At 36.9% G+C, this 288,358-nt stretch overlaps 1 protein-coding gene across 1 annotated transcript; it reads right to left on the reverse strand.

Moving 5' to 3' along the window:
* Positions 1–70,284: 70,284 nt before the first annotated feature.
* Positions 70,285–240,522, reverse strand: LOC310906158 (uncharacterized protein; the record flags this gene model as incomplete). Its single annotated transcript, XM_083855220.1, has 5 exons — positions 240,344–240,522; positions 239,937–239,987; positions 220,906–221,019; positions 110,038–110,107; positions 70,285–70,459 (listed from the first exon to the last, which is right to left on the reverse strand). Exons 2-5 carry the CDS (start codon positions 239,965–239,967, stop codon positions 70,285–70,287), a joined length of 390 nt encoding a protein of 129 aa, XP_083711346.1. The 5' UTR covers positions 239,968–239,987; positions 240,344–240,522.
* Between the last annotated feature and the right edge of the window lie 47,836 nt (positions 240,523–288,358).

The raw sequence follows: 288,358 nt of genomic DNA on the forward strand, positions 1-288,358 counted from the left end.
TATATACAATATTTATAAAAATATTATTGTATTATGTTGTTTTGTTATGTTATGTTATATTATAGTAATTATTTTGTAAATTGGTATAGCATTTGTATTTCTGAAGGAGAAATAACAGATATTTTTACACCCTGTGCCATTTGTGCTTATTAAATAGGTCCCTCAGACCATTTGGGTGTAAAACTTTGAATAATGAATGAAGGAGGACAGACTAGGAAATGAAAATTTGTGATATAAAAACATAAGTCTGGGATGTAAAGAAAACACTTGTTTATTGCCCTGTCATCATGCTGACAAACATGATACATGTACAGGTATCAAATGTCTAAAGGAAGAGACCATGATAGTCCATATGATCAATAAACTGTTCAATGTCTAAACACAGTCTTTGAGGTACTGTTAAAGTGGGTGCCTGGAGATTATACCTGCAATGATTGCTGCATTTGCCCGTGTATTGCTCACTTGGAGGTCATGCTGTAAGATATATTAGGTGGAGAATCAAGAAAAGCTGTTCTATTGGATGGCCCACCTGAGGTCATAATTTTAGGAGACCAACCATCGTTGATACCAGTCCTAAAACAGAGGTGCTTAGATCAGCCAGTGACCTTCATGGGTCGAAGGAGTGTTTGGTGAAGAGATGATTCTGATTCAGCTCTCACTGGGGTCTTACACACCCGAAGTCAGTATTTGCGGCATCAAAAAATCTCAGCACAGACATGGCATTATCTTGGTGATTCCTACTTTTGGAAAAAGCCAAACAAATCAAACTCAAAGGAGCACAGTCATTTCTATGTGTATCTTGATAAAAGGAACTGGCTGGTCACTTTCTAGGGATTGAAGGAAAAGTTGTTGCAGGTATTGCACTTCATACAGGGTTGCCTTGGCAGTGTGTGTTGTGCACTCATCATGGAGTAAAATAGTTCATCATTTCAAATGAAGACTTTCAGACCATCACTGGTATCTTGTGGAATTACAAGGAAAACCTCCTTTTCTAGAGTTGATGTAGACATTGTGGAAAACCCTGTCAAAAGGTGGCATGTAATGGTATATGGAACCTTGGAAACCAGCACATTGAGTTAGAGCCTCATGATTGCCACTTTAATAACAAAAATCTTGAGTCTAAATCTGCCAAAGAGGGCTAGATGACAAGAGGAAATTTCCCAGCTGTCACAAGACTGAGAGATGGTGCAATAGCCTGATGTATGTTAGACGTAGAGATACTGAGAGCCAGTGCAAGTTTCCCTGCTCTCTCAAGGATTATTTGGAATCATTCAGTGGAAAACAAATCAACCTCAAATTGCTAGGGCAGGTAGCTATCTGAGCTCAGGAACTCCTGGTTCTAGATTTTTAGGCCATTTCTGAGCAGATGGAGTAAAAGATGAGCTGAGCTGAATAAGCAGCTATGAAACACTGGACTCTGGTGAGCTTACTCAGGTAATAGGGCTGATGCTAAGTAGGTATTTGAAGAACTCAGCAGAGTTTTACTCAGTTTTAAAGTCAAACGAAACCGATTCAGATGCATGTTTTGAAACAAGTGTACTCAGCAATGATACCAGTGTCCTACAGCTGGGACAAGATTCCCTAGTCACCATGATCTAAGGCTTGTCTCAGGTGACCACATTGACTATTATCCTTTCTAGCCTCAGAACTTTATACATGTCAGATACTGATCTTTTCTTCATATTGGCTAGACCTTCTTAAGTTGCCATATTCAGAAGAACTCCATCTTATTTAGCAGTGCTAGTGGTGAGATTTCAGCCCTCAGCAAAGGTAGGAAGCTGTTCTGCTCCCAGATGGTGGCTCTTAGAAATGCAAATAATAAAGATTTCCCAAAACTGAGCATGGCATCCAAAGTGATTCTCATCAAAGTTATAAAAGCTATGTGAGGCATTTGTGGGAAGGATCAGAAAAAAGCCAAACCCAAAACCAAAGACCTTGTTGAAGTCCAGGGAAGGATATGGGAGGGGGGAATCTTAATCTGATCCTATAAATAGAAAGAAGTGGAATGTATCAAGGGATCAAGTCCTTCTTTTAGGAATTTAATATTTATATAATGAAATGTTACTCTGAAATTGAAAATTTTTGAAGATTCAGATGTTTGGAAGCTGTTATAAAGTTTACTTGACCATATCATTAAGACAGCTTGTGACATTTCTTCTGGAACAAAATCTAAGTGAAACAGATCTACTTCAGTGAGATGTTATGAGGAAAAGTACAAGATATCTGTGGGGAGGGGTTGAGGGCTTGTGTCAGTCATTTGAAGAAGAATGAAAACAGCCAGTGACAAAGCACTGGAAATAGTAATTTTAAGAGGGCTCAGAATATAATATTGGAATATATGAGTGAACTAGAAAAGAAGGGATGAGGTATAATTGTACAAATTGCCAAATCATGTACTTGAGGACTAATAACAAGAAACTCTGTTATAGGCTGACAATTCAGCATTTTGAAATGACAGGGGATGGAAATACATAGGATATAATACAGTGGATCACAGAAAACCTGTGAACCTCAGATTGACTTGGCTGAGAAAAGTACAAACCAAATCCCCAAATATATCACATGGGGTATTTTCAAGAGGGATTGAGAAAAAATAGTACTTTCCTACATTTGGGACTCCATCTAAAAATTCCATACAGTTTGATTTAATTATGCTCAACAAAGAAGAACACGTGGCTATTCAGAGGACCAGAAACCATGCTTTTGCAGAAGACCTGCAGTGGCTTAGTCTTATAAGGTAAAGGCTACTGGAGAATATTTTTGTTTTGTAAATAAAGTCCAATATATGCTTAAAACCAAAAAGGAGAAATTCTTAAGCAACAAGGAAGAGGACACTATATGCACAAGAAGAAAATTGGATAAGATGATCATGGATATATGGTATTAATAGACTGCAAAACAAGAAGGCAGTTTCTAACAGCCATGAGGAGACAAGAGTGGAGGAAGACTCTTATCTTAGGCCTAAGATTCTCTGGGAGGGATGTATGCTTCTCATTCAAAGGTAGCTGGGGTACCTCTGTGTGCACTGCATTTTGCCATAGACTTCTTTACATAATTGTAAATTAGAAGGGTTGTTTAAAAAAGACAGTGAAATTAAAAGCACTTTTAGAAAAAAAATTAATTTGAAAAGATGTCAAATGTTATGTCAATTTTCAAAACTGGTCTATGTTTTTCATAATAAATAGTTCAAACCTGCACTTCAAATGTAAAGTTAATGCTAGCTAGGTAGCAAAAAACAGGTGTTGAGCTACAGTCAGTACCTTTAAGTACCTTTCAAAGACAAAGGAAACAAAATATATCACCAACATTTTTATCTAGTGTGGGAATCTTTAATATGGTTTATCTGTTTGTGGAAACTGAAGCTGGCCAATATGCCCTGAAAATCTTAGGTAGACAAATGTTTCTGGTGTACATTTAGGCACATATACTTGAATACTTATGAAAAACTTGGGAACAGAAAAAGCCCTCCCGGTCTCTATGCACCTGAATATTTAAAGTGTGATTCCTTGACACAGGATATGGTGTTTCCTTTTAGCTGTACCACATAAGCAAAACAATGAATACTAATAATGAAATAAACAGCAGATACAGTATAAAGTAGATTTTTCTTTTTGGGACCCTCATTTATACTAGATAATTTGCAATTAATACTTCATGAAAATTGCCTGTTTTGTATGCATGAGCAGACAAAAAGCTTCCTAAGAGCATCATTGTTTCCTTAACGAAAGATACAATGCCAGTGACATTATCAGTATTATACACTTGAACTACAGTTGGTGGAGACGACATCTTCTATAGTGCGCTGTCATGCATTTAGGACTAAATCTTATTGCAGCAAGTGGATGTTTTGCCACTGTATTCAAAAGGATACAGATTTGGCCCTCATTACTTGCCTCCATTTCTCCATCTAATTAAAGCATTTGAATGCTGACAGGTCACTGGAATGAATGCCCAATTAATTACTGATTTGTTCATCATTGACACATCCTGGATGCTATGAGTTTATATTGTAGAGGCAAAATGATTCCTCCTTGAATATGAGCTGTGCTCTAAACAATCAGACATATTTTCATGGCACAAAAAAAAGCCCAAATACATGAATTTTAAAAAGTATGTTAAATTTGTACATTAAAAATGTATTGGGGATATCAGAAGATCTTTTCCTGTTACATATGCCACATACGTATAAGTGCTAAATACAAGGTGCATATTGTACAGTAAGTTGACTTTTCTGCCAGTTAAATGAAAAAATATGCAAATTATAAAGAATGTCAGAGCACTAAAGAAACATCTGCTAACCAAAGTAAAAAGTAATGATAATGATGGTAAATAAGGAAAGACAAAAGTAAGTATTGTTTGAGATGAATTTTCACCCAGCTGTGCGTTATTATAAAGGAGTTATGAAAGAAGACTACCCTTTTAGATGACTATCTCAAACAGGTTCAGAAAGCAATTTTTAAGTGTTGAAAGTCATTCTTGTAGCAATTGTTTCCTTCATTTGTGTTATTCAGAAGCTCTCTGAATGCATCCTCTCATCAGGAAAACAGGCTGCTGGAAGGAAAAGCATTTTTTTGGAGTAGTTCAGCATTACCAAATATGGCTTTGTTTCTATCAGGAGCAACTGCCACAACATAAACCAACAAGGATATTCTTCTTTTCAAGGCAACTCTTACCCCAAGGCTGTCCTCTTAGAGGTGTCCCTAGCAATGCAAACAGAAAAGCTCTGAGGGCCCTGAAGCAATCAGAGGAGCTGCTCAGTATTGCAGGTTTTGAGCAGCCAACATCTCCTATCACGTCTTCCAAGAAGCTGGGCAGATGATCTTGGAGATGAGAGAGAGGGCAGCAACAGTCCCCTGGAATTGTTTCAGTTACCTCAAATCTTTGAGTTTCACTGACTTAAATGAAATTCAAAGTATACAACAGCCAGGTTAACAGAAGCAACACTTCAGCTGGCATCGTGACAGGCACAATTTACAACCATTTAGAAGTTTGCAGATTTATTTGTGTGGTGAATCGATGTCAGGATGCCTTTAGTTATTTATATGTGTGGTGATTGTGTTATTCTTGTTACACAACGCCAAGACCTTGACTAATGTGAGCAGTATGTGAGTGAATACAATGCTGACTTTGGTGCTTGTTCTATAGACTAGTGGTCAACAATCACCACTAAGAAGTAGAAATTAGATAAACCACATGGCTAAATGATTGGAACATTCCAACTTTTCTGTTTTCTGTTTTTAACTTCACATTCCTTGTGTGTTCTTAGCTATTTTCATATCCTATAACAAGCTGACTGCCAGTAATGGTATATTGTCTATGGATATGCACATTATCACCTTCTCATCTGCCCCCTTGTATCCTTCCTTTTCTAGAAAGTTTAATTATCATTTAGGAAAAATCTTGCTAAGAAATAAAAGCTATCTAAACTTTCTCTCTGTCAGCCTAGGAGGTCTTTCCCTTCATGTGAAAATATAACAGCCATTTAGTGCCATTCAAAATACATTTCCTGTTCTTCCACTCTCCATAATATCCAAGTGGTAGAAGATTTTCTTGTTGTCACATGATCACAGGATGGTTGAGGTTAGAAAAAAACTGAGATTAGCTCAGTTGGTCAGAGCATGGTGATAATCAAAGTAGTGTCCATATGGGCGAGATCTGGACTTGATGATCCCTGTAAATGTCTTCCAAATCAGAATATTCTGTGATCTGGGAGTCATCTCATTTTACCATTCCTGCTCAGGCTAGGTCACATACTTCAAGGATTGAGACTCCTGAGCAGCTTATTTTAGTCCTCAGTCACTCTCATGGTAACAAAGTGTTTCTTGATGTTCAGACAGAGACTGCTTCCTTTCAGTTTGTGCCTGGTGCCTCTTGTTCTTGTTCACTGGGAACCACTTTAGAAAGTTTGATTGCATCTTCCTCAAACCCTCCTTTGAAGTATTCATGTACATGGATGAGATCCCACCTCATCCATGGGTGAGAAGGCTCTCTTCAGATTGAACAGTCCCATCTCTCACCTTCTCCTTATATGAAAAGTCCTTAATCTCAACACTCTGGGTGTGGTCTCACCATAGCTGATCACCTCCCCTGAATTGCAAACATGGTACCTCATGCACCTTGGGATATCCAACACTTCATGACTCTGGTAGACATCAACTTTAGGTGAGCTTTGGCTCTCCTGACATCATCACTACACACTCGAAGTTTATAAATTCCTCCTTTGTGTCACATCCCTCCTTCCACCTGCTATATTCTACCCTTTTTTTTAAACTGAAACTCAGTCACAGGCTCCCTGTTTAGCCAGTCTAGTCTCCTGACATCCCTACTTATTTTTCTGAGTAAAAAGATGATCCATATTTGTGATTGGAGGAGGTTGTATTCAAAGCTTTTCAGAGCTTCTTCACCCTTCAGAGATGCTGCCCATGTGATCCCATGTAGCAGTTACCTGGGTGAAGTGCATTCTGATTATCTGAGGAGCAGAGTCTATGTTCTGCTACTTCCTACCTTAGGATGTTGTGCCCTACAATTTCATGGTCACTAACTACAGTCAAAGTTTTTGTTGATAATCATGTCCCCAAGAAGTTCTTTGATGTCAAGAGTAGATCTAGTTGAGGTTTAAAAGACCCAGTCATGCCCTGTGACTGGCATTAATACTTGTGACATTATATGTTAAAATCTTACATGCACAACAACAAACCAGTATTCCCAAAATTCCTGAGACAGGCCCAGTCTCCTCACTAGAAGAAGAGTAGAGGCATGACGATACCCTAGTGCTAATATCACTGTTAATTCATCCCTGCCTTTACTCTCCTTTTTATTAAAAATAGACAGGAAAAATATGAGATGAAAGAATTAAATGGGAATTTACTAGATTCTTAAGATTATTTTGATTCTCATAAACAGTTTCTTTCTTGCATGTATAGACTTAGGAAAAAAGTCTGGGGAAGTTAAGGAAAATTTTTGCATCCACTGACATTCTAGTTGAAGTTAGAGTAAATCAGTATTATTTTGTGACCATTTTTTTTCCTAACTAATTTCCTCTCTTCTCAGCAGGTGAAATCTACTGCCAGTTAGAGACTCACAGTCAGTTCAGCATCCATTCTGATGCAAACTGAAAAAGGCAAGTCTCTTGCTGGCTGGGGACAATGAAGTCATTAATCAAAATCACTCTACATCTCTACTGATGATGAAAGAAAAAAGTCTGTCTACTATCAGGGTGCAAACTAGAATCATTGGGCTAAGACTTCAGAAAAGGAGGCAATTTGGAACAAGTTCTAGAGAAAATGATAGGAGGAGAAGCACATCTCCAAACTTCAGGATCCTGGGGCTGACCTTTGGATTTATGGTAATTTAAAGTTGTTTCAAGGCTACCTTGAGGTGTTGCTGATTCCTAAGAGCCACAAGAAGTCCTTCTGATAATGGTAGGCTATACCTGGGGCACAGAAACTTGCAATAAATTCCTCTCCAGTAGTCATACCATCCAAACATCTTTGAAGTGGAACTTGCAGTGAGGGAAAGGAAAAAAGCCATTACTACAGGATTTCTGTACATCAGAGAAATCCTCAAAGAGATGCCTAAGCTGACTTTAAGGCTGCTTTGTGCTGCTAGTATTGCACAGAACAGGATGAATTCCCCCATGAATCTGTCTTATAAATATTCTGAGGAGATAATCTTGAATTCTTCAAAGTGTTTTAATGTGGAAATATTTTAAAAGGCATGTGAAATTCTACACACATGTTATTGGTCTAGTCCTGTCAGTCTGGGATTGGTCAATGGGAACTTACAGCCGAATACCTTTGAAAATGCCAGTGAGACCAATAGCTAGTGATCAACACTAAGTAACTAAGACTTTCTACAGAATATCCCTATCTGCAGCAGGAATCATCTGCATGCAAGTAGCATAGGGAAGCAAGAACAATAATAAAGAGGTTTAGTTGCATTACTGCTTCTTCTGTTGCTACCCCTCTGACTTATACAATCTCCTTAATGGTTTCCGTGTAAGTAAAAACACCAACTTTTCTAGGTGAGCTTTTTTGTTATGTTTTCTGTCAGCTGGCCTGTTGTAAATAGGACACAGAGTAATACTCAAGGCTTACTGGAGAGTCTCATCATTTTTTTGCAGAACTTAAGTTTCCTTTGATTAAACAAACAAACAAACAGCTCCTCTCTAATCTTCAGAAAAAAAAGTCTTAACCCCCTGTCCCAGACTGGCAGACTGCTGAGAAGTTATTTCTCCACTGCATTAGCCCTGAAGAATTATGACAGTTTTCATGCTAAACTATGAATTATTTCAGGTCTAGTTCCCTTTAATGGGGGCTTGGGTTGGGGGTGAAATGATAAAAATATATGAACTCTTTTACAGTATTGCTGGAAGAAGGTCCTATCTATACTTTTCAGCCTATATTCTGATTCATGTATAAATGGTTAATTCATAAAATGATATACGTCTTATCAAACAACAAAATAACATGCTCAGTTTGACAAGGCCAAAGGAAAAAAAATGACAAATATGTACATGAAACCAGGAGTATTCTCCAAAAGGGCAGTAAATTCTCAATGGATTACTCCTTAGCAGAGCTATACTGAAACAAAAACAATGCATCAAATCCAGTCTTGGGGATGAGTCCTGAAATGCACTGATCTTACTGAAGCCACTGGGATATGCAAGGGCCCACTATCTCTTAAGATCTGGCCTTGAATTTCAAATCAAGTCTTTCATTTTACTTGCAAGCGCTAATGCCAAAAAAACCAAGTAAAAAGAAAATGATGTTTCTGTCCCTCAGGTTTTTCTTAAAAAGATTACCTCAGGCTTGACACTTTTATCCTTGGGATAGGATACCAGAGGCCATAAGAAAAGTGAAATCTGAACCAAAATACTCAAGAAATTGAAAAGATAAATTATGAACACAACAGTTAAAGTAATGCCACTGAAAATAGGCATGTGTAGCATGTGACTAAATGACCACACCGCCTCTGTTCTTTAGATCAGAAATTTAATCTGTGCTTTAAGGATCCCACCAAAGAATTTAAGTAACTGAAAACACATCTTGCTTCAAACTGGATCTCTCCTAATCTGCAGCTTTTGATTTTTCACTCATTGATGATTTCATAGAACCATAGAGTGGCCTGGGTTGGAAGGGACTTTAAAGATCATCTAGTTCCAATTCCATACCTGGATGCCCCATTCCTGGAAGTGTTTCAGGCTAGGTTGGTTGGAGCTCTTAGCAACCTGGTCTAGTGAAAGGGGGTAACCTGGTCTATGGCAGGGGATTGGAACAAGGTGATTTCTAAGATCCCCTCCAACCCAGGCCATTTTGTGATTTTAAGATTTTATTTTGATCTGATGTTTCCTCATGGCTGGGCTGCGACAACCTTTGGAAAGATATCAAGCCTTATTAAGACAGATGAATTTCGTCTGGATACAGTAGAGACATTCTAATATTTTAAAGAATTAATGTAGATTCGTAAGTGGTATTAGAAATATATTTTGACAGCTTTTAGAGCTAAATTTTGAACATAACTTGCCCTGAAACTTTCTGGTCACACAGCTAATGATCCTTTGACAGCAAGGCTAAATGACCAATATAGTCATACCTTTGCTTCCTAGCTGTTTTTTGATCCACTAAAAGGCTTATCTCTTATGTGGTTACTAAAAGTTTATTTAATACCTTTTCATAGAGTGACTTCACCAAAATCCATCTGAAAAACTATATACATTGCATCAAAAAAACCCCCTTCTACACAATATTTTATTAACTACTATAAATAAATTCATTGTTTTAGAGAGAGAGGTCACCAGTAATTCACTACATTAACTGGAAAAAAACCTACTCTAAACAAAGCTAGAAATCATGGGCTTGTCATAATTCAAGCTTATAAAATCTTATCTTTCTGTCTTATGAAGTTTTCCTTTCCTAAGTTTAGTGAGGGCATCCCAGTCACCATCGCTTGCATCATCAGGCACAAATAGAGCGGGTCTTCCTTGTACCACCTTGATGAAAGCTGTGCAAGTCCTCTGTGCTACAATTTGTGACTTCTGCTCCAAAATAGTGGGCAACATCATGTGACAGGACAGTGCTGGTATGTTTATACCAGGCTTCAGAGCTGAACACTCATAAATTTACATGCCAGTAAATAGGCAACAATAAATCTGATCTTTCTGAGCCAGGGGGCTATAAACTTTGTAAAAAGACAATAGGAAGCTTCACTGCAACTGATTGCAACAACACAGATATTATCTTTGGTTTTTTCTGTCTGTAAGTGCGGGAAATCCTGAGTTGTTAGCTCATTTAAGCTGATATGAATGTAAGGTTAGTTGATCAGTGTGTCATATATGAGATGAGTGAATGTAAGAAATGAGAGTCAAGAATAGATAGGTGATATTTTTGTTCTTAATTTCTGTGTATAATTTTGGGACCAAACTAGAAAAACAATACAAGCATACCACTTATTCCCTTTACTATTTTTGTTCTGATCTCTTTTTATACAATTCATATAAAAACATAGCACTATAGTTAAAAACAAATTTCTAAGCCACAGAAAAAAGTACAAAGCAAGATGTAATTACTTCTATCACAATAAATAATGCACAACAAACAGCAATAACAAAACCAAAACACACACACACACCTGCCTCTGCACAGTACTGAACAGGTACAGTCTTGTTAGGATGTAGGCTATTAATTCTGGGGTCTCATGGGACAAATTTAAATCCTGCCACTGCTGTTAGTCTGCCCCAGTCTGTCCTCCCAGCTGTGCCTTGCTGTGTCACAGGATTTCTCCAAGGTGAAGTGCATGTCTGGGGCTGGTGGCCAATCTGGTCATGCCTGTGGTGGCCACCCTGCTGGGATGCCTTTATCCTTCAGTGTGCACACCACTGAAATCCTATTTCTGTAATAAATGTAAGCTGAGTTCTCCTGTCTAAACCTCAGGGTCATTAAAGCAGGTATGGGATGACTGGCACATGACATTTGGCTCTTTTTTCTGTCTTCCTCCATCCAGCCAGTTCTAGGTTTGTTCTTGTGACTAGGCAGGGAATAGGCAGTGAAATACATTGGTACTGAGCGCAAAGGAAGTGGGAAGGAGTGTGATAATTTCCTAACACCCAATTGCCAAAAGCAGGGTCCTATTAACATGACTAACTCAAGAGCCTCTTGCAGATTTGCAAGTCGTAGAACTGCTTCATGGAGCAGATTTTATGACCCCCATGTGTTCTTTCAGCAGAAGTGAGCAAGGCAGTGTCAGCAGTTGACAAGGCCCAAAGGATGACAAAAAACTCTCTCTACCTCTGTATGGCTGTTTCTTACCTCTTGCTGTCCCTGTGCCTGGGAAAATGGGGAGAAAAAGTACATGTTCCAAAGCAAAGCAATCCCAAAATAGCTCTGCAGCCTGTATCACTAAAGAGGAGGGAGTAACTCACAAGAATTATACTTTACAAACCAACCACCCCCACACTGTCTGTCTTGAAGGATTGTGTAAAGTCTGCATCAATACACAATGCTGAATCACAAGGGTCTAAGGAAGGATAAGATTTTGGATCCTAGAACAAGCCAATGAGAACCTGTTGGAAATCCTTTGAATCTTTTAAAAAGAAACCTTCAACAAAACCCATTTCCATGGCTGAAAAAGAAAGAACAAGAACTGAAAAAGAAAAAACAAGAACTAAAAAAAGAGATAAAGCTGTTAAAATTGTAGCTGATTCATGACTTCACTCCTTTTCCATCTTACCACTGAACTTTGTAGGTAATTCCTACTGCAATTGTCATTATGTTTAAACAAATACATTTAAATATAAAAAGCACATACATAGGACAAATTACAATTATTGAGACCTAGGAATAGAATATAATCAATTGACATTTTCTAAGGTTGGTTGGCAGACTCCTAATGTTAATTCTATGTGTTGATTTATGATGCTAGAATTTAATCTTATCATGAGATAGGATTGCAGTCACTAGAGATGAAGAAAACTTATTCATTTATTTCACTGACAGATAAAGTTCAGCAGCTAAGGACAACAAGAAAAATATACGCTGAAACTTTTCAGGTTTTCTAGCTTATACTCCTTTTTTGCATTATATCCTATTGTATTTTCTGTTTGTATCTGATTATTTTCTGTCAATATTCTTTCTCAGTTATTTTGGTCACTAAAATTGACACAAAAGAGAGAGTGAGAAATGGGAGATATTTCAAAACATAACCCTCATGATGTATGCGTTAAAAAAAAGAGATATCATTCCATATAGTCCTTTTTGATATACAAAATTAAGGATGATGAAGAAGAAAGACAACTGACATGGGAGAGCTAAAGCATGAACACATACCTCAGATTTTTCACGCCCTGCTTGAGTACCTCACCAGTAGATTGGCTGGACAGAAAATCCATCTCATTGCTTTGTCTTTTGCCCATCTGTAGAGCTCCTCTAGAGGCAGAGCTGCTGTCTGCCACACCTTATGGGCAGACATGATCAATGCTTTGTCCTCTAGAGGCTTACACAGTGGAAGAATGATGTGATTGACACTGGTTAAACTGTACCTTCCTGACTTTCAGAGTTTTAATAAAAATAGTAGATGTCATTTTCTTCCTTAGAAATGCATTTGATTTATTATGCTCTATGGGCATTTTTTTAACACAAAGAGAATGAGTGGATTAGTTTATGTAATTTAATATAAATAATAGAAGATACTATAATGACTAAGACAAACAAGATTTTTGTCAGTGAACTGAAATGCAGGAAAATTCTTGGGAAGTCAAAGTATACAGATCGTGTTTATCAAACTTTTTAGGGCATTCTCTCTGTCCAAATGTTCAGAATGCTCACTAGTGAGTAGTTTACACTGGCTATGACATACAACAAATTTTTCCAAAAAATCAGCATTTTTCTACCTCTATTTCCTGAAATTGTGATTAAAAGTTATAATTTTTAAATTACAGGAAAGTATTGAAAACTTTTTGCTTGAAAATTGCAAATTATTACATTCATAGGAATACCAAAGTAACCTTAATTTATTGGGCTAAAACTTCATTTAATCAAGTACCATTTTTCTTAAAGTGACCTGACCTGACCTCTATGTATTACTGGAGAAAAGTTTAGGTGTAGAACAATCCTTTCAAGACCTGAAAAATGAAAAAAGTGAGATTTAATGTCTAAAACTCTAACGGATTTATCATCTGTTAATTTCTCTAACATCACTTTAGATACTTTTTTTTGGTCTTCCATCATCAATTGACTTCACTATTTCATTCCGTGAGTAAAAGGAGTGTTTTTGTCATCTATTTTATACTTGGCATTTAATATTTCCAGTGGGTGACCATTTGTTCTCCAGTTATAAAAAACAATATTCCCATTTTCCAAATGGACTTCTAGATGCCAGTCATATCTCCCCACTGCTAAAGAGTTTCAGACCATAGAGTTCTTCCTCATATAGAAAATCCTCATCCTACTAATCTTTGTCAATTTGCTCCTCTCTTACAGTTTTTTCCCTAAATTTCCTATAATCTAGGAAAATTCCAGTAAGCTAAACTGCACGTAATACAGTGCAGTTTAACTTACTGGAATCAGATCAGATTTGTTTGTCTTCCTGGCTTCTTCTTGTCATTGAGTCAATATTTGCTGAGAAACACCACCAACTCCAACATAGTTTCCTGAGTGGTAGCAGTTAGCTTAGTCTGCATCACGTATACACTACTCTGCAGTCATTTACTGAACTTCATTTACTATTCACATATTTTCTGGAATACTCTATCATTAGTACCAGTTTTCAGTGTCTTGAATTACTTCGTCTCACTCATACATTTTGTCACCTGACTATTTGGACTCTGTTTGAGGTCATTAATTAACACACTGGACAACACTTATGCCAAGGGCATAAGAGAACCCTGCTGTCAATAGCTTTTCATTGTGAAAAGCAACTCTTTTTTCCTACCCAGGTTTTCATCACTTTTAACCAATTATTAATCCAAGAGATGGTCTCCCTTCTTATCCATGACAGTCTAATTTCTTAGAAATCTCTTCTAAGAGACTTTGTTGAATGCTTTTTCAAAATGTAAGTATGGAGGCATTGGGTCACAATACTCCCTAGCGATTATGACTCCTCCAAGAACTTCCATTGATCTGTGAGAATGGACTCCCTTGACAGAAGCTCAGTTGGTTCTTCCCTGTAATATATCATATTTATCTAGATATCTATTATTTCTCTCCTTTGTTATAATTTCTCTAATTTACCTGATATGGAAGTCAGACTCACTGTAGCTGCCTGAATCATTTGTGATGCCTCTTTCAAAGACTGAGAACTCATTAACTGACTTCTACTTCCCTGGCACTGAAACTCATAAAGAAATGTCTCACATATACCTCAGCTGAAATAGCTCATTGTTTAATGTCTGTGTTTCTTGAGGAATCTCGGGAAAATGGTTGAAGACTTCAGCCTTCTTATCAAATTCCATGATAGCAACCCATTCCTGAAATCAAAATATTTGATAATTTTAAATTACTCAAAATGGACCAGTCTGGGTACAGCAAGGCCTGAACTTTTGATATAATAAATAGTAGCCCTGGCAGTATGATATGTGGTCAAGTCTAGTTTCTACCTTTTAGTCTAAAAATGTTTCTTTCGGAAATGACAGCTTCCACCTCACAGAGGACAGTAGTTGTCATTTTTACCTATTTACATGTAGTAATTTAGAAGAAGATTTCTTTTGGTATGGCTGTGGTACTGTATCGTACAGATACATATGCAGGTATTTAGTTAGTAAGTCTTTTTTTGTTATTGATGAGAAAGTAAGAAGAGAATGGTACAATAACCTCCCTTATATTTTCCTAAATATCATTGTAAATATGATATTATATTATAACATTGTAACTAACTAACACTGTAATATAATATTGTCAATATAAATTGTACTAGTAAGGTTGTTTTTCAAGAGCATGTGCTTTTCACTTTTGCTAAACTCCTGTTTTGTTTAATGGATTTCCCAAATCAATGACTGCAAGCCTTTATGCCAGACTTTGAGGATACTAGAGGTTGATGTTGAGTGCATGGAAAATATGTAGTTTCAGAATTCTGTATTTGCCTTAATAGCCTGCTTGGGAAAACAAAAAACAAAACCCTTACGGTGGTCACCAAAGAAGAAGAGTAGAAGGAAAATGGGATGGTTGAGAAAAGACAGAGGACAAGAATGCAAAATGACCTCTATTTACCACAGGAAGCAAAATGAAAGATGAAAGGTGTTCAGCTAACAGTATCTTTATTTGTTTACTGTTGAAAACCAGCAACATGTATATTTGCAGGGAACAATGCATTACAAAATGAAAAATTAATATAAAACTACATTTAAATAACTAATGTGTTGGCACCAGAACTGATGCAGACCCAGGAGGAATGTGGTTCCCTTGTTAAAGTAAGTTCATTAGCATAAGAAGCACAAATATGAAGGGAAGGAAGGGAGGAGGTTTCCCATGTTAATAAATATTTACTTCATGGTTCCTGAATGACAGAAAAGCTAGGAAGGAGAAAGTTCCAGCAAGCATTCCAACCTTAACTGAAAATGAAATCAGAAGCTTGAACCTAAATTTTTATCCCCTTGATTTTTCTTAGCATGAGTCACAAAATATAAATTCCCCCTAGTTTTGCCTGCATAGTTTGATTATGTGAGTAAATAGAATGGTTCCCACTATCCAGCCCTTCTTTTCCGGCATTGAGGTCAGAATATGTACTTGTTTCTTATGTAATTTTTTTTCCACAATAAAAAGAAAAAAAGTGGAAATATTGTTCTCAGTAATGCTACTGTATATTTTTATAGTTCATTTTATTCTAAAAGATTCCTTATGTTTTCTCTGAGAATATGAACCATTTCATCTGCCCCTAAAATACAGCTAGCTGTCAAACGCCTCTAACACTATACAACTCTGGGTAATATCAAACAATATTTTAAATTAAACAGGTAAAAGACAGGTAAGAAAGTGTGAGAGACGGAAAAAAATAAACTTTTTTATTTTCAGCGACTGTTTGCAAGTGGCTAACCACTTGATTTAAGGTCTCTGCTACTGGAATGCTGTCACATATACTGACTAAAAGGAAAGAGAGAGAAATAGGGTCCAAATAGAATCAAACCAAGATCCAAACAGAATCAAAGTATCAGCTTTTCTTTTGGAAGGATCCTCCATAGGACTGATCCAGCTATCTCCTGCTTCACTTAGGAGCTCTAAAGACAGTATGCTTAAAGGTAGGTAGCTCCACATTGCTTGCGCGGAGGGGAAGCCTCATTAGTTACTTTCTTTAAAATGCCACTGCTGAAAAAAATGAGTATGTATTAATAAGATTAGTTAAACTACACATTATACTTAAAGACGGCAGGGATTTGGTTTGCTTTGTGTAGCCGTTGCTGGACACACCACTCACATCATGCTCCCATGGCATTAGGTTGGCAACTGCTGTCTCATGTAAGGAAGCATCTGCCCTCTACCACAGAAAGATGATGCATATGTTCCACTGTGGACTTGCACCCTTTCAGAGTCTCTCTGAGCACAGCCATGGCTGTTTTGTGTGAGCAGGTTGGAAGCAATGAGCCAAACTCATGCTTTATGCACTTTCTAGCATTCACTCTGTATAAACTTGAATGGTGTAAATTAAAGGATGTCTTTTAGCCCTTGAGCTAACTGCTGTGAGGGAATTTAATAAAGTAACTTTAACAGGAAGTGGTAAAACACATTTTTGAGCTGAAAAGTAGAGAATTAGAAACATGGAAATGTGTGCAATCTGATTAGTGGCTCTGTGAGCTTCCACATGCGTGTTCAATAGAGAAATGGAAACTGTATCTGCTTCTAAAATAAACATAAAGCCCCTTCAAAGTACAAGTCTAAGACAGATTTTCTCTTTTAATGCCTTTTACTTCATAACTCCAGTGATTCCCAGCATCTGCTGTCTGTTTTTAAAGCCTACACTGACACAACAAATATCTAAGACCAGTTTTTGCTATCCAAAGTTCCCTACCATATGAGAGTCAGTAGCCTTTTAAGACAGCTATAGTGTGTGTCTTTTGAAACCGTTCTGCTGGTCTTGGGATTCATAACCTCTCTGATGAAGATGACCCTCGAGGTGTGCTGGCAATGGTGCCTTGTGCACCTACAGATGTTGAGAGGGATGTTTGGCTTGGTCACCTCTTAGGTAGGGTTGGCACTTGAAAAATAAATATCAGAATAAACACACGGAGAAATTTTCAGATGCCACTACTGCAGTTGTGAGCAATGTTAAAGCAATCTGAACAAGAGTGGGCTCCAACCCACATGCCTGTTCCCTGAAATAAGGAGGCTCCAGCTGCCATGAGAAATACACTCTTGGAAATAGACAGTGCCTGGGAGAGGTGAGTACCCAGACATACAAACCTTGCCACAGACACACCAATTGTCAAACATGAAAAAGGAAACCAAAGCAGATTCATAGATTAACCCTAATAACTGAAAAAGGGTATTACATACATCAAGGGCAAGCCCTACTCAGGAGTGTAGCTATACTCCAGGAAAAAAGGCACCACATCTTTAAATAACCGAGAGGTAGATAAAGAGCTGGAGCTGTGCCAAGGTAAAAGTTGTAAAACTGGATTGATTTTTGCTACAGCTTGCTAAGGGCTCCCTAGAGCAAGGATGCAATGCTCAAATATAATAATTGATAGCCTTAAAAAAAATATTTCTGATAAGTGTGCAAATGTAACACAGAGCCCTGTCTGAGATGCAGCAAGATTTTGTGTCCCAGCCAACCTGAATACTGGGGTGACCCAGATTTGCTGTTCTCTTCCCTGATTGCAGTCACATCCTTCAGTAGGAAAGAAAATGGGCCTGGGCTTTGAACAGGGTATTTTGCTAAATGCAGTTGTGGAAAAGTAATTACTCAAAAACCAGAACAGTGCATATGTAGGGGGAGGGCTCTGGGGGAGGAGGGAATTCACATTCATTAATAGCACCCCAGCGATCCCTAAGGGAAGAGGAGTTAGTGCTAATCTAACCTCTTTTCAGCCTTCACCTTAGAATGGTGACCACCTCAAGCTCTGTGTATGTGTGTATAAATTGCTTAAGATTCAATTGAACACATTAAGTTTTAAAAAGGATTTAAGTGAAAATTTTCAATAGCTTCTGAAAGGGGATAATTTATTAACTCTGAGTAAATTAAAATCTCAAGCAGGGGTAAAGACTTTAGAGATTACTTTAACACATTTTATATGCTTTCAACAGAAGTGTTGCTTTAAATGGTCCAAAAATCAGCTAATTTTGTCCTATTTAGTAAATTACCTCCTAAGGCTGTAATGTTACAGATTACAATTGCTAGAAAAAGTTGTGCCTTATCAAACAGGAATAAACTGCATTTTTATAGGTTTAAATATAATGCTTTTTTTTTCCTTCTGTGTTCAAAATTCAGGCTGGTAAAATGCTGTGCTAAAATAATGCCAAGAAGGGAGTGTATCTTTTACATTCTTGTTAGGTCAGATGATAGTGCAACAGAATGTCATGGCTACATCTCCCATATACCATACTAGCAATTTAGAGTCTATTTTGTCTTTGAGATCAGACATATGATCAAATTACTCTGGTTAACTGTCTCAATAAATGCCTGTGCAAATGCTCTTAGCCCATGGCACACTGAGAGTAATTTGGCTTAGGTTAGCCCCTTTTCACTGTGGGCTAACGTATGTCACATTATCTTGTATTTGTAGTGGACAGTTACCGCAGCCTTGTTGATGTGCAATAACATGCTGTGCTGAGCCTATTTGATTATGGCTGAGTCTTGAATTTGTCTATGAAACCACTGGTTTCCAGGTTTAAGGTCTCTTTGGGGAGGATGGCAGGAAAAACATTGGCTCTGAACAAAAGCCATGCACATTCATCCTTTATACAGTCAACAGGCTGCCTTTCAAGTAATTTCCTTTATGGTAAGAAATCACACTGCCTGCTCAGCAGAGGAGCTGGCTTGGCTTTAGGCAGCTCTATAGCTATCAGCAGCTGGGAAGCCAATGACTATGTTTCAAAACCAGAAATCAGTTTACATAGGGAAAAGGTTTAGAATTACAGTTCTTGCAAACCACAGAAGTCAGCTGTTCCATACATCACTTGTCTTAAGGTTGTTTCTGCTGCTCATGAGTATTTTTGTGGTAGTAAATTTAACAGTGAAAGAAGTGATATTGGAACTTGATGGTTCATTTTCAAAAGGTTGATTGGTCTCTGAGAGAATTTTTTCCTGGGCCACCTGCTAGTCTTTAATCTGCTCCTGGGAAGGATTTGGGAGATAGCAGAGATTTGAGAGGTGGTGATGGGGACATGTTGGAACTAGCTAGTCCATCTCAAAAGAAAAGTGTGTGAATGAGTGTCACTCTGTGCCAGTTTGCCTTACTGTGGAATTTTTCTCTTCTTATCCTGTTTCCCATCCATAAATCTTGTCTATCTCCATGTTTTGTGGTGTGTTGGGGTTGACCCGGCTGAAGTAAAAGAAGAAGAGCTCTGCTGAAGGCCATGGGAAAACCCTTTTTAGTTGTGGTGAGCCATAAACTCACTCTCAAGATTCCTCTGGTTGCTCTATGCAGATTGTTACCATAAAGTTCTCAGTTCTCCCTATTACTATTGGCTGCTTTTTGCCTCAGTAATTTTAATATTCCTAATCCTTCTTCCGTACTGGACCCTTCCCTCAACCCCACTTTAATTCTTCCCTATACTTAAGTGTATAAATAAACCTGTTCCACCCTGGACTCTGGTCTTTTCCAGTCCATCCCTTGTACTGTGCACGCATCCTTTTGTTATTTTTCCATTATTACAGTTCTGTTACCAGATAACTGGATCAGACTTGACTCTCTCATCAAAGTCAACAGTAGCTGATTGTCCTGACAACGTGGCAGCTGGTCCAATTATCTGGGCCAGGAATGGGCAGCTGCAGTGGTGGTTTTATGTTCTTTGGCATCCTGGCTCTTATTTTTGCGCAAAGGTTAGTCACTGTCTTCAGCTCTCACACATTGGACTCTCAAGGTTCCAGACAAATCCTGGAATGCCTTGAGGACTTTTAACCCCATAAAATCAAGAAGAAAATAGTGGCCACATTAAAATTACTAAATATAAAGAGATACTAGAACATACTTGACTGTATATTATAGAAGGCATGAACATTTAAGGCCCAACATCCTAATACTGGAGACTTGGAGACTTAGAGACTGAGTTTGCAGAATGCTTATGAGAGTCTTTCATGTATTTTTTTACTGAATTTAGTCTCCAATTCTAGCTAGGATTTAACTGCGTTAACACAAATTTAATACTCAACCTTTAAAATTATTCATTGACCACTTTTCACACTTGCTTTATGAAACAGTCAAAATATTTTTCACTCCTCCTCTTAAATTTTTTTGGATCTGTAAATAGAAACATTTATTTTTATATTCTATCAACTATTAGAAGTCTTCAGGCTGGAACACATATTGTGCACTGACTACAAGAAATACTGAAGCACAAAAATGTCAAAAAAACTTACTGTTTCAAGAGAGCCTACCATTTGTCTGCCCTCGTGTAAGAATCTTTCTTATGGTTGTGGTCACTAGGAATGTGCCTGACTAGCAAAAGAGAAAGGGTGAAATCTCATTGGTTTCAGTTGGATCAAGGTTTCAACCAATTTGCTTCTTCCTATAAATGAAACTTTATGAGGAGTTCTAATGTGTTATTTTAGGCACTTTCAAAGCTGATGTAAGTTTGTCTTTTAGTATTTTTCCCACTTGTTTGTGTATCTAACAATATCCCTAAATAGGTGCTGTTAATAACTCCAACAGTTTTGATTTTGTGAAAGTAGAATCTAATTTTAGAAAACCCTTAGATAATTTAGAGTGAAAGATTCACCAAATAAGTGGTGCTTTATAAATCTTCCTGTCTAGATGGATGAATGAAATACAAGATTCTGTTTGTTTTTTTTTTTTTTACTTACCCAGGGATTGAGACTACATGAAAAACAAATGGATATTTTTAAGAACAATGGGATAAACCCCATCTAATTGCAATATTTTGAAATTTTTTGCTGCTTACTGAACGTATATAGCATATGAGGTTTTTTCTAGATGACCTGATTCTCAAATATCAAACACTGAGGACTGGAAAGCAAGTCAAGAACTAAAGATAAATATTTTTTAAAAAATCTGCATTTATTTGAGCTATGGATGAATAAAATATAGGGCACATAAAAGTGACAGTACCTTCTAGGCTAGTAGATTCCACAATCTGGACTTTCACAGCTACAGTATTTTCTCATGCATGTGCTACACTAAGAATACTAAAATTAGCTAGATTTAAAAGATGATGTTGACAGAGCATCTAAGTAATGATTAAATACTCAGATACACATAAATGACATCTCCCAACAAAGTGTTTTGAAACTAAGTGCAAAAGCTTTCATTCTCTACTTGCATTGATGTGAATCAGAGGAAACTTTTTGGGGTGAAAGCTTAACTATACAGATGCCCACAGTAAAACTGAAGAGAGAGTGATGGCAAGCTTGATTTGATAGAGCCTTAAACTCATGGGTGGAGTCACAAAATTATGTTTATTCACTTTTGTCTTCGAGAAATTATTAATAAAGACATATATATTCAGGGTGCAGAGGTCTCTTGAATTCTTTCTACTGATGTCCTCTCTGACGGAGGCTGTGAAAACAAAAGCTAAAATTTGTGTTTCTTCATTAAAACAGACAAAGCCATGTCCAGATAAAGTCCATCGAAGTTTGCCTATGCTGATGTATTAAGAATGGCAGGAACCAGTTCAGACATAGGAATTTCGATCCTCTGTTGTGCTGATTTTCCCATTATTCTCTGTTTTCAGACATATTTTCAGCAGACTTTGTACCATCAGACAATGCTATCATGCCAAACTCAATGGCCTGTCACATGTGTGGTCACTTCCATGGTATAGCAGTCTTGTTGGCTCCAGCACAACCCTCTGTGATGTCAGACTCTTTGAACTGAAATAAAGCAAAGCTTTAGGGTCATGAAGACATTGTATGGAGTCTAGAGGAGAGCTAGGGTCAAGAGCTATTACTTCACAGGCCCCACCTGCTCTAGACAGGATTAGTCTGAAGCAATGTGAAAGCCAATCAGTCGATGCCACACAGACTACTGCTTACAGTTCCTAGGAGAGGATAGTTTTTATCTGTTTTCAGATTTTTAACTAAAATAGAGAATAATTTGATGGGCTGGAAAGTTAATGCAAATCATAGGAAAAAAATATGTTCTGACTCTTTTAGTTTTATTTTAATACAGTTCCACTTCCTGTAAAACACAAGGCAAATGGCACTTAGATGGTAAAAAAGATGAGCAGGTTTGTTGTTATTGTAAGACGGCTGTAAAACATCTTTCTTTCTCTGAGAGAAAAAGGAGCATTCAGAAACTGGTCAGAGTCCCAGCTGAATGTAATGCTGTTTTGGAGCCATATCCTTTACTAAATTTGCCCTTCCTACTTTTTTTTTACAGAGGTTTTGACGCACATGGCATATCAGTGTAGTTATATGCACAATCACACTAATTCATGTTAGCTAACAAGCATGATGCAATTTGTGCATTTTTAATGCAGAATACTTCCAATAACCATCATTAATAACATTGTCTTCAGTACAGGAGAGTAAAGATCCGCCTGTACTCTGTTACTTATGCCTAGGATAAGATTTCATCTCACTTAACCTTAGCTGTCAAGTTTAAGCCACTCACCACAGTCTTCCTTTGTAATCACTGGGGAGAGAGAGAATCTCCAAAGGGTGGTTCCTTCCACCTCTCTTTGATACCTGTCTATGGATGGGGTGAATCACCTTCTGGAGGTGCATATCTCTCTCCATGTCTACAGATGGAGTCAAGCTGACTTTAGATTACAGACATCCAACAGAGACTTCTAACTTAAAGACAGTGAAAGTGAAATGAATCCCACTTCAGCAAACTGTACTTTAAGTAGTTCTCTGCTTGGTGTAAAGAGGATTGAAAGAAGATTTCTCTAAGTGCAAGCACGATTTTGTTGCTGCTGCTACTGCTTTGCTTCCTGCTTTTGCCTCCCTGAGATGCTGACAGCTCTGATGTTAATAATGGAGCACCAGTTGGGCTTCAGCGATTTGCAGAAAAAAGGCAAGTTATGTAATTTTTTTGAGGTAATAGCTGCAGTGGGAAAGAATTGGCCTGAAACTGTCTGAAGCTGAGAGAATCTTCCATGTTAAATAGTTTAATTTCAGGATATTATAACTATGACTTGAATAAAAGAAAAAAAATTGAACCAATTTCATGTGCTGTATTAAGTATCTGCATTTGTTCCTAATATTCTTAATTATGTCAATTTGAAAATTTCAGCACATCATTTTCAAGTGTGAATTTAGGGAGAAAATTTGGCAATCTACTACTGCAAATTCATACTTTAGTTGAAAAAAGCAGCCCACATACCCTTGTGTGGTGATAAAATAACATTTCATGAATTAGACAAAGAATTTTTGATGTTGATAAATAGAATGGCTGCATAATCTATCACTTGATGATCTTCCAGCACTTATCCATGGCCTAGATTCATCCTTGCTTTTCCTCCTAAACTGCACAAGTCTGTGTATTAAAAAAACAAACAAACAAACAAAAAAAAAAACAAAAAACAAAAAACAAAAAAACAAAACAAAAAACAAAACAAAACAAAAAAAAACAAAAAAAAACAAAAAAAAAAAAAAAAAAAAAAAAGAAGAAGCAGTTTCATGTGAGAAATTACTTCAGAAATATGAGAAAACTGGTCATGAAAGGAAAGACTCTTCATGAGGTTGCCAAGACTTGTAATTTAATCATGCATTTTGCAACAATCTGAATTTTTAGTGTCTTAGCTTCAAAAATCCTGTTATTACCTGATAATCGCTGTTTTTATTAAAGAGAAAGAAAAAACATTCCTAATGGTATTGACTGCAGAGGAAAGTTCAAAAAATACGAGCTGTAAAAGCTTAAATCAAGAAGGTGGAAAGTGAAAAAGAGCAATTAATGTAACACTTCATAATTTTTGGAGGCCCAACTTGATTTCTTTTCCCCCTCAACTAAAGTACAGATTTTCCATAGGATTTTATTTTCAGGATCACAGTTGTTGAGGTTGAAGTAAGAGACAGGGCTGTGTGATAAATTTATGCTTACCCAAGGTGTCAAACTAAATGCAATGCACCCCTCTAGGTTCAGATAATTCCTAAGGCAGGGGTCTTGCAGGATGGATACACCCGAAAATGTTCCTGCCCATGGGAAAGGTGTTGGAATTAGATGGTTGGAAGGTCCCTTCCAATTCTGTAGTTCTATGATTTATGTGGGGTTTGCTCCATTTTGTAACAAGGTCTGAATCACAGTTTGCAGAAAACTAGAAGGGTAATGTGTCCTGAACTGAGGTGCTGCAAAGAAGTGAATGTCATCCTAAATTAATGAAAACAAACAAAAAGTCTTCCTGAAAAAGGAAAATTATAAGGCATAAGTCTAAATTTAAATCCTTAAATGAAGTGCCTGAGGTAGGAGCCTAATTTCATAAGCCTTCCTGTCTAATCCATAGAAAGGATGAGGCAGTCCTGTAAAACACCTTAGTGAAGTCTCTGTGTTGAGCTGGATATTGAGAAAGCCTGCACTCCTGAAAGCATCTTCCAGCGTCCACCACATCCTTCTTCCTGGAGCATACATAATGCAGACCTCATATTGAGCAGTGCTCCTTGTTCCATTAATTTCTGTGTCACTGCTGTGGGACATGTGGTGGGAAAGGAGCAGGAAAATGAACAATCCCAAGACTCTTGTGGATATGGCTATGCTCTGCAATGCTATTTGCTCCAGAAGTCATTGAAGAAGGGCTTATTTTAGGCAAGTATTTGGAATTACAGAGTGTTAGGGGAAAGTGGAAGTTTGGAAAGCTCTGCTGTTCTGACTTCATACTTCACAGAACATGTATGAAGGAAAATACTAATGTTTAGACTAAATTCTTAACTGGCTGGTACCTTCATTTAGGGTTTTTAGTATGGGCTCTGATGGACCTCAGCAATCATCCAGGAATGTGAGGTAAAAACCTGCATTGCTCCAGCAAGACAGATGCCCCTCACTTAGAGCCCTTAGTGGCTTGACCTGGGCTAGATGCCAGGTGCCCACTACCCCAGGTGCTCTATAACTTCCCTGCTCAACTGAGCAGGGAGAGAAAATATTAGAAAAAATTTCATGAGCTAAAATAAGGATGGGGAGAGAACACTCACGGGTTACTATCAGGGGCAAAACAGACTTGACTTGGGGAAATTAACTGCATTGATCATCAGTTAAAATCAGTAGGATAATGAGAAGTAAAACAAATCTTTAAAATACCTTCCTGACACCCCTCCTTCCTTCCTGGCCTTAACTTTATTCCCAATTCTCTACCTCCTCTTGCCCCACAGCTGTTCAAGGAGATGGGACATAGGGATTACAGTCAATTCATGTTGTTTCTGTCACTGCTTCCTCCCCATGGAGAAGAGTTCTATCCCGGCTCCAGCATGGGATCCTTCCCACATGAGACAGCTTCTCATGAACTACTTGAGTGTGGGTCCCCTTCCAGGCAGTGCAGTCCTGCAGGAACTTTATACTACTTCAGTGTGGGTTCCCCACAGAGTCACAAATGCTATCAGGAAATCTGCCCTAGCATGGGTTCCTCTCTCCACAGGTCCACAGGTCCCCACCAGGAGCCTGCTCTGGTGTGGGCTTCCCATGGGGTCACAACCTGCTCCAGTGTGAATCTCCTCCATGGGATCCAGGTGGATCTTTGCACCGCCATGGACCTCCAAGAACTGCAGGGGCACAGCTGCCTCACTATAATCTTCACCATGGGCTGCAGCAAAATCTCTGCCCCAGAACCTGGAGCACCTTCTCCCCCTCCTGCACTGACTTTGGCAGTTTGAATTGAGACAGAATTGTCTCACATACTGTCTCACATATTCTCACTCCACTCTTCTCTGGCTGCAGTTTCTCTGGCATAATAAGTGTTTTTCCTTCTTAAATATCTTATCAGAGAGCCACTGTTGATGGGCTTGGCCTTGGCAAGTGGCAGGTCCATCTTGGAGACAGCTGGAATTAGCTCTCTTAGACATGGGGGAAGCTTCTGGGATCATCTCAGAGGAGCCATCCCTGTAACCCCTTCAAGTACCAGAATCTCGTCATGCAAACCTAATACAAAGCCACAAAAAGCTGAATGCTCAGGAAGTTCATGAAACTTGTATGCCAAATGCAATTTTGAAAATGAACAGGAATTGTGATCACCCATATTCCTGAGAGATTTTTCATGTTTTGCATAAAAAAACAACTATAAAAGTTGCAAATATACTGCACTACAATGTAAATATATGTTCCTCTTAATTGCTGAACTTTGGCACTTGTGCTACTGTGTATGTTTAGTGAAGTCTATTCAATATCAGGTTGTTTTTACTGCAGTGAAGATCAGGCCCCGCATTCTGCAACATATAATTTTGTTTTACCCAACAGAATTTAGTTTAGAAACAACTGGGTAACTTCAGTGACTGCTGTTTTTAGGTTAAGCAGTCCAAAATCTGTGCTCGATTGGAAAAGAAAGTTCAGGATTAACATGCTGTTTCTGCAAATCCATAATCAGAGTAGCTTTGTAGCAAATAGAAGATTAGGAAGCAAGCCATATCATGTACAGCATGACCCAAAACAGATGCACCTGCAAGGTAAAAAGCTGGGGAGATTCTGCTTAGTAAAATAATCACATCCCATTGACATATCCCATTGTGTGAGATGGCTAACTTGCCAGTTTTTCAATTTTCTCCTAAAATATCTTTAGACCGACCTTCCTCCCTTCCTCCCTCCCTTCCTCCCTCCCTTCTTCCCTTCCTCCCTCTCTTCATCTCCCTGTCTCTCTCTCTCTCTCTCTCTCTCTCTCTCTCTCTCTCTGTGTGTGTCTCTCTCCCCCTCTCTCTCCTTCTGTCTTCTCTCCCTCCCTAGGCAAAAATTGACCCAATGATTTGTTCAGGAATGAGATCACTTAAAAGGAGAATAGAAAGGATTCAGGTCACCAAACACATCTTCCTTGTGAGGTTCTAGGCTGCTCAAGATGTCTCAGCTTGCTTATCTAACCAGGGGTATCCATTCCCTCTGGAGGCAGGCAAGAATGCCTTGTTCTGTCCAAACTGGCACAAGAACATTCAAATCTCCTTCAGAATGTATCTATCTGGAATTGTTCCAGTATAGCTACTCTTCCTCTAGACAACCCACAACACCATACCTTATTCTGGAATAATTTTCATCCTAAATTGCCTGACACAGACAGCTTGGTTAACAATTTAATCAATGATTATCTCAAGACATTATTAAGAATCATTAACAATAGAAAGGAAAGGTTAATGGCCATCTATGCAGGGCCCTACACGGAAATGTGTGAAATACATTTTGGGAACAAAAATTGCGACTTTCTGTGTGAAAATTTCATTGGTTTAACTAAGAACAGGACTTAAAATCAATGTAGTTAAAACAGCAAAGTAGATAGTGCCAGCTCTTTTGAATCAATAAAAGGCTTCCAGAGCTTGGTTTAACTTATACTTCATTCAAATTAAACCAAAATAACCTGCCTGTAACCCAACATTAATGTGTTTACATAGAGTTTTTACTGAATTAATGAAACTGATTTTAAATTGATTTAAATTAAAGCAGTGCTAGAACTACGCACAAACTAGAGTTTAACTGGAAGATGATTTACTGAATATGGATAATGCAGGCAATGCTGGTGGATATGAGAGAAAGAAATCAGGACCTGGACATAATGGAAAAACCTGAATGGATATATCTAGGCAGTATTGTGCGATATCCAGATACTAAATAATAAACTAATAAAGGAAAGAATATTTAGATTGTAGCCAGTTCCCTACACAATATAAGGTCCCAACACATAAATATGCAACATTAGATACACGGGCAGATGGCATAAATATGGCAAAAAGAATGAAAGTTTAAAGTGGATGCATGGGGAAATGGTCTAAACTAGAAAAAAGGGCTCATGTCCTTAATGGCAAAGAAGCGAGAATGCCACTTGGAATACTGCTGTGGAAACAGATACAAGCAAATTCAGCCGAAATGATCTTACTACCCTACAATTCTCTTCCTCTTAACTTCTCAAAGGTATTCATGTGCTAACATTGTGGGGTGGAAAAATAATGCAAAGAGCTTTTTCTGGTATTGTTTGTGATTACCTTTTTTTTAGACAAGAACTGTTTTACTGTCTAGAGTCCCTCAAAAAATGAAGATGTTCTCAGCATAAAATAAAAACTGGTCATGAAAAATATAAATGCTCTTTCAGCTTGAGAAGGGAATCACTTCATAATTTACACTATCTCTACTTGAAAAGAAAAGAACTTCACTACTCATGAGTTATTGGTTTCTCCTCTTCATTAAGCATTCCTTGTCTGTGTTTCTATCTATTTAGTGCATGTTTTTCACACTCCCTTGTCCCTTAGATACAAGGGATATATTTGAGACTTAGTGCACAAAGAACTTTCACTTTAATACACAGCAAATTAGAGGCACTGCACTAGCCTGTATATGTGCTGTACCAAAATATTAACCTCTAATGTGGGCCCTTCCTACTTAGATAATCCTTTGCCCACATTCCAACACTGTTTTCAAACATTTGCAAACCAATTAATTTATCTCTCGGAGAGAGTGCTTTGCTGAATTTACCTGTAATGATGTATGTAAAAGAGGATACATTAAAATGAAATCTGAAGTGTTATTGTTGACAGGAAGCTGTCAAGTGATATGAATTGCATACAGCATATACAGAAATGTGTTTGCCCTATAATGTTTTCTGTGTCTCTAAACAAAGACAAAACCAGGTATAACTAGCCTGATACTGTTTAGTTATGTAACAGATTGAGGGTTTGGGTTTTAGTCACTGAAAATGTGATAAACAACATTGTGCATTAATGCAGAAAACAGATTGAGCTTTCTAATGGTACATCAAATAAGACTTTATTAGCATCTATTAGGTTCAACCCAAAGCCCGGGAAATAGCATTAATGAGCATCATATATCAGTCTGTCTGTTATTAGATAACATTATCCCTTAAAACTAGCAAGTCATATAGTACTTTACACTTTTTACCTTTATCTTTAGAATTAGCTGCTCACATCCTCTCCTGTTACACTGGCCTTACTATTAGTAATAGTGAACCAATTTATAAACCCATTAGTGACACTTTTTCCCGAAGATAAAAACAGTCAAAATTATCTGGCAGCAATTAATCTTAATGGCTGTATGCAGTAAACAGCAATGGGCTAATTCCAGCTCTGTCAGCCCCATCAAACAATCCCACATTAGGCAGCTTTTCACTGATCCATTAAGCATATTCAGAACAACAACAAATTCAATGCTGAAGGCATATGCACTAAACATTACAACAGTGATCTTCTGAAGCCATCATTATCTCTTAAATAGTACTTCCCCCATGTATTATCATTATGCTGTACATTAGAAATACTTTGATTAAACTCCCTTAATTCATAACAGCCAGCTGCAGACCATTTATGCAGTTAATCTCAACACAACAGCTATTGAGGAAATATAACAAATGAAGGCTGTAAACTGGAAGTCATTACTATAAAAGATACTGGTTTCCTAGCCCTCGTAGTGCAAAGTGCATGGCAAGATTGTACTTTAGAATGACAGTAATGCAGACAGAAACATCTAATGGCTTTCCACATGTCCTGCAACATATGCAGCAGGAGTTGCAGCTGTAAAGATGTGTGCAGGAGTGACCTGACAAACTGTCAGCATGAGTGGCAAAAACATTCAGGAGCTCCATGCTCAAAGGACCAAAGTATCATGAGACCCAGTGCGCAAACTGCAGCCTCTCCATGGCTTTGCTGGCTTCATCTGGAGCTGTACATTGTAATTTGTATCTTTGAAAGAATAACTCTGATTTCTTCCTCTATGAAGCTCAAGTTAGTAGCAATGACACTTTGAAAGACTGCAGACCTTTAGTTTTCTTTCCTAGAAGTAATAGCTGTTTTGAGAATTTTTATTAGACTGTTTTCTCTTTAAGCTATAATGGATATGATGTGGCAGGAAAATTTGCATAAAGCTTTCCATGGTGATGTAAACAAAACAATATTATCAGGATGGGAAGGAAAACAGTAGCTAATTTATATTTCCACTCTGACCCGAAAATCACATGAGGTATTCTTATTTAATAACATGAAAATGTTAAATAGATAAAAGTTGATTGTATTTTCTTAAGTTTTCATCAAATGTACTCCATAAAAAATATGTATTAGAAATTCACTCAGAGGGTTTCGTGCTGCATGTTTAGGAAAAATAGGGAGCTGAATTTCTGTTACTAATCTAGATTGTACCCTTTCTCAATTAAAAAAATACCCCAAGAAATCTGTGGTATTTGGATACAAAAAAAACTTTCATAAATTCTTTACTTGTCAAGTGTAAAGAAACCATAAAAATATTGGTGAATAAGGTCTATGTGTTTTACAGTTCTTCACTACATATAAATAGTTTATTTGATTTTAAAGATATAAACCACAGACATAGTGTCTACCTTGAAATGATCAAATAAATAAAACTTCAATTTGCCATGAGCCTAGCTGCCAGTTCTGATCTTAGTTCCAGTTCATAAGTCCAACTCACTTGAAGGTGGAATGCAAAACCTCTGCAGCACCTTCAGGACCTGCACTAAGGATCAGGCAAAGGCACGCAAGAGACAACAACACCCTTTAGAGGGCCAGAAGGATCAACTTCCTGACGTTTGGATAAAATCAAGGTGAAAAGTCTCACTACAAGTCCGATTTCATACTGCCATTACTTTCTAAAGGTCATGCACTGCTGGAATATGGAAAGCTGTAGCTCTCCACCCATTTACATGGGGAGGCAGACCTGCATACCATGGTCAATGTTGTATACTGCCTAAGCAACCAACACACTTAAAGAGTGAATTTTGCAAAGATTAATCCATCCCAGACTTTTACACCTATCCTAGTATTCTCCCATTCAGAGGGAGAAGAATGGACTTGTGCTTCAGATACAGATTTCAAACACAGGCACTTCTCTTACCTCCACAGCAGCTTGCCTTATGATCTTAGGTAAGCTTGATTGCCTTTCATTATAATGTTGATAGGATGACTTTTCCATGTGGCAGAGCTGTTGCCAAGACAAATTGGTGATGCTTGTATTTGATCAAAAAGTTAAACAGAAAATAATTTACATCATTTGCAATGCGGCATTCTAATTTTTGGCTATCAAGGCTGACTCTTATGGTCAGAGTTATAAAGGACTTTTAGCTATCAGCAAGTCTGTTTATAACACAGATCTACTCTGGACTGTCGCAAAACCAGCACTGGCTTGCAGCAGATCTGACCAGCTTCTGAGATGATGAAAATAAGCAGAAATGGCTGTGGTCCTCAAGAAGGCAAGTGTTGAGCTTGTAGAAGCTGTATCCCTACCTGCATCCTTCACTGTTATCACCACAGAAGGCAATCTGGTTTTTAGTAAGCAGCAGTTAATAGATAAGTCCCAGGAAACTGTTTCTCCATGTCAGTCTCAATCATGCTTTTCTGGAGGCTGGATGCCAATATTTGGAAGTAGATGAGGTGAGTTTTATAGCCTATTTCATGTGATCTGGAGATAACCTAAAACAAGCACCTGAAAACCAAAAATGGTGCCTTAACCCAGCAGAAAGTGAAAGCTGAGTAATTATAACTTTTTAGATTTTATTTATTTATTTATGTATTTATTGACACTGAAGCATTTCTAGGTACAAGAGCTTCAAATAACAAGGAATATTAGATACCCTGATGAAAATCAAGATCTCAGTAGAGTCTGTGCACTTAGGAGCAAGGCATTCTCTGACAAAGGATTGATTTCTAAGAGTGAAAATTTTTAATTAGGTGCCTAAACACAGTTGAAGCTCCCTATTGAACAGAATTCTCAGTGTTTCAGATGTAATTCATGTTTCGTGTACATGAGCTACTAATTTGGGAAGAAGCAACTTTTCCCAAACATAAAAAAAAGACTGACTCACCATCCTCTCTGGCAGCCAGAAAGATCTGTGATATATGTGACAATTGTAATTTATAAAGTGTGCCTAGATCATTATATGTGACTATCTTTGTCCAGTTTCACATTTTGCTTCCTTCTCCAGCAGTACATGTTTCTTAAAAGCAGTGGAAAATGCCATAAGCAACACACTTTCCATAATTTATTTAATTTTTTTCAAGATATAATGTGCTTGGATTTGAGCAAATACAAGTAGGTAAGTTCTAAACTTCAGAACAAAGAAGATTGTTCCACCTTTCTCTTCCAGAAAACAGAGCAACAGAATTTGTCCCCTCGCAAAGGGTCCAATTCTGAGCAGTACTGTGTAACAGATGCAGGTCACAACCAGTACAGGTAAAAATGACAGATTATTCTTAGTTGCTACTTGCTTACCCCAGTAAAAAAAAAAAAAAAAAAAAAAAAAAAAAAAAAAAAAAAAAATCACTTACTTGCAATTTTACCAGAAAATACTGCTTTTTTTTTTTTTTTTTTTTTTTTTTTTTTTTTTTTTTTTTTTTTTTTTTTTTCCCTCGGGTTTCATATGGCTGATTTCAGAAGAATATATGACTATGTATATACATTTCAAATGCGGTAACGGGGAACTACTCTGCTTACTTTCCAAGGACCATTTACTAATCTTGAATTTACCTAACCAAGCAGTGCAGCAGGGGGTTTATAAAAATTCCCATAATTCTGCCTAGCACACGATTCAAACACAGAGCTCTTACTGTACCAGTAGAATTTGTGACTGAAGAGGAAATATACTTTGTGAGCAGCTAGTAGGATATGGATTATGTTAATTGCAGATAAATTTTATACATGGATTTATTTCAAATTGTGGACATTGTCTCTTCTTATTTTGACATTATGTGAACAGTCAGATGTGAAACTTGCTGTATAATGTGTCCTAGTTTTCACACAGGGAATATAATATTGATGAGAACCACAAAATAGTTGGTCAAGGTATGACGTATTTTTCCTATTATTGCTGTATTTCAAAGGGGTCAAATGTGATTTCAAACCCAGGATATTATCCTCTTCCCTGTAAGCTAACTTTAGGTCACTCAACAGTGGTAAGGAACTTTGAAAATATTATATCAATTTTACTGATAAAATTCCCAGCTGACTACCTAATCCAGGGCTCCGATGAAGTGTGTATAAAAGTAGTCTGAACTGTTCATAGAATTATTGTATCAATGGCACTAATTGATAGCATAAGCACAGAGTTATGAGTTAAAGGAGTGCATCTCTACTAAGGGACAACAGAGAAGTATATTTTTCAGGGTTTATTTTTTGACTTATTCAAGTTTGGCTTTGCACAAAAAATTATATTGTAAGAGTTAAGTGAGGCTCTGACAGAGAATCTGGAACTGTCCAGTTTTATGATTTTTTTTCCTAGTTCTTCAATACTTTTATACATTTGGAAGAATTTCAACGTAAAATATGTTTCTTTTTCCTTCAGTGAGACTATTAATGTGCGTAAATTTTAACCAGGTCCAAGTATTCTGTGTGCTGAAAAAAATGTTAGCAAATCAAGTCTAATGAATGGTCAGGCAGTGCAGAATGGTCAGAAATCATAGAAACCATACTGATTTATAGAAGGCTGTACTAAAGAATGTAGGGTTTCCATCCCTAGGGATCAGAATATAAGCAATGAAATGGAGAAGTAGTTTTTAACCTTTTTGTATTTTGAGACAATCTCAAAATGTTTTTAGTGGAAAGGAATACCCTTGAAATATATTTAAACTTGCAGACGATAAAGTAGCTTTTTCAGGGACTACTGACAGGAAGCCCAAAGATACCCAAGGGGTCACAGGCTGTAAGCAAGAAATCACTGAAATTAATAATACCAAATTTTGTATCCTGTTCTAGCTTTGTTTCATAGGTTTGACATATTTCTTGAATCTGCCTTATTATTTATCTGGACTTACATTACTATGCTCCTTACATATCTAGAAATGCTAAAAAACCACAGAAAAGTAATTTTTTAGGAATTTCATTGCATCTCATCTAAGAGAAATTATATTTTATTAAGAAAATAAAATAAAAAACTCCCCAATGATTCCATTCATATATAATGTGTCAGTAATTTATAACCGATTTATCAATGACCATGCAGCTGCATTCACTGTAATTAAAAAAAAAAAAAGCTCATATAATGCTCACATAGTCTCTGAAAACATAGCATCTTAATAAAGGAAGAGGAAGGCACCAGAGTAATTAGAAAGGTATATTGTAGTGCATATAATGGCAGAAGGATGTTTGTATTATAGTCCAACACATCATTAAGGATACAATTGTTATTTAATGTGGCACAATCATCTTTCTACTCTTCATGAAATCCACTTAAGTAATTACTTTTCTTAGCTCATTGGCTCTATGAACTGACAGTTTAGCAAAGTGCTATGTCTAAAGAAATACTGAATCTCCATTTTTATAATACCCTACCTTTTTAGCCTGACTGTTACTGTTTACTTGGACTGTTGCTGCTTACCTGAAATGGCCATTTTGTCATGTGAAAACCTGATGAGGAGAGAGGGAATGAGGGGGGAAAACTGGAATGGGGAGGAGAGAGGGGAAAGAAATACCAAAAGCTTATAGGGCTGTCTTAAAATATGTAAATAATAAATGAAAAGCCTCACTTCCTTTTTCTCTACAGTTTTACCCCTTTCCCCTAATCTTATCTTCTAAACATATATACATAAACATATGTCATATTAATTGCTTGTGCAATGTTTAATCATTTTCATTTCAGTTAGCAGCAGAACAGTAGCTCAGTAGTGCAGAACCTTGAATTGCTACTAAGTTGCTTTTGGGAGGAATAGTTTTAAAAAGCAGTTTTTAAGATTTAGGAGACTACCTTCTTATGAAAGTTAGTGATGAACATTAAGTAACGTTATTTTTTATCTTATAATCTTTTTGCATTTATTAATGCAATAATATAGGGGAGCAAACATAAGTTATATACTCAAAGCTTATTTTCTTTTCCTGTCATGCATATTTTAATAGAAAGTTCAAGACCATTCTGCAGAGCAAGCCCAACATTTAGCTGACACCGCACTGAAGTGAAACATTTAAATTGCCCAACAGAATGCTTTTCCTTCTTTTTTTCCATTTTAAACTTTAAGCTCTCTTTCAGAGGAAGTTGTTGTCTTCGTGTTTGCTAGCACTACAAGAAGGTAAGTCTGAAATACCTTTATCTTATTTGGTAGATCTATGTTTGATGCTCTTTGTTTGAATAGAAGTGTCAGCTGTATTTTACCTTATTACATAAAAAAGTTTCAGAATTTAATTAAGGGTCAAGTACCCGCTGTAGATAAATGCAACAGCTAGAGCATATTTCTGATCTCTCTGAAGACTGCAATCATGAAAATTATTATCATTGAGTAAAACTGGTCTCAATGATGGTGACTGGGAGATGGAATCTGTGTTAGTCAGCCATAATTTACATAATAATAGGTTCTGAGTTTTCATCAGCACCTTTTGTTTTTACAGTGCTTACTGCTACAGTAAATTGTCAAAATGTCATTCCTATCCAATCAGCCAGAAAATATCAACAGTAAACAAGGCACAAGAAGAAATTCTCTGGTTTAAAGTACAGTGAAGGAGAGAGTAAAACAGGACACTGGAATAGTTGTAGAAGTCTTATTCTGTTATTTTCAACAACACTGCTGAACAACTTATGAAAAATTAGTTTTTAATGAAGCAATGCCACAGAGGGGAGTGATGTCATTAAAAGAATCTCAGCAAACAGTTAGATAACTGGTTTGTTTGTATTTATGCTTGCCATTACCTGTTTGTTTCCTCTTCCATGGGGCAATATATTTCACTCCTCCAGTCAAAATAGGATCAGCTGGAAAATTATTACAGAGTAACCTCAGATATACAAGTGCCCAAAAACAACTTAATCAAGGAAAATGCTTGTCCTAATGAAAATGCTAGCCCAAATAAGTCTATTTTCTCTTTCTCTAACAAACATACAAAGCGTGATAATATTTAAGCTGAAATGAATTCAGTGTAACTTTCTGCCACCCTCTAAAATTTACAGAAGTGCAAGGAGAGGAGGACCATGAATAAGTCTCAGTGTAGGCTTTATAGCCATCATACATATATACTATATTTGAATTAAAAGATTCACATTGTGTTCGAAATAAAAATGAATAAAGTGGCATCCTGCCAGAGAGAACCAGAAGCCACCTTTGTGTGGAACTGAAATAACTTGGCTCAAGTAGTACTTAATTTATTTTCAGAAAATGACAAGTTGTATAAATGTATCTTTAAAACAGAGAGGCAAGAACTTAAAAAAAAATTCTTTGCATTGTGGTTAATAAGGTTGACACAGTCATTGCCTGTATATAAACAGAACAAAACCTGATAAAAGTTCCTCAAGAAGGGCTTCCAGCACTGTGTTTTTAAAAATCTTCAAAGGATGTGATCACATAGTTGAGTCACCACAGAAAAGACTCACAGTACCTTCTTTTGGAAATGAATAAGAGTTTTAAAATCTATTGAAATGAAGTGTTGACATAAGGAAATATTTTGTAGAGCTTTCAGGTTTCTTTACCATTCACTTTATTTTACTTGGCTACTTTTAATTTTTTTTTCCACTTCTTCTCTTTGAAAATCCTGCATTGTCCAAGCCCTTTCGATTAAGCAGCTTGCCTGAATGAAAGCACTGTGATGAGGTGGCGGTGCATCAATAAACAGGGTGCCTCTCAAAGCGGGACAGAATGCTGAGAAATAGGGCTGATCAGCAGTAATTACTCTGACACTTCATGCAGTACAGGGAATTAACTCCTAGGACTTTGGGCCAAATGGAGAAGTAGTAGTTGATGTTCCACATTGTGAATGCCTCAGTGCCTGAACCCATTATGAGTTTAAACGGTGATGGGAATTCACTTATATACAGGGCTTTTTTCTTTCTTTCCTCCCACCCCCAGCTAGGAATGTGAAGCAGAGTGCAGAAAATAGAAATAATTCGAAGTGCTGAGCAGGCTGCATTTCTGTTTTTTTCTAGGGCCTTTGCATTCATTTTTTATTAAATCACAAATAATTCAGTAAAGTGATGCCCATAACAAGCATGTTTATGGGAATGCACCGATCATGTTGACGAAGACACCCCATATGCCAAGTTAAGGAAGTGGAATCGCTCTAAGGCAGACCTGCAGAAACTAAGGTATACAAAAACACATAGCAGGAGGGGGGAAATACAGCTAAAAAGGCAACTAGTTAGCAGCTGCCACTATGACCTTTAACTGCATCCATGGTAACTGGGCTAAAGATGGAGTTCCATTTTATTATTCTCACACCCACAATGTTAAGCCTATGAATCCCATTGCAATTTAATGGCTGAAATCAGAAGGCAGATCTGTGTTCATTGGACCAGTGCCGACATCCTCTTAGCTAATGAGTGCAATAAACATTTTCATGCCAGGAAACCAATGCAAGTGGAAATATTATGCCATGCAGAAATCTATCCCCCAAACACAAAGAAATGGTCAGCAAAGCCGGTCCTTTATGTTTATTTGCATATACTGTAATTTTTCAGGGTTTAGACCACTTGTCTTTAAGCAGGAAGATATTTAACTCATATATTCTTTAATACTGTGCCATGCAACAGCATTCAATTTATATTAAGAATCGTGGGAAGAATTACATATTCCAGAGCTAATGACTATAGCTGCCTCCAATTATTTTCCTAAAGGAATGCTGTTTCAAAAACTATTTTTGCTTTCATGCACCTAAAATATATTTCATCCATTTGCAGGCTGTGTTCAGTACCACCAGCTGTGCAAAAAACAGTAAACCAGCAAACTCTTTCAACAAGAAAGAAGGCTTTGTTCTAACTTTTGTTGCTGTTGTAATGTGACTCATAGAGTTTTCTTAAGCATCAGTGACAACAATGTCATATCTTTGCCATGTGAGCTGAAAGCAAGACATATATCATCCTTATTTGGGCTGAAGAACCAGAGCAACAACAACAGTGGTTAAAAGGATCTGTGCTGGATGCGACTTTGAAATCTCAAGCACTTCACCTCTCAAATTCTGTGGTAACCTGTAAAGTCAAAAATGAGAGCTATGAAGTGGAGTTAAGAATTGATTTGTAAGCCTTTACCTAGGAAAAACAGAAGCAATGAGGAGTAGCCACAATTATTTTAAAAATCATAAATATAGCAATTTAGACACATTGAGCCATTGAGTCATTTATCTGTCTTACCTCCCAGCCTCTCCTAAAGAAGGAACATCATTCTAATAACAAAACAGACCAGGGTGAAGAAGAAAACTCTCACTGCATAAATGTGCAGCTGGGAAATGAAGGTCACCAAAATCTCCTTGAACTCCTGGGTAAACCCACCATATTTGCTTCAAAGTGGTGCAGTCAAAGACATAAAACTGCATTAGTACAGTCATAAAGAGTGTTATGTGAAATATCCCTGCCTCTCACAGTCAACTTCCTCCTCTATCTTAAAATACCCAGAATTTTATTTTTGTTATAATGTTAGCATGGCATAAGGAGAGAGGGCTTAATGACTTCCCTTGACAAGAACTGCATGTATTTTTTTTCTTATGGAATACTGCCAAATATCCTTTGTAATAAAAAGCTTGAACTATTTTGCTAACAGAAGCCGCTTGTTCTGGTAACTGTAAAGGTCAGACAGAAAATAATTTTGGTGTTTCTTATCTTTTAAAATAATGTCACTTTTTATCATTACGATAACATTTTTGGACAACAAAGAAAAGAGAAAACAGTAGATGTGATACCCCAGACCACCAGGTACACTATTTCTTAAAAGACATTAGGTTAAAAAAGCTGTTAGCCAATTATACCAAAGACTGGAAATGTCACAAAAGCCAATGAAATCTCCCTGGTAACATTCAGAAATAATATGCTTTGGATCATACAGTATATTAAATGACAACTGTCAATTTAAAAAAGAAGTCCTCCAAATTCTTTGATGTATGACAATTTAGAAGTTGAAACACACTGTTCTTACCATTTAATATCTTTGAGATAAAAAGCTTTTGACATGTTAACTAATGCAAAGGAAAAAGTGCTCCTCTCATTTCCCTAGCACAGTACTGGACTGCCCTGAGTAGCTTTTTGTGATAAATGTCTTAAGAAGCAAGGTGGTATGTATATATGCATATGGTTAGGTATATGCACTTATTTACATTACACAACAGAGACAGGTGAGATTTTTCTATCCTAAATATTGTTCTTTGGTACCAGCAGTATTTATTCCAGTTAAAATGGGCATTTGAATAGGCACTGATTGTCAATATTATTTAATCCACTCTTTTGTCTGGGACTGTAGTACAGCATGATTCAGAGAAAGCTGTCAGTGTCTGAAGGTGCAGCCATTCCAGGATAAAAGGTCTTTGAACTGCATGTTAGTTGCCTTTTTATTGTTGTTTGTTTTCTCCACAAAATAAAAATAATCTCTTAGCTTCAGGCACCTGGATTGGGTGGCTCCCAGGTGGCTGAGGAAATCTCCCTGGGGCAGTGCTGGATGGCAGTTCTGGGCAGGTCACTTCGGCCTGGCTCTCAGAGTCATTGACCTTGCAGGGTGCTTCCTCCTACCCCAGGAGTTCATCTCAGCTGTTAATGCAGCGGCTCAAATCTCTGTGCCTTTGACAGGGTCTGTGGCGATAGGTTTTTTCCTGATTCTAGTCCCTCAAATGGTTTGATACCCCCTTCCCCCTCCTTCCTTGTGTAGTTGGTTTAGCCCTCACTGCATCCCTTTGTACAGGTGTCACTCTCCCCTTAGATCCATGCCTTGTTCCTCCTACACACCTGTCAATCCTACCCTGTGCCAGTCCCTCCCATTTTGGCAATCTCCTAATCTTCAACACCCCAGTGGCTGGTTCAAATTGTTCCCCACCCTTTGTGTTCTCCATTGGTCCTTGTACTGTAAAGCCCACCTTATGATTCTCCCCTAAGTGTACCCAATTGGCTGAGGATTTGCACCCTCCCCTGAGACCCACCTCCCCCTCCCAGGTTTATAAATCACCGTAAGGTTGGTGTTGGGGTCCTCACCTTTGCCCTTCCTTTTTTAGGTGTGCTTTGTGTTTCTGTTAATAAATTTGATCCTCAGAGTGGTAAGTGGAGCCCGTCTCATAATTTTCTACCCCAATGGTCTGGTGAGTACCAAGGACACTCAGGAACCCCAGGGGAAGTGTCATGCCACCCTTGCTTGTGATCCTGGACTAGGAGTGCAATTGCAACAAGTGTCCCAATTGGAAATCTCCTATTTTAAGGATAATCTGAAGTTGAATCTATCAGGTGTAAACCCTTCTCCTGCCACAAGAAATGGGGCTCAGTAATGACACTCAGATAAGCCTGACCCGGAAAAAAATGCAGTGTTAAGAGAGTCTAAACCATAGGTGATCAAATAATACAGAAATTATTTCAGCAAAGATATTTAAGGTATGAATTTTATGTTTTCTAAATTAACATCCTGTAAAAGGGGAGATTAGGTAGCTAAATAAATAGGAAGCTTCTAGGTATGTTGGCTATGAATTTAATGAATTGCAAGTGTGTGCTAATTGTTAGGCACAGCATGGATATGGTTTTCTGGTCCGAAAAATATCATGCTGAAGGTCTATACTACTTGTTGGCAGACTATGTTTGAAGGTGATTCAAAGACAAAACTGCACCCCCCAAAAAAGGAAAAGTCATAAGCAGTGTAGACATCACCAACTGGCATCATTGGACTCTGGGGAAAAGATTAGTTCCTGAGTCTCGTCTAATTATTGTTATGGACACAGACCAGGAACGCTGCAGAGTATTGCCTCAGATCACATCCAGATATTTCTCAATTATTCTGCTGAGGAGCAAACCACAAGTAAACCATACCACAACTGGGAAGCTTTATGAACAAAATCAGTAAGTCCTTATGCTGTATTCACCAGAAACAGATGAAATAGCAGATGAAAGGATGGTAACACAGTTGTGAAGAAGGTAGTAAACATGATCTTCTGGGAAATCTTTCTGACCCCAAAAGCAAGAACAAAAGACAGACAACAGTCTTGCTGAAACTTGGGCTGCACAATATGTTTGAAGGTTTTGCTTTTGTGGACCATTGGGGCATTGGGACTTCCTTCTGCTAGGCCAGTGAGCTGCACTGACAGAGGGGGCTGCAGCTCATGGGCACGGCAGGTACTGTAGGTGGATGATACAAAACGACGTTACTAACTGAAGACTTTGTGTTGACAAATGCGATATGGACCTAAGCTATGTATACCCTATCAGAGCCCATAAAGTGCAGAAAATTAATATAAGTGGCTGGAGGATCCAAGAAAAAAATGTATGAAAAGCACAGCTATTAACAAGGTGGCATTTTTAGTTTTTGCCACAGAAATTAATCTACATATATTGCAGAACTTTCAGAAAGTTGAAGAGGAAACATTGCTCAGTATGATATTGAAAGTTCAGGCTTAATAAACACTTCTGGTTTGAATCTGATAAAGAAAAACTATATGTTCAGGTATGTTTTATGGATGATTGATATTTTGTTCTTTGGTAAGGGTTATATTTAATTTCAGGTATATATGAACAGATGTTTTCTTTCCTTTATATTTTAAGCACAGACCCCCCCAAACATTTTAAACAGCATATTTGCTTTTAATAGCCAAATATGTATCTAGATACTTAGAAAATGTGGTGAAACTTCAGAATTTATTCAGTAAAAATCACTTTGTCTCAGTGCTTACACCATTTTCTATGAGACAAGAGGAACCTTATTCCCATTCAAGAAGAGGGAGATTTGAGCTTTCCTTCCCCAGCTCATGGGTGATACACACACACACACAAACACACACACGTAAAAGTTAAAGAAAACAGACTTCTTTATGGTTTGGGCATGACATTTAAATTCTGCCATACTTGGTTGCCTTACAGCTGTTGATCCAGGTCATTCCAAATTCTGCAATACTTTTACATGCATCAAAAATAATGTCTTTAGGTGACTTAACCATTCAAGATTAAAAAAAAAATAAATCAGGCCTTCTGGTATCATGTAAAGATAATGAAGAGGATTTCCCATTAGCAATCAAAAAGAGTGTTGAACAAAAAAACCAAGTGATTAACATTCTGAAATCCACAGTACTGGATAACCAGCACTGAAGAATTCCTATGAGCAGCTGAGAAGTGTTCAGCACCTTGATGACAATTCTGAATGAGTCTTAATACTTAATAAATGCTATAGAAGGTAATGAGGCAATATTACTTGTCAGACCACTTTCCCTACTGCTGTTCTTATGCAAAACATTGCAAAGGTAACACAGGATGTTTCTCCTCTGCTTTTACAAGAACTAGTACCAGAGAAATAATTGCAAGTATTTTGTTAGCAGTCCAGAAGTCAGAATAATACTACTCCTGGAAAAAATTATGGAAAAGTCAGCAATAAAAGCAAAAAGAAATCACCGTGGAGGTAGGAAAGAATGCTTAGTAAACTAAGTAATTAGGAATAGGATATTTTAATGCAACCCAATCCTTACTTAGATTTCTAGACGTGAGGATAAAAACCACAGAATAGAATGATTGAAGAGATTGGCTTAAACTACAGAGGATTTGTGCTAGATAAGCAACCAGTGTCTCAGAATGGGGTGATGTAGAAAATCCCCAACATGATGGTTGAATGGTCACTGAGGAAGAAGAAGAGTTGATCTTTCTGTTATGACCTGGGGAGGACAAATCTGGAGCATTGCATCAACTCTGCAGTCTTTATTTTCAGAAAGACTTAATGAAGCTACTGGAAAGGCTACACAGGAAATACAGAAATCTTCCAAAAATGGGAAAAATGCCTTCTGGTGAGAGATTTGGATCTTTCTGTTTATGAAGCAGAAGATTGAGAGGTGACTTGCTTATGGCATATATACCTTCTCAGGCAGAAAATAATGGATATGAAAGGACTCTGTAATCTAGTGGAGGAAGGCATAATAAGAACCAAAGGCTGGAGCCTGAAGCCAGATGAATTCAAATTGGAAATAAGGCACACACTTTTAATGCTGATAGCTATTAGCTATCAGAACACATTATAGAGGGAAGTGGTGGATTTTCCATCTCCTGAGATCCTCAAATCAAGATTAGATAACTCCCAGGAAGATATACTTTAGCTGCAGAGAAACTATTTGGCTCAAGGTAGGGATGGCTGTGTGAAAGATAAGTGCCTGTGATCAAGAAGAAAGTAGATTAGATGATCTAAGAGTTCCTCTTTGCTTCTTGCACTATGAAAATTTGAAAACCCGCAGTATGTAGCTGGGAGTTAATCTGAATCTTCCACCCCAGATTTAGTCCAATCAGATTACTGGTGCATTGAAGCGAAATTCATACCCCATCCCTCACTCTTTTATATTCCTTTGCAGGGTTTACCCAGAGGGAAGTCAGATTTATTGCTGTTTGCTTTCCTTTAGTATGCTGCTAAGGCAATGCTGCTCCTTGTTGGAGAAATTAATGGAAAATATCTGCAACCACTGTTTAGACTTTCATTCACGCTTCATTTCTAGAGGACCTCAAAAGAGATATCAATGTCTCTGGCACATACTTCTAGGATGGTGGCATGGCAAAATGCAGAAAAGTTGTGTTGACTATAACACCAATTAACTTTATTAATTATATGACTTTGTGTTTGCAGTCTTCACTCCCAAGACACTGCAATTACTAGAAAGTCCTTGCTTCACATATGAGCAAAGGCATCAAAGGAAACAGTTTTGTAATTTGTGGCTTCCATAGATAGATACAAAGAAGTTGGAAAATCATTATTAGATTAAATGACATCCTTCGTTAAAGTCCAGGTAGGGAAACAAGACAGGAAAATATTTTGTCTGATCCTGGCCTCCTATATCAGACAACCGGGGTAAATAATTTGATTACAGGGCTTGTATTGCGAAATACCACAGACTAGTGGTGACATTAACAGGAAAAGTAGCCAGTAAGTACTGCAGAATTTCAGTTCTGGTAATAAGGAAGGCATTTATTTATTTGTCTCAGATTTTAGGATGAAATTTCTGGCTTCAAACATGATTTTGTGATGGTGAGGAATAGAAAAAGGATGTGCAAGGCAATGTAGGTAGAAAAAAAATGAAGATAAAAAGATTGGCTTAACAGGGAAAAAGGGGAGAAGAAAAAGCCATCGTATATTTGGAAACAAATAAAATGATCAGATGAAATTATGGTGCAAAAGGACAAGTTTATGAATAACATTTCCATGGATTCTTAAGGCATAAGTAATTTCATTTAACTTGTGCTGTCAATGTCTGAAGTTGTCACCATAGATTCCTTCTAATGCCAATGGAGAGAAAGAGATGCTTTTAAGACATGATTCAGCTGACCTATTTTAGCCATCTACTTCAGGATGAGATGAATCATACCCTAAAAGTGCCCATTTCTCTCTATTGATTATGAAAAGAGTCCAGGGTGACAACTTCAGATGTAGACGTCTCTGTTATAGATTTTTGTACTTTGCTGGATGAATCCCTCTATTATAGCCTATAGATTCTGACATATCTTGACTTCTTTCCATAATTTCTTATTGAAAAAAACATTTAGTATGGAAAAGTAGAGGAGATACACATACGTTTGTATCGGGTGCACCTTACTGTAGAATGACTGGAAAATTGACATTATGTGTGTGAAATGTTGACATTTTGATGAAAAAAGTCAACTACCAAAATATTTCACTTGAGAAAGAAAATATTTCTCTGGAAATACTCACATGTGGCCTCATGTCAATGACAGGTGAGTACTTCAGGCTTCCAACCTTCACTACCTTCACACTGTTTCTGCCTGGTCTACATATTCCAGGATTCATCCTGATTCCTTCCATTGGTGATCCTGGTTGTGCTACTTGGGATCCTCATTCTAGTAACACCTCACAAGAACCCAGCTAAGCAGCCAGAGTCAGGCAGGAGAGATTGGAAGCATGAAGTAGTGAATTTACAAGTTCTGCAAGATGGCACACTTTTAACTGAAGTATGTAGAGTTGTGATACAATGATAGCTTACAATTAATGCTTTTAACAAGCACGTGGCATTTTTTAAAAAGAAATAAATTAGTTAAGAATCAATAAACTGATTTCTCAACATCCAGACTAATTATGCAGTCTTCAGAGAAAGCTGAATTATGGTTGTACACTTATTCCTTATTTTGTTACTGTATTTCAAGGCTCTTTATAATATTCTAAGTCCCCTTTGATAGACTTATGATCATATTTTATATTCCTGTGTTCCCTTTACCCTTTCCTGTCCCTTTTCTTATCTCTTTCCCTTCCCTTTTTTTTTCTTGCTTCTTCTCTCAGTCTTTTGTTTTGTTCATTTCTCTCTTTTCAGGAACTGTGGATGGTGCTAATAAACTTATTACAAATTTTGCCAGTGTGTAATTAGTAAAGATTACTTTCCAGTATGGAGAAGAGCACAGAAAACCACAAACAAATTAGATCTGTTCTACAGGTTATCAAATCAAACTTAAGTGCAAAGATATGCATAAGTTAAGTTCAGAAATATCTTTGAAGATAAATCTTATGCATAACGTTTCTAGAGATAACATCATGTTCAACTTACAGAGGCTGCATTACTCATGTGCATAAAATAGTAACTGTGAATGGTTTAAACAAGTTTTGCTCTTCAAGAAGCCAGAGATTATGACTTGATTCCAGCTGGGGGGAACTGAAAGGTAGAAAACTTAATTTCAGTGTTTCCTTTAAAAGAAAATCTCAGTTTAAAAAAAGAGCAAAGGCTGAACAATTTCTGAGGTTTTGAGTTTCCTTCGGAGAGCTCTGCTGATGTTCCATTATTTGTCAATAAAACTAAGGCGGATGGAGAAATAGGCTACTCTTAGTTTTATTTGGAATTTAAATTCAAATGCTTATAACAGTATATTATATGATGCAAATAAAAAATAAACTTTAATGATACACGTTACACACAACCAAAAGCTCTAATGACATAGTCAAGAACTCAAAAAATTTGCCTTTTAAATATGCATAATGTTTTGCATTTGATTATGCATTCACATATTATTTATTTTTACAGATGTCACCTTGCATTTTCCCAAACCTTGATGCCCTCTAAATTCAGAACTGCCACAGCCTTCTCAGTTCAATATCTTCCTCATAAGCAGTCCTTTAACCCAGCCCCATTTTACTCACTGTAGTGAGATATTTTGTCAATTCAGCATGAGATGCACTGTTCACAGTAAAAGTCTCATCTCAGAATTTTCAGTTAGGCTTAGACATCCTTAAGCTGTCCTGATCTCTGTTCTACCCATGAAGATCCACAGTTGACTTTTTTTTACACCTTTTCTGTGCTGGTTTTACTGGCTATGCCCATTGCCTGACTCCCTACCTCACAGGGTAAGGGCTCCTTATTTCCTAAATCCCCATCCCAATTCAGTGCTCAGTGGGAAGTGCCTGTGTGTGTGTGGTATGTTGAGGGAATGATTATTCTCCTATACATGGCCACATCTAGATACTGTGTTCAATTTTCAGAGCCCAAAGCAAGAAATACACAAATCAGTGTAATCCAGGGGCTAACAGCACATTTCCCATAAAGAATGAACATCTATGGCAGCGGGGTTTTGTTTAGCTTGGAGAGGTGGGTGCAGGGGGTCCCCAGAGCCAACTTTCAACATTTAAGAATAATCTACCCAGATGACAGAGGTATTTCTATCACTGAGGTGCCTGGCTAGAGAACAAGAGATAATGGACTTTGCTGGAATGGGAGGTGTTCTGACTGGTGAGAAAAAAGGTTTTTAACTGAAGAAAATAAGTTACTAGAGTATATTGCCCAGAGAGGTCATGGAATCCACCCTTAGATGTTTTCAAGACCTGACAGGACAAAGTCCTGAGCAACCTGGCTTCTGAATTTGATGTCGAACTTGTTCTTAGTAGAAAGTTGAACCAGAGACCTCCTGAAGGCCCTTTAAACTTACACAAGTCAGTAATAATGTGAAACCTCTGTTGAAAATATTTTCCCAGAAGTTCTTCACTTGTCCAAGTTAGAATGGGTTTGGATTTATATCAATCCTCTAAATCTTTTTAAAACTTCAAGCCTTTGCTCTCAGGCACAGAATCCTTGCAACTCTTCAAAGGAAAGACTGCTAGAATTTTTTCAGTGTATACAAAACAAGATGATCTCCCTGGACTCTTTGTTGGATACTACCGGGTCTAGAATATCTGAAGAAAGAAAGAAAGATGAAGTCTGAGTCTCAGACTCTTGCTGGTCTACCAGTAGTGCTACCAAAGATGTTGCTAATCCATCATGACTACACTGAAAGCTCAGCTCTCCAGACCACCAGCTAAACATCACATGTTAAAGCCAGGCAATTTGCCAGATACTAGTTCTTTCTTAGTGGGAATACCTTGGTTTGGCAAATGAAGAGGCAAACCAGAATACATTCTATTCTATCATCTGTTCTTAATGCACTACATTGCTTTTAAATTGAGTTGTATGGAATTAATAATTCAATGTATTGGCCAGTTGTAAAAAATTATGCCTGATATCAGCTGTAATCTTATAACAGTATTTCTCATCTCCCTACTTGCCCCTCATCCCCCCTCTCCTCCCCAAATTCATTGCTGACCTGCCGTGAGGTTTTCCTCTGAGATTCTGTAGTATTTCAAAATATGTATGACTTAGCTAAGAGATGATTGCTAAGATCTAGCAAAGTTAATCAAAAATGAAAACAGTGCTACATGTGCGAGTACAGGACAGCCACCAACACAAAAAGAAAATAAAGTGCATTTTGTCATATTTTATGGTGAAGAAAGTGGAAGATAGAGCAATGTCTATTGCTCTTCAGCTTGGAAGCTAGGGGTTTCTTGTAGAAAAATGTCTAGTAAAAAAATGGGGCTGTGGCGAACACTAAACTATAACGCGGTGGGAAGTATCTCAAAAGTGGAATACACAGAGAAGAGAAAAGAAAAGCTGAAATATAATCACTTAAAAGAGTATTTTCATAAATTAAATCCATCAGTATAGATACTGATGTGATCTTGTGTTTGAATGTTTATCAGAGTGTTGATTAAACTCATAAGTGAAAAGTGAACTTTCTATGTGGAAAATCCTTTGGGAATTAAGAAACTATGTGCACTCTAAGCCTGACAGCTGATGTCAAAATTTTCATTCCATATTTTCTAAAGAAGCCAAGAAAAACACAGCCAGTTTGTAAGATGTTCAGAATGGGCAGGCTTACAGGAGAAGAACTCAGATAGATGTACAGATTTATGTGCACCAATTTTCACATCTGGAAAAGGAGATGGACTTTCTTGTATTATAAGGGGCAAGTTGAAATGGCTGTAAAATCGTGAAAAGAGGAATGAAAATTGGTAAGACCACCTTCAGAATATCTGCAGAATTTTTGTAAACTTCAGGATATCACATTGCTGCAAGTATTCACTTGAAAGGCACTAAGACTTAATCATAAAACTATGTTTCTGGTCATTTTAGTCCATTTATATTAGGTATGTGATGGCCTCTCATAGATTTGTTTGTTTGAAATAAAATTCAGTAGGATTCTCCTTATCCACACAAATATCTTGTACATTTCTAACTCACCTCACTTGAGCTTGGAGGGTTGTTTCAGGGTAGCAGCTTCCACAGCCCTTCCTCACTGGATATTTCCAGGTGAATATTGGCGTTAGTTCTTGCAGTCCAGGAGTTTGGGGGCAGACGTAAGTGATGGCAGGCTTTGCCCTGAGCAAATTCTGTTCATGTAACTCTCTGCACCACTGTAGCCAGACCACTGTTTCCTGAGGCCTGGATAAAAATATTTCCTCTACCTCAACCACGCTAGGGGAATAAAAAAAACTCCAGCAAAACAAAACTGAACTTTCCATACAGACCTTTTATTTTAAACAGCCAATGTTAAATTTCTGCCAAACTTGAAGGTGTTTTTGATTATGTAGCTTTCAACTACCATGGAATTAATATAGAAAAACTTGTGTTCTTCAGGGACCCCTGTCATACATCTGCAAAATAAAGTTCTTTTTATGTACCTACACATTAACATTGACATCCACTCCCTCATTTAATTAACAACATTTGAATGTCGTTTCCTTTCATGTAGTAATTGTATTTTTTATTCCTAAAATGATCTCCTGTTTTGTAGAGAGAAACAATTGGAAAATGTCAAGATTTGTACAGAAAAAACTCCAGTAACAATGAGGGGTTCCTTTTACCTTGTGGTTTTTGAAATCCAAATCTGGCTTTCCTAGCAAGTTTTGAAAAAAAAAATCTGATATGAGAAATGAGCCTCTAGATTTTGACTTGAGGGGAGAACTTTCTAAATTATTTGTTTCTTTCTTTCAGTGAGTTCAAAGCTAACATGCTGGGTCTGGGAACTCTCATCTCTTTAGGACCCTGGTAGCAACTATAAATAGTTGTGGTTGTTAATGTAAGTACGCACACTGGAGAACCTAGAGCATGTATTATATGTCCACCAAAAAGTTCAATTCCAAAGAAGGAGAAGCTAAAAATGCATTAGAAATGCTTCACTTTAACAGCCAGATAAAAGATATATGGTGGAGGAACGCAATCTAGTGTTCACCTCCTACTTGAATTTCTTTAATAATGCCAATGACCTCATGAATATTAAAGTGAGTCCTGGGTTATGTGTCCTTATGTAAGCTATTCCTCTTGTATCCAGTAAATGGTGTCCATGCAGTTATTAAAAAGAAGAAAAGAGAGGAAAGTGAGGTTAGATCACAGGGGAAAGGTCAACCTCTTGGGAAGGGTCTCAGTACTCTTTGTTCGGTACTTCATCTAAAGAACGAAGAGCTATTGTGTAAATAGTTTGGGTTTTTTAAAATAAGGATTTAGGTATGTGAAAGGCAATCCTTTCATTTATGAAACATATGTGTGCACAGTAAGATAATATTGTAGTGATTTTTGTGTTTTTTTACTTTACTGAAAAATTTCTTGAATACTTTAACAGAGAGGTTGTAACTATTGTGTTACAGTATGCCTAGTCCTTTATAGTAATTTTTCTGGTGATTAAAATGTTTATATAATTATCATAGTCAGTTAACTAATGTACTTTGCTGTTGGAAGAAAAATAAATTCTTGCTTAGATTTGGGTTAAGATATTTGGACATTTTGAAAAAAATCGTAGTAAAAGAAATAATTTCTTCTGAACATTTTTTCTTTAATTGGTGAAATGACTTAATTAACAAGCTTATTTTTGTGTGAGATTTCCTAGAACTGGAATTTCTAAAAGTCATATGATAACTTTGAAGAATGGTCTTTCGAGGAAATTTGGAAAAGTAGCAGGAAGAAAAGACTTGTAACTGACATTTTTTACTAGTTTTATGCATCCAAATGAAGAAATACAAGTTCTGAATGGTTGTATGAGCAATATCAAAATGCATGTTATGCTGGAGGTTCATTTCCATTTCAAATTCTGGCACCTCTTCTAGCATATATTGCCTTTTTCTCTCTCACCAATCCCCAAATTCATTTGCCTTGAAAAGAAGATATTTTGCACTGTTTCTTGAAGAAAAGCAGTTTTGATCAATTAGGTCAGAAGCAGCTTCTGTATTTTTGAAACAAAACCTGAGAAAAAAAATTAAAAGCTTCTTACAGATACTAGTTTATCCCTTTAATACCTCCATTAATATTAAATAAATCCTGCAAATACTGTATCTTGGTTATGGAAAATATATTAATTGGGTGTGGGTCAGGAATAAAATACAGGAACTCTCTTTTAATATTTCTTAAATCAAAAGCTTCTTGTTTTGAACAGCTAACCCATTTAGATTTTCCTTCCGCCTCTCCCTTCCAAACGCAAACTCCTTCAGCTGACTGCTGCACTCCAGTGCTGTCTGCATAGGTTACAAGCAGTAAAATGCATTGCAGCCATCCTCATTTATACGTGTCCTGGTGTCAATGGTACTTCCACAAATGGCTGAAAAAAATGCACAGTTTTTCTTAATGCTCAGAGTAAAATTTACCACGAGCACCTCTGTAATCTACATTGATAGGCTGAGATTTTTTTGGGGTATCTGACCCAAAATGCCCTTCAAAAGCAAAAGAAAATCCTCACATGGGATCTTTTTCTGAGGCAGTATGTTTCCATCTAGATCATAAACATCTAATTGAAAATAATTATATAAATTCAAGCAAAATAATTTTTGTTATACCTAATTCCTAGGTCTTTTGGATAGCAGTGTATGTTTCAGATGTTGGCTGGGCAGTAACAATCTATTTACTGATAAAGTAGAAAACATGTAACATTGGAAGAAAAATATCCTAAAAGCCCAAAACTTCAAATGAGTTTTCTTAAAAGTACTGCCATGAATAGACCCACTAAAATCAATGAAACTACTCATGTGCATAAATTTCAGATTATGCAAAAGTCCTTGAAGACAGGAGATTTAGCTCTTAATTATTTTAGGTCACTGAAGGAAATGGAGGCCACAGTGTCTCCCAGAACAGGTGACAAATCTGCTTAGAAAGGTACTATGGAAGTGGCATAAGGAAAAGGTGTATAAAACAGCCTTGTCCAGGAATACATAAGCACACTGATGCTGCCATAGACTATTTATCTGGGAAATGGCTGATCTAGGTAATTATATTGCAAAATCTTTAGAGGAGACATCCCATACAATTTTTAGAAGATACAGAGGGACTTAAGGTAGCTGATGGATGCATAATTCACTCCAAATAATTTGTTAGACAAACCTCATTTCCCTTTTTCTATTTGTAAATTCTATGACAGCAGTTTATGACTTAGATTTATTATTCAGAATTATTCCCTGAATGAAGGTGTAACATTTATGAGGACTTCATTGCAACTACTTGATATTCAAGATTTGGCATTCAATATTGCCATGTTGGTTAGTTTGGGCAGAATATATCACATGTTTCTCTGAGTGCAAGCAACTCAGTCAGATTTTCTATTCTAAATCATCATATTTCGGAATTCAAAGATCACTTTCTATTCCTATTTTGCAGAAATCACAAGACATCTCACAAACATTCTGGCTAAAGGCACATTTGTTTAAAATTAAAACATTATTGTTATGGATTTTTTTGTCCAATTATGTTCCTATTTATGTCCTATAATTTCTCTACTTCTCAGCTACAATACGAAGGTTTATAATTTAAAAAACTAAACTAACAGTGATAATTTTGTCCAGCAGCATAATCCCCCAGCTGGGATATTGAGGAATGTCCCATGCCTTATTCATCAGTCCTAATATATTAAGAATGAGACTTCCAATAGTGACACTAATAAAGACTTAAACCTTTAGCTGTCTAAAAGAAAGTCAGAGGAAATTTTTTAGAATTAAGAGCTCTCGAGAGCCTTTTCTTGTATGCTCATAATATGAAGGAAATTTCTATCTTGGTCCTGTTTCTGGAGAATTACTTCCCACATCATGGAACAAAACATTTTTGTGGTGCTCGTGTTGCTGTAAAATGTTATGATAAATAGAAGATAGTAAAAAAGATGGTATAGAAAAAAAAAAAAAAAAGAAAAGAAAAAGAGAAAACATCTTGAGATAGTTCCTAACTCCTGTTTTTCTTGAGGAGGAAGAAAATAGCTAAAGAATCATAAGAGAGATATATAGAGATATTACAGTGCTCTTAACACAAGCAATATTTAGTAATTTCTTAGCCCTGGCTTGCAGTCAGTCATCCTAACCATCTGCTCAGAACTGAACTTTTTCTTCTTCTTCAGTGTAGTTGAACTATATCAACAGAAACAATTTTTTCAGGGAGAGTTAAATGTACCGCTACGAACAGTTTGATGAAAGACTGAATCTTTGTATTCCTGGAAAGTAAGTCTTTCTGTAACAAGCAGCTAATGTTTGAACACGTCAAAGCAAGCCTTTTAGAACAGGAGATAAGAGCACTCGAATGATTCTTGCAAAGTGGTAACTGGCTAACTGGCCCGAAAGCAAATGTTGTGTACGGTAATTTATTCTGTGAGTTACACTTTCCTCAGACTTGAAAAGATTTTTACCGTGACTCAGTACATTGGGTTTGACTCCCACTCTCATTCGGAAGAATCGGGTCTGAAATACAGACTCACTATACAAGCAAACACTTTATTCCTACAGGAAATGTTATTGGCATAGGCAGTTGTAAAATAATGGCCAGATTCGTACTAGAAATGGCTTGTAACATGTCAGTCTGAGGTGGGGTGTTTATTCATGGTTTTAATTTTAATTATGCTGTAAAATGGTACACTGCAGAAGCTTTAATGTTTAAGCAAATATATTGATCTAAAAGTACTGTTATTGATAAAAAATTCTTTGCTTTCAGAATTGGGGAATAACACACTGCAAGAAAGCCTTTATTGCTGGCATAAGTTACAGCTGTGCTAGAGGGGATAGCCACACTAACCTTGTGTCACTCTCTCAGCATGTGGCCTGTTCAAAGTCATTGTTTATGTGGACTTTCTACCATATGGAGTTATCAACATTTTCTTACAGAAATCGCAGCGCTGCTTTGTACTTCCAGAGTGAGAATATAGCAAGACAGACTTTGTTTTCTCTTTTTCTCCTTTGAGAAAGTAAAAAAAAGGAAAACAAAAAGGAAAAAAAAAAAAGGCAGAAATAAAAGGAGTTCTCTCTTTCCCTAGTAATCCTCCTCCACTAGAAATGTATGTTGTTATAAATATTAACATGTTCAAGTATAGACATTTATTAATACATTGTTAATTCTCATAATTTGGGTATCCTACTCCTCACTCTAAAGTGCCTTAGACTGTGCTGGCAATGTCTTTTCACCCTGAGAAGAGGAATAACTCTTTCTCTGAGGGGTGCCCTATGGTTGTCACCGGGGCTGGACCCAGCTCTGCATGCAGTGAACGCCTGGGCGGAAAACGCTTCTTTAGCACACGCAGGATCCCGTGAGCCCAAACACACGGGGCATTCTTAGGTGGTATTAATATGTAAGAAGGTGGTTAGGACCCTGCCAGGCATGTTTGGGCACACTGCCCAAGGCCCTGGTGTGGGTTGCATGCAGGCACAATGCGCTCTTGTCTGCTCCTGGGAATGCATTTGAGCAAGTGAGTTAGACATACCTCTGGAAACTTGAGTAAGGCAAACTGTTCCGGTTCATGTTAGGAGGGGAGAGGAAATGAATAAAGGGTATAAATCTTCGTTAGCCCAGCAAGAGCAAAGAGCATTCTTTCATGCATAATGAAGAGTAAAGGAAGTAAAAGGTAAGTAAGAGTAAAAGGAAATTTTGAGCCCTCCTCTGCAGTAAAAACACCATGAAAATCCCTCAAAAGACTCAAATGTGTGTGGATAAACAAAGGTACTTCAGAAGTCTTTCTGAGTTTGTGCACAAAGTTCCTAATAAAGCAATGTATTCTGAGAAAAGTGTCAGTATACTGAAGCTGAATTTTGCCCCTAAACCTGACAAATATTTTTCTGTTAAAGATCTAATTTGAAGAATATTTCCTTGGTCCATTCTGGGCCTCTGAAGTCTTCCACATTTACTGCTGAAGGAAAAGAAGCCTTAAAAACTTGAGCTGCATTTCCCCAAATCTAGGTTTCAAAGGAGTTATTCTGTAGCAGTTCCAACACAAAACACTCTCCCGAGGCTTTTATGCCAGCAAGCATAGAAATAGCTAGTCCTGCAAAGTCAGAGGGTTGGAATTCAAAAGTGGCTGCATTGCGTCCTGCCTGCCTTCCAGATGGGTTTGGAATGCACGCATATCCCTGTTCTGGAACATCACCTGTCCAGATTTCTGAAACGAGGTTTTGAAATTCCAGTTCATAGTAGATTGCTGAATACTTGATCTTATAATCAAGGTGGAATGAGATACCACATCAAAATACACAAGTCCATGCAAATAAGAAAATTTGTTTTTTGCATAATTATATTCTAGCCTCCTTGCTGTTTTCATACATCATTGATTAGCTAAGTACAATGAAATATTCCTTTTCCAAGGAAATAATATGTATATATATATATGATTCTTTAATCCCCGCAAACATAGTAGCAATAGTTGGGATTTTATGGAGATAAGCATCTGATGGGAATTTGGTATTGCTGATGAAAGAATTCAGCTACTGGAACAAGTCTATCTTACAGATGATACAGCAAAATTACTCCAATGGCTAGGGGCACATTGGTGGCTCTAAGACAAAGATTCAGATCAGGAAAAGCCACATACAAATAAGTATGAAGATGGGAAGCATATGTGGCTGTATGGAAACTTAAAGCAGATGGTGGAACCACTTAAGAGTGGAAAGATCAAAGTTACAGATAAAACTAGTTAGATCAGAAAACTTCAGTGAAAGAAGTAAGAGTAATAATGGACAATATATTGAACAAGCAATAAAGACAATGCCGCCACAGAAAAGACAAACACTGCACTAGTTTGTGTTAATTTGGAGCATCATGTCTGATACAAGGAAGACGGTTTTTCCACTCTGTTTGGTTCAGCTGAGCTTCATCCAGAGAGACGCATTTAGTTTGGGCTACCACATTAAAAGGACTTAAGAGAAGGACACAGACAAATTAAAAGGACTTAAGAGAAGGACATTGAAGATGGTAAAAGATTTTAAAAACAAAGCCTGGAAGGAAGCTTATGAGGTTGTGATGTGATCAGGCTAGAGAAGAGAATGCAAAAGGAAGGCAAAATAACTCTTGATAATTGGATAAAAGGGTATTATTAATAGGAAAGGGACCAATTGTTCTCATTAGCCAATAGGGACAAGACAAAAAGTAATGTATTTCAGCTGCAATATAGATAAGAGGGTTAAATATCAGGAAAAACTTGATGACTGTAAGAAGAGTAAGGACATGGAGAAAACCATCGAGAAATTTTCCAGAATCACCTTCATGGCAGGATTTTAAGGCCAGACTTACTGTTGACCTATCAGCAATGTTTTAAGTTTAATGAAATCACTCTTGACATGATGCATTAGGGAAGGAGCAAAAAAGACTGGGCTGATGACCTGCATGGAGTATGCTTGCTGGTAAATAGCACTGTGGTTCTCTGACCTTGTGCAGTACAATGAGAGACTTATTTGCTACTGTTAATTTTTTTCCCCCTATGTGTAATTCCGGTCTTCATCTGAAAGAGAAAATGCAGAGATACATTTTCCAGGCTTCAATTAATATTGATATGTATCCAACTTATGCATTTAGAGATGTGACCACATTTCCCATCCTCAGAGCAGCCGGTGACTGCTGTGCACTTAGGTGTCAGCTGGAAAAAGAAGTTTTCATACCTTCCAGACACAGGATGACTCTTGGGTCTAGTAGTGACTGGTTGTGCCCGACACCTTTCTGCAGCATGCTGCAGGCAAGGGCAAGGTTTGTCTTTAAAGCCCTTTCGAGCCTTCACCTCCATACTTTCCATTAACTAGTAAAAGCACAGTCTATACCCTAAGCATACATTTTCTTTTCATGGAGAAGGACAAATGCTAAAGCAAATTTCTTACAGGAACAAAAAGCCCCTAGCCCTATACTACCCGCTGGATCAACACCCTTTCTGTATCTTTGGCAGTTAAAATATCATCTGCAAAATGAGCATTCGGACTAGTATCAAAATCCAGGATAAATGCCATTTATATTAATGACAAACTTTATAAATTAGTCTAAGAAATTACTACATGTAAATTCAAATCAGAATAATACTTTCACCAAAATTCTGAGGTACAAATAAAAGCATCATTAACAGACACATTAACAGAAAGGGAGAGGGGTTATGTTTTTCTTTTTGTTGTCTGCTGCATGGAAATACCAAGTGTCCTCAAACCACTGCTTAATGACATAGACTAGAAATGAAGTAGCTGAACGAACACCCTATATGAACCATTCCAGTGCCAGCAATAAATTCCCAGACTAAACAGTTTAAATTTGGCATTCTCATTTGTGATGCTGTACTTATGCTACACACACAAGATTTATTCTCTGAATTCAAAGTATTCTAGCAGATGAATTATTAGAAATATGAAATTTTGGCTTACAAACATATGTCTACAGTTAATTAATCTGATATTAAAAAAAAAAAAAAAAACCTCTTCTTATAAAGAGAAATTTGTGGTGTTTTAAACAATAATAGCTACAGTCAGGGTCAGTCAGGTTTCCACTTTAATTTGTTCTTTCAGGAGACTAAATCATCCAAAGCTGACTGGAGCCTGACAACCAGCTCTCAGATGAGACGAGATGCTTATTTTAGTAACCAATTGAAATATTTTCTTTTTGTATCAAATCTTCATGATTTTTCCCTAAATTTCATCTATTTTAAAAAAGAAAAAGAAAATATTACTCCTTTGTAGCTAAAATGGTTTTCAATTAAAATTGGAATTTGTCCAAAAGCTAGCTCAAAGTGGTTTAGGTATTCTAACAAGAAAAATGGAAGAAGTATGAATGCTTAAAAATGGACTACAAAACAAACAGAAAAAGCTTCACAAGCATTTTGAAATGTGGACTTAATATGCATGTGTAGCAGCTGGATTGACACAATGGACCCTAACGGCTCCTTCAGGTTCCTTTCATACTGTGTTATTCACTCTGCAGTTAGAGTACCAAAGACAACATTTTGGGGAAAAAGCCTATATTTTTTCAAACAGCTGCATTTAGACAATGACACAAGCGATGTTATCATATGACTGTAACAATAGAAAAGTGCTCTTGTTTAATGGAAGTATTTAGTATCTGGATATAAGGTCGTCCATGGGTAGCATGGGATGCAAGTCAGAGAACTCTCTGGTGCAGGACTATGAAACATTTAGATGACCGATTCCATAACCAGAAATAATGTAGCTTTACCCTTTATTTCCTCACCTCCCAGTTTCCAAAGATCATTCAAATTTGAAATATGTTGCTTACAGAACTAAGCTCATTTTATGTTAGAAATAATGAAAGATGTTTTGGATTTATTGATCAATTTTATCTGATTTATGAAAACCACATTTGTCCACTCTTTTCTATTACAAGTGAGTGTACTGCACTGGGAATACTGAGCTAATGCCCTCGAGGAGGACCATGTGACTGCAATTATTTATGAATTAACATGTCACAGATTTGAAGCTCTGAGACAAACACATTTCCCAGCTGCACATTTGTGACTTCTGAGTTTGTAAATGAAACAGATGAAATAATGATTTGTTCTTCTTCTCTGTTCCTCTTATATATTGGCTAGTTTACTTGCTAGATATTTAAAGACAGGCACAAATTCTTACGAAGATATTTATCATTCACAGAGAGCGTAAATTAAACATGCCATTACTTTATCAGCTATGATAATAAATACTTGGCGTCAGACTGGATTTCTCTACAAGTGATGTTACCATTGTTTTTAATATGTTGTATGCCTTTGGAGATGTAGAAATAATTTCTGAATGTTACTGTTGCTTAAAGACAACACAGTACAACCTTGCAAGAAAAGAGTGAACTGCTTTATAAGCCCAGTTATATGTGCTTAGTCAATGCTTTAACTTAATTTGTGCTCTGTGAGCCAAACAATAATTTAGTTGATATTATTAGATACATACTTGTTTGGTTTGTCCTGAAAACTTAAAAGTCAAACTGAAATCAAACTCATATGTCTTAATCGATAGCACAAACATAAAGGCAAGAAATAGATGTAGAATACATATGGTTTTGCTGCCAAATATAAACAAGTGTAGCTGATACACATACATACATATATTTGTTAGCTCACTATGTAAATTGAGATGAAAGCCCATTTTCAACCATGACCTGTGATAAACAAATGCATATAAATAAAGAATAACTCAAGATAACTCTAGAATAACATCAATTAAAACAATTACAACAACTTCTAGTCATCATGAAGTATTGTTTCAGTTCCATCTTAAAACAGGAAAAGCTCTCAATTGTTCTTAAATCAACTGGTAACTGATTCCACATTTGTGGAGCCTTGAAACAAAAAGCTTTTTATTTCTAGTTTGTATTCATTCTAGGACATGGTAGTTCCACAGCATGAATAGAGTGTAATGTATAAGCTGCTCTAAGGGAAAGCAGCAGGTTGAAATAGTGGACACTGATTGACACAGTACTCTAATTGTTATTTTATATCCATATTTCAAAAACAAGATTTTACAAGAGAAACAAAAGTCATATCTAGAGTTGACATAATCAGCAAGTTGAAAGTGCCACATAGATGTATGAAATTTTACACAGCATTTGATAATATGTCAGATGTATGTGAGAAAGTACAGGAAAAACCCTCCAAAAATATAAGTGAATATAATATAGAAAAAAAATTTGGAATTCTGATGATCAGTCTGTGATATTAACTAGCATACTAGAACTGCCTCTTCATGCCTCCTTGAAGACAGCAGGGTATATAGGAACTTAAAACTGCTGTATACATGTGTGTGTGTGCATGTCCAATGTGTTTTTTGTCTCCTTTAAACATATAAATAAACAATTTTATTTTTTTCTGTCCTTCAAACCCATTTGTTTTCTGGGTGTTGATTTCCATGTTTTCCCTAGATAAGTCCCCAAGAGTTTGGAGAACTGCTAGGACTATGACATCAAAAGGGACAAAAGACGAAGCTGTTTAATGACAGGAGGGTGGAATATTTGAATCATAGTCCTTATTTTTTTTTTCTCATAGGCAATTAAAGGACTTAAATTCTTGACAAACACATGAGAAGAAGATAGTCAGCACTTTGAGAAAGAGTTCTGAATACTGCCAGTTGCAAAGTTCCCTAGAAAATCTTCATGAAAAAGGGGGAGGGTATCACAATTTGATACTGCTAAAATTAAAAATAAAACAAAGATAAAAGTGAGAAAGCTCCATGGCTGTTGTTTCTTTATAAATCACAATGACACAGTAAAAAACAGATTAAAAAGTACTTTTTACCCTTCTCCCATCTTTTATAAAGGTCACATTCAGGGGATTTCTGTGCTTCCACTGAACCCCAAAAAAGAATACTCTGAGAATAGAAAAAGAAGGGTGGCATGACTAGAAAGGCGAGATGTCTGTGTGAGAAAGACTTTTTGGAAAAGAGCCTGTCGCCCACAAAGTGCTGCAGCTTGAAGTACTCAGAGCTGCGTCTGAGGCAAGTCATGGCTCCTGCAGGCAGGCAGAAGGGGAGGCCGATCACATACCCTGAATGGTCGGCACTCTTGGTACCCATCCCTGGGTACCAAGCTTTTCAACAAGCTTTGGAATGAGTCGTGGCTTAGCCAGGGCCCTGCCGCAATTTGCTATCACTCAACATCAGCCACTTCCCTTGTATCAGCTGAGGAACAGCACAAAAATCATACTTTTCCAGAGAGAGAACTGCTGGGATGGAGAAAAAATGTCTATGGATGTGGATTTATGACCCTAGAGACTGCAAACCTGCTGGACCAGAGCTTTGCAAATGGAGTAAGAGGACATTATTACTCCAATACTTTTGTAGAGATAGCTCACTTTCCAAGCACTCTGAGCCCTACCTCCCATGCTGCTTGTCTGTGACAATGCCCTTTTATTCTGGTTTCTTACTAGGGATGAGGATTTTGAAATCTATCGCCATGCCTGTCCAAGAGGTGAACTATTCTATTTTTAACTTCCCAGCACCTGAAAAGGCACAGAATGGACCTGTCCTGGAAGGCACAATTTGGTCAGCCCAGCTGCTTGAAGTAGCTAACATAGTCCTGTTTTATCCTTACTGTTATCCACTTACACAAAAATCTTGCATCTTCCTTTGTGAATGCAGAAAAGTTTCTAGAGGGAAAACCAAAACACCAAGATCAAAACCCTGGACCCAATGAAAGTAAAGACTGTATCCTGATTCTTACCTTAAATATCGAGGAAACTTTTTATAGGGGATCTGCATATCACTGATAATCACTGTCTGATATTTAAATCTTGCACAAGATAAAGGATTGACAAACGTAGATAAAAGGCATATTATGTTTTGTTTTACTGCATTCTTTTGAAGTAAACAAATATGCATGCATTGCATCATGCAGCAAACTAATAATTGCAGAAATAAAAACCATGGTCAGGTTTAGGCACATCTTTATGAAAATATATTGCCACAGTAAGATTCTGACTAGTGAGAACCTCTGATCAGAACCAAGTCATTCTCAGAATCACTGTGAGGAGTGTAGAGAGAAAAAACATCTGAGTTTAGAAAGGACAGACAGAAAAGCAGGAGGTTAATATTACAGCCTCATGGGAATAGAAGGTTGTCTGTGAGTGAAATAATGATATTCGGTCTGCAGATTCTGTAGATCCAGAACACCTAAACTTTGCAAGGAAGAATAGTGTTTGTTGGAACCTGTGCTTAATCTGGTTATATTATCCCTTAGTAGTTGGATAGCCCTCATGTCTTAAAGTCAAAAAAACCAAAATAAAAATAAATTAAATGAAAATAAAACAATTATTTAGAGAAAAGCTCCACAGTAGGGGAAAACTGGCAAAATATGAGTTGATTTTTGAGCTTAGCACACATAACCACAGTTAGCACACATAACCACACAAAACCTTTAAACTTTGCACCTTTGTGAAGATCAACTTTTATGAAATCAGGAGTCAAAGAAATAGTCTGACTTGGTTGCAGCCCATCACTTAACGGTTGCCAGTTACAGAAAACTATTTTGTAGTAACACAACAACCATGTAATATCTCACTGGAAATTAGGACAGCTCTGCAGAAAACTTGAGCAGCTGCTGTGGTATTATAACTTTATAACATGGTCAGTAAATAACTTATCTCCGATGGGTCTTAGAATGGCAGATGTAGCTGTCTCTGGGTTTGCTATTTAGTGCCTTTATTGTTCACACAGCTCCTTCCCTGGCTCTATCCTATTATTGCTGATAGAAACCAAATGACTCTGATACTCTTTGTCTGAGTAACTCTAATAAGTTTGAATCCTTAATTAAACATGGTGAAGATTCACAATAGAAGGTGGCATAAAAGTGAGAAGATTCTCTGAAATCTAAATTGCTTTTTTCTACTCACACAATAAGAAACAAGATTTTTTTGTTGTTGCTGAAAACTCTGCATTTGTTTTTTAAGGAATCTTCTTCTGATACAGCTACCACATTACATTAAATAACCCGGAACTTGCAACCAGATAAATTTTATTTTCAGTAACAGCTCTCTAACCTTGAAATTTCAGCCAAATTCTTTAGTTAAGATATTTGAAAGACAAATAATGTCTTTTTTAAGATTCCCAGCAGCAAAGGTTATGTTTAGAAGCAAATGAAATTTTTTGAAAGTGCACCTGGGCACCTCTAGCCATGAAACTAAGCCAAGAAGAATCATCTGTGACTGTGATTCAAAAGAAGGTTAAACACCTTTCTCAGAAGAAATCACAATTTTGTGTATGAAGTGCCTAGTTTCTGTGAAAAGACACTGGCAGATATCTAATTCCCAAAGACAAAAATACATTAGTGACTAAACAGCAGTCGGAAATTAGAACTAGAAACCCAACCAGAATGATAGCTAGAAACAGTTGAGAGACAACCTCTGAAACTCCACTGTTAATCTGAGAGTGGACAAGAGAGGTGTATTACTGGAAGATGTTACTGGCAAGAGATGACTGCAGTGTCTCAATACTGTTGAGCAACATGGGGTTTAGACAGAAAGAATCAGCCTGATGGAAGACAGCTGAGGTAGAAATAGGGTCCAAGCTATTCACTTGGTGTTTGCTGAGTAGTCCTAGTTAGGCTGAGTGATCTGCAGCATAGAATAGGGTCCCGAGGGTTTTAAGGGTTCTCCAAACTCATGAATCCTCCAGTTCTCTGCCTAATTTCAAGTACTTGAAAGAAAAGTGAAAGTTTGGAGAATAAGAAGAGAAACAAAATTCCTAATAGTAAACTCTGTACTAGATAGGTTAACCTGCTTTTGAGGGAAATTAATATCTCCATTGTTGGTTACAGATGAAGCTGGGAGAAACTAAGCATCAGCACATCTCTCATATGCATAGAAGATGTGTCTTGGACTTTGTAAAGAAGAGAAACTTTACTGGGATTGTAAGCTTCTAAGAAGAAAAAAAATCATGATTTGAAATCTTAGAAGAAGGAGGTTGTTTCTGCAACTACTTTATGGAATAAGAGTGGTGACAACTTAGTAAAGATACTAGAGGGAAAGAGAATGAGTTAGCAAGTCAAGTCGAACAAAAGAGCCATTGGTTCATAGTTCTACCAGGGTAAAAATCAGTTAGTCAGGAAGATAAGGAGGACTAGGATCCATGGACTCTGGGTAGCATCTTATCTTGCTATGATGCAAGAATCAAATGATGAGAATCAAATCATGAGGACAGGGAGGAATAAAAAGAATTTGACAAAATAAAACAAACAAACAAAAATGCCTGGTAAAGGAACTAACTTCTCTTTTTCATCCACTTTCAGGTTGAGGCTGGGGGTTTTTTTTGGTTTTGGTTTTGGTGGATTTTTGTTGTTTGTTTGTTTTTTTTTGAGGTGGTTGTCTATTTGGGTTTTTGGGGTTTTTTTTTTTTTTTTTTTTTTTTTTTTTTTTTTTTTTTTTTCCGTTTTTTTTCTTCTATCTTTTTTTTTTTTTTTTTTTTTGCTGGTTTACTTCTATTCATATCATAGTGCATACAGAAAGCCCAAGCTTAAATAGATTATTTGACTGATATTTTTCAATTTCTCTGCCAACTAACTTGCTATGAAAGATAATGGCCTGCTTGAAAAACTGCTTTTTCAGGCCTCCAACAGGAGCTCCTGTGAAATTGAGAGAGGTCAAAAGAAGTCAGCTGCCATTTTCACTCCCATTTTTTATGGAAATGGGCAACAGATTGGTGAAGACATTGCAAAGGCTCTAAGGCAATCACTCTTTCAATTTGTCCAATATTAGTTTCAATAAGAACTGAGAAGAGAAACAATTGCCAGCAGCCCTTAGTTGATTTGTTAAGACTCACTCTTGTCCACTTCAAATCACCTTTGACATTTACGAGCTCAACTTTGCAAACATCATTTGAGTATTATTATTTTATCTGATGCCTCTGTTATGCCAGTGCCTAAGATGCCATCATGTTAATAGTGATGCATAGGTATCAAGAACACCACTGCTTCTTATGTTCCCACTTTGTGCAAAGCAAGGAAGCTTTTGCTGTTGTATACACACTAAATACCTCTCGTGTTACAAATGCAAGGTATAGGAGTTTGTTAAAATTTATATGTATATATCCAAAATCAGTTTGGAAGAAAAGGGAGATGTAATTTGGCAGACACTCACACTAACTAGCATACTGATAGCAAAATAGCTTTTCCCTGCACCTACATTCTCTTATGCAGAAAACATTTTTTTAGAACCCATAGGGCACACCAAGAAAGTAAATGCTAATAGAGATAATATTTTCATATATACAATAAACAATAAATATAATATAATATAATATAATATAATATAATATATATATTATACTTCAATAATATTAAAATAAATATAGGTTTGTACTCAGCATGCCACAGGTTGCATGCCCACAGTTTTACAGAGTCACAAGAACAAGAAGTAAGGTAAAACCATGCCAAACAAGATAATGGTATTGACAAATATTCCTAGTACACAAATGCTCAATGTGATTTACTCAGTACGAGTCCAGTGCATGCAATTTAGGTGTTGGAAAAAAACATCTATTTGGGTCATAGAGTTTGAGATAGTGTCCAAAAAAGAGAAAAGATTTTATCACTCTGGGAAGGAGGATTTTCAGTAACTCATGTAGATTCTTAAAGAAAAGATGGCCCTTTGCCTGAAGACAAAATTGTACAGTAAGTGCATTCTGCCTATGGTCTCCTGTAAGGCTGAAATTATGGGACTGTCAAAGAAAAGGAAAATTAATTGGAATACAAATGATAGAAAAGTGGCATGGGGAATGCTGAGGGCTACTTTTGGAGACCAGAACAACTGTGTGGGTTTGAAAACATACACTGTATCTGCAATAAATTCTGTATCAGGATACAGAGACAATCAGGATGTTTTTGCCATGTGGGACCCCAGGCAGGCTATGGCACATGCAGTCTAAATAAAATTTAAAAATAAGAAATAAATGGAAGGAAGGAAATTTATTATTTGCCTGAGAGTTCGCACATATCTGTGGGAGAATAATAATGTTTTTAGGAATGCTCCTATGTGAGGGAAAGCTTGATGATAATAGAGTTAAGCTGGACTGAGCAAAATTTCTGTAGTATTCTGTTTGTAGATCCTTTTTGAAATCTTGCTTGCCTCATAAGTTCCTAGTAACAATAACCTTCAGGCATTCTGAAAATGCACTCTTGGAATTACTCTAACATAGGTTCCTACTTGTGTGTTTGAAGAAATATTTAAAAGTTTACTGAAATACTGTAATGTAAAGAGTAAATAAATATGAAATTTGTAGAGCTAATATTAAAAAAAAAGAGGTGAAATCCTTCCCCCTCCTTTTTTACTTGGGTACAGACTAACACATATTCTAAAGAACAAACCATCAAATATCCTCTCTATGTAAGCCACCTCTCATTGGTTGTAAGTAAGCTACAAAATTTCTATTGACTGCACTGTGGAAGGATCAATGCCACTGACACCTTGATATTTGCTCCCACTTTCCATTTACTTTTCACTTGTGACTTTAAAATATAAGTGACAATGAAGCATTGTCTCTATGGTATATAAATGGGAGCTTATTTCCTGCATTTACTCTGGTTTTCCTAAGGGAAAGGGGATTTATAGTTAATAACAAATCCCGTTCCACATTTGGATTATTCCTGTGTATAGTAAAAACTCCTTGAATTTCAAATAATGCCAATTTCCATCTCAGCTGGAGAGGCGGTGGGGACCATGGTGCATGTTTTTTATCTCGGAACTGTAAGTACTGTGGTAGAGGACTTGGCCACGTGTCACCGAGGCTAGTGATAAGCAAACGCTTGCAGAGAGGCCCTTGCTCCCTAATCTTCACAGACCTGTCACCCCACACTACAACAGTCTCCACAGCAGGTGAGCTGCCGTGATCAGCACAAGGCACAGCAGGTCCTGCTGTCCTGCTCTTTGCTGCCTGGGCTCTTCTGTGCAAAAGTAGCATGGAAATGTTCACCAACCTTGCTTGCTATCAGTAATGGATGAGAATATGGAAAATGATCTAATTGATTACCAAGTCTGTCTCTAACACTGTTTTATCAGTTGGCAGCAACTTGCAGAAGGAGCCCAGCAGATAATACTAAATCTACACTCCAACATTACATAACTAAAATCTTCATAGGAAGAGAGAGAGAAATAAATAGAAACACATCCTTTATTTTTTAAAGAAAATATTGCTTATGAAAGCTTTTTGTTTTTTAATAAAGGAAAATTAACAAGAGGATCATACTGAAACTGGAGCGAACAGAGGTTGTTAAAACTATGAAAAACTGAGATAGCAGCAGAGGTATTGTTTAGTTTTTCTACCTCTATATTCCCTCTATTCAATTGTTTTGCCAGGTTTATTTCTGGGACATCCATTATTACACTATCCTAATATACATTTAATCCTAGTACAACTAATTATATTTTCCCTTTAACTAGTATCTTACTCTCTGCCAACAGAATTAAACTTAATGAAATATATCAATATTGAAGACACAAATGATCGCAGTTGCTTTGCCTACAAAATAATTATAACCACTAAAGATCACTCATGTAATGTTCCAGTGATAATGTCTAGAGAAAGGGAACAGCACAGTAGTGATATTCAAGCAGGAACCCAGCACCCCCTAAACCCTGGATTCACTGATAACTTCAGCTGGAACAATTGACAGAGGGGAAATGAATCATTCCCTTTGACAAGAACAAAACCATATTAAAATGTAATAGTTTATTAAACAACTGACTTCAGAAGTTAAATTACTAAATTGCATCTCCATGGGTTTTAAGAAGTACTGTCTGATCACAATAATGGATTGCCTACGAACTTTTATCTTAGCCATCGCCTCCAGAGTTGCTGTATTTAATTATTTAAACATTGTATTAATGAAACATGTTATACTGGTAAGAAAACCACTTTTATCACAGCACATGAAAGAAAAAGAATATGTGGTTTACACTGCACAACTGCATTTGCACCCCCATTGCAAATAACAAAAAGCATCCTCTCCTTGATCCTCTGTTTCCAGCTGCTACGCAGAACTAATTTAATGGCTGCCATTGCTCTTGATTCTGACCTGTTTAAAAAAAATAAAAATAAAAATAGAAACCATTTAAAACATTTTGATGCACCTGTTGTGCTCCATTATGACCCACTGTGATTTCAATTTATGTCACATGAGAACATGCCACTGAAGCACCAGATTGGACCATGTGCAAAAACCCTAGCAGTGCTGGAAATTGATGTCACAGTGCATTTTACAATGCATATCTGTTCACATAAGGCATTGAACACATAAATTAAGATTAAAAAGAAAAGGAAAAAGAAATTAGTCATGGCACGAATGAGGTTAGAACCATTCTGATTTGTACATGTGTCCTTTTGAAACTGGAAACCTTTGCTGCAGAACGAAGACCTCTGTCTTTTGAGTAGTTGAAAACTGAGTTGCAGTAGCAGGTTACCAAATTGTTTTGGTGGATCAGCCACAAGAGGGAAGTAAAACAGAAGTGGGTTTTGGGTGTTTGCTAACATTAGAGTGATACTGTAAACTAAGAAAACTTGGAAAAAAAAATCCATATTCTGGATCTGGTAGGACCTAAAGATGAATGCTTCTGCTTATCTCTGCCCAGTGTTGAAGTTTCTCTCTCAGGTTCTTTTCTGGTCCTATCTTCTCTGGCTGCCATTCTGTCTTTCTCCTTAACCAACTGTCCCAAGAGGGATAAAAGAATTTGGCAAAGTGCTCTGGAGCATGTGAAAGACCAAAACTTAGGTACTTAAATGGAAAATGCAGAAATGAACAAAGTATTAATCATATGAGCTTACAGTTAAGCACCTTTGAGAGCCCTTAAGAAGAGAGACTTGGCTTGGAAATCTGCACTATGAACAACACTCATTGAATAATCATGTTTTGTGAAAAAAAGAATTCAAATGCACTGCAGAATCCTGTACAGAAGAATCCAGCAATGCTTTTTCTTCTTACAAAGCACAAGAAAAAAATATACCTTTGCAAAGCACATTTTGCAGACTTGCAACTTCTTCATTGGAAAAGAGAAAACAATAATATTTCTCTTTATTCCTCTTCCTTACAGTTGTATTGCAAATGTTAATAATTACAAAATCCTGCAAGAACTGCTTGGAGAGCATTTAAAATGCTAAAAATATTTAAAAGGCATTCCTTAACTGCTTAAACAGTGCCTTAAAAATCCAACTGCTATTACGTAGCAACCCTTTACAGCCAGAAGAGCTGATGCACTGTGGATTAAACCAAATAAAAGACATATTTCTCAAAGAAGAAAAACCATAACCACAATCTGAGTTCTGCTTGCAACCAGTGACAATTCCAGTGATGTACTGTCTACTTTTGACTACTGTCCTTAAAACCAGATGTGAGCTATTTGGAGAGCAGATGTCAGAAGAGAATGAGAATGACCAGAAAGCAAGACCTCTGAATGAAGAGTGAGGGCATTGTGGTTATTCTACCTAAAAGTGAAGAAGAATGAGAGAGAAATGATAGCAGCTCAAAGGTATGTAAGGGAAAGTGAATAATCTGTATGACAAGCCCAATGTGGATAGGACAAGAAATAATAGCTTTGAGTCATAGCAAGAGGGATTTGGGTTAAACATTAGGAAAAAAAAATGTAATTGTAAGGAAAGTTAAGCACTAGTGAAGAACACTCACCTCACCTGAGGAGACTGAGGGATCTCCATCCCTGGGAGATTTCAAGAACAAGTCATGCAGGTATCTTTCAGGCACATTCAAGCTCCTGGTATTTACATGGACTGACTGGTGAAGAAAGTCCTTTTTCCTATGTTTCTATGTTATGCTGTATAATACGTACAGATAGTGAGAAATGGTTTGTTTGTGTGAGAGCTACAGAGACCAGACACTTAATGTGTGGAAGCCATTAATGAAAAGCAAGGTTAATGGACCTTCCAAAAATATTCACCCTAATTTCAGGGGGGGGGTGATATCCTATTGCTGAGGGAATCCTGTTCAACTGACAGGAAAAGGACCAGGAAATTAATTCTCCCTGGAAATTTCCTTCTGTGAAGTAGCCAAGGCTGCATCATACAATGACTTTCCCAGGATTGTTCTCCTATATACAAGCATCTGCTAGGAAGTAGCTCAGTGCAGACTGAATAGATGGCATGCTAGTGAATTTGTGCTCCAGGAGGACAGGAAGGAACCTGAAATCTCAGAGGACGGGTTCTGTTGTGCTGTGACAGACCAGTTATTGAGAGTTTCCACTAAGGTCTTCTCTCTGGCTTGAAAGACAAACAGTGCTTTGAGTTCTTCTGCAGACTGAAGCAGAGATTGAGGGGCTGGAAAATGGCCAAGAAAAAGGAATTCTGCAGGGAAAGCATGCCTTATGGAAGACTTGTACTCAGTCAAGACTTCTACTTATCTTTAATGCCCTGCACCTGCCACATGGCATGGAGTATGTGTTATAGTTTCTCTCTTTCTATGGATAAGCCTGGGCTAGAGGAAGAATTTCAACTAAGATTTACCTATTCCTCCCAGGAAAATTGTGGTTTGCCTGGAAGATCAATGAAGTCAGGCTGCCATGGCTGTGAGGGTATGTGGTCTCTGTATGATGTAAAACGTTTTACTAGGATCACTGATTCTATAGATCATGGTACTATACAGGTAGCCTGTGCATAGCAAGTGGTTATTTATCCAGGATTTCTGGGTGGCAGCTCATTGCTCTATATTTATGAATTGTGAATGTCCTGAAATACTGAGCAAATTGCTACTGTCCATGAGTTTTGCTTTGAACAGGAAAACATATCAGTCTTTTTGCAGGGCTATGGAATCAAATTTTTTCAATGCATAATGGCTTTTCACAGAATGTGACTATCAAAGGCAGCTTTGGGCACTGTGGAGAGAAAACCCAGGCAAAAATGTAGTTTAGGATCTCTGAAAACCAACATGTATAAATATATCTGGAGCTGAGAAACTGGTGAGGACCAGCAGAGGATTAGGAGATAATGAGCTTTTTGAGGAAAGCAGTGTGAAGGATATTCTGTTGTCTCTGGTTGTATTCTACTTCTCTGAAGGTAGAATACAACCAGAGAGTCAGAGGAAACTGTGCAGATATTGGAGGAAATCTGCGTCTCTACTCAAGGAAATTAGGTAAGATTGTCCTATTGTAGGGTTGCAAACAAAATTGACAGACTTTCCACGGTCTTGACTCAGGAAGGTGCATTTATTACAATACTAATTTCAGGAAGAACTCCCTGTTAAGAGCATCTTGGTTTCCAATGCACTTTTTGAAACTTGAAGAGCAAACTAACATGAGATCCACTCCATCGACATGGAGTAATGAATGTTGGTGTCATGAGCCCCATCCTGTAACCACACCTGTGGTTCTGGTCTCTTTCCTCTTGCTTCTTTGATTGCACCTTCTTAGATAACCTGAAGAAAAGATGAGAAGGATTCACAGACAGAAAAAAAAGGGTGAGGAGAAGATCTCTCTTTCAATCAGAAAATGCACAAGTGATACAGAGAAGAGGCAAATTTCACACAGGTGTTTGGGCATCTCTGGTTCAAGTGGATCCTCAAACACTCATGTTCCCGTAGACTGGCAGCCTTTGAGGAGTGGCCAAAACAAGTGCAGTGTAACCTTTAATACAAAGCTGGTAGATAGATTGAACAAAATTTTGTCCCCTTAATCATATGAGAAGCTAGAGCAAAAAGTTTCCCTTCACTAGATTTCTTTTATTTTAACACACATAATCAATTCTATCTCCCAAGGATTTTTGTCTCTGCTTTGTTTTGGGACCCTTCTCAGGACTGTTTCTCTCATTTCCTCCTATTCTCCTAGTTCACTTCCTCCTTCACTGAAGCAAAAACCAGTTCATCTTAAACAACATACAACCCCTGCTTTTCCCACTAGAAAACTGCACACTGCATTCATCATGGGCTCTGGTTACACATTTGGGGGCAGGATTTACTTGAATGCCTTTTAACATAACGGGTAGGGAGGGCAGGGTTTTGGAAGATTAGGATCCTGTTTGTCAGTGTACCACAATACTGCTGCTTGAGTCGTGACTGCAAGAGAACTAGGAGTCACCCAGCAATGAGGATCTGAGGCCATATTATTGACAGTTGCCTATGGAGCATGTTGTTCTTTGTGTTCCAGGGAGTAAATAGCACTTTGGGCATCTGCTGACGGCCAGTCCTTCATTCGGGAGAGTGGAGGTGTGATATTACACTTCTGCTTTATCCAACTTGTCCTCCAAGTGGTAAATATGTGTGTGGGGGTATGCACATATGTAAAGAAAACTTAAAATAATATTTGAAGGACTTATAAAATCCAAGGTTCCATAATCTTACTTACTAAAGAGAAAAAGAAATCATAAAACCCCTCCTACATATGAGCAGATAAACAGTGCTGCACTTCAAAATACTCCTGGGATAGAGAAAAGCCGGCTGGTCTTAAATATGCTGACAAAATTACGCTGCCATGAAACAGTGTATTTGAGGACTTCAGCCAGATCAGCTACTCACAATATTCTCCACTTTTGCCAACGTATTATGATATGAGAAAACACCTGTAAATCTTGATGTAAGAATGTACCCTGGGCTATACTCCATTCCAAAAACTTTCAATAGCCAATATATCAAACGCATAGCATACAACATGCCTGAGTGTTAGGAAATGAAGTGCAATTTTCCCTCTGCTCTTAAAAGTAAGGAAGTATTCATCCTCCTCCTTCCCTACCTTTTTCCTGTCCCCTTCAGATCTCCTCTGTTTCAGGGGTTCCCACAATTCTCTCTGACTTCAGCTATCTTTAATCAACTAATTCCAGCAACACTTTTTAATCCAAACCCAAAAGTGATCAGCCAAATTAGAATGGTGGTGGAGCTGGTGGAATTAGATGGACTTTATGGTTTAAAACACAGATGTGTTTTCTGCTAAAAAGCAATATTTATGGCCAAGAAAACCATAAAATCTTTTTTTTTTTCAAGATAGTCAATCTACATTTACTGCCTGGATGTATATTTTTCCTCATTGAAATTATTTGATGGAGGCAACTAAAGAATATTGTATTCATGCTGTGAAAGGAGGATTTGCTGGTATATAGTATTTAGAGCATTAGGGTAAGGTAGGGATATTGCACTGGGAAACACTATTTCTTACTGAAGATTACTGTTGCCTTTGAAACCGGAAGGTAAATGGATGCACTGATCTCCCAGCATTCCGCTATCAGGTACAGATATATCTTAAAATATCACCATAATATCATTCTTCCTATACTTTCTAAGGAGGATTGTCCCTTGAATTTTCTATACACTGCTTTCTTAACCCTTTATATAAACATTCTCCCCAAATTCTCAAAGGTATTATTTAGAGAAAAGTACTTATTGAAATAACATGGCAGGCCTGGCTAGAACAGAGAAAACCAAGAAATTCACAGCTGAGATTGAAACTCCATCTTTGAGACACCCCATTGTGCTTTGTTGCATTTTAATAAGTGTTCATATGACCCTCTGCCAGTTAATTATGGGGATCTTTAGAATTTTGTTCTGGCCCCCTTGCTCTTCACTACTGATGTGCTTCTTTCACTTCTATTTTTAGGGACCTTAAGGTGACTTATCATTGTTAACCTGCTAACACCCAGATCTATTTTGCCATTTTAGCTGATCCTACTAAAACAGCTTTCAGTCTTTTTGTCTTACCTCCCTAAAGTGCAAATTTGGACCTTAACTGAATGTCTTAATAAAAAATAGAGAGAGAGAGAAGAATCACAAAAAATCAGATCCCTTCTCTCCTCCCAAATCCACTAAAAATATCTCTAAGTTTTCAATTCCATTAGATGAAAATCTATTTATAATTTACAGTATGACCAAAAGAATTGGGATAGTGGTAGATCTTCTTTAGCCACATCCTTTAGAGGAGTTGTTGGGTTATTTTTTGTTGTTGTTGTTGTTGTTGTTGTTGTTGTTGTTGTTGTTGTTGTTGTTGTTGTTGTTGTGATGGTTGATTTAATTTGGATTTCCCATTTGAAAATAAAGAGAGATTGTAAGAATGCTCTAAATATTTCTATAAATATTCCTGTTGCCTTACCTCTTTTTTTCCCATTTTAAGGTGCAAAAATCACCTTTTATTCCCTACACAGAAGTAAGAACACTACACATATCTAAGCAATTTTTTATTCAGGGGAGAGAGAAGGAAAAATATCACCAACCAACCAACCAACCAACCAACCAACCAACCAACCAACCAACCCTATGGAAGATAATGTTTCTTAGTACCTCCTGTAGCTGCCTTCTGCATCAAGATTTTGTGGGTTACTTCTGAAAGAAATATGTATTGGAAAAGGAGTTAATTTCCTCTGAAATGTAGTGTGTCACCCATGAGGAAATGCTCGATAAAGTAACGGAACCTCAGGAGGGGACAGAAGTAAAACTAGACATCATTAATGAACAACTAAAATTCTGATTATTTGGAGGTACCTAGAAAAAATGAGGATGGAGACAGTTTTTTTAAACATCATAGACAAACATTGATATTGTTGTACGTGTTTGAAACAATCATCTGAATCTTCTGAGATTTGTCCATCACTAGAGAAATTTAATGAATATTCTTTTAGTAGTGGAATTTTCCCTTTGAATGCAAATAATTTCAAAAGTTTATTTTAAGAATGTTTCATGCTTGTTTTTTGTCAGACAGCTGGTAGATGGAAAGGATTTCAAAAATAAAGAAAATTATATACAATGAATTACCAATTGCAGCAGACACTAGGAGATTAAATGTATTTTTATTGTGAGGACATGATGCTGCTATAACCTAACCTTCTCCACCCCCATCGGGTAAAGAACACTTAATGAAGGAGAGGATGCTTCTATTAATCTGTAATCCATTTCTGGTCTATATAGCATCCATTAGACATTCACTAGTAATTTCTTCCATCTAACCCTTATATTGGAGACAAAAATATTCTTTCAACCTTTAATAAGAAAAGACCGATAAATAGTTGACTAATACACATTTTCTATTTTATTTTTAATATAATCAACAACATTTTGGCACATTTATATTCCCTGTTACTTGGGAGGCCATTATGCATTTTTGTTTAGAAAATCTTTTGAGGCGTGCATTGTCGGGACTTCTGTTCTTTGAGTATCTGTCAAAATTACAAGTGGTTTCCCTGCATGTAGCTTTTTTCTGAGAAGGCCATCCCAGTGGTAGAAATCCCAGTGGTGTGTATGGGTTACAAATAACAAGATTTTATGGTCAATTTTTTCCTACAGTTTCCAAACTTCCTTTTCTCCCCACTCAGGAAATATTAGATTTCTCAGTAGCTGCTTTCATTCTGCCTGTACTCCTAAACAAAGTTAATGCTAGCTTGTTGTTTCTTTAGCTTTGGCCCGAAGCTCATTTTCAGTTTAGACTCAGACACTCGATCAGCTACTTAGATTGTTTTATTAAATTTTTATTTAAAACAATAATTGTAAGAAGAATACATTCTTATAGTGGAGAAAACATCCTTAATGCTAAGAAAGCCCCTGATTTTCTTTTTTGTGAACAAGAAATGCAACTTTCTGTAAGCCTGAAACATTACCAAATGAAGGGCTAAGGAATGACATTAGTTTAAACATTCTGTTACTTTAGAGAATTTCATCAGTAAGCCTATCACTAACTTTTCTCTTTTAAAAAAAATAAAAATCTAGCTTTGAGTTTTGCTTTTATTATATCTAAGGAGATTGGGTAAAAATATCCCAGAGTAAAGGCAATTCTTCTCCTTAACCCTGTAGGACTGTGAACACAATGAGTTCCTATGCTCATACATGCTGACAGGATATTACCGCTTTCCTTTGATATATAATTTTATAGTATCTGCTGCTAGTCAATTGCCCTTTGATATGCAATTTTATAGTATCTTCTCCCAGTTTTTTAGACCTTTTTTATTGGTGTTGGTCAAATCAGGTGTATAAAGCAAGAACATCAGTACAAGGAGTTTGAGTTGAATGAGAATGAGTTGTCTATTAATTCTGCTGACAGGTTCCAAGTCCAGTGTTATGACAGAATTCTGCCACCTTTTTCCCCAAGTTTGTTAGCTAGTTTTCTCTTGGCCAAAGGGCCAATCTTTCAAGCTCCAATCTTGCAGTCAGATTTTCATGTGTGGGATCCTATTGACCTCAGCAAGTTTTTAAGCAGATACTAACATTGGACAGCCATGAATTTGTTCCAGGAGAATTTCCTGAGACAATCAGCTGTGAAGTTTCTGACAAATTCAGATAGGCTGGAGATCAGCAAATGCACAGGTCATGCACGTTTTAGTCACAGTAACAATACTTGCCCATGTGGCTTTGGTGGGGCCCTGGAACTCTGGTGACAGTGTTCTCCATTCCTCTCTCTCATTCTCTGGATTTTTACAAAGATATTTACACATGCATACATACATACATAGATACATATATATATACATGTATATACATGATATATATACACTAGCATCATGGAGCCAATTTATATACCTGTATATGTATAATAACAAGTAAACACTCATCTCCTGAGTGTGTTTATCGAATTTCCTATTTGTTATATATTCTCTGTTTGAGATCTGTTTCTTCCAAGGGCTTCTGGGCATGCATATGACTTATCTCAGTCATGTCACCTCATTCAGATAAAGAAAAAAAAATGAGAGAAAAATGAAAGAACTTGGAAGTACTAAGTCTTTTGCATTAAAATTTTTACACATAGGTAAATCTATTACATGATGCCCAGATACATGTTTTTTTGGTTCAATTTGCTTTGGTTTATTTATTTTGGTTTGTTGCTTTTTAGTTGTTTGTTTGTTTGTTTTTTTCAATTATAATGAAATATAGTTAGGTTATATAAGAAAAGAGCTCTAAGAAGTCCACTGACAGCAACCTTATATGTCTATCAGAGAATGAAGTCTTTGTTTCTGGACTTTAGGCTGATTTTTTACAGTTTTCCTTCTGTGGAAGTGATAAATGCAAAACTAACTTCCAAAACTCACTCTCCTCTTTTACTTATCCAGAATATGACTGCCAGATATAGCTCTAATAAATCTACCTACAAAAGGAACTCTGATTTCCTAAGAGTACCAGAATAAAGTTTGCATTGATTCCTGGTTAAATACAAGAGCTAGATAATTAATAAAAAAGCTACCTAGAACAGTAAGCACCTTCTGGAGTTAAGATTATTTTACTTTACCGTAATGAATATCACTTGTTTAAAAAGTAGTACATACTCACAAATAAAGAAACAATACTTCTGTTAATTTCCTTGAGTATTTTACATAAAAATCTCGTATATTTCCAACCCATGTACATGTAACCATTTATTTTACCTATTTTTGATTTCAACTCAGCTATTGACATAATGTAGAATTCTCTGTGCAACAAAAATCTTGCCAGGACTGTGAGTTCTGACATAAATGAACTGGGATATTCTGTCATAAAATACTGAGTTTAGCTTATCTTAAAACTTGAATTTATTTGTTAAAATGAGATGATAGTAAATATGAAGTTGGAACTAATTTTTGTAAACTCTGATTAAAGTGCAGAGGTGGTAACTTGGAAAACTTCCCAATCATACCTGAGGGGTGAAGCAGGAGGATTAGAGATACTGAGTGAAAACCCACAGAACTGATAATTTTCCCCACTGAATCCCTTTAAAAAGCAGTAGCTCTTGTTTCTTATAAATTTAGCAGCTTTATAGTTTCTTTACAGCCTCAATTTTTTAAACTAAATGTGACACCACTACAGAGAGGTTCTTTAGGTTGTTCCTAAACTCCATTTAACTGTGTAAATATCTCTGAATAACAAAACATGCCGGGCTAGATCCTGCCAGGTGCAGGGAATCCCGTAGCGGTTTATCAAGGTGAATGTATGTTATGTTGCTGAAACTTAAATATGGCCTACCCTCCCTTACCTGGGTCAATGAGTCATCATTTTTTTACCTCTTTTCCTCCAAACTTTGGTTGGATCTGTCTTCATTCTCCAACTTTTTTTTTTTTTTTTTTAATTTTTTTTTTTTTTTTTTTTTTTTTTTTTTTAAATTTTTATTTTATTTATTTAATTAAAGCTAGGAAGAAACAGAATTTTCAAGTCACAAAACTCTACCATGCAAGGATCTGTTTTACCAGGGGCTGCATCCCTGGTCGTTTTGGAGATTCAGAAACTGATGAAAGGTGTGGAGTTGAAGTAACATATGAAAGCTGGCAACAAAACTTGCTAAGCTGAGCAGAGAGTAACTGACCATCCACATTCCATAACACTTTGCTGAACAATTTGCTGTTACTAACATCACCTACCACAAAGGCACATTCCACACAAAAATCAGAATTTTGTGTTTGCAAATCACCATGAAGATATAAATTTGCATGTGATGTCAGTGCTCTATAAAACATACTATTTTATAATTTTTTTTGTTAAGGATTTTTTTTTTTTGAGTTATAATTGTAGTCTACCCTACTAAGAAAACAGGACATTATCTATATTAAAATAAGGTGTTAGCAAAACTAAAATTTGCCCTTTGTTTAAGGTAAATTTTATGCTATTTTTATTTCCCAATAAAAACCTTCCCCCCCCCCCCCCAAAAAAAAAAAAAACCCAAACCAAACAAACATAGGGGATATGAAAGCACAGCTATATCAGAGAAATGCACTTTTGAGGAGTAAGTTTGCATCATAAGGAGTCTTTCAGAGGTCTTGGTGCCCTGTCCAAAAGATGGTCCAGAGGCTAAAACAGAGGTCATTCCCCAATGCCAACACCTCCTCCATATGATGGGGTAGCAGCAGCAAGGAAAGTGCTGTACATTCACTCCCGTAATGCAAACTGGCTTTAAGGTAAAAACTAATATTTAGAGAAAAAAATATTTGCTGATATTCCCCATGCCAAACATGCTGCAGCTGTATCTGCAAGGCATGTGAAGATAGTAAAGCAGCCAGACTCTTTCCTAAGAGTGTTTTTATTTTTATTTTTTTACTAACTGTAACGTGCGGCTGCTTTTCTGCCTAAACATCTCTAAAGGGCTGTGAAAATTGAAGTCCTTCAAAGCTATTTAATGTTTCCTCAGATTCACAATAAAATTCTGCATTACAGATCTCCTAGTAAAATCTCTGAAGCATTGCAAGCGGTACTTACATAATTTTCTGTTAAGTCAGTATTTGTGTATTCAACATCTAGAAAATAAGGAAAGTGAATGTGGATAGAGAAGGGAAAAAACAAAGGCGAAGGGGGAAGGGGGCGGGAGGGAAGGGGGTGGGGGGGAATAGACAAACCCTACCCTGAAACAGCCATGCAGCTATTAAACATATGCCAAAGTAAACAATAGTGTGAGGGTCTGCCATAGCTTTGCCCTGCAGGTAGACGGCAGGCGGCACAGAAGGAAAGCAAATGGCAAGGAAAAGAGAAAGACTGTACAGGATGTGGATGAGATGCCGAGCCCTGAGAGCATGAACGGCCTGATTGTGATCCTCAAGTCACACCATCAGCCATGCAAAACAGGACATACCTTTCTGGCTTGCTGGTTCTGTCGGCTGAAACAAAGCAGTCCCATTCTCAGCGGGAGGCCAAATCAAAATGAAATTTTATTTAGTCTGCACTGTCCCCAGATTGGGTTTCAGAATGACTGCTTTAGGAGATAGCATGGATGTGGCTGATGCATGCTTTGCATATGAAACTGCAATAGAGGGGGGAAAAAAAATCTACATAATCAAAAAAATCTGTGCCGTGTGGATGGCAAAAACCCCTGGACGTCAGTGAAGCTGCTACAAAGGATGTTTTAAAAAATGACCTTCTTGAAAAAAAATTGCACATTGCTGCTTTGCAATACTATTTTCAATAAATACCTAATAGATCTGTTTGCATGTAATTATTCAGAAGCTGCCCTGAAAGACTGAAATATCAAATAATTTTTCTTTTCTTTTCTTTTCTTTTCTTTTCTTTTCTTTTCTTTTCTTTTCTTTTCTTTTCTTTTCTTTTCTTTTCTTTTCTTTTCTTTTCTTGTTTAAATCATGGAACAGAATTACAGTTTGGAAACAAATGCAGAGAAAATGTGTATCTCAAGAGGATTTCTGTTTCTTGCAGTGGCTAGGAGTGACTTCACCTCAAAATCCTTGTCAATTTAATTTTTAAGTCCCTGATTCCTAGAGTACCTAAAAAAATGCCCACTGCAGTAAAGAACATCTGCTTTTTGTACCACTGATCTAATGCATTCCACCTTGCACTTTTAAGAAAGGACCCATTCTTTGATTAGACACACTTAATTTTACAGACTATTAATAAATAAAAAAGATCATCAACTGATCACACAGTATTTTCATTAGAAGTTAGAAATAACTTACAAAAGCAAGGAATAGTCTGCAGAAAATGCAGGGCATACACCGTGTAATGCCTTTGTTGTCAGTTATGCTGCAAATGAGATTTTTCAAATAGGATTTGCAGAGGCAGGGCAGTGATCAGCACAGTGCAACATCCAGGAAAGGGAAGTTGAGCACAGTATTCTATGAAACAAGGGGGCAGAAGGGAGTCTGTTTGTAGATACATATTATTATCCATAGAAAACACTTATCACTGCTTGATTTTGCTACACCAGCTACTTGGAAGTAGGTGATACCAATAATTTTGTAAGTGCACATCTGTGTGGGAATGTGTGTTTGTATTTATCTGTGTGCAGGGCATGTAAGCCTGTAGTCTGTGCACATGTGCATGCTTGATGGTTACACTGTAAAAGACATCCTTACAATGTAAAAGACAAGCAAAAGGCAGCACAAACAATACATGTTTTCAATTGACAGATATTTCTCTGCCGGGACAAGCAGTGCTAATGTTGTGCTCTATATAGATTATAGACAGCTAAAGAATGGGATGGAAAAAAACCCAAAATCCCCCCAAATACCATAAAATCTTTCAGAATGCATAAATGCAAGATCCCAAATAAACAATATAGATAAAAACTTGCAGCAATAATGAGATACAGTGCAAATCATTCACACAATGTGCTTTCACACTGCGATGACGGAAGTCACTGACAACAATGCAACCATGTGCAGATACTCCTTGGAGAAACAGTTGAGCAAATTTTGTAATTCTGTCTCTAGTGCTTTGCAGCCTGAGTTTGAGACTTGCTGGAACAAATAATGTGAAAATATTGATGTTTTAAAAATTAAGCATTGAACATCATGGAAGGTAACTTCATAATGAGTTCTCCTATTGCTATTTAAAGCTAGAAATCCATAAGGAGCACAGTGAAAAATATAACATTTGTTCTCCTTATGTCTTGGAACAACTGTTTTTATATTTGTAATCATCCTAACTATTGTTCCAAACAAGATATTCAGATAGTCCCTAGCTTCGTCCTTTATCTTATTTATTCTGATGCATATCTTATAGCAAAGCTTCATCTGTATTGAATTAATTTGATTTTTTTTTTGAGTGTTATTATTTTTATAAATGCTGTTTTTTTTTCCCCTCACAGAACTTCCCACTTTAGGGAAAAAGCAAGATGTGATTGCTTTAAAAATAGAAGACCAAATACATAGCTAGTATTCCCAAAATTCAATGCACCTGGCATTCACTTTATACCTAATAAGCATCCGTGAATATGCAAATGTTCAATGTCTCTAGTAACCTCATTAATTTATTCCTCAGGCAATCAAAGAATGTGAACCAGTCCTCTGCTACTAATACTGGAAGTGGTACACTGTTCAGCATTGCTAGAATAATCTGAAAGCACATTCTGCATATTGAAACACTGTTTCATCTTTCTTCCTTCCTTTGCCACTGTAATTCAAACAAAGACTTCCTACCTCAGTTTACATAGCTGACAGCAAAAGTTGAAAAATGCCAAAAAATAATTAAGACATATTATTATATCTGTATTATCGCTCTCTCTCTCTCTGTACATATATATATGTATCCATGTGCACACATGCACAGTGGGAAGATAAATAGTTTAAAGACATCTCAACAGAATTCCAGTTTGAAAACCACCTGAGTTTTCTTACTTATTTATTTGGAAAAGGTGAAGCTTTAGCAGGATGGAGGAGTAAGGGAAAAATGACCTGCCTCCTACTCTGCAGAGCAGCTGAATAATCTTTTCCTTTGCCCACATTAAAAGCCCTGAATAATGTTTATAAAATGTTAGGGAATCCCGGTAGGTTTCCTATTTAACAAGCCATGTATGACAAATCACAGTGTAATGTACTACGTTCTTAATCTTTAATTAGAATGTGAATATCTGTGCGAGAACGCAGTTAACTTTGACACATTAAATCTTCTGGTTAAAGTGCCTTACAGGAAGTGCAAAGATGAAACACTGCAACAATCTACTGCCTCTCTCCATTCACCCAGACAGTTGGGGAAGGATGATAACATCTTGTAATACCTGCTCTGTAGTAATTAATCGCTGTGGTATTTAGGACCATTCAAGTAGACAAATATGACAGAGACAGGGACAATTAGGAACCTTGTTCAAGCTACATTAACTTTTCCAGCTATTACAACACAGCAGCTCAAGTTTGCTTGTAAAAGCTGCAGAGGGATTGTTATGCATTAGCCGTGCGATTATTAATGAAAGAAAAGGAGAATTGTGTTTATTGTAGTTTGAAAATTGCAAATAAATTTCAATTATCTGCTATGTCATTTTGTTAAACACGCATTCTGGAAATGCCTTTGTACTCTAAATCATGAGCTACTTAGAGCAAACTAATACTAGAAAGCCTTTGGGAGATAAAAAGTCAATATTTTTGTTGATCTGGCCTTCTTTCTTGTTGAAACCAGAGACAGACAGAGCTACCTGGAGATATTTCAGATAGTTAGTGAACCCCACAGACACTGGCATTCATCCTGAATCTGTGTACCAACAGGCAGTCAGATCAGAATTTGACACATCACTGGTGGAATGTGAGTTCTGCTCCACAAGAATAAGAAAGCTCAACTCCCTTACTGATGGCACACATGAAGTGCACACAGGTAGATAGGCAATGGTGTGGGGAGAAAGCCCTTCAGAAAGCCTTTTGCCTCTTTCCTATTATTGCCATGGTCATCAGCAGGACAGACCGAATGAAACTCAGGGAAAACCTTTGGGACTTAATATGGATTAAATATTGTAAAGGTTACTCACTCTGCTTCACTTCTGTATCAGTAAAGGAGCACTAAATGAACTGCAGAGTTTAAAGATTATGTTTTAAGTACATGTTTGAGACAGCATAATTTGCCATTGCGATTTGGTACCACATGAACACATATCTCTTTTTAGTATTAAAGGAGGACTGTCAGAAAACAACAGAACAGGGCAAACATTGCAAAGACTATTGCATGAATATTCACTTGGTGGCTGTTTTCTTAAAAAAAAAAATAAAATAAAATCACCTAAACCTGTGGCCCTTTTATGTTCACTTTATATGAATATTTGAACTAGAGTTTCTTAGTAGCATGAATGCATTCAGAAAGCTAATTTGAAAGTCATACGTGCAAGTGTTTGTGGAAAACGAATTCTAAATTTGCATGTGCAAATATTTGCACTGGGTATGCTGTCGTCTTCCCCCAGTCAGGGAGCAGCAGCGCTGCCACGTGTCTCGCCCCACCAATCCTTCCCAAGGAACCCAGCTTGAGTTTCAAATATTGTGTCAAATTTGCCCAGTGAACTTGTTTATGATCAAGCCCCAAAGTAGAAAAAAAGAGAAGTGTTAAAAGTGTATGAAATGTACTTGAACAACAAATGTTTGCAGCGACGGGAGATGCGTAGCTGGGCATTTCAAAAGCAGGAACAGAGGCATATTGGCACAAAACAGAGTTTGCTAGTAAGTGTTCACTCACTTCTGGTATGACTGCTTTTACCTCCTCTTTCCTTCCAGAGGGTGAAAACAAAACTGAGGGGTAAAAAAACCCAGTCCAGACAGGGAAATATTTTGTACTAATCTTCTCAGTTTATGGTCAATCTATTGAAATATTACCCTTTGAATTCAAAACATTTGTGAATTTTTTTCTGAAGGAGTAAGAAGGGTCTCCACCATTTATTTGAAGATGGATTTTTTTTTTTTCTTTTCAATTTTGGTAGTTGCAAAGTACATTGCCTCACACATGCCATTTTCTGCAACCTACATCATTGTAGTCTAGAAATAAAAAGAAAAGCCAGCTTAGCCCAGCAGAAATCTGCATCCCCACCCCAGAATCCGTTGTCACAAAATGAAGGAGGGAGGGGGCTGGGGTGGTGGGGGGGAAGGGAGGAAAGCAGCTCAGTGCACAGCAACAATTCCCCCTCTCAGCTGAGCTGCAATGATGTCAGCTTTCTGATTACAAACTGCTTATTTATGCTTCAACAGCTGCCAAGAGCAGCAAATAAGTGGCTAAAAGAGTGTCTAGACCAGGCATTCAGGCCTCTATTGTTTGCTGGTTGTTACCTGGTTGACAGCGATGGGTACAGCTGCCTGGTGTGAAAGAGAGCAAGGGATGGGGAGGCAGTGATTGACAGAAGGGCCCTCGGGGTCAGGCACAGCCAGCCCCGATGGCCCCATGGCTTTATGTTCCCCAGTCTAAAGGGAAAGCGATGGCTCTGCCTAGAGGTTGGAGGTGAAAGGAAATGTTTGAGGGTAATGAAAAAAATCCTTTAGCCAAATTTGTGATCATGAACAGTTACTCTGGGGAATTTAAGACCAAGTGTTAGGCAGTTTTCTCTATATACAGAAATTGTTATTGGTAACCACCACATGTGTTACATGTACATGGGTAAAAATGTATCTTTGTGCAGTCCTTCTCATAGGAGCTTAAAACTGCCAGTGGTTTTATTCTTATTTAAGTTAAAACTAATAATGCTGCTAAACCTGGTACTATGCCCTATGCAGAAATTCTGTTTGAGGGCTAGCTTTAAAGGCATCCCCAAGCTTTTCTGAAAAATATTCAGGTGTTTGGGAGGCAAAAAATAAATATTCAGATTAGACAATCATCTATCAAAAGCTCTCATACATTTAGTGAGTTTTGCTCTATACACTTATATTTTGGAGAGACGGTGGCTCTAAAAGCAACTCAGTGGGAACAGCTGAACAGTGAGCAGGCTGACCAAAAACCAAAAACCAAAAACCATAAAACCTCTTTCTTTAGTCAATATAGAGATGTCCTCAGTCTGGTTTTGATCTCACAGATGTTAGTGTGGTCCAGGCATAATCCTACTGGAGTCAAAGGAGTGACATTGATCCAAGCGAACTGCAGTCACTGGCAGGCTGACTGAATTTCTCACCTCCACCCCACGGTAGGATACTGCTCAGCAAAAAAGACAAAATCTCTCAGAAGTTTTAAAGGGATGAAGCCAGTGAATCTTTTTTAATAGAACAACAAAACCAGATTCAAAAAGTCTTTGTACAATATGCAAAAACTATGTAGATACAGTGTACTCTGGCAAAAAAAAAATGAAACCTTTATGCTCACTAGCAGGTCTACTGCTATCTTTGTCCAAACACATGAAGATTAAGTTGCTGGGGCAGTCATGTACAGAATTAATCTTACTTTCCTGTTCGGCATTTTCTGACACCAGGCAAAGTCCCATGCCAAGGAAAAAAGTTAATTTTCAGAGCTTGTTACATATGACAGAATTATTAAATGTTTTATGACCATATGGTATATTTTTTTTTACTGTAATTTTTGAAAGAGAGTATAATTAACAAATGAGTAACCTTTCTCAGTGAAAGATAAGAAAACACTATAAAATAGTCTGGATGTCACTAGCAGCTAGAGAGGTAAAAGTACAGCAGAGCACCTGAGTAGCAGAAGCTTAGTTTTGTTATACGGTTGGCTTTCTACATATCTGATGCAAAAGCTGTAACTGAAATGAAATCATGTTAAATTAGCTGTAAAAAATAAGTTGATTTAATTAAGCACAGAAAGACTTATTAGATATAATAAAATGTTAAAAAGTCAAATGATGTGCAGTTACATTTCAGCTAACACTGCTCAACAAATTCGCTAAATTTATTCCTTTCAATAATGATCTGTTTTGAGCATTTAATTAGATAAATAATATTTAATCACTTCAGCAAATTTGAACTAGAAAAATTCCTTGTCATCAGAGGTGACTAATTCTTGCTAATATCCACCTTTAAAGAAAAAGTAAAACTAGGTGATCTTCCGGAGCAGCAAAGAGTATGAGGTGCAAATGTGTCTCTAGCCTCATTAAAAAAACAAGGTTTGCTAAACAAACTATTATTTAGAGTGAGAAGTGTGCATATTTTACTGGGAAGGAGCATTCACATGTTTGCCTCTTTTCAGCATCAGGCACTATAAGTAGATGATAAGAAAAGATATTCAATAGATGTCCTATAATTCATCATAATACTGTTTCATTTAATAACTACTTTGCTGAAGTGATTGGCATGATTACAGGAAAATTACTTCAAATTATCCATCTCTTATCTAGCATCCAAGATGTCCTAAACTTGCATGAGAGTTAGCATAATGGGACCTATTAATTACTAATGCTGCAAGTCCTTCACTACTTAAATATCCTTTCTACCAGGTGTGCTGTGTAATGCAAATAAAGAAATAGAAGCCAAAATGATCGCTTTCCAAGACAGTGTCACTGAAAGTTTAATAAATGAAATGCCAAGTGCAAAAGTTTGTCCCACCCACCAATTGAAAATACCTAGATATTAATATATTTTCTCTGTATTTCTCTGCTCCTCATATGCATACACATTTGCATTTGTACATGTATAAAATAGGTGTATGAACAGTATGTGGTATATATTGTATTTATTTCTACTCAGAGCTATGGATGTGCAAGGCTGCTACAAAAGATGGGCCAAGAACATAGTCTCTGCCCTGAAAAGCACCTTTTAATCTCAAAACCCTATACATCAAATGCTATATGCTCAACAAAATTTACTCCTGTGAGCAGACACTTTGAAGAAAAGAAGCATTATCTGGTAAGGGCAGGGAAGTTAGAGCCAAGATGGGCAGAAGCCATATTTGTCCCCTCTGCAGTCTAGATTTAAAAGCCAAAGTAAATTAGAGCAGCAGCCTTATACTTACACCCTTGGCTTTCTGAAAGCCCTGATGTAAACCATCATGGCAGAAAACAGGGATAGGTTCTTCCTATCTTTCTTTCCGGCCCACCTGTGACATGCCCATAATTCAAAGGGTGGCTATGCTGGTTTTTAAATCCACTGAAGATGGCAAATGCTCCCTGAGGGCCTGACTCTTCAGTATCTTACACCTTAGAAACAAACTGTGCAAAGTAGGCCCATGCAGTTACAATATCTGGTTGGTGCCACTCTAAACTTCCATTGCAGAAGCATAGCTGTGAAAAATATTGCTTTATTTTCTTTACAGAATCCAACCTCAAGTTCTTGAACAGCTGTCTTACCTCCCTCTCTTTTATTTGCCAGTTTTTGCATCATGACAGTGTCTTAAGTTCTATTAATTATATTTGTGATATTGAATTAAATATACAGAAAATGTGGGGCAAAAAACAAAGAAAAATAAAAAACAACCCCCAAACCAAATGGTAAAAATATAGAGACCCCAGAAAAATTGATTGTTACTGATATGTGGCAAGGGACCAAGCCTAAAGGCTCTGGGCTTTCTGACAAAATCTATCTTGAATTGCAGCATCGAAAAGGAAGTAAATTTCAGGAAGGAAACAAAATACTGCACTACTAACACTCTATTTATCAGAAAATGTAGAACAAAACAATCTCATCTACCATACACAGAAAATCTAAAAGGTAAAGACATTCTTGAACCATACCTGAACTGTTGGAAGGCTTTTTACTATATTCTGTAAAAGAAATTCTTGTAATGTTTTCTAAATGTGCAAATGGTCTCAATGAACTAGGTGACCCACCATGAGGCAACATTTCTTCAAGAACACTACCTTTAAAAAGGCTGTTATCTATTAGGGATAGAGACTGAGAGGGAATTTTATGCTTTCATTCTGAGTGACCACAACCAGCTTGTGGAATGCTGCAACTATTAACACCTCAATACATGACAAACAAGCCTAATCCTCAATCCCCTTGCTTTTTACAAGTGAAAACGTTCAAATCTCTACTGTTCACCTTTTAACTTCAGGGCAACAGCCTTTTTGAGATTCACAATAATTTTTCATTACACAGTAACTACTGAGATGGTATGAAGTCTTCTGTGACTGACGGGCTTCCATGGAGCCACTCTGGTTTTCCTGTAATAAAATAAACACAATACTGCCAAAACAGGGATGCTGCAGTTTGCAAGGGACTTTGTCAAAACTCTGCTATTTTATGCATTCATAGTTATTTACTCTGTGGGCTAAACTGATGTATATTTACGATTTATAATTCTGTAACTAGTAATAAAGACTCTGGTATCAGAGAACAATATTCCTCCACTCCAAAAGCTAGAATTCTCTAGTAAACGAAGTATTTGTAAGGAATTCCCCTGCATGACCAGGTGCAATTTTTTCATACGTGACATTCTAGAAGTCTAATACTGGTCAGTAGATCTGGTTTTCAATGCTTTCTGTCAGCCCTATTCTAAAATAAACATGCAAACAGTTGTTGAAACACCATGAACTCGATGATCATTGCAAGCTTTGCTGAGCTTCCGTGGCCAGAAATCCCTTCCTTCCCCAGTATGTTCTACATGGGCAAAGGTGCCTTCAAAACAAGTCTGGGCATCGTGTAAAGCAATCTTCCAGATCACCTGTTGAAAATACATGGTGTCTTCCACCTAAGCGCACTGAAACCAGAGGTCTATTATATTTGTACACTGTTAAACAAGGTGGAGAAGTGATGGCTCCTAGAGAATCACCTCAATTTTTGCCAAATATATGATACAATAATTCCCAAGCAGACACCTTGAACAGCATCATATCTTCCTTGGCTTTTCAGGAACTTCAAATTGTACCAATGTAATAGTGATTCAAGCTTGGGATAATTTCTTCTCTGTTTTTTTTCCCCTCTTCAGTATATCTCCACAGTTTAGTAGACCGTGTATGTAACAAACGCATAGAATTTGCTGCATGTGATTTCCTTTACTACTTCACCTTAAAAAACCTTACAAAAAACAATGCATAAGGGATGCAGTGGGATGAAAACAGAATTTGAAAAGTAATAATTAAAGCCAGCACCAGTTCATGCTGTTAACTAATAATAAGGGGTATGCCTGAGAAAGCAAACTGATTCAGAAGAAATTACTCAGATCTCTTATTTTTGGATCTATCTGCTTATTTCTTCTGGTAGCCTGAAATTCCCGTATTCTTAGGTCTTTAAATTTAATTTCATATTAAAAAAAAAGTAAAATCTCTGCACTGAAAGTTCTTGACTAATTGTCCCAGGTACCACAACCTAGAATCAAGTGTCCACATGGAATACTGGAATGGAATGATGCCAGGAAATACCTTCAGTTAATTGTCCCTAACTAGAAAGCAGGTTTGAAAAGTCTTCTTTGTTTTACAGTCTTGTCTAATGGCTTAGAGAATCTTCTCCAATGGATCAATCAGAGGATGGGGACAACAGCAAGAGGAAACAATGCTGGGAAACCATCAAGCCCACTGTCTGTGTAAAACAAGTAGAGCAATTCCTAGAGTGAGTCATTATAGGAACAAAACTATGGGGCCAAATTCATTGAGCATCAGCTTCTGCTGATGTTTGAAGAATATCCTACCAGAAAAAGAGTGTCTTGGTGGGAGGTGTCACTGATATACTTGTGGTTGTCAATGCTTATCATATCAGCTGGACTACAGCCTTTTAAGAGAAAATAACATGAGTTTCTTTGCTGCTTGAGCTAAACAGTCTGGATTTCTAGTTGAAATATCTGGGAGGTAAGTCCTTTGTAAGTCAGTTTGGGGGAGGATACTCAACACATACAAAGACTAATTGGCAGCAAGGAGTGTTGGTAACTCCTACACTCTTGAAGAACTCAGGCTTCCAGCCAGTTCTGCTACTGCAGGAACTTAAGGACATTGTGATGGCCTTGAAACCTAGCAATTTCTTTTCTTCCTTCCTTCCTTCCTTCCTTCCTTCCTTCCTTCCTTCCTTCCTTCCTTCCTTCCTTCCTTCCTTCCTTCCTTCCTTCCTTTTCTCCTCTCCCTTCCCTTCCCTTCCCTTCCCTTCCCTTCCCTTCCCTTCCCTTCCCTTCCCTTCCCTTCCCTTCCCTTCCCTTCCCTTCCCTTCCCTTCCCTTCCCTTCCCTTCCCTTCCCTTCCCTTCCCTTCCCTTCCCTTCCCTTCCCTTCCCTTCCCTTCCCTTCCCTTCCCTTCCCTTCCCTTCCCTTCCCTTCCCTTCCTTTCCCTTCCCTTCCCTTCCCTTCCCTTCCCTTCCCTGGAACTTTTGGTCTCTTTACTTACACTCTAAAGCTCAGTGCAGGTTCCTGGAAGGCCTGTAAAAAACGAGGGGGTTGCTTTCCTAGATGTATTGATTGCATAGTATTCTGTGCTTTAAGGGATTGGAATTGATAACCCTCTGAGCCCATTGGCCTATAAAAGGGCATCAGCAAGAAGCCTGGTGGTACTAGGATATCAGCAGTTACCTAAGAAAACCCAGCAGCCTTCTCTACTGCAGGTGCATGTCCATCTGTCCAAGCAGTTTGAGCTCATATTGGATGCCTGGAATACAGAGACCCCAGTAGTAGCATGTCTGTTGTGGAAACAGGGACATGTTCTCATGCAAAGACCTGCACTTGTGACTTGACTGTTCCTAGTGTTAATCAGCATAAGGTTTGCTGCATGAACAGAAATCCTCATCCCTGCCCTGCGGTTCCTACGTAAGGCAAGTGAACTCCCACTTGTGGTGCATCATGGAGTACTCCCTTCTGTGGGAAAGAGAGGACCAAAAAGCACTTCCCTGGCGAGGCAGATGACTGACCCTGAGGTAATTACAGTGAACAATCTAAGTGGAGGAAGAGCTGTATTAGTGGAGACATAGCAACATTTTTTGTGTCTCTGACTCAAAGCATTAGAAGTCTTGCTATTTTGCTGAGAAATGCTTCTTCCAGGTGATTCTAGGTGGCATGCAGAGTAGGATGTGCTGCTGTCAGAGCCCTGTGGACTTGAGAGCGGAGCCCTGTAAATAGTGCTTCATCATGCAAACGGGATGTTACCTCTGTGCAGGCAGATGGTGATATGAGTGGGCTCTAAGCTTCACTACCAAGATGAAGTGAGACAGCACTTGTGACAACTTAATGCTGACTGAGTAACATCAACACAAGTCTTCTTTTCTGTTGTAGCTGTCTTAGGATGTCAGAAGATATGGATCTGAGATTGAAAAGACACTTTTGACAGCATAATGGCTGAAACAGTTTTGAAACATTTAAAGCGACAATAAAAAGCATAAGGGGAAAGAAGGATGAGGATAATGGGGTGCGACTTCTCTAAGGACATCAGGTTTCATTTTTCTTTGAATAATCTTGTGTCTTCAAAACTACTTCTTTCTGAAACTACAAGTCACAAATTTCCAATAAAAGTCTGCCACACACCTAGGCATCTTCTGAAGGTGGCACTCCATCTTCATATTTTTCACTGTAACTCTCACCCATTCTAGCTATGTTGACTTCATTTGGACAGGCATAATTGCATTGAAAGATTTTTTTTAGTTCAGATGCACTATGGCTTCCTAAAATCATGACTGATTTCAAAGCATAGTAAAATGAAACAATAGACTTAGAACTGCACATATTCTTGGAAAAAAGCAGAAGAGTTTTGCAAGTCTTTAAACACAGCATCCAGCAATCTGTTTTCTTGAAAGTTTGAGTGGTTTTAGCATGATTGTGGCTTTTGGAAAATACAGAAAAAAAAACTCTCTAAAAAACCCCTTCTGATTTTCACACCTGAACTCCCTATAGAGGATTTCCCAATGCTCTGTAGCAGTAATCCTCAGAAAAGAACAGATACATATACAAATTTGATTAATGTTCCAGTAAATGATGGTTATATCAAAATTATAATCACAGTGATTAACATTTTGGCAGACTTCATGTTTAACCTCTGACTTAGTAACTGAACACTTTAAATTTGTTTGGGTTATTCTGCTTTCAATTTTTTGTTTTTATTTAGTAAAATCAATGCATTCATCTCCCCTCCACCTCCTTTCAAGAAAACATTTCTTTTTATGTCAAGTCTTTAAAAATAAAGAAAAAAAGTTTAAAAAAATCAGGAAAAGGCTTTAAAATTTACATTTAAAATTCATTCCAGATTTGTTGTATTCATTACTTTGATGTGGAGTTCAGAGGCTGTATTAGTACTGTACTTCCCCACTGCTGTGTGATTGGACTTTCTGAACACTATTCCACACAAATGAAACAGTGCTTTAAAAAAAAAACAAACAAAAAAACAACAGAAACCAAACAGGTTTCAAATTCAGCTACTGTACGGGGTAGAGCAAATAAAATAAATTAAAAATCATTAAGAGAAATTGATAACACTAGCTATTGTTTTCTTCCTCAAAACATTTAAGGTATTTTATGGGTTTGGTTTATTTTATTTATTTATTTATTTATTTAGCACATTACTACATTTTCCCCCCTGTTAGAAATGAAAGCTATAGGCCCAGTTCTGTCATGGCGGTGAGCAGGCAGTTGGATACGGTAATGCATGCCTGAAGCCTTCACCAAGGATGATAAGCCTGCATGAATTTTACGAGTCTCAGTATCAAGGTTGCCCTCGCCCAAGGGATTTAAGAATAAGGGGGGAAAAAAGAGAAGGCAGATGTATGAATAACTGGCATTGTAAATCTTCACCGTGGCAACCCACAGCTAGAAAAAGTCTGTGATGGGTTCATGACTTGAGAAGAAAGCGACACAGCAGAATGTGAATGGATTTTCTTCAGCTACTTAATACACTGCTTAGAGCAGCTTAAGGGTGTGCATGTGAGAGAGAGTATGTGTGTGAGAGAGAGAGAGAGAGAGTGTGCATGTGTGTAAGGAGGGGGGATCTGTGGAAATTTGTTAGAAGGAATTACTAGTGTTACACAGCTTGCTAGGACTTTTTTTTTTTCCTTTTGGGGGGAGGCTGTAGGGGAGGAGGAATACCATTTAGTCTCAGAATATAAATGACTGGATTTTGCTTGGGAAAAAAAAAAAAAAAAAAAAAAGATGGTGGGGGAGGTGCATAGAATTATGCAGGCAAGTAACAATGAGCAAATTGGACCCTTAACAATACAGCACAAGGTCATAGTGAAAGTCACCAGAGTGGGGTGGTGGGGGTGGCTGGTGGTAGAAAACAGATCATGATAAATAGCTTCCCATTTTGCAAAATCTGGTAGTTAATGAAAATAAGATGCATTTGAGTTGTCTGTGAACACCTGAATTTTTCCTCTATCTCTCTCTCTCTCTAGTCCTGCTGATGTATGAAAGCAAAGCACTGACTCTAATTGTGCAATTATAAAACGGAAATGATGCAGGTTTGGCAACACAGAGAAAGAAGGCAGCTCAATAACATTGTTTAATAACAAGCAAATAAAGCTCAAAGGGGAAAGAGGTGACTATTTCTGCTTTAGACTCATTAAGGAACCTGAAACATATTGTAAAAGAGTGATATTTAATTATGGGCTGGACTGATAACATGGAGCAGGGCCTCACTGGGAGAAAGAGACCCTCTGCTCCTAGGAGTGAGCAGCTCCAAACATCAATTACTGTGATTATCTACCCGGTGCTTAGAAAGTGCACCCGTCTCCGTGTTCCAGCAGCGACCCGTAAACAGGCATTGCATAGGCAAATTTATGGGCACAGTCAGCTGGGGCCAGGTGGGAAAGCCAGTTTTCCATTGGCGACTTCTGTGCAAAAGGAGGAAAGAAGCAAAAGAAAGAAAAATCTGTCTTCTGCACTACTGAAAGAGCAATTTATTACAGAGCATTTGCAGGAGACAGCATTTGTTGCCCTGCTGCCTTTTTTGCCTCTGTTGGCTGTCTGAATGAGAAATGGGAGTATATTAACCAACTCATGGGTTACAGAAGACGGCTTGGCATGGGCCCATCAAACTTCGCCATGCTAAGACGAGTCAAAGGTCAAGAGAGCGTTAGCAGCTGAGATTTAGAACCGAGTGCATCTCTTTAACCTTAACTGCTGGGAATGGATGGAGTCACTTTATTTCTTTAGTCAGGAACTTGGTTGCAGTGAAAGATGTCATGAGGAAGAGGGTACCATCCAGCTTCAAGCAGATAGGAAAGTATATATTGCAGTGAGATGTCATATTCTTTAGGGGTCACAGAGATAAGCAACATCATTGTTGTGCTGTAGCCCCCTGTTTTCCATTAGGCCTAGAGGCTGAATGTTTTTGCATCTTTGTTAATGTACCACGGACCAAAGAAATAGAGACTAACAGTGAAAAGCTGGTGCCAAATCCACCAAAGCCATTTAATCTTTCCTTCTATTTGCACCAACATTATTTTCACTGAGGAAAATCCTTAGTAAATCAGGCATGCTAATGACGTGTGCACTGAACTTTATTTTTAATGGCAGAGAGATTTCTCTGCCTGGAAAGGAAGTGTATGAGGTGCAGGTTGCTGTGACCTGGTTCACAGCATTTCTACCTGCCATGGGTCTGCCACAGGGCCACTGCATAGCCTTGAACTAATCACATCAATTGTGTTGCACTCTCTTACCAGTCCTGAGCCCATGAGCTCCTTGAAATAGCAAGCTCTGTTTCTGTGACATTTGCTATGTGTCCTGTTTCACCTGTAGTCTCTGTGGGCTGCAGGAATCACCGGGGGATGATTTAGTCCCACACCCAGTTCAGACACTCATTTTGGGTATGAGTTCTATTAAGACATCATGATATGCTGTGCACTGAGGCATGAAGGCTTCTGTGCAGAGGACTATTTCTTAAATTATTGGAAAGAGGTATGTCACTTGCTCTTTAAAAGTAGCCTGACATACACATATACTAGTACACTCAAGCATAAGAGAACACCTTTTCTCAGAGGTTTTTTTTACAGTCTGAAATGTAAAGCTTAAGGGAGAAATTTAGGTATAAGTAAGGTCAAGATTTCATACAATGTGTATTAAATGAAAGGTGTGATTTGTTGAATGAGAAAACAGCCTTGAAGACTTGTACTGTCTAATCTCCTAAATCCAAATTGAGTACTTTATACAGCTTTAGGTATCCAATGTCCATGTCTTCTGTTGTGGCTTTGTCCAGACTTAAACCAGTCAGGTCAATAGCGAGGGAAAGGGGATGAAGATACTTTAAAATAGGGACAAAATTCTTGGGACTGGGACCATTATATTTAGCTTAATTTTTTTTTTTGTGTCCTTTTTTCCCTCTCTCCATGTTTTGGTCTCTGCAAACCTTAGCACAGTATGTCTTGATTTGTGACTGAGAATAAGCAAAGAATTAAAGAATTAGTAAAGATTTTTGTATGCTTAATAAGACTAGGATCTCTGCCAGCTGATTGTGAGACCTTATAGGTAGGAAGTGTTAAACTACTGCTTGTCTCTCTCTTAGCAGCAGAGCAACTGAGTTCATTTTTCTGGCCTAAAACTATACATGCAGGATAGATCAAGATGCAGAAGCTATGACATACACAAATGCAAGAATGAAGCAAGGTACACAGTAACATTAAGAGTGATGTATTTCCAGATCAGAAATAATCTAGCATTGGTCTCAATAGAATATGCCATGCCAGGGAAAACTGCAGGAGCAATTAAAATCACTTTATTGGAAATTATTTATGGGCAACATACATTTGGCTTCCCAAATAAGTGGGAGATTGAAAGAATCGTATCTCATCCCCGTATCAGCAGCAGCCCATTGACCACATATTTCAAATGAAAAGTAAATGGGTTGAGGAGTGAATAAACAGGAGGCAAAATAGTTGGAGAAGGTGGCTGGTAAATAATCAAAGATTCCATACTACTCTCCCAGCTCTGAATTCTAAGTACATCCTTTCTATCCCTCCCCCACACACATGCAGTGGTCCATAGACAATTTCAAAGAGCTTGAAAATGGTTTGGTCAGACACTGGACCACTAAAGATAAAGAGAACAATTAAGAATATTGCATAAAAATGAAGCAATTTCTTTGCATCTGCATTCACTATGGAGATGCCTTTCTCTAAGCCAATTATTTGCAGATAATAAACACAAGGCAGTATCAGAGATCAAGTTGTCAAAAGAAAAGAATCTTTAAGAAATTGACAAAGAAAAAAATAGCTAGGATCATCCATTGTTGAAGTTCCAAATAAACATTAAAATGTTCAATTTGGAAAAATATGTTCTTCCATAAAAATGGCCATAATGTCTCACAAAGTCTTCAAAAAGGCACACAGGCAAACTGAAGAATCACAGATTAATTGACCTATCCCAATGTAAGACAAATAATCTGAAAAAATAACTAAAAATTAAATATTCTAATGCAACCTGGCATAAGAAAGACAAACTGCCTGGTTTCTTAAAAGGTAAATTATGTTCCTCTATTGATTTTTTTTTGACAATCAAAAAGAAGACCAGAAGTTTTTCAATAAGCTGCCAGGATTTGGAGAAAAATGTGCCCTAACCAGAGGTCTTAAGGAAGTGGACGTTTCCCACCCCTCCCACCTTTTCAGACAGACTAATGAACAAGGTATGATGCAGTCATGGAGCACAGGACAAGTTGGCATCTGAGTACTGATATCCAGTTGGAGTCTTTACTTTTCCATGACAAAGGCTCCAGAGGAAGCACAAGCCTTCCACTCTGAATTTCCTTTAGGGCCCATGGAAGACATTCCCAAAACAGCATTGTTTACAATTTTAAATATCAAATTTTAAAGTTTATGTATCATACCCAACCACACAAAGCAGGAGGGCCTGGCTGGATTTGCAGCCTTAATAATTCTATAACTCTATGGGTACACCTCTTTTTTTTTCAATCTTGTATTTTTTATTTTGTGTGTCTCTATCATAAATTTTTATTTACTGGTAAAAGATTACTGGGGTAGTAGAGATGTAAGGGGTGGCCTCAGGGTATTCCAACAGTGCAAGTGACAAAGGGGGTGACACTCTGTGGCTCACCAGTGCCCTCCCAAAATCTCTCAGTTCCCAGCCTGTGCTCATATTTATGCCTAACCTACTTTTCAGCCACTTTTTGTGCCATCATAGAGCTTTTGTAAATGCACCAGTGGGGGCAGGGAAAATGTATGAAAAAAATGTGTTCCAATTCTGTAGCTATTCACCTGATTCTTTTGCAAATTTGGCCCCATACTCCCTGTAATTCACCAGTTGATAGACACTCGGGAGAGACTCCTGCCTGATAACATTCCTGTCAGCCATGTCCCAAAGAACAAAGGCAAGCTGAAGTATTTTTTAATTCTACCCTCTCAGCTCATCAACGCTGAGTTTACATAAAAATGTAAGAACATTACACTACACACACTGCTAATAATCAGAAACTAAAGCTTTGAAGTTTCCCTATTTCACAGCTACTGCCATGACAGATGCTTGCCAGAGAAAACTCAGGGGGCATTTGTTTGCAAGCATTTTGGCTAAGCATAGTGCCCATTGTGCCACTTAATATTTCAGCTATCTCTGGTGTAATCAGGGAACAGCAGTTACTTATTTCTCTCACGTCTTGCTCCTTGCTAGCTACCTACTATCGCCAGCATGACCTCTGAAGCACACACATTAATTTTACCTCAGTATTTCTATAGCATCAATTAATAAAAGCTGACTATGTTTTCAACAAACGCACATGTACTGATAAATGAGGGTCCTGACTTAATTGCTCTGTAAATTAAGAGCTCACAGTGGTGACAATAGAGAATAGTTTTAATATTTAAAAACTCATTAAATTTGTGTACATTTTGAATAATTAAATCACATGGCCACTTTAAAGAGCTAATTTAAGTTTAATTCTTAAATGTATATCACAGAAGAACTTGATCTGTTGAAAATTATTGGTTAATTTTCAGACCAACTTAATTTGGTTCTATTCTTGCCCTGAAACTGTGCATTTATTTATCTACTTATCTGCCCCTTTTACCTGCCAGAAATTCCTAGCAACATACATTCTAGGATGACGACACCAACATGTACTTTTGTCAGCATTCATAGAAAACTGTGTAAACCTAATATTAATAATGTGTTTTTCTTTTTTATACAGTAAATAATAATTCTATATTTTAATATTTTAGAACTTTATCAGATCTATTTATTAGGTTTAAATAGTGGGCATTTTGAGGAAAACAGTTTGGTTTTTTTATGATTTGCACTGGGTGAGGATGAAGTCCAAGTGCCCAAGTGTGAGAAGTTTTGACAGAATTTGCAAGGCTTCATTTAAAACCCATGTCCTTCTAATTATGTAAACTCAGAGATAGTCAAAGTTAAACCTTCAGCTTGTGGGTTAGTGTCATCTTCTTTTCACTCCGAACTCTGATTTTTAATATTGGGTAGTACTTTGAAGCATAACATCTGATTTTCTGGCTGTCAGCAGAGGTACTGCTAACAAAATCATGGTTCACCCTCCCCACTTGATCAGTTCTGTGGAGTTTAAGGGGACAACTCAAAAGAGAAAGCTGGTTTCCTTGATGAAGCTCATGCTGTAAATAGGACAGAAACAATTTTCAGGTAGAGCAATTCACCTTTGTGCAGTTAACTTTTCTTTCTCCCGTGGCTCATACGTCAATCTTCATATTGTTACTAGTATTTAATCAGTGATTAAGCTGCCATGGAGTAAATACAGACAGATTGTGCTGCAACATTTCTATGTTCTTTCAATATTATGAAGTGTAATATTCAGGTAGGTGCTTAGTTATCAAAGTGATAGACACTTAATACCTGAAATAAATAGAATTATTCTTGCTGTATCTTTGCAGAGCGACTTAAGTGTCTAGCTGTAGTGGAGAAGATGAAGTTTTGTTCACTAACTTTTTAATCAAGAGGGGAAAAGAGTACAAATGTTATATGATCATCTATATGCTTTTGAAAAATTAAATCCCTTCTGGTTTTCTCTTCCTTTTGCACTGATTATCAAATAAGGTGTTGGAAGAGTAAGTTCTGGAGAAGAAGAGGAGCAGGCATGGTCTTCAAAGTAGCACATTTAAACCTGTTTCAGTGAATTTTCACAGAATGTGCACTCCAAACTCCCGGTCCTGAGTATTCCCATAGGAATTATTAATTTCTGATTGTACTTATGCAGCTAGAAACATATCACATCTCTTGTGACTACTCAAAACAGCTCACATTTTGGCAACGGAGGATTTAAACTGTTCACAGCTTTGTCAATGATTACTTGCAGTGGTCTTGGTTTTAATGCTTAATACAGGTGATTCCTTGTTTATTTATTAAGATTTCTAACCACAGTGCTGCATGGAAAAGTTGCTATCAGCTGATTCTCCAGTGTGGGTAAAGTTTTTTTTGATGTCATTGCTTGTCAGAACACAATTTACGATCCTAAAATCACACCCAAACTTTTTTTCTTTACAGAGGTATGTAACAGTAAAATGTATTTTGTTTGAACTGGGGTTTGGTTTCCCAAGGGGTTCTAATCTCTCTAAGGAATAATGTGGTACTCTTATCATCGTTTACCTCTCCTCCAATCTTCGTGTAATCTGCAAACTTTGTCAATCACCAGTCCATGTTTTCTCCCCAGTAGTTGATAAGATGTTAAATAGTAAATGGTCACAGCTTATCTTTGTGAGACTTTGATAGAAGCACACCATTTACAGCAATATTTGTGAGATCAGTTAAGTACTTTGAATCTATCCAAGGTGTGTCACAGGTGCTCTCTATTGCTCTACTTCAGTAAATCTATTATACGCAAGCCTGAGTGAAAAGCCTAACATAAATATGTCTACCATGTTGATATGATTACCTCTAACAACCAAACTTGTCATCCTCCTGTACCATAACATTTAGAGGTTGTGAGGGTTCTGATTAGCAGATCTGCCATTTGACAGAGCCATATGTCAGCTCTTTCTCTATGGTACAAAAGAAACAAAGACTACAAAGGCTACTTGGAGACCTCTGTTGCTGCTGGCTGGCTTTAGGTATTGGGAGTTTTTTTTGCCAGCTGTGATAATTTCTGGCTTTTCTATTTATGCATGTTCAGCTGGCTAACAAATGGACTTCTGTATTTTCTTCTAGGGCAAGACTGCATTTGATCCAGACAACCTTTTTCTGATGGGCTCTCCAACATTAAGTGGCTTTTCCCAGACACCGTATTTTCTTAATTTGATTTTTTCGCTCTCATTTTTTACAAACAAAAAGAAAAGAAGAAAAAAAGTGGCAATTGCTAGTTAGCATTTCTAGTGATATTCCATTTCAATCGGGGAAATGTGGAAATCTGGGAACAAAAACTGCAAACTGAGAGTAAACCAGAAATGCAACAGAACCATGGGTTCTAAATACATGTACTCAGATACTTATTATCTTTTACTCCTCTTTCAAAACTTAACAATATTCCTCAGCTTAACTTGAGACCAATCCATGCTTTATGTTCTTAAGGACAGGTTTTAATGCACCTAAGTGCATTTATTTTTCCTTGTAAAGGACTGAATTTTCCCCCTCAAGTCCTAATGAGATTTACAAAATTTCATAGTCCTTCACCTAGTAACTTTGCAGTAATTTACAATATTTGTGCTTAAACCACATACATTGTGGCAAAGCATTATGATAAATTGTGAAGCCTCAGTATCTGGCAGATTTCAGCAGCACAGACTGGAGGATAAGAAAGAAAGAAGAGCACATTAGAGAGCTGAAGCTGCAGGGGAAGTTAAGCAGGCAGACAATAATTGCTCAAGGAGGGTCTTAACTAGGAGAAAGGAATTAACACCCATAGTCTTGTGAAAATTGCTTATGATCTGTAATGACATAAATTGGTGTATTAGCTCGAGCTTCATTGGTGAGACAGCATTAACCAGTGGAGGTTGCCTTTTAAAACAGGCCCAAGATCTACTTCTGGCATCTGTTTTGGCTTTATTTTATAGCTTCTTGAAAGCCTGCAGAACCTGTACAGAAATGTAATGCTGGTGCACAAATCCCTTCACATGTTGTCACTTCCAGCTCTGGGGCCTTACATTAGAAAGGAGAAACTTTTTGCATTGTCTGGCAACACTTTGTGCAGCACCTGGATTTCTGGGTGTCTTAAACATTTAACTCTCGTGTTGTGGTGTTCTTAGGTAGAGTGGTGTCAAAATGAAATGTAAGATAATAAGACTATATAGTGTTATCTCATCTGATGTGTTTATTATGTGCAATTAGTACCAAAAGAATGCGTTCATAATAGCATCTTGAAAAAATGTTTAATATATGTATTAAATAGTGTGAAATCAGTATACAAAAATCTATCTTAAAGAGAAGGTACAAAGATAAAATCAAATAGGATTTGCAAGAGTGATCAAAAACTTTATTTTGTGGTGTTTTGAATGATTCTGTGGGAAAAGCATAATTTTCTATTAGGTATTAGTATTCTGATTCAACAATCGTGGGTGCCAGTGTGAAAACCTTGACAGATGGATGGTAGATACATTATTGTATTATTCTCAGTTGGAAGTCTCCATAAGGAGCACTAAAAGAAAAGAGAAGCAAGACATTTTCTAATATATCTTATATATGTTAGGAAACAGAACTTTTGAAGTGGTCATCCACATTCCATTTAGAACATGTTTTGTTTGATACTTCCTTTGCCATATTTTACTTTTTATTTTCACAATGCTCATGTCCTACATTTCCCTCCTTCAGCATTTGCTGTGTTTTCATACATCCAGATCAATCCCTTAAAAGCCCATCAAAATCTTCACAGCTTATAATAGATCATTTACATATTCACAGATGATATCATAAAATGGTCAGGGTAAAAAAAAAACCACTGACTAAGGTAAATTAACACATACCTTATAAACAATGCACAGAATATTTTCAGAATGTATGTATGTGTGTACGTTTACATGTATAAACATATTATGGACACAAAAGTATTTATGAGCATTATATAAATATGAATATAAATGTTCACACACACACACACACATCTATTTGTATTTGACATTTGTTGTTCCACCTTCATCCTGGCCATTACCATTCCAGTAATGGATCCTGTTGTGCGTTGAAATTCCCATTGTGGTCCATTACCACTTCCTTTGTTGACAGCTCTATTGCTTCAAGAGCTATTGTGCTATGTATGACATTGATTGGAGACACTGGATACACATTAGCAACATCACAACACGCATAATAAACAAGGTGTTGCTCTGCAGAGTATCAAGAATGGGCACAGTGCTGTGTAGCCCACCACACACTCCACTCTATGGGCCTCCCTTGTTTTGGGGTTTGTCCTCCAAGGTCAGCTTCAGATCAGAGCTGGCATGACCAAAGGTGGGATGGTTCTTGGCTAAGAGGTTCCACCCTGACAGCCTCCCCTTCAGTGAACCCCAGTCCTGTGAACCTGCTGCCTTTCCGGCACTTTGACCAGTTATTAACTTAAGCTGTAGCATACTGAAAGTTTTTAAATATTTTCTCCTCATTGTAGTTTACATGCTTTAGTAGAAAAGGAGATGACACCAGATGCTCCCCAACAGGCAGCTCTCTTGTGGCAACATCCCCTGCCCATATTTTCTCTAAGCCAGCACCAACTCCTTTGGTGATGATTCTCTCTGGGGCCTAAACAAAGGCCATTAAAATGAATGGGAAACTTTCTGTTGACATTAATGAACTTTGACTTAGACCTTTAAAATCACAGAGCAAGAGAATGACAGATGCAATGCTAGAAATAGATGGAAATCTTTGCTGTCGTCCAAAACACACTAAGCTTTACTTGAGAGTGTGTACGTATGAGCAGCATGAGGAGTATCGATCCCCTTCATTTACAGCTCTCCAGTGAGTAGAGAAGGAACAGCCCTCCCCAGACAGGAGAAATATTATGTTAGTAATCTAATTTAGCAATATGTGCTTTTGAGAGGCCACTAATAAAAGAAAAATACGAATTCACAAAGCATTTTCTTGACTCTGTAGCTTCAACTGGAATTGCTTCTCAGAGAACTCAGAGAAGGCTAACTTAGGAAAAAAAATTAACCATCGGCAAGGATTCATACAGTGCAAAAATGATAGTTATGTTCCCAATTATTATCTGTTTCTTGATTGAAGTAGAACAGAGAGAATCCATACTAACTCTTATCCCCACTGTTTTAACAGTCTCACAACCTCAGCAACTTAAAAAACAGATAGGCTGTTCCAGGGGGGTAATATTTTCATCTCCCTGTATTTACCTTCATTCGTGAATGCTGGAAATTCTTGTTCAGTGCAGATCCCAAACCTCTTCCTGCCTTGCGTCTTCCATTGTTTGTTCTTGTTCATTCCAGCTTTTACAGTCCACCAGCCCAGGTCAACTGACTCAGTTGAGAACATTGGAAGCCTTGCAGTTCTCATTCCTGGCTAAATTACTTTGCTCTCTCCAAATAATGGATAGACAGCTCACCCTTTGGTGGCCACAGTGCTCCAAAATTTTTCATTTCAACTTTTCTGGACTCTGAAAAAATGTGTTCTTGTCTTGTCTCACATTTCCTCTGCAACTCAGTCTCCAGAATGCCTAGTACAACATACTTTTCTCTGCAATTTCCAAAAAAGTCACGGAATGGAGAATGAGTATTAAAGGAAATTTTAGAGGTTTTTCCTTCTATGCCAGAAATTACTTAAACTGCTGCCTTAAACCAGTATCATATCCTCATTTTCTAGTAATTTATTAAAATAATTTCAAAAGATATGCAAGAAATTGTGGGGAGTAAATTCTTCCCTCTGCCCTTTAGTCAATTCCTCATATATCTATGGAGCAGTGGATTAGTGGTTATTGAAGTCTGATTTTTTTCCTTCTCTAGTTAACTTCCAAAAGTTCTATGTTTGCAATAAAAAAGACCTGGTAGTAGATAGAAGAATGTCTGATTTTTATACTGGCTGAAAGACGTATCAGAGGTGTTTCTTGTATGAAATAAGTGCCGTAAACCAGACAAGTTTAGTTCTGTTTCCAGCATTTTTCCCAGGGACCTTTGCTGGTGTGAGATGTTAAATCTCAGCCATTGTGCTCCTGGGATACATGAGCACAGTCTCCATTGCCTTTTAACCTCACACTAAAACACTTGCAAATGGTGCTATTCCCAACACACAGCACTTTTCCACTGTGCCATGAATTGCAAAGGCACAGCTCATTTTACAAAAGCAGCCACGTACAGGGCAGCTGGAAATCCGGGAGGAGCAGAATGAGTTGGGCTGTATTTAGGCCAGTGGCAGCTTCCAGCAACCTCTCGGCTCCCAGCCCTGGAAGCCAGGCTCCACAAGATGATTCACTGCTGTTTTTCACTGCTCCCTCTTCCCCATTAGGGTCACAAGTAACTTACTTTTTCCAAATGCCACTCTGCTGCGTGCTTCTTCTTTAAATCACTGAGTGGACTGATCAAATAATAATGTGTTAGCCATCATTAAAGAATTGCATTGCAAACTGCGTGTGTGTCTTGTTATATCTTCAGAGTATCGTATCACACAAGTGCTTATGCTTGGAGTTTCCAAGCATTGATTGTTTTTAAAAAAGCAGACTTTTTTTGTTAAGAAAGGTTTTTCAACTGAATACTGAGAAAGAGTTGATGGAATTAATTTCTTAATCTAACAAATTACATCTGTACTTCATTGTTTAACATTCTCCCTAGGGACTGGAGGTCCTAAAAAAACCCCTCAACAACAAATGAAAAAGAATGAAAAAAAGAAATAAAAGTTTGAAGTTTTTTTTTGTTTGAATGTATAATTGTTGTCAGTCAAAATAAGTAATACTCAAGCTGTTGAAATTTTTGTTCTTAAAATCACTCAAATTATTAATTGTGAGGTTTGTGCATTGTTTGAAGTAGTGCACAATTGACACAAAATTTACACCTGAAGTACAGAGTACTTCTAGAGGTTCATTTTATGAAAATAATACAAATAAATTAATATAAATACAATTTTTCCGACAGTGCCATGGCAGATTATGCAGCATCATCATTCAAACTGAATGATAAAGCAGGCTAGCCCATAGATTTGGAAAGGTAAACCTAATTAATCCTAAGATAGATAGTATTCCAATAAATGAAGTATTCAGAATTTAAAAGTAGCAGTAGAAATATTTAACTAAGAGGACGAGAGCCATTATTGAAATGATGTCATACAATCTGGGAGGCATTGTCATGTTCAGTAAATTAGCATGGCCTAACCACAGCAGAAAATTTCCTTGAGCTGCAATAAAGACTAAATGCTTTCAGACTCCCATGATCCTTTGTAGTCATCATTTTAAAGCGCTGCCTTAGTGAGCTAAACCTGTAAAGTTTTCTTTTGAGCGGCTGTGAGTTGATTAGATCTATTTCAGCCTAGTAGTGGTAATAGGCTCCTCTCTGTGAAACTGCTTAGCCTCTGCTCCCCTGGCAGCTGGAGAAACTGGAATTAATCAGGTCTGCTGGGGACTTCTTCAGCATCTCCGCAGGCCAGCGACTCTGGAATCATTTACTACAGAATCTTACTGTCAACTCTTTGTCATTTAGGCTTTTGATTATGCTTGCTTTCTTCAGAAAAAATGGAAATGGGTGACAGATTATCCTAATGCAGAATTTCACTAGTTACTTTTATAGGCATCTATTATCCTCCTTTGTACTGTCCATAAAAAGAATGTAGGTGTGTGCAAAGATTTTTAGGGGCAGAGATATGAAGAATATACTATTGAAATTAACATATTTCTTCTAATTAATGTATGTTTCTTTCTAATGAAAAGACCCTCCCCCCTGAAATGACTGCATATTGTTTTGTCACATGCACAATATATGGATTTCCTTTCTTTTTTCTTAAAAATTGATAGCTGGGGAAAAAATTCTTGAATATAATTACTTACTGTGTTACTGTTCAATAAAACTACTTTCTACTGAATATACTGTAGATGCAGATTGGGGGGTTTTTTTTAACTGTATTAAATATGAGCCTTAGAATAAATGCATATTTACGTAGACTGTTAACTACTCTGAGCTTCAGTGAACAGAAAGTAAACAGTCAACACTGAAAAAAAAAGACAATTAAATCTGCCTTCTTTTCAGCATTTCATCCCACAGATACAGGGTTCTATAGAGTTAGTGTTCTGTAAATAGAGTCAGTGGGCAGTTTGGAGCAGTCCTTAATGAAATCATCATGCCTTTTGACATTTAAAAATTTGGAGATTTATATTACAAACAGTTATTACAAAGAAAAAAATAAAATCCTGCATGATATTCTGAGATACACGCTTTTCATACATGGTATAGGAAAATACTGTTTATGAAATGGCTGAAAATTTGATCAAAACTGATGATTTATAAGAATCTTTTGTTTGATAAATTTATGTGCATTTAATAACATGAAGACGTGTATGAGCATTTGTTTGACTAGTGTCCAGTGGACTCCCTAAGGAGTCTGGCAAAAAATATTTTTCCACAAAACATGGAATGAACAAATTGTTCCTTTTTAAATACTTTTCTTTTTTTTCCCTTTTTTTAATTTTATTTATTTATTTATTTATTTTCATTTCTGTTCAAGTTCATTGTAGAGAGCAGGTTTAAACATGTTACCTTAATAGGGTAAATATATTAAAATTTTATAACTATGTTTAACATTCTTTTTTAAAAAAAGATTGGCATTAATGGAAAAAAATCTATATTAAATATTGAATGATTGACAAAATCATAATACTGTTCCATTATTAGCATTTTGAATAATTCTGTAAATTACAGAAATGGGCAACAGCCTCACTTAGTTTGCTTCCAAACAGAAGAAGCCTCTCTATATACGTTCCTTAGTAGGCTTGGTAACTGCAGGAAGTTTGTACTCTAGAACTATTCAAAACACATCTACATCCTATATATCACTTAGACTTCTCATTTGTTTTTTTTGCCTATATCTGGTTTACCAGTGAACTGGCATAAAAACCCAGAAGTTTAATTTTCTTTTGCTGAAAGATAAAATAAAATAAAATAAAATAAACTGACCTCAGAGGATGAGCTGCATAGTCAGCTAATTTCAATCAACTAGATCTCTTCCTCTAGTTTTCTGCTGCAATGAAAGGCTCTGGCTAGAAGTCATTGAAAAACTGAATGTCACTGTTAGGCTTCCAGGTTTGTTTTTGTAGAGACTGGTATCATCATCACTTTGCCCCATGTTGTGCTGCCTTGTTTAACACCTCACAGCCATGGCTGTTTGGCAGCCCCTTCCTTCCAGACGAGCAGGTGAGTCCTCTAAAGATCATCTTCTCATAACATGCCCCTTGTACCTATCCTGAGCCTCTTGCTATCAGGCACTCATGAAAATCCCAGTCTTTGTTCCCCTCATATTCATGTGTCCTGGCTCTCTGTTCAATGCAATAGGGCTCACAAGGCTGGAGCAGTTTGGCATTGTCTCTTCCACAATAAGGTGGAGGATTGGAAAAACTGATGTAACTGATGTGACCCACTAATTTAGCCATTTAACACGGAGTAGCACATCACCCAGAAAGCACAGGATCCTTATGCTGCACAGAGCCTTCCTCACACCTTTGGAGGGAAAGAACTCCAACTTAATCTACAAATAACTAAAAAACCTTAATGCAGATAAATTGTGGCTTTTTGTTGTTTAAATTGGGAGAATTATCCAAAAATCTTGAGTTTTACTTGCTAATAAATAATCCAAGTCTGAAAAATTACGGAGGGTTAAACACACTAAATAGATCGAGTTTATTCTGTTAATGCCAATGTTCATGTTCTCTTTCTTTATGGAATACTTGCCCTTCTTTTATCCTTAGACTGCTATGGTCATTTGTCAATGACAATTTGTTGAATTTGGATGTGCTCCTCTTTTCAAGAAAAGACTTCAGATTAGATCTGTACATATACTGAGGCAGCTAACCTTGGGAAGTGTCCACTGACATCACCATTCTTAGCTAATTGCGGATGTTCAGGACTCAAGTGGTAAATATTTAACAAGGGGACTTTCTCTCTCCTCAGTACGACTCCCAGGTTCTTCAGACACTGCATTATTTTGAACATGATTCAATGTATTTTAACCAAGATCTGTCAAAGTCTGTGATGCAGGTGTTCAAACTAGGTTTCAAATCCTATCAAAGTTTATTTGACAAACAAGTGCTATCAAGCTGGTACTTCCAAATAGAAAGCATTACAGCTTCTTCTATCCTGCTAACAAGCTACCTCTCTGTCTACTTTTCCATGCAACTTTTTTAGAGCAAAGCTATACATTGCCATATAAACGTTTTAGGATAAAGCTGGTTTTAAAATCTTGCTGCTGGAATTACCTCTGTTATGGCAGAATCTCACTGGGTGAAAGGGAGAAGTGGTTTTAAGTTTCAGAAGAGAGGTTCAGGTAAACATATAGTGGTACTCTGAAGACTTTTCTGGCTGCTGCATTTTCCAGTTTGGGGCTTCCAAGTTTTCTCTCTTCATCTTTTGCGGCTACTTGAAATTTCAAAGAACTGTATGTCTTGTCCTGTCCCCATTTCTTTTGTGTCTTTGTCTTTCCAAACTCTTTTACCTTGAAATTTTAAACAAATCCTTTATTTTCCATTTTATTGTTTTTGTGGTTTCAGAAAATTTATTTTATTTATGTTCCCTCCAGAACTTACTCTTCCATTTACTTTTGTCAGGGGCTGATAAGCTATGAGCTACTTGCAAACCTCTGTTTTGTTTATCCTGACTTCTTGCCTATCACAACCTTTTAGACTCACTGGATCTCCAGAAGGACAGAGGAAAGCAAGTATATTGTAAGCTTGAAGAAAAACCTAGGCATCATCCAGGGTTCAGGTTTTCACTATGGAGCTCTATGTAGCATCAAACTCCATCTTTTATCTTCTGAAATTTTGCTGTTATAATGCTGAGAATGCACAATTGCAATAATTCTTTTATCATAGTTTTAAATAATATAACACAGTGATAAATGCATTTCATTCTTTGGCCTCTTGAGCAACAGCAACAATTTTCCATTCTTTTTGTTCCACTAGCATGTATATGGCCAATCATATAGCTCCTGCAAGTCTGTTTTTTTTTTTTTGGTTTTTTTTTTTTTTTTTTTTTTTAATTGGTAATTTTTATTAAGTAGATACAGTAGAAAAATAGAGATGTTGGAGTTTTCAAATTAAAAAGAAGCAATTAAGAAGGGTGAGACATATGAACTGAATTGCTCTAAATGAACTAGGAGAGGTGCAAATCAGTCATTATAAAAATGATATAATTTTAGGTCTTAGGTTAAGTTCTGTGAACTGTTTAATGTTATAATTGGCTGCTGCCAAAATCATCAAGTTGAATGAAGCTCTAAGTTTAAAATGTCATAAACTCTCAGCATAAAGATTTATATAACACAGGTATCTGACCTACCACCACATGGCAGGAGGTATTTGTTAAGACTTATTTGACTCTTGCAAAGTGGAAAAGAAAAGGACTAGAGAAAGAAAACATACATCTTCTGGACAATATCAAAACATCATGAATCTAGTCTGATATCTGAGCAGTGAATTCAGAAAGCTCTGATAAACATAGTTGTTTCTTATTAAAAAATAAGATTTGATACTTCAAGTGGAAAATTTGTGTGTTTATTATGACGAATGAAGGTGGTTAATGTCAAATCTCAACAGTGTATACTTAGCAAGACTGTAGTGGAAAATTTCATAAACTATGTATATACACTTTCTGAGGTTTTGCAGGCATTCAATGGCTCTAACCCATACACATCTTCCCTATTTCTTTACACCAATGACCAAAACCAAAGTTGCACTTGATTAGTCTGCATACCATAACACAGGGTCAGAGAATGGTACCATTTACCATTTACATAAAGCCATGTTGCATGGGGTGTTGCAGTGAATTCAGGGAGCCAGGATAATGGGTGGTAGAAACCACCTTGCAAAATGAATCAGGAGATAACCACTTCTGCAAGGAAAGCCATATACCTTGGTGATGCTTACAAAAATTTGCAAGCAAACCTATGCAAAAAGATGCAAGCAACATTCTTTGCTTCTTGCTTCATAGTTTTAAAAAAGGCTGTAAGTAGAGCACATAGAAGATACTTAGTATATCTAACTATTCTTCCATATTAACACGTGTAAAGAGGAATTTCTCATGTCTGCAATCTATCTGCATGTTTGTGGCTTCTTTGCTATAGTGGAACTTTTATGAAACAACAGAGAAGTGGAATGAGGAAAGATCGATAAAAAGTTTGAAGTTTCATGGCCAGCAAAGCTGCCTACTCATAATTTACAATATAATGATACCTAAGGCAGTTATTCTATTGAGGACTAGTCCTGTCCTGCAGCTCATACTTAAATACCTGAAGCTTCATACAGACCTAGGTAGCGAAGTATTTTCCCATTTCTAACCAGCAACTTATAACAACTTATCAGCCTCCATGTTTTTACTCTTTTCAAATAAGATATCTACTTCTCAATGTATTTTTTTCTAAATAAACAAGACTCAGAGAATTAGCAGATGCCACAACTGGGTAAAAGTGCATCTCTTCTGCAATTTTTAAAGCATTCAGATTCCCTTACAGTTTTGTAGCATCGAGAATATTGTCTCACTATAAAACATGATTTGCCTAATGCCTGTGACCAGAGCATGGTTAATAGGAAATGTCTGCTCTCTGCTTGCACTGAATTGAGAGGTGGAGGCTCACAGAGAAGTCCTTCTGCAGTCTCTGCTTGTAAAGCAGACAAAAAACTTCAAACTCCCCAGAACACACCACTGTTCACAAGCTTGCCAAATCCTTTCTGTTTGCTTTCAGGCATAAGAAGACAGAGTTATTTTGATAGGATGTAGGGTTCTGACGACTGGCATGCAAATGTTCATAACAACTGTCCCACTTTGCTCCAATTCTTGTTTATTACTTATTCTTTTCAGTATCAGTAAATCCCTTCAAGGCTTCTGTTATTATTGAAGAGGATCCCACCTGGGAATGTTTAGGTCCTTTAGTAATAGCCTTAGGCCCAAATCTAATGTCTACTGAAAAAGGATTCACTGCTTAAAGGAAATACTGATGACAATTCGTTAGGGCATCATAAAAAAATCTGTTTCAACTTAGAAAAAAAGCTGCTAGATATGTGAACAAATATTGTAGGTTAGCACTTACTGTATACAGACTGCAGGATACACATAGAGATGTTCTGTAGTCCAACTTTGCTTGAAATGTTTGTAAAGCCCTTAAAAAAAAAAAAAAAAAAAGTAAAAGAAAAGAAAAAAGAAAAGGAGTTTATAATATTTTAAACTATAATATAAATCTACTGATCTGCTATTAATACAGTTCCTGGGCTGTCTGAGGTTTGAGACACACATGTGTAATTCTTCAATGGAATTCTGTGTGTTATCTGGAAGGTCTCTCATTGCTGCTGCATCAATGCAAACCAGACTACACCCAGGCGAACAAAGGAAATTTAACTTTCATAAGTTGGTTTTAAAAATGCATTTACTTTGACTGCATTGAAAGAATCTAAAAAAAGATGAAAAGCATCTCTAGCATGCCCAAAACATCTGTTTTCATATTTTGAGACCAAAAGGAAATTGCATGAAGACTAAAATCTTGTTTTGATTTATATTATTATTGGAGGGCTGAGAAGCTGCCAGTCATAAAATAAAATTTTATGATGATAAATAAATAAGGAAAACAATCTGACAAAACATGTTGTGGAACAAAGCTCCATTTCAAGTTTAATTAACTGATAACAATGTTTATGATAGAAGAACTGTGCCACCAATTATACAGCTAGTAAATGCATGCTACCAAAGTGAACACTGGCCTATAAAAGCCTGGCTAAAAAGGTTTCTCCTGCAGCAAAATACTTCCAAACACAAAAGAGAAGGTATTCTCTATGTAGTAAATCATGCAGCAATTAAGACCCTCTTTGAAGATGTTTATTAGTCTTTATAGATTGTATGACAATTGCTCTGCTTCAATCGCACATTGTAAATTGTTACAACAATAGTAGTTCCTGCTTTCTAATATACCTACTGATGGTGCCTGGAGAAGCTGACAGTTTAGAAATTGTTACAGGAAAGATATATCTGTGGGGAGACAAGTAAAAAATAAATGTTTTCTGCTCTGCAGCACTTTGCCTTTTTCCAAAACCTTGTATGCAATCGTAACAAAGTGTTCCAGCAAGAAGATTATTTTAGAAACGTGAAGATCAGCTGCGTTCTGCAGGGAGAAGTGATCCTTAATCATACATGTAAGAGTTCAGCTGCTTTTCTGGTAACAGAGGCTTGCATTTAAAATTGCTACATACTTCTAGCCCTTGTGGTTTAAAGACACTGGGATCACAGCCATGATATGCAGTACAAATCTTTAACTTTCAGTTTATGCTATACTATAATTTGCCAGTTACTATATAAAATGCAACATACAAAATACAAGATTTTGTATTATAGATATTATGAATCACTTGCTAAAATAATGCTGACATTTCTGTGGATATGTTAAAAAACTTGGCTCTTTTTCTGAGACAACTCCTTTTTCAACTTCTGTAATAATAAACCACATTTAGGAAGTCCTGAATTCAGATATCTGAAGGAACAGTACATTAACTATTCTGATCACATGCCTCATCACAGCTTTTCACCCCATTAACTGTAACTGAGCAGTGAACTGTTGGCCAGACTGCAACCCCAATGCAAGTTCTTGTCCCTTCCTAACTCCCTTCCTGCCTGCTGTTCAGCTTAAACCAAAACTCTGTCAGAAAACAAACAAACAAAACCCCTCATTCAAATTGTGTGTTAAAAAAATTAGGAAGGAAATCTTCAAAATGTTTCCCAAAAGAAAACTTATAGTGGATTTTGCATATATTGACAGCGAGGGTTTTCAAACTGAACGGAAAGATCTCCTTTGTCAAAGTCAATGCTTAACAATACAGCAAGCATTCAAAGAAAGTAAAAAAAAAATTGCTGTAAAAAACTTCTGTGATTTTACTTTTACATACATTTACTGCAAGGCATGGAAAGAAAAGATCAAAAGCATTCAGAAGAGTATTTGCTGCTTTAGTAATAAGCCAAAAATACTTGGAATTTATATTTTCCTAACTTCTTTGTTGATCCACGTGCAATAATTCTTCCCTTGTCTGCACTTTGCTATTTGTTTCTTTACCTGTCTTGTTTCCTCTTCTATTCCGCTTGAAATATGATAGTCTTCTCTGTCCTCTAGTTTGGGACTGTTTTTTATTTCTTAGGTGCATGTAAAGCTCTCACTTTTTTCACCAGTCAAAATGAGACTGGGGAAGCTATGTTTCTTGTGATTTCTTCTAAATACACATGCAAGCAGCTTAACATCCTCTCTCCAGTCCTGGAGGGAATTACTTCTGGCATGTTTAAATTCATTATCTTGAATCTTAATCAGCTGATGGAAAAAAAATTAGTTTCATCAGCTGATGAAGGCCCAGAGTAATGAGTCAAAACATCCTGATCAAGACTCCCAGCTGCACTGAATGGGGCTCTACAAGTTTTGCTAACCCTCACTGCATTCTTACAATTAATTAATAAATTCCTCTCTTCTTTGCACCCATCAGAAATAAACAACTACAGGATATTAGATCATATGAAAGATTATTGTCTCCTTCAGTCATTTGGTGTCTTACTCCTGTAAGTCTTCAGAACAGGTTTTACAAACCTTAATGTGCTTAACTTCTTGAAACCAAAATGAGAAAGGATGTTGTTGACTTTGAAATGCAACGCAATCATTGCAGTGGCCATAAGGATAGTTTAAATATATTAATGCTTTAACTGACTGAAACTTCCCAGTAAAGTTTACCGTTTCAGGCATCACATTTTACATCAGGAAAACAAGGAAAGAAAATATTTTCATCCCCAAATGGATTTGCATGTAAGGCCTACATAATTAAATTGAGAACGTTTACCTGCTAAAATAGAAAAGTAAAAATAACTTGCACACAAAATTTTAAGAAATGTACAAAAAAATGAAATTTAAAAAAGGATGAATATTTTTCCTATTCTACCATAATAACTGTAGGTGTTCCATATAAATATAGTAAATAAACAAGTTTAACGCAACTATTTGTCTTTAAATCAACTATTCCATCAAGCTGGTACACAAACATCGGGGGGAAAGAGCTTAAAGCCCTCAGATCCCATTTGATTCCGTGTTGCTACCCTGTGTCCAAATAGCCATGTTCTCCCTTCTTTCTCTTGGAGTCACAGCTATGTGGCAATTGGTACAGTAATCACACCATACAGTTATCCCTGCATTAGTGACCTCCAGACTGCATTACTGCAACTCAGACCTCAGAAATTAAGCCATATGGCTGGAAAAAGCTCCACATGAGGGAAAATATGACAGAATATCTGCTTAATGAAGCAAATTGCCACATTTATCCACTTCAAAGTCTCCATCTTGATATTTAAACCACTCAATGTGATATGAAATCTCTGTGTCTCTACCTATAGGATCATCTTCGTCTACATGGCTATGATGTCCTTATCACTTTGAAACCATGAAACTGCAGGAGGGAAGGAGGAAATATGAAGTGGAATACTCAGAATCTTTACAGAAGTCATATCAAAACTTCAGGTTTCATATCCTGGTGACAAAAGCTATTAGAAACTGCAGATCTACCTCAGAAGCCATGGCCCTGTGCAAAACACATCTCTGACTTGTCTTTCCCTTCTCCTACACAAGTGTGAATCAAGCTGTTTTCCCTCTAATCCAGTAAGAAAGAGAAAATGTTATTGTTATTGTCATGATGATGAATAAGAAGAGTGGAGGAAAGGAGGATATGCTGATCACATGGATCTCACCTGGGGTGACATTAGGAGGAGTTAAACAAAATTAAAATTAATTTTAAAATTTAATGAATAAACTCTGCATGTTGATGCATGACCTTACGTGAAAAATTTTGCTTAGTTGTCCATAACTTCTCCAGCATGTCCCATTAATGATCTTTTTCTGAGCAACATCATGTTCTAGCCAAATCTTCATTATCCTCCATCTGACCACTACCATACTCAAAAGAAGAGATAGAAAAAATAGAATGCAAAGCACAGAGGAAACTCTCCACTTAAAAAGCCTGAGGAATCTCAAGCACTGTAAAAATGTAGCTCTCAATTGTAAGGATGAAGGTAAAAAGATGTCCCCAAGGCAATCAGGAGGTTTGAATTTCTAGGATAAAATGCTGACAGTAGCCAAATAAGACTACCCTGTTTTGAAATGTAATAAATATTATTGCTAGCAATGTCATTGCTATTGTATATGCTATTAAAAAAATTAAGGGTACAAAAATGATGAGGTTTTTACATGTTCATTGCTACAATAAGAAGCATGTAAGAATCAGAAAACAGAAATAAGAATTGGACTTTTACAGATTTTTTTTAACCTGATTTACATTCTGTGTCATCACACTGGCTGTTGTGACATTGCATATCTAATCAGACTAGAACTGGCTGCTTTTAACTAGAATAGGATCTGAGACTGTTAATTTACCCCTGTTATTGACTTCTCAGACTCTTTCAGCAGCCTTATGACTTGGTTACAGGGGTCTCCACCTGATTGAGATCCCAGTTACATGCTTATGATTTGACAGTCTTTATTTGACACCTGGATATCTTACTTGGATATTGAATCACTCCCAGTAATTCTGGAATGACCACATATGTTTCTACATGTACAGAACTCAGCACAGACAGATAGGGTGTAAGCCTGTCTGTCTGGACTCCTGGTGTTATAGCAGCTCAGAGTTCTTTTAGCTCAGCAAATGTGATAGTTCTCAGTCCCAAACTTACAAGCTCGTGAAGACAGTTTGCAGCCATGCTTTTCCACTCCTTACTTTGGTAGGAATGTGCTATTGTTAAATTCAGAATTAGCATAAGCAGCTACCTGTGTCTCTTGTTGGGATATCAGCTGAATTTACTTACTTTGATGCATCCTACTGCTTTTGCTTTGGCATTTCTAAGTTTCCCTGACGTTACGCTGTTCCACCTGTGATATATGTGACCTGTTATATCAGTCCTCTCTTCTTTTGCCCTTTCAAGTGCTTCCTTATTATGCTTTTTAAAACTGAGAAGTGGAAAAAAAAAAAAGTGCAGTCACACAATAAGCACTGATACCAAATTGTGTCTTTGTTGCAAAATAAAAAGATGTACAGGAAACAAAGATATGTTGTCATGGTCTCATGTCCAGCCTTAATGCTACATACTGTTTGAGGCAGAATAGCAGAAATAATAATTCTTAATATTTTAATGGAAAAATTCTTTCTCCAGAGGAATGCTTTGTGCTTGTAACTCAATATTTAGACATATGAATATATGTCTAAATCTGCAGAAATGAAGAGAGAGCAATTTAATGGTGTTAGTCCCCTTGATACTGTCTGGGTGGCAGCAGGTGTTACAGTTGGGACTACTAGATAGATAATATGTCTTCACACATGGGAATGTGACAGCATATAGAGCAAAAAACATGCCTCATGGAAGGTGCTTCCTTTCTTTCTTCAGTTGAAAACAAAGTAATGCAGGTCTGAAAAGGGGGGAAATGCTGTGAAAGAAAGGTAAATAATTGCCCCTCTGGGTTTTCATATGTAACTTACCTCACATGTGCAGCAATGCCTGAAGCTAATCTCTCAGTACTTTTTGTAGCTCCAGTTAGAGTGATATTTGGCAGCTGCTAGATGAATCTGGCTTATCTGTTGCCAAATGCGTGCAGTACGTGTGTGTGGCAACTGCTGTTTTCACCAAAAAAAGATTGGCTCAACAGTATTTGTCATATTTTCCTTCTACTATTTCTACCCCCAGGAATATAATGTTCCTCTATTGCTATTTTATTTTTCAGTCTTATCTGGAAACAGTGGCAGGTGCTGAAGTGCTGCACTGTCCCACCAGACCTGTAGTTTGGTCTCCGTCTGCTGGCTTCTTTGCATACATCCCCAAACTTAGCATAAAACCACTTTCCTGCTTTTTTATCCACTAGATTACTACTTTTTGAAGTTGTCTACAATCAATTTGATAATTCTGTTTTTCTACTTGCTGAAGTGTAGTGTCTGATAATTTAAAAAACAGTTCACTCATCTACAGGGCTTTCCAGCGTACAGCTCTATTTGTCACACAGCTCAAACTGGTGAGTTATCAGTATGCAACAGGTGTGATTTCCAGACTGCTTCTGACTGTGTGGAAAAGGTGCAGTAAAGGTGTGTCCATTATTTACAGATGCCTCTTCTGCTCTGGTGATGGTTTTCTGTAATTTGTCTGACCAAATTTAGTAAGAATGTAGAGGCTTGGAATATCCATCTCAGCCCATTTTAGATAACTAACAATGGTCAAAAGAATCATGTTTTAAAAGTGACTATCCCTGTCACACAGAATCACAGATTAGCAATATCACAGAATCACAGAGTAAATTGTGTTGCAAGGAACCCACAAAGATCATTGAGTCCAATTCCCAGCCTCTCACAGCACCATCCCCAAGAGTCACACCATGTGCTGAGACCGTTGTCCAAATGCTTCTTGAACTCTGTCAGGCTTGGTGCTGTGACCACCTGGGCAGCCTGTTCCAGTGCCCAACCACCCTCTGGTTGAGGAACCTTTTTCTAATATCCAACCTACACATCCTGTGACAACTTCAGGCCAGTCCCTCAAGTCCTGTCCTTAACAGAAAGCTTGGGGTAGTATCTCAATTGTAGATGCTTTCAATTTGACTGAAATCCAATTTTTGTTGACCTGGCTCAAACCCCAACACTACTTGGGATCAGCAGGCACAGTAATCCACACTGCAACAGGCCAGGAAATCTGCAGGGGCCCTTCTGGGTCTCCATTCAGTGCTTGGAGTAAGAAAGTTCACGTGTCCAACAGAGCCAGGGCAAGGGATTCTCCCAGGCTTTAAGGAGAAAAAGAATCAAACAAATCTGCCAAAATTATAGGTTTCTGAATTTCAAATGACAGTAGGCATGATCTTGGTTGTCTTACAAGAGTGCAAGAAGGCTGTCTGGGGTCAAAGCAAGATGTTGCTTGTAGTCTACCTTTGTGAGTGAAGTACCTAAGGAAAGGAATCTAAGAAATTGAGCTAATCCAAATTTTCTGGTTATAGTCAGTGCTGGAAATAAATATCAAGAAGTCCTCTACTTCTTCCTCCTTTGTAGCCTTCTTTCAGCTTTTCTCATTTCCAGAAGCATCCACATTTCCACAGGCCTAGGTTAATAATAATTTTTAAGGTAAAAAAATGAATTCGGAAGCAATGCTAAACAGAAATAAGCCACCACAATTTGGACATATTCCGTCCAAATTTCTTCATTAAAAGCCTGATTGAGAAAATAGTATGAGTATTCCATAGTATTTTTGTAATCCTTAATCTCTCTAATTTCCTCTTCTAGGGTTAAAATAGTCAAAATGCAGATGACTTTTCAGTGATTGCCAGCCACAGCAATAAATATAGTTTGCAAAAATAACACATTTTTCAGAGACAAATAGCAGGTTTTTGTAAGTCTTAACAAACTGTATGAAACAATCTTATCCCAGTTTTTCCAAAGCAGAGGACTAGCAAACACTCTTCCAGAGCTGTCCTGCATGGTACCTGCTAATATTCATGCACTGACAAAACTATTTTGACATATGAAACTATGTACACTAAATTGGAGCCCCAGTTAAAAATGATGATATTAATTAGCTTTAAAATGTGAGTGATAAAAGCTATATATGCCAAATATAATAAAAGACAAGTTGATGAGGGAAAAATGCTTTTAAGAGAGTACTATTAAAACCTGTGGCTGGTCTTTCATGAGACTAAGCCTCTCTTGAAGGGTATACTGAACCCTTGATGTGATCACCACAGTCCCCAAGGATGTAGGCAAGGACAGCAACATCATACACTGTGTTCTTAGTTTTGGCACTGGTCCTTGTGTCACATTTATAAATGGCTGCTATGAACAATGACCAGGGTATGTGTCTTTTCTATCACAGTGTTCCTACTTTCAGAAAACCTGTGTGGAAACTTGGTGCACTCCAACACCTTAATCCCTGCTTTAAATGATCACATGCAAAAGTTCACTGGGTTCAAGTCCACAGACACAATGGCTCTTCATCACCCAAAACAAGATGTATGGAGCCTAATCTCAAGTCTTCCATGGTTATTTGATCAGGTCCTGAGGTGAAGAAACATCCTGGCATATTGGAGTAGAAAATAGCTATGAGCAAGTCCTGAGAAAGAACAGTTTCTGAGAATGCAGTCTATATGAGAAAGTCTGTCCTTGAAGTGATTCTTGTCTAAACAAATTATCTTCCAATCTGGTAAACTGTCTGGTATGCATTGGAGTTTGTCTATCTGTAGAAAGAGACTTGAAAAACTCTTGAACGTGTCCAAAAAATACTGAGCTAAGTTGATCCCTCTTATGCATCAGCAAGGAGCTCTGTGTCACTGCATGAACATCCCTCTGTAACACTCCTATCTGCAATGAGAAAGGAACAGCAAGTCAGATGCTGCTCTTAGCAAAGTCAATAGGAGCGTTTACAATGATGTCAATGGGAGCGTTTACATTGATCTCAAAGGAAGGAAGATTGGACCGCCAGCAGAGAAATACCATTCTTTCAGAAATAAATCTAAAGTACAATAAATCTACAGGAATGTCACAGACCTTCTTTGCTTGAGCTTGCATATGTTTTAGAGGTAAGCTTCTGACATTAATATTTTAAAAATGTGGTGCAGTGTTCTTTGCATAATATTCAGGCCTATTGTCTGCTTTCATTTTTTACATAGAACACACTGTAAGCATCTGCATTTCATCACTTCCATCTCAAGGAAGATGGTTCTGTTCAGGTAGTCTTTTACATTACTTGAATAATGTATATAATGAATGAAAAGTAAGTTCGAATAAGCTTTACAAGAAAACCCTCTTCTCTTATACACAAGGACTGATCAGAAGGTTAAGTAAAAAGTAATAGTGGCCGATAACTGGCTTCAAATATTTTAAACAGAAAATGCATATAAGTCGTCTTAAGGAGAAATGGAATGTATCTGATTGGATTAATGCATCTCTATAATTAAACATGTACAGATTTTAAAGGATAAAGGTAGTATGGGCTTTAGTCTTCCTTAGCAAAGAACCCATCCTGTTCAATCAATGCCACCTAAGTAAAAAGGTGATAATGAAAAAACATGTAGTCACAGTAAAAATAAAGCTTTCTTCTGCAAGCACTTTAAGTAAGGCTCCTCAGAGGCTTCACATATTGTGAGACTTAGAGATAGTTATCTGCATCTGAATTATTTCAGAGAGCTTAACATACCTATGTCGATTTTGGAGGAGAGTTAAAAAATTATGAGTAAAGAACAAGAGCACTAAGTCAACACTGAAAATTTTTCTCTTTTTGTTTTTCTTCTGAACTTCTGAACTTATTTTTCTGAAGATTAAGATCATCTTCAGTACAAAGCAGGAAGAAAAGTGAAAATTCTGTTTTCCCTATCCTTCTCAGCCAGCCTCAGTAATTCTCCAGTTTCTACTGCATATTAGCTTCATTCCTCTTTTTTTCCCTGCAGTCTGTAGACAGTATGCCAGAGAAAGCATGATTTTGTGTCCACACGGTCAATGATTTATCATTCACTGTCTCTGAAACAAACGTGAGGATGTGTTATGTTTGGTCAAGCACAACCTGGAACAAAAAAAAATCGCATGCTTTGGATAGATCTGAACCACCTTTGGGTACCAAGGTGTGCCATCAGGCCTTGTACAGACTTTACTAATGAATCCCATGGTAGTTGAAGTTAAGCCAGGACGGAGAACCCTGACTGCTTGTTTTGTGTTTAACAGAGCATTTGAAGTGCCTCCTTTAGCAGAAGTCAGGAAGCAGAACTAATAAACATCAGGTTGAATGAAGGTAGAACTTGCACCTACCTCTTGCTATAACCTTACTCCTGGGAATGGCTCTATCAACAGTCTAGGAACCATGGGATTGAGAAGACTTTTCTAATGAGCAGTGGTCATCATTCAGATGGTCAGTTTGGCAGGACAGGATTTCATTTCATTTCATGTTTTAAACCAATGATTTTTGTACAGCCTCATATCATACTTTAGGTAGGAAGGCAAGGAGGATTTTAATTAGTGAAAAACCGAATTTCAGCAAAGAGATGAAGAAGCAATTATTTACCCACACTGTGTATATCATCTTAATATGGGGGGGGGGGGGGAGGGGGGAGGAAATGTCCTTACAAGTTCTATTAGTATTAGACATTTCAGAATCTTGGATACAACTGTCCTCTCATTATCTTCATCTATATTCCATTTATAGAATTTTCACTGATTTTCACTGTAAGAAATCTGCTGGGTGAAACATAGTGTGTAGGTAGGTAGCAATGCTGCACAGTTGCATGGGTCCCACAGTAGTCACTTCTTTAAAAGTACACATACACTTGCACACTGTGTCACCCATGAAGTTCCCATTTATAATTTCAGGAACAACTGAGTAGAAGTCCCTTATTTTTAGCAATTATTGGTTTCTAATCTGCTAGAGCCAGAAATCTACACTGCCATTAATTCACCTGCAGACTTCACATTGCTTTGAATGGGAATTATGCAAGGAAGTCAATTGCAGGAATGGACACTTCATAGCAATTTAAATGAAATGAGCTTGTGCAATGAAGAAATGAACACCGAAGCCAATCAAAGGCAAGAAAGGCACATTGACATCCTGAGTAAAAGCTGACCTAAAAGGATAGAACATCAGGAGCAATTGTAATTTTTCAGTTTTAAGAGACAGGTTAAGTACTGAAAGCAGCTGGCAAAATGATAGAGATTATTTGCAAGTATTCTTGTCTTTTTCTTGAGCTAGGCCTTGATCTGAAGGTCAAGAGACAGCCCTGCTGGTGCTCAAAAAGAATTTTCTGGACACAAGACTGAGCCCATGTCACTGTAAAGCTCAGTGTTTGTTTTGCCTTTGTATAACAACCCTGCTGTCACCCAACACCAGCCTTCTAGGACCATCTAACAGAACATTGAAAAGTAGGCTGAAAACATCTGACTCTCAGTGTTCCTTCAAGGGCAATGAGTTTATTTCCCTGAGGAACAAGTTACTGTGCTTCTGATTTAATGAACTCCAAGAGATCATCCATTCACATATAATAACCTCCCCCCAGCCCAGTAAGGTCTTGGAGCCCCAGAAATGCTCTGCATCTGAATGGACAAAGATTTCCCAGTGAAGATCTTCTATTTGCAAGGGTAAACCTTTTCCATCTGTCCACCAAACTGTGATGGGGAGTGAGTATGAAGAGCAGCAAATAAATTCAGGTATTCCACTACCTTTCAGGGGAAAACCTAGTACATATTTGTCCTCAGATCAGATCACAGTGCATTTCTTGCCACAAACTCAGCTCACCAGCCTACTGCTGTTGTGATGAGATCAAAGAGGACTTAGGAATTAACTAAGTCAGTTAAGATTAGAAGTTTCTTAATAATCTTGGAGAATGTTATAGGTAACTCTAGGTGAAGGTATGTGGAACTTCTGTTCGACCTTCAGGAAGGAAAAGGGTCAGTATCTCTTCATGATTGCAGTACTTAATATTATTACTTTTATATGGTTGCATTGCACATGATACCCACATGACTGTGCCTTTTAAAATACACCAATTTATGAGTACTTACCTCCTCAAAAAGAGTCCCCTTTACTGTTTCATGTAAATAATCTCAAGATTACCTCACATTTAATGAATCACACAAAATCATAAGTGGATCCTGAAAAATGCAAGATGAAAGTATTTTTCTAACTATAGTTCTGTGGTACAATGGGAAAAAGAAAACCAAACATATCAAATCTAAAATAACAAAAATAAACCCATGTACCCTGTTGGTACCCTGGAAGCTGAACATTTCAGGCTTTCTGAGCTGAGTAGTGCTCAGGCAGAACTGCAACAGCACCCCATCCCCAAAACAAGACAAAATATTAATGTAAAGATTTCTTGCCCTGGGAGTTTTCTGGATAGTTTCTTATGAGGATTTCCACTTCTCAGTGATGGAACTGTGTTACGATAATTGGATTTCTGGATAAAAAATGTGGCACACATAAGGGCAGGTTTCTGTCTACATGCAAGCACTCTTTAGTGACTCCCTCTCCTAAAAGCTGTCGTTAAAGACTAAATTTTTCGTCTCTTGCAATAAAAAAATGTAAACATATAAAGGGAATAGATTTGCATTGGTTTTATTATGCTTTTTATTTAAAAAAGCTTCACAGTGTTACCTGGTTTTTGTCCTATCTGATACCATTGTTTGGAGCATGCTTCACAGAGTAACTGAATTGGTAAAAGCATACCATTTGAACCACGATCATTTTGAAATAATATTACAGCCTGAGAAAACATTGAAAGTCACTGTCTAGCATGCCTTAAAAAAAGGAAATAAGACTGAACCCAGGAAAATACCCTGCTTTATAATATATCATTATACTTTACACTCCAAGGTCTTTTTTTTAACTGTAAGACACTTGGCAAGCATGAGACAAGATGTTATAATGTACTTCCTCTCTTTTTCACGGCACTTTTTTTGCCCAAGCTGCTGATGGAGTAATTGATAGAAAGAGGTGAGTAACCTTTCTAATTTCATGAATGGAATCATGATGCTGTTCAGTCTGGAGCTCAAAGAAGGAACTAAGATCAATTTGTGAGTAAACTGTGAGATAGTGTCAGAAGAATAAAAAAGCAATTTTTTAGCTTTCCTTAAATTTCACGTCAGATATTCCAAGGATTTGTGATATCACTAAACAAGTGAAAATAATTTACAGTTGGGTGAATTTTTCTTAAATGGGCAATTCTGTTGTTTAAGAAATGATCAGAATTATGCTTGTACTAAAATGAGGTACGTGGCAGTGGTTATTGCTGGCATGCAGCTCTCTCTGTGACAGGCTCCATTTCCTGGTCAGATGCAGAGTGTGGGAGGGAAAATGTTCTGCCTTAAGTGGAAGAGCTTTGTTTTTATATCGTCTAAATTCATTCATTCCTGCACAAGAGTGGGACTCACTTCACTTACCTTTAACCATCTTAATGTTAAATGTTTGTTTTAAGCTAGTCATCTAGGCTGCCTCTATAATTAATGGGTACCGATAAGCACCTCCAGAAGCCAATCATCCTATCCTAAAATAGCTATCTTCAATAGCAGTTTTTTCCTAGCTAAATTAGCCAGCTTAAACTGCTTGATTCTGGTACCTAAATCAGGTAAAATGAACCTCAAACCAAGAATTTGCAAAGAATAGCAAGGCCAGTAAAAGTATCAAGACTTGCACAGTGGAGAACACAAGCATCTGTTGAATAAAAAACATAACTGTCCAAAGTCTTCTATGAAAGCAGAAGGAAGTAATCTTAGCAAATATGCCTGGGCTGGTAGAAACATCTGGGCAGGACTCCTCATCATGCAAGATTTGTGTGAGCAATAAAACACCAGTGTTGACAGAAGCATCCATAGTGGATAAGCCAATGAAAGCTTTTACAGAAAAGCAGAACTAGTGCTTAAAAAACACCATACAAACATTAAAATATAGTTTGTACTCTAACTCCACCTGCTAACCATGTCAGGTCTTCAACATGGAGGAAGATTTTGTCAAAATATATTGTCCTGATCCAGCCTTCAAAATGTTTGCATTTAGAGCAATAGAGTTAATGAGATAAGAGGACTAGGACGTGTAGAAGAATCCATGTACCTTGGGCTGGGTATGAGCTGGCAAGATGGGAAAGTATGTGGTATGAAGCCATGGTATGGCTTTTGGGCATGAATAATGTACTGCCCACAGCACTGCCACAAAAAGGAAGACAAGATTCTTGAAAAATAATTCAAAGTCCATGTGCTCTGTAAAAAAGTTACTTGACTGAGGAGATGAGTTTAGGAGTAGGAAGACTGACCCATGTCCTTAGGAGATTGGCGATAAGAAGAGTGGAGCATACTGGGTAATGAAGTACATTACTCAGCTGATGGTTTCAAAGGCACAGTTAGGCATTTATGTGGGAAAACATTGCATTGTGGAGTCTAGTTGTCGACATCAAAGAGTTGTAGATGGAACCAGGTCTGAGTCTCCTTTTGTTTACAGAGCTGTAAGTAAAAATACCAAACAAACATGACACCCTTAAGTGACCAAACCTGAAGGGTTTTCTGTGGACTCTGGGTGCAAACACAGATGCACTTGCTCTGCCTATCCTGGAAGAAGGAAGGGCCTGGGAGAAGGGGTGCTTTGCTGGAAGAGGAAGGCACTGTGTGGGGGCACTGCCTTCGCACAACATCCAGAGCAGGTCTGGCCCATGTGTTGCTGACTCACTCAGACAGTGCAAGACCTCTCTGGACACTTGTACTGTTACGTGTGAAATTGAAACCAGAACTTGATTCAATGCAAATGTTCACACTGAAGCAATAGGAATCTTACTTCAACACCCCAAGAAAACCAGGAGACTGGTCAATCCCCAATGCATGCCCTGACTGAGATCAATGGAGATGGACAGCAATCTCTGGGTCAACTCATTAAATAGGTGTTCAAAAGACACATAACAACACAGTGTCTGCTTCTCTCTTTCCTCAGACTAGAAAAAAAGCTTTGAACTAGATAGCCAGCCCTTAGAAAGTAAACAGCAAGATGAATCCAGTCCAAAATACTATTTTAAGGCAAAGATATGTCAGTAATTTAGCTACAAATATTATTCTGAAGCTCTTGTGATTTCCCCAAGCCAAATGTCACAACTCCTGGAAATTCAGTGCTCAAATTAAGCATAAGAGGTATCTCAAAATATTTGGATAGAGAAATGCAATGAAGACATATGAATAACTTTAACTGCTCTCTGAAGTACTGCACAGAAATACGCATCATGATTGTAGTACCAAATTAGACCAGCTGATTTGCAAAGCCATATTACATTACTTTTTATATCTCACAAATATCCTGGCACAAATAGAAACTTAACAACTTATTCCGATACATTTTTATACTAATGAATTTCTGACTTTACTTACAAGTTTTTAAATAAAATTTTACACATAGTTGCTGATAATAATTTGGTTATATGTTGCATCCAATTACATTTCATATGTCAATAAACACACACTACTGTAGTAAGATTAAAACTGAACAGAGTAGGAACACATTCATATACTCATGCATAAGAGTTGAGGGAAACCAATAAAAGGAGGAACCATTTGTATGGTCTAAAAGTAGTATATCAGCCGTTTTGTGCCTTCTCCATACAGGGAGAGCTCCACAGAGTGTGACAATAGATGAAAAAAAGACACAATCTACTGAAGTGCAGCATTTTTTAAATAAGTTTTTGCCTAGGGCAAAAGGAAAAAATATATTCCTGAATGGATAACTTGTGTCCTTGGAGTTTAAGGGCCATGAGCTGCAAGAGTCATTTATATCGTATCATTTTTCTTAATCTGGTTAAAGTTTGAATAAGAGATAAATAGCTTTATAATGAATAATAATAATTATCATATAAATAATTGCTTAAAGCAATTTTTTTGGCTGTCATGAAAATTGGGACATCTAAATTATCTTAAGAATAAGGAAGTTCTGACAAAATATAAAAGGATCTTGAGGGAATGTCTAAAAAACAATGAACTAGTGTCAAAGATTATATGTCAGTTGTGCCTGTGTTTCACGTTGCTAAATGAGACAGGATGGCATGCTGGGAACACTTTTTAGGCTTTCTATTACATATAGGAGAGTACAAATTAATGGAAGTTTAAGTTTCTCAAGCATATATACACTTCTACTGGAAATGTTTATTTTTGCCTAATAAAAAACATTAAAAGCGAAGCAGTAAAGAAGAGTTTGAGGCTGTTGGTTGGAACCTCTCTGAACATGAGCCAGCATGTTCTCAGGTGGCCAAGAAGGATAATAGAATTGTGGCCTACATCAAAAATAGTGTCACCAGCAGGATGAAGGCAGTGATTGTCCCCCTGTACTCAGCACTGGTCAGACCACACCTTGAATCATGTGTCCAGCTTTGGGCCCCTCACTACAAGAAAGACATTGTGGGGCTGGAGCATGTCCAGAGAAGGGCAAGAGAACTGGGGAAAGGTTTGAAGCACAAGTCCTATAAGGAGTGGCTAAAGAGATCTGGAGTATATTTATCCTGGAGAAAAGGAGGTTGAGGGTGTCCTTATCAGTTGAGGGTTGTGGCAAAGAGGGGTTCTGTCTTTTCTTCCTGGAACCTAGCAGCAGGACAAGAGGACATAGCCTGAAGCTGTATCAGGAAAGGTCCAAGTTGGGCATCACAGAGATTTTTTTCACCAAAAGGGTGTTTAGGTGTTGGAATGATCGGCCAGTCATTCAAGGTCAGGGAGGTGGTGAAGTCACCAACCCTGGAAGTATTCAGGAAACGACTGGACATGGCATTTAGGGCTATGGTTCAGGGGAGGTAGTTGTGTTGGGTCAAAGGCTGGACTTGATGATATTGGAAATCATTTCCAGCCTCAGCGATTCTTTGAAAAATGCAGACTGAAAAATGTAAACAGAAATTAGATAAAAGATTACATAAATTGGGGAAATATGCATTAAAATATTATATTTCAATGTTCATAGCTACAAAAAACTACAACTGAAGTGCTGTATTCACAGTACTCAATCAGAATTGACATTACAACTGCAGTGAGATTACTGATGTGCTGCTTGCCTAGAGAAGGTTGCATTACTTTTATATAGCTAACATCTTTTACCTTACAATTTTGTTGTTTCTTTTAAATGCACACAAAATATTTTTCGTCATAAGAAGACTGAAGAAATCATGATTCATATGTGACAGCTGTCAGTCAAGCATTGCTAGAAGACACCCAGATACCATATTGATGGAAGCATGCCAAGAAGCTGAAGAGAACAGTCCTGTGCTATCAGGAAAACTGATGCAATGGCCTAATAAATGTTTTTGGAATTTTAATATTTGGGAATTGGTGATTTAGAGCTGACTTATCCCACAAAAAAACACATGCAACTCATAGGCTACTGACAGTAAGAAAGACATGATAGGTTTAAAACGTGACTAATGATAGAAATGTAGGGAGGAAAATGAAGACGTTCACATGTTCACACACGTAAGGGTGAATACCCTTTTTAATTCATTAAAACACAGTAGAAACTATAAAAACACCTGACCACAGGTATACCTTGCACTATATAGCAAAACTGTGCTTTCCAAACTACATTTAAGGAGCTCCTAACATGAAAATTTAAAAATTCAATTTGTACCACATATTAATGTCTTATTTGGGGACACTCTGGAGCTCATTTTGGAAAGCATAAAGCTGTATACTTTCTTAAAACAGACACATCAGTTCAGTCCATGCTCCTTCACCATGTGGCATCAACACTTTGTGTGGCACCGCTATATATCCTGTAGAGACGGGGTGCTCCATTTGTGAGAAATTTGCTGATGGAGGAATAGCATCAAAAGTAAGGAAACTGCTTATTCTATTTTACTAAGGTGGCATGTTTTCACCTTTTTAGGGATTTGAAAGGAACAGCAGTGATCCGCCCTGGTCTCTTTGAGGGTTTCAGGAAGCCTGTGACAAGATTGTATGGGAAGGATTAAGCCCTTGTGTAATTCTCATAAGTTGTTTTGATCTTGGCAATGAGACTGCTCTGCAGGGCTTTGCACCATCAAACCTAGAGAGAAACTGAAACCAGAGAAATCTGAGGGACTCAAGAGCAGAAAAAAAATTATTATACTCAAAACCAGTAGCCAACAGTCATCACTTATTTGCTTCTGGTCCATATCTGGAATTCATTGGGATACAGTTGTGACAATGATTCTGAGAAAGGTATTATCATCAACATGCTCAAAGGTAGCCTTTACAGTGACCAACCAAACACAAAAGGCATCAGAAGGTTTTAGATCCCTTTTCCTGTTTTCCTGTTTTGGTGTGTGTGCCAGTCCAGGTGAGTAAGGCTGGGGAATGAAGACAAGTAGCATCATACTACTGTGGAGACAACCAGGAAATGGGGCAATGTAAATCCTTTGTCTCTTTCCTCTTCAGTTCAACCCTGTACTTAAATATGTGACTGCTTTACTGGGTCAATCCCCATGTAAAAAAGTAGGACTTAAGCTATCTTTTTCAGTCACAAAGAAAAATACTAATTTTTGAATGGTGATGCAACTGTGTCAGAGCAACATCAACATAAGCATACCACAGGACTCTCATTTCCTCTATGATATGTTCTGAGCTGGTCCATTCTCTGTCTCTTCCCTGTCTCTTCTTCTCATCATGTTTTAATCCTAACTGTACCTTCCTATCATGTTTCTTCTTGTGGCTCTGACACTCACATGAGTCCATGGTAAATCGATTCAGAGTACTGATTAGGCAGAAACTGAACGCACCAAAAATTGTGGATGAGGTTCTGCCAGTGCAGTAATCTGAACTGCCTCACAGAGGGGTCAGACAAGAACCAGAATGGGTACCAGAGGAGAAAGCAGGCAAGGAGGAGATGAGACAGCCTCTTCTGTGGGCAATAAGTTGTTTCACCAGCTCAGCTCTCTTGTTCTTCGCTATAAGCCTGCCAGATAACCTTTTAGCCAGTGCTAAGTTCAGAGTGTAGAGGTTCTAGATCTCTGTGACAGTGTTCAACCAAAATCAGAGCTTTCTAAAACTTCAGAGAGCTAGGAACAAATCATATGTGCCTGTCCACAAGAATATGACTAAGTTGAGTAGTGAATTGGTGTTTTTCTCTCTCAGGGAAGTAAAATGTTACATAACACACTTCACAGATCCCTAGAGTCACTGCCAAAAAAGGATATTCTCCATCTTCTATATTCTCCATCTTCTGAATATTTCAATAGAAATGTGATTAGAGTTGCTTTCTGCCCACCTAATCTACCTGGATTTGACCTTATTGTAAACAAAAAGAATGGAAAAATGCACCTTACTGGTCTTCATGAGAACTCTCCTCTCCAAACCCCGCTAACTCACAAACTTGATTTGCACCTCCTTCACATAAAAAACCTCAAATAACTAGTACTTTTCTTCTGGTCTGGACAAACAGAAATGAAATAAACATTTATTGTGGAGCTTAAATTTGGCTTGATTTGGTTTTAAACATCAAAACTTTTTTTTCACCATGTTTCAATGCTCTTAGGAAAATGAGTGGAGTGAAACTCTCACAACTGAACTTTGCCGCCAAATTATAAGTTTCAAATGAGAAACTTTTTACGTGGAAAATATGTTTAGTATATTTGAAGAATTTCTACCAGCTTTACATTTCTAAGCATCATCTCACAACAATGTAACATTTTCAGTATTTGTGTATCGCTTTTTTCTGGCAAGAGCAAAGAGTGCTGGAATTTATCTGCTCAGTCTCAAATTAGTCAAGATAGCTATTGGTTGTGAAACATTTGTGGGAATAAATTACTTTTCCATGCTGGGATGGCATGCTTACTGCACAACATTCATCTGAAATATAACTGGTCTCTTAGAAAATGTTTATGTCCATGGGAGGAGCTTCTTTTTTGTGTCAGTTCATCAAGGGAGATGCTGGATGGTGAAAGAGTCTGGGAGATTAGGAGTTGGGGGTCTGTTGTGTCTTCTCATCAACTCAGGATCACAGTGCCAAGGAAGGAGGCTGGAGATGTGCCAAGAATTCAGCTCAGAATCAACTGCAACTATATCAAAATAATCCTAACTCTGGAATGTTTCACTCTCATACAGTTTTGATAAACTGGCATTTTTTGTTGGATTAAACCCTTCAGTTGAGCATTCAGGTGGGCTCTGCTGCAACAAGTCAATTTCAGCTGGAGTAAGGACCCTGAAAACCTCCATGGCATTTTCTTTTAATTCTGCAACATCCATTCAAAAACCATATGTGTCTTTTGACTGTTTATGCTTACTGAGGGGTTCAAAATGATACAAGTCAGTCACACGTATCCCCACCTGCTGCTAAGTATCTGTAGGAGTGGGAAGCTCAGATTAGTGCTCCACAAGTCCTCTGCCGCAGTGACCTCCAGTGGGAAGCAGCAGAAAATGGGAAAGTATATGGGTAGCAAACCAGCATTGCCAAGTTCAGAAAGGTCACAGGAGATGCATGACTCTTGGCAGCTGTGTGCAGGAATGGGGGGGAGGAATGTGCACTGAACGGACTCAATCACTGGCATTGTTCATACAAGATGGCCTTAGGAGGCCCAAGGTTCATGCCAACACAAACTCAGAGAATCACAGTTGCTCTGGGTCTCAAAGTTGAGAAAACAAATCCCTGTTAAACTTTTGGTTATATATAGCACTAGTTTATAGTAGGTCTCAACTTCCCTGGGGCTGAAAAGGCCTTTCATGACCATTGTTTTCAACTTCATGCAAGCTCAGAACTCTAAAGATAAAACTTGAAAACAAAACCCTGGCCACAGTTTTCTTCCTCAGCAAAATGTTCTCTTCTTGGAGGTTTCTACCTGCCTACCTACTTCTTCTCTCCAATTAGGTGAAAATCATATTTGTCTTGCTTGGGTGCTTACTGTGTCAATCAATGTGGCTATTTCTCTGATCTGAGTACAGGAGATGAATTCTCACCTCCACTCATCTCATCTCTGGGTACTCTCAATGAAGAAAAGGAGGACTTGCTGCTGATAACAAGAGATGCTCAAACTGCTGGGAAGCCTCTGCTTTTTACTGCTCTTAACAAAATTTTTTTGTGAATCACTGATAGAGCATAATAAAATTTGTGCTTCTAAAAATGCTTGAAATGAATGTTCCAGAAATTAATATAAAACAATATGATGCTGGCATCCCATTTGCTATAATAAAACACCTAAAAATTATAATATGCTTAACTTCTGCAGTGAACATATACTTTTTCTTACTATTAAGCCATTTATCACTTTTAATACTCAGTGTAATTTCTATGTGACTGTAGTCTTCCTGTAGTTTCTCACTGTATCATTTTATGACTGTTTCCGTTCTGTTTAATATTTGCTTATTTTAGTTTAAATCCCTAGAGCAGAACCCACAAACCAAACAAATACTCATAGAAAACAGAGAGCAGCTCAAATGTCCTTGGAGACACTCAATTTTTTGTTTGCTACCATTTGTCATCCTCTGCTCAGAGAGAGATCAACAGTTTTTAGCACACAGATCAATATTCTCTTAACCCAGACCTAATCTAAGGAGAGTTTCCCCAGGTTTCACCTTGGCCTACTCCTATGTGCCATGGTTGCCCTTTTTTTCAGCAATAATTTTGTCTGTGTAAGACAGCGATTTTTCATCCTTTGGTCAAAACTGGTGACAAAAGAGGGAATAATGGTTCCTGACATATCAAATGATAGATTTGACACATGGCATGCTGAGCTGGGAGCTTTCACGTGCCAAACTAGAAAGACAGATAAGCAGCCTAATGGCCCTCCTGACATTGCTGCCTCTTTTTTTTTTTTTTTTCCCTGGTATACCAAAACAGCCTGTGCTTTTTTTCCTTCTTCTTCTTTTTTTTAATTCTTATTTTTTTTTTCCCCACTAGTGATTTTTTTTCTATAACTCTGGGCAGGAAGAGAGGAAATGCACTCTACTACAGCCCAAAATAAACGTTTCCCTGTCCTGTAAAATGATCAATCTATGCCCTTTTCCTCCAGCACAGTAAGGGCAATACAACATGCTGCTTGAGGAAATACTAACAAATATAGCCAGTGAGAGAGAAACAGATGGGACTAAGAAATTAAACCAGCAGATTTCTGGAAGGTATTCAAAGAGGAGAGTTTATAATACTGAAGCAGAACTGCTCTTTAATTTTTTTTTTTTTTTTTTTTTTTTTTAAAGCAATGATTATCAAGATTTACCTTCAGCAGGGCTCACACTCTGCCTGCTAAATCCCCCGGAGGAATGATAAGAAAGGTCCTTTTTGGTACCATTCTGGCAAAACTAAATCAAATTTCACAAAAGCCAGTGCCAGGCTGGAGATAGACAGGCTGCAAGTTTCTCTGTCTTTGGTACTCCGGGACAAACACAGCAGTCTGTGTACCATGGGGCATGGCTCCAGGCATGGGATCGTGTTACATCTTTACACACAAAAGCTTCTTTCAGAATCTAAACTAACAAAACAGGAACAACTTTTATTCCTGTATGGTTTCCTCTGGAGCATGTGTTCACATTTAAAATCCTGACCTGTGTGTCATTTGCTTGCATTCAAAGTTATTTGTATTGCTTTGGTATTACAAAGCAACAGCCAGTCCTAACCTCACTTACTCACCAACAGCCTATGGACTTTGGCAAAACGTTGTTTATCCTCCTCTAGTATTGGTTCATAAATTCTTTTTCTCTTACTTTCTTTTTTCCCCCCTTTTCAATATTTTATGACCAGACAGTTGAGTTAGCAGCCAGCTTATTTTTCTCCGCAGGAATAGTTCTATGGACATTTTAAATGTGATCCAATAAAGGAAGAAAACAAAATGAATCCAACGAAAATATTTTACTCACAAGGTCATCAAATATCGGAATCCAATATTTGTCACCCTACATTTAAAAATATCATAGTGTTTGACTGTTCTGGGTTATTTCTTTACAACTTTCATAAATGTTTAAATATATATGTTATACATAAGGGAAACATTATATGTATATAAATCAAATGCTTGGGGCTTTTTTTTCCTTCCTTGTAATGCAATTTTTTTTTTTATCCTTTTCCCCTTGATGAAAAACATTTTCCCTAAAAGTATATACATCGGCACATTCTATGGTACTTTTCACAGTTTCTACATATTTGACATTTCAACCAAACCTGCAAGTAGTAAGAAATGAGATTGAAGAATGTGAAACTATAACATGAAATTTTTCTCATACTGTCCACCAGTAAAAGGGAAGAGAAAGTCAATCTTTTAAAGTACAAAACCAAACCAAGCTGATTGAGATGCCAAGACATATAAAAATTAATGATTTAAATAATTTTGATTGCATAAACTAAGAAAAAGCTTCATCACCGAGATATAAGGAAGTCAGTTCTGGTATGCACAGGTTCCGAACAGAAAGAAAGCATTCTGTGTTACTAAAAAAGGCACAAATAGAATAATTAGGCTTTAGTAACACTTCCTTATGAGAAAGGCTTTTTCTCTGAATGTGGTGAATCACAGCACTGTGAAATAAGGCATGGTGAAGCACACTGAAACTATTTCTAACTTTCACTGTGCTGTCCTAAAAATAAAGTGTAACTATGGCTAAATATATTGTAAATGTACTATATAAAACAGATTTCAGCTTAGTAGATGAATGTAAATATTGTTAAAAGACAGCCTCTTGCTTCCCTTATAATAAACTTACTGCAAATGACTAGGTTGTGATATTGTTTGCTTCAACAAGAGCTGCAAGTATATGTTATTTGTCAAAATATTCTGATTTATCAATTTGGTTCAAACAAAAAACACACACAAGAAGATAAAGAGTTAAGATGATGTTTCTTGTTGTAGAATTAATCAGATTCATATTAGCAGTAGTAAATGTCATGTTGGCACCTTTTCTTTCTCACACATTACAGTTTCAAGTCTTTGCTATGAGGAAATAATGAAGTAAAGATATGCAGTGCCATATACCATGCATCTTTTTTGTCAGTCTGCATAAGAAATGAATTGTATCTGCTACTAAGGAGGTCACGGGGGCAGCAAGTTAAGAAGAATGCTTAAAGAAAGGACATGTCAAAGGAAACAAGAACTTATTTTTCAGTACTTTCTATCAAGCATTGCAGTTTTGGGGAAATTAAATGCTAACAATAAATACCCACCTATTTTGAAAGCATTTCTTGGTTTTCATCACTGAAAAGTTAACCCTGGTGACCAGATGACCTTGAAGTCAAACTCATGAAGATCAACAAAAATGGTCTAATGTTACAAGCCCTAAAATTCATGCTTCAACAGTAGTGTGATCAGCAGGGAAAACGTTGCTTTATTGTAAAGATAAAAAATAGAGGACTTTAAAAATCATGCCAGACAAGATGTACATCTCATGAGGTTAGTCCACAATGTGCATTTTACTATTTTTTTTAAAACTCATACTTGATACTTAAGCTTGAAAGGTAAAAAACTGGAAAAAATTTTTCTTTGCCAGCAAGAAAAAAACTGTTTTTGACAGTTGGATGATGCTTGTGTCTTGTGGTAAATTTTCAGCTTTGCCTACAAACAGAGCCTTTCCTTCCAGCAAACGCTATGCATAACTTAAGTGTGGAGTTAAGGCAGAAGCAAGCTATTGGTGTGCCAGATATTGCATCAAAATTACAAAATGCATTTTAATTTTGTGCAATGACTAGGAATTAATGCCAAGTCTACTGTCAGAATGCAGTAGAGCATCTCTCTGATCATGTGAAATGATTGCCTGAGATATAGCAGCCTCCACTGCCTTCCATCCTGTAGGTGCCACTGCTGCTAAGTGGAGCCTCTGAAGAAAACTAGATGAAGAGGCATGAAGCAGATGAAGAGACGTGTGGCTGTGGATTTTTAGAAATGAAAGACCCACAACATTCTCGCTTACTTTATGGATACTTTCTGTCACTCTGACAGTGACAATGAGCTTGTCAATTTTTCTACTTTGAGGTCAAAATATATAGAGGAGTCTTAGCAACAAACAAGAATCACATCTTATAGGTAAAAAATGGGTAAGAGAAAATGTGGTTTTAAATCAAACTTTGAATTTTAAAGAGATGTATGGACGATATGACTTAAGTAAAACTACTGGAAACCATTCTATCTTTCCACTCTCTTCCCATCTAAGTCACACCCCTCCCTATGCCCTGAGAAGCTGATGGGGGCACTGCTTTTGCTGACATATTTCTGAATGGAGAGAGAGCAGACTAAAGCAGCATCATTATGGTGTAGTAGCCACTTTCTTTATTTCAGACTCATTAATCAGATAGTACAGCTTCCCTCTCATCCATTTTCCTAGGATTGTGATATGGTCAGAAATTTTATTTTATTAAGAGACAATAACTTTGCCCTGGTGCCAAGATTGCTCACACAGTATGTAGAATATCAAGATTCACATTTCTATGGTATCTCAAGCTGACCAAGAAACTAAACTGTATCCCACATTTTTACCATCACCATCAGGTTATATAGACAATCCTATTGGAGCTGTTTCATTTCCTATACATAATTAAAGAACCCAAGAACATGCCATAATTGGACTGATTGTCCAGTCTAGCAGTGTAAATCTGATGAGCAGGTTGATCCCTTAAAGAAGGGTCACAAAGTACACCAGCATCAACTGTACACATGAAGGAAGACCCAGACCCTGGTAAAGCAGGATGTGGGAACCAAGACTTAAGTCTCTGTCTCAGACACTCACAGTGCAAAGTTGTAGTTTTGCATTCTATTTGTAAGATGGGTTCTGTGTCTGTGTTCGTATGGAGTACAGGAAGAGAAATTAAATTTTTGACTTCAGATGTTCTTTGTTTTAAACAGATTTATAAGAAATACACATTTTTGCATACTCTCTAGATATTTCATGTTGAGGAAGGATTTTGTCAGCCCAACTGAATTACTCACTAAGCAGTATACAAAAATCTACATATGAAATAATTATTTTGCAGGTTTAAATGGACCTCCATGGACCAGCCAGTTACTGCAAAGGGTCCACAATTTATAGTCAGACAGATGGCAAAAACATACCACGCAATCCTTCGTTCTTCCTTGTCCCCACCAATATTCCATAGATCCACACAGCAATCACGAGTCCATCAAAATAAGAATCTGTGGGTTTCTCCAGTTGAAAAGTGTTTTTCAAGAACATCAGAGGAAGCATTTTCCTCAAATAGAAAGAATATAAAAATTCACAATTCACATCTGGGGTGTAATGGATGGCCAGGTGGCCAGCTATAGTTAACTGTCAACACTTTGTATTTCCCTTTGCCATCGGCAAAGTTTGCACTCAGAAGTGAGAGTATAACGTGAAGAAACTAAAGCATGAAACCACTTAATATCATAACAAATGGTGTATGGAAAACCAATTTTTTTTTTTTTTCTTTTTTTTTTTTTTTTCTTTTTTTTTTCCCCGAGGTTTCCTTGGTACTTGTGGTGTTCACTGGCCTGCCTCTTGCCAAACAGTATTACGGTAACAACTAATTTATGGACCTTCTTGGGATGATACATCACAGTTATAGCACTTTACCCCCTAATCTTTCTTTTCTTCTATCATGGTAAGTTGACAACTAACCAGTTTGTGATATGGTTGTGCAATTCTAACAATTCTTTTTCCAGATAGACAAATAACCATGCTGAAAATGTTATCACTATCTTTACTCATTATGAACAGTGCATTATTCTGGAACTGGTTAAGTAGAATGTTGCTTGGAAAGCAATCAGCTTAAACACTGTCCTGTTACTACTTTTTTGATGGAGACTCTAAATGTTAGATGGTTCCACTTTGCCTCTAATATTCTTCTCCACACTGCTTTTGCTGACACATTTTTGAAAAAAGAGCAAAATGCACAGAGGTTGTTTTAGGGCAGGGCATGTTAAAGTATTTAGGAAGCATTAACTGTACCTAATAGAAAACTAAGTATCTGGAAATGCTTTATTTTTTTCACCAGCTATCGATGTTTGGTACATTAGCAAGCAACAGTTCATTCTGGTTTTGGAAGAGAAACTATCCCTAGAACTAGTCTTTTATAAATGAGAACGGAGTAAATATGCCCTCAAACACACTGGACAAGCCATAGCCCTAAGAATGCTCTCAAAATTTTAACATTATCATTCTTACAAAATAGGTATTTTGTTGCATTTTATATCAACTAATATAGTCTCCTGGGGGTTGGGGTAAAGTAGAGAGAACTCTGGAACTGACACTGATCATCTACATTTCCACTTTGTGAAAGCTAGAAAATATCTGGTGCCTCTGAAAATTAGGTTTTACAGAATCTATCAGCAATTGTGAAAAAAATGAGCCATGGGGATGACTTTGAAGTAATGAAAGGCAGCCTGCAAGATATTTCCAGATATTCCATGATCTATCTTTGGTCTAATCTTCTAAGTGATAAAAACTGAAAAAGAGGCAGCATTCACAGGGCCAATGGAATGAATTTAAAACAGAGGTGTACATTTCATCCACAGATTTATAAGTGTTCTGGAGGTGTTCTTTCCAGACAGGAACTGAAGCAAAATATAATCATTTCCTAGCTAAACCAAAGTCAGACAGATAAGAAAATACAAACATTCCAATAGAAGAAGGAATCTATTTAAGTATTTGTAAGTTGCTTTAAACTTTTCTAGAAAAAGTTAGCATAGTGAGATTTCAGCTAAGGCTTGAGATACTAAACATAATCTTCTCAAAAATTATATATTTCAAAAAATCATTGCATTTCACATTCTCCATAGAAATAGTTTAGAAGAACTGAAGCAAATGAGTAGTGGTGGACTATACACAGCATTTTGCAAAGACAAGGCTGCATTGAAATCAAAGATCACTACACAAGGAAACTCAGCTGCCAGGCTGGAGCGTAAACTGAAGTTGACTCGATAATTTAGTAGAAAGATAAGTTATATGAAGCCATTGTTAAATGAAATGAGAGAGCCCTCAAAATTAATTAGTTAATTAATTAATTAAAGATCATGTAGTAGAATCTTCAACTTATTCCTAGAAGAAATCCTGAACGAAATCTTACTCAAAGTTATGATATATTCAGGTTTGTCCTCTTTCCCCACCTCCTGATGTACATTTCTGCTTTTGACAGAAATAGCAGGAGAACAAATTTTCTTGTGTGGCTTTAACTAGAGGCTTCAAGATAGAAATTCTGCAAGAAAGCCTATTGAACAATCTCAGGGAATTCAGAAAAAGATCCAAGAATTCGAACCAAATCCAAATGCTGAACCTTTTGGGATGCTCTATGTTTTGAAGGCGAGTGATTTTATTCTGCCAGATGGGACTTTGAAATGCTCTGCAGTGCCCACATGACTCATCAACAAATTTTATTTGGCTAAAGAAGCAGTCAGGGAATATACTGTACTATACTGTACTATACTGTACATGGCCCCTCTAGCACAGCTCCAGCTGGAGCCTTAGGCAAGATTTATGGAAGTGGAAATCTTAGGAGCTTTCGTGCCTTTTCTTCCCATTAGCTGTGTCACATCAATGAAACAATTGCCTGCAATCTTATCACATGAAGGCGAAGTGCTAGTTGGTGGCAGCACTCCCTGAAATTAGAGCAACTGCACAGTGGGGAGGTAAGTTCCATGCAGAGTCAGAGCAGGGAGCTGAAGGAGGAGGAAAATTCCATGTCTTGAAATCAGGAAAGACTACCAAAACAACAGTAAGGGTTTAGAAAAATGGCACAAGTCTTTGTTCTGTGGCTTTGGGAGAAGGGAATGGGGCCACATGGGGCTACTTCTCCCATCTGGCAGTGTGAGGTACTGTTAAAAAAACATACTGTTAATACTGTGCTCCCACAGTATTAACAGTAACTATTCCTTTTCCTTCTTGACTAGAGAAGGAGTTCCTTGGTAGCTTTTTACCTGGTCAGTGTTTCTCTTAACATTAATAGTACGGTTGCAGGTCTGAGTGGATGACCAGCTACTCCCTACAACTAGTGCATAAAACTTTAACAGAGGCTTGTGTGTTTTGTACTTTTGGGGAAGGTTGAGAAACCATTTTTGGCCTGTTAGTGAACACAACCCTCTTAACAATGGACGATACTGCTAGGCTGAGTATATTAAATCCCTAGGTTCAGTATGGCTAGGAAATACAAATAGGTAAAGAAAAGACAGAAGGTTGTTTGCCTGAGATTTAGGAATTTAATTAAGTAGGTATCTTTAAGAAATTCAGTTGAATATGAATCAAAATATGAAGTAAATATTGTTAGGGTTAGGACACTTGGTTAGAAATAAGTCTTGGTCATATCCTGAGCTTTGATGTGATTAATTTAACTTTCATGATTTTTTTAGGAAAAGGAAGGAGGGTCAAGAAAATAAAGACATTGAAGTAAGAATGATACAAAGAAGGTTTTAGCTTTTGATTTTTAGCTTTTGATAAGCAACAGAGGTCTAATTCCAAGTCACATTCCACACTGGCTCAAGTCACTTCATGAATTCTCCCTTTGCAAGGAAAAGGCTGTCAACTGAGAATGACTTTTATGATCTTCAACTGACCTTTTTATGAAGTTTAAACATTTGAAGATCTGCTCTCCTGGTAGGAAACCTGTTGTGGGTTAACCCTGGTTGGCAGATCTACCCCAAGCAGCCACTGACTTCTTCACCTACACTATGATAGGAGACAATTCAAAGAGCAAAAGTCAGAAAATTCATGAGTTGAGATAAAGCTAGTGTAACAGGGAAACCAAAAGCTACATATTGCAAACATGCAAACAAGGCAAAACTGAGGAATTCACCTACCACTTCCCATTGGCAGGCAGTTTTTCAGCCAGCTCCAGGAAACCTGAACTCCATCCCATGTAACAATGACTTGAGAAGATGTGCCCCTTCATCCTTTTCCCCTCAGCTTTCTATGCTGAGCATGACACCATATGGTGTTGGTTATCCCTTTGGTCTGTTGGGTCAGCTGTCCTGGCTGTGTCCCCTCCCATCTCCTTGTCCACCCTCAGCCTATTAACTCTGGGATAGGGTGAGAGAGAAAAAGCCTCTGATCTGTGTAAATGCTGCTCAACCATAACTAAGACACCCCTGTGCTAACAACATTGTTATGGTCACAAATTTCATGGTCCACATAGCCTCATACAACCCACTGTGAAGAAAGTCAACTCTGTCCCAGAAAAAAACGGTAAAACAGCTGACCATGACGTTGTACCCTAAGAGGGCACAATCAAACTTTAGGTGTCTCAAGTTGAGCAGTTAAAAAATAAGACATCTAGTCCCATAACTGTCACTGGAAATACTGGCTCATTTTAACATCATTGAATATTATACATGCAAAATTATGATTTAAGAATTATAGCAAAATATTAGCTTAATATTTTCATTTTATTAGGATGTTCTTACTAATTTGTTGTACCTCATAAAACCATGCACTTGACTGAAAATTTTTGCAAAGCAACAGCTAACATTTCATTTTAGCATGAAAGCAAGAATTTAGACATTCCACTTCCAAAAAAACCCAGCAGACAAGTATACATATACCTATGTGTGTGCATATATATAAAAATCACATAAAAATTACTAGTTGGGAGAATAGAAGCAGTAGTCTGCTTTGCTGTGCCCATGTAGTCTACTCTGAAATAAATCATGATGTACTGAAATTCATATGCAAGAATGAATGAATTCTATCTCCATTGCATGAAAAAAGATTTCAAATGTCTTCATTTATTTACTTACTAAATTTTTATTTTTTAACAATGTTAGTATGTTTCTCACATGAGAGAAATATATCATTTTCTGAGCTTAGATGTGTTACACCTAGAAAGAATTAGAAAACTTTTTTTCCTTTGGATTTCATCTGATATCACCTATGAATCATTTGCTAATTCTGGCAAAGCTGAAAAGAATTTCTAAAAATCTGTGAGACCCTGTATTAGCACTGAGAAAAGAATACTAATGGAGTAGACAGTGAATGTGTGAAGAGCAATAGTTTACTCAGTATGTAATAATGTATTTTAGTTTTTGAGAAAACACTAAATAAAGGTCTTTGGGGCCTAGCAGAAATGTACTTTTTTCTCTTTCAGTCTGATTTAAAGCAATACTGGTTTGTCTGTTGTCTTCTTGTAAACTTTTAATCTGCGGTGCTAGCTTGCCTCCAGCAAATCATGTCTATAGAATGTTTTCCAAACTGAATAATTCTAGAGGGATTCTGAAATGTCTCTTTCCAAATAATACATGAAAAACCTGTTACTTGAGAAAGAATCAGAGACATAAAAGCATTGAAAAACATTTTAAGTAAAAAACCCTTTGAAAAAAAAGGGAAATTTTAAAAAGTGATCTAAATAATTACTGCATTAATACAGCTCACGCCTATTTACCAGGGTTGGGGTAGAAGGAAGATGTCTGAATAACACTGTCAATTAACAGAAACTATTTAAAAGAGGCCATACTTTCAAAATGTCACTAAACAGTATAATACAAAACAGTATTAATTATAACTGGTCAGAAATCTTTTCATTAAGTACTTTTTCATCATAAATGCTCAAGTCATCAAAATATGAAGTCATCTTGGGAAGAACCTTGTTAAAAAGAACACAACAAACCAATCTAGATCAGAAAAATTAACACTTGGATCCATTTCTTCATGTTCCATGATGGAATTCCCAGTGAGAGAAAACTGCTTTTTGGATTATAGAACACTCAGAATACTGAAAACCCAGGATGAACCTCTTTGCTTTTTTTCATGTCTCATGTTAACAGCTCAGGACAAAGACTGTGGTGGTCATGCTGAAGTTGCCATTCTTTGTCAAAACTCTTCAATACTAAGTTATGACTGCCATGAGATCTTGACTGTAGGAATGTTGTGGGATTTGTACTCTGGCCACCGGGGAAGGGCCTGACTAGTTTTGGACAACAGGGAGTGATCATTATAACTTGTACAAGGTGGAATAACTGCAAGACACAACTGTGAGACCCTTTGGTCAGTGTCTGGAAGGCCCCATCCTGCAGCTTGGGAAACTCACATTCTGATTCCTTCTCAAGTCAGGGAGAATGGTATTTGCTTTCAGCTAAGCCACTAATACTTCAAAAAAGTACGGCAGTGACTAAGTTAGTTTCCCTGACTCAGTACTTCAGTGAAAAAATGCTGCAGATTCTTTCATGCCCTTTCTTGCTCTAATCTGCTAAAAACAACTCTAGTTATTACACTAGAATAAAGTTTCCTTTAGAACATGAAGCACATTTTAAACAACTGTCATAACCACAAATCCATGATGTCCATGACACCACAATGAAAACTTAGTTTTTCCTCAAACAGGAAAACCAATAGATTTTAATTTAAGAAAGAGAAAGCTGGAAAGATAATCTTGATTTTCTTTTTTTTTTTTTTAATTTAAACTTTATCTATTGGAATTTATTTGTCTATCCTCTCTCTAACCCACTATATTTTTTTCTGCTCTGACACCTCTTTTTAACAGGCAAAGATTTTGCTTGGAGTATTCGACAAAACACAAGTTATTTGTACAGGTACATAATAAATGAGTTTAAAATAAAACTCTTTACGTGCCTACAAGTGAAAAACTCAGAAAAGCGTAATTCATTTGCAGCTGCCTTTTGATTGCTGAAAGTAAAATCTATATTGTAAATCTAGGCTATGACAAGCAGAAATAGTATTTTATGGGCAGCAGGAATCTTGATACCTCATGACTTTTGGATCTTTAACTCTGCATATTAACAACTTTTAAAAAGATGTTTCTAATTAAGTTTTATGAATGAATTTCTTCGTTGAAAAAAAAGGAAAAAAATCAGGGTTGTATGTAATGCTTATGTCATTGTACAAAATAATACAGATTAAGCTCTGGGGGTTCAGCACTGCAGTAATGTTACTGACCCCTTGAAGGAAAGAAATAATTTTAGTGGTTATCTAGAGGGCCCAGCTGCAATCCTGGAGAAAGGTACATTCCTGAAAATGTTTGCAGGACTGGTGAAGAAGAGTTTCACTCTTCCTCTCCTTATCTTCTCAGCTGTGTCCTGAATGACTCCTGAGAGAATCTGGGGCTGAATGGTGGGACTGAAGTACTCTGTCTTTATGAGGAGAATTTTATTTCACACAATTTTCAGATGCTTGAACATTTAGGTAGTGCTGGGTGACTGCTGCTGTGTTCACAGATGATGAAGGAAATATATTCTTAGTTTTATACTGGTTCTACAGTTAGCATTCTAGTGAGATATGTGTATATTAGTGAGGATACATCTCACCTTACTGCTGTTGATTTCTGTTGAACTTTGGCCATTTCAATTCACTGAATGAATGAATGACAGGGAGAGATTCTTAATTTTTTGTGATTCCCATACAGGATACTGAACAAAACAAATTATGTTAAGCAGAATCACACTTTTGTCTATAACCTTCCTCACTTCACCTGTGCTTCATCTGAGTGCTTGCTCATCCAGTGTAGAGTTGGACCGAAAACCCATGGGTGTGCAGGGTTTTATGTGCCCATAAGAAGAGCCTCAGTGAGCAAACCCAGCTAAATAAATACGCATCTTTCAAGAACACGAAGTATTGGAATATGGCAGCATAATAAAGGCTTTACTTGCAGTGCTGCAAATGTTTAGTGGTGAATTTACAGACAGAACCCTTCCTGGGGCAAGACCATATTTTTAATATTAATTTTCTTGCTGGCTAATATTACTGAGCTTATGTTCTTAATGAGAGTACTGGATTTCTTCATAATAGATGTGATAAGTCCTTCTCTTTTATACTAAAAGAACAATCCTAAAAAACCATATGTATGAATTAATAATTACCATTCTTAAAATCCTAGAAAGATAGTTTAATAATAGCTTTAAAAAAAAATCCACTAAAATTTCAATAAGCATTGTTTTAGTATATAACTACTTTTTGAGATGGGGCTATTTAAGGGATCAAATCTCTATTTGGAGCTTGATTATAGACCTCACTATTTTAAATCTTACTTTTTCCTGCTTTGACAACTGGAAAAGAGCAACATGTTTCTTCTCCTCCCCCTCCACTCCTCTTCCAATGTCAAACATATCAAAAATTAGTTTTATTTGGTTATTTTTATCTACAAGATTCTGGATAATATCCTGGCAGCATGAAAAAGAAAAAGTGTTTTTTTAGCTACTACTTTTCTGATCTTATTTTGAAAATGCCATACATATTGAAAGTATTGATGGAATAGTATATAATTATAGACATCCATCAACACTATTTCTCCTTTTTTTTTTTAACATGGAGATTTAAGCCTGTAAAATATGTAAGCTGTGAATCTTTGAATGCAAAACTTTCAATGTATTTTTATAAGTGTTTCAGATAGTACTAAATCACTGGATTTCACTTCCTTATATGGGTTAACTTTAAATGTAATTACCTTCCACTATTTTTAACTAAGTACTTAATGCAAAACTATAGCTAGTGAATTCAGCAACTGAACGCTAGCTTAATTCTCATATGGTAGAAATAAAATGTACTATCATTAAAATATCTCCGAATTAGTCCCATGCAATAGTATAAATCAGATAGTAGCAGTAATTACTTAACAGAAATTTAAAGGGTAGCAATTAAAAGGAGCAAACAAAATCTTGATCCTACTTATCATTTACTCACTTGTGGTTTCTTGTTTGCAAATCAATGTTTGCAGACACAGTGTAATCTGTTATTTTGAAAACGTTATCAAAGAGTTATTTTCTTCTTTATAGTTGAAGAAATATTCCTTGTATGCAAGAAGAGTTCAAGCCATTTCTAAAATGCCACAAATAGTATGATTTTATTAGTTTGCAACAGGAAAGTCCTCAAATAGTAACTTTAGAGAGCCCATTTGCTTTTAGGAGAGTAAAAGCAGGTAGACAGTACACTGAAAGCAGATGCTGTCATGAGATAGGCTGCTTTTATGCTGAAAATATGGTGTGTACATGGTGAAGTTTGCACACACATAAAAGAGAATCAGGAAAAATTATACAGTAGGAATTGACAGTAAAGGGGGCTTAGGTATCAATCTGAAGAACCTAAATCAAACAAAAAGGTATCTTGTTGGACTTACTGTCCAAAATGTCCTGGTGTATTTTGAGGGCGTGCTTCTATTCCGCATGATACCATAACATTGTCTTTATCAGCATAAAATATTTATGACATGGAGAGTCATAAATTACCATTATTCTTCTTATTTGTGGCTGTAAAAGCACTCTTTAAAACTTCTCAGAAATGTACCAACTTTTGGGGCAAAATGTGCTCCAAGCTTTGAAATAGGGAAATTTCTATTTAAATAAAACCACTAATTATTTAAAATCTGTAGCATGAAAATAGCTTAAAAACCTTTAAGGTCTTGTTAGGGAGGTGTATCTCAGTGGTAAGGGCAGAGGGTTGTGATGATTCATGGTGATTCATGGGAAATGTTGAGGCTTGGCAACAGTATTTGGGAAACTTGGAAGCCTTGGCCTAAATCCAAGATAATGTGATTATTCTCTGTATGATCACATTATCAATGCTGTAGTGGATGCAGCCCTCAATTCCTGGCTCCACAAGCTTTAGGCAGAAAATGGGTGAGTGCAGCCTAAACAGACAACTGCTGCTGTTGTCAAACTGGTACCCTCACAGCATCCTACCTTACTGCTTAGAGGAAGTCAAGATTTCAAGAGATAAAGAAAAAGATCTGCATGATGATTACCTTTGTATACAATAGATATTCAAGCATGTTGTACACTGGGCAATAAGGTTTGTAGCTTTTTTTTTTTTTTTTGTAAATTGTCTCTGGATGCCCCATGTTCATAAGCCAAAAAGATTTTTACAAATTTTTTTTTTACAATGTTATCATTAAAATTTTTCTCACACTATGTCTGTGATAGTAGCATGTCATGAACAACATTCATTAGGAAATTTGAGCAGTCTGCCTGATTTCGCAAGAAAAGCATTTTTGTGGGTAATTTTTGAAAAGAAATGAAAGAGGAACAGTTCGATATCAAGCCCATGAATTTAACACCAAAATAGCAATAATTTTTTCTATCTAAAGTAATTCCTGTTTCAAACTATTATTACAGAATGTGATGAAATCATCTAAACAAGGAAAGCTCCTGCGCTATCCAAACACTTATTGCCATGTCATCTTTACAGCACTGACTAGAAAGAACAAAAAGTACTGCAGAGTAATCACAACACATTGATAAAAAATGTGAATTTAAAGCAAGTCTATCCTTTCATGACCCTTTTGTTACCAATTGGTCCATTCAGAGGGACAGCGTGGTTGCATTTTTGAGAGCTTTCTTTGAGAAAATTCAGTCAGTATAAGTTGCTGTGCCATAGTCTCTGGAGCAGACTCCACACTAATTTAATCTCTTCTGCTCCAAGAAAAATCACAGCTCAGATAGCCATAAACCATTGGAACTAAGGATCAGGAACCTCAGTGGAGATTTTGCCACTAAACTCAATGAAATGCAAAAATAAAGGGAGTTCAGGAAGAAAACACAGGCTTTTCCTGCTTCATTTTCTATAGTTCAGCAGAGTTTTAAGTCAGTGAAGGTTTACTTCCATTCAATGTTTTTCAGTTCAGTGTCCCACAAAAACAGTACATAAGCCAGAATGACAGCCCTGCTTTGACGTTACATTTCCATGCTACTAGCAACCAATTTTCCACATTTTGGTGACAAGGCTAAGCTTTCCTCAACTTACATCAGAGGCTCTGTATTCCAGATATGAAAGACTGAGACTCTCACAAACTGCCAAAGCTGACATCGGAGTACAGCCTCACAGGGTAAGAGAATAAGCGCCACATTTTCAGCAATAAGTGTCCCATGACAGAGCTGAGACAGATGCTTTCTGCACATCACTCTCCACAGCACAGTCTCACAGCCTGAAGCCTAAAGACAGAAGGGAAAACCTAGAAAGTGGATTTAGAATATATGAACTACAGATGAATTACAGATGGGTTGCTATAAAGTTTTAGATCCGGAACCTCTTTTTGATGAAGGGGGGCCTTTGAGAATGCTCAGTATTATTGTAATAGGGTATGAATGGACTGTGGTAAAATACAATATATCTCAAGTTATTGGCAGTTCCCAAACATGCAATTTCCTTATTTATAGAATACCAAATACTGTTCAGCACAAATTTATTTCTTTTCTCTTACAGTATCTGAAGAGTGTATTTGGTACAGTTCTCCAGATTCTTGACTTTTATGCTCCAGATACTTGAAAGAATTCATGGTCTTTGATGATTTAAAAGATGCAAAATAGAGACATTTTCAAGTTTGTCCTCTGTTTAACTGTTTCTCTTGTAATATTTTTTTCTTTTTTTAATAATTTGATAAAGTGCCCTCATGGTCAGTCCATTTTACCAATCTCACTAAGTAAGTGTTGCCTAAGTCTCCTAAGAAAAACAGACCTAACAAGGTATAATTCATGTACAGATGAATAACTGTACATCTATCTGTATCTGTTCCACACTAGCTTTTCCACTGGTAAGGAAGTATCAAGTAAATCTGATTCTGGCATAGATAACTCACTGATATCAATGTTTTTGAGTTGTTTATTTGACAATACTTCAAAATGTTACAGGAGACTCCTGTGCTGGATATCCCCATATATTATTGTGTCACACATATAATGTAACTTAATTCAAATGGTGAAAAAATTATAATGAACAATTTTAGATGTGTAACTATATTTGAAAAGAATGGTTACTTTTCATTTATTTAAAACATCAAATATTCGTCTTGTTTAAAACTATTCCCTGTGAGTACGCCTGTACCTTGTATTTTTCCTGATTTTTCATATTGTTTCATTCATTCAGGCTCTCCATTTTCCCTTTCCCATAATATTACAGGAAACATCTAGCCAACAGCTAGTTCAAGCTATGATAATGGCAACTAGCTCCAGCATATTGTCCTTAAATTACTTGAGCTCACTTTTAACACGTATTATTTCTATGCAAATCACTCTCTTTTTTTAACCTACCAGGCTGACATGGAAAGATGGTCTTATCAGATGGTCTTATCAGATAAAACCATTGATTAAAAATAAGTAAATAGTTTAACAACGTGGGGAAAAGTGTGCAAGAAGTGTCCTGAGCCACTGGATAGACCATCTGTTTGCATAAACTCACATAAAAGAAATAGATATCACAACTTTTATTGCTCATTCCTCATTTTCAGTGGTTGCTTTTACTTAGAGCTCTGCAGAGCTCAGCTGCCATGCAACTTAATCTGGTCGTGAAGATACATGTTCCTGAATGTGCATATACGTTTTTAAGTTTGGGAAAACATACACACACACACATAAATTAAGAGTAATCATTCTTTTTTTTTCCTGCTCTCACATGACCATTGAGGATATTGGTTCACACTTTTTGCAGAATGTGCACTTTGTCATATATACAAATATTTCTGACTGGTTTTTTTTGGGTTTGTTTTTTTTTTTTTTTTTTTTTTTTTTTTTTTTTTTTATCTTAGTCCCATTACCCTGCAAAAGTTGCTTTGCCAGTATAAAAAAGTGCAGCCTGTGTATCCCTCTTCCTTTGGCAGACTGTAAACTTTGCTTCCTTCAAATACAGGTCTTTGGCTCTGTACCATTCTTCAGGACTGATCCACCCACTGGCATTGTCTTATCAGGGAGCCACTGTGCAATAGAAAAGAGGCTTACTAAAATTGCTTCTTTAGGAGCAAAATGGGAACACTAGATTGAGGACCTGTCTTAATTTTCTTCCTGCAGCAGAGTTAGGCATAGCAGCTTTCTTCAGCCAGAAATGAAGAGGTTTACTTCAGACTGAGCAGTAACCTGTGTTAATAAATTGTGTTTACAGTGGTGCAAATTCCACTACTAGGGAACAAAACCATGAAAACCAACCAAACAAAAAAATCCAAAAAAAACCCCCAAAAATGCAAAAGGAAAATGGTCTTTGACAATTTTAAATCTTTTACCTTAGTAGCCACACTTTGACCCACAAAATTTCCTCTGTAACAGACTTTTAAGTGGGCCTGCTAATGTTTTCTGAACTCCTATCTCTTAACTGTGGGGTAGCAGCTATTTAACAGACAGTATTTCAACACCTTTATGAATACAAACAAATCATTAGGTTATTTAGCAAATTTAAAAAAACCCTACCAAACCCACAATCAGATGTTAAACCATCCCAGTGCTCCTGGGCACCATTTCATAATTCACTAGCTCAGAATTTTTTTCTTTTCCTTTGGGTCTCCAGATGCTTCTAGGGTAGCTGGCAGGGCTGGATATGCAGTGTATCATGGAGACACTCTTGGCTTGCGCCAGCAGAAAGAGTGGGAAATGCTCCCTCCAAGTTAATTTTGGTCCTTCCTTAAAGCAATGAGCGGAGGGAAGGGTCTTTTTAGGAAGAAAGTCTTTACTTTGAGTGTGGTGAGACACTGAACAGGTTGCCAAGGGAGTTTGCCCCATCTCTGGCAGTGTTCAAGGCAAGGCTGTGTAAGGCCTTAAGCAACCTGGTCTAGTGGGAGATGTTTCTCACTACAGTGGGGGGTGGGTCTAGATGACCTTTAGGACCCTTTCCAACTCTTAGCATTCTATGATCCTATGATTTTTGGCCAGCTTTGCTGTTGTGTCTGCTCTCTGCTTACCAACCCCCAGTCAGGCGTGCACTGGCAGAGTGATGCGGACTGCCAGCCTGGAGTGTGGGGAACCAAGGGTACTACAGCAGCAGTTTCACTTGAAAGCATTTGCTTCAAGTGTGACATGCTATTTCAGCATAGGGAGGCAACTTTGAGAAGGGAAATAAGAAACTTTAGGACTGTTTCAAAGATAGACACAGAGCTGACCTTAGTAAGTAAAGTGCCTTAAGGGATACAAACATGCAGAATGTGCATTAGAGAAATAAAACCCTACCATGTAGGGCTAGGTGTCAGAAGAAAGCCTCTGAAATTCATTGCAATGAAGTCTTGGCTGTGGTGATAGTGTTGCAAGGGGTGACATTCTTTAAGACACAGAGTAATGCAGAGACCTGGGGTCCTGTGCAGGACTGCAGGTGTCATTTGTTTATGGCCAGTTTTGCACATAAGGCAGCCTTTCTCAAGGAGGTGCCATAAAGTGCTTCACAGCTGGTTTTACATGACAAACACATGCAACATGTCATGCACTTTGCTTGTGGGAATTCCTCCTCTGAGGATAGGTCATAACAACCCACACACCTACTGCAGCCATAATCCCCTACGTGTGTCCCTGCCTGTAAAAAACAGAATTTGCCCTCACAAGTCAAGGGAACTGAAACCACTAGAAAGCTCTAGTGTAGCGCTAGTCCAGAGACAGCCTATCCACATAAGATAGGCTCAGCAGAGGAATCTGTAAAGGACACATGCTATGCTCCTGAAGTAGAGGAGTTTGAATTGCAGGTCAGACATGCTGGTGGAGGCCACGGTAGGCCAAATTCAGATACCAGTCAGCCAAAAGCAGAGATGTTTGATGTAGCCCTCTGCCCTGTTGGGAAGCAAGAAAGATGTACTTGATAAGACAGTGGCCCAAAGTCCTTTACTAGGGTTAGGAAAAAGGGTGAAAAGAACTTGCAACAAAGCAGTGGTGAAATTAGGGAAAGACACCTCCAATACTGTAAAGATAAGTGGGATTACAAAAAAGTGCATTTGGGTTATGCAAAGAAATACTGAGTGTGAAGGCAGTTATTAGATGCAAAGAATACAGATGTTGTACTAAAGAGAAAGCCCTAATGTTTGTGTGTTGTAAGACATCAGGTGAAAATGCAGAAAATTTATCTCCTAATATCATGGCAGACATAAACCTGGCCCCCTACACCTACTGAGGACCAAAGCTTTGCACTACAGAGGGCAGACAGTACTGCTCACAGCCTTTGGTCTTATTGCCAAAGCACTCTAAAGACTGCTGGAGTGGAGTGCCTACAGAGCAGACTATAACACCCTCCATCACTACAAGTTGGAAGCACTTGTTTAGAATTATTTATGAGAAACACAAAAGGAGTAAAATGTTATTTTTCCTTCTCTTTAGGTTAAGGCACACTCCCTGCTGATCAGATGAAGTCTTTTCAATATCACAGATGCAAGAACTTATTTCTTGTCATGAACGTCAGGTGCAATAACGTGGCCATCACCTTTTCATAAAATGTATGCTGAGTGATACACCAAACTGGTGTTTTCAATGGATGGTATGTCCATTGGAGAAAACTGCATAAAAAAGGCCCTATCAGCTGGAGCCTTTGGATACTCAAGGATAACAGATAGAGCCCACTGGTGTGAACACACATCAGGAGATCAGACAGAATCAAATTTATGAAGGAAGGACACAGTTTCTACATTTTCCACTTATTTTAAGGAGTGCCATGCTCCAAAGCTGCAGAGCTGTTCTTTAGTAAAGCTGCTCTGCTAAAATGCTAAACAAAATCTGTTTCTTTGAAGCCAGCAGGAGTCCTTGAAGATCATTTCAGATGCAGTGTGAGTCGTGCAAGGAATGATCTAGGGCCTTGATCACAACACATAGGGAGGGATTGAATTACTCTTCTTACATATAAATATAAGTAAGCTGTGTAGGACATAAGAATTTTCATACAGCCCAGATAGTGAGGGTGAAGTGGACAAGTGGGCAAGTTTTGATATTAACAGCGAGCCCAGGAAAGACTGAGTCCTAGGAGAAAGGTCTGGTTCTTTAATTAGAGCAGAAGTGAATTAGAATTCCTTGGCTGAGGAAAAGACAGTTCTTGTGATGGGATTTGGAAATAGTCAAGAGTAATTATCAAGCAGTTGGCTTCAACAAGGAACTGTAGAGGAAGAAGCAATGTTTCTATTTTCAGTGTTCGTTTAACATAACCCTTTATTCTGTTTTCAGCCCACATGATGACGCAACATCCCTCCATTTATATTCCCAGATTTTGAATCATAAAAACATTAATTCACCTCTTAATTATTCATTTAGGAGTTTCTTTGTTGGGCTCTCAGGAGTACTATATTAGGCATTTCTTCTGTAAAATGCAGATTTTTAATGTAAGAGGAATGAAGTCTTAGTCTCTTTTGTAAAACTACAGAGAATTTTAGTGAAAACCATATGAAAACAGACAAACCTTCAATTAAAAAAATGAGTTTCCAAAAACACAGACTGCTAGACTCATGTTCTCTGCATATTTCTTTTCAAATATGTATCTTCTCTTTTCAGAAAAAAAAAACAGAATAGGAGAAAGAAAAGTGTAATCTCAGAATACTGTAAAAATACGCAAGATTTTAACAAAATTCTGACAGGTATATAAAAACTGATATCTTCTCACAACAGAAAGATTTTGTAAAAAACAAAGAGATTTATTGGCCTTGTAGGTACTTTTCTCACATTTCCCTATCTGATCAGAAGATTTTGTGAAGCTTTTTGAGGATCAATTTTGTTGTAAAGAGAGTGCCTAAATAGATCTTACTGCCTCGTAGTCCTTACTCATAATAAAGAAAAATGACATTAAGGACAGTGTAATAGGCACTAAGAACCCCACACCCTTTTACACTACAGTGTTAATGATGGTTTAGATTTGTCTGGAAGCATACTTTATAGCTCTTTATTTAATGACACCCTCACTCTTTTCAGTTTTATTACATTCAATGGATTCCCCAGTACAAGAAATACATGGGCCTATTGGAGTTCATCCAGAGGAGGGCCATGAAAAGGATCAGAAGGATGGAACATCTTACCTATGAAGACAAGCTGAGAGAGGTGGGGTTGTTCAGGCTGTAAGATGATATTATTGTGGCCTTCAGGAACTTAAAAGAAGCTTCTAAGATGAATGAAAAGGGAGTTTTTTTATCAGGGCTTATGTTGATATAGAGGGGTAATATTTTAAACTGAAGGACAAGTTTAGATCAGATATTAGGAAGAAATTATTTTCTGTGAGAGTATCAAGACACTGGAACAGGTGCCCAGAGAATCTGTGGATGCCACATTTCTGGAAGTGTTCAAGGCCGGATTGGATGGGGTTTTAAGCAACGTGTTCTAGTGGGAGTTGTCTCTGCCCATGACAGTGGAGTTGGAACCAGATGATCTTTAGGGTCCTTTGAAATCAATATTACTCTGTGATTCTATTGTTCTACAGTGATGGCAAAAGCTATTCTTTACCCTCTTCTCAGCTCCAAGAGTCCAAATAGCATCATACGGAACTGAAGCTGCAGTGAAAAGAAATACCAAGAAAATTAGTAATTTTTTTTTAACAGAAATACAGGGATTTTTTTTAAACACAAACACAAAAATCAGACTACAGGCTTGACTTTTAATTTTTTTTCCTTGATGGTGTTCAGTGACGCCCTCAGTCACACTGAACAAAAGAATAATTTGCCATCATAATCTACTGATTTAAAAAAAATCATAAAAACAAACCAAACCAAAAAAAAACCCCAAAAAACCCCAAACCCAGAAATCTCGCCAGGCAAACAAACAAACAAACAGTTCCCTCAAGCTTTTAAGTGGAAATTTTATCTGAGCTGCTTCTAAACATTAGTAAAAAAGTTTGGTAAATCTGGATGTGATTAATAATTCACTTTTCTCTTAAAATAAATACATAAAAAACTTCTGAAGGTCAAGGGATATCCAGTTATAAAATAAAAATGTGAAAAAGAATCTCACTTGGATGGATCATCATGTAGCCTCTGACTTGTCCACAAGGATACGTATACTGTAACATCTTGCAGGTTTTCCTCCTGGGTATATTTACACACACATTTATCATGCCATAACAGAGGTGCAATTTTATGGAGAACTCTGATGTGCATTAGAGATTTTATTAAGCATTAGATTATGCTTCTCCCAAATATCATGAGAATAGATCAAGATGAGAAGATCGAGCATCCCTTAAGTGACATTATACTGTGGCTCTATTTATATAGGGTGCTTTCCTTTCCTGGAGAGAAATTTTTCCGAGGGCATTTTGTTGATGTTTCATGACAAAGGAAGCAGAAAATTACAGACCAGGCTGAAAGTGGTACTTTATATCTATTCTCCAGGCAGACCTAGGTGACCAACTTGTGGTTTTATTCCTAATGAAACACAAAGAAATTTTCATGGCTCAGTATGTATTCTATTTCAAACTGGAAAGCAGATTTCTTCAGGAAAACTGTAGTTATTCATTCTATATTATACACATGTGTAATATGCCTGTGTATATGTAGAGCATTGAGAAATCTACCCATACAGATTATATCTGCCTATACAAAGATACATCTGCTACATTTAGTTCTTTTCAGGTTACAATAAAGATGCAAAAGCATGTGTGTGGGAAGGCCTTCTACCGACAGTGGCTGAAAAAAAGAGAAGTGAATAAAGTGGAAATGCTGTGCTTACCAGCTCCCACTGTTCAGGCCACAGAGGGTCACTGAACTGCAGTTCATTTCCTATTCCACTCTCTGACTCCAACACTTTGAAGACTGCTGTAGGGATGTAATCATTCTTCTTGTGCTCGAGTGAAAACCACACAGAAAGATCAGTCATTTGCCTGCCCTGTTATTCACCCTCTTCTTCTCATTTTTTTTTTCTGCTGTTTTAATGTATTTGTAAAGATCACTATTTCTTTGAAATTTTTTAAATTTAGATTTTTTAGTTAAAAAATGATCTTATGATAACAGCTGATTATTTTCTGAATTCTGTATGTTACACACTTCACAATGCTGAGCTCTTCCAGTGGTATCTTTTTCATGGTTTTGGGGTTTTTTTTGAGGTTCAATTTTCCAGAAACGCCATTGTCTCAAAGCTCAGGTTTATCTCGAAGAAGGTATATTATCCATTACAAATAACAAGTATCTTCAATGAGCAAAATTTAATAAATCCAAAGTTAAAAGCATAAACAGAGAACAAGGGGAAATGAATGTCATGAGAATTTAATATGTATTTTCTAAGGTTTTCTTTCAATGGGATGACTTGACACCTTAGATAAGATGACTTTAGTATGTGTGACGTAATTAATGGTCTTGGATAACTAGGATTTTCACTTCATGTTTCTTTTCCAGTGTAAGACACTAGGATCACAAAACATCTGGGTGATAGAGCCTGGGGGAAGTAGTAAGACTGCACACACACACACTTATCATTGTGGTCTTTTCCATGGTGGCACTCCTAAGCCTGACACAGATCATCCCAAAATGACTGCAACCTCATGGTAAGGTTATGGAGCAGCCTCTTCTCGGCTGCTGCTGCTGAATAAACCTTGCTGCATGAGGCTGAGTAAGCCTTGTGTACATCACATGGAGAACCCCATTCTCTCTCTGTGGGACCATGATGTTACTGAGCAGCTGAGTGCATAGTCTAACTTTGAGAATGCCCTTTGTCACTGTTACTTCATTCTGCATGCCATCCTTCAGAAACTGAGCTACTACACTCCATTCAAAACAGAGTACAGACAAAACTTCATCACACAAAACAAAGAAATCTCAGGTAAAAGGGTGGTAAGGTAAGACCTATAAGAGTATGGGGCTCAGCTCTACCCCTCCCTATGTGATTCTGCCTGGTATGATGATATTATGGTCAAACCCAAATCCTTGGTAGAGCAGGTCTTATGACTGAGAAATTTGGACAATCCTATGATTTACTTTGTAGCTCTAACATCTAGCTGCCTGATCTGTGAAAAGCAAAAGAAGATACAATAAAATGAAGACACAGAACAGAAAAATGTGATGTCTTAACTACTGGAAAAAAAGTCTTCAAGCATTAGCAAAATGGTGTCCTTTTCTACTTATTGTGAATGCTTGTTCCTTGTGTTACTTTAATTCACTTAGCTGTATTAGGAAATCGTCCCCCAAACCCATGAAACACCTGAAATGTTCATTCCTGTAACACAGCAACAGGCTCTTAAAACATTTTTATTAGACTATTGTTCTTACAATTTTTACCACCCCTTGTCAAAATAAATCAAACTGTGATAATCTCCATAAGCACTTTAAAAGGATTAAAATTATGGGGAATCATTTTATATACCAAATTACTTTGTATATTTCTATTCTCTTGAATGAGAGGGGAAAATGAATTGGAAATCAAAAGAGGGAATTGCTCTTTTGATATCAGCATTTTCTTTTCTATGGGTATAATTAAATAGATCTTAGAAGAGTGAGATGCAGAAAGGAGAGGAAAGAAGCAAAAAAGGAGAAAAGGACAAAGGGAGATAGTGATAAAAGGTATTCTATGGCCAGAATTAAAATATTTACACATTGTCTTAAATCTCTGAGAGACACAGTACATCAGGTTTTCACCTCAGGATTGCTGCAGTCTGCAGAAGACCATTGATAAGCCCAAAGGACTGTCTGGGTAACTTTCATGCCACTGTCACTGACACCCCAGAAGATATGCAGTCTGGATAGTTAAAGAAAGAAAGAAAGAAAGAGAGGAGGGCAGGAGACCAGAGGAGTGTGTGGCTGAAGGATTCCTAACACAGACTGTTTGTTCTCTGCTTATGGACTAGTTCCCAAGGGAACTGACACACAGGACAGATCCCACACAGCTGCTCTGAGCTGTTACTCACCACAGGTACAAAAACTTCCACCTGTGGTGGTCTTTGCTGCTAAGCTGTGCTCAGCAAATACTAAGAAATGCCAGAACAAGTAGTATCTAGTATGCTAGAACATCTAGTATGCTAGAACAATGCCTTATGTCTTCAAGCAGTATAATTTTGTAATACAAAGGGGAAAAAATAGGATGAAGATGCATAAAAAATATTCTACAGGCAGGTGGGAAAAGTCTCACAATTGCTACCAGTTATTCTCATGAGGGACTTCGACATCCCAGACATCTTCAGGAAATACAACACAGTAGAGAGGAAACTGTCCAGGAGGTTCCTGAAGTGTGTGGAAGAGAACTATGTGGTACAGACGGTGGTGGAAGCAGTTAGGGAACGTCCCCACCGGATCTGCTGTTTGTGAACATTGATGGATGAGGTGATGGTCAGAGAGCCTCTTGGGCACAGAGATCAAAAAAATGACAGAATTTTCAATTTTTTGAGAAGCCAGAAGGGGGACCAACAGATCTGCTACTTTGGACTTCCAGAGGGGCAGACTTTGACCTCTTTAGGAGGCTGGTTGAGAGAGCCCCTTGGGAGGCAGTCCTGAGGAGCAAAGGAGTTTAGGAAGGCTGAACATTCTTCAAGAAGGAAGTCTTAAAGATGCAGGAGCAGATTGACCCAATGTGCCAAAAGATGACTCTGCAGGGAGACAGGCCAGCCTGGCAGAACAGAGAATTTTGTCTGGAACTTGGGAAACAGGACAAAAGCTTATGGCCTTTGGAGAAAGGGCCAGGACTCAGGAGGACTGTAAGGATGTTGTGAGGTTATGCAGAGAGAAAATTCAGATCCCAACTAGAACTTAATTTGGTTTCTTCCGCAAAAGACAACAAAGAATGTTTTTATTTATCCATCATCAACAAAAGGAGTGCTAAGAGGAACTCAATCTTTTATTGGGAGGGGGGAAGGAAAAGAGTGAAAAAAGATAAGAAAAAGCTAAGGTGCCTGATGCCTTCATGCTTCACTCTTCAATGACAAAACAAAATGTCTCTAGGTACCTGGGCCCTGAGATGGAATACAGGGATGAGGAGCAGAGAGAAGACCATGTAATGCAAGATGAAATTGTCAGTAACCTGTTGTGCCACTTACAAATCTGTGGGGCCAGATAGCATCCACCCAAGGATACTGAGGGAGCTGGTTGAAATGCCACTGAGCACTTTTCATCATTTACTAGCAGTTCTGGCTAAGCAGGGAGGTCTCAGTTGACTGGAAGATGGCAAATGTGATGCCTACATTTAAGGTTTGAAAGGAGGATCTGGGTAACTACAGGCTTGTGTGTCTGACCTCTGCTGGGGGAGATCATCTTGAGTGCCATTACATGGTATATACAAGACAGCCAGGGATCAGGCCCAGCCAGAAATCAGGCTCAGCCAGCACAAACATGGCTTTGTGAAACACAAATCCTGCTGGACCAACCTGACCTCTTCCTATGACAAGGATGACAAGGTGACAGGTTTAGTGGATGAGGGAAAGGCTCTGTAGGGGTATCTGGACAAGCTGGATCGATGGGCTGCCACAAGTTGTATGAGGTTCAAGAAGGCCTTTTACTTGAATCACAACAACCTCAGACAGCGCTACAGGCTTGGGAGACAGTGACAAGGAAGCTGCCTGTTGGAAAAGGACCTGGGGGTGCTGATTTTCAGGACTGAACATGAACCAGCATCTCCCAGGTGGACAAAAGCCACTGGAATCCTGGTATTGAAAATAGTGTCACCGTCAGGGTGAGGGCATGCATGATTGTCCCTCTGTACTTGGCAATGGTGATGCCACACCTCAATCCCTGTGTTCACTTTTGTGCTGCTCGCTACCTCAAACACACTGAGGTGCTGTGGCATTTCCAGAGGAGGGCAACAGAGCTGGTGCAGGGACTGGAGCACAAGTCCTGTAAGGAGAGGCTGAAGGAGCTGAGGTTGTTTTATCCTGGAGATGTGACCTTGTTGCTCTCTACAACTACCTGAAAGGAGGTTATAGCCAGGTGGGGGTTGGTTTCTTGTTCTAAGTGATAAGTGCCAAGATGAGAGGAAATGCTATGTGTTAGGAGATTTAGATTGGGTATTAGGAACAATTTCTTCATGAGAAGGGTTGTCAAGCTTTGGAACAGCATGTCAAGGGAACTATTTGAGTCACCATCCCTGGATAGTGTTCAGGAAATGTGAATTTGGTACTCTGGGACACAGTTTAGTAGTGAATTTGGCTGTGCTGGGTTAACAGTTGGGCTCGATGATCCTAGAGGTCCTTTCCAACCTAAACATTTCTATGATTCTGTGTTTCTGTGACCATATATATGGGGTTGTATTAGGAATACTTTCATTATCTTGTCATAATCCTAACACTCAAGTACCTTGGGCTACTTCCTACACTTCATAGTGTATGGAAATAATGAATTTGTACCTATATGAGAGGATGTTCGAAAAATATTAGCAAGGCAGTCTAAGTGGCTGGAAAATAATGTACAGGTGCTGTGTAGTATTAAGAAGTTTGCCTTTTCTGTTACTCCATTTCAGAAAAGGTTCCTGTACCAATGTCTGGTTCATTGGACATCCAAGATTAGGTGCAAAAAAATGTGTCTCTATAACCTCTAAGTTTTTTAGAGCAAAGTATGTGTTGACGTGAGATAGAAGTTCCAGAGCCAGAAAGAGGAAATTCCCAGACTGTAGCGAATATGGAGATACATCTTTCGATCTCTATGTATCATTAAGTCCTGAAAATTGCTACTCTTTCGCAGAAGTAAAACATTGCTCAACAACACATTTATTTTTCCCAGACTTCCTCCTTCTTTCATTTTGATGTAAAAATTGAGATATAACAAGCTTTATAAGTACATCCAGATTTGAAGAATCAAGAAACAAAATTTTCCTTTCCTCTTTAAATCTTCCTTCTGTCACACCATTAATTTTATGCAGCTGAAGGATGTGTGTAGGAATGTAAAATGTCTCAGGAAACTTGGAAATAAAAAATTCAAGCTGAAAATAGTGACGTGAGGCGCCATTGATGAAGGTTGAGTTAAGACTACATTTAAGAAGCAACGAGATGTCATTTGCTCTTTTATATCTGACAGATACCTATCTATTAAAAGAAAAGAAGGAAAGTGAGTGTAATCTGATATAATCTGGTTTCAATTGTCCGGGAACTTCAATATATATATTTTCTGATGACAAAAAGTGCTTTGAGAAACATATGAAATGTAACTCACAATGAAAACAGAAGTCTAGTAGCCCTACTTAGCTAATTTTCTCTACCTATAAATAAAAAGTACCTAAAGTAGGAGGGAAAATCAGGTATGAAGCTGAAAAGTTGAACTGTAAAACAATTTGAAAAAGTTAAAGATGAAGATCCAGGGGAAATCTGAAGTCTGTCCAAAGAACCTGAAGATAAGGAGAGTTTATAACTGGTGAAATCCCCTCTGTACTTTCCACAGGAGATATCAAGTAACGAGAGCTAATCTGACAGGAGGTGAATGATACAGTGCATTTCCTAGGGACTCAAAAGAAGGTTCATTTATAATGTTTGAATAGAAGGCAGCTCTCACTGAGGAAAAATGGTACTGAAAAATTAAACTCTTCTAGCAAAATATTCTGTCCAATAGATTGGGATTATGATTACAGTATGGCAAGGATGTATTCCAGTTTGGATAATAACTGATATTTCCTTTAAAATGGAGTGTGAGAAGACACTCTCCAGAGGAGGAGCCATGTACAGACAAACAAACACTCTCAAAAAATTACCTTAGGATTCGAGGAAGCAGACTTCCCCTGTCATGCATTTTGTGTTTTTTATCAATTTATCTGGTTTCCTTACAAGAGAGAAAAGGTGAATTTTGTGGTTAAATCCTGGCACTCATCTGTTTGATGATCTGTCTGATCCATTTCTATACTACTCTTTATCAGGCATCTTTTCCTAGTATTCTATTTCTGGGAAATATTGGCAGCACTTTGCCCCATCTCTTGTAAAGTCTTTTTAAACATTGAACTTAAGAAATTTCCTCATAACAGATTAAATTCTGTCAAAGACTTGCTTTCATCAAAACCATTGAATTCACTTTTTCTGTGGTTATACCCTTTTATGCTGACCAAACTGTTCTGATATTTGTATTGAACAAAATGGATAATTGCAGACGCAGATTTTTTTAAGTGGTTGTAAAAAGATAGTCACTGAGTGAATTTTACTCCTGTGGGAGAGACTAGTACAATAGAACTAGATTCAACTTGCAGACAATAAAAAAAAAAAAAAAAAAAAAAAAAAAAAAAAAAAAAAAAGAGACAAAGAAACAACAAAAAGTGAACGTAGGTCCATATATGTACTGCCACGTATAATGACTTTAAAAACTCCCCCTATCGGGTCTCATTAAATATTTTATAAGCTGTATAAAGAGCTAAAATCCCTCTAATACATATGTCTGAATGAAGTAGAAGAAGATTTTCACAAAACTATGCGCCCTCTTTCTAAGTAATTTTGCACACAAAACCTTTAAGGAATGTAAAGGAAAAAAGCAGGGAGAAAAGAAGGGTGTTGAAACCTAAAATGTATTAACCAAATGGAGAAAGTGTTGAAATTGCTGAGAAAACTAAAGATGCAAACAAAATCTGATAAAATTTCAAAGTAAATGACTGGTTTCAACATCTTTATTCTCCTACCCTGTACATAAGGATAAACCTGAGGATTCCCAGATTTGCTGGAAGAGCAAAGATAGCCTGACTCCACAGAGAAATCCATTAAGATAGTAAACTCCAACTTCAGATGCATTTTGTAATACTATTTCTTTTCATGATTCTTGAAAATCCCAGGATGATAAAAATGTTATTCTCATTTTTGGAAAGGCTCATTTCAGGAGCCATTTTTTTTTTTCTCTTTCTCTTCTTCCTGCTGAGAAACACACCATGGATGGGAAGATTATTAGAAACACAAAGGGACAGAATAAAATAAATAAAGAAACAAAATTAAAGTGCTGGATGACATTTTATTTTTCTCTTAGCTGAAAAACTTGTTCTTGCTTTACTGGAGCTTATATTTTAGGACAGTGGAAAAAGTAATTCAGGCAACTTAAAATCTATTTAGAGAAACCTTTCTATAGACAATAGGAAGCAAGAAATACTATGGGAACAGTCTATATATTATTCATATCTGACTGAAAGTGAGACACAAAGAGAAAGAAAAAAAATTCTAAAGGAAATAGTTTAAATATAGTTTAAATAGATGATCCAAGGTCATACTACACTGACTTTGTTTTCTTGTTTAATGAGCACAGATGCGTCAAGTAGAAGTTACACCCAACATATTTAACTAAAATACTTGCATACACATGCATGCACACAGTTACACATGCATGCACACACACTCACAGAGGAAAAATAAGCAAGGAAATTCTTTCCAATAGGCAGTTTCAAAAATACAACTGTTCTCCTGTGCTAGAAGCTATTGCCAGCCAAATAAAATATCAGTGTTCCACTAGGAAATGGTTAGTCAAACAGAAAGTGCAATGAATCTGCAGCTGCTGATGAATATAAGGATTTCTCCATGAAATCCCCTGTGTCAGAAATTATTATAGAGGCTTTCTGTAGTTTAGGACATTCCCAAGACTGGTTACTCAGTGTTATGTAAATGACAAATGGTTAGAAAAAAAAAAAACCCTGGAACAGATGAATAAGGCATTTGATTTGTAGGAACAGGGATCAATATAGTTTATACTAGAGGTTTGAAGTAACTTCTTGTGTTAAAAATAGCAACATTACAGTTCCCTTCCTGTGGCTATCATTATATCAATTTATAGACATTAAAATATGTTTCAGTAAATGAAAAGAGTTAAAAGGTGTTTTCTTGCAAAACAATGGACTAAATGTCACTGATCTTTTGCTTTTTACAAAGCAGTATTTAGTACATGGATAGCAGAATTATTACCTTTTATTTCAATAATTTTTGTTCTTCTGGTATGAATGATTGAGAAAAAAATAATGATGTATATAAATACTGATTCAGCAGCAGATTAACAGTGGCAGACATCTTTAGGGATTTTTTTGTTATCCTTTAAAGAGGCTACCAAAGACTGAATTTACAGGCCCCACACAGATGTGTGTAGGGAAGGTTGAAAGAAGGTTTTTCCGTTCACCACCCACACCCCATGCAAGAACCAAATGTAAGCAGTTCCCAAAGAACTGATGAGAACCAAAAGGAGTGCAGATCACCAGGGGGTGGTGTGTGAAATGCAGACCCATTGCGTGCTGGGTCTGTAAAGGGAAAGAGAGATATTTTTGACATAAAACAGTCAACTTTAGTGTCTCGTAACCAGGGGAAATGGAGTGGAGAATGGAGCTTAATATTCATCGAGTGAGGGAAAAGATCCGTGTACAGTAACTCCTGTCTTGGCTCACACATCTCAAATGCCTTATCTGACCTGTGGGTCTCTATATTCAAATGAATACTGACAAAGTCACTGCATAACCAAATAAACAGGGAATAAAAATATAATAAGAATTTCAAAATTTGACCCTGGAACACGCAATTCTCTAAGTTGTATTTTCTGTTTATGGATATATGAATAGCCCACTCACCACTGGAACATCCACATTTTTGCTTTCAGGTGTTCTACATGTCTTTGACCAGGCTCTTTTCTCAATAACATGTATGCTACTTTTAACCCCTCAATGGCTTCTGTCTTTCTAGCCTGTTTCTTAACCACTTTCAATGCAGTAAATCTATTTGTATAATATAATACAAGAGGGCTAGGAAACCACATTGTTTTCAAAATATAGTTTTCACTAGCTTCTTACATAGCACTAGGATATTTCCTCTGACTTAGGTTCAATACCTCCATTTATACATGCCTCGTTTTTGTTTGCTTTTCTTTTTTTTTTTTTTTTTTTTTTTTTTTTTTTTTTTTTTTTTTTCACCCTCAGCTGCTGTTAATCACCAGGCCAACTACTTCTGAGTTTTATTCACCACCCATCCCTCCCACTTCCCCTACTCCCATCCTGAACTACTGAGTATATGGTCATGAACAGACTGTTTTTTGGGTTCAGCATAATTCACACACTATTTTGTTCTGACTGCAAACTTGCTGTGGTATGGATCAGATTATCACCAGAGCTCAATGAACAAATTTGGATTAAATTAACAGACCATTCCTTGTCTCATACAGATCTTTGAAGTTTGAAAATGCAGCTTAATTTTTATTCACCTGCTGCTCACTTCCTGGTTTTGGTCAGGACTGGAATGCTACAATATTAGGAGAAATTATGCTCCTTTGATATTTTCAGAAGAAATGGAAAGAGGAAATTGGAGATGAAGGATGGTCTCATGGTTAAAGAAACTAAACAAGGACTTGAGATAAAGGTTTAATACAAGTTTGTGCCATGGGCTAACTTTATGATTCCAGCCAACTGTCAGAAACAGAGAAATTGCACTACTGGATCAGATCAGTGGTCCATCTAATCTTTTATCACCTCTCTGTGTCTCCTTGTTTCAGCCTTACAGAAAGATGCAGGTCTCTGAAAAAAGCAGATGTAATACGCCTACAAGGGAAGTTTGTCTTATATTCTGGTGTATTCTGCCCTCTTCTACAATTCTTAGCTCTTTCTAAATCCCAATATTTTGCTTATTGTCTTGGCTGCTGCTGAGCACAGTGTAGAGATCTTCATTGAGCTGTCAAGTCTTTTTTTCTGAGTTGTTACAGCTGTTTTCTCTTGTTCTGCCCCTGTGATCAATGGGCGCTTTCTTGACACTGTCATCTTGTCTGGTCAATGCCCAGAACTGGAGGCCTTATAATTTCCCAGAACTCAGCGACTGCATGACTCAGAGCATGTGGTTATAATTGTGGCACAGTCCCCTTTCTTTCTCTGCTAGTTACAGTGCTTGAGCATGAATGATGTGTTCAAATGCTGCCTGGGATTTGAAAGGAACACTCCAACACCATTCTTTTCTTCAAACAACAGGTACTTCTATGATCGAGGTATCATTCCCCAGCCTTTTAGACCATGGCCACTATTATCCAGGTTGTTACAACTGAAAGGTTATTATAGCTCTCTAACAACTCCTGGAAAAGTGTCTGGCTGCTGCAAAATATAGCTGTTAGAGGTCTCATACTCATATGAGAAGAGTTTCCTCCTTCATCGTATTCCTAAAATGTCTGTTGATAAGCAAACAAAGACCCCCATATGGGGAACAAGGAGTCCATACATTGATCCTTTCTTGTTCTTGGAACAAGAAAGATCAGAAAGAAATCTCTACTCACTTCACAATGCTCTGAAGAATTCTGTTCCACATCATCTATAATTTTCTGCCCTGTGACAACCTGATCTGTAGTGGAGGACCACTGCCATGAGTGGAACTAAAATGATTCAACTCTTTGATTATTCTCACTGCTTTCTCTGTGAACCACTCAGACTATTTGGATCACATTTCAATGTTACTTCTCATGCTGAATATTTCCCTGCGCAAGCATTATCAGGGTTTGGAGGAATCAGAAGCTATTCGTTGCCTCAAAATAAAATTAAAAAAGAGATAGTATAGTTTTGCTTCTATGTTTCTATGTCAGGTCTTCTTCCATCACTTTTATCTTTTTTTTTGTACTGGAAATGATGCCTTGGGACCTTGATCATGGTCTGCCATTGGTATTGCCTTGATTCATAAAGGGTATAGGGATGGAGAAAACAGCTGTAGGAACAGCCATGCTCTTGTCCAGGTGCAAGGATAGGAAAAAGGTATGAAGATACGAAGAGACAAGGCAGAGCTACACTGATTATACTAGACTTTTACTGCTGCATGCCTGTTATCTTAGGTTACATTTAAACTGCTCAAAGCACGCTCATATCTACTCTTGAATTACAAGACTCCCTTTCCATGTGCTGTGTGGAAAGGGATTGGGCTTAAAGATGAAATTTTGTTGAGAGGTGCAAACAGATCTAGAAACTCAGATCAGCTTTCAACTCAGTAACAGAATCCAAAGAGATCTTATGCTTAGATAGAGAAGCCAAAAAACTTATTTTGCCTGCCCTGGGTGCTAATGGCATGATATCAGGGAGTCACAGCTAGCCTCACCCTGGCCATACAGTTCTTGAAGGAGAGAACTGAAACCCTGTGTCATGCTCTCCTCAGGCCAAAACCCACAAGTAGACATTGTCCAGTTTCCAGAACTTGGCCCTTCTACGACTCACCACATACTGTTGTAATTGTGGCTGTCAAACCTCTTAGTCTTTCTACACAGTTCTGAAGGCCAGCTTATCTGCCCAATAGTGTATGAAAGAAATGTATCAGAGACACTTTTCTTCTTAGAAAAGCATGTTGGGCACAGAGAGAATCTAAGCACAAATTGTTGCCATTAGCAATATTTTGATACTGCAGCCATGTTGCGATTGTAGGGAAACATGAGAAGTAATATGCTTGCATTATTAAAGGTGATGAGTCAGGTGCCATTTGGGGTCATATGCAAGAGCCCCAGATGTCACAGGACAGTTGATGAGCCTGGCATCCAGCACACAATGAATGACAGACAAACCGCAGGATGGCTTGCAGTACTGTCAAGGATTTCTCAAGACTCCTAGGGAACACTAAAGGTTCAAAGGTCTTAAGATTCAAATCCACCTTCTCCAGTGCACACAAAAATTAGTTATCCTCATATATTCTATTGTTTAGAAACCTGATACATAAATCATGCTGAAACTAGTCTCTGTCTTCCCCACTTAGCAGGTTTCCTACTCATTAATTATTTGTACTATTACAACTTTACCTCTGCATTTTTTCAGATTCCTAGGGATTTTTTTCCCATCCATATCTCTGTATCAGGTGCAGCATAAACTGCTGCAGGAACTCCTTGTCACTTTCCAGGGACCCTTCATTCATCTCATCTTTCAGGAAGGAGGAAAGATGATCATAACTCTCCTTTCTTGCTCATGGAAGGGAATAGAGACCTCCACCTGAGATAATACATTAATTTAATTCTTTTTCTGGCCTTAATTTGTTGCCTCCTTCCTCTGAGAATAATATCAGTTCCCTAGAAGAATGGGGATGGGGGTAAACCCTCCCAGTTTCTTTGAGGACCATCACTTTGAATGCTTTGGTGTTGGAGCAGAAAGAAGTGAATGAGGTTGGTGCGCAGGGAAGTGCAGAATTTTTGAGGATGTAAGGGCTTTCAAAATCATCAGCAGTACAATTTGAACAGTCCTTACACAGGAAAGAAACAAGTCACTTAGAAAAGTGAGGCAGGGAGACTGATAACTAGGTAACTTTGGGCAGTTCTAGGGCATAAAGGGTATATAATCTGAGAGCAAATGAAGTCCCAAGCACATTCTCTCTATTCCTTTTAAAAACCAAAAATAATCCAATTTGAAGACGGATAACTAATCAGTACCACTGCCCATCAAATATCTCCAAAAACAGTAAACACCAGCTGTAGCTCAGTTAAAACTGACAGCTCATGAAGGACAAACTTTAGCTCAGAGCTGCATTTCTAGTGAGGGCCCTTTGAATTATTTTAAAGTAATTTTAATTGCAGAAATCAAAATGTTAAGTAACACAGAGAATAGCAGGAAAGAAATGAATACATTACAAGGAATAATCTAGTATTCTTTACTATTGAACTCTATAGTTCAAAGATAGGTAATCCTTTCACAGCTATGAAACCATTCTGTATGCATAAAAGACCTTTAAAAAGAGGTCCAAAGTAAAAATTTGGATGCAGTTTAAAGAACCCCTGAGACTAGGGAAGCCCCCAGGTACCAAAAAGACTTTTCTTTTTCTTGTACTCTCTTCTTCTCTGAATAAATGAAAGAATGAAGATTTCTTTTCATTCTTTTCTCTGTCACAGAAGCTCAGGTCTTATACCCTAACCTTTCCAACTGCCACCTTTTACACTATACAAGTGTTGTCTTCTCTTCTTATTCCTCTGTCTGAAACCATAAAGGGTGACCTTGTTTTCCTTGCCTAGCAATATAGTTTATGGTCCCGTTGTGCTCTACCTACTCCTCTCCTTTTTTCTCATATGGCTTTTCTGACACTAGCAAAACCTTCGATCAAAAAGCCAACCAGATGGGTAGCTAACTATATACTGGGGAAGAATGTGAAGGTTCTGAAATTTCACATGTCGGAATGAGTTAAAAGAACTATCAGATCCTTCTGCCTTGCATCAGAATACAGAAGCAGATGCTGAAATGTTAGTAATTGAACAGCTTTTTAAAAGACAGGGGAAAAAATTCAGTGGAATGAGTTAATTAGATAATGAAGGGGATAGATTTAGTAATTAATTCAGGTTACATAAAGCATTTGAGAATACTATGTAGAAAACTCATTGAGAACGGTCCATGAGGGGCTCGAATGTTCTCCCCCTCCTTCTCCTGACATTTTTGCCTCTTTAATGTGAAATCGTTTCTGAAAAGTGCTCCCAAAATTTTTGATAGAACTCAATATGTAGTCATCAGTGAATACAGAATTTTTTTCCTGCTTCTGAACAAATGTTTAAGCCATTTGCTTTGGCAAGAAGGGTGAAAGATCTTGTATTAGATATGTGCAGATTAAGCTTCTTGATAAGAATTCTGCCATGGGAATACACCTGGGGATCAGTGCCAGAAAAGAGGACATATTTCTGTTCCAGATGAAAGGGGTGCACAAATCTTACGTGCACACATGCTAGCCAAGATGGAGTGTTTTTTATCTCACATAATACTAATTACTTTAGTTAAACTTCTGTCATATGTATCCATTTTATCTTTCATAGGATGACCTAAATTGTTAACAAGCAGGATCCAGACTTTTAATGGATTAGAATTGGATCTGCAAAAAGATGATGGAGTCTGAATACTTAGCAGCTGATGTCACCATACAAGCAAACTTCCCAGAGGGTGGTACCAAATGGCCTCTGGAGATATAACCTTAGTAGGTCCATAACTGCATATGACAGCTACACTGCTTAATTGAACTGCTGGTGTTGGAGACCTAATATCTCTAAGATCATTCAGTCTTACTGTTAACCCAGCGCAGTCAAATGCACTACTAAACTGTGTCCCAGAGTACCAAATTCGCATTTCCTGAACACTATCCAGGGATGGTGACTCAAACAGTTCCCTTGACATGCTGTTCCAAAGCTTGACAACCCTTCTCATGAAGAAATTGTTCCTAATACCCAATCTAAATCTCCTAACACATAGCATTTCCTCTCATCTTGGCACTTAGCACTTAGAACAAGAAACCAACCCCCACCTGGCTATAACCTCCTTTGTTGTAGAGAGCAACAAGGTCCCATCTCAGAATCCTTTTCTCCAGGATAAATCAACCTCAGCTCCTTCAGCCTCTCCTCATAGGACTTGTGCTCCAGTCCCTGCACCAGCTCTGTTGCCCTCCTCTGGAAATGCCACAGCACCTCAGTGTGTTTGAGGTAGCGAGCAGCACAAAAGTGAACACAGGAATTGAGGTGTGGCATCACCATTGCCATGTACAGAGGGACAATCATGCATGCCCTCACCCTGACAGTGATACTATTTTCAATACCAGGATTCCAGTGGCTTTTGTCCACCTGGGCAACAGGTCACTGTCTCCCACGCCTGTAGCACTGTCTGGGGTTGTTGTGATTCAAGTAAAAGGTCCAGCCCTTGGCCTTCTTGAACCTCATACAACTTGTGGCGGCCCATCAATCCAGCTTGTCCAGACTCCCCTTGCAGAGCCTTCCTGCCCACCAGCAGATCATCACTCCTGCCCAACTTGGAGTCATCTGCAAGCTAACTGACGGTGCACTCAGTACCCTCACCCAGATCATTGCTAAAGGTATTAAACAGGACTGGCCTCATAACCGAGCCCTAAGGTACACTACTAGTGACCCGCTGCCATCTGATCCAGTGAGGAGCCTTCCCTAGCTGCTTCTCTCATCATCTGCATCAGGCAATTCCTTTCTACACATTCCAGGAAGCTTATGGAGTGTTCCCTCTCTACTGTGTTGCATTTCCAGTGGATATCTGTGAAGTTCAAGTCCCTCATGAGAAGAATTAGCAATTGTGAGACCTTCTTATATAATATTTTTTCTGCTTCTTCAGTCTTCTTGGGCAGTCTGTAATAGACTCCCTCCAGGATATCTGTCTTGTTTGTGTTTCCTCTGACTCTTACCCAGAAATACTCAACTGTGTCATCACCATCATCTAGCTCTAAATAGTCATTACCCTCTTTAACACACAGGACTAGCCCACAACCTCTTGTTTCCTGCCTGTCCCTTCTGAACAGTTTACAGTCATCCATTGCAGTACTCCAATTGTGCAACTCTTCCACTATGACTCTGTGATGGCAACTGTGTAATGGTTTTCCTGCTGTGCAATGGTTTCCAGCTCCACATGTTTGTGTGCCATCCTTTGTGAATTGGTGTAGATGCACTTCACTTGGGTTATCAATTCTGCTGCGTTTTTGGTGGAAGAAGCTCCTGTTCCTGCATGACCATTATCACATTCTTCTGTGATTTCAAACACCTCAATAAACCTTGCATCCTTACTGCTGCATCAATAACCCTTGTGTGTTGCCTCTAGAAGCCTACACTGCTTCAGAGGAGCAGAACTGAAAGTTCAGACATCCAGAGATTGCAAGGAATCATGAAGGTACTCTGTGGGAGAAGGCCACCACATTATCCCTAAACAGTAGAGTCTAAATCCACAAAAGAATTTATACAAGATTTAAGTGTTATAGAGCAATTTTTGGTATTCATATCGGTACAGTTCCCTGAAGTTTCCAGGTGTCCGGAGAATGTTAATCACTGAATGTCTTCTGTCTTAACAGCACTGAGGATCCTGGCAAATACCTCATTCCAGGATTTGATTAGGCTTGAGCTTTTATATCTGCTTAAGTTGGATGCTTAGTCATGTCAAAACATGAATGTTGGAATAGAAGCTGCACAGAACCAGCTAGAGAATTCAGAGGAGCTAGGTGCCTCTGCACATCACAGGCAAGGATGCCCAGCCAGAGCCCTTGATGCTCATTTAGTTTTTCCTCTCCTGACCTTGCGGCTATCAGGGGATCCTCTTCTTAGGAACTTAAAAATATCATGCAATAGTTAACTTTGCAAGAATCCTAGAATAATATAATAGTGGGATCATTAAGTTTGGAAAAGGCCTCTAAGATTACTGATGTCAACCATTATCTCAGTCTCTTCTGCCACAGCTGTTTGAAAGATATTTAAGTATTCCCTGGACCCAAAAGAAAGAGGCTGATGCTATAACACAGTAGCTAGAGCATTTATGTCCTTGGACACTCAATTTCCCTCATGTGAGTGACTTAATCATCAGACAAGAGAGTTCAGATTCTTATTCTAGAATTTGGTTATTCCAAATGCCTAGACTCCTGTGTGGGAGCTTAAACCACTACCCTTAGCAAAAAGAGGCAGGATTGGCACCACCATCAAAACATTTGGTAAAAAAATCCCTTTAACTGTTGACACGGTTCCAGGTTATGCTGCCTTAATAGATGTGTGCATGGCCCTGTAAAAGAGACACTGATTTTGTATTTCATGAAACAGGATAGGCAAATTTTTAAAATGCCTCTCTCTTCTACTGACCACCATGGGCTATTCCCTGATTAGCATGTCTACTTCCCAGATCCATGTGTAGAAACCTTCTTCCTTTTACAAAAGTGAAATGGCATATTTGCTGTTACTTTGGGAGCATATTAAATTAATTCGAAGAATATACTCAAAAAATGTGCAAGAAATATTTGAAAACAGGTGATTATAGTGTATTTCATTACACGGGTCCCTGCACACTAGTATTTAAAAGGTGACCACTGACTACGGAGTGAGACGTAGAAGTGCATTTGACACGTATACATTAAATCCTCTAATAACAGGAATATACCAGGTCATGTAATTGAAACAAGCAAACAAAATGTGACACCAGGACATCTGAACTAATTCTTTACCTTTGTATAAGTAGGAGCCCTTTGCAGTTGGCAGCCATCACAAAGTATTGGTGAAGGTTACCTCCACCTAATGTGTGTACCATAAAGTTAAATATTCTATTTGTCCAGAAACAACTGGTTAAGAAACAAATTATATCTTGTATGATAAATCAGTTCTTCAAAATCACATTCTTTTGTATGAATCTCAAAGTAGGAGCTTTAAAATTCAGATACCACACAGATGCCAAGAAACCAAAGAAAGCTATTCTTCATAGGACTTCACTGTGATAATGACCAGAGCAGTGGCAGCAAAACTATTACAGATGAGCTGCACTGAATGTGATATGAGTTAAATATCTGAAGTACAATTCATCAACAGTGCATAAATAAGTAGGAATAGACAAAGAGTGAAGTAAAAAATATATACTTTGTTCCAGCTAAGCATTTAGTAACTTTCCATAACCCACTTCATTTTTCCACTGATTTTTTGAGCCAAACATTCAAGACTTAGTTGAAACTGAAGATAATGTTAACACTTTGTCAAGCATTTGAATCCCTTCCAGTATATTGTAGTATAATCCGTTGTCCACAAACATCCCCTTCATTATTGCCTAATTACATGCAAATTTCATAAAATGAATGAGTTTTAAGTACTTGTCAATCTGTCATCCTAGGAACCACTGAAACATTTTGACTGCTAGATAAATAATCAGCAATAATCACACTATGCAAATTTGATATTTTCTGTACAATTATCTGAAACCATAAATAACTGGACACAAAGACATTTGGCATTCTCTCAGAAAGACTTGACCTACAGGCTTTTTTATTCCAAACAAACATGCCAGCAGAATTTTTAAATTTCTGCCTAGCTAAATGTGACCAGTAGAAAAAAAATTATAAACATTTAGTGTATTAATATTTTATTATTACCTGGGAAATATTTCTTTCTTTTGCTTTATTGGAAAAAAAATATTCACAGCATTGTTTTTTCTCAATTATTTTTACTTCAACAATTTTATTTCCTCCGTTCTTTGCTTTTCATCTGCACTTAACAAATCATGTTTGGGTTTTTTGCTTAATATTTTTCAAGTAATAAGTGAATGAAGTTTTATGTATTGTTGACTTTTAATATTCCTCCCCTCTGTAGTTGTTGTAGATCTTCTATAGTGTTTCCTACAATGATTCATTTTGACATTTCTAATGCATTGCAGGCACTTCAGCAGAACCAGTACCAGGAGGCTAATTATCAGGATTACAGACAAGCTCAGAAATACATAAACAGTGAATGCAGGTGAAATTGTGAATTTCAAAACTACTTTTGTTTCCTGTTTACTCTGGAGGTTGCATACGTGTGTCTGTGTGCATATATGTACATATGCAGCTAGTTGTGTGTATTTTATGAGTGTGTTTTAAACCATAAATGTTGGCTCAGAATTGGAGGTTTTTCTACAAACAGTAATAAAGCTCTTGAAAACAAACAAATAAGAAAGTAATTTTTCATTTTACCAACTTTAAGTTTATTCTGAGATAAATATTTCCACAAATGTTTATCACTGAAAGAGCGCAAAGGGTAGATAGCAGGAAGATATTAATTTATAAATGAACGCCTATTAATTAAACCTGTATAATTTTGTGTAGAACTCTTACTTCTGATCTATCTGCCGCTAAAGCAGAGGAATCTGCACGAGGATAACAAAAAACTTATTATATAGGGCTTAATGTCATCCTTTTGTTCTTTAAACTTCCCAAGGCTAAGACACTTGTTTATACAGAATTATTTATTTGATGAATTTCAGCGATTTTGAGATCTCAAACTATCCTTGGATAGGGATTAGTTTCACTAAGACACATACAGGAAATAAAAAAAAAATCAAATATCAAAGTTTTATATTAATGACAGACATTTGTCAAAACTAATCTTGAAATTACACAATTAAATAAAATTACTACAAGAATTCTGGTTTTTTTTAAGATTAGAACGTAGAGTACAAAACACAGTTTTTGATGGCTGAACTGTTCATGCTCTATAGCCAGCAGACTGCTGCACAACAAAAACTATGAAGACTTCAAGTAATTATCTATTAAAGGAATCATGGTTTACTGCAGAAATGTGAGAACTATTTAAAATAGTGAACAAGTGTGGGGGTATCCAATTTGCTCATGAGTCATTTGTAAACCGCAAAAAAGTGTACTGAAAACAATCAGGTGTATGGTGCTTTTTGAACCATTTACTTACCTACAGAGAAGCATGCCAAAGTGTTAATAGATCAACGGTTTATTTTTAATATGCACCTATATATTTCAAGAGGGCCTTTTAACGTATTTGCTTACCACAGGTAAGAAATTAGGAAAAAAATTATCTGAATACAAGAATTGGCATCCCAATTTTTATGAGCAGATTACCTTTTAAGAGATGACTAGGTAATGATAATCTTTATTTATACTTTATAACAATCTTTGGCAAATATGTGATGGCAATGTAACTTTCAGTATACAGGTTCAAAATCACATCTCTGAAATCCTTCTTCTTATCAGGGATCTTGATGGGATTATTTTCTATCATCTTAGCTATTTGGCATTCTAATATTTGAATTCAACAGAGGCATGTTGAAATGTGCAGTTGCAAATTGTTTCAAGACTTGCAGAACCAGCAACAAGCCCAGCCAATAGATGTGTACCTGCTGGATAAGAAAATATGAAATGTGTAAGGCTGCCCTTTCCCAAAACCTGGCAACATAAGTAGGAACCAAAATCATATTTGCATTGTGATTACTTAAAGACCCTACAAACTAGAGTGGTTCATGCAACATCCTTTAAATTGTGATTGGTCTGGATTTTCTAATGGCAAAATATATTAGAATTCTGAATCCAAAATATTTTTGTAAATAAAGTCTCTTGTGCCTTTTACACATTCCTTTTCTTCATTTCTGTGTATCTACTTTACATATTCTGTATGCTTAAAATAAAGATGATTATTTCAAAAGTAGGTTATGGAGTGCTCAAACTATTGTCATTAGCTGAATAGGAGAATGGCATCATGTAAAGGCAGGGGAAAATGCACACAGATAAAGATGAGTGAGCCACAAAAGACAGATTAATTAATTATTTTCAACAGTACAAACATACCAGGAAAGGATTTTCTCTTTTAAACATTCTTTCACTGAAAAGTGATGCATTGTTTTTGATGAGGCTAAAGGTTTATTTTGGGAGGAAAGAAGCATTAACAATGGCTATTTATTAGCAAATAAGGGCCAAGTCTTACCTAGAGCAATGACTCTCATTGATGATGTAACAAAACTTACAATTAAAAATATATACACTTTCATTTGATGGCACATAATAAAACATTAAGTGCAAAATTGATGGAGCGTTAATTATATATGAGTATAGAATTTTTACTCTGTCCAAGTTACACACCCAAGTATATGCTTCAGATTTCATCGTCGGTCACTGACGGCAATCCATCCTTCCTTTCTTCCTACAACTGTTGCTTTTTAGCATCTCTTATTCCACAATATAGGCTAAGTAAAAGCAGTTAGAGTGACATTATCAATGTTGATTTGATTTCTCTGAACTAGTTGAGCACTACGATAAGATCTCTCACAGGGTTGAACTTGATTCCTTTTGTTGAGAGTATGTAAAGAATTTAGGAGTTCAATTTGCCAACCTTGGTGACTGGGGAGAAGTGAGAGAACAGGAAAATTAAAGAAAAAAAAAAAAAAAAAAAAAAAAAAATTGAAAAAAGTTCCTGAAATTTAATTTTTGAAAACTAACTTTCCTGACTGAGCGCATACAATGACCTCTTTTGCCATTAAAAAATCTTTTTATCTTTTGCACCATAATCTGCTTATAGTTATCAACTAGTAGTAAAAATGTCTTTTGCCTTTAAGACTGCTTTTTCTGGCCAGTTCTGGCTGATGCCACTAAGTGGATCTTAGTGCCACTAAGTATGTGTTTGTTAGGCCTTGCACCTCAAACAGAATATGTTATTGACTGTTGTGTTGGTAGCTGCACTGATCCTCTCCAAACTATGGAAGGATCTACATTTAAAAGGTAATAAATAATGTTAAAGTTTGAATTTTAAGGAGTTCCCATTCAATCACTGCAAAATTTTAGGAACTGGTTTAATATTTTTGTTTTAAATATAGTCCTTACTGCACAAATTAAGCATAGCATACATACCCTGTTCAGTTTATGAATTCCCCAATTGCTTCTGTGAGAAATACTTGCTTGTACACATTTAAGTAAGTATTTAAGCAGCTCTTCTGAATCACTCTACTGTGATAAGATGCTTCAAGAAAAACCTTGTGTTGAAAAAGAATCACATAGAATTCTAAGAAATGCAGTTCATATACATAGGAAAACTATGAAAACAGAAGATGTGAGTTCTGTGTAGAAGTAACAGGCTTATGCTCAAACTAGAGTATTATGATTTCCTTTCCTCTTCCTTAAATATGCACTGTTTTCTCCATCCAGATGAAAACACTGTGCAAGATATAGCTGAGGAAACATCTAAAAATGATACCCATTTGACTATGACAGATTTCTCAAATAAAGGATGGAGAAGAAATCTCACGAAGTCCACCTTACTCAAGAATACTAGGTCAAGTTCATCTGTGATTTAAAAAAGGGAGCAAAAGCATTAAAAGGCTTAAAAATGAGAAATTAGATAAAAAGTAATCTTCAATAAAAAGTCCACAACCAGAAACAAAACAAAAAATAAAATCAGTTTTTTATGGTTCATGAATGAAGATAAAATCAGGTAAGGGCCAATTTCCAAGTTCTTTTATGACCTTGTTCTGGTGTCAGCATTATATCCAAACTAGTTTTAACTTTGCTGAAGCTAACATTTTGTGTACTGCAAACTTTTGCAGCAAACAAAAAAATATTACCGTTGAAGTGTTGCTCAATGCAGTACATTAGAAAGGAACCCCAAGATTGTTGCAGACTGTAAACATTTCACAGTGCATAACCCCTGTGAAAGCTCTACATGGAAACTTGTGTCAAAATTCAGGACCGTAAAATGTAATAAGAGGGTAACTTGGAAGGCACAGAAAAAAGAAAAAAAATGGAATATTTACTTTCTTTGGGGAGGTTACATGTTTATTGATTGAGCTCAGTGGAGAAGTGAGGTTACAGAAGGCTAAAGAACTGAGACATATTCTAAATGGGCATGCTGCCTCCAGGAATAAAATCAGGGTTATCCATTGCTGTTTCAAACTCCTGTGCTGGATCCCAGTACCGGAAGGACAAAAAGTCTTTTGTTTCCCTTTGCTTCTATGTGCAACTTTTGCTTTGTTAAACTGCCTTTATCTTGATCTGTGAGTTTTGTTCCATCACATTTTCTCCCCTCCCATTCTTGCTGAGGAGGGGAGTGACAGAGTGCTTTGGTGGACAGCTGCTAGGTATCCTGCTGGGTCAACCCATCACACAAACAATGAGCTATTGTAGCAATTTTTGTAGATCTTTTGATGCAAACACTAAAATTTTACAGATTTTTTTTTTCCTGACCATATTTAATTTCTTCTGAGATCGTTCAGGCCTTCCCTTCATTGTAACTTTTTCTGCAGCCTTTAAGTGTTCTTTCTACACAAAAAAAATGAAGAATCTAATTACTGAGTGGAACCAGTGGTGGTTGTTGTTGGGGTTTTGGGGGGGGGTTTGGTGGGTTTTTTGTTTATTTTTTTGCCTTTTTTTTTTAATGAATTTAAATGAGAAATAAATGCACAGATTCTTTAACAGAACTTGAAATATGGAGATACTTATTACCAAAACAATATATCCTAGATTAATTTAACATGTTCAGAAACAAACAACTCAACTGATAACTTAGCAAAGCTGTTTAATAATCGTTATTCCTGCTTCAATTCTTTAAGTGTTCTAAACCAAGTAGCCCAAATATTTTCTGTACTGCTGGTAGTATATGATGTGTGAAACTTCAATTATATGACAGAGGGGAAAAATGGCTGGCAAAATGGAAGTGCCAGCAGAACCACAGTCTGGAGGAGAAAAAAGGGGGAGGTGTGTTGTTCTATATCCATCAGAACTTGTGTTGCTCAATTACATCTTGAAATAAACTTGACATAATAAGGCAAAAATCCTTTCTTCATAGCTAAAAAAAAATTCAACAAAATCTACAGTTTCTTTAAAACACCCATTTTGGTGAAATTTCATGTTCGGTAAAGGAAATGTTTCACCAGAAATGTTTAAAATGGACCATGCTTTTTTTAAAAAAAACCAACTATACTTGTCAAATTCTAGGATTTGAACTGTCAGCATTTCCAGAACCAAGCCAGGCATTTCACTAAGATAACTTACTTTGGTCAGCTAGAATTTTTCAGTATGGTGCAGTGAACAGCTGCTGCAGTTCACTCACTTCTGCACTGACTCTTTCTTGTTCATTCTTCAGTATTGTAGGCAAATACAGATGCTAACAATGCATGAAAAATCCTGCTTTCCAATCTGCTGCTCACTGCCTTAAGAAAATACTGTTTTGCTTGGAAAGAAACTTGATGGGGAAATCACATCCTGAGCTGGAGGCTTTTATGGCAGCATTTACGTGTACTTGCGTGAGAGGTGTAGCACAGCCCCTCAGCAATTAAGAGCTGTGAGGAAATAAAGGCTGCTCAGTCTTCAGAAAACTGCATCATAAGCTAGCAAGCCTGACTCTTCTCTCCATTCATCCCTTTACCTCTGAACTGGATTTCAGGCAGATTTCTGAAAACTTGGAAATAGTAAGATTTTTTTAGCAGAAATATTGTAAATAATCTGGTCAACAAATCATTACAGCTGAAATTTGTAAAGTATTGCAGGGTGAAGTAAGTAAGTAAGACATCTTTCTTTGAAAAGTTTTCAGGCCAGGTGGTTAATGCTAAAAGAAGACAATGGCACAGTCATACCAGTTTAAAATAAAGTTTTCTGAGAAATTTGAGACAATTTTAATCAGAAACTTCATGTCCTTGTCATAGTTGTGAGTGCTACTAGGTATGCATAGAGTTTTAATATCTGTGGTCTCAAAACACATTTTACAGAATAACTGTTTTATATAAGGAAAATATGATGCTTTGCTACATTCAACAATCCTTTGAAGTATATAAAGTAAACAAATTTTTCCTCTTTTGTTTTTGTATTACATGCATTTTTTTTACAGTGCTGTCATTGTTACTCAGTTTCTAAGCTCAGTCTTTTTTGACACTAGTCAGCCTGTGGAGGTAAGTGATATTTCAAGTATAATTCTGTCCATCAGCTTTTCTGAGTGCCAGTATCTTGACATGAATTGCTGTGCATTTATCAGCTGGGATACGGATAGTCCCATTAAGTTATCACAGCATTAGTCTCTTCAGGAAGCTTTGCCCATCATTTAAAATTATTGAATTAATTTATTTATTAAAAGTGTTACATGGGATGATAATTCTTAGCTAAAGTACTTGCATATTGTGCAAAGTAAACTATGTCTGAGGTTCTGTGGTCTTTATTAGTCATTACATATCTATACCTGTTTCTCCTATGTCTTTACTGCCTGTGCAATGTGTCAGGAAGCAGCATGTCAGACGCAGTGTGCTACTGCCAAATGCTCAAGTGATAGAGATTTACCAACAGAAATTCTGGCCTAGTGACCTCCTACACTGAACTATTGATTCAGAGCAAATAACTGGGTTTCAAGAACTTTTCAATTGGTTCTGCACAATTCTTTAGAGGGCAGAGGCAGTGGAAGAGTAATGACATCTGGGGACAGTATAACTGTGGCTCCTTCCCTCTCACATGTATTTTCCTCACTGAAGCTGGTGAATGGTTACCATCACTGGAGCAATTCATAGTGATTCAGCACTTTATTTAATGCATTAGGTGACTGCTGCAGTCGAAGTTTTGCAATCTTGATGGATAACCCTTTTTGTTCACATTTAAGTTTTGATTAAATTTTTCATCAAAGATTCAATTTTTGTTTAACCAGTTTTACCTTTTGCCCCAGTGATTTCCCCTGGCTAGCTCTACTCTTGACAGATGGGGTAGACTTGCTTTATTGCTATGACTGAGGAATATGTTAGGACTTATGGTGGAAGTCTTGGCTAAAAATCAGTGCTGAAATAATTGGGTTGTGATAAGTTGCAGCCTGGCTTTCTCCACACTAAGGTGAGATATTTGGCTTATGTGCTAGATCTTACCCAACTGTGGACATCTTTCTGCTGAGATTACAATCTTGATAACATAAAATAGTAGTGAAATACATGAAAACACTGTCCCTGTCTCATGGCTTTTATCCATTGTTTTTCAGTCAGTCATGGAGACTTTTTAGTAGGATGAAAATGTTGTTGCTAGAAATGTATATCTAGCATATTATTCACTAAAAAGCGGGATAAATTGTTAACTTATTCTATTAATTTACATAATTTATAGTGTGTAAAAACCCAAAGGAATATTAATGACACACAAAAAAATTTCTAAAATTTATACTACTATATTATTCTAAACTAAATCAAAACTTCATTTTCTTAAAATGTAAAAAAAAAAAAGCCAACGTCTCAAAAACATGATTCAGGTTTGTAGTCAGTACTTTATACTAATGACCTGGCTACCTTTTCAGTTCAACAGAATCATACACATGCCCCCTGTAAGGCTTGTGACTTGGTGTCCTTAAGCAAAATTTCCATTTCTGATAACACAACTAATCAGCATGATTTTGAAAGTCATGTGGGCCAAAACACTTAAAACATTTTTCAGAATAGGGTAGTAAAATAGATGTAGTCTATCAATAAATGAAAACCAAACTGATTCTTATTTGAAGCATATGATATTTACAGAATATCTGGCTTCCTTTCCAACCTCAAGTCGTTGAATTCCCCTCACTGTCAGTGATCCACCACCTTTGTTTCCCTCACAGAAATTATTGTTTTTTCGTTTAAAAAAATCACTGTTGAAGGTCTGCCTTTCTCTTCACTCTCGACCTTCAGTATCAAAACCAGTGTCCTGTTACTGAAGAGATACACTAACGTCACCTGCCACGATTAATAATTAAACAATGCATTTTTATTTTTGGTCCTGGTAGTGGGGAAGGTCGTCGCAGATTTCATAAGCTAATTAAAGCTCATAAGCACATCTTTCACATAACTTCCTTTCAAAAGTGATCTAAACACTGTTTCTTGCTGCTAAACCTGTGGGATTTTTGTACTGGAATGGCAGATGAGGTATGTTATCAATCACACAAGGCTCTATTAATTTTATCACAACTCCAATGGCTGTTGACATTAAATGGCACAAATTTGACCATTGTGGTCCCTGAGGTAGTGCATCTTCCCATCCTTTCAAATGCTAATTATATTTTTGACCTTAAAAAAGGGCTGTTTTTATCCCCAGCAAAGCCCCTTTCCCTCCTTCCTGATAGCAGACGAATTTTCACAGTGCCATTTCTCTGCCTACACTGTTTGGCTAGTGGGATTTTTTCTCTCTTTTTTTTCCTTTTCCTTTTTTTTTTTTTTTTTTTTTTCTTTTTTTTTTTTTTCTTTCATTTAATATAAAACAAAAGCATCTTTATAAGATTTCAATAGCTATGTAGGGGAAGGGTTGCTACACAGTAGTGCTGACGTTAGCTTTCACTGAGATGAAGAAAAGAGATCACTTGATGATGAAGACATTTCAAGGACACCACTGGTACGGAATAGCTTTCTCTCTGGGTCAGTCAGTGTTTCAGATTGCTTAATTACTGCAAATTCACGCAGGTAACTGTGATGAACACATGGAAAGCCATTAGGAGGTCTCATCCATTGTTTAACTTTGGAGAGGATAAAAAAGACCGTTGTTGAAATGGGGAGAGAGTTCTGCTCAAGCTTTTCATAGGATATCACTACCTGTCTGTCACTGGGAACTGTCTAAAACAGTTTTTGTGATCTCCATGTTAATATTAGGTGCATCATTAATTTAAAAAACTTGGCTGTGCCAAGGTCATCTGAATTAAAACAGCAGTTTTGTGTCTTTTTCCCTAAAATAGAATATTTTGTACTCTGTTTGGATTTACTTGTAGTTCTCCTTACAATACCTTTTTTTAAATGTTAACCTGTTCTCTGTCTTTGCATTTAACCAGAAATTAAAGCACTTTTATCTTGAAAAAAAAACACCTAACCTCACACACGCAGAATGCAGTACATTCTTTACTATTTAAGATGACAGGTGTTTATTGCACCCAAACATAGCTTCATGTTCTCAAAAAAAAAAAAAAAAAAAAAAAAAAAAAAGTGTGAATATATAGGATTTTTGTGCCAAATTTTCCCTCAGCCTTTAGACTGAAATTCAATTGAAGTCAGGGATCTAAGGGCAGAATTGAGCCCTTTCATATCAGGGCAGAGGGTGATAAGTGTAAGAGAGAGGAAAAAAAGAAACCTAATATATATGAGCATGATGAAGATCAGAAGGTATTGATTCACGGGCTGTCTTTATTATAAAATTAGTATCAGAATCCAGACTGGCCATTCCCCCTCAGTTTCCCTGACAGAGGACAGAGGCACCTCTATTTAGAAAAAAGGATCTCAGTTTCACCGACTATGGGCTTGTAAGGACTCTGGAGGTATAAAGTGAAAAGGACAATTTCACTGTCTTTTCTGAAAAGTCATGAAAGTGCACAGAGAAAATAGCGGCTTGTTTTGAGATGGTTCTAAAAGTTGCTCTGTTTTGAAAGACAAAACCATGCTTAGGGATATTTTCTAGCCTATGCTTTAGACATGATCAGGTCAGAGGACCATGATCCTGCCTTTTGAGTACGTGTAATTGGATTAATGATTGCAGGTCCAAAAAATGAATGTCAAGTATCAGGAAAGCAATAAAATGTTCTCACAGAAATGGCAACGGTAGCGATCATCACACAAGTTAAATCCTGGTTTTACAGGGTTAGGACTTAGTACATCCATGTAGAACTAACTTTCCCATGAAAAAAAAGTCTACTTTTATCAAAAACTGCTGCAGCAAGTATTTCTGACTACAGTGTTACCTCTTCTACAGTGATGCACTGTAAGTTTGCAACAATGATATTTCAGAAGAGCATACCATATATATATATATATATGAAACAATGGATTTCTCAATTCAAACAAACAAACAAACAAACTCCCACATAAAACCAAAACAAAAACAAGCACCAAATCCAAACCCATATATTTTTATCCAGGCTCTATTTCAAGTATTTGATGGAAAACTTTAAAAAAGATACAAAATTTAAGGGATTTCATTTTGGGCTACATATAAACCCTTGAGATAAAGGTTACACCAGTAATGTCCAAGATTTCAAAAATTAGCAGAGGCAAATTCTTACAGTGGGTAAAGCACTAGGATGGTGTTTCAAGAGACTTGACTTTCAGTGCCTTGATAGCTTACTCTACTCAGAGGCATTTAAGCCAGCTCTTTACTTGCCTTTGGTTCCCTCACGCATACAATGTGGTAATGATACTTGACTTTTCTCTTAAAACAGAGATCTTGAAAGGTGAAGAAACTTGTATGGACAGTATATATTATTCTAGATATACATTCTTGTGACCCATGACATCTTTGGCCCCCAAACTTCCATTTAAAGGATGATTTTCTCAAATGTACAATCATCCTTTTATACTCTGATTGTTGTAATGTGATGAAGTAAAAAAAAAACCCTGTTCCTTACAGTAAAGAGAGTCCAATATGAAATAACAGTGAGAAAAAATTTAGCTATAATTGCATGTAAAGAGTCAAAAGGCTTTTTTTCCCTAGGAAATTATTATGTGTCTCTCTTAAGTATGTAGAATATCAGCAGCCTAAGAAGGTTCTTACTGTATTCTATTTATGCATTATAACATCATTAGCAGCCAGTCAGCAAGCCTGATAAGGCATGGTAAGCTTACATCTTTCAAACTGACCATGCTTGTCTATATTTTGGCACCTCTTAAAACTTGTTTCTCAGGTTGTGCATTTTCCTTTCAATGAAAATATTTATTCAATGTATTCTGCAAGTGCCTTGAATTCTTTACGATCCCCTTTTAAAGGTATAATTTTGCCTGTGAAACACTAAATAATCTTGTTCTACTTATTCTTTTCCAGGAATTCCAATACCTATTAGTCCATACCAAGAACTAATTGCTTGCCAAATTTCATTAATTTGATCTTAAACCAATAGATAAATTATACAAAGGAAAATAATCATTCAAAACAGATAAACTTCTATTATTCCTATACTCATATAATTAAAAAAAAAACCAAAACAGAAAACAACAAAACCAATTTATTTTTCTTTAAATTGTCAACTTCTAGCCCCAAGCACATTTTTTATTACTAGTGCACAATCCTATAAAAATAGAGCTTTATAAATGAAAACATTGACAGACCCTTAGCGATAGTGGCACTACAGGGAATAGCTATAAACAACATTTTTATTCCTCAAGCATACCTTACCCTTGAAAGTTTACACTAATTACCTGTAGTTTTGTTAATGTTTTAAGCTGCCCTTCATCTCTCCCATCCAGACACACCACTCAGCTTCCTCAACAGATATATTCAACAGCTTCTGTTCACACCTGACATCAATTTCCTTTGATGTTCACAGTCTAAATGAGAATGCTACAGCAAGCTTTATTTGTGAAGTATACAGGATGCCTTTAAAATGATGGCAGGTATTTTCCTCATTAAAGCAGCCATAACAGATAGTTAGATATGATGCTGTCCCTCACCTTCCTGCTAATTAATGACTATGATTGCAACCCAAATAAGATCAGGCAATTAAATGTGATAACATTTCAGTAGTGAAGAAAACGTACAACAATCTTGGAATAGCTTCCTGTAGATAAATAAAGTTGATCTTAGCAAAATTAACATATAAATGTACCATTCTATCAAAAAATTACCAAAACTAAAGATTGTGGTAATTTTTGTTTTAATTGAAACATGCACTACAGTGGAGATGGGAAGTATAAGCAAGTCCCATACGTGTTTTGTCATTTCTATTAGCAATAGAATAGTTTCAAATCTTCAAAGGAAGATTTGTGAAAGGACATCTTTACCACTAAAATATAACCTGGAAGGATTTCTGCATCAAGATGGAGCACCTTTCTTGGTTCTGTGGTCTGCATCTGGGCACCCTCTAGCAGAGTTAAACACTTGAGTGCTCACTGCCCCAATGCCTGTAATGGCCATGACTGGATACTCAGATTTTATAAGTGCACAGAAATGTTCAGAAGAGACACCATTCCTGTCTAAATTTGCCATTGTCAAAATTCAATTCAAGAAATTATGCCTGTGGTAGTGAGAGGGGAAAGTTGTGAATCTTGGAACTACACAATCCTGACAGACGGAAGCACAGAACTCAGCGTTAATCCATATTCCCTCACACTCCAAAGGATTTCTGTATGAGGGCTAATGATTGATTTATTGATTTTGAAAACTCAGGTGTTTAAGTTAGACTTACAATACACTTATAAATTCTGTATCTATGAGCCAGTTTTAGTACAAAAGGGGTTCTAACAATAGAGTTTTAGGAATAAAAGATGGTCTGACTTTTTTCTCCTCCACCAATGATAGTATTTTTATGCGTGCCAAGTGCTGGGCAAAATGTGGGAGTTACCATGCCTTCTTCTTTTAGATTTTCTGGAGAGCCATGGATTAGGTAGCAAATAAAATACTAAGAGGAAAAAATGTCCCATCAGAAAGGAAAAGTTTTTGAGCACTGTGGTAAATATATATTCTTCAAGAAACACTGGGCGAGCAATAAAACTGCCACATATTGGTTTTGTCCTCCTCTGGCCTTTAGTCTTGTTTTGAATAGATGGAATTCAATGACATCCATCATCTCCTCTTAAAAAGGCTCTTCCTACTGCTAAGCTTTATCTCCAGAAATGAGCACCCTTCTTGAGGAGAATCTTCTGACCAGCCCACACCATATCTACAGCTCCTCCACACTCATAGGGGGATTCTAAATCACAGCTCAGCCAGTGGACAGGCATGTGCTCTGTCACTAAACCATGCCTCTGAGAGCAGCGAACAGTGATGGATGAGTCTAAGTGAGAAATAAATATATTCAGCAAAATATGCTTTTGCTAGACTTATGGGGAGAGCATGGTACTGTAATGTCACAGGGAAAGACAATGTCCCAGGACATCCAGGCCAAGACCAGCAAATATATTTGTCCATATCTTCAGATCTGTGACTGTAGACTATGACAACAGCTGGCCAAATTCTAGCAGAGCTATTCGATTGTGGAAATAAATTTCTCCTTTCTGAAATGTAGACATCCATAAGGTGTGAGGTAAAGGGTAAATGAAATGGGTAAATGACTCCTGATTGGGATTATATGAGGACAGTCATAATTTTGGAGCCAAGAAGAAATATCTAGAGCTCTGTTAAAACTTCATAGATATGGAAAGGAACAAACTCTAAAAGTAGTGTTCTTTGTTGTTATTGCAGCACTGAAACCTTTGGTCTACATCTTTGTTCCAGATCCTCATTAAACCTGAAGGTCAGGATCAAGGGGTTAATGTAGGATTTCATGAACTATTAATTTTCTGCTAACTTTACATGTAGTAGTTTAGCATTCTGTGTACAGTTTAGCTTAAGCAGTGGCTGGGGACATGTTTATATGCAATTAAATGAAAAAAGCAGTTTCCCTATCCTCTCTGACCTCTAACGTGAAGAAAAATGTAAGTGTGGCATGTTTTCTTTTTTGCTTACACATTCATGATCAAAGGTAAGAATGTTTTTGTGAGCTACCTATATATTACTTTTTCACATTCTTCTAGTTATTGGGGTTTTTTCCCAAGGAAAAACTTATTAAAAATACACTGACATTCAGTTTAGGTTTAGTTAACCATTTTTTCCCTCTCCCCTTGGTCTAACAATGATGAAAAAGTAAGCATTCAAAAGCTGAGGTCGAATATATAAGAATATTTATAATATTAATAATTATAAGAGCATGGACTTTGTGAGAACTTTTAGTGATTAAGGCATAAGTGACATCATAAGTTAAAGCTTTGTTGCTGTAGCTATGACCAGTGATGAAAGAATTTGCAACACAATACAGACATGTCTAGAGTTTCTGGCAACTGTTTAAATCTCTGAAATCAAAAGGTCATCCTAAATCTAAAAGGCTAAACTCAAAAAAAAAATTGTCAAAATAAGAGGTAGGTAATCCTTAAGATGGCTGACAGGGGCTATAACACAGTTAACATTTTTACTTTGAAACGAGTGTCGTTATCAAAATATATTCAAAACTTTTTAAAAACTAGCAGATTTTGATTTTTCTTGCTCCTTTCTGGTCAATACAGACCTATTGTCCTGGGTTGTAGTGTAGGATGTACACAAAGTATTTATTCTATCACCATCTTCATGAACTGTTGAAACCAAGTGGGGCAGTGTTCTTTCCAGGCCCCCTTACTTTGGGCTCTTCTGCTAATGGCCCACTAACACCTTGCCCATGACTCACAGGTGACTCCCTCCAGGAGTTATCTCTGTTTAATGGGCCATCAAGGACCCACTTCACAACTCCTCATCCCATTGTGAGATGCTCTGCCCAGGGGGAGGAGCCAAGTATTCTCACCTGGATATAAGCTGGTATTTGGGACAATGCAAGCAGCCCTTACGTACTGGATTCCCAGAGGACCAGAGCCACCAGACCTTTCTACAGGATCCCTGGTTCAGGAAGACCACCTCATCTGGACTGCTTCCACCATCCTGCTCAGGTTGTATTCTGACTCTGTCAGTGGTCCTTTGTGTTATTGCATTTATTTTATTTTATTTTTACCTTTTAACCTTTCCTCTTATTAAATTGTATTTCTGACTTGGAGCCTCTCACTTGTTTTGCTTTCAAACCACTACACCTATGCCTTTCCATTTAGTTATGCAGCTAAAATTTTCATCTAGTCCCTTCTCCTTACATTATGTTATGATGGAAGCATTGCAATCATTTTTTCTGATCTGGAAATTTGATGTCTCTGTTTCAGACATAGAAGATCAGGGTTCTGGATATCAGGTTTTCACCCTAATACCACCCCTTTTGATAATGAACATTTTCCTATGTTATCACACAAAAACTATCTTCAATTTAAAGGCCTTCCTGTCTTATGTCCCTCAACTTACCTTTATCTTTTTAAACTTAAGGCTTTTTGTGGAGAGTGTCAGACCTCTCCCTACTTTCCCAAATATATCAGCCGTTACTACTGTTCAATATGATATTAATTCAATTATTTTTATACTTTCCCTCAACATTTTATACATTCCCCATTCCATCCATAATCCACAGATAAAACTAGTCTTAGCAATATATATTCCCACAAAATAAGTCTGCTTTCCACATGAGATTTCCCAAACAAAGAGAAATGATCAGTATACCCCTAAACTCTGCATACTTATGATGCTAATCAAAATACTTTCATTGCTAATCAGCATTCATTTTGTTCATCAGTCAAGTTCACAAATTTGTCTCCAACAGCCTGTAAACTTCAAGGGTCTGTAGCAAGAAGCAGAGCTGACCAATGCTTAAGGTATCACCGCTTAATAATTTTTAATCCTCTAAACTGACAATTGAGTAGGATTTACTTTAGATATTATTACAGAACTTGTTAAAAATGTCTGTGATCATCTGAGGTAAAACATACCAAAGTTTAGAACAAAACCAGCACTGTACAGAGAGACTTCTGGATATAACACTTATGGCTGAACAGTGAGAAAGGAAGAAAACCATACTCAGTAAATACAACAGTACCAGCTCCCATATGTCCCAGAAGTTTAAGCTAAAGCATTTTAAGGTTTAACAGAGCAATAGAAACTTTCTTACTTCTGACATAAAGGTGGTGATATCAGCTGAAAACCAAAAATCTGTTATATATTGAAAAGAGAATTCTACAGCAATGGTCACAAAGTGGTGTGCATGCTTGGAATATTTTAGTATGTTTTATGATTAGTAGAGGTAGGTGTATAGTACTGATGCAAATTTGAGTATCATTAAATTCTGATCTTACATAACTGAAAGAGCAAGTTGGAGCAATGATGAAATCAATGAAAATGCACTTGTATAAAATTAACATTAGGTGACAATCAAATCCAAGAAGACAGATCACTGGGATTTAAAGAAAGAGGTACATCAAATTTTTGCAGGTCTTTTTTCTGATTTGAGTCACTTCTAAGACTTTTCCTTGAGATTTACAGAAGAAAGGTAAGTAACTGAGACCAAAATATTTTAATATTACAGTATCCAGTATCTCAGCCTCAGGACAAGTTGTTTCTTTTAATATTGAACACTTGATTTGTTATTTTTAGACAGGCTTTTCTCTTCAGTCTAGATTTGCCAGCTAGGTAGCAAATTAACCATAGACATGACCCTAATGAATTCACCATACTTATGCACACTATTTAGTTCTAGAACATTTATTTCTGCATTTCATGAGAAAATGCAACTGGCTCTGCATCCTTCTCTTGTCTGTCAATTTTATAGCAATTCTCTGTGCTTTCTCACGTTATTTTTGCAAAACACAGAAGATCTTTCTGATGGTTTTGTAACTGGTTGTTTTTTTTTCCTAGTTGGAAAAGGAAAGCTGCTGGTAACTACCCAGCTTTGGACCCCTATAATATTTTTGGTGTATCTCTTTTAAGTACTGTTGATGCTATTTCATAGACAGATTAGAGCTGAGCTGGATAAAACTGAGACTTAATTTTTTTATGCAGGAAATTGTCCAAAACAGGGTGTTTTACCAAAGAGTTACTTTAAAATCCTGTTGTCCCAACACACTAGCTCAGAAACAAGACTATTGAGCAACTAAGTTGCTGTGGGGAATAGTCTTGTTTTCTCTAGGTAAGGCTCAGGTTTAACTGTTTAATTGCCTGTGACTGCTGCATATAATGTAGGAGGGTTTTGCAGCCAGCCTGATTTCCCAAAGCCACTACTTTAAAGGAGTTATAAACTGGCATTTTAACATGACTGAGTTATAGTCATGACAGCCAAATCAGAAACACAGCAAGAATAGTCTCCTGTAGTATGTCAGTTTTCCATTGAAGAGATTTATCTGCTCTACTAAGGAGCCAGACAACCATGAAAAACAGCAAACTTGAGAAAGTTAATAAAACTTTTTTAAAATCTCAGAAGGGGTTTCAGTCAACATCAGTGTTAAAGAAGGTTTAGGTTACAGCGTGTTTTATTCATCTTGACCTTACCCATAAAAACTTTGATGATGGCCCAGACAAAGATGTGTTTATAAGTGTTCTGGGGCTGAAAGGATATACACAGGGAATTATTAGAGCTTTTCTGAAACACAGGGCTAGTGTAAGCACACTAAACCCATCCAAGGAAAGGACTTACAGCTGGATCTGATGGTCTCCTTGTCCCATGAAAAGTTTGTATCATTTGGAGAGAGATGTGCTGTATTCTCCAACATAACTGAGCACCAAAACAGCCCCTTTGAAAGATATATTTTTTTGTTTCAATTGGGTTGAGAGTGCTTGGTTGAAAAATTTCCCCCAAAGAGTTCTGCTTAACCTTCTGCAAACTGATATTTATTCAGTCTTTTGTTATTGTACTATCACTATGAGGCTAAACTCAAATAACTAATGTCTGCCTTAGATAAAGCAAATATATGCTAGTATTCAGAAATATTCGCTTCAGTATCTCTTCTTCTTTAGTGAGTCTTGAAATCCAGTTCCCCAAATAAACTCTTCTGGACACAGTACCTTTTCTTTCCTGAGTTAAAAAAGAATACCTTCTGTTTCTATGACAAATACAGATAAGAATACTACAATGAAAAGTGTACTTCTGTACTACCATGTTTTTGGTAGTTTAGGGCAGTACAGGTCATACAGATGCATAGACCTCGGCAGGAGATATCTTGAGAAATGCACACTGTGGTTCCTCCTCCACTATGTTTGTCCATTTGCCTGTTGTATTGTCAAGATACAAGATTTTTTCCCATCACATATCTCCAGTCCATATCCTGTCATATGATGAGTCGTGCTGTCCTCTGAATACAAAGAAAGGGTCCTCTGCAAGTCATCAAATATGTCCTTTTTACATGAGCTGAAACAAAGTTCAAAAAACTTCAGGGTGTTGTTCTGCTACATGATTGTCTCCATATCTCCTTTCTGATGATGTGGCCCATAGGGGAGAAGGCAGCATGAAAGGGAGCTGCCAAATAATTCACAGGTGTGAATGACCAGAGGTGTGTTGGATGAATTGAGCCAGGGACTGTTGGGCCCCAGCCTTCTCAGGCATGAGATGAGGGAATTTTTTTTCCCTGACATTGTATTGTTTAAGAATGAAAATTGCTATTTTATCTTCCTAAAACACTCTTTACATTTTTGGTGCTGTTTACAGTTTTGCCCATATCAGCTCTGGACCTTGAGCCTGACAGGATTTTAGTCCCATTCCCAGGCCTTTCTAATATTTCACTGAGTCCTCAATGAAAGCTATATTTTGAAAAAAAATCTCTTGGGCTTATGAAATATCTCTGTCAGCAGACATCAAAGTAAAACAAAGATGAATGTTTTATCATTTCTTTTATATAAGAGGAGACTAAGGCACAAAAAGAGGCAGAAATATGGCTATGGCCAACCATCAGAAAAGCTAGAAAGAGGGCCTGGATCACCAGTCTGGTTCTTTCTCTCTAGACATGGATAATTTTTAAAGAGTTATAATATTCAAAAAATCTCCTTTATGGTTATTTATTGTCTTGAATGACATAGCTATCTCCTGTTAAAAAAACCTGTTAAAGACCACCATCAGCAGAAATGCTATCTTACCCTTATATAGTTCCACAAAGAGTTTCAGAAAATAGAGATGAGACTGAGAGTTGATTATCTGATTAATTTTGCCAAGCACATATCGAGCATAAAAAAGTATTCTATGCCTCAAGCAGTGTAGTACAAATGTCCCAATTAGATGCATGACTGATTTTGATTTGGCTCATTATTTATGCAGAACATTGGCTACTGGCTTATTGTCTTACTAAGTTCTGCAATATGACCCTTAATAGAGATTGTGCCTAATACTGGGAACACAAATTCATTTTTCTAAAGGCTGCATATATCATTATTATTAAGACTATTATTGTTATCATTATTATTATTAAAATAAAAAATAATATGTATTATAATAATCTGTTATCTCTTTCTTTCCTGATAGTGACAGAGATCTGAGATAGAAGAGAAATCATCCCAACATCTTGAAAATAAATGTACGTGAGTAGTAGCATTTCTTTTATTAAACTTCATCTGCCCAGGAGTTAGACATGGAAGACTACACCTAACATGTCCTTTATAGTCAGTAGCGGGAAAGATGCACTTCTGAAAAGTAACTCATATATCAGGAAATAGAGTCTAAGAGACATCAGAAAATGTATTTCCTGGAAGCAATCAGTTTGTTCTATTGATGATACTGGCCCAGAATGGGACGCTCAAATTCTGACCGGCTTCATTCAAACATTTGAAATCTATTCCAAGAGACTCCATAAAACTTTGTTCAAAGAAAAGTCTTTTAAAACTAACTTTTTGACTGCTTTCATGAAGTAGTAAAAGTTTTCTCTAGAAGAAAATGCTTTTGAAATCTTTTAAGTGAGGCTAAATATCTACTGAAAACTATGTTTTTTCTCTTCTCCCTGGTTTGCTCTGCAATTTTTCTTCAGATAATCAGTTTTTCCAGGTAACATTTTCTGCTGCTATATGGTCATGTTCAGCGCAAGCCTTTGAAACCTCTGCAGGATAGTGCACAAATACATTCCTGCTGATTCCCTTGTCAGTTTCAGAAATGTTGGGCACCAAATATCCATCACTAATAAAGAGACATAGGACATGCAAGGAGATAGAATTGTGAGGCTTCTTCAGTGAAAGCAAGGGAATTTTTAAAAGAAATTAGATGGGTAATTAACTCTCTGTCTCATTAAGAACACATATGGTTAGCCACCTGAGATGCTGGAATTTTAAAAGCTAATGCTGGAGCAGAAGAAAACCTCAGGATAAAGTCCAATAGAGTTAATGGGACTATGGAACAACCAGATGGAGCTCATAACTCTTTTGAACCACATTTTTCTAATACACTAATAAATGAACTCTTTATTGAGAGTATATTTGAAGCACCATAGTTTAAGATAGCATGGAAGAACAGTCTAGGAGGGCAATCTTTCAGTGTTAAGACCACAGATTGAACTTCAGCCAGCACAGTTCCAATTTTGCACACAAACCCTTTGGAAGTTATTCTTCTCAACCTAGGCAGCAAGTATTGTTCAGCAAATTGATTAATGTGTGATTTAGAATAATGAACACTTTTAAGAAAATTATGAACTGTTGAGAAGCCGTTCATGAGTGTAGAAACATGATCCATTACAACGGATTTTTTTCTCTCATTTAGGTTAAATTCATTTCCATAATAAGGAACACTAATAAAAAAAATAAAGAGCAAGAAATAGTTCTTCATTAAGAGGCCCAGACAGCATTTATCTCCCATTACTTTCATCAAATATTGTGTTCACTTGGGTCTTATTAGTTTTTAGACACATAGTTCTTTGAAACATTAAAAAGTCATCAAAATTAAGGAAAGTCATAATAAATGTGCTATACATGTACAGCAACAAAAGCAGCAAAGCTCATAAATGCTAGTCTCCTCATCTCAAGGTTTGGACTCTCATGCTTTTATTATGTGAAAATTCCACTGGATTTTCCCTAGTGTGGAGATTCCTGGTAGTACATGCTGGTATGATCTCTCTGGTACCTAATTAAGATTTATCTTGAGATTCAGAATCTTTTTCAGTGAGGATGTTAAAAGAAAGAAATTCACTTCTACCCAGCCATTAAATTTGGTTAAAATTGGTCAGCAGGTACAAAAAGTAGTGAGATAGATGCATACATGCACAAGGAGGTTTATGTAATACTATGTAATTCTCACTCCTTTATGTGCCAGGGTAAAGGTAACTATCTGATCCTAAGAATCAATTTATTTTAAAAATTGAACTAGTATCTGTTCTTTGAAATAAATGCAAAAAACCTCCAAACTCTAGATTTCTGGAACTACTACAAAATTATCTTCATACTTTGTGTGGGGAGTCTGGTACTCACAAAAGAATATTAAAAAAACCCTTAACTTTCATTTACAGTCCATCAGTCATCTCATATTAAGGGAAGATCTTTAATCCATTCTATTCTGCACCTTTCCATTACTCATCCCCATCCATAATGTAAAAATATCTTAGAACGGAACTATGATGAATATTGCTCTCCTCGGGAATAATTCTAAAGCAGTAGGTGCTCATGTTTTGTTAAAAAAAGTGATAATATCTCAGGATTCCATATTGTACATGAGTTTTTGACTTACTCAAGGTATCTTCAACCATAATTCTTATAAAATAGTGAGAGACGTGTGACAAACAGCTACTCTCCAGAAAATCAAAAATATCATGGCCTGTTTTGCCATCTCATCAAAGTTTTCTTCTGGAACACTTGTGTCTACTCCTGCACAGACTGTCCAAAGTGAAAGGACCTATACCTTCTTCATTCTTGGCTCCACAGAAGCCACTAAAAAGAATATGTAAAAAAATTCTCTGTGAGACAGTTCTGTTTAATACATGTTTTTTTCCTGTGAGTAACAATTTTTATGTCATTATTAAATAAGAATTGCTGTGGATCTCTTTCATACCATTAGATCTGAAACTATTAAGTAAACTACTTCAAAGCCCTCCTTAGGGAAAAGGATATTTAATCAGTAAATTCAAATCCAGTAAACTTCAGTGGGACTTCTGGTGCTCCTTGCTTTTATTATCTGGGTTATACATATAAGGGAAGTACATCTGCCCCAGTTCTTCAATTACTATCAACCATACTGTGACATTTCTTTTTGTCTCCTTACACAGAGGAACAATGTACAATGGTATGATGACTATAAAGAAGGTTGAAAATAAAGATTTCTTTAAAAAATTTTCCTGTTTCAATCAGAACTTTTAAAAGCATCTTTGCCTCCCAACTGCTTTGTCAGTTTTCTTTCTCTAATTTCTTTGCTATTCACCAGGAAACATCTGAGAGATTTCTTGGAGAAATAGATGCTCCAGTTTTTTACATCTACATCTACAGTTTTTTAGTGTTAGATCTCTCTTCTTGGAAGGATAACATTAGTAGTGAATAGAAGAATTAATGAGACAACACAGCAACAGAATAGAGCAATCATTTCATGAACTATATTACTGAGTCCTCTTTTGTTGTTTTGGGCTTCTTTTCTTATTTGAAATTTATCTCCTGATGATGTCAAAAACAGAGCTGAGGAATAAGATCCTACATTACTGATAATGTTCTTTAATTGATGTATCTCAACTTTTTGCCAGTCTTATTAAAGATTTTTAAAAAGCGTGTGTTCTTCAGTCAAGTACAGCACAGAACTTTAGTCTGCTGCCTGGTTATGTGAACTACTGTGGGATGACAATTTCTCAGGCAATAGTACTGGTTGTAAATGGTCACATAAACCAAAAATTGAAGCATTCAGTTTATTACGTATTAAATGGGATGAACTGAGTGATATAGTGGATGATGGTGAACTGTGAGACAATTTATTTATCCTTTTTCATTAAAATTTGATATGCAGTCATAACTCACAGAGGGCAAAATGAAGTTTCCTAGTTCACAATAGAGCATCCTCCATATCTCATATCTTAAAATAAAGTGGTAGTTACTGCAAACAAAACATTTCATTTAAGAATAACATTTAAATAAGAAAAATAAATACAGTCATTAAACAATACTAATTATGATTTTGATACCCATATTGGTCAGCTTGCTCTAAATGCAGCAATTTAACACAAAAAATGACATTTAACACCTATTTATGTTGTTCTATCATTTACCATAGATAAAAATAAACATCCATCTCAGTTTTCCTTACAGAATCTATCTGGAATACCTATCAATAGTATTTTATTCATCTATTTTAGATGTATGTAAGAAACTCCTCACTATGACATTTGATGATTTCTAGTCATAATTTTAAAAATAGTAACTCTAAAAATGTCATCCTTCCTCTTGCCTGACTCTTCATTAGAAAAGATAACAGTTCTGATATTTTTATCCCTAAATAATATAATTTCACAAGGGAAAAATCCCCCTAATGATTGACCCTCAAAGACCGATACAAAAGAATGAATAAAGGAAGGAAATAATATTATCATCCAGAAATGCTGCCACAGTATTACTCAGGAATTTTCTTGTAATCTCTGTCCCGACTAACCACTCCTGGATAGACACAAATGTTTTTGATAATGATTTTCTATGAAGGAAGAAATAAACAAATGTTTACAGCCCAACTCTACAGCCATTAGGCATGACACCTCGCAGAATTACAGCCTTTTCTAAAATAGGAGTAAGCAGTTGGTTTTACAACACATATTTTTCTTAGAGGAAAAAAAAAAAAAAGTGAAAAGTACTTACATAGTAAAAAATATGGCCTTTCATGACCCTTCTCACCCTGAGCAAACAATCTTAACAGGAATTTTTCTACTGGCACACTAATGGTGCACCACTTATCACCACTGCTGGACACAGAATACTGAGCTAGGTAAGACCTTTGGCATGACCCAGTACAGTTATTCTTCTGAGCAAGTTACAATGGAAAAATTCAGAACACAAAACAGTAAAAAAAAAAAAAAAAAAAAAAAAAAGGTGAAGAACCCAGGTGAAGTGCACAAAGTTTATTTATTTATTCAAGCTTGGAAATTTATTATCAAGATGGTATACTTATAAGCAATATGGTACTCAAAGAATGTTTATTACAGGAAGGAAGAATAATTAAAAAATTCGACTCAGAATAAAAAGTCACAGGTCATTCTGAAAGAATTTTCTCCTCAAATTTCATTTTGAAAGAAATTAGGTACATGTTTAATTTTCAGGTCTAATCAATATAACTTTGTTTTCTGTGAAGTAAAAAAGTATATCTTTCCAACAGAACATAGTTTTCTTTATGTCCGCATAACAGTGGTATTTTTAATTAGCAAAAATTCTGACAGAAAATTCCAAATTGGCTTTAATATGTCTCTACATGTGATGTGGATGCACCCAGATGCACTCACACACAGACAAACACCCTCAAACAGAGCAGGAACTTTTCTCAGGTGTTTATTTTAGTCATTAAGGCCACATCTGAAAATATTCTGCAAGTGTAATAAAAAAAATCTATGAGAGCCTAGCTCATTTTTAAATACCTACCTTAAACATTATTGAAATGAAAAGGGACCAGTTAAGTTACTCTTTTGATGACCTCCTTAGGAGATGGTCATCAAAAATAAGTCAGTTTCTACCTCGTTTTATTCCTCTTTGGTCTGGTTTTTGGATGAAATGTTTCTTCTTGTACAGGGAGACCCACACAAAGCTAACCCACTTTGTAAGCCTTGCATAAACCTATTTTCAGGCTTAGTAATGAACAGACTTTTCAGAAGCTTAGTGAACAGGAGTGAAATTCGGCTTTTCCAAACGTAAGATACTGCCTGTAGAACAGGAATACCCATTTGCAGATCAGCCTACAATCTTTCTGGAAATAATATACAGTTACACTCTGCAAACGAGATGTATTATCATTATGTTGATGAGAAGATCAAATATTTCTTTTTCTTCCATAGTCAAAATATTGTTAAGGGATGATTTTCTGCCTGGAAGGACATTTTATTGAAATTATGTGCTGAGCCCACCACTCGTTGACTGAATAAGATGAAAACAAATGAAAAAAAGAAACCTGTATGAGACTACTTCATGGGGAAAAAATAGAATCAGAAATTGGTATGTTCATTCTTACTGTGTGTTATATCTCTTTTGTCTTTCCTTTTAAATCTTGTCTCGTTGGATCGCATGCTCTGCAGAGCAGGGACTTTTTATAGAGATTTCAGTGGGTATTGGCAACAATGGTGTAAATTCCTAGTTGTTCCTTAGGCATTGTTACAGTATCAATGAATAAAAACAGCAAGGATGTTTCCTTGAAATGCTTAACCACACAGGCTGCAATCTTCAGGGCTGCCATCCTGTTTCAGTGAGAGTTTGGCAGTTTTAGACTCCTGTCCTTTCAGACTTCAATTCTGTTTGTTTGTTTGTTTGATATGTTGCTACTCTATATTTATTTTTCAGTTTTCCTGTCCAGTTACACTAGTTATTTTAAATAAAATTATAATTTAAAAGATTATTTTCTATAATTTTAAATGTATGATACATCAATCATTCTGTCAGTTGAAAGACAGTGCAGTGCTATGCTTAGCTGAAGTGGTAGTCTTGATGATGATAACGAGCTATTAAATTTGCTTATGCAGTGAGGGAAGGAAGAGCCTAAGAATTAGAATGGAAGGCAACATCCTCACTATGCTCACTTCTCAGTATTTCTGCCAATTAGAAAAGAAATATGTAAAAGATTGCACAGACACACTAACATTTGCACACCTTTACTTTGAACCGTATAAACCACCTTCAGGCTGATGCTACAGGTTCCTTCCCACTCCCAAGCGTGCCTCCTAATTCCCTCATAGTTCCACAGTCGCACTATGCCAACCAGCCCCTCCCAGGTCATTGAGGAAAGCGGTAATGACTCCGGGGCTATTTTTCACTTTCAGTTGCTGTTATGGAGTGTTTGAAAACTTGATGAATATCAGACTGCATTTTAGCATAATACTCAGGAACTGAATAAAACATGGAGATACAGAAGACCAATTGATATGAATGCCATATCTCTGCTATCTGTTAGGAAGACTGCATACACAATAGATTTTTTGGTTGGAAAAAAGAACAGGAGGACTTTACTAGACCCATTTGCCAGCTGCTCAGTGAATAGGTCAGTGGCATAAGAAAGATAGCTTCCATGTTAAAAGTGTTAGTTGCATTGCTCATTCATCATGCACACTCACTGTGTTCTGGATATCTGTAATAGTAGAGGTTGAGGAAACAGCTCAGTTTTGATTTCCATCTGCTTTTTAGTGAAATCATATTATTGCTTTGATGACATCATAGTCTCCTAAAGTTTCATAGTCTGCATTAGTACTTCAGTCCAGGATCAAGAAATACTGGACAACATAATTTCAATAGGAAATACAAATAGGATACAATAGGATATGCACTTGTTAACATCCATTACATTGTTATATCTCACATATATCTTTTTTTGATTATACATGGCTCTAAAACATATTTTATCAAATGCTATATACAGAATCCTACAGAGCATTCCTATCAAGCATGCAAGTACAGAGAAATAACTGCATAAGCCAACTTTCCTGGTTGCTTGGAGAGATGGAAGGGAACAGCTAAACACCCTGCCTGTTCCCTCACAGGAAGAAGTCAAAACAGCTCCTATCAGAAATGTGCCTTCCAAAAAAAGCCACGTGCAGCACAAGTTGCGTATCACTGATTTAGTCAGTTCTTCCATCTGCAAAGAGCCCAAAATGCTTTATAAACTTTACAAGAATTTCATCCACCACTGAAGTGCAGCCGCCTATGGAGTAAAACTTGGCAGCTGTTTAACAGAACACATAAATCCTACACAATAGTTTAGGGGAAGAATTTTTAAAGAATAGTGCAGATGGGAATGTAGGGAGGTAGAATATAGTTACATAAACTGAATGTATATATAGGAAGGAAATACAGGTTGGCCAAAAGAAGCAAAACTAAAAATTTCTTGTACCATAAAACATCCCAGAAATTTTGATATATGTCTCAGAGAAATTTATTATGGAAATGTTTAAATAATAACAAAATTGGTATTATTTCACTTCTCCCCTGATTTCTCCCTCCCCCCCAGGTCTATTTTAATCACTCTATCCATCTGCACATTAATTGAGAATGAAGTCATATCAATGCTCAGAGACAGCCGCTAAGACCACTAGCCATGAGGTAAAATAAGTTGTCAGTACACAGAAATATCATCCCATTAAATATAAAACATTTACAGCATTTTCAAAGTTGAAAGCCAGGTCTTTAACACCCATTCACATATGTGATTCTAGATTTTCTATAGTATAAAATTCTCATTTTGCTTCTTCAGGATAATATTTTAATTTTTTTTTTTTCACTAAGAAAACATTAATATGCCCAAATTTATACAAACCTATTCAGTAAATTAATTTTGTAGAAATCATACAGGGAAAGAAAAAGGAAATGGAAACAAGACTTTGGATTTTCTTATTCTATGTTAGTTCTTTTATGAGCCCTTTATGAACTCTGTATGTTAGAAAGCACTAGCACTCTGTGCTGCTAAGTTGCACATAGGCTCATAGAACAGCCATAGTTGGAAGGGATCTTTAAAAGTCATCTAGCTCAAATTCCCTTGCCATAAGAAGGAACATTTTCATCTAGATCAGATTGCTCACAGGCCCTTCCAACCTGACCATGAATGTTTCCAGGGTTTGGGGCCTCTACCACTGCTCTGTGTGAGCTGTTCCAGTGTTTCATAGCTCTTATTGTAAAATTTTCTTTTTTATATCTAGTTTATTTTAGTTTAAAACTGTTACGCCTTCTCCCATCACTACAGGTCTGCTGAAAAGTTTGCCTTATCTTTCTTCTAAGCCCCTTTAAGTATTGGCAGCCACAGTAAGATCTCCCTGGGCTGAACAACTCTTACTGTCTCAGCCTTTCCCTCACATGAACCTTCATTAGCTTTCCAGAGAATCAAAAAGAGGGAATAAAATGTGTATGTTTATTTTAAGCATCTTTGCTGACTTAAGCCTGGCTCAATATTATTCAGAGTACTGGGAAGTGGGGGGATTTCAAGTCACCCATTCACCCTGGGGTCAAAAAGGACAAAATCATTCATAGTACCAGTTAAAATGCACAGAAATTAAGAAAAACTATTATCGGTGAAATGTCTTCAGTAGACTAATTAAAACTAATCAAAATCTTAACAGCTAAGACAACCTTTAGATCTAAATATCAAAAAAAGGGAAGTTTCCACTTAAAGTGTCTTTTAAGATGTCTGAGTATATTACTCAATTATTTTCTCCAGTACACTGAAGCAAACTGTCTGTACACAATGATACTATTAAATGCCAAAGTATTTGGAATAAAAAATATTTTGATTTTATGTGGTTTCGAGGATTGCCTTTTGTTTATCTGGGGATTTATGTTCATTATTTTATTACTATAATGGATGGTAATTATATATTGTCCTCCAATTAACCATAAATACCCAATAGCTAACTTTTCCTGGCATGCTAACTATGATGTTCTGATAATTCATTTATATCATCAAGGGTAGTGACACGCAAATGATACTGAAACTTTTAAGACAGAAATGCAAACAGGCAAACTAGCTTTCTTAAAAATGCATCTCTTCCAAAAATCACAGTTTGGTGTTTGCCGGCATCTCTTAATAAGCTCTTGAACTGTAATACTAATAAAATAATACTGTGTTTGCTTGGTGCATCAGCCAAAGCAATCACATACTTTGCCAAAAAGACAGGTGCTAACAAGTGCTTCAGTTTTCTTTATCAGAGCAGTTACTGCTCAGTGAAAACCTGACCTTAACTTTTAAGTTTTTATTGACAATGTAATGACAATGCTGGCTAAGGAGATCTGGCTGGGCTGCTGTAAAAGAGCAGGGAGCTCTAATTTAAAAACAGTAGTGCAGAGAATAAGATTTCCACTCCTTCAACACTTATTGGTGTTAAACACTATGCTGCTGTGCTTTCCTCGCCCCTGAGCAGGTACATATGCTCAGACTCACAGGTAGCCAGGAGTCAGTGCACAGCCTCTTTCCAGAAAGGAGGCTTGAGCATGACCTGCATGCAGCTGAGCACCAGGGAAGCTGTGAGCAGCCTGTCATTCTGATTACACGGCCTGTTGAGAACAAGGGATTTAAAACAAATGGAGCCAACATAAGCTGGCAGTTAAAGGAGAAAAGGTTGGTTATTGCCAGAATTTATGGTACGAAAGGACAGTCTTTGCCAGTATTTTAAAAATTATCATTCCTTGCCAAAAAGTACAATTGCCCCACATCAGAGCTTATCAACACTATTTCTAGGAAAAGCACTTCTTTACAGATGGACTGGACATTCTGTACACTGTATAATTACAGTGGATAACAGAACTGATAATCCTTTTTGCAGAAAATCCACTCTGACAAAGCCAGATGAATGGCTGCTATCTACTCTTGTCCCCTCTGACTCGCAAAACTTGAATTCAAGCTTGATGCCACTCACAACACTCTGGTCTTTTCTTAACACTTGGAAGCTCTTTACTTGACATAGGAATCAGAAAATTCTCTACAGTGTCACACCTATATACAAATCCATGATTTGTATATAGGGACCCCACTCCTATAGTGCCAAATAAGCTTCAAGGTGTCTTTTGAAATTTCTCCTCTGAATTCCTCTGTCGTTTCCACAGGGAACATGCATATCAGAGAAAACTCAGGGAAGAGACACAGAATGTGTAATGATTGGGAAGTTTGAAGAAAGCTTTGACCAGTCCTGTGTGAAAAATAGCAGTGCCAGCAAAGTCTGCCTTACTCCTCTCATATAACCACTTCAGGATAACTCATTGAAGATACATTCAACTAAAGTTAAAATTATTAGTGATGGTAAATAAATATTGTCTGTTTCAATGCATTAAACAAGACTGCTGGTCTCTGATAAATCCCGTTGTACAAAGTAGTACAAAAGCTCTCTGTTATATATCTGCCTATGGGCTTCAGGCCAGGGGAGGGCTATGAGCAAGCAGGCCATACTGTGGGATATGTCAGAGAAAATTTTATTTAGCTTATATGACCACAGTCATATCCACAGATCAGTCATGACTACAAATTAAGGTTGAAGTCTTGTTCACTTAATCCAAAATTACTGGGAAAGGTTCTGATGCTTTGGCTATGAGCTGGGACAATGAGCAGTGCAGAACAGGTCACAGCTCCAGGTAAGGCTCCTGGTGTAGGCACTCCTGAAGAAAGCTGGTAGCAGACAGCTGAAGAAGGACAAGGACAAGTTCCACCCCTTCCACTGGCCAATGCTGCAGGCAATGGCAAGTGCTGCCACCTGCCCACACCTCTGTACATACTCAGCTCCACCTCCACTGAACTCCACGATGGGGGCAGATGAGGAAACAGATGGGAAATGCCTCTCATGTCTCCCCACAGGAACAGTGCTCCTCTTGTGCTACAGGGGTGATGACAATGGTCAGCAGCCTTGTTTGGTGGGTTACCAGCCAGGATGTGAATAAACTTGATGCTGAAGTCCCTTGCTCATATAGGCAGAACTTTTCTTGTCTTCCAATGGAATTGTTCCCCAACAGAACAAATCAGCCATCTGGGGATAAAGAGGACAGGTGAGGAGATATGGCCAAGGGGAGTGAGGTGAGGCTGGAGGGACTATGAGTCGGGAAGACTGCTAGGTGTCAGAACTCAACACTAAATACCTTCCCAATATTAACCACTGCCCCAATATCCCTCTGCCTTCCCAGTTGGCAGGAGGCACTGTTCAACCAGGCAGCATTTGCTTTTGGTCTGGGGCCAAAATGCATCACTCAGCCAATAAGTGAGCGTTATAAACACAATCTACTGGACTAACTGTAGGATATATATTTTCAAAGTTCATATTTATAGTTTGCAAACTCTGTCTTTCAGATAGCAAGTCCTAGTAGCACCAGAAGCTGTTGAATATTCCAATCAAATACAAAATTAGAACAAGATTCTGTGCCACAAATACAAAGTAAAGCCATCTGCCAAATTTCTAAAATACCTCACCTAGAGATCTGGTAATTTCTCTTTTAACATGAGCATAATATACAGCCTGCCCCTAAAGAAGCAACCTCTGCTATATTTAGCAGAATTTATAGTAAGTCCTAATCATTGAAAGCCTATTTTTATGCTATGTGTATATTTAAAGATAAAAACCATTCCAAAGTTTCCAAAGAAGAGACAACATTCTTCTATTATTTATTAGTTCATTTTAGGTCACTGGAGGACTTCCAAAGACTTCTTCCTTTTCTGTCTTATAAACCCTAAGAGTTAAGTAAGTATTCTCAAATAAGCACAATTTACAGTATGTCAGCTTAAAATAAAATCATAACACATTTCTAAATTGATAGAAATTGCATAGCACCAAATGAGAAATAGGGATTTTATCCTCTCATTTATACATGCTTGTCTCTCTGTCTATAAACATATGTTTGCACATACTGTGTATTGATAGATTAACATTACTTAACTCTGCATTTGCAACACTGTACTTAAAGTTGTGTCTGCATTTTTACTTCAGAGGTTTATATCTCAGCTAGAAAATATTCTCTCTAAGCTGAATCTTGGCAAAGACTGACAAGCTACAAATTATTATTTTCTTCTTAGAAAAATTAGAAGGAAATGTCAAGACAATAATCCCTTCTTCTTCATAGTGTCAATAGGATGCATGGACTGATCCAGAATGCAAGTTGGTAACTCAATCAGAGCCAAGAGAACAAATTTTCACTACTATGGACTTGGCTTGTTTTGCTGTGGGTGTGAAATTCTGCACCCCCTTAGTCACTAGTGTGCTTTGCATTCTTTGTTCTCAGCAACTTAAGAGTTTCTTTGGTATTAGCAACTTAAGAAAAACATGATTTCCTTAAACCATTTACCAGTCATCTGTAAAGGTTAATGATTAACAACAACTCCATTCCAGATTTTAGTGGAAGATGGCAGAACAGATTCAGAAAGTGGTAAGAACAGCCTGGGATTTCATTGTAAGCGGTGGCTGATGACACAGAAGCAGCAAAGACTCAATGCTAACAGATCTGCTGGAATTAACAACCTCTCTCCAGCCAGCAACTGGAGTTGATTTTAGAAGAACTTTACATAAACTGTAGCAAGGGGAGAGATACAGGGCAATATACAAAGGAATAGTTCTTCAGCATATCCCACAAGTGGGCCCATTTTTCCCCTTCTGCCCCGTTTACATGTTATTTATAAACTCTGGCACTGTGGTGAAGAAATAAGATTTGTCCTTTAATATTTCTACCCAAACTGCAACAGTCAGTGAACTTTTATATTAGCATTTCTGCCACCAAACTTAATTAGTTCAAATGAAGTAGTAAGGGATGTTGGATGAAAAGTTGATCATCATCATAAAGAAAAATATTAAAATTTATTCTGAAGAGTGAAAAAAAAAAATCCATGAAGGATTGAGTAGGAATTTTGTGTCTCACAGGAATTCCATGTGCCAAAAATATGCCACCCTTAGATAGAGCTTCTGCAAGTAGTCTTTCTGCAAAAACTGCACTTCAATCCAAGATAGCCAATAAAATTATTCCTGCATCCTATGGGATAAATTGTAGCTCCAGGAACATCTAAGGTGGGAAAGCTTTTTTTTTTTTTTTCATAAGAAGCCAGTGAAAATCATTTGTGCAAAAGGATTTGAGATAACTATGTGTTAGACCTCATCAGCCTTCACTGGCTGGAACTTCACTTCACTGGGGCCTGTTTAGCTTCAGCTTATGGCCCTCTGTGTCACTGACCTAAGGCAAAACTGGTAAAGGCTTGTTTAGGCTTAGAGGACTGATAGCATGAGGATAGACACCTGTAGGCAGCAGTATCTAAAGCTACCCCACATGAACTTATTGAGCTGGAGACTCAATTTCCACAGGGTAAGATCTGCTGGCAGTCTGCATTGACTGGACAAGGGCAGAATACATGGAATTCTTATAAAGAAATGAAGATCACTGAAGATCACAGGCCATGCTGTTTCCTGGCTGCTGTGGCACACCCCAAACTACCCTTCATAAATAATTTCTCTTTTCTGTTTTGCTTGCTCCCAGCTACTGGCAAAATTAATGTTATAGTGGACTGTAAGGAGCCTCAGTAAAATACTGATCATAACTAAGTAGGAATAAAGCATGTTCTTCAATGTGAGCCAAAGTATTGGTAGAACAGAATTGCTTTTTTAAGTAGATAACATTTCATCAACTTCCATAAAACATTTCATTCATCTTCATTTAACATCAAACCCTCAAATACATCTATGTATCTAATGTATTTTAATTAAGCAGAGGACAGGTGAAGAGTTTTTCTTTCAGCGTTTCCAGTTGCACTCTGCTGCTCCAGTCAATGAAAGTGAAACTGTAAAAACACGCCTTCATTATTAACACTAATTTTTACTTCATTTTAATTTTTGCTCTTGGAGATTGGATTGTCATACTGTGCATACAGGAAGGAAGGCACTGGGAAGGCAGCAAACCCATTCATTCCAAGAGGTAGAACAGCTTTGTTTAATGGTATTTTGTGGTTTTTATGCTTATCCAGCTTTAACTTTACTGGTAAAAAGAGCAGGCAACTTCTCAGGTTATGGGTTATCTCACAGACTTCTTTCTTCTTCTCTCCTCACTTCATGGTTACCATTGCCAGTCCTTCTGTGCAAATGGTATCAGTTACTTCCACAGAAGAAAGATTCCAAAAATGCACAATTTCAGAAGAGAGCTGGCATTGTATCCTCAGCCATTCCTGTGCTGACCATCACTACTCAGTGACAGTGCTGCAATTTCAGTGAAGGTGTTTTTTATTTCCAAGCTCTTTAAAAATGAACATTCCAGAACTGAAGTCTAATCTACATGTGTAAAAGATGAGGCTGGTGCAGAAACTTGTTAAATTTAGTGCAATTTTGTATTCTAACCCCAAATATTCATTCAATGGGATCAGTTTGTAAGACCAGGGTCTTTGACAAACTATATAAAGAAATAAAAACAACACCAATGAAATGTATTTCTGATGTGAAATATAGAATGCTTTAAAAAGTGGTCATCATGCTAACATGATAGTTTTGAAATAAAGAGTGTTTTTCCAGTTGAAACTAAAAGACAAATTTTAGAGGTAGAATACCTACATCATCTATATCTATATCTACACCTATATCTGCTTGACACTTTTTCCTAAGTGATCATAAAATCTTTACATGTCATTGTAAAATAGCGCCGTTAACAGCAGAGTGGCCTCATGACACAAATCTGTCATGCTACTTCACTGAAATAATGCCCAATAAAAAGTTAGATCATCAATATTGTTTCTTGTATTTAGCGTTTAACTTTCCCCTGGAGCCTTGATCCATGAACTGACCCAGTCTAATCCTACTTATATTTGAGTTCAGAACATATGGAAGAGGTGGTATGAAGTCAGATGCTCAAGAGATAGAAATGCTCTATCTATTATCAGTTACAGAAAATAGACACGCCTCTTCCAGCCTTCTCAAACAAAACTGCATTTAACTCTACAGGACTACAAAGTAATATATAAAATATTTTGTTTCTTATATCTCATTACTTAGAATTATGTTATGTCTTGTTACCTTAAGGTAGCTGATTATGATGCAACTTCAGATAGTAACTCTTTCCAAATAAAAGGCAAAAAAGTAGTTCACAAAGAGAATGCAGCAAACCTAAATTTAGTATTCTTTCCTATGAAACTGTAATTTTTTTCCCTGAAAGGATAAAACAATGGCTTCCTTCATCTCAGTAAGTCAACATATTATTGCATAAGAGATACAGGGATCTCTATTGCTTGTAAATTACAAATTAGACCTCAATATGCTCCCTTTTGATTCTGCTTTTAGTTCGGCTTTTTTTCTGTCCATTTTTGGTTGTTCATTTTTTTTTTTTTTCATTCTGCACTGTAACTCAAAATCTAGATAAAACTTTTAAACAAAAATTTACTTCAGATTTGTCACATGGGTATTCTCACTAATCTTTACCTCTGTGTGTAGCCCTGTGCTGGAAGGGTACCAGTAATTCCAGAGAGATGCTGGTTGACTCAATAAATCACTCTCAAAAAATTGTCCATTATATCTTCTCACCAGAGTAGGCTCATCTGCAAGTGATTGACAACAACTCAGCATTCATTTGAGTTTTTTGATTTATTTAAATACATTCATTCTTGCTCCAATACCACAATGATGTGTATTAAAAATAGATGATACATGGCTAATCCTAGCAGTTCCATAAAATTGTAAATTATTATGTGGTAACTTTGCTGCAATGAATAGTCACATAATACGTTTATTGTACCTCTCAGAAACACTACGGAAAGATAGTTCAAAGTCCACCTCATAAACAAGGGTGTGCTTGAGTGTGGTAAAGACAGGGCTAAAGGAGGGTGAGAGGGCTATTTGTAATAGAACAGGGCTATCCAGTCATCTCACTGCCACCCTGTTAGACCAGCCTGCCAATCAATCATTCGTTCAATAATCACCCATAGAAATCATCCCTAAACCCAGGTTATTTAGCACTTTATGACCATTTAAAGCACAGCTATGACCTTGTAGTTAGCTTCAGTTATGCAAAATATGTATACTACATTTTGCATACAAATAGCAAAGGCGGGAAGTTAATCATACTACTCCTAAAACAAAACAGCCCTAACATTACGTGAATGGCTTTTCTGCCATAGTTCAGCCAGGTAAAGAAACATATGCCTGAATTTAAGCACATGCATCACTCTATTGATTCAAAAGCACTCTTGCAGGTGCTTAGAGCTCAGTGCGCACTTGCATTGTCTGATGGATCAAGGCCTCCATCAGTTACAAGAATGCACAGAAAGATGTTTGTCGGGTGCATTTCAGAACTGTGTGTATACCAGAACAACAGGAGTGAAAATGACAAAATAAGAAATAAAATAAAAATAAAGAAAAAAGAAAAAGGGATAGGTCAAGGAAAGGAAGATACCAAGAGGAGTGTGGCATGTTGGCTCTGTCTTACTGTGATGTGAGCCCTTTGGGAAGGTCTACAGTGCTGCCCTGGGACCTGGGTATCAGCAGCCTTTCCTAACTTTGCCTTTTGGCTTCCTTTCAGATGCACTGTGCTGGGTACTGGATCTGCAGTGGTAACTTACTTTTGGTAGTTTCTTTCTACAAGCTTGCTTGATTGTGGCTCCACAACCACCATAGCAACACTCCCTAGAGTTGGAGAACAGTGTGAACAGATGATTGTGCAACTTGTTGTAAACTCACTGCTGCCTGCTGAGTGCAAAACAGCACATTAAAATGCACACACAAAATCATTTTTTAATATTCAAGATAGGAGAATATTGGCAGATATAATACAGTGGCTTCTCATGCAGCCCCGTTTAACAAAAGAACTGTTAATAATTTTTACTGTGACTGAGGGAAGATGAAGAGTTTCTTTAAAGTGTATTCAGATAAAACTGTAAATAGCAGAAGCTTTGGTACAGAAGAGTCAAGTCTAAACACTAAAAGCCAAAACTTGTGTCTAAAGAAGATGGCCCAGATCCCACAAACTTCTTCAGAGGCAAAAAGGCGCCTTTAAGAGCATAGGATTTAACCCAGCCATGAGCAAACACAAGGCAATGGAGCATGCAGGCATCACTGGTGAGTAGGCAAACAAAAGGAGGCCTCCAGAGCAAAATGTGTTTTAATTTGATATTTGTAAGAAAAAGGGGGATAAGGGATTTAACTGGTTTATAAGTGTTAAAGCAGAGAACAAAGGAGAATAGCAGACTAAAATCTGAGAGCTTTTTGCGGTCCATATGAAGTGGGAGAAAGGGTCTAGGGGGCTGAAAGAGAGGGGGCTGGTGAAAATAAGAGCATAAACAAACTGGTCCATGTAGTGCATGGGATACAGAACTGAGCAAGTCAGTTGTGACACATTAGAAGACATGAAACTATTTAAAGTCAGAGGAGAACTAAAATTTATAAATAAGGGACATATCTAACCAATATTTCCATATCTCTGTTAACTGGTCTCACACTCCTGTATCTCCCAGGCTGCAAGGATACTAAATAGTTAATGCTCTGAATAAAACATCTCTCCAGCCCACTTGTGATCAGTATGCACTGAAATGTTTCTGCTCAGACAATCCCTTTGACCCGAGGAACATAGGGTGCATTTATTAGCACTCTGTGCTACTGTCCAGGGTGGAAAGGGTTCAGCTCCTTCTAGTTTAGGCAATGTGGTGCTTCCTAGTCTCCACTGCCTGACCTCAAGCCCTATGCTAACAAGCTTTCCAGTTTTCCACTGTTAGAAGTGATGTTCTTGGGAAAAAAAAATAATCTAAAAGACTGTAGAAGTAAAGAAATCCAAAAAAATTTAAGTAGATCATGAAAAGTGCAAGCAACTTTAGTGGGATTTGGGGGTACCAACACCCTCATTATTTGCTCTAGGGCGCCATGAGGAAATCACACCAGTTTCTTGTGTTACAGGAAGTCTTCTGTTAAAGCAAAGGGAATGCTGTTTTGCTGAACAGCACAAACCGACACAACAATAGTGTTTACAAAGAATTTCAGATGCTTTACAATAAATCTGGATGTGCTTAAAAATCCCATAAGGGTTTTAAAAAAATCTGAATGTGTTTTCTCAAGTAACTGTTTAAAGCATATTAGAGTTTATTTAATTGCATTGGGATTTTTCAAAGCATATCAGGGCAAAACAGTAGAGTATAGGCCCCAATATGCTAATTAATAGCTAGCTAGACCCCTGAAATAAACCTGCTACACTTCATTAATCAGACGGTAATTGAATTGGCACAGTACTTCTGTGCAAACTATATGTAGATTGAACTACCAGTCTTGCCAATGGAGAAGGTATCTTCCTCCACACAAGTATGTTTTTGGACAATGCACTAACATATTTTCTTTGAGCAGTTGGCCTTTCTGATACTTTTCTCCATGGAAAAATCTCATATTACTGAACTCAGTGGATTATTGCTCATGCTGAGACACTTTTTAAGGTAGATGCCTTTCAATGACCACAAGTTCAGCTCAGGACAAAAGAACAAATCAGAACTGATACACTTTGCTAAAAGCATCTGCCTATTAAAGTTATTAGAAAATATTAGTGTTGACAGATGTTTCATTTACAACATTTATTTTCAACTCCATGAAAGCTACATACCTGGAGATTGAACTGGCAAATAGTAACTACATTGCTTACAGAAAATGAAACAAGAAATTTTCCAGCAGACACCATGAAGTGGAATTTTGAATATTCCTTGTCTGTAGTCAGATCTGATAAAAGACTTAACTGGATGAAAAGAAAATGGACAGAAAAAACTGTTTCAATTTATAACTTTTTAAAATTAAATAACTACTGAACATTTCTTCAACTTCAGAAAAGAGACCACATATTTGTGTATGACCTTGGGCAAGTCACTTTGGTCCGAGGTACTTTTCAGGGTAATTGGCAGAAGCTGAAAGCTAGATGCCAGAGGCAGCTTCAACAGCACTGAACTGTTTAATTCCAGTTTAAATCAGTGGCATTCAAGCACTCCAGCATTTCTGAAAGTTCAGAGATCCGTATCTGTGGGTCCCTCATCTGATATGCTATTGCTTGCCTGTCTTCCCTGCCATAAACTTCTATAGGATTGTCCACAGCTTCAAGTCAGATATCCATTTGAATATATTCCTAAAATTTTTCCTAAATATATTTTTAACATTTGGCAGCTTTGAAATTTTCAGAATCTTCTGTTATTTTGCAAATGGTGTCATATCTACCTTCCTTCCTACCTACCTACCTGCCTATATTTCATTAATCTCTTGAGGTGTGCAGCCATTTTTATATTCAGGAAAAATACACCTTTTGATTTCAAGTAAGCACACCAAGTTTCAAGGATAAAGTGAAAATGAAAATACTTGAATATTCTTAATAATTGAATAATGAAAAAAATTGAATATTCTTAATTAACTACAAGGATTACTATGCACAGCAGCTATGATGTGCCTGTGCCTGTGTGTGCATGCATGCATGCATGCACACTGCATATATGTCAGAGTGCCAATACACTGAATTCCTATGGTAAAATAAACTAATAAACTGCAGAGAAGGATAGGATTATTTTAAAGATATAGTTGTATTATTACATGCCCATCAAAACAACAATAACAAATTAACATCGTGTTTAAGGGGAGAAACAGCTGTGATAGTCACATTGTTTATCAGAGGAAAATACAGTTCTTTGATCTAAGAAAAGCAAAGGAAATTATCTACTGGTTTTTTCAACAAAAGTTTAAATCGATTAGGTATTTTGTACTTCCATGCCTATTGAGGGAAACACTATCCTTAGAGTTGGCTTGTTAACAAATACTAGTGTAACACTTTGGGGAATATATTCTCCAGGTATCTTATTTCTTCTAATCATTGTCCCCTTTCACTGGAGAATTTCATATTATTCAGCAACATATGGACCAAACATTTCTTCAGTAATCATATCTGAACAAAGTAATCATTCCCTCATTAACCAATTATTCCTCAGAATCAAATGAAACAGACATATTTGCTAAGACAATTTTCTTTAATAAACCCTATGGAACTGTACCTTGTGCATACCCTATCCAAATAGTTTAACTCAAAGATCACAGGTAGATGATAAAGAGGGATTCTTGTTTTTCATTGGCAATAAGTGATCTCAGGAGCAAGATTAGGGATTAAATTAATATCCGATTAAAGAAAAAAAAGCAGTGTTAAAAGGGCAGTAATCACTGGCTAAAAGAATTAACATTTTCTATTTCATGCTATTCCTTTTCTGTATGCTTAAAGCTCAGAGTACAATCATGTTCATTTCAAAGGAGGTTGAAGTACAGGTGGAAAGACAGCTCTGAAAAGGCCACTAGTCTATGTGATACTCAAAACACACACAGAACCATGATGGAAAAAATGTTTCAATGTTGGAAAAAACCCCATACCTTCAAAATATGTGGAAGTTCAGAAAGAACACAGGCAAACTGTATCTGGTGAGTATAAAACCTTCTGGCTGTTCGGATTTCTAAGTAGGTTTATAAAGAAAAATCTGAGTTTGAGAATGCAAAGTAAAATTTATCCAGCTGATATGTGTTTACTTGTCATATGCAGTAGTTTCTTTACCTCTTTGTCAGATATAATTTACTTGTTTCTTTGATAGCTTAGAAACTTCATTATGAACCCAGAAAACTAAAAATGTAATGTTATTCTGGGTTCCTTCTTTTTAGTACTAAAACAGAGAGTTACAAAATAAACAGTGAACTCTCTCTTCAAGATATAACCAGGATTTCAGCATTTACCAATTCCTTTGTTTCATCATGCTGTTTTCAAAGAAAAATACAACCCAAGAGTGTGCTGTGGGGATACTCAGCTGAAAAGCCAAACCTTTTGTTTCACTTGTCTAAAACTTACAGGGCCTGAACGTTGTGAACAATATCTTAAAATGCATTTTGGACATCTTAAGCTCTACTTAAGTATTACTCTTATATCTTACAATGAATTTTGAAATTTTTTAGGTTCTTCTTAATTATTACTTTCTTGAGATATTTCTGATTTGCAGTCTAGAGTGCGAATGGGAAACCAAGAACCATCATCTTCTTCTCTAACACATTCTCTAGTGTTCTCACTGCAGTAAATGAGCAGTAATGTCCTCAGATCCTTCCTGAGATTAAGTTCACTTTGTGCAATTTTGTTCCTCACAAGAATAATTGCGTTACCTGAAATTTTCATTTCTACCACAATTGTCACCAAAACTTAGTCTCTAAAACCCCACACATTATCAGAGTTTCTATCAGAGCATCTTCGCTTCCCTGGCCTTCAGCTTGGTGATTTCCCCAACACAGCCACTTATCTATAAAATAGCTCATTGGACAGCAGCAGCAGCCCATCTGAGCTAATAATTAAGTCAACATGTACTGCAAAACTTGAGATAGAAGATGGGTAAAATAATCTGTTACCCTGTGCTCATCTTGGTGAAAGCATGAAAGCATCTGTCTTTTTGCATTTTAGATGTCTTGAGTTATGTTGCCCCTACATGTTAATTCATTTGCTAAAGCAAACTTTTTGAACTGTAGTGCAGATTATGCATGCAGAAGACATTACTTACAAAAGAGAAGTATGCTAATTATAATTAACCCATGATTATGTCCTTATTCAAACTAAAAATTAGCTCACATTTGGGACAAATATGCCAAAAATACCTTCAAAAATGTCATTCATATACCCAATGGACTATCTTCTTACTCAAATTATCTTTCTGGTAGTGTAAGAATGCTGTTTTCATAATTCTTACATGAATTTTATTTCTCTGCCTAAAAATCAGAAGTATTAACCAGTAAGAAAGACCTCCACAAAGTAGCGGTGACAACTGTCACCCTATTGTGAAACACTGTAAAAAGTTTTATTTTTTTCTCCTCTACTGCTGAGGATATGGACACTTTTGATGGGGCTGTGCTCTCTCTGTAATTTTCTGAATATCAGCATCAAATCAGAAAACAGCTGAGGCATAGTTCTCATCCCCAAGGGATTCTCAGACAAAGCCGCCACTTTTCTTTTTTTTTTTAAACATAAACCATTCACTTTCACTTCTAGTTTAGTCTCAAGGTAATTAATACAATAATCTTTTCTCTTTATATTTAGAGGTATTTCACTCACTTTATTATAGTGTTGTCTCTTGCAGTTGCAATGGTTCCATTTCAGCCATCATTTCTATGACAAATAAATATCTAGGCTTTAAGAATCCACTGAAGGATGAAGTCTGGCAAACATGTTATCTTCATGAAAACAAATTCTTTACTTTAAAAATAAGAAAGCACTACAATACACTTTTTTATTATTATTATTTTGCTCTACAAGTTTTTGAAACATGGAACAACTGAAAAAGCTTTGGGGGATTCATAAATCTTTCTATACAATTTCTCTTTTGTAATATACTGTATTTGTGATGACACCTCTGTGTCTTTCTGGCAAAATATTAAATCTAAAAGGGTCTTAATCCACACTCATTACTTTGTTTTTGCAAAGTGATTAGATAGTAAGCAAAGCCACTTTAACTCCCTTGTGCTACTTATTCAAGTTTGGGATCACTGTAAAAATGTAGTGCTTTCACTTTTCCAAAGCAAATGCTCCTATAAAGGAACACTTAGCCATTTGCTTCCACACAAAGCAGGCAGCATGTTCTCTACAAACCAAACCAGACCAAACCAAATCAAATCAAATCAAACCAAACCAAACCAAACCAAACCAAACCAAACCAAACCAAACCAAACTACACCTTCAATGGGCAGGTATTTCCTGTAAAGCATTGACATTAACTATATTGACTCACAAGTTATGCAGCTGCTGTTATATGTCCTTTCATGAATATTGTTCTAGAATTGTTATGACAAGCCAAGATCTCTAATCTACACTTTAGGTATTGTGAACAATATCTTTTAATATGATAGTTTTAAGAGCCTTGACCTACATTTCTAAAAATCAATATGTTGATGACCCAGATGTTTAAAGCTTCCTACATTCCCCCATGTAGAAGAAGCTGTCATAGCAGCTGTCGTAGCTCTAGTATTATCTTTATGGTCTCTCTGAAAAAGCACCGGGACATTAAGGATATCAGAAGAAAGCTACTGAAATTCTCTGCACAATTACCACATGTTCCTTCTAAGAATTTTACTTCAGACGTCCTATGTTGATCTATTTGAGAAACTCTTCAGTTTGCCAGCTAAGTGCCTCAACAACTCTGTAAATGCTTATCTGAAATGCATATTGCCATTTGAGTGTGGGATACTTGAACACGCAACTCTTCTCACGCCAAACTTTGCACAAAATATTTGGCCTTTTCTATGTAAACTACATAAAATTACACTATTATTTATTCTTCTTACAAGTATTTTTTAATTTATCTTTTATTTTTTTATGTCCAGCTTTTGTCAGTACTTTTTTTTTTTTTTTTTTATGAGACAAAATATAGCTGGTTTTTTTCCATAATGCATTAAATATTCAAGCGCATGTTGAAATTGACAATATCAGCATGGTCAGCCCCTGAGACAACATTAACTTTGCTCTGTTTCTTTTAAAAGATTGTCTGGCAAGTTCATCTTTTGATCTTGGGTTTGGATTATTTTTAGGGAGGATGGGGGACATGTTTGTTTTTTTCCCCTGTACCCAAAAGAGAGGAGAGGGCAGGTGCACACACAACACACAGAGTGGAGAATGCAGCACAACCCGGCAGGCAAGTGGGAGTGTGGGAGCGGGGCTGCAGGGTGAAAAGCAGTGCCAGGTGATGTCCCTTGCTGGGCCCCAAAAGCAATATGTTTAGAGAGGAAAGACAATATAACTGAGCTATTAAGCCCCCTCTCGTTGCAAGGCTAATTAGTGTAAGTGGTTTGCCAAGTAAGTGCAATATTACGGCTTTTGGAGCTAGCTCAGTTAGATACTATTTTTGGAGGCCTCTCCATGTTAATTAAACATATTTCACTGCATGTTGTGAACATGCCATTAGCTTCCTTTCTATTTCTAATTAATGAAGAACCTTGACCACAGCTATGCATCATTATATTAAAACTTTATCTTTTGTCCTATAAACAGATATATCACAAAAATTAAATAAATATAGCAATGCACAGTATTTTATCAGTCATTTCTAAAGAAACTTAAAAGCTTTCATTACTAAAACACAGCTAAAACCCCACCAAAACAGTAATCAACAAAAAATTTCATCCAGCCCTCTGCCGAGAAGTAAAAGTTGTCTTTCTCTTTCTGTAAGTTAGTCAGAACAAAACTACTAAACTAGTCATAATACCCAATGAGAATTCAGAGTAGGGTTTTTTAAAGAAGTTGAGTTTGTTTCAGGCAATTAGTTTCAGGTGATAGCATAATAACCTGTGAAGAATCTTCTGCCAGAGGCTTCTTGTGGATACAAACACAATATTGCTGACACTTTTCCAAACAGATTTTGAATGCTCCAGCATTGCAGCAGAGTTCAGCTACATAATCCACTTTTTGATGATCATATCATGTAAGATGTCTCTGCCAGGATTATACTGACTAACAGGCTGGTGGCCAAGGTCAATGCATGGTGCACCTTTTCTATTTTTACCATAAATAGAGATTCAATTGAAGGTCTATGCTGAGGAAACCCAGCCTATTCCCTTTGTAGTGATGTGTTCTTATCAGGGCATCACAGAAAATTATGGTGTAGACAACTTTGAGAAAAAAAGGGGCTAAGAAAAATTAATCTTGAAATCTCAGATTAGTTAACATCTTACCAAGGGACCGGTGTGTTTCAGAGCTGGAGAAACACTCTGGTGGTGAGATAAGAAGCAAAGCCTTCTAGGCACTGCTGATCTTGCTCCTCTGGGGCTTGGAGGGACAATATCCACAACTTTGTCATACAGAATCATTCCCTGCTTCCACTATTTAAGATAAGGATCTTCAATTTAATTTTTAATTTTAAGGACAGGCTGCAGTCTTTAATATTTTCCTTTTTTGCATATGTTTTAGGTGCATATTGTTCCTGACATCACATCCTGTATGTCTCTCACTTTTAATTTTCTCCTGTATCTTGGTTTCATCAAGTAATTTTAGAAATTCTCCTTGTCAAAAAGCACCAAGGAATAGTGCAAATATTTCCTTTGCCTAAAGTAGCCAAGAAACAAACCCCAAACAACATGCTCTTCAGCAAAAAGCATTTAGACAGTACAGCCTGAACCCTTCCCTCCACACTGATGCCAGGATGACTGATATTTGACTATGATTTTAGCATAGTATGGGCAAATGGACATATTTGTTTTCTATGATTTTACTGTTGGTAGTCCTTTGATACGGTGCACAAAAGTGGTGCAGTGGAACAAAAACTTTGAAGTCAGGTGAATTATATCACTGCTTGTGAGCACTGTGCTGGAGAAAAAATATACTTGTTATCAATTTCCTTTGGTGGCAGCCCTTTCCTTGGACATCCTAATTCATTGAAAAAGCATCTATAACCAGCCTTCACTTCATTCTCTCCTATAAGCATTTTCAATAAAGTTTGTTTCTATTTTATTGATCTGAAAAGCCTTTAAATATCTGACCTAGCAAGAAAAAAACATTGTGTTCTGACTGACATCCTGTCACAAGAATTTTTCTGGGAGGTTTTTCAGAAACACACACGCATGCCCATACATATGGAGAATATATTTATCAGTTTGAATACCAATGTTGTACCTAAAAAAAAATTTTAAAAATAAAAATCTTAAACATATTTATTTTTTTCCTGAAAGTGTACAAATGGTGACAGAATGTGGTTAATAATGACTTCAAATATCTGAAACTTCCAGGAGAGGTTTGTGGTTTTTTTAATTATGTCAAATTTATTTTTTTTAAAAAAGGGGGTTGTTTAGCTTTTTTTCTCCTATATGAAACTGATTTGGGTAATATATAAAGAATAATTTATATATGGGAAGTAATAAAAAATGTAGAAAAACAAAACTTTTCATTATGAAAATGCAAACCAAAATTAAACCAGAATATTTCAACCTTACTGAAATATTTTTTCTTGAAATGAATTTTTTAAAGAAATAAACCTGCTTTACTCAAAGTGTTTTATGCTGATTAAACAGGATTTTTCAATAGAAAATAAACAAAAAACCAGTTTGTTAGGAAATATGTTTCCAAATCTAGTCGCAGTACATTTGCATGTGGCCTTATCCTAACTGAAATGGCTGGGGTCAGGTCGTAATGTGATTTGTTCAGGCTGAGTTTTATATCCACTATCCTTGAGTGCCCTCAGACAGTACAGTTTGATATCAGTTCAAGGGAATTGCATTTCAATCACTAGAAGGTTCATAGGAAGTGATCATAGAAAAGGCATAAACACAACAACTCATTTCTAAAACTGAAGTGAATATTCATCTTCTTTTTTGCAATACTCATTCAACTTCATAAAATATTCACTGTTCATAAATAAATCAGTGCACCTTAGAGCTACAAATACATTAACTAAGTCTCATTTTCTGTCACTGGGGCTAATTTTAGAGCTGTATGAAAACGATTAAAATGTTTTCACAAAAAATTTGGCTTGTAGATTTCCATTTTGTTACTGGCAATGCCTCATCTGCAGAACACTTTTTTTCTGCTTACTCTGTTTACTGGTTCACAAATTTTTTTGCTTTATTAAATGGAAGCAAGTGAGGTAGCTCTGTCATTGCCTTCCTGCTGAGTACCTAAAGGGAGAAAAAACTGGAAGCAAGTGTGTTAAGTTTCTAGGACTGCCCTCCTTCTCCCTGCTGAACTTGCCCCTCACCAACCCAGTGAATGCGACTATAAAATCCTGACCCAGGTGTCAACACAAAGTGCTTTTCCACAGGTTCCCATATGGCAATAACATGTCACTGGCATCATGATTTTAATCATTACTACTCAATGGAAATATTTTACCTAAGGCAATCCACCAAAATGATAACAAGAAAATGTAGAAAAAAGCACCATGATTTTCAGTGGGAGGCTAAGTTTAGAGCTTTGTGAAAATGAACATGCTGAAGGAAACCAGAAAAATCCCCAGGATTTTGGTCACAAGAAAAAGATTCATCTCCATCCAACATTAGCAGCAGGACTGATGGAAAAAAGAAGACACTTCTTGCTGCACACATGGCACTACACTAAACGTAGTGCTAGAACTGCTCTGCCATTGGATTCTCAGGGGGTACTGAAGCATGTCTGATCCTGACAGGCTATGGAATTCTGAAGTCCTACGAGTCAGTATGATGACTCATTAAATGTGCTACCAAAAATTGTTAAATTCACACAGGAATCTTCTTTTACAGAACTTCTAACTTGCTCCTCCACCGTCACACGTCTCACTGCTCACAGATGAAGTGTTACACTATCAAACTTGCAGGCTCACAGAGTCAGTCCCTGTACTGAAAATGCCAGAAGGAAAACATATTCTGTACCAAATAAATCATATTGGCCTAGCATTGGCCAATATAGTCTCTTCATTTTTGTCATTCCCTGTCTGAAACAAGTATGGCTATTTTTTCTATTTGTATATTACTCATCTTATCATTAGAACTATGATACAAAGCAATATACATCGAACACATAGCTAGCATCCTCTAGTTCTAAATAAGTTTATCCAGTGAATAAATTATGGAATGCAAAATCTACTCTGAAGCCCATGCAACAAATCAGTGAAAAGAAAGTGGGGAAAAAAAGAATATAAAACCACTTGTATACCTCACTAAAGTATGCAAAGTAGAACTGGGAAATATGAGATAAATGTCTCCTAACCACCTTAATGGGTTAACTGGCTCTATTGAGGGCAAGAGAACCTGGCAGATTTTCACAAGCTGAGAGCCTATGCCAAAGATTTCTGATTTTTTAAATTCTGGCATGAACCTGTTTTCCTTTGGTATTTGTCTATTCCTGGCATATGTCCCCCATTCCTTTTATGAACAATAAATAAAAAAAAAAAAATTAATTCTTCTGAAGCATATACCTCTCAAAAAATTATCCTTCTATTCTCTTTGAGGCACTACTGCCTCCTTCACTGACCTCCCATTCCTTAGACACTTGAAAAATGCCTTAATGTGTATCTAAACTTTTCTGTGATCCTCATTTAATTTTTTACCTTTGCTTTCCTCATAATTTTTTGTGAAATTCATTCTCTAATACTCCCAAGTCTCTCTCATATCTAGGTGTTTTATACCTTACATATGTCTGTGTCTCTACCCTTAATTACTATTCACATCTTTATTTACCCACACTGACCTTTTTTTACTTTCTAGTGTATATATTGCTGGATAGGACATATAACCCTTGGCCACACATTAATTTATCATTGCACATTTTCCATTTCCCTTCTGTGGCCTTTGTACAAAATTCAATTACTTTTTCCATTGGATTTCAACCAAATCTTACCATATGTTTTCAAATTTCTTCCTCTGAATTTCAGCAACTTATCACCAACCATTTAGCTCTGACTTTATTATTAATGATAAAATCTGGGTTCCAAATATGTAACCAGTTACACATACTCAGATGCACACAAGTTTTCTTTCCAAAGGTCCATACTGTGCAGCAGGCTGGGAGCCCTGTCAATGGAGCTCCACACCTACTCAGACTCACACACAGTTGGAGAATCGAGGTCCTACTGAATTCTGGATTTTTGCCAAGTTTTCACTGGGCATATTCTGTAATTTGATCAACACATAGGACTTATTCATTGGTGAATAGTACGTTTAATTAATTTCACTTCCTATTCTGTTCAGGAAAGTAGTATTTTTTATTAGTTACCTCCTTTTACATCTATGAAATACATGCACTGTCCCCTCAAACATAGACAAATATTTTATGTTTTTGGATTTCTGTTTAAGTTGTGGAGTCAAACAGTGAGCAGTCGTGAGTCTGCTGGCACCATTTCTGTGTTGCTTTTGGATGGCTGTGGTCCTTGTGATTGGGCTTCCTAGCATAAGCACTCTTCAACAGCTGCTTTTAAAGGTCTTTTTCAAAAAGCAGTGGTGGCAGTAAGACTAAACCAGACTGCAGAGTTCAAGCACAAAGAAGATGCAATCACAGCCAAATAAATTTACTATGAAAATGTAAATCAATAATCACCGAAAATTATTTGTAGTGAGGGTTTTCCAGTATTATCCAGAGCAATAAAGGAATTGACCACTTATGGCAGCACCTCTACAAACAGATTTTTCAGGTCAGATGAAAATGAATCCTTTTCAAATTCCTGGCCAAAATGAAGAATAGATACATATTGTTTCTATATGATCTACTCATGTTTGTCCAGCTATAAGATCAAAGTGCATGAAAGACAGGTACTGCCATTTCCTGGGACAGAAAGATCATGACTAACAGCTATCTGCTGACTGAGTATTAATGATGAAACAAGGGAGCTGTCTTGGCATCTGTGGTTCCCCTTACCTGGCAGAAAACTTTCCTTTTGGTATAGATTGTGTGCTTTTTTGTGATTGCCCACAGCTGAGAAAGCTCTACTAAATACAGCTAAATAATTCAGAAAATCAGCCTTAAGATGATTCAGATAGGGCATTCAGAAAGGAAGGTACTTGGGTTCAGGATTTATTCTGCATAACTTGCTGAGCTGATAGCTATTCCCAGTCACAGCACTCATTATGCTAAGCTTTGGTAAGTTTCATCTTTGCCATCTTTTTTTCCCACAGTCTTAATTTCTCAGCTTTCTCAACCTGTTGCTTTGTCACAAAGACTCTTAAGGTCTCTGGCATATTGCTGCAATGTCTGATACAACAGGAAGCCCTCAGTAAGCAGAACTCCACAGGGTACTTTCATGCAGAGAAGTAACACTGGATTACATTATATGTGTAAAAGCCAGCAGAACTCTGGAAGAATTCAACAGCGGTAGGGCTTGTGCAGAGGCAGAGGAAGTTGCAACACCCATGTAAGATGTGACACTTCCAGAGGCTTTGGCAGGACTCCGCTCTGCCTATCTGCCACACAGATGCAAATGCACAGCACATGCTTCTCTGTAGAGCTGTTAGCCACTGTTGCTACAATGCACGAAGAGGGTTATTAGGCAGAAAGGATCACTTCACAAGACTTACTCATCAGTTGCACCATCTCACGGTGTGGACTCACTCTTGTCTGCATACCTATGTTCAGGATATTTAACGTGCTGAGAAGCAGACACAATCTGAAACATCCACCATACGCAGATCCTGAAACAGAGTTTCAAGTAAGATCTTATTTGTGCATTTCAGTGCTTGTTAATCATATTCATTCACATTCCTAGCAGGCATATGGGGAGAGTCTATACAGAAGCCAGCCAAGAGGAAGAAGCAACTAAAATAAACAGATGGGTGGACAGGGAGGAAATAATATTAAGTAGTTAAACACATAATATAGTGTCTGGAGAGAAAAATAAAAGGGCTAAGAAAAAAATATCAGGGAAGAACACTTCTCTCCTTCCTTACAACACACACAGAGCAAGTGATAAAGGCTTTTGGGGAAAAAATGTTGTCTGTAAACAAATAAAGAGATTTTAAAGATTAATATAGGGACCTAGAAGCACATGTAGAGCAGACAGTCTCCATTTTGTGTTATCCTGGAATAAATAAAAATAACTATACTGTCCTTCAATAGGGTTCTTCTAGATTTACACTAACATAATTGAAAGCAGAATCTGGCCCAGAAAGAGGATTACTGAATTTAACCAAAACATTATGATGAAGTGAAAAATCAGCAGAGGCTAAAATAGTGATGGATATAAACTCCAGCTGGTCAAATAATGAAAGACAGATTCATGAAGATGTGACTCAAATCTGATTTTTTTGCTACCAGGAATTCACTCTCTTCATTACTCTCCTAGTATCTTATCTAAAAGTTTAGTCATGGCAAAGAAACAATACCATGTGAAAACTATAAATGTAGCAAACAATTTACCAAATGAATTATCTGAGCTACACAGGAAGAAATGAACTATTGGCTATTGGTATTCACTCAAGTGCAGCAAAAACAACTCACAAGGAGATAAATTCTTTGTCTCTCAGATTCCTCTTTTACTTCACAGCCAGCTCTGGTGTGATCATGCCCTCATTAGGTGCAGGGCCTCACCAACAAAAGGTGAATAAGACATATCTTTAACTCCAGGATTTAAAATCTGGCTAATGAAGAACACATATGAAAAAAAGAAAAACCATAATGTGTGCATTGGGAACTCCTTAATGTCTCTGAGATGACTCATAGTGATGGCTACAAGAAAGAAGGGATGAAATTTGGATCAACTCCACTTCCAGTTCAGCAAAACTCTCTTCCTAGCATACTAGTACAAAGCTAGCAACAACACTCATCACAGAATAATGAAGAATGTTGAAGTACTGGTAACCACAGGACAGAAGCGTAAAAAATCCAGTGTCTGGATTGGATCCAACCTGCCTGGAATAATTTGAATTTACAGAATTTCACATTACATTTTAAATGCATGTCTTTAGTCTGTATAGCTGTGCAGTAAAAGGAGATGTTTTCTTAGCAGAAATCAGTAAGCACTGCCTTCCTGTCTGTCAGAAAGAGAGAGAGAAAAAAAGAGGGGCAAGAAGAAAAACCGAAAAGAGAAAAACAGGCACAACTTGGGGAAATAATGATAGAGTTACCATTCAGTTAGAGTCTCCTGTACAATGGCAGCTTCATTGTTGTGCCCATGAAAGCAGACTGCCTTTTGTTTTGAAAAATGGTGACATTTGCTGCTTAGATGCAACAGAGGAAAGAACAATGATGCAGGTCTGCTCTCTACCTTTCCCAAGTGGAGAAGATATTCCAGGCTCTTAGCCAATTAGAAGGGTTTAGTGAGTGCATGTGTACTTCCCCTTTCATTCGTTCTGCCTTCTCTACTGTCCCTAAAGAAGAAGAAAACTATTTTGGACCAAGCGAGTTTTAGATATGTGTAAATCCCAGTGATTCAGTGAATCAAATGTTCATCTTTTAGGATCTGGAGTAGATAGAGGAAATATCATAACATAAATGAGTAGAAAAAAAGTCTATCTTCCTAGATTTGCTAGGGACAATCTACCATACATATTTTTTTCTGTGAGATGTTCTCCCCAAGATATATGGGTATTCTATGCATTCACTCAAATATTGCTATCTAGACCACTCAGCTGTACCTTCTGTGAATGCAACAGTTACTGGGGTTTTTCCAGTTTGGTTTTTTGGTTTTTTTATTTGTTTGTTTGGTTTTTTGGGTTTTTGTTTGTTTTGTTTTGTTTTGTTTTGTTTTGTTCTAAAATGTGTAAATAAGTATAGAGGAAAGGGAGGAGCTGGGAGAGAGTTATTGTGTTTCAGAGGTGCAAAAAAGTCTGAGAGGAATCCCATTTATGGAGAGACAATGATTTTATTTTGCTCTAGTGCTTGAGGGAAGTGGAGAGGGAATTCTGTAAAAGAAAAAAAAGTCTGTTCTGAGGCTGCTTGCCTGGGAATTACTTTGGGTTGCTGCTGGGAACGAGGAAGAGCTATCCAGAGGAGGAGAAAATGGTAATAATAAACCACAGGTTCTCGTGAAGATGGAAAACAGAGCACAGGGAAACACAGAGTGTGCTGTGCTCCTCAGGCTGGGCTATGCTAGTGTCATGCTAGCTCAATGACTTCCTAAAGCAATGAACTGAGTTTTCATAGAGATTTTGGAAATGTGTCTCTGTCTAAGGAGACAGGTGTAGCTACTGCATCACTATCTGTTACTATTTACAAGTTTCTGAAGCCAGAAAAGAAAAAAAAAAAAAAAAAGTAAATTCATAGTGCTGGTTGTTAGAAAGCATTTTTAAATGGTGGTATGCAGGCTTTATTCTCAGTTCTCTAAGTCTCAGGATTTAAAACTTTTACCATCAGTAGTTTTCACTTTTTCACTAAGAGCAGCAACTTTTTGTTTGGGCTTTCTTTGCATTCAGATTAGCTTAATATTCCTCTATTTGTGGCAAAAAAAAAACAAAAAACAAAAAACAAAAAACAAAAAAAAAAAAAAAAAAAAAAAAAAAAAAAAAAAAAAAAAAAAAAAAAACAACTTTTGTAGACTTACATGCTTACAGCCTTAAAGGCTGCAAATTATAGTATTTTCCACAAGCCATTGATAACTGTACTTGGGGTTTTAAAAGATGTACCCAGAAGTTTCTGTTGCCTGCATTATCCTTCAGAAGATAAGCACAAGCTCACTGAATTCAGGGTTAGATTTTGAAATTAACATTTCCTGTCATTCTTTATAGATTGTTTTCTCCATTGAAAGCACACACTTGAAATTTCCCTGATCACAGGTTCCCCCAGGAATGGACTACCACACTGTGCTCCCCATTTTTGGATTAGATATTGCCCCTCATTAGAAACAAAAATCATATTCTATTCAAAAGGCTCATATGAATTAATTGTTTTGGAGGAAATGACTCTTCACTCCAAAACGAATAGAATGGGTGAGAAATTGGATTTTAGTTTCAACAAGTTTTACTAGGAGATCTGAAGAGTTTCCTTTCTATTTTTCATAAATAATGACGTTTTCCACTACTGGGAAGACTCCCTTGCTCTGTGTTTGTGTTTAACTGCCACTTGTGAGAATTATGCAGACACATCAGTAGGAAAAATGTAGTTCTTCAGTTGTGTTCAAAAAGCATGGGGATAGCTTTTCTTTATTATCATTGGTCTAAAAAGCATTAGTACTGACTTACAGATGGTCACCTATGCTGGAAGCTTATGAAAGAATCTTAAATTGTGGAAAGATTATTCTAAATTTAGGGAAACATCAACTCCCTAATGCTAAAGGTGGAGTCATGCTGCTAAACATATTAGTATTTCTTAATTCAAACACCTGTTCTGCCTGAAAGATACATAAAAAAGCTCTTATTTATTGCTTGCATCTCCATTTCAGATTTAATCTCACTATAAATTCATCTCATGTTAATTTATGTGCAAACAAAGACACACACATTTTAAATATCCGAAATGCTGGAAATAAACTTATTTTTAATTTTGTGCTTGTTTTCCATTTGTCAACCAGCAAATGAAAGGACTGAATAAATCATGCACTAATTGCCAGCGGTGCTAAATTTAGTGTGAGATCTGGAATCCTTTTGATCAAAACCGCTGAATATGAAATCGTCCTCAGCTCTCTAGGCAACTTTATCCGCCTTTCTATTCTCCATCTGTCAGTCACCTGGGAATTTGTGAACTATTCCATATGTCAGGCTTGTCAATCACAATGGAATGTGGGAACTATCTGCCTACTGCATAGGAATTCTTGTTAAAAATTAATCTGCATTAAACTAGATGTTCTATATTTTGAATACCTTATTGTTTAGTGTTGCTAAACATTTTTACCTATATAAGGCTAATGAGAAATTATATTTGACATGATTATTTGGATATGTTTTTGCAAGATTTTTTAATATACACACAAAATTTTTTTTCCACTAGTTCTGGAAGGCTTGGGAAATGTTGGTTTTTTTCACCTGTTTCACTTGTTATGAGTTTTCTCAATCAGTTCCTCAGGGTCTGGAATTTTATATTCTTTTTCTTGGCCCAAAGGTGATTTTTGTTTCTAAAGAGGGACAAGGAAATTTGTTGCAGCCACCTTTGACTGGATAGTTTTAGGGAGAGAAAATATATTCTTTCCAATCTCCTCCAAGTTGTTCTCTAGAACTTGTTGAACAATTGAACCCAGAAACTTTAAATGCATAATCTACATTAACAAAAACAAAATAGAGATATGAGCCATTGTTTCATGAAAGGATAAGTTGAGGGAGCTTCTATTTTGACTTAAAGAAATTTTATTTGAAAATTATGTTTGCTTTTCCTGTATTTTCATAAAGAATGAATTAGATATACCTTCTGTTACGATGGGGTGACTTACAAATATTTCTACTAAATCTTCTGCTATTAATAAATAACTTTGAATCACTTCTTCAAGTTGAAATCATTTAATTTTAAATGGAATCAGCCCTAGTCAACAACAATTTTCAAAAGAAAGTTAAAAGAAAAGAACAACATTAAATAGCCTTTCCAACAAATATTCCAAATATTTGGGTTCATGTTTATGCTGTTGCATTACATGCAATTGGGTTTGGTGGGTAAGGAACACTTTGCTGAAAAGCTCTTATGGTGGCTTCTTTTCCTATTCCAGCCCTTTCCCCTCTTTGCCTTGCTTCTTGATGACTTTTTTTTTCCCATTAGTCACCCATTTCCAGTGGTGCAAAGATTCAGGTGGGTAGGGAAGTGAAGTTCACCTGGCTTTTCCTGCATACAAAGGGCACACCCACTGAAAGTCAGCTTGGAGTAGTGGCTCTGATAGCCCGCTCAGGGCCTAGGCAGCATCCTCCCTTTAGCTGCTACTCTGCAGCTAATTTTAATTACTTAAAATTAGTAATGTTCATCTCCAAAGTACCAAAATAATCAAGTTATCACTGACAGGAATCTTAAATTTTGTACTCTTTCTCTTTTCTACTTCTGTAGCAGCAACATTCCTCAACACATGTCATTTTTGCTTCTAATGTCCTCATTAAAAAGAAAATGTAAAGCTTATACATGTTCAAGCCATGAAATATGTACACATTTTTTCTGTATATCATTTTAAATCAGGAAAATATCAAAATCAAGTTTTTCCTTTATCTTCAATATATGAAAGAAATGCTTGAAGGTTATTTTAAGGATATTTACAAGCATAACTTATATAAATTTTTAAAAAGTTATTTATCATATGAAAAAGCAGATATGTAATGAAAAATGATGTTCCTCAGACTTATAATACATTCTTTGATAATTCTAACTTAGGAAAAATATGGTATTTCACTGCAATGAATGCTAACACAGATTGTTTCTCTTATTAACTTCTTAGTAGGCACATAAACATGAAATTTACATTTTTTTTAAATTGTGACTGTGTTAATATGAAGCTTTATTTAAAAAAGCTAGATTGTCGCTTTACAAAGTTTACATGACTTGTATTTCATAGCTTCTCTCAGGAACTAAAGCACAGTTTTATGCTGTTTTCTGCATCTACCTATATCTTACTTTTCTGTACTTTTGACTATCAAAATTTTGAGTATTTGTACAAACAGTACCACCTTCTTTTTAGCACTCTTCTGAACTGTAACAAAGAAACTTCATAAATGCATCTGAAAAAGTTTCAGTGCTTTTTAATTATGTCAGCAATTTAACTAATTTCTTCCTCTATGGTTGTTAATGGTATCATATTGTAATAAAGGTGCAATAGATTAAAAAAATGAAAATAATAAAACAGCACACAATATATACATAACACTGTAAACACACATAGTGTAATTGAAGACCATGTGCTACAGACTGACCTCAAAGGAAAAGAGTCTGCAGGAACAAGGTTTGGTTCGAATTCCTCCTTTTCACCTTGGAAGATATTCAGTTTTTCCTAAGCTGTATTTTTTTCCCTTCTAATGAGATTGAAACTCAGGAAAGAACTTCACCCCTAATCCCATGACTACTTACATTTTTATTACAACCTCTCAGTTAGGACTCTACTCTACTCTTAGGCTTTCTGGAGAAACAGACACATTGTGTTGCTTGGATAAAAGTATTGTACTATAGTGGCTTCTCCAAAGAAGCTCACTAGTCTGGAGGGAAATTATTTTTCCTTTCAGAGTCCAAGAACTTTTGTATGTATCAAACTGTAGCTATCTCAAAAATTCGTCACTTCACCTATGCATTACCTTCATGGCTTATTTTTATGTTGTCTTGTTGAAAAGAGGCTGGATGATTCACTGGGTGTCCCCACCAGACACTGCTTCTGTTGCTTTCCAAAGGAAAATTGACAGGAGCAGTTGACTAACCATTAGATAGTAAAAGCAACATGCTCATGCCTTCACATCTAAATGCTAACAATTTGAGGCAGAACTAAAAAGTAAAATTAGGAAATAAAAAGAAAATTAAAGCTGAGTGTCACCAGTGCATACAGGCAAAAAAGTATGATGCACTAGGTGACTCAACAGTTTCCCTGTTTCTAGGTATCCCAAACCTGTTGGCTGGTGCAGGTAGGCACTGCAATTCTCTGTCTCCAGGCCTCACATGTAGCTCTACATCAGTCTTCAAGACAATTGATAGAGCCTGGAGACAAGGTTCAAAAACAGCTCAGGCTCACGCCAGCTGGCAAGCATATTTTGAAACATAAACATTTCTGACATAGGATATCCTTCCCTGATTTTTCTTTTTATTAGTTTTCCAACAGAAAAGTAAAAAAAATCCCAAATCCCAAAATGATTTTCAAAAGTTTGGTTTCAATTGCTAAATATTTTTAGCTCTTCAAGAAATTCTTTGCATTGAGGACTGTTCTCCCAGGAATATCAGGCAGCTCCCAAGCAATGAGGAAGATGATCTACTCCTCACCTTGATGTCACCTGCTTCTTCACAGTCTGCAGTGATGTGACTGATCTAATCTGACATCATTGCTCTATCCCAATGAGCCTGAATCAGGAACCAGGGTGAAGAGTGAATAGTCAAATTTTATAAAACATTTAAAATGTTTATATAATATATTAAAAAAAGCCACAAATTAACAGAACCATTCCATGATGTCTTGACATTTCAACTTGATATATGAATTTATATGTATTTTATAGATATATGTATTTATTATTATATATCTGTGTTTATATATGTACATGTACCTATATGTATATATATATACACATACACTGTCACAGGTATTTTCTTTTTCAATTGCAATGCATATGTTATAGAACTGCTTTCAATATTTTTCATTCAGATACTCCAAATGGCTAAGAGGGTGAGCATATAGAAAAAATTGAACAACCTAGAGCTGGGCAAAGGCAATTGTTCCTTTTTAAGTTAGTGTGGTCCTGTGACCATGCCAAAAAATTATAGCAAAGTAACATGAGCTGCAGGGGGAATTAAGAAGAGATCAAAGTTTCAGCAATCTCCTCCCTTAGAGTGCTACCCTAAAGAGCTAAACCCAGCATAGTTTTGTCTTGACTCCTAATTACACAACTGTGAGTTTGGTGAGGGAAGACTTCTAATGGTGAAAAAGAAATAATGTTTACTGTTTTGAGAGATATCATGAGTTCTAAAGACTCTATTTAAAAAAAATAGCAAGAAAAAAGAGAAGCTTAAAGGTGCTATGTCTGATTTTAGCAGCATTTTTCTTTCTGTTCCTTACAGCTGAAAATTTTCTGTGATGGCTGTATTTCCATGTCTGCATGCTTTGGGTGTAGCAAATTATCCATGAAACTGCTGATTTACTATGAATTAAGAGAAAAGCAGATCTGTAACACTACAGCTGTTAATATATTTCCCTTTTATTGTGATTAGCCAACACAAATAATGTTTCAAAAAGAGAGGAAATTATCTATCTCATAGAAAATGAGGTTTGTCCTTAATAGAAAGATAACCCATATTCAAAAGTTTATACCCAAGAATATAATGCCCTTCATATGATTTTTTTTTCCTACACTCTTAAAAAAAAAAAAATCATTCTGTGCTGCAAAAAAGTATGTTATCTACATTGAAGCCACAGAGGCTATCCAGCCATTTTATCAGGATATTGGGATGTTAAAGGAAGCAGCAGTCAATTAATGAAGTGGCTGCATTTCCTTTCTTCCTCAATTTCTTTTCTTGTCCTTGCTTATTAGAAAAACTGGAAATAATAATAATGATGATAATATTAAACACACATCCACTCCCCAATATAAATTATTGGATATATCTTTTCCTGATTTGTAATCCCACTATGTACTGTAACTTTAAGAGAAATTCATAATTTTGCAAGTGGCCATTTTTTTTAATTATTTTTTTAATTTTTTTTTAATTGTTAGGTGAGGCATGGGTATGCACAAGCACATCATATACTCACACAACATGGCCAATACTAAAAGCCAGCCATTGCCAAACAATTCAGTGCTGACCAGGAAAATGTAAATTCTGAGTATAAGGGAAAGTCATGCTTAGCCTTGTTTTGGGTTTGGTGACCCATATACTCCAAAATAGACCAGTAATAAATTTTTAAGCAGCCTTTTATTTTTCTTCTTTTTGCTGCCTAAGGATGACTTAAACCTTGTGCTGTTGCCTAGCATAAATCTCTTCCTGCTTCTTTCCCTGATTTCCAGCAATGAGTAAGTATCACTCCAGCTTCTGACTGATCATAACTGATTGGCATCCAGGACAGAAGGGTCCCTCCCAGAGACCACATGAAGATACACTTCAATATGAAAGCTCAGCAGTCATACTGAGTTTTCGTACTATCAGCCGTCTTCAAATAAAAATTAGTAGATGCTCAGCCTGCTTCCTTCACTGCTCTTGCCTTCCACTTGAGACCGCAGCTTGTGCCCTCACTGGTGCAGAGATTTTCGGATAACAGCTATTCATCAACCCTCAGCCCAGTTCCAGAGACAGCCCTTGCTCTCTATTCAAAGTAATAGGCTTAAGGAAAAGATCTGAGTAACTCTGGCCTTCTCCAGTTATAAAGGGGGACTCTTGCTCATATTACATGATTTGCAAGATGCAGCTCTTTCTCTGTAAATCAGCTGAAAAAGGAGCTTCACTCTCAGGGAAATATCCAGGCTTGAATCTGACTTACAGCTGGTTTTATTTATTTATTTATCTGTTTTAGGGGCAGGTTATCTTGTGTTGTTTTGGTTGAGCTTCTTTTTTTGAACAGTGGAAGAACACAAAAGCAGTACTTTGAAAAATGTTACAAGGTATAAATAGCACTGCTGAGAGCAGAACACAGGCTTTGTTGTGTTATCACACAGCAGATCCAACAATATACTACAGATCCATATTGTCAACTGAAATGGAAAAGGAAAACAGTTCAACAAGAATGCTTCTTAGGAAAACTACCCAATTTACTCATGTGTGTCTCAAGGCCAAAGCATCTTATCTTTGCACAAATCATTCTTCTGTAGTGAGTAACAGCAATACTTCAAGTGGTTTTCTGTTGTGTGTCATAACAGGCTTTCTATTGATGTTGCTAAAAAAAAGGCTGTACCATGATTTTAAACTAGAAAGTGGTGCACAGTTTTTATTCTAGAAGAAAAAAAGTTGTATAGCCGACCTTTTAGCAGTATTAAGATCACAGAACCTGAATAAATACGTTTGCCCTATTAGCAATAATGTTTTTATTCTTTTACTATAAACTGTAAGGCTGAACCTTTAACTGGAATCTTGTTAGTCTGGAGAATTCTTTCGACTTTTGAGATTAATTTATCCATTTGAGAGCAAATCATCCCATATCAACAGAAGAAAAGTATTCAGCCAATAGTGATCACTTTTTATTGTGCAATCATTACTCAGTTACTCTAGTCAATGCACAGATATTGGCTCAAGTACACAAGACCAATTAAAATAGGAACACTGGCAAGAAAACATTATGATACTTCCTTCAATTTATTAGTTACGGTAAATGGCTTACAACAAACCAAAAAGCCAGTAACATTCTGAGATAGATGCATTGCTTCTGTACTGTGGATAATTAAGTGTTTTGGTGGGAATTTGTTCATAGGACTGATATACAATTAGACAAATTTGTTCACATATCATGTTTCATTGAAGTCTGTATGAGTCTTCTATGCCTGGCAATGGGTCCTGATCCTAGATGCTTTTATGCCTGATTAATTGTCAATATTAGGCAGGAGTTTGCTCATTAGCTCCTAGCAGGGCACATCTCAAATTGCAGTAAGCTCCATTTAGAGATGATATGCTAACTGTTAATAACTGCATGGATTGTGTGTGTGTGTGACTCTCAGATGACTATACACATATACATATATACATACTCATATATTATGCATGTATGTATACACACACACACACAAACATGTACAAACATATATGTGTATATATATACATATACATAATTTAGCTCCATGGAAGAAAGGAATAAATACAAATTATTCCCCTGTATACAAGTTGTGGCTGCAAGTGCTGCTAACTTATTCAGGGCTCCCTAGTGAATAAAAACATCCCAACATAAATTTACTGTGTATTATTCATGCTACATTTTAAGTTTTCAATCTGTCATGTCAACTGCTTTAAATCATATCTAAACCAATGTGCTAAACAGACATCACTTTTAAACAAAAGGAAGTAAATTAAAGAACATCTTGCTGTACAACAGACATTTGTTTTGTACATTCATTTCCCAAGGACTTCATTTCTTGATCAAGAGACATAGAAGGTTGACAGAGATGTAACTGATAGTGCAAACTATTTTTTTTTTCCAGATCAATTTTACCTCCTAACTAGTAATACTGCTGTGCTCAACAATTCAGCCTCAATGATAAAATCTGACTGTTTCCAGATCATAAAGCACTTATCATGTCTAAAAGTAAATATGCTTTGTTAACATAATTTTTTCTGCTCCTAATTTTTAAAACTCCACCATCAGCTGAAGATGAAGTTTGTATGACATAATTAGTAAAAGTCTTTGCCCATGAAGCTCATGGGAACCAACAGAAAGTCACAAAAAGGAATCAGCAAACTTCCCATTGTAAAAGATTATGTGCGCTGAGCATGAGAACTAAAGAAAGAAACTCTGGAAAAGTAAAAAACAAAACAGAACAAAACAACCCAAAAACCCACACCCGCAAAAAACCCCACCAAAAAAAACCCCACCAAAACAAACATGGCCTATTTCAGCCTGAGGTGTGAAGGAATAAGGTGTGGAAGTAGTAGTAAGGGCTAGTATTTAGGTATAAAACCATAAACAAAAGCAGTGATCTAGCTGGTTTTATTCTTCAATGAGACAATGCTGCCTCCACATTCTCTGGGGCTGTAACTACATTGCAGAGATGACAATGAGATACTTTCATCAGGAGATGTTCTGTCTTCACAGTACCAACTGCGAGTTGTTACTCACAGTGCTCAAATGTGAGAAAGGGTTGTTTGTGTGTTTTTTCATGCAATCCCACTAAGAACCAAAGATTACCAAGTTGGATGAATATAACACTTAAACCTCGGGTTAACCAAAAAAAGACTACAGAAATATGAATATAAATAGCTATGCAGATCTCTGTTGGGAAATACAGAAACAAATGTACAGAAATGGCCTTTCAGAATACCCAGAAGAGACAAAATTTTGCATTGATTCATTTTTACAATATTTGTCAGATATATTATTCCAGTATCAACAAAATAGGGTATTGACTCACATTTCAGTAACTTCAGTTTAAAAACCCCAAACTATCTTGATAATAGCATGAGAAGTTAGTTGAACATTTAAAGGTCTGTAATCAACCCTCACATGCTAACACAAGATCAAATATGTTTGGAATATGGTTCTATCAAACAGGGGCCATTAATATGTTACTCAAGACATCTCCTACAGCAAGCAACTGCAGCAGAATGGACTTCCAGGCAGAGCTCACCAAATTTGGGAATAAGTAAGGTGCTCTGGTTATCTCTGAAACCGAAGCAGTTAAAATGTAATTTTTCAAGACTATGAGGTTTGAGGTAAAACTAATGCCAATTAATTTCTTAATTAAAAACAGCTATTTCTTTGCTTCAGTCTTTAAATTCTGCTGCTCCTATAACACTGAAGGAACATATTTGTGTGTAATGCAAAAATATGGGGTATGAGTTTTGATTTTACAGAGAAAAGATTTTCTGATCATTTTCAAAGAATACAAGGAGCATTTTGGTGACATAGAAAATGTGCCTGGATTGGAAACTCACAAATCTTCAGTGACCTTCCCACCACAGTCCTGCCATCCTTTTGCACTAAAAACAGATAAATCAACGCAGAATTTTGGCACAGAAGGATCAAGTCACATCTGTTGAGGAGCAAGCTAGAGAGTGGTGAACATTTCATAAATTAAGATCTTACACGCTATGAAGAAGCTGGAATCTAAGAGATTACCAAAACCTCATTTGAGTTTTAATCAAAGGATTAATCTAAAACTGTGACTAATGCACTTTGGGGGCTTAATGTTCCACCAGTTATGTTAAAGCATATGCTAAAATTTACATGATCAAGAATATGTCTAAATACTGCACTAATAGGAGTTGGTCACTGCTGAGAAAATGTGTTGAGGGAATGAATTAATTATGGGAAAAAGCTTCCGTCTTCAGTGGAATTAATTGTGGAAAAAATTAAGTGTTTTCCTTCTTAATATCAAAAGGGTGTTCCACGTTCAACTACAGTGTGAGGACTAAGCTTGAAAAGCATGGATACCTCTTTACCCATCTTAGTCACATGAGGATTCTCCATTTCTGATGACTAAAATAACATGAAACTTTACAACATAAAACCCTACAGCCTCTCTAACCTACAGCTTCAGAGGAGGAGGCTTACAGGACACACTTTGAAAGACATTATATTTTCAAGGAAGTATTGGATGCCTTTAAAATCATAAAAAATTTAGGCAGTTTCAAGTGAGGCACTAGAATCTCTTTCTTTCTTTACCAGACTGTTGTCTGAACTTTTCTGTTCCTGAACTTTTCACAAACCTTATTTTGGGAGCTTGCTGTCATTAAAACATTTTTTCAGAGTGTCACATTGAGGTTAATGTGTATTATTAATCTCTTTTAAAGACAGAGATTACATTTTAGTTGGTTCTTAGCTCACTCAAAATGCTGCTGATTTGCTGGTGTATGTAGACAGCGGAAATAAGGTTGACTAATAGAAACAAAATAGTAGGTAGCCTTCATCCATTACAAAATAACTTGCAACTTTTAAAATTGCTCTACAGAGCAACAGATAAAATAACCTTGTCCACGTCCATATGGGGAAGCTGTCCGCTTCCTAATACCCGACACACTTTCACACTCCAGGGTTCACTATAAAGCAGAATGTGTTTCTGCATTAAAGGAACAATCTCCAGCAATCCACAAAGTAAATTATTCATCTATCATACTTAGCCCTGTTTCAGAACAAAAGCTTTTATGATGACATACCTGCACTCAGATTCCTAGTTCTAGGGTTGTAATACCAGATCGTCTGTCATGATTGTCATCATTACTGTCATGACATGATGGTCATTACAACATGAGAAGAAAGGAATATTCCTACAAATTCCTTAGGCAAAGAATAAAGTCTTGAGCAATAGAAAGACAAAACATTAACCCTAAACCTGAGGCTGTTTCAAAAAGCCTTTGGAGAAAAGAAGGATAAGTTCAAAAGAAGGATGAGTTTTCTCTACCTTGGCTGGTGGTAAAATAAGCCTAAGCCCAACTCTTTGCATGATCAGCACTGAAGGAGACTTAAAAAAATAGAAGTGGCAAGGGTCAAGACTAGCTGGGTCTTTCATCTTCATCCCTGATCTTCTCCATTGATTTGCCAACTTGAAATACCTACTGCAGGATAATGACCGGTCCCCTAGAGGCATAATATTTTTAAGATGTGAAGGTTGTTACTCCTCATCTTCCTCTTAAAAAAAAAAAAAAGAAAGTCAAAGGTTCTTGAATCAGATGACTTGTTGACAGCAAACATGGTATTTGAATTATGAGCACATCAGAGAAACACATCAGTGAGTTTTGCCTTAAGAAATGTGGAAGATAAATATGTAACTATAGAGCACTGGAGTGTAGAGGCACTGTGCTTTCCAGCAGAGTGAAGCATTAGGTATCGAAGGCTGGATGAAACAAGCTGATGTTTGGTGCTAAACATCGGCAGCTGCCCACTAACTGTAAGGCAAGCTCCAATACAACCAGCTGTACATGCTCAGACAGCATGAAAGATTCTGAACAGGAAAACTTTCACATTAAAAATTCATCTAAATGGAACCTGGGGAGAGACAAAGAAACAAAAACCAAAAGGAAAATGAGAAAAATGGAAGCAAGCATGAGCTTGTCTCTCAGCCCAAGCAGACACTCTTTTCTGATGTGGTTCAGCACAAAGAGGAGAGGTGAGTGTCCCCCCGACAGGAATGTTTGCTGGCCACATAAAAGACCAGAGGGTCCTGATGCAAGACCACTGTTGATTAATGCATTTTCCTGAAGAAGTATATTTGTTTCTGTTTAATAGCCTCAGTGAATTATGTTTCCAGAATGCCAAAGTACAGCAAAAACCCCAGATCATCTCCTTGCCTACTGAAATTTAAGTAACCTCTATTGAATACTTTAATACTAGTCTTTTCTGTCTGCCTATGTCAATAATGATTATCTGCTACTAATAGGAGTCCATGAAGAGACATTACAATTTTTTCCAAAAATACAAGAAACTGGAAGAAAGAACCAGAAGAAAAACACTGGAAGTGTTATAGTTAAATCTGTGATTGAGCTTATCAAAATGCTCAGACAGTTATGATAGTTCATGCTTAGGGCTTTCAGATACTGTGTTTCATGCCAAAAGTGATCCACTGACAATCATGTTACAAAAAACTTGTTTGAAAATTGGAGATGGCTGACATGGATGGCATGTATTTGTGGTTTTTTGTGGTTTTTATTTTTTATTTTTCCAGTCAAGCATCATTCTCTTAGTTTCAAAATTAATCATAAGCAGTGAGAAAACTCAATATTTTTCTAAAGTAAAAAAACCAACAATGACCGAGAAATCTCAGCCAGGAACTGATTTAAATTATTCTTGCCAAAAAGTGAAAAAACAGGCTCCTACTGTAACTGGATACTGAATCTAAAATCACAATAACAATTTTCTTCTAAGAGTGGAGGAAACTTAGACCAACACATATAGGGGAAAAAAACCTTAGAGTGGTTTAAAGAAAATGTCACCTACATTTTTGGAAGCAGAATTGACAACATTTTCATGATTTATTAACTTTCACATGGCAATGGCTGCTCTTTCAAAGACGGGCTGCATGATCAAAACATCCACAGCACTTTTTGGCTCCAAAGGTTTCCAAAACTCACTGACTTGGTTCTCAAGCAGTTTTTGCCTTTCCTCTTCTCGGGTCAAAGATACAAGTGGGCAGGACAAGTCTGCAGTGTTTCTTTGTGGGGTATTATGTCTGGAATGCCTCTCTTTCTGGGAAGAAGGTTAATGAGTAAGAAAAAAAGAGAGACTGAACTAATTTATAGTGATAACAGAAAAAGGAAAATCATTTCAAAGTCCAAACCTCATCTAAACTGCTTAGGGATTTTAAGTTCTTTTGTATTTTATCAGCATTATCAGCTGTACTTTTGCACTCTAAAGCTATTTTTAAGCTGAAGGGAAGATAAAATTGTAAGATAAATACTAAAATGAAAAGAACAGAGAGCGAGAAATCTCTTAAGAAAGTCAATTGTGAAGACTCTTTCTTGTAGTACTGACAAGTGAACTGTTCTCAATAAGTTTGCCAAAATACTCATAGGCTTTAATTCATGTAAACAGAACCTTCCCCAGTTTAAATTGAAAAGTACACAGGAATACCCAGGAGTATTTCATCCTTCTTTCCACATTCATTGCTGCTTTTGTAGCTCCAACACAGTGAGTGAGGGCCCAATGCGTCTATTAGTGGTGAAACCACAATTCCAAATGCCAGTAAAGACACTGAAGCCAAACAAAAATTGTCATTGAAGAACTTTTAACTGGGTCCTTATGAAATGCAAGCATATTATGTACAACTCCTTTGACCTCTCCAGAGTTTCTTCAGTTTCACTCTTGTTGGAGCAAAAGTAAAGATTTTCCTTTTCTTTTTTCTCTCTCCAGTTATTTATGCTTGTCTACTTTGACAAAACAGTTCTTCCCAAAGAAGAATTCTCCTTTGCATTTCTTTCTATTCTTCAGTTGCACAGAATATAACATTTTCTGAAGAGCTTACATCCTTGTGCTGGATCTACTAGAATGGTCTCAACGCATCTGCATAGGCAGAGAAAACACATTTCTGAAAGCAAAGCTTGCTCTTTCTTTCTTTCTTTCTTTCTTTCTTTCTTTCTCCTAGGATGTTGAATACACTTTCTGTTTTATTTTGAAATTATGAAATCAGGAGAGAAGCAATCCAAATAAGCTGAGAAAGTCACTCTACAAAAAAAAGAGGAATAAACTAATGTATATTACCTCAAAACTACCCATCTGTTTAAATCTTATATATGTAGTGGTACGAACAGTATCTATTTATCTTAAGAATTTCCTGATGCAAAATGAATGTAGAAAAATCTCAAATACATGTAGCAATGATGAATTCTGGGATGTAAATTCCAATGACTGATTTACATTCAATAGATTCCTTTACCATTTGCTCCTCAGATTTCATTTATCCTCCTTTCTGCAACTTTTACCACCTAGAGCTTTCTTTCATTTCTTTAAAAGTAGAGTCACTTGAGGTAAACCAGGCTGTTGTTAAACACTCCTACCCAGAAGTGCTAGAGCAGTGCAGTATTTCCTTGGGAAGACCACTGAGAGGACCCAGGCTCTGGGAGTCACATCAGGGCTTGACACTCACTTCTGTGTCTGTGCTAGGCTTAGTCAGCAGAGATTCTGGCATCCTGATGAGGGCACAGATTGTTGTTTTCTTGTGGCTTTTCCCCCGTGCAGCCCAGACATGATGGAAATTTCATGGAGGCTACTGCCCCAGCTGCAGATGTTGCAGCTGAGCAAGCATTCACAAGTGACACACACACTCAATCACTTAGTCATGCTGACTAGTGGAAGGGTCAGACAATAATCTGGCCTTTGAGGAGTAGCTATTAAAAGAAGGAGGCCAAAACCATCCATTTCCAGAAACAGTGGTAGTAGTACACAAAAGGTGTTCAGATGGATCTACAATGGACTGTATTCTTAAGTTCTTCCAACATACAGACCACATGTTGTTATCAATGGCAGAACCTCCTCTCAGTCCCACCTTCATAGAATCCCACAACCAGACTAGTATTTTTCATGAAGAATACTATTTATGGAAGATAGTTAATAAACTTATTTTATGAATTAATGTCCTTTTCCTGGGAGAGGCAAGCATAAGTTACAAACCCTATATGCCATTTTGTACAGAAAACCATAGGTGCTCTAGAAACAGAAAAGTTCCACCAATGGGCCATAAGGCAGTGTGGTGAGACCTATTTGGGGATCTTGGAGAGGACAGACAACCAGCCAGTGCTAGTTCCTCTCCTCCAACCTCACCTAACACAGATGAGTAATAGCCAGCTATTACTGGCGCCATGGAGACAGTACAGAGCAGCTGCTTGAAGACTGAAACAATGTGGTGACTTTGTTGAATGCCAGAGGTGCTGCTCAGCTCTGTACTCCAGCAGGGTTTCAGGGAGAACTCTAATTCCAAAGACCACAGAACTGGCTTTTCAAAGGCATGAATCATGCACATTAACTAGGAAAGTAGGACACAACACATGCGCCTATTCTAAAGGATTTCAGTGCCAAGGCACAGTGGTCTCTGACCTTTCTGAATTTGTAAATTAACTGGTGGTTGATGGTTGTTTTCCTTGATGTTCCATTGGGTCTGAAGGATAAGAATTTAATGGCAGTCTCAAGCAGACGTAGACAATGAAATTCTGTGACAGGGCTACTATTTTCAGAACTGTCTTCTAAAAACATTTTTTTTTTTTAAATTTCAAACACATATTTAAATATATATACACACATATGCAAGACGGAGAAAACAAGCTTTAATGAAATTTGGTTATTTCTCTTCAGGCTAGAGAAGAAAAGGATTTTTTTTTCTTTGTTTAGATATCCATCTGAGCCTCAGTGAGAGAGAGAGAGAGGATAATCCAGAGTTTCATAGTTTGTGGTCCCAACTTCCTTAGAAAAATTCAATCAGCCCACTAAAGTCATTGCACTTTCTGAGTCTGTTTTTAATTTGTTAAGGTCAGGAATACAGGCTTTTTTGAAAGAAAGTCCTTTTTCCTCTGTGAAGTGAGTTTCCCTGGTTGTCATAATGTCCTATGATTAGGTAGAAAGGTGGACTACAGGGAATTATAATGCACATTATATGACAGAGGAGAGGGTGACCTTAAGCTGCTTTATTTTCTTCATAGCAAATAAACATGATTATTATATAAAATAGATCTTAGGTCACTTTCAGTGATTGATCAGTACTCCTTTTTAGGATTTCAATGGAATTGGCTCAGATCATAAAAATAATATTTTTAAATCTAGGTTATTTTCCAGCTGCATTCTTATGTGTCTGTCACTGTTTAAACATCTTATTTAGAGAGCTAAAGAATGGTATCACATCATATAGGTAGTTCTGTGTGTATTTTGTTTTTCTGCCATAGACTACTTTATTGTGTGACTCACCTGCTTCCTGGAGAACTTTTCTACAGTTCATACAGAGCTAACCACAGATTTCTGCAAAAAAAATTTATGATCCTTTCACACTAATGGGTAAGTGTTAATTTCATGCTCCTTTTTAAAATTTAATAACATTGCTCTTGTATGTAATTTTAAATTTAGAATTTATCTTATGCATATATATATAAATATTTTGTGAGCTTAAGACCAAATTCTATTCCTATGAAAAAGGGTATCCTTTTCAAAAATGAAAAATAGTCCTTACTGACAAAGAATTTCTGAAATAAGCTCCAGCTATATGTATTGACTTTAAGTCATGAACAATAGTAAGAGTAAGATAATTCAGCCTTTACAACCAGTACAGAAAGCTGAATCTGTCTCATTTTCACCATTAGGCAATACATGAAACCCACCTGGGAATCCTGGGAAAGCCCATTCAACACTCATTTTCAGCTTTGTTTTGTTTTTCTCCTCCCACTTCCCAGCCTACATGAACACTGAAGGACATACAATCCGTCTTGTTTTCCCACCTGTAACAAAGTACATTGGGGCAAAAACCCTGCCAGAGGAACATAAATGGTCTCTTAACCCATTACAGCTGCACCAGACATATAAATTGGCTTCATGTGCTGTGTTCTTTCACTTTAAATACACTCTACCTTTAGAGGTTATTCTTTAAGCTATCTTCTGTTGCCATAGGCACACTAGGTTGAACAGATCTAGTTAAACACAAACAAGACAAAAATAAAACGTGTGAACCTGTGCCTTGAGAAAAAGACACCCTGCCTTTTCCAAGGATTCCACAGAATGAGCATTTTTGACAATATTTATGTGTGCTGAGTTTTCAACTCTACCTTGGACCTCCAGCGAACAACGATTCTACACATACACACCCACACTGTACACACATTGGCATATGGTATTTACAGTACACCTTCCATATTATCATATAACTTTCTTATTTCCCACTATGAAACACAGAGAAAATTTATGCCGTGTTGCATACAGTATGCTGTGTTCAAGTGAACTTTACTACATACAAAGTTTCAAGAGCAGGTCTGTGCGAATCATTAACTTTTCAAAAGGCACCAGTTCCCTTCTGTCACTAATGACATGCGTAACAGTTTAATGTAATGCTACTTTTAATTATCAGAGCCCTTTCTTTTAAATATCAAATTTCCCTCTCTAAATTGTCCTGAGTTCTCTTTACAGTCTCATCTGTCACTGTAAATGTCATCACTTTATTCCTTCTTTGGATGCAGTGACAGGCCCACTCTTATCCCCAGCTTTATCTCTTTTTCCATCCTTTATTGTACTACAAAGATCCCTCTTTCATAGTTTACAGCTGTATCCGCTTTCCACACGTGGCAAATGATTGCCTCGGTAAAGGTATTTTCTGTTTCAATCTTGCATTTTCCCAAGGGAGAACAAAAGGGACAAGCTTTCTGGAGTTGGTTTCACTGAGAAAATTGTTTAGAATTGCCTCATTCCTCAACAGATTAACGAATGCATACAATCCCGGCTTAAGTGCTATTGTACAGCACAATTTGTCCATTATACTTTGTCCCTTCCATTTATAAAACCCCCTCACCAATTAAAGCAATACAGCCTTCCAATACCTGCTCCCAATTAAATCTGAGCTGTATTACCTGCCTTGATGCAGCTGGTCACAGATTCCTACCACTTACTAGCATTCATTAGCCCAATTCATTATACGGTGGCAGGAATTCAAGCTACCGGCTTTATTCAGGGGCCATCAAAATTATCAGCTTTCAGCACAAGGCCCCAGTAAGAACAGGATTAAGTGAAAGGAGAGGGAACTCATACAGTAGCGAAATGTCATTGTTTCTACTTTGCTCCTGTCTCTTCTAGATCAGTGCATCAGGAGCATCCACTGAGTGGACAGCTGGTCACAATTGAAAGAAAGTCTTTTGCTCATTTGCTTTCAGTGTAGTTCCTAATTTTGTTTTCCTGTGCCTCTTGCCTCCCAGCCTCCTTGCTCCAAAAGATAGCCTATTGTCTGATCTGGAGTCTACTTACAGATGTGATCATTAACCACTTAAGGTCTGCTGCTGCAGACTGGCTCACTTCAGTTTAAAGACGATCTTTCACTTATTGAGATGAAAAAAACCTAATTTTTCTGACAAGATGAAAAATTGCTGAATTGCTGAGGTTTCACTGCTCAGTGTAATGGGGCTTTCCCAGGCCTTTTGTGCTCCCAAGATGCTCTGCTAGGTGATAGAGTGCAGCGTGGCAGGTTGTGTAGAAGGAAAAGCCATCTGCTGCTTTGGAGTGGTTTAAGTGTCAATGCCCACTCTGTAAGTGAGCTTCCAGATTTTACTGGATGGTGATGATAGTAAGACAACCAGCCACATCATAAGCTTTTGGGCTGTCAAGAAAACTAATTGGGGTAGAGGAAAGGGGAGATTTACTGGTGCTTGGAGGTGCCACAATGCTGTCATGCTCCAGCTCTGCCCACTCCAAAGAAGACTGTGACCATGTCATGACTTGCTGCTGGCTTGTCTGAGAATGGTGCAAGCAGGGAGATTAAAGAGAGAGGAGAAATAATAATATTTCCTGTGAATGTAGTGAAGGGAAAGGCTTCAAAAATTCAATCTAGACAATTTTAAGCTAATTCTTTACTACAAACACTCATCTCTTATCAAGGATCAGCAACATATGCACATCCGTAGCATTTTTTAAGGTGGTGGAGAATGTATATTAGTGTTTTCCTCTCAATTAACTTCTAGGCAATTTTCCCAGCTAAATACATAACATCTTTGGCAACATGCCAACCAAAACCTTAAGACCCAACACTAAATTCTGTACTTATACAGGCAGCTTAGATTTTCATGTGGTGAACTGGAAGAATGCCAGTAGCTCCCACCATAAACCTAGCAGTAGGAACACTATATATTTTTTTTTATCAAGAAACTCTACTTTACTTTTCTAAAACCACTTCAAAACTGCACCATTTTAATGTTCTTTTAGCACAAAATAAAAGAAAGATTTAACCTGCTATTAAATTAACCCAATTAGCCATTTATTTCATGTAACCTTACACTTCTGATGGCATTAAATCAAACACACCAACATGCGGAATTTTTTTTTTCCTTTTTTTTTTGTAAGTTATGGTAATTACACACTGCCTGCTAGACAATAAATTTCTCACTAGCCTTTTGCCCTGTTCTCTCCCACTGGAAGAGGATTATTAGAACAGAAGCATTTCAAGACCCCTCTTCATATATCTCATATAATGCTGTCCTGGAACAAGATGCACCTTAAGGCATAAAATAAAATAATGGGGAAAAAAAAAACAACCAAAAAAACCAAAACCAAAACCAAAACAAACAAACAAACAAAAACAAACAAACAAACAAACAAAAAACCACCACCAGAGAAAAATGGGGGTTAAAAAAAAGGAAAAAAGCAAAAAGAAAAAGAATAATAGGGAAAAAAAGAAACTAAAGCAAAATATTTACAAAAAGCTGGCTTCCAGGTATGACAAACTGAAGTGCAGGTGAGAGTAGACTATGTTGTCCCTGTCATTTGACTCAGATAATGTACCAAAGGCGACTGTTAGCCTGATGTTGCCTTTTTTTTTTTTTTTTTTCCAATATCAATATTTTGGGGGGGAGTGGAGAGAAAGAAAACCCAGTTCAAGTGAAAACTGGCAAGAATCCACAATCAGAATGCCCAAATCTGTCTCTGACACATTCACAAAGAGAGAAGCCAAACAACCATGTGTGGCACAACTGCCACCAAGGGAGGCTGGTGTTCCCTGATGCTCTTGGCCTCCTTTGCCCTGCAGGATATGTCTTTGGTAGCCAGGTTGCCTTTGCTGCTATCCTGTGCTTGCTAGTAGTCTCCTTGATTTGCTGGTGCCATTTTGTCCCACTTTCAGGCTGTCAGTGGAGCAGGTTTATTATCCCAGAGCAGGTAGCCACCCCCAGCAGCCCCTGCACGGTGTGCGCTCCATGCCCAGGAGAGCGGTCGGGGCAGCTCCTCCACCCTGGGGCAGCGTTCCCATTGCACACCGTGCCTGTGTGCAGCTCTGGCAGGAAACTGTCAGCAGCATGCTGGGTATCCTCACAAAGCAGGGAGAATGCCCTCCTTGGTTCTGTTTAGATGTCTTCTTCGGGGCTTACTTTCAAAGGTGGCTCTGACTTCTGACCCTGCTGCAGATGGCGTTAACTGTTGCCTTGGCAGACTGCCACTCACATCCGGTTTCCAGTCTCACGTTCTCTTTCCTTTACAACGTGGGTAACCCTGCTCCTGGCTTTTAATTTCTCCTCCTTTCGCCCCTTCCCCCCGCCCTTCTTTTCTAGTTCCCCCAGCAGGCACAGCTCTTTGGCTCCATAAGCTTGTTAGGTATTTGTCATCAAAGATTTTTTATTCTTCCTTCCATAAAGTTCGTCCATGATGACAAAACTAATGAATGACTGTAAGAAGCATCATGATATTCTAGCTAAAGAAAGCAAAAAGAATGGCTGAAGTGTCTTTTTTTCTCTCTTTTTCCCCTCTGGCTGTCAATGTTTTAATTTCTCAATTTAACTTCACTCACAACCCTAGTAAGCATTAACAATCTTTTGAATTTTATGCGGGTTTTTAAATATGAAGAGCTTTGTTATCTTCACAGGCTTTTAAAGATATATTGATAAACTGTAAATAGTACAAATTTGATATGGCATCTTGAATTGATATATCTAGAAGTCTTTCTGAAATAAATTACTTCCAACTCTTTATCTGTTATTAACTCTTCAGGAATCATACAGCATTCAGCAATGTGAAATATTAACAGTTCTGAATCTGAAATAATCTGAAAATACATATCCATTACTGTTTAAGTTCAATACCAGAAAAGTTCAACCCTTTTAATTTTGTTTCTTCTCTCTAAAGAAACTTTTGCAGCTCAATTCCTTATTTCACCTTAAAAAAATTCTTGCCTCTGTAAAACATCCTCTGCAGTTCTGGATCTATATATCTTCATATTCAAAGGTAAAGATATAAAATTTTAACTTATGCAATACTTAAAATCACATTTTTGATGCAGAATTGCACTGTGCTCTACATTAATACCCTTGGACTACCAAGAACCAGGCCAAGATCCCTGTTGTCTGGTTTCATTCTAAAGCAGGCTGAAGCAGGGAGAGAAGGAAATGAGCATGTCCCAAGGTGACACCCCTTAAGATGGTGGAGAAGTTATAGAAAGCCTTGCAGAAAATTGTCGTAAAGTCTGACCCACAAATTCTGACATAAAATGGGATATGTGTTTACATGTGTTTTGCTGCTCTGAGATGCACTGTTACAGACCGTACTGTTTCTGCCTTTATTGGGATTTTCACTTAAACCTGAAAAAACAAGGCCTGAAGTATTCAAGAAAAGGCAACCCTTGAGATGAGAATAGAATTACCTCAAAGAAAAATGAAAAACTTCATTGTGGATTGACCTTGTCCCTAATTCCTATTACCTGTAATGTTTGATGCTGTCATGTGGTCTGATTCTTGAACAGCTAATGGTTTCCAAGTAATTCAACACATTCACATCTTCTAGCTAAACAGATTTCTTAATTTAGTCCAAGCCAACTGCTCTGCCTCTGTGGGATCATCTTTTCCAGACACTGGCTTTTTCTCTTGAGAATACCAAATACATGCGTGTCTGTGTCATGTTTACAGCAAATAGATCTGTGCTATGATTGCTTCTTTCTAGATTATTCCTAGACAAACCACTGGGCAAATAAACAAGGACTTCTCATCTCTTCACCTTATTTACAGTGTGAGGGTTACTTATGCACAAAAAACCTTAAAAAACCCCAAACTAGAAAAACTCTAAAAAAACCCAAACACAACAAACAAACAAACACAAGGAAAAAAAAAAAAAAAAAAAAAAAAAGGATGCACACTTTCAGGATATCTCTTTGCAAGATGATTCTTTCTTTTATTTGCATTGTCATCACTGTTCACTGTGGTGAAAACAAACTTTGAGACGTCTTTTCCAACCTGCCTGAATAACAATCTCAGATGTTATGCTATTGCCACTTTTTGGTTTTGAATTTTTTGCCTTACATAGAGCAAGTCTTTTCTTATGTACACAGTAGGTTCTTCTGACATCAGTATGGCCTCCTGACTGGGATGTATTATATTTCCAGAGACACTGGATTGTCAGAGATTTGTATCTGAAAGTACATGCATGTAACATTCAACAGCATGTATGAAAACGATGTAAGCTGGTTTTCTTGCATGCTGTTGTTCTCCATTGGAGGTAGTCCAGCTTGCAGACCGTGATCCCTTTGGGATCTTAGACCTTAGCTGGACAGTGTGAACTTGCTGTCCATATTTCATTTAAACCATTCAGTTGTGTGTTCAACTACAGTACCACAAATTATTGGAAATTTACTTTGATACTTCAGATGGTCCCAAAATAAATTTTAACGATGTGTAGATACTGCCTTAGAATGATTTTGGTCTTTTTCCATTTTTCCAGAGCAGTGTCTATGCTTAGCAACTGCACACAGGAAGAGACAACTCTTCAGGTAGCACTGATGAACCTTTCTGCTCTTCCATCTGTATTCAAACTGAGCAAGGGTTTCCACAGGTATGATTAGATGCTTTACAAAGCTGAAGGAAATATGTTTAATGTCCTCATTTTTCTTGGCTAATTTGTCCTTGAATTTTTGTACAATTTTTTCTGTTGTGTTTTGGACTATCAATTTAAGACATTGGGAAAAATAGTCTAATAAGTTTCCATTATTCTCTCTGGAAGTAGTTATTCTTTTTTTTTTTTTTTTTTTCTTCAGTGCTACTCTGTTAATTTTGTGGTTTTGTTTAATATAGTCTCTATCAAAAGCAAAGGCAAAGTTGTTATTCTTTTAATAGACACAAAAACTTTAGTATGTCTTTTGAAATCTTTACTTTTACTACTTAGTCTTAGATTTTTTTGTTCTAACAAAGCTGCTTGAAATCTTGTTTCCAGTAAGATTTAGATTAATTTATACATGACATTTTGAAGTGCATACTTTCTTTCTGTGAAACTACATGGAAAAAAATGTATGCTCCATGGTTTTCTTTTATGGCTTCTCTTCATCTTCCACTTGCACCTCTCTGTTCGTTTATGATCATGTAAGAAGTTGTGAGGGTGCCAAAGTTGGAGCCTTGTCCTGGATGTTCTCTAGGATTTTGTAAAGTTCTGCAAGCCTTGCTATTCCACCACCTACACAAATGAAATTTCATTAAATTTGCAACTTTCAATGACAACAAAAAACATTTTTTTTTGTTTAATTTAAGAATAAATAATTCTGTATTGACACCAATGGTCTCCACCTGTACCTACAAAATTGGTCAAACGGGTCAGACCAACGGTCTATTTCCCATCTCCAACAGAGCACTACAGCAGATAGAGAACAACTTAAGAACAGAGAAACAGCTGTGATACTTCCCAGCTCCCAGCACTGGGACTTATTAAGCTGTGGATGGCAGCTTTGGGCTTTATAGTCCTTGATTGATTTTTCTTCCAAGAATAGGAAGCAATCTAAGAATTTCATACTCATAACATCTTATGACAAAAATTCTACAACTTGCCTGCATTGACATCTCTGAGCTCCCTGACCACAATACACCCTTTCACATAATTTTTGACACCATGTGTGTTCAAATACTTGTGTGAATTTTCTGCATTTTTATATTTGTACTTCATGTACCTTTTTATCTGATAAAACACCATCTTGAGAAAGGTGTGTTGAAAATAGCTAAATTGCTGAACTTTTATCCAGATTCACCATAAACTGTAAATAAGTTATCTGTGTGGAATCTAAGGTTGTGGAGTTTATTTTGTTTTATTTTTGCAAGGATTGATTCATGTTTTGACTTCCATACTTTTCTAGGGGATTTGCTAGAATATTTTGGGCTTCATGGTGTGTTCTTTCTCTCCAGACTTTTGAAGACATTGTCACCTACAGAGTGGTTTGCATAGGCAGAGCAGTCTTGAATCTGCAACAATCTCATAGGTACTACATGATTAGTTCCTTTCTGAACCAAAATATCCTTTCTAATCTTTCTCCAAGGTGAAATGTCTTTCTGTAATTCTAATATCAAGTCTCAGTATTGGTATGCAAACAGAATAAACCTTTTGATTTTTTTTATTTCCTTTGCATTTAACATTTCATTCACACACTGGATATGACAGATTCTGTCCATGTCCTGCCATTCTAATGGATCTGGATAATATTTCTGCTGAGCAAAGGGGAAGACATTTCCTATAGTTTTTGCTCTGGGATGTCACTCATTTTGTCATATAGTCAGCTGTAAATGTTAGTTTTGTTTCTTCCAAAAACTGTATCCAGGAACATATTAGTTATAAAACCTGTAGTATCAAGGTATTTAGGCTTGCTTCATCGTTTTCCTTTTCCTTATTCTGTTTTGTAACCAAACTATCATTGTTGCTAAAACTCTCTCCTTGTAGGTGTTCTCCAACTGTATTACTCCCACTGCTTCACTGCTTGCCTATGTGATGTACTCAAACATAATGTCTGGTGTAATTATCTTCTTCAGGCATGGGCGTTTCTTTTCCTTTGCATGGTGCAATCCACTACTGTTGCAAATGTGCATCGATGGATTTCTGTCACTCTATTCAACAGAAATACTGCACAAAAAGGGGCATTCCTCTCCTCACTATGAATTCCTTTTCAGTGAAAGTATGTATTTTATCACAGCCTAACATTTGCATACTGGTACTTCTAAATAATGTTATATCAATTTAGATATCTGAGTAAGTCAAAAAATTTGAGTATCCTATTGAATTATTTTTCTAATGCTTGTAATTTTCTTTCAATTACTTTTGATTTGGATCCTGTATAGTATAAATCTCATGCTTTTCCATATTTAAAATATATGGGGTTTATTTCAATCTAGTGAATCAACCCATTCTTAGCTATTTTAGTGGGACATTTTTCTAAACTCTCTCTTTTCTAAATTTTTTTTTAATAGGAAATGTTTCACATTTTATTATTCAAGGCAAACAGCCTCAAACAGGTTAAACAGTCCATCTGGATTTTCTTCCTTTTCTTTACTGAACTTACTTCCAGCAACCCATGCACTACAGATACTGCTGCCATTTTGCATGGTACATAATAGCAAATGAATAGCTATTTAGATTTTCAGATTGCTTATTAAGAAGATATGATAAAGATATAATCTCATTTTATTCTTTCTATTCTTAGTCCTATCTTCTGATTAGTTTCAGAAAGCCACGCTTTATTTCTAACTTTTTTTTTTTTTTTAAAATAATGCTCACATAAATGTGGAATAAATAGAGAAGGGCATGCAAAAAAAATTAGTATGACAAATTCGAAGTACACTTTCCATCTCACCAGCTCAGCTGAATTCAGTAAAATGGAGGGAGGACAAAGAAAGATCGCTCCATGAAGAAGATGCCTAATGTCAGCGTTTGGCATCTTTTACCAGAAACATCACTGGTTATGAAAAAGCTGCATTAACACTGTCCTGCATTTGTTATTTATTCAAGTGGTTACACATAGGAGATAAGATGCCTCTATATGTAACAGAGTAGATGGTGTGGAGAAAATACTTTCTGGAATTCAGTCCAGAAGAATAGGTGGCTCAAGACCTCTCCATTCCTCTTTTAAAGGAGGGGCTTTTTAAATATATGTATATGAATATAAATATACATTAATGTGTAGGCACACACACACTCACAAATACACATATATATATATGCATATTTACATATATATATATAGCTTACTTGTGTATATAAGTACACAGAGACAGCATGGGTGAACTTCTACAAAATTTCATCAGCAAAGCTAGTGGATATTATTTCCCAGATGGTTGGAAAAGCAAGAATTCTCTTTGTGCTAGGACTTCCGTCACTTCCCAAAGGATCTATACAGTATAATCAGTTTGATATACACATGCAGTCATTTAGATTCACACATTTTATGCAACTTTGACTCACACTTCCTTTCTCCTATTCTCCATTTTGACAATTAATGTGTTTTGTTACTGAAGCAGCTAAAACATGCAGGATCATTTTTCTCCTATGACACTCAGTTCACCATCAGTTTCAGAGATGTCATCCTCTGACAACACATAAAACAAGGATGAGCTTTATTTAGGCATTTTGAGATCAGTTTTTGCTTTTTATTTTCTAATTCTTCATTTCTATTTAGACCTTTAAGTAAAAATAGCTGCAAGACAGAAATGTCGCTACTACAACCTCTACTTCAGGGTTAGATTTCTTCAGTCACTGCTGCAAAATCTGTTCCATATAACTTTTTCTGCTGGCTAGCCAGAAGCTTTCAGAAACTCATTACTTTCCATCATCTCTTACTCACAAGGTTTTTCACCTAACTCTTAGGTTCACTCTCTTAAATCAGTGACATTGAAACTGCTGAGACTCAGATATATGCTTTGCATCTTCCTCTTTGAAGATGTGGCCAAATGAAGACCTGATTAATGACATTTTGCATCTTGTGTGCACACCAAATGATACAGAGTGTGACCTAGTATCCTCATAAAGCTACATCTCCTGGCTATCTACCAGAATGCATGATGTGTGACTGCAGCTACAGGGACCTGAACATCAACTTGCTTGGCTTCAGGACTTCTAGACACATAAGTGTATAGATAACACCTTTTGATCTCTGCTGCAGGAATTGCAGGAAACCAGTTTTAACTAGGCCTATAATAGGTCAAAATGATCGAAAGGGTGGAAGAAGTGCTAACTAATAGAGACAGGTAGCGCTACATGTCAAGACTGACTAGAAGACAGGTGTTAAAAGACCTCAGTTCCCTGATGTAGGTAGGTTTGATCATCCATAAGTGTAATGATTTCAATCTCTGTAGGATGCCCATTCATCATTGTTCGATTCATCACCACTGAAGATCAATGGGCACATTGGTTTTAGGCCAAAACCAGCACAAGGAGTAGCATACTGAACAAAATATCATATGAAGAAGGCAGAAGGGAAATAGAATGGGATATTCATACTTGCTAGCATTGAATGCTTAATTTAGGAACCAATTTTTCTAATCCTCAGTGCAAAAAGATGGATTACCCTGAACAAAAGAACTCTTACAGAGGTGTCCAGAGAAAAGCTTATTGTTCTACAGAGAATGTGGCAAATGACTCGAAACTCCCTTTGCTACCAACTGCCCCTAATTCCATGGTGGGGGCAACAAGAAGGAATGGCAACTAGTACACGGTCAGTTTCAGATATTCAGCATCACAGCTGCAAAAAATAACTGAAAAGAATCAAGCACATATATAGCATTAAGAAAAAGGAGACTCCAAGGCCCTTTCCTTAATCTCTTGCTATAAATCCTGTTGCACGTATTTTATTTGGCAGCAAGCTATTTCAATATATAACACTGACATTTTTCAAGCAAGTCAGTTCTGATTTTGAAACCTGAAAGTTTTCAAGGATGGTGGTATCTTCACCTTAATTCTTTACTTCTGATTCACTTTTATGATAATGTGTGTGTTTTATTTATTTTCCGTATTTTTCATGCTTCTGTAAGTGAAACAGACACTCAGCTTCAGATTAAGAGTCACAAAATCTGCTAAGCATTTACTGATATAAAATCAATGATTAACAAAACCTTTGCACACTGGTGATGCCTTTAATAATTATTTCACAAGTCTGGACCCAGGTGTCATGATAATTACAACCAATAATGGCTCTAATACCTTTTGAATTGATTACCATAGATTTGTTCATACTTGCCAAGACAGAAACATGCCAAAGACTGCTGCAGTTATTTTGATTTGTACCTGAAAGGTTTTCAGCATTTAGAAAGACTCTTTAAATTAGAATCAAGTCTAATTGTGTGCATTTTTGCCCAGACTTTCTGAAATAGACATGAATAGAGCACAGCAAACAAAATATTTTTTAAAAATAGATAGAAATATCTAAAACAATTTTACATAATGAATGGTAAAAACAAGAGTAAGCTGTGAACAGCAGCACCACTTAGGCTTAGATAAAATTCAGGCATAGAAATTCATTATCAAAAGTAAAAATTACCTTTCCTTCTTTTGAGCCAAGTTGCATAGTACTTGTCCTTGGAAATAAGCATACTGGGTACTGTGCAGTGAAAGAGGCTGAAAGGGGTATCAAATTTCAGAAATGTCTTATTTGTTAGTACAGAACGAAGGAGCAGGGGACCTTTTTTCTATATAAGTGATTTCAGTCATTTATTCCTCTACAATGTTTTTGAAGGTTAGCAGTATTTGAATAATATTTCAGGTTTTTATATTACACAAAGCTCATACAAATATGAGGGTACTCAGATCAGCTGATATGGTAATACATGGATGATTTACCAACTGATAAAAAAGCATGTGCACTATGCACCTTAGAAGATGTGAGCTGCAACATCCCGCTGTAATATTTGTATTCCAAAAATTACAACATTCACATTCTGAGTATCAATAATAAAAATGTCTAACATGGTTATTAGGACATCCCAACTTTATTTTTAAACACCAAATGAGACAGCAGAAAAAGAGATATATAACATTAATTCATTCATATAATGGGGAAACCAAGTTATTAAAGCCTCCTTTTTTCTCATCTAAATTTAAAAAACCTTTGGGGTCTCTAATTTCAGGTTTACTGGAGTCCCTACCATCAGTAAGGAAAAAGAGAGAGAAAGATTGGGATATTCAAGAGCAATTCTGCCATGAAGGAACGTGACATTTAGTTTCTCATCAGCTTCTGAGGAGGAACTGTGAGGTGTTCCCTAATACTAGATAGACATTATTCTCATTTTGACCCAAAGCTTCAAATTTACTGATGCATACAGGCAACCAGTGGCTTATGCCACATCTAATTTGCTACCTAAACCTACAGTTCAGCAGGCCTAATGATAGTCCTTGGTGAAAAGTATTAGAAGAAGCCGACTTTAGAGCCACTAGGTAAATTAAAACCTCAGGACTCATTCCCAGTTGCTAGTAGAGTAATTAATAGATTACTGAAATAAACACAGTTCAAGTATTATAATTATAACTGTAATACTCTCAGAGTATTCCCATAGTACAAAGGCACAAGCTTCATGATTCATTCAGCTCCTTCAGATATCAGTAAACCACAGAGAAGATGCCACCAGAACAGACAATTAGCAGACAGATACTTCATCCACTGCCATGACTGTAAGGCCATGATCACGCACAAAGGCTGTCCTAAGAGTTATGTTACTGGGTTACAGGTCAATCTGATTGCCTAAAAGCATTGAGTGCCATTCGACATTTTGTCCTGCCTGGCCATAACTGCTGTTCCAGAAGAGCATCATGAAGATGGGGGTCTCACACAGACCTTGTGCACCATCTTCCCACCCCAGGAGAATGTCTGAGAGTATCTCAAAACAACAATAAATGCCTATATTTAGGCAAAAAAAACTGTGCATAACTTTACTGCAAGCCAACAAAATCGCTGAACAAACACATAGCTACCTTATGAGAACAGAAGTAGCAGAATCTGATCCAGACATATTTTGCTATTTGCACCCCATGGGATGAATTTGTGCCAAGTACATTTAAAATGCTGTCTATGGACTCTCTTCCTTTCTCTTGAATTAAAGTGGCTGTTTATCTGAAAGGAGAAAAGGGATAGATATGATCTAATTTACATTTAAAATATACCAGGATTTGTGGTTAAGGGTGTAAAACAATACACATTAAAGGAAATGTCAAAGCCATTCATAAAGTAAGATCTCTTTATAGGTTGCAATATAAGCAGAGATTGTATCAAGTTGTTATTTTTTCTACATTATGTTTATTGCAAATTTTATAAATTCTCATTTCATATTAATATTCAGTATTTGTACAGTATGTGGACACTATGTAAACATGAATGTTCACATTGTCATGTTGTTATGACAATTTGGTTCATTTTTTATAACTTCCATAAATTATCTATGAAACTGCAAACTAGCTTTATCACTGGCATCATCATTTTCAGAAGCATATTAAATATTTTGTGAAAAGTGTATCAACATAAAGGAACAAAGGGAATAGCTCATCATATTTGATTATTTTATGATATATTTATATAAATACTTAGTATGGTATGTTTGATGACTGCAATCAGGCACCTGGGACAAGATCCGAAGAAAAAGCTTTACAAGAGTGTCGGTTCAATAAGGAATTAAAATCACTCAGAATTTGCAAGTGAAAACAATAAGATTATTATATCTGTGTAATTTCTGGCTTTGGTGTAAGTGTTCTGGGACTGGCACCAGCATGCTTTGAACTGCTGCAGTGACCTGGTAGACCTTTTGCTTTTGCAGATTCATTTTAGTGGTCTAATATATCTGGATAGATTTACCCCATGAGTCAAGGGTTGAGAAAATTCATTCATGTTCATGCTCGTAAGCCCCTGGGACCAAGTACATGTAAAGAAGAGCCTATGACGTTGCATTAGATTTTACCAGCAGGAGCATCATCACCTTTCTGGCATTTTCTCTTCAAAGAGAGACAAATATAAAGCACTTTCGTCTTACATGAAAAGCCTATAAATGCTACAGACAGGCCTGACACCAGAGTTTGTCTATAATTGAATGGCAATCTGTCCACACAGCAGAAGTTTCAAAGTAACCAAGCATGCCGTTGCTTGCCAGCAAGTAGGAAAGCATGAAGCCATATGAGTAATCTGTCCAACCAGTTGAATAAGATTTTATTGTTATAAGACACCATTTGGCATGGGCATTTACCCACTCAAAATCATGTTTCATTTTAGAATTTATGTTTTGTTAATTAAATTAATTAATTTGTTTTACTATGGAACGCTATAGATAGGTTCTATCGGCTTAGAAAATGAAAACACTTCCTAGCTAATTGGCCAGAACCAGTTCATACTGCCTAATTATTAGCTGATGAGACAATAACCATCTTCTTTTTAAATATCTCACACCATTTTGCAAAGTTTTAATGCAGTTACACACATACATATTCCTTGACACATAATAGACAAGCAAATAAAATCTAACATAATTTTCAACTTTTTTGTCAATAGTAGTATAACAGAGTTCCTGCCCCAACCATTATGCAGAGAAAGAAATGCCAATAAATCTCTTTTGTTTCTTCAGGATAAATGAATGACATCTGAGGGGTTTTGGCAAGTTAGCATGGTTTTCTACATATCAGCAATTTTCTTTGTAGAGGAAGCTCAAACATTACTCCAAATTATTGGGCACCAAATTAATCTGAAATCAGCAGGAAATTACACAGAATGTCACTGAAGGAAAGGTGAGGCTGTGCCTTAATTTATATTATTGACATATGTTAGTTCCAGCTGGGCCTAAACAAAACCTTTCAGGATAAACAAATCAGTATTTGCTTTGCTGGAAAACTTCTAACTAGCTTTACTGTCAATTTACACTTTCCACTGGCCTGTTGCTAGACCAAAATATTTGACAATACTTGACAATATGTGGGCTTCAGACAATAAGTGGGATTCATCTAAAAGATGATGTAGATTTACTTGTGTGCTTTTTCTTATTCCACTTTGATGACAGATTCCAATTTGTCAGTACCAAAACACAGTGTCTTCAAGATGTAGGTACAGGTCTGGAACAAGTGGAAGCACCACGCCAGTGCACACTCATTTTACATGACTAAAATGCCCTATGAAAGTGTAGCCAGTGATTAGCCGCCACTGTCGTCCAGGCTACTGGGAAATGTTTTGTCATGGTGACCAGGGAAACACCACCAAGCAGACCTTGTCACCTCATGTTCAGACATAGACTTTGAAAACAACATTGTTCTAGGAAATTAATTATTGAAATAGTTTGAGTTATTACAAGCAAAGGACAGTCTTATTGCTTTTAAGTGGTAGCATGGTAAAAACCATCACACCGAAGAAATACTCAGATGCTAAAGAAGAACACAGAAATCTCTAGGTATCTATGGAAACAGATAAACATTTTTGTTAAAATTAGTCTCCTAGCTCCATGCTCATCTATATTTGCCCATGTTTGATTGTGTTACTAGTTCTACTACACACCCCAAATAAGCAATTTCCTTGTAGTTCTATTAATAATGCTAGAATAAGTTTTTGTGTGTACTGGGCAGGGAGTATAGGGAATGCATTGGTTTTTATTAATGAACAATGCCAGAATTCCTTTACAAACTCCAGAGAATTTTAGAGCTTTATTATAAACTCATTCACAACCACATATGAATCACTATGGTTTCCCTGAGCAAGAATGCTTTACTCTGAGTAGAGTATTACACATAATAACTATGCCACTAGCAAACATCACCCTGTTGTTTTGCTCTCTATCCACATCTGTTTGCCAGACTGTTCAGTAGCTGTTTTTCTCTGCCTCTGCTCAACTATTCTGACTCCTAAAAATCTTAGGGAACTTAGCCAACCAAAAATTTAAATTCCTTCTTGCTAATGCCCAGAATGCTAACACTTTTAATCTGTTTTCAAAAATCATGTGAAGTCAATGAATGGCCCCTTATTTGACATCCTTTCCTCAAAAATTTCTGAAAAATATGAGATATATCCTAATTTCCTAATTCCAAAATCCTAGAAAGTTTTGGAGAGAAGCATCCTCATGAGCTCAAACAGAACATCCTTCTCTATCCAAGAGGAAACAGAAACGACAGACAGAATAATAAGCACAACTATGCAGACTATCCCATATTCATCCATCTATCCATGGGATTAAGTTAGAAACTGCCCATAGTGCTTGTTACAGATGAAAAATGGAGGAAAAGGCATTCTTGTGGAGGTGATTCAGCCCTCAGTCAGGCTGCATGATTATTAACAGTCTTTTAGCTTCTCTGCTGCTTTTGGGGCCATAAAAAAAACCAAATAACCCAAAAAAAAAAAAAAAAAAAAAAAAAAAAAAAAAAAAAAAAAAAAAACCCCAAAACAAGTCAAGCAACAACAACAACAAACAAACAAACAACCCCCCCCCCCCCCCAAAAAAAAAAAAAAACAAAAAAACCCCAGAAACCCAAACCCACAAAAAAACCCAACAACCACCAAAACTTAAAGCAACAGTGCTCTCCATTTAGATGTGATGAACCTGCAACTAGGCAGGACAAATTGAGTCCTGAATGCTGTGGGATGTACAACATAAGTTGAATAAAGGATGAAAGACTTATTTTCCATTAAGAGGTTGACATTTACAAAGTGACTGCATGACATATCATGTCATATGTTATGAACTTTTAAAATAAAGATCCAAGCTGAGCACACATGCAGGAATTGTATTAAAGGTGGTTTGTGTTTTATATTAAACTCACCATTACTAATTACCCAAGAAGAGCCTGGAGGCTGTCTTACTTATATTTTTTTTATTTTATCCAATCATTATGACAAATATGTTTTTGCTCAAAATAACAAATAGTATACTGTTATTATATTGAATTGGTATTAGGTGTTTCCACAGCAACTCCTTTCACTATCTGAGTAAGATCTCAACCTTGCTACTCCTCAAGGGAGCACAAAGATCTCTCTCATTTCAGTGTTGTGGAAACTAGGAAATGGCTAGTCTCAAGAGAGATGCCAAACTATTCCTCCCTTCTAGAGTTCACTTATGTTCCCACTGAAGTATAATAATAATAAAATTATATAATTCCATTGAATTCCTCTACTGACTCAATTTTTTTCACCTTGTTCTGAATTCACCTGGTTTTTCTTTTAATATATAAAAGAGGACCTATTTTCTTTTGCAAAATATGTTTGGAGTTCTATTAATGATTTTGCTAACAATATTCCTTTTAAATGCTAGTCAGACAAGTTCTTGCTTTTAGAACAAAATCTTTATGGCAATGTCAGACCTGTAGTTAGAGTCCAAAGTCAACAAAAATAGAGATTAAAAGGGTCACTCTGTGACCTGGGTTGATAACTTGAATATAGTATGACTAAGAGGAGGATGGATCACTGTGCCAGGATTCAACACGTCCCCCTGTCCTGAGAAGTAAAACTTTGCTACTGGGTCATGTCAGTCATCATTTACAGAACTGACATTAATACCCAGGAAGATCTGTGAGAACAAAAGTAGGTGATTTTGACATTTAGGTCCTTTCCTTTCCTGCTACTTTCTTTTCCAGGTGTGGACTTTTCACCTCTGTCACAGCACCTTGCAAAAACACACACATGCACTTCACATAGCGGAAACTCTTTTACAAAATACTAATTCAGTCCTGCAGATCTGTGTGCCTCCATTGGAGGCAGCCTTGCTATAGCCCAGTGTAAAGGTGTGATGGGTGTAGGTGGCCTTGTACCAGCCATGGCACTGTGCAAATGAAAGAAGAGAACAGAGGCTGCCCTATGCTATACACAGATGACGCCAGACACCTCCAGAAGACTTATGGCAGGACCCAGCAGTCAAGCTGGTGTCAGCTATGGGAAGACATATTAAATAAATGACAAAAATTATGGACACACAGAGGGGAGAACTAAGAAAAAAACAAAAACAAAACAAAACAAAAACAAAAACAAAACAAAACAAAAAACCAAACAAACAAAAAACAAAAACAACCTCTCAACCTAAAGGGGAGAAACAGCAGAGAGATCTGACCAAAGTCAAAACAGGCAGTGGAGATTCTCAAGATGGGAGACAGTGGATATTTCATGAAGGGCAAGGAGCCCCATTGAGAATCTATGCCAGTTTAGAGGAAAAGTATAAAGAGGAAGAGGAGAAACAAACTGACATGTACAGATCATAATCCTCATTCTCCACTTCCCATTGTACCACATTACATGTGTAAATGAGATGGGAGTAGAGGAGTGAAGCTGAGCCTGGGAAATGGAGCATAAAAGTTACAGCCGTAATGTTTGTAATTTTATTTTGTTTGTTTCTCACTATCCAAATTTTAATTGTCGATAAATTAATTTTTCTGAAGAGAAGTCTGTTTTTCCAGACATAGTAATTCATAAGCAATATCCCTGTCTTTACCTCTGTCTACAAACGTTCTTCTATGTGGTTTTATTTTTATCTCCTCTCATCCTACTGAAGCAGTGGAAATGGGTGAGAGTTTGAGTGGGAATTTGGCTGTTATTAATGGTGAATTCATTGCTGAAATCAAAATGTTTTTCAGACACAAGATCTGCTTTATCAAGGTGTGTAAAATCATCTGGAATATGAGGTTGGAGGGTGGGCTGTTAAAGGTAATTTTTCCTCCATTTAATTGTGGAGAAAAAGATTTTGTCCTGACAAAGTGAAATTTTAGTTGATGAATTTACAAGTAATTTCAACATTCTTCTTTCTTTTGCAATGTGTTGTCAAACTGCCATCTTTGATTATTTCTGTTTCCACACTGATAGCCTCCATGACTCTTTAACTTCACCTAACTTTTCATTTTCTTTCCACTGCTGGTACTGTTTGACATGTTCTTTATCAAATGATGCTTCCACTTCATACTCTTCACTACAGAATTCTCTTTACTCTTTGGTCTCAGCCTCAATTATCTGTCCCTTTATTTGTTTCTTTGCACTTTGTCAAACTCTGAGGGGCATAACACATCCAAATCAGCCTTGTAAAACTTCTAATATTGTGGTTTGCTCTTGAGAAGGCTTTTTGCACACTGTTCCAATGAAAACATTTTACATACACTACTGAAAGTATCCTGTGTAAATCTAACCCTGCAGGCAATCTTCAGGACAGGAAAGGCAAAAGCAAATGGAAGAAGTGTCATGTCTGAGTGGCATTTGTATTACCAAATTTTAAGATCAAATATATAAAACCAGTAAAAATCTACTTATAAAATACTGTTTTGACAAAAATTCTGGGAAACAGTTAATACCACTGAATAAATTGAGGTGTTTATGTTGTTGGGGTTTTTTTTCACCAAGGTAATCCATGTAAAATTTACTTCAAATCCTCTTTCCTAAGCGTCTTTGGATAATTAGCATTATTATATAACATCACAAAATATTATTATTAATTTCCCTCAAAACCAGAAGGAGAAACATCTTTGAGATATTTAAATTTGAAAAGGAAGTGATACGTATTTGAAGAGTCGTGATATGCAAAGGCTCATGATTAAAGATATGTAAGTATAAATGGGGTTAAGCATTCTGAACTAGTTCCAAAACAACCAGTTAATTTTTAAAAGGAAAATCAAATTAATAATTGACATTGTTTACCTGAGACAGGGAATCAGTGTGATCTGTAAGTCAAAAGCTTTATAGTATTTTTTGAATTGTCCTATTGTACCTCTGATTAAGATGTAGGTATGTCTCAGAAAAAAACAAACAAACAAACAAAAAAAAACATACAAAAAAAGCTTCATTTGTTATTGAAAAAATTTCTCTAATATAGGACATCATTATTTTTCTTAGTATTCATGTATGTGAGCTTCTCTGGAAAATCTTTCTATACTTCTTATTTGAAATATGAAGCAAGCATGCTAGCTGAGATGTAGTAGTACAAGGAAATTGAGTAATAAACTTTCTGAGCACCAGGGGTGTTTTTTCCCTATGTCCTTCTAGGGTCAATGTGTGGTTTTCCCAAAATTGTTTGCATGTTGTGACTTGCTCCATAGAAGAATTACCATTCGTGGCACATTAAGACTTTTTTTTATTCTGTGATTTTCCACATTGGTATGGCTATGTATTATAGTCATATAAATCTTCTGTGCCATCAACAGTTTTTGAACATAAGTCAAACATGTCCAGACTGGTCAGTCTATCCATGAACTCCCAAGTAGGTATTTGAAAAAGTCAGTGATCATTTTCCCTTTTTTCACTGAACAAACTGAATGGGATGCAGAACCCTTGATGATTTATTAAATGGCTCCATTGTAGTTGGAAATCTTACAGCAGCTGGCCAACAGCTGCAGCGTGCTCCAGCAGGCAGTACCTCAGTCTTCAATCTGTTGGAAGGATTCCACTTTATTCACAACTGTGCTTTTGGTTTTCAGTGGGGTGATCCCAAAATGCGCAGGCAGTTTGTTCCATTCATCCAGTCAAAGGCATTAAATAATACAGCCGCAACATTCTCTGAACACTGCCTAACTTCTCTGCATGAACGACCCCTTCTTGTTTTTATAATAAGTCCATGGAGAGTGCAAGTGTAGCCATTCAAAATGTTCTCTCAGCTTAATGTCCATTTAGAATTTGTGAGCTTCTTCAGTATACGATTCTGTGCATGGAACTTACATTTTTTCTTTTCTATGTATGTCCAAAATAAACAGGATTGCAACAATGAGCAAACAGCCTGTTCAAAAATCGCAGCAAATTTACTGGACTTGTGATTTCAGGAAAAAAAAAAAAAAAAAAAGAAAGATACTGTTTAATCAGATGGGTTTGGTTTGGTTTGTAATTGGGTTTTGGTAGTATAATGTGAAAACTTGAGGAACATGGATATAAACCTGGTTTGTGCTCATGTGAAGCCCTTAATCTACTCACACTTACAAATATTACTAGCAGAAATAATACTTCTGCTATGAGAATGGACTTGTGTTTGTTCACACAGATGTTGGATAATACAGACTCAAGCACATTCCCATGTGGTAGAGCATGCTCTAGCCCTCACTATTAGCTCTTCTCACAGAGTTAAGCATAAAAATCATTGCTGATTATGGGGAAATAATGTCCTTTTCAGATAGATAATGTCTTTTTCAGATAGAAATTGTATCAGTCATAATATGCATTGACTTTCTCTCATGTACTTTATTTTGTCTAAAAGCATATGGTGGTACATGGTGTCAGACACAGCTGATTGGCCTTTGAACACTGCATCTGTGCCCATATCACTTTCAAACCCAACTTCAGCAGGTTGAATGATGTTCAGTGCTCAGCCAGGACATACTTTTTCAACTGTAACTCAAGCTTGCTTGGAAAGAAGGTGTTGCTCAGCCATTGGTGACAGACGATTTATAAATTACTTCAGTGCTTTATCTTTAAAATCATATATTAAAGGCACTGGCTTGATGGGGTTTGGCTCTGGAGCATCCTTCCCTCTTTAGAAGTGCTGTAACACAAGCTTGTAACAATTTCTTAAGGGTTGTCTGGGTTGTCTCTGCAGCTTAACATAAGTTATACAACTGGATCAGCCAGGCATTTGTCACTGGGCCCAAATGTTATCCCTGAAATAAGACTTTACTTTAGGTAGGTTCACTTGCAGTGTAATGTGAAAATGGTACATATGATGGGACAGCCACTGGATCCAAAACTTTTCAGCTTGTCAGCCAAGTCCTCCTGCTTCAAATTTTACAGACAGCAGAGGAGCAGGTGCAGTTCAGGTGTCTTAGATGCAGATCCTTTTGCTGGTCAAGAAACATTATTCAAACATTACCTGGCTATTCATATAGAAAAATGTGAATAGCTGGGGAGAAGCTGTGACTACTTGAAGCATGAGTATGATCTAACTTTCCAAATGCTAATTCACTAAGTCTTAGCAGACCTTTTAGAAACTGCTGGAACTGGATCTGTTTTAAATTATTCTATTTTAAGTGATCACCAGAGTCTAGTCTGACATTCTGCATAAGACAGGCCAAGGAATTTCACTGAGTTCTCCAGACCACAAATCCCTTCTTAGATCCATCAAACCTTCATATCTTTGTCATGCAACTGCAAAATCACAAAGGGTTTGTGGGGTGCTTCCAGGTTGTGAGTTTTTGGTTTTAAATACTTTAGTTATTTAAGTAATAATATATTTTCATTAAGACAATAAGTTTTATGGAAAAATGTTGCAATGTGATAAAATTTCTTGCTATGGAGAAAGGGAATTAAACCAACTATTTCCTGTAAGAATTTCAAGAAAATAATCCTGTGTTTGAGCTTTAAACTATTGTCAGTTTTTACACACATTTCCTCTTCACCTTGTAAGGCAATTTCAAAAGGCATCTTATCCTGGCAGGACTGCAGCTGAAATGGACTTCTGAATTCAGCCAGAATAGCCAGTCACTTTCCTGCATGGCAAATGGGAACAGCAACAAAAGAGATATGTGTACTTCTTTATTTAAAGATGTATTTTTAAATCTTTATTTTTTCCTAAACATGATTAAAAAAAACCCCTCATAGAAGTCCAGAAATTCTAAAAAAGATAACACCAGGTGTTTTGAGGGAAAGCTATGGGAACAGATGGTCTTACTGGAGGAGGTAAAATAAAAATTTCTAGATGCTATATTTGAAACCTGGTGAAGAAGAGCAGCTGAATCTGGAGGATGGTGCCAGTATCTACCCTCTGATTTGAGTGAAGAACTTGACAGAAGTTCAGAACCAAAGCAATAAGGTCTGTATTCCTTCTTATTTCCAAAAATCATACTGAAGGCTGAGACCAAATTAATAATATCACCTTCACATGCAGGCTGTGCTCTGACTGCATGTGTGCTACCATGAATGGCCTTACTCCCAACAATTGTATAAGTCTAAAAGCTTCCATAGAGCCAGCACATGTAATCTCCACTGCTGGCACCAATTATGCTTGGCATTGTATCCAAACACCCACTTTGCACCAGATCTGTCAGTATCAAAGCCATGAGGCTGGAACTTTTCCTGTGCTCTGGAATACATTGATTCAAATAACTCGTCAAAGCTGTAATTACAAGTAACTGTTATATCTGCATGTTTCTTTGGGACTCAGTATCATGAGAGCCTAGAAAGTTAGGATTAAGGTGATAACAATACCAAACATGCCATGCCATGCCATACCTAAGGTCTGTTGTGCCAAAGACATCCTGTACCTCAGGCACTTAGGGCAGTAGGCTGCTACCCTCTTGCCAGGTTGGTCTGCGGTTGAAAATGGTAGCATATATATCCTTTTAAAGTCTAAATGCTCTTAAGGGCTTATACATATAAAATAAATATGCATATCATTTGTAGGGTTTTAAACATACATGTACACAGGCTTTCATTATATTTGTAAAAAGTAGGCTAGACTGTGTGGAGGCAAGTAGACCTATGAGACAGATAACAGGTGGGATCTATGGAGTACAGAAGGAGCAATGAGCTGAAAAGTCTTCTTGATGATCCCCATGGGTAACCAGCAGGATATTAATCTGTAGTCCACATGGTACACTTTGCTGTTCACCCAGCAATCTGTAAGAAGTCCTGATGAAATTCATGGGCCAGTCATTCAGCAGGCAGCTATGCATGTGCACATTTACCAAGGAAGCTCTTAGGGTTTGGTTGTATCTTTCACCCTGTCTGGTGCAGAACACAGTCACACAGCTAAACAGCCCTTTTGTTCACTGCAGGTTTGCACCCTTTCCTGCTCTGCAAATAAATCCTGTGTGGCAACAAGCACATACATTTGACTATTAGTCCTCACCATGTGGCTTGTGCCCCTACATTATAGCAATCAGGGAGAAGACATGAATATACATCAAAATGTTAGGTCCTCCCTCTGAAAAAATCTTGAAATGCTCTTAGCAGAATCAAAATTTAACCATAATAGCTACGCAAGTTTTTTTGTAAATTGTTCAGAAGAATGAAAGCTGTATAAGTAAGAATTGGAAAGTACAATGAGATATGTATTTCTGAAAATAATTTTAGGGCATTCAGTCCAGCTGTGCATCTCTTTCATTGGCTCTTAAACACAAGTAGTCAATTATGTGAAATATTTAAACAAGAGACATTGTCTTTGAAACTTGCAACATCGTTTACTTACAGCTCTGTTCTTTCATATCAGCTTGCATTACTACAAAATGGAAATAAAATTTTTTACCACAGCCATATATCCACAGTAAGAAAAATGGGTTGCATGGCAAAAAAATGGACGAACTGATGCAAGCCCTTTCAAATTTCACACATGTGGCAACTGCATGTTATGGTTTGATAGACATGAAAATAGCAATCAAAATACCAGCTTAACCCTCCTGTCTTGTATTACTCACCTCTCTCTTTTGTTCAAAGCCTTCAACTGCCCTCCCCTTTTAAAAAGGACTTGCTTCCTTGAAGTTTTCGCAGTTTATTTCCTTAAATCTTGCCTCCCCCTGCTGGTTGTGCAAAACAGAATTTCTGACTAAAAAAAGCACTGTCCTAGAGGTAATTGATGTGAGACAATCACGATCAATAAGAAAGTATTGTCTCAACCTTTGTTCTGAAGTAGCAACAACAATTCTCCATTTATGCAATGGAGGCTCTTGGACCTCTTTCAAGCTGCATCTTTGCTTATTCAGAGAGAGCAAGATCCATTTTCGTCTCAAACATGCTAGAGGCATTTTTTTGATTTGTTCCTGTATTTAATTTGTATGGGTTTTTTTGGTTGTTTGGAGTTTATTTGGTTGGTTGGTTGGTTGGTTGGTTGGTTAGTTAGATTTTTTTGGGGGGATGGCTTGTTGTTTGGTTTGGTTTTTCTTTTTGTGTGTGAAAAGAGCAGTGCAAGAATGTTTCTGTAAATAGAAGGTTCCACCTATACTTTAAAAATTGGGTAAAGTTAAGAGAAAACCCCAGTGGGCAAAGAATTTTTTTTTGGTTTCACATCCAGTGCATCTTTACTGAATGACTGAATGCCCATACTGTAAGTTGGTACATTTTCTAATCTGCTAAAAATTTACAGAACAGCCAGCAATTTATTTCTGTAAAGTCTTAATTAGCTTTAATTGCCATAGGTCTATTTATACCTATTTTCACCAATTTGTTCAGTCTTTCTTTATGCTTACAGAACCACTATAAGAACATCTAGACTGTGAAAATGTTTTGCTATTTCAAATGTATACGAACCACAGGATGTATAATTTTCAGAACTACATCTACATGGGCTGCAATTTACATTAAATTGCTGTTTTGGTTAAATGGCACCTTAGCTACCAAGCAACTCTTTGAATAGTTGTTTCTTTAATTATTATTTAATTTTGTGGTTATGACTGGTTTTCAGTTAAAGAGGGTACTACTGACAAATTCAATTAAAGGAAAATAGAGGACTTAATGGTCCATGCTAATGATTCATTTCATACATAATATTTTATCATTTTCTGTGCAAATTTATAATGAGAGCTTAGCTTGTATTAATAAATGCTTACATTTAGTCTACATAAACTATAGTGATTAAAATATTTTGCTAATGATATCTGTTGATAAATGCTTTTAAAACAATTAGGTCATTTACCTTAAAATACTTTATCAGCAAAAATTTATATAAAAATATATATTTTGTCATTAAGAAGGAAACACAAGTATAAGAACGTAATAACATATCCATAAACAACAACTTTTGATATTAAAACAACTCATGATATGCATCTGCTATGCTCAGGAAAACAAAGTTTGAAGGATTATAGCAATCAGTTCAATATGCTGTCTGATTTTATAGTATCACATGAAGAAGAAGGAGTTTGATAAATCACCTTTTCAGGTATCTGAAGTAAGAAGAAGTACTTCTCTATTTCACAGCAGAGGCAGAAATTTTAGCTTGTAGTGTTTCTAAGTAGTGTGTGTAGGAGTGAAAGGGTGGGTAAGTAGCTATTACAGTCTCAGTTTTACATTTTACATCCTCACTGATGAAGATAGATTGTCTTCCAAAGTGAATAAAATCATAATTTACAAACATTTAAGCATATTACATACTTTTTTAAGGTACCATGCTGTTTCAGGACGATTTTGTTTTCATGGCTTTTTCTTGCACTGAGAAATTAGTGCACAATCATTTGCTTTAATAAAGAAAGCTATTAGCTTCAATGGTAAAACAGACATATTGTAGTTGCTTCTGCAAAATGCTTGACTAGTACTATTGGGACTTAAAATAAGGTGGTTTTTTCAGGATTAAGGGCACGAGAAAGCAAACAGAAGGGAGGGTCTGAAGATTTTTAAGAGCAAAACAATAATTCTGGAACACACGTCAATGCAAATTCAAGAAAAGTCCCATTCCTAAATCACTTACATAATTCCTCAATATCCTAGTCACTTCATTTAATTTTAGGTGGTGACAGCGGTTATGGATTGGGATAAGTGAGTTACAATAAGTTCAACTTTGTGAGTCTTAACAGTACTGAAATTTGGTATGCCATTTGGAAGCTGCTGTCAATTCTTCTATAAAAGGTGTAAAAAAAAAAAAAAAAAAAGCAGTGCCAGATTTCTTCTTTGAAGCAAAAGATTTATTAGGTCCTTGCCTGAAGAAACTCTTTATTTTGGCAGTCTCAGCCAAAATCTTTGTGATTTGTGTTTCTGAAATTTCAACTGCAAAATCTGTTGATACTGGAATCTCATGCTATTTGCGTTTCTTAGTAGTAAATAATAAGAATTTAAGAATGAACAAAGATCAGTATTATCAGGATCAGTGCATGACAATCAGAAGCTTAAGTTTATTTTCCTTTGTCAAATAGTTATGATAACATGTTTTTCATATTCCATCAATAAGCATGGAATTTGCAATCTTTTTTCTAAATGCTTCAGAGCTCCATACACAGTCCTCTTAGTACTTACATGAATGTCAGCAAAAGCAAAATGTCCTTTGGCCATGATCTTTTTTTTTCCAAACTATTTCCAGAGAAAAGAGCTAAAAAATAAATATTTGCTTGTCAAGTACAAGCAAATAGCCTCCACAGCAAAACCTAGAAATGGCAGCACAATCTAGGTCCTATGGATGTGTTTTTTCACATAGGAGGCCTACAAATGTAGGTGACATACAAGGACTACAAATAAACTTGTTCTCTATGATGCATTTTCACCTCCTACTTCAAGTTTTAGTTAAAATTTCATCAATTTGTTCTAACAGGTACTCTCTGATTTCATGCCAAAACCTTGGTAAGACTGACTGACCTGGTGGTATCCCAGAAACATCACCATTAGATTGACAGCCCCAAGTAATCTTAATTTCAGACAACTGGCTGAAGGTGACCTAAATGGGGGTTTTGCCACCATATACCTGCTGACCTGCTTGGCTATATCAAAGCTGACTGAGGCAGCTGGTGCCCAGTGCCAAGTCACTGAATGGCAGCAGAAAGGCTGGGGGAGAGTGACCTTATTGCATCCTCTGTCTGTCCCTAGGGTTTAACCCATAAGTGAGTATAGTGAACTGAAGTTAGAAAGACTGTCATTACCCTCATGTACTTCTTGAGGAAGTATTTTAATACACAACTTGTTATTTATCTGTTTTCCTACTTAAAGTTATTCACGTACTGAAGGATTCCCAAGTGTTTTGCAAGTAAGGAAAAAAAAATCACATGTCAAGAAATTTGGATGTTTATTTTTTAAAGTTTCTAAGGCATGGAGTGCTTACAGCTATCAATCAGGGAATAAGCCAAACAGGTGACAGATTTTAAAGGATTCTTAGGCACTGCACAGACTTTAAGTGCTACACACTTGGCAGAGGGGTTATGATGCATTCATAACTTGATGATTTGGGTGGATCCCTGCTGCAACTGATTGCCAAGTAGTATAAGTTACTGTGAGTGCTTAAATGCAGCCTTGTAGCTTTTTCTTCCCAGACAAGGGAGACAGTGGCCTTGAGATAGGCAGCTCTAGTAACTGCACAGAGAAGGGCATGCAAGCATAGCCAGCCCTCCTGCTGCCACTGACCCAGGATGATTATCATAAAAAAATGGAAAGGCATTTTTTACTTTTAATATTGACTGATACAACCACTAAGAGATATACTTAGGAATATTTTACATCTTTTTGTGGTTATAAGCTTTGTTGCTGCAATTATATAACACAGTTGTTCATTTTGTGGCACCGTCCTCTGAAGTTCTCCTCAGGAGTCAGCAGTGTTTGTTGCCATAGCACACTGGTTTTCCACATCTAAGTATTTCTTAATATACTTTAAGGATTTTTTTCTCATCAGTGGTAGCCACTCTGAACTGAATATTTGTATACTAAATACTGTGAGAGAAGATTCTTAATTCTCTAAGGTACCTTGTAAAAGATATATTGAAATGCATAGATAACCTTACATTACAGCAATGTCTTTGAAAGAAATAATTTTGAAATTGGAATGGTTAGGGGGAATTTCCCATAAAAATACAGTTTTGCCAAAAATTTTGTCTACTAAGAGATGCCATTCTAAGAGACAACAGAAAACATATTGCTAAACCATGCTAAACCATACTAAATTTTGCTACCTTTACTGAAGATTTCTAAATGCCCATGTTTCAGATTTTTTGATATTGTTGATATTGTTTCATAGGAAAGTTTTCTAACATGGAAAAAACCCCACAGATTCAAATGCAAGTAATGAGAAAGTCTGCAATATCTCCCAGACTCCAATGCCTAACCTGTTAGATTATGACAGATTTCACAGACTTCCCTGCTATATGATGAAGTTAGCAGACTGCTCATATGATCTCAGGCCCAGGGATTTTTATAACATCTGGAATTTGGTTTTTTAAAATCTCCTGGGTGTTTGTTTCTTAGCTTGCAGTTGGAATCATGGTACATTTTTCATTTTGGTGTTTACAGTTAAGCAGGATGAATTCCACACAAATTTTTTCTGGTTAATCCAATAAGTAGTGCTAGGTTTAGTTCTGTCCTCTCCTTATCTTTAAGATGTCCACTTCCTCCTATATCACTTTGATAACAAGATTATGGCCTAATTTGTGCAAGGTCAATACTTAAAATGTAATAACACCAGCTACTTCAGACTTATTTTCACCAAGACTGATAATGTGCTGTATAGAAATCATGGGAGCATATTGTCTGACTTTATTTTATCTTTCAAGGTATCTATCAGGTCTTTAATATGCTACTCAATTTAGTAAAAATTATTTTTTATTTCCAATCAGCAGCCTAAGAAAGTTGGTCAAATCTGCTTGGAGGCTCCAACACAGACTGGGTCATTTGTAGCATAAAATTTTACTAATTATTTAATTTTTTTAACTGTACCATAAAAAACAATTTCAATTATTTTAAAGTAGAAAACAGATGCTAGTGAATTTGCATGGGCTAATTAACTTTCTACAAATACCTCACTGTGAGTTCAGAAAGCTTCAATTGCAAAAATTAAACATATCAAAAGAACACGGTCTAATATGCCCAAAACAAAGTAGAATTGTCTGAAATGTGAGCAACATATTAATCGTTATTCAGAAAATGAATTCCATTGGGGTTTTTTTAATGTGAGCTGCATTAAAAAGGAAAAAGAAAAAAAAAAGAGCATTTTTTTTTTTCTTGTATAACTACAGCACCACAAAAATCAGCCCAGAAGTCCCATGGGTTAAATGCTAATCTGCAAAGAAGGTAGGGACTCCTTTGTTTGTTCCTGAGCAAACACAGAGTGTCACTTTAGCAGCCCCTCTAGTCAGTGCAGTTGTCTTAAGGGTTGAAATGAAAGTTGAGGCTTTTCCTACAGCTAGCAGAATCTTTCTAGTAGGGTGATATCTCCACATATAGATCTTCTCCTCTATGTTCTTCAATCTACTTGTTGGACCAACAATGTCTAGGAAGACAATGATTTCTCTGGACTTTGTGTATGAAGTATTCTATTTACAGATTTAGTTACCAGTAGTTATGTTCCCTTAATACTTACATGTAATTTGTTTTGTTTCTCATTCCTTTTTCCTCTTTCAGTCACCACTGTTCACTGCTCCTCCAAAAGATCCACTGTACTGTTTAGATACTGAATGTAGGCCAAACTCAGGATCTCCTTCAGGAAGCCAGCTAGTTGGGCTTTCCATTGGCTGTGTAAAGGAACAGGCACCTATTGTAGGACAGGTCCTGCACTGATTACTAGAAATTTCAATAAATTTTTGTCCCATGAAATTATTGCCTCATGTGGATATATTGTATCAAAATAATAACATTTAGCAAAAAAAATTAAAAAAAATAATAAAAAAAAAATAAAAAAAGCTTAGTTGAGAAGGAAGGAAGGAAGGAAGGAAGGAAGGAAGGAAGGAAGGAAGGAAGGAAGGAAGGAAGGAAGGAAATGGGGATGTACAAGGGCAGAAAACCAAATTGTAAGGTTTGAAATCATAAGAAAAGATAAAACCTGGTATTAATATTTAAATAGTAATCTTCAAATATAAGAAAGGTGGCGTCAAGGAGAAAGATTGCAGATTGCTGTCCATGTTTGTTGAAGATGCAAGAGAGGATAATGATGAAAACTGCAATATGGAGCTTATTATTGAGTTTAGACATTGGAATAGACAAAAGAAGAAACGAGCTCTCTCATTTTGAGAACAGTGAAGTAAATGAATAGATTGCCTAGGGAATTTTTGGAATCCCCAGACTGGAGGTTTTTAAAAACAGGATAGACAAACATCTGTCAGGGAAGATTTAGATACAGCTGGTTCTGCCTCAGGGTAGGAGAAGGGATTGAACATTCTTTCTATGTCCCTTCCAGCTCTACTCGCTATGAATCTATGATAAACGACAATAATACTTCAACAGTAGACACCAAGAGGTCACACAGGTAGGGACAGAAAAGAAAGAGTAATAGCACAGAAAAATCAATGAGAATTTACCAGTCTTGGGTATGTCTTGCTTCTGTCACTTGCTATGTCACTGCCTTTTTCAGGAATATTTCCAAAGAAGGAAAAAGGTATTATGAAAGCACATTTTATTAATATTTTGAGATGCCAGAACATAAGACCAAAGCGGAAATATGATATGGAAGATAGAACAAAAGACAAAAAAATCAGAATCCAAGCAGAGACAAGGTAGCTGTCATAGACAAAGACCTTTATTTCCACAGAGGTTTTAATTGTGCATCAGGCCAAAAAGATAAGACTTTTTACATTAATCTTTAAAAGTTGCAAAAAGGCAATTCATGTTTGGGTCACTACCCAAAGACAATAAAGACTGATCAATAGATGATTATGACAACGTTAATGCAAACATAAAAAAATGCCATTTTTCCCCCTAGGATTAGTATGCAAAAGTATGTAATAGTTTGCATTAAAATATGCAAGCTGAGAAGCTGATATATATGACTTTATTTGTGAAACTGATTGTATTTAAATATCTTTATTGCAAGGCATATGCACAAAGCAACAATGTTAAGGCAACCACATTATTTTTTCTTTTCATGAATTTTGCATGTTTTCCATAGAGAACTAATGCTGTGTTCAACATTACAATGGTATAAAACATTAAATAAAATATTTTTAAATATCTTAAGCCTGTATTATTTTTGCTACATTTTTGTCTGTTGGAGATTCTCATGTTTTATCTGGTTTTTTTGGGGGGGTTTTTTGGCTGGGGGGGGAGCAAAACACAAAAATCATGACATCCATGTGTAGACTCAATCAGCTGTCACATCATAAGCATGCTTTGCATCTTCTCTTTCTGAGTAGGTTGATTTTCAAGAACTCACCTAGAAATCCTGCGTAAATACATATGGAAAACAATAAGTGATGTGTTTTCTTGATCAGCTCTATATTGCATGTTCTCTTTCTGTCCCCGTTTCACATAAAACTGATGATTTGAGGGTAAAGATTAAGAACTTCCATCTGTATTAATCCTTTAAGACTGTTCAGTCATCACTGTGCATACATGTAGGGAGCATAATGCATAAATGTAAACAAGGGATGTGTTTTTCTTCTCCTTTATGCCATCACTTTACTACGCTGTTTTTTACTTTGTATGCAGGCAAGGGGTCTATCACCAGACTTTTTTTAGGGATTTTTTCAGATATATATTAAAATGGAATTAAGTACTCAAAAAAGACAATTTTCTACTATCTGCTGCCATTTTCATTTTTGTCCCAGAATGTCATTTTTTGAAGGAAATATTTTACTTTTTCTCTAAAAATATCTGAAGAATCGACATTATCACTGGATCAGCCTTTATAGCACAAAATACTCTCTGACTGCCTTGACTGTTTTGTTTAATGAGAGGGTGTGGGCAAAGCGAGAGGAGAGAAGGATCATAGCAGTATCCCAGGAAGAAACAGGATTTAAATGGTATAAAGAGGACAGATATGATGAAAATATCTCCTCAGCCATTCCCAGCTAAGCTTCATGACCTGCATTTCTACTCCAGTTATCCTGCAGCCTGTAGCAGACCCAAAAAAGTTTGTCAGGAGCAGCATGCCCAGGCTGACCACCTCTGAGGCTCCAGGTCTGCATGAGCTTCTCCTGTTTCTGCCCAGATTTCTGCTGGACGATGTTGTGTGATCAATTCCCAAAGGCAGCACCACTCACTGCAGTCCCATGTAACCTCAAAGAGGGAGTGAGAATGGGACAAGGTAGGGCCACGCACAGCCGGGGGTTGGAGAGAGTGGAGTGGAACAAGGACAACAAAAATGATGGCATTTTGTTTTTTCATGTTTTGACAGCAACTTAGTGGAGATGTTCCCACCCTCTCACAGACACTGCAGAGTAAACTGTCTTTTAGCTGAAAAGAGAGCCATAAAAGTCTAAGTGCAGATGAGTTACAGACCTGAGAATAACATGTGTTTGGTGAAAGAAAGTGTAAACATCACTGAATGATGTATACAATACTTCATATATGTAATTTTCTCCACTGTGGGTTTCTCCGTAATCCTGCTCATTCATTGGCACTTAAACAGATCTAGCGAAACTCAAGGAAAAGCAGAGGATAAATACTTTGCTGCCCATGTCACAAGGAGACTGCTTTCGATATTTCTATATTTGAACAAAAGTCTAGATTTTAATATATATAACAATTTCCTACTGATTATCTTCATTGTTATATTTATCATAACCTATGTTAAAATTGGTTTAAAAATATTCCAGAAAGACACTGAAAAGCCAGAGCTATCAAAAATTCTTGAATATGCACAAAGAAAAACTGGCAAACATTTACAATTGTAATGTCCCAAACCAGTTTTATTAACTGCAGCTATGATTTATTTCCCCATCCTACTGTTTCAAGATCTGCACCTTTTCTTTCTTCTTTGGGATGAACAAAGATCATGGAACAGATTGTAAGTGAGGCAAATTACATGCCGGTTTATGGTTGTGTTACACATATTATATATATCATTTGCAAACTATTCCCTAAAGAAATGGTATCAAACTTTTGGGGACAAGAAAGGATCTGATGACAATCTGTTTTCATTTCTTTTCTTTCAGATGCTCCATGATAATTAAATGCTTTATTTTCTCAAATTAATTTCTTGTACTGCAGCTACTGCTTTCCCATCATAGTCCATTTGGGGTTTTTTTGTTCTTTTTTGCTTTAATGTTCATTAACTATATTATTTGATTGAAGGATGCCATTACAATTGGAAGAAAACAAGTCCAAGTCTATTTGAACAGAATCGTTTATTTACTCTGTAAGCACTCTACATAAAATATAAATTTTCTTTTGTATTTCGGAGTTTCAGTTTGGTTTTTTGGGGGGTTTGGTGCATTTTTGTTTCTCTGTTTAACACACGCACAGATACATTTAAAAATATAACAGTATTCCAAAATCCCTAAGTTATATACACAATTCATTTTTAAATTTCAGCACCATGGTAATTTTACTTGGATTTTTTTATTAAGTAACATAGCATGAATGACTTTCTTTACTTTTTAAGCTGCAAAATTTTAAAATAAAGTTCTGTTCTACATCTTTTTGTCTGGGTACTCTCTAAACAGAGTTGGTTTGAGCAATAATTATTGGAAGATTTGGACTAAAATATAACTTTAACTAAACATCACAATTACCGGAGGTAAGTGTTCAGGAATAAAAGGACAGAAATGAAACAGAATTATTAGCCAAATATGGACTATTTGCCAAAGTTTTGCCAAAGATGGGACTATTATCAGTACTTTGGAATACCTTTCAGTTAAACAAAAATCTATCAACATTAACAGAACTTCCTGCCTAAAAGTGTCATTTAAAATAACTGTTAAAATAAAAAGTAATATCTATTTTTTATTCCTTTTAAATCAACAGTTTGGAAAACCTGTAAATAAAGCAAAAATCTCCCTCTGGCAAAAAAGAGAAAAGATAACCTTAATTTTCATTTCAATTCCAACAGCATGCAACAGAAACAATGCCTTTAAATCAATAGGGTGTCATAAGTCATTTGAAGACAAAATCAAGCTGTTGAAAGTAGATGTAATTTAAATATTTTGTAACACTCTATCCCGTGATCCAGAAAAATTAGTACAATTAATTTTTTTATTTATTTAAAAAACAAGCAAGCAAACAAAACAAACAAACAAACAAACAAAAAGATACAGTTCTTAGCTATTTCATGGAAGGAAAAAATAAGGCTAACTTTCAGTTAGCCATGGAAAACTTTCAGTCAATCAAGTTGCACTACAGATTCAGTCAGTAAGAAGTATTAGGAAACAAAAACAGTACAGTATAAGCTCGTATTTACAGGTAATATTTGCTTATTCAGGTAATTAATCATCATGATTAATTGTACTAGAAGGTGGACAGATTATTTCAGTAAACCAAGATTACTTGCCTATGGGTAGAGATCTAGGAGCTGGATATGTACACTTTCACTAATAAATGATAAGGATCACTGGTGAGGCAGGTTGCAGAGCTTGGGAAAAGCAGTAAGTTACTAAGTGAAACTGCTTTTGGCAACTATTGACCTTTGAGTTCTTAAACTGGAGCATATATAAACAACACAATGTTCTCTGGCAAGTTTTCCCTGATAACCTGCTGGAAAAGGGACAGAATATCCTCTAGCCATTTTGCATGCACAATTTAACAATTATGTGGTCAGAGGAAGGATGATTCTTTTAAGGTGCTGGTAGACGAATGGTAGATGTTCACAGGCTTTACACATTTACAAAGGAATTTCAAAATCTAACACAGCATAATCAATATAAACTCCAATTCTTCTATACTGAGATAAATGATATTGATCACTGCTGGGAACACACACACAAAAACAGAAAAAGAGGAAGGATGCAGAAAAGCAGGTCACACAGATCAAAAGCATAGCACTGGCAATACCGGCTTAAGGACAAAATGTTAAAGTAAAGCTATTTCACTCAGCATAGAAAATCTGAAAAATTATTTTGATGTATCTAAAAGCAGTGCATTCTGAAAAAGAAACACTAAATTTATTTCAAGTTACTATTATAGTCAAGCAAAAATTTTCAAAATAATCACAAAAGTTAGTTTTACATTATTATAATCAGGAACCATGCTTAGAATGAGAATATAAATGACTTATAATTCTACCCCTCCTTGAAAATTAAATTTTCATTTCAAACTTGAGTAATAATTTTGCAAAATTTGTAACAAAATGTTTATTTTGCAAAGTATTACAAAAATTGCAATGTAATTCAAATTAAGCTGTGGATGCACGTGGAGCTTGCCTTTCGAATTTCTTTTATCTGTCAGACCTTCCCAGTTTTCTGGGAGCAGAGGGTAAGAGAAGCACATCCAAAATCCTTAACACCACAATTTTATTTCTAATTGGGGTTTCCACACTCTTCATGCATTTATCAATCAGATGTAAATTGCAGTATGCCTGATTGGGTCTCTTTCACCCCAACCATTCCCTGCTAACTGGCAGTGCTTGCCAACTGCTGCAGCAGGCAAGATGAGCAGCAGTAACAGCACCTCCACTGCTTTGGTAGGTCTTGGCCACCAGCAGTACCCTAGATAACAACTGCTCACTTAACACCTATTGAATGTCTTGAGCACAATTGTCCCTTTGAAGAATGCAGCTGTCACCTTTCATCAAGCATGAGACATCACTGGCAAGAAGTAATATAAGAGAGTAGGTCCATAAATTCAAACACTGTGGCAATTTCAGAGGAGCTCCTTTATTCTGGAAACAAGCACAAAAAAATGTCTAATCGGTGTGGAGGGAAGAGGCACAGCAGATAGAAGCTGCAGAAATGCTTTTTTCATAATATTTAAACCTAGTGAGTGATCAGAGAAAATACTGAAGAGTCAATAATCCAAACAAACTAGGGGGACGGGTTGTGCACCACTAGAAAAATTTAATAAATACACAAGTTGAAATACTTGCAGTCACTTTTCAATGTAGCACCCAGACATTATTCTATAGTCTCCAGTCTGCTAAAGTACATTTCTTATGCAACATAAGCATAGATATTGTGTATTTTAAAGGAGAATGATGTCTAAAATTACCCTCAAACTGGCATACCCCCACATCTAGCCCCTTTAAGAGGATTGCCAAGTCCAAAAGGAGCCTGAAGAAAAGTTTGTGTGAGGGCAGTGAGGAGAGGGACGAAGAGAGCAGTGGGAGGAGAATAGACATGGTGTTGTTTGGCTCAGTGGATAAGAGAAACAGTCATGGAAATTCATAGACCAAGCTTTCTTACTTTTTAAATTGAGGTGTACTAATTTCATGGCAGCATAGATGGTAGCACTACATTTCATTTATCCTAGCAGTATTTTCAGGGAATGGGAATAATGAGTCTCTGGGTGTCATTGACAGAAGCATATGAACTGTTAACAGTTTAATCATTGTGTTGGGCAGAAACAGGTTCCCTTCATCTTCACTGATATACATAATTTTGTTCTGTGTTTTTCTTGAACCGACATCTTAAATGCAACCTTCTCTTTCTGAGTAACTAAGACTGATGGTCCCTCATCACTGCCTGTGGATACTGAAAGTGAGTTCATTGTTTCTGTGGACAGCAATGAAAAAAGGCAGTGGGGCATCCAGAATTGAAAGGCAAAAGCTTTTACAACACTCAGGATTAAACATCAGGAGTGACATCTGGAAGACAAACACCTTCATCTTAAGTGAGAGGCAAACATATCATTTGGGGCACAGATATTAGTCCCTATTATGGATATCCAAACTGCATGGGGGGTTACAATCATTGCCAAATATTATATAAAAGTGCACAGCTGAATTAATCTTATTTAATGATCCACTGACTTTTGAATATATTTAACGTCCATAAGTGACCCAACAACATTTCTAGCATCATTCGTGTATCACAGCTAAATCAATATTTTATAACAAATAACATCTTTGTATAATATCAAGACGGTATTTCGTAATCAAAGAAAGTGGAAGTGTGGGAGGAAAGAACAAATGAAAAGTTTATGTGGGAATTATTATGAACATGAGACGATAACTTAAGAGGAGTGGTCAAATGCTGCCTGGAAAGATGAGTGCTAGCTGTGACAAACAACAGAAACCTTTGTGCTGCTTTTATCTTACTTTCAGCAACACAATTTGCAGTCTTCATGTCTCTATTTTCCTTTTCACCCTCTGCTTTTCCTGTCAATTAAGCTGTACATTCTCCATGGACAGAAGTTATAAATGTACATCACACTTAAAAAACCATGAATATGACTGGGATGCATTTCATCAGATGTTACTTTACTAGTAATAAACCCTGTGACTGTTTTATCCTCCAGAGCTTTGTGTTTAGGGAGATCCCAGTTTGCTTTGTCTCATCTCTTATCCAGCATCAGGGTGGTTAGATTATTCCCCCAGGTCATGGAAGACCTGTGTTCAGATCAGCATATGTTTGTCTGAGCAGTGACATTCCTTCTGTCACAGCTGTAAAAATCATGACATCATATGACATTTGAGGATGGGTTTCTAAACATGCTCTGCTGGTAATGCTCATTGCTGTTAATTCTCAATGACAACAGGAGGTCCAATTCCAATCAACTACAAGGCCATAGTATTTCTTTAAGTGCTACTTTTCCTCCTTGACCCAGTGGAGTTAAACAGAAGCTCCTGCAATGGGGCAGAGTTTTTCTCTCTTCTACTTCCAAGTCACCTCAGACAGCTGAGCTGAGCTACATACCTTATCAGTTAGTAAAAAGCCAATGGCAGTGCTTTTTGAATATTTCTAAATGTTTCTTCAGGCACAGTTAGTTCACACATTTGAAACTAAAGTTACAAACAGCTCTAAGCTGCCAGAAATTTAATTTCTTCAGCAAATAAATTCTTTCCCCTCCCACAAAAGAAAAAAAGAAGAAATTGCACTACTCTGTTCCATCACTTTCATAGCTTTATGAAGAGAGTGACTGAATTCATCAACAAAACATGTTGGAAAAAAGACAGATCTATCTAGGGGCTTAAAGTACAGTGTTTTCAATTAAATAAACAGAAATTACCTAAAAAAGTAGAGATAAGTGAAGAAATAGGCAGTCTCTGTCAATGAGGTCAGGATTACAAGTTGCCCATGCACTTGAAGAGGAAATTTGGTGCCTAAAGGAAACAACAAAATGTTCAAGTCATCAATATATGCAGAAGAACTGAAGTCTTAAAAAGAAAAAAAAAAAAAAAAAAAAAAAAAAAAAAAAAAAAAAAAAAAAAAAAAGAAGTCTTGGGAATTATTTCAGCAAACACAGATAAAAATGAATCCCAACAGAAAGAGCTGACTATGAACAAGATATGGGCAGATTACACGGTGGAAGACAATTTTTATCGACAGGGTCCAAAATCATGACTGAGGAGAACATGGTAATATGACTTTGAGAGGGAGTTAATGGTGGCACTTCTACTGTAATGAAAAAGGCCGATTATGGGGACTTCAGAGAACTGAATTCTCACCTATGGGACATATCCTGACAATTATAAGACTAAGTAAGCAACCATAGGAAAAAAAAATTAGAAAAGAAGTTCTGAAACTGTGCATTTTATTCATCTGTTCCCACTTTGGAGCCTGACAAAAAAATGCATTATTAGAAATAAATAAAAGCAGGACATGAAATGGCTTCTGAGAAAAAAAATGTAATTTATAGATGAAAAGTAAAGTTTCTTCTCTTCTATTTAAAAACCCCTGCAAACCAGAAATGCAGAGAGTGAATGGATTTTGAGATATTCTTAGTGAAAGCAGAAAGTCACTAACACATCCGTAATTGCCAGGGGGCCTATTCTTCATAAAAATTTATATTCTCAGGATGCCCATGTCATCACAGCCTGTTACAAGCAAGTATTTTGCTCCTTTGCAAAACACCTGCTTAAATACACAACATAAGTGGCTGTATTAAAGTACTTATCTCTGAATATGGAGAGGGTTTCTTTTTGGGTATGTAAATATTCACTTAAAAGAAAATACAATAGTAGAGTGACAAAAAGTTTCCATTATGGCTCAAATTAAAGAAATACCACAGTACCTTAAAAATAGTGGGTTTTGTTTCTTACTTTATAGACCAACTTTCTAGAAGGAGTCAAAGGAGAAATATGTTGGAACTCAATTACCTGTGCTAGTGAACCACATACAGATATTTAAAAATAGGAACCTCTCACAGATATTCAGTGTGAACAAAGTGCTTTTTTACGTGTCCCTCTCACATCTCATTAAGAGTATAAATTGCAGCATACACCTTTTTATGCTGCTGGAAGAAACAAAAAATGGTCAATAAAAGACTAAATGTAACTCAGTGACCAGTAAATTTTTTCTGGTAACTCAAACAGTTTTCTTTGCTTTATCTCTGTTGAGCAAGTGAATGCAGGTCAAGCAGCTACACCTCAGTCAGATACACTTTGGTTTGCCCAGATGAAGCACCAAAAGATGCATCCTGGAATTTTGGTGTATCACTATGAAAGTGCCAGAGGTCATTAAAAGGGAAGCAAAGGCTTCGGGCATCAGTAAAAGTTATTTCCACTTGACATCAAAATCCTGTGGAAATCACATGGTTTAAAATGCTGATCAACAAGCTTCCCCAAATATCTCAAAACCTCTCCAAAGTCAAACATTTGCTCATTCTTACTGGCCGATGAAGGCAGCAGTCGGCAGGTAGATACCATTAAATGCCAGCATATCAAACAACTTTTTCTGCAGGTGTTTCAATCCTTATCCAATATGTAAGAGAAATAATGGTTTATTTTTCAAAGGAAAGAAAAAGGGAAGAGGACGACTAGAGGGATATGCTCTATGAAAAAAAGAAGGAAATTTATTACTCAGAGAATTCCTCTCTACTTAAATTCTTACAATTTTAAGGTGGGTACAGCTATCATGAAACCCTTAACAAGATCTCAGACAGTTATTGAATAACTCTTATTTATAAACCTGCATGAATGTTCTTCCTTGTCAAATTGCTTTCTAATTTCTTTTATATACCTATTTATCTATGTAGATATTGTTCCTTCAATAACACTGCATCAAGTAAACATTAGTCTCCTACTAAAAGTATTTTTTGTGACATTATAATTTCTTTTTTTTAATATATATTCCTGACTTGAAATGGCACATTTTCACTAGAATTTTCCAATTGTATTCATGTACCCTTAATATAGTTCCCATTGTTTCAGAGTAGCTTCTCCTTATTGACTTATTAGCATGATATTTTTGATAAGGTACTCTGCTACTAAATATGGGAATCTTTTTTAGGATCCACACACTTTCATTTGTGCATAGGAATCTCTGATCTATATTTACAGTAGCTTTATAATTTAACAGATGTTTGGACAGTTCCAGTCCCCTCTGGGACAGTACTGTGTGGTTTTGAACTACTCCAGAGTTGTTCTATGAATATTTTTCCTCACTTTCTTATAGTCCTGGGGGTCTGTAACAGATGCTAATTGCAGTTTCTTCTTTGTTTTTTGAAAATCTAGTCTTATCCAAATTATTCCACTGCTGCCCTCATCATTATTGAATTGTATCTTACTGATTTTCAAGGTTTCAAGCAATAGATAAGACCACATTATCTACAGCTTATACACACACAGCATAGCTTAAGTTTCATATGTGCATATGGAGATGGTGAGAGCATTCAAGAAATAGGGGCTTTTGGCAGAGAACATCCCACACCTCCTGTCCTTTCAGAAATATGCCTTGGAATAATTAGCAGCTCCATCTCAACTTCCCAATTTGCCACAATGCTCTCAGATATTATGCTGCTGCTCCACAGTTTTCAGAGGGGCTTATCATGCTGCATGCAGATCTGTTCTCTAAATCAAATGCTCTAAGACATTAATAGCATGACCTTGAAGCATTTTTAAACAGTTTATTTTATGTGCAGTTTGCCAGCTTGTACAGGTGAAGATGCCACGTTGTGTAACGGCACACACCGTGTCCCCATGTTCACTGTGCACTATGTGTAGCTTGGGACCCTGCCAGAGTAGCCAGCTTCCTTGGTTCACAGAGAATGGAAACCTTTCACAAATAGCAGGCACAATAAATGCTCAGGTTGCACTTCATCTTTTAGTTCAGCGGAGGCAGAAGGCAAAAACTATTTTGATAAAGTAGCAAATATTCCAACTTAGGACTCCAGTGGAGAATGAAGAAGCGGACAATGCTATCTATTTATAGTACATTTTGCCTGAATCCCTTCTTTGTACACAACAGCCATGGTCTTTCATGCAGAACCACTGTAGATGGACAGCTGTGTGTCTAAACATCTGTGATGAACAGAACTCAGATGGGAGCTTAAAAAAAGAGAAAACGGCATCAACATATTCATAAGTTGGTGTGTGAACAATGAAAGCACATATTGTAGGTCTGAAGGAAAAAGGCAGAATCAGCTTTTAAAAAAATCTATGAAATTCTCTTAGAAATTCTTTTTGCAGATGTCAGCATAAGCTTTTTGCCTGATTTAGTGTAGCAGTAAACTCAGGAAGGATACTAAAGAAATTGCTTTGACCAACCAGGAGCTTCAAGGAAGTGCCTATAAATCTGAAAATCAAAATTTGACCATAACTTGATCCAGAAGAACTAAACCATCTCAAAAAAAAAAAAAAAAAAAAAAAAAAAAAAAAAAAAGTAAGAGAAACTGTATCAGCTCTGACATGATTATGCATATTAGAGCAAGATCAGCCTAAAGCTGAAGACAATAATCTCCACCCCTCCCAAGGTTCCTCCTGTGCCTTTTATGGACTTTCCATTTGTGAATAAGGTAAGTTAGCTTCATTAAAAAAAAAAAAAAAAAAAATTAAATATCCTGTATTGTTGACCAGACATCATCCTGAGTATCAGGCTTTGCTGTCCTCACTTGCACTGATGCTAACTTAATTTTCAAGTAGCTCTAATAATAGCTGGCAGAAGTGACAACGTATGACTTGAAAGATGTTATCAGGATCTCTCTACTGCAGAGAATTATAATGAAGCATATAGAATGCATTTTCACCTGAATTTGATCCCTCTTGCTCATTTTACTTTTTACATGGTTTCTAAATCAAATCTAATATAATTTTATAATTAAAATACACTGCCAAAGTAAGATAGAAGTGGTCTTCTCTTTGTATTTCTTAAAAGAATATTTGTGGTGCTCTATGTAAAAAAAAAGAAAAAAAAAAAAAGGACCCTTGTCTTTCAAGTTTCCCTTTCTCTGTTCATAAGCAGTTTCCTGGAATTACTAGTGATATTCCTCCTAAAAGAGACCAAAACCCCACTAGAGTTCATTTTCCTTATAGGAATTTCCAGCATCTTCTGTGGTTTTGACATGCAAAAACAATGGGATACTGCAGGCTCCAGCACAGACATGTATTTGAAGAATATATTGCACCAAACTACATATGCCAGTACATTGCACAGTTTCCACTGCATTGGATATCTGCTGTCTCTTTTGCTGTACTTTCACACATGCAAGAACAAGTCAGAGCTTCTAGAGTGGAAAAAACTAAAACCTTCCTACCTGAAAGGCAGGGTATTATATATTTCACTATTTAAAACTGCATGCTTATTTTCAATAATCAAAAATACAAGCCCACAGTACAAAAGAATTCTGTCTTATAAGCACATGCTCCCTAAATGACCTTAAACTTTGAGAAAAAGAGGCACAAAATCATTGCTTCCAACCGTTTAATTTGCCATAAATGAAAAAGGGGTTATCACAGGGTGGTAACTGTGAGTTATCTGTGAACAGACTAATTTTCTCAAACATATTTGTTATTCAAAATTAATGTATAAATTTCTGTGAGTGATTCCTAGCTTGATCACCAGTATGAGAGAAGTCTGTTGTAGACAAAATAATGATGGGATATAGAGGTCACGCATTACGTATCAGAGTCCCTAAGCAGTAATCTCAGCTCCAATATGAGCTCCAAAGTTACTTATTCACATCTTCTTGCCTTCTGGGATTGAGACAGTCTTGATCGATAAGAGACTTTAAATAAGAAATAATAGAGTAGTAGTCCATTTTCACAGACATAAAAAAGAAAATCTGGCAAAAGACAATAAAGAAGATATGCCAGACAATCGTTCCTTTGTTAGCTACCACTAGGATCTAAAGTCTTTCCTTGTTCCTCATCTTCTTGACAAATGCTGACATGATCCAAGTGTTTCTTAGATTCTTCTGGGAATCTTCAAAGATGGAGAAATGACTGCCTATAAAAACGATAGTACTACCTTTACTGGACGAGGTCTGAGAGGAGAAATAATATAAGTCCCATGTTAGGGATGCCACTGCTATGAAAAGATTTTAGTCAGTATCAGGGCTAGGCTCCAGAGAGCATGTCCACACATTGCATGCTTTGGGCAGAGGCCAGCATCCCTCTTCGCTCGTATTTTTAGAGCAGAGATACATCTGCCCTTCCCTGAATATAGGGACAAAAACATCTGTTCATTGTTAAGCCTTATTTCACATCATCCACACTCATAACTGAAACAGAGGAAAGCCACAGTGGACTCAACCTGAAGCACAGGATGATCTCTGTTGTACTGTGCCCTGCCTTGGATGTTTCCATAAAAAGACCAGACAAGACCCTAAAGAACTTCATTAGCTTTGCTTTGGTCAGGAGGCCATACTACAGACCTCCAGAAGTTCCTTCCAACTTCCTGTGACTCTCATCCACACTGGTCTTGTGACCAGTAGCAAAAATTTTTGTTTCAGCAGCCCTCTTGTTGGAGGGTAGAAATGAGCCCAGACACAGACTTCTTGTTTAACACATCATGAAAAGGGCCCCGGTTTAGTCCTCTTTACAGTTCAGCCATCCTGACTCCAACTATTCACTGACTCCGGCTGCAGCAAGCTTCTACTGTAGTTTTCCCTTGCAGTCTCTGACTGCTGGTTATTTCCTGCTAAACTATCACGGCACATGTTAGTACACAGACTCTGACTGCAGGCTTTTACCTGGCTAGACTGTGGCTGCAGGTTCCAACAACAGACTATAATGGCAGACCCAGACTGACCTCACAGCAGTAATTCTCTCTCCCCAAGATACTTCTTCATCCTCTCCCATTCATGATCTTCCCTCTACCGGCCAACCCACTCCCTTTTATCACACTTATCTTTATTGGATATTGCTGTGACTCATAAGGGGCGAGGCTGTGCTGGGTAATTAACACAGCTGTTACTTATCAGGGAAAAGGTCACCTGTATTTCCTTCTACAGATTTTTGCTGGATATTGTTGAGATTCAGAACATTTACCTTTAAGAGATAAAGTTAATGAATATGGCAAATTGATAGCTGGTAAACCATATCAAAACATGACAGACTTAGAACAAACATAAATGGGAATTCAAAATCAGAAACGTGGATGTAACTGCAAAACTACACAATTATTTACGATTCATTGTGCTAGAATATGAAGGTATCTGTTTTCAGCGAAATGTAGTGACTTTTCTTGGAAAGGGGAATGGTGCAGATGAATAGATCTAGTCTCAAAGAAATCATTAGGTAACAAAATGATGACAAGCTGCTGATCTCATGCAGGTGCCAGAAACTTGTTTGTGATTCTGGAGTCTCTGAAGTGAGGAGGGAGATCAAGAAGCAATCAACAAGTATGAAGACCCTAGCATAAGACCTAGCTTAGAACAATCTCTATATACATGTTCATGAAAAGTAAATTTTAACTAGAATTTTAAAAAAAAAAAAAAAAAAAAAAAAAAAAAAAAAAAAAAAAAAGAAGTTATATTATTATGATAAAGGAATGAAGATGTCACTGTTTAAGAAGAAACACCAAGATGAAATGATTGAACAATAGGAGAAGGGCTACAGAAATACATAAATTTAGGACATAGATAGAAGGACTACATAAATTTAACAGCAGACAAGCAAAAGGAAGGATGAAAAAAAACCTCATCTATTTGAGGTGAAGCATAGGAATAAGCAAACACAGTTGTAAAAGCAAGATGAGCAAATTTAATCTGGAAACTACCATGTCCCTCTTTGCTACAGAAACCAGCTTCCAATGAAAATTTTCACAGATCCACAGACTATGGTGATTTGAAAGGGATCCACAAGGGTCATCAAGTCCAAGTCCTGGCTCTGCACAAGACTATGTTCAAAAGTCACAGCATGTGCCTGGGAACATTGTGCAAATACTTCTTGAAGTCTGTCAGGCGGTGCTCTGACCACTTCCATGGGAGGCCTGTTCCAGTGCCCAAACACCCTTTGGGTGAAAAACCTTTTCCTGATATCCAGCCTGAACGTTCCCTGACACTGTTTCAGGCCATTTCCTTGGGTCCTGTCACTGGTCACCATAGAGAAGAGATCAGTGTCTGTCCCTCTATTTTCCTTGTGAGGAAGTTGTAGACTGTGATGGGGTCCCTCTGCAGCCTCCTCTTCTCCAGGCTGAACAGACTGACTGACGTCAGCTTCTCCTCATACAGTTTCCTTTCAAGGCCCTTTACCATCTTCCTTGTCCTCCTCTGGACACTGTAATGAGCCAATTTCTCATATTGAGGTGACCAAAACTGCACACAGGACTCAAGGTGAGGCCACACCAGTGCAGAGCAGAGCATTGGGCAAGAGTGTAAGGGGTAAAGGGAAATTCATGTAGTCCGAATACTGAGGTTGATAACCATTTCAATGAGATTGCATTATGATGTTGCTTATTACAAGAACATTGAAATCAACAATCCAGTATTCCACTGCTAATCCTATGCTCATCCTGAGAGACTGCATGGTCATGATGACCAGAAGAGATTACCTCCTTTCTTAGCTGATCCTAGAAACAAAGACTCTCTAAACATGAAATTTCGTTTCAGGACTGGTGTGTATTTCTATACTTGTATTCATCTTGCAAACAGTAGGAAGGCAGTAAAATCAGTTAGTGTGTAAAGAAATGCACACAAGATACCAAATTTCAAAGTTGCCAGAGTAGGACACTTTCAAGTATTGCTAGTATCACACAAGCACAAATAAAAAAATGTTATTTTCTTTTATTTCCACACACAGCCGATTGGGTAATAGAAAATGCTTATTCATTTTGCAAAAGATTCTTTTCAGTAAATCCTTTACAATCCCTACTCTTTCTACTGTTATGCATGTTTTACTGAGGAATGAAAGTGGACATCGAATTTAAAATACAAAATCTTTTTTAAAAAATTAGATAAAATTTGAGTAACATTTTTTCCACTCTTAGTTTTTGGAGTTGCCTCTCATTTGCGAATAAAAGGTGAGGTTATAGGAAGCTATATCAATATTTTATTTTTCTCCAAGAAGAAAAAACCAGTCATTCTGTGCAAACAACACAAAAATTGTGTACAAATGAAAATTATAATGGTAAGAGAACTGAACAGAAAAATATTTGTATCTTTAAAGCATCGAATGTGAAGAACCAACCACAGGAGTTGTTTTTCGTATTTGATTTTTAAATTTTTTCTTTTTGGTAAATGCAGTAGTCCATTTATCTGAAATTAAGTCAGAAGGGAAAATTGCAATAATCTGCAAGTTTGCTTACATATTCCAAATTTCTCTGTTGTGCTGAAGGAAGAGGGATCCAGACAGTGAAGCATGGATTTATATGTAGATCCATCAAAGCTTAGCTTGACTGGGAGCAGCAAAGGAAGCTCAGTTTGATCTGTCTTCTAGTAAATAAAAGAGGACACTTGTGCAGAAACATTTTACCTTAGTGAAAGAGTCATAAAAAGTTACAAAAGATAAATTGTATGCCACAAGTGCTAGTTTGTGATTCAACAAATGGAATCACTTTGGGATTAAGTTCTTCTCCCATACCTTTGAGTAAGGTGCATCTAATATTAACTTGACCTTTAGGGTCAAGGCAGGATCAAGCCTTGTTTCTCTTAAGAACTAAGGTTCCTCTTGGTTCTCTTTAGAGATAATGCACTTTAAGAACGCAGTTCATGTATTCTAAGCATTTGCACAGGAAAAAGTATTGTGGTAGACTACTAAATATTCTGCAGTGTCTATGGAGTTGAGATACCAGGCTTAAACCCAGTGATCATACTGCCTCAGTGCCCTAAGTCTCCTGTGAAACCATCAATCTACTATCCCAAAAAGTCACTTAAAAGTCTACAATCTTTCACCCAGTATTTGTATTCACACACTGCTCAATACACTGGATGTTCAGAGCTTTTTCCTGATAAAGCCAGGGCAAAATTACAGTTGCTATTGCCACCTATTTTAAGTGTAATTTTTGCAGTTAAATGAAGTAACATTCCCTAAGAGTCAAAACTAAGACAGGAGAAAAGCTCACAGGCATATAAAAAACTCACGTCATACAAAAAAACTCCAACAACAATGGAGCTGAAAACGATTTCTAAGAAATTAAAAGTAAAAGACAGTTTAAAATTTCTGTTGTTAGAACAACCTGTAATTTGATATACAAAGAGGAAGTCTGAAACATAATGAATCAGAGATCCATTTCTCTTGATTTGAAGGTCAATTTAAAAAAATAAGCTGCTAGCACATAAGCGGTATGCAGAAACCAATTTATAGGAGTCTTCAAGATCAAATATCCACCTTGGTTTTAGGCACCCTCAAAAATTACTGATTTTCAGACTTTTATTGAAGTCCTCTATTGTTTCTATTGAGCGAAACCTATTTAAAACTATATAAGTTCAAAATAACCAT

Source organism: Zosterops lateralis (assembly GCF_965231275.1).
Source record: "Zosterops lateralis genome assembly, chromosome: 2".
In the NCBI taxonomy this organism is placed as follows: domain Eukaryota; kingdom Metazoa; phylum Chordata; class Aves; order Passeriformes; family Zosteropidae; genus Zosterops; species Zosterops lateralis.